Raw genomic sequence first — 259,014 nt, 5'->3', positions numbered from 1 at the left:
CCTTGCCCTCCGTGCACCCCCGGCTGCAGCGACGGAGGCCTGCCCGGGGGTGCCCCTGCCGGGCCTGCCCCCTGCCCTGGGGCGAGGCTTGTGATGGAGTTGAAGAAAGGAACGAGAGGGGAGAGCGGCCTTCACCGCGGCCCGAATGTCTTGTAAATACCAGATGTGGCCAAGCTGAAAGCGCACAGGAGTGTTTGCACTAAGGCAGGTGCCCATGTCTAGCTTAGCACGGTTGTTCACAAACCCTGGAGTTGAATACATGGGAATTGCCTTTTTTTTATTTTAACGTCTACTCAAGTAGCTCTTGTTCAGCATTAACCACCAAGCATACAAACCTCTAAAGGAACTGCCCGGTGGAGATGTGTTTCCAAGGGCCAGGGAAAGTTTGTCTTCTCAGAGCACAAGTGTCCCAAGACAAATTTTTAGGAACGGGAAATAAAAGCTCACACTAAAAATACTACCTTAAGGCTGGGAAACGGAAGGAGAAGAAGCATTCCAACAAAATCCCAGTGTGAAGCAGTTTCTAAGAGCAGGAGTCACGCTGCAGGTGTTTTGCTGTCTAGATACAGGGAAAAACACTTTGAAAAGACGCTATGTTTGGTTGATAGGTGGCATCTCCTTTAATGATTTCCTCTGTACAGAGACTAAATAAGCAGCAGCCATTTGCACACTGGTGGCTGATTCCATGGAGGGGGCACGGTGCTTCTTTCTGTGCAAGATCCTGGCTAAGTGACCAGAGGTGCAGAGGGAGGCAGCAGTGGCTGGGCTTGTGTTGTTGCCACCCTCCCCTGCAGGCACAGCTGCCAGCACAGTGTGTGCCGGGGCTGGGGGCGGGGGGGGGGGGGTGGGTGGGGTGGGGGGTGGAACTCAGCTGGTGGCAACTTGGGCCAAGCCCCTCTGTGCCCTGGCCAGCACACAGGTGTACCCGGTGCCTTTCCACCTAGGGAAGGCACAGTTGATGCCTACGACAGCAGTTGTCAGTGCTGTTCCAGAGACACAGGGACCACATGACAGCACGTTTTGGGGCAGTTCAAATCTTTGCATTCCAAGTGGATCAATGGTTTAGCCATTCTCCTGCCCAGGATGCTGGAAGCGGGAACACGCAGGCACAAGGAGCAGAGAAATCTGTGTCACCACGCCTTGGCCAAGCTCTGTGGAGCCAAACTGCCAGTGGTTGTAAAGCACAAAGTATGGAGAAAGTCCCGTAAGTTCCCACACTGCGCACTGTCCCCTCAAAGGCTCAGGGCTTATCACTGGAGAGGAGGGCTACCAAGAGTGCCCAACAGAAGCAAAGGAAAAGAAAACAGAAACAATGTTGTCAGGAAGAGGTAATAAATACATCTATTCATGGAGAACAATGCAGTGCAATGTTTTATTGAAAAAAAATAATCATCTCACTTGATACCTCAGAAGACTGCATCGCAACGTTGGTGGGCCACACCATGGGACAGCTACATCACGGAGGCCAGTACAGCACTGGGTGCCCCCTGACGTGCAGGCCTGAGAGCCCTCCCCTGGCACCCCTGGGGTCTCCCAGCTGCTAACAACTTCTGGTGAGGAGAGGAGAGTTTGCCCAGGTAGGCTTAATGCCCTGCTTCCTACCACAGCATGGCTGGCTCAGTCTGCCTTGCGTCTCCTAGTCACCTCCAGGCTCCCTGGGGACAGCAGTTTCCTCAAGCACAGGACTTGCTGTTAACCTGCTTTATTTTCTTTTTTTTTTTTTTTTTTTTTTAAAAATGCCACCCCACATCTTTGCCCTTTTGAAGAGTCCAACATACGATTATAGTGCAAGAGGGCTTGGTACAAGTGAGCATTACCAGCATGCCGTGGGGGGACAGTCCTCCCCTACAAACACATCATTGTAGGATTAAAAGAACATCATATCTCCAGAGAGAAGCGGTAGTGGGTCACCGTGAAATAGCTTTCAAACCAACCCACTTAAAAACAAGGTCAGGAAAGTTTCTAAACAATCAAATACATTCACTTTAAAAATAAAAATAAAAAAACCCAAACAAACACCCCCCCCATTTAAGAACAAAAACTGTTGAGATGGCCCCTTTCCCACCCCTGCCCTCCCTCACCCTGCAAACACTTACATATGCTGCAACTACAAGCTGCTCCTTGACCGGAGACAGCGAGGAATGACCAAACATGGCAGGAGATGCAGAAGGAATCGAGTTCTGGTGACAGGCACTTAGTGGGGCTTGGGAGGGCAGCAACAGAAGTGTCTCAGGGCATGACTTCATCTGCAGCAGGCAGGACTGCTCCCCAGGGAGCACCTGTGCCCCTTTCCCCCCCTCCCAAGATGCCAAACCATGGTTTCCTACAACAGAGAGGGCAATGCCTGTGCCAGAGACACCGGCCTTCTGGCAGCAGCGGAGTTCAGAAAAAGAAGGGCAGAACGTGGCCACAGTCCCTGTCCTCCCTCTGACAGGAGGGGATGCGTGGGCCAAGTGCCTCAGCATGTGCTGTGGGAAGTGAGCCACCCCCTTCCTGCCCCAGCCCACAGTATGGCTCGAGGAAAGCACCTGGCCGCACGAGAAGGGGGGTACACGCGTCTCCTAGTGGTGCTTGTCAGGATAAGGCATGGAGAGAATGCAGTGGATGGTGGTGGAGACACCCTATGGGGATCCCAGCAAGGAAGCGGGGCTTTTCTGCCCTGGCACTGCACCAGCGTCTGCCTGCTTTTGGGATGCACAAGAGCAAGCCCAGAAGCTCCCTGCCCAGGATGATTTCCTGCCCTCTAAGTCCGCTTCTGTGCAGCCAGGGGAACCAAACACCCCAGGACTGCTGCTCCACAAACTCCAAGCTACGCAGATCATCATTAAAAAAAACATCAAAGATAATGAGATCTAGTCTCTCCCTTTCCTCCCTTCACGCTCTCTGGGATTTTTGGGGTGAGCCAGGCCCATGTTTATGACAAGCAAAGTCCCTCAAATGAACGGTCCCAGCCTGGTCAGGTGTCAGACGTGGAAAGACAAAGTACAAGGAACCTGTTCACAACCTCCCCAAAAGCTGCTCAAGCTGTCCCACAGCCCTGCCACGTCTACAGTAACACCTGGGCAGCCCCAGCCTCCTCACAGTTTGGAAATGCTGCAGCAAGATGCAAGATTTCTTCTTACGCATGTGTTAGGCACCCCAAGGCCTTTGCTAGCTATAGGTTTGGCTCAAAAGCGGTGCATGAGAACTGTGGCTTCTCCCGTGGGGCAGGATGGTGTCTCACATGCTCCAGGCACACACTCGCAGAGAGAATGTGAAGGCTATTCCAGTCAAACCTATCTGACCATCTGGAGATGAAATCAGTGTTAAGGCAGTGAAGTATCCTCTCCTCTGCTGGGGAACCTTTGCTCCTGCTAATGTTTTCTTGCAGAAGGTACCTGCTCACAACCACCCTACTGGAGGGACTTCAGAAGGCTGCCCAGTTGCCCACACCGAGAAACACCTACGCTTTGGGAAATGGCTGCCTACCAGTTAGCTTAATCCAGTTCTACCTCTTAAGCCAGCACAAACTCCTCCAGCCCAGCAAAGCTGATGCTGCTCCCTCCTGCCAACGCCAGGTTATGGCCTTACATCTCCTGGTCCGTTGGGTCAGGCACGGTGTAGGAAACCATGGTAGGGACAGTCACTGGCAGCTAGAAAGGGTGATTGAAAATTCAAGTATGCTTTCCTCAGCGCATGGCCCCAGGCAGGTGTCAGGAACCCCAGACTGGCACGAGGGTCATGCGGATGTCATTGACATCCCCACTCGAGGGCATTCTGTGCACCCCACCATCTTCCCAGCTGAATGTCTGTCTGCACTGGCACCGTGTGGCCATGCAGAGATCCACAGATACAATGTGCATCTGTAAATGCTAAAAATAATAAAAAGTGCAACGACGTCAGCTTCTTTAAAACAATCCACATTGCTCTGTTACTGTCAGAGGAGGGAGGTGTCAAGGGAGCCGGAAAAAAACCCTAACTGGAACAGCAGATTGCAAATTTCTCACAGCTTGCGCATTACAGTGTAACTGTTCCCAAGGAGCCGAAAAGGGAACCTGTCTCTTACTGCCACAGCAGTCAGGCCCTTCTCCCATGCAACTCTCCTGCCCACACCACATCCTCCTGCCCTCTGGACAGCCAATCAAGCCTATGGTATTTCTTTGCTTAATTAAGGAGGGAGGAGGATGGAAGAGCAGAGTGTGCAGGAGAGGGAGGGGAGGAAAGTGAGCAGGAACTAAGCACAGTCCTCAGGTTTGCGTGAACAATGCCTTCACCGTAAACAATGGGAAGAAGGGTCAGCCAGCCAGCCCCCCTCCCAGGGCGACCAAGACCTGAGCCAGCCACAGTCCTGGTCCCAAAAGGAGCTTCAGGCTTGGAGTGAACGAGGGAGACCATTCAGCACATCCACTCCAGAGTGGTTTGTTTTGGAACGTTTTCTTCTCTTTTTGGTTTAAAATGTCACTTTTTTTTTTTCTCTCTTCCTCCTATGCCTCCTCATCCCCCCTAAAGAGAAGCCCCTTCCAGTGAGACAGGGCAGGAGCTGCAGGTGCGATGGTTCCTGCAAGGCCCAGGAGGCACCGGTCACTTATGACGCTGAGCTGTCTTCTTCCGTTTCCTCTTAAAGAAGCAGCAGCACCTGGGGCACAAAGGACAAGACAAGTTAGCCTGCACCCGGCACCCTGGGAAGGTCCCCCACCACCTGGGCTTCCCTCTGCTCAGCTGCATGCAACAGCATCTCTGCACGCCCGGCCGGAGGCCCAGACAGACCTGCTGTCCCTCAGGATGGTCAGCAAGGTCGGCAGATGCTGGTGGATAGTTGACGCCCCCAGCCCGGACTGGCAGACCAGCAAAAGCAAGTCAGCCGCACGCAGTGGGGTCCCACTGCCCAAAGGCGGCAGGAGACAGTGGGACGCAGCCCCGAGCACTGGGCTGTCTCACTCCCGTTGGGCAGGAACACAAGGAGCTATCTGGGAAAGCAGCAAAACAAGGATCCAGTTGCTCTGCTCCCTCTGTCCAAACCCCCAGAGGAAGCGGACTGGGACAGCAAGCCCTGGCTGCTCTTCCCAGCTACGAGACACATGGTTTTCACCACCATTCACTAAAAAGAAAAGTTCCAAAGAGATCTTGGCCCAGGAACCAGGTTTCTTTACTGAACCTTTCATGATAATCAGAGCTTCCACCTTGGATAAATCATTCAGTGCCAATATGCGGAACCCCTGCTTCTTCCCCCATCCGATGCAAGGGAGGTGCACAGCGCTCAGGGATTAGGGGAAGCAAGAAGGATGGAGAGTGGAGGCTGAGGTGGGGAGAAAAAACACCCATCGCAACTGAACTGTGAAGAGTGGTGGTTTCACTTGTGGGATACACTGAAAGCCAGGTTTTCTAGTCCCGCTGGCTTCCTACAGAATTAGCTGGCATTGAAGGCGTATCTACCTTTCTATCCTCAACCCGCTGTCAGGAATCCTCTGCACAGAAGAAAGGTGTTTGTTCTGTGCAAGTTCTGCTCCTGAGCTACCTGTCTTTCTGCCATTACAGCCATCTCCAGAGAAGCCTGGGTGATGCTGAAAGACTGCTTTTTCAGGCTGGTGGAAAGGATGCCTTGCTAAGCAGCAAGAGCAGATGTGAATATGCAAAGACCATTTTTTCCTACAAGCATCTTTTACCGACAGCCAGACTAAAAACATGCAAAAACACTGTAACAAATTCTCCAAATTATTTTCCATTGGGTCCTTCATTGCTCTGAAACGTTGGCATTACGCTTCTGTCCTCTAGAGCTGCAGGAACTGATTCATTCTTACTTGCACCCCAGAAGGTGCTTGCCCCTGGATGCACAAGCCTTACTATGGGATGCAAAAGTGGCCACCATCCCTCCATGAGCCAAGTCTGCCAGCACAGATCTTCTGCTGGGGAGACCAAAACCCCCTACAACATGGAGAGCTCAAACAGCCACAGCAAGAGGAGGGCCACCTCCCCCTACACATTCCTCTGGCCTGCACAGACGAAGGGCCAGGGGAAATTTAGCATTCAGAGTTTGTTCCTAAACAGGCTCCATCTGGAGGCAAGATGAGGAAAACCGAAAAGCACTTGTCCCTGCAGGAACACGGGCTTAGAGCGACCTGTGACAACTCCATCGCTACCCACCTCGCCTGACATGTGCAGCGTGCAGTCTGAAGCACCACCCAACCCAGGCTCCTGCGCGGACTGGTCTTGCACTTTATTGTCCCGGGCCATCTACCACCCTCTCCTGCTTCAATCTGTCAGTCTTTTTCTCCCACAGCAGCCACCTTCCTTCATGACTTTGGCAATGGTGAGTAAAGGGGAGGATGTTACGGGGAGAGAGGATGGAAAACGCATGACTTATGATTTTGCATGCAGCGGGTAAGGGAAGAAGAGGGCTGAGCAGCACTCATTTCCTGGGGCACAAAACGAAGGGAGCTGACTGACTTCTGGCTGTTTTTCCTTGTGACTGTCTTTTAGGCTGTTACTCAGAGGTCCAGGGAAGGGTTCAGGAAAGGAAGTCCTGGCAGTTCAGACAGGCAGAGGCAAAACACCAAAATAAAAGAATAAGGCAGGCTGACAATTACAGAACATGATGTCTCTGCATGCAGACAATGCCCAAGAGAACAGCCCCAGACTATGACATACAGAGAAGCCAGAGATGCCAGAGGTATTGGAGGCAATGCCTATGGAGAGCAGGGCAGAGGCGGTCAGCCTCCCATCCAACAGGGAAATTCTTCACCGCACACGGGCTCTGTCACCTTGCTCTGTAGCCATTCCCACCCATCAGCTCTCCCTGGGACCTACAAGCTCCTCACCCGAGTCTCCATTTGGTCCTCCCCTTACTGGGTCCGTGGCTTCCCCAGGGGGTATGGAGGGAGAGGAACACTTCCAGGGGATACCTTGAGACGGATACTACAGCTGCAGCTTCAAAACCCTGATAAAACCATATATATGCCTGAGCTGGACTTGGACTAATGCTAATCCCAACCTCTCTGCACCTTCTTTCCTGGAGAAGCCCATTCATCTGCACCCTCAGCTGGCAGCTGCAGGGTTTTTGGAAAGGAGCCGTCTGCCACCCGCCCTCCGCAAGTGGGGGCCTCTAGCTGGGGCTGCGTCACTAACGAGGACTCCGTGGCCACGTCTTTCCATCCTCTCGAACAATACAGGCCCTGGCCTGTGCCTCGTCAGAGGAAACTCTTTGAAGAAGCACTGGCCCCCTCCCCTCGATACCCAGCACAGGCTTTTCCCTTTGTAATCGTCTGTGTGAGGAACTCCTGCAAGATGCTCGGCAAGCCTGGTCCCGACTCTGCCCAACTCCATTAGACATCATCTGCTCATGGACATAACATTTTGGGGGAGATGTTAAGGCAAACAGAAAAGGATTAAAATCTGTCTTTTGCATCTATCAGTTCCGAGATCAGCCGAATTGCTTGGCCTAATGTGGCCACTCAGACATTGCCCACACCCTCCCCGTTACTGCATGTGGTCCTCAGCATTGTCCTAGAATCAAAACAGCTCTGGGTTGGCTTTGACTTTATGCCTTTTTAGGGTTTGGTTGGTTTGGTTTTGCCAACCCCAGTCTAGTCTGGTCCGCTCCCCCTTGCATGTGGACTGGAGAGAGGGACTCACCACAAGTTGAGCATTTTCAGGCAGCTACAGAGAGTGTAGAGAAAAAACACAGAGAGGAAGAAAGAGCAATTAGTTCACAGAGGTGGGATGAAAGCATGTCACTGCAGCCATGCAAACATGCAGTGCAGACTGGCAGACACACACCATGCCTGCCCACCACCCACCCCAGCCCTCATACCACCTCTGCCCTTGCCATGGTGCTGCTGAGAACTGTCACGTTTTCCAGGGTCTTGAGGCCTCCAACAAACACTGCCTGTTTTCCACAAAGGCACCAGCCACACAAAGTTCTTTATTTGGGGCTGGGATCAGAAAGGGACTCTGGGTCATCAGGAGAGGAATCTGCTCTTGTTCCCTGTAGCTCCAGCAGCAGAAGGGCCAGATCATGGATCTACACCTGGGACCTGCCCTTCAGTGAAACCCATGGCTGGGATTGGGAGCTTATTTCCAGCAGAAGCATTTGCACAGCTCCTCTGCCTGCCAGGAGTGCCAGGGAAAGACCTTTCCACTACTGCACCTTGTCTCAAAACACAGAGCTCCAGCTCCAGTTTCTTCTAGCTCTTTTTGGCCCACTTTACTGCAAAAGCAGAATCTGAAAGTCCTTTGCCCTCCTCATATAACTGAGGGGATTTATGATCACAGATGCCAGGAAAGAATGAAGCCAGCCCTCCCTGTGGCAAGAGGAATGAAGCAGACTACACTTGTGAATTACAAGAGACTCCACACCTGCCAGTGCAAAGCAGCTTACGCTCTACTTCCCAGCACCTCAAAAACCAATTTGGGACCATACAAACAAGGGCTGGAGAGAGACACAACAGTTCCACGTGCTGCAAGACACAGCTTGGGCAGCACAGCTCTTGCATGCTCCTTTTAACCTGTTGTGACATCTCCCCTGTGCACAGGTGTGGGGCCTGGACCCTGGCCGCACTGAACAAAGTGCTGCGGATAGACAAGCTGAAGGCGGTCCTATCTTAAAAGCTGGCTCTTCCTTGCATTGGGTTGCTGTATCAAGAACTGTTAAGAGTGGCAATCTGCCCCACCCTAGGAGCAACCCCAAGATGCATGCCTGGGGGGGACCCACTTCAGTCTGACCAAGACAAAGCCTGTGATGCCAAACTGGTGGCTGCTGCAGGCCACGCTACCCATAGCTAAGAGGAATGTCACCCAATCCGCAGGTTGCACCTCAAGATTTCCCCCATTCTGCTGTACTTCACGAGGAGCCCGTACCAAACCCAAGGCTCGCTCCTTTGGCTGGGTGGAGAAAGTGTATCTGTTGCTTGGGCATGAGGCTGGCAGGACCATGCCCAGGCCAGCTACCAGTGAGCAAGATTACACACAAGTGCTTCCCGAGGGACAGAGGAACGGACAGGAGAAGACCTTCAGGACAACCAGCACTGGCTTCAGACTGACGCATACCTAGGGACCTTTTCCATCAGCACTCCCTTTCTCACGCCTGCTGGTTTCCCTCTTTACCCTCCCAGAAGCCATTCCTAAGAGAAGTTCCCACAAAAGCTGAGACAAACAACGTGGGACAAGCAACACCAGTGTCATCCAGTCAAATTATAACCAAGCAGCTGTCACAGCAATGTCACAGCACTGACTAGTTCAAAGGTGGCCCCAGGACTATTTACCCTTTGCATGGGAAGTGTCAGGATTACACTGTGACCTGCTAGGGTTCTGGTCTCGTTCAGAGGCAATGAGAAGGTCCCATGTCAAGGATCATGCAAAAAGTGACATGATGGTGCCAGATGCAGCATATGTGCAAAGGAGGCCAAAATAGCCAAAGCAGCAACTTTGTACATCAGTTCTCACTCTTGACCACAAGCTACAGAGGAGACACCAGCTCAGAGGGAGCACACTCTTCCCCACAAGCAGGAGGGCTGCTTCTGGTTTCTCTCACTCGGCTTCCATTGGGCTGGACCAAGAAAGAACTACCCATCCCTGCGAGAGTAACTTTAGGACCGTTCTGGATATCTGGCATCCACTTCTTGCAGCCAGAAATAAAGCATTAACTTTTAGACCAAGAATCTCTTCACTGAGCTGTGCTCAAGCTACTCCTACACTCTCAGCATGAGAGTACACTGCGTTCTCCTTTTGGAGCAGGGGACATTCACCGGGATTCCTGAAATCAATTCACAGTATTTGGTATTTGTGCTACTGTCTATCTTGCAATACATGCTCTGAGTAAGAGCTACGCTCTCCAGCCATGACAAGTGTAAAGAAGAAGCAGCAGCAGCACTGAAGGCACCATGCATAAAAGCAGCAATATGCAAGGAAAAGGGCATGGGACACAAGCATTGAGTACTTCACCACAGGTAAACATCCCCACTCATTTCCCAGGAGGAGGATTAATGACCACATCAGTGGAAAGCCTGTTTGTAAAGCAAACGTACTTAGCTTCCTCCACCACCTCCACCTCTGCCTGCGCTGTTATTGGCGCGTTGGAGTGTGCCCCCGTTGGATCATCCACATTGAGCTCCCCGTTGGTCGAGCTAACCACCTGAAAGGCAAAGGAACAGAATATCCTGTTAACGAGGCCCCCCTGGACGTGATGTGTCTCCATCCTCCTGGACCATGGGATGCTGTGGGAATGGGAAATCTGCAGAATAACTACCATTTGCTCCTGTCTTTTTGCACCCTCTTAGCAGGCTGTCAGATTCTTTGGATGCCTTTGAATCACTTGCCTGGTTTGGGGAGACCAGCCTAGTTCATCCCAAGCAGAAAAGCAGGCAGGGGACTGTGTCTGTGTTCACTAATTCATGCTCCTGTGTCCAGCACAGGTCTTCTTGTCTTTGGAAGGCTACGCCACTTTGGGAGGCACAACCACTAGTGTGAAGGCTAACTGGCAGCCCTATATACAAACTGTACTACGTTGATTGTTTTCTCCTGACAGTTTCACAGGTGAGCGACTCAGTCCTCTTGCCTGCCAATACCATGGGAAGAAGTGACTCCAGAGCTTCCAGAGTCTCACTCCTTACACAGCCAGTTTCTGGAATTATGTCTTCACCCAAAAGCAGTTGATACGGTCTCCTATCTTTTTGTTTCACAGCAGATGTTACACCTTACTTCAGCATTTCCATTATAGGGATGACCATGCAGACCCCCAGATGCCAGCAGCTCTACATTTACCAGCAGAGCACATAATTTTCCGGATAATTCATCATTGCCCTGTTGCCACAACAGCCACCGAAGAAGCTGCTATGGGACTGAAGTTTGGCCAGCCCCTCTGCACTCCATCTGGTAGTCAGAACAGGCTCCTTTGCACTGCTGTGAACACCTGGAGCTGCTTCTGGGTCCCGAGCTATAACGATGCATGGTTCCCCTCCTGCTCCACCTCTTTGCCCTTCTGCAAGGTAAAAGGAGGTACCTCCCTTTTGGGGTGTGGGGGGTGTGGGTGTGCGTCAGGGTGCTACCCAGTATTCCTGGTGGCTCTGGATGACTTAACCACCAGAGATTAAGAGAAGGAAGCCACTCCACTGAAGCAGATGCCTCTTCACTATTAAATGTACCTCTCCATGTTCGTTTCAAATACTTAAATTCTACCAGCAACTGCTGTTTCTGCAGATCAAGTCCCACGGGCAGTGTCTTCCAAGACATGTCAGGACTCAGCTCATGTGGTTTTCACTCCTCAAGTGACCTTGGGTTCTCTTCTCACCCCCCTTCCCAGATTCATCACACTGTGGGCTCACCTGGGTTCTCCAGACCTCTACACTTCCCACACAACTTTGCAAAATGCTAGCACTTAATTGTGCTATTCCCAGTGGTCTTCCCACACTTCCTTTAGCTGATTGTTAAATTTCATTTTACAAAAGGCTTTGATTTTCCTCCTCTCTTTTTATGTGCCACCACTTCATTTTGATGTGGCAAATTCAACTGTTGCCTTAAAGGAAATGGACATTTGAAGCTACTGACCTCCCAAGGGTTCATCATGAGCTGGGTGATCTGTTGAGAAACAATTTAAGCATCTGCAACCCAGCAGCCACGCACAGCAGAAGATTTTCTGTTCTTGGCTGCAGATAAGCAGAATTCTAATGCTTACAGTGGCACATATAGGCTTGCAAACTGCTCAGGTAGGCGACCCTCTCAGTCAAATTCAGACTAGGACTGCATTATTGCTGTAGCTACCCTGGCAGAGCACTACTTGTGGGGAGACTCAGCTCACGCTGGGTTTTCACAAGGAAACTATTCCCCTCTGCACTTACCGAGTGCTGAATTCATAAAATCACAGAATGGTTTGAGATGGAAAGGACCTTCACAGATCATCTAGTCCAACCCCCTTGCCATGGGCAGGGACACCTTCCACTAGATCAGGTTGCTCAGAGCCCCATCCAACTTGACCTTGAACAGTTTTCCAGTTTACTGTCTGCTCATGGCTGACATCAGAGCTATACATACATTAGTTTCTCCTTATCTTTCAGTTTCTCTGCTACTCAATAAAATATCTTTACATGAAAAAAGGAATGGCTAATCAAGCCAAAAAAATCATTGAATCCAACCAAATATCAGGAATAAGTAAAAATTTCAACTTAACCTGCATTTCACTTTGGGACATCCTGCACTACCCATCTCCTCAGCTCAGCTCTGTCCCACTTCAGGCACTAATTCCCATTTCACCAGAGCCAATTTTCAAAGTGTTGTGTCTGACACTAGTGCCAGCTCTCACAGGCAAACCTCTGCCAAAGGGCTCACCTTGCCAGCAATATTAAACAGTTCTTGTTTGCTTGCTTGAGTGACTCTTGCATCTTCTCTCCAGCACATGCAGCCATCTTGCTCTGGCAGTAGTGCAAGGAACTCCCTTAGTGAGCCTGACTGACAACCAAAGGCAGGTACGGTTTCATAAACAGAAGCCATCTTTTCAGGAATTTAAAAACTTAGCTGTAGTGCCACCTTTAATGCTGCCTGGCACTGTCACACATCCTTTGTTCACCCACCTTCCACAGGACAATCATTCAGAGATCCAACTTGCAGCCACCATGCCCTTACACTGCTGTTGGTCTGCCACTGGATCCAAAACTAAAATACAAATTCACTGGGGGGCAAGAGAACAGGGTCACCAGGCCCTGCAACCACAGCGACAGTTCAGCCTGTCTGCCCTCCACCTGCAGGGAGAAGCGGCTGTAGAGCCAGCCAGCTTGCACCAGCCACCCCCTGGGCATTTCTCCAGGCTGGCACCCCTAGATTTCCATTAAACAGGAGGAATTAAACCAGAACCTCACCTATCAAGCCTGAACTGGAACAGATCAACTGTTCTCCTAACATTAATGAGGTTTATATGCAACAAACCCTATTTCAGCTGTTTCTTACTAGGAGCACCCCCAGGATGCGGATAGAGGGGTGCTTTATAGACCAGACCTGCTAATATACACTCCTTTCTGTGTTCAATTCGACAAACCTGAGTTCAAAATAACTCTCAGAGGAAAAGCTTCATTGAAACAGTAACAGCAATGATGCTGGCCATCATGGCTTTGGTCCCACAAAACTATAGCTTGGGTTTTTTTGGACAGGACCAAAACAGTTTGTGAAATTGCTCTCCTGACCATGATGTTACTGCAATTTAAGGAGAATTCAGGGAATTTAACACAAATTCTTGCATCAAGGCTGCACACATTAGGAGGAAGAGGTACCTGTACTGATCCTCCATGCCGATCTGCAGCCAAATGAGATGTCAGGTATGAGGTATTCGTCTGCCGGCTTGGCTGGATCTCCCACTCCCCTCGGCGATCTGATGATGCCTGCTCACAAGTTCAGAAGCACAGGAGAAGCAGAAGAGAAGGAAAAAGGTAAATGAGGGGAAGAAATAAAAGGGTGTTTGTTAGTGAGTTAGATTCTTTGCAAAAAGCAAGGCATTTAAACTTTTAGGTGGGCTAACATTTCTTTTTACCAAGTGCACCTCATACTTTACTTCAGTGGTCTCTGCAGTAATTCATTGCAGGAGTAGATTTCTTCTCTAGCTGCTAAATGAAGAGAAAGCTCAGGAAGTTAATTCTTTAGCGGTTTCATTTCCATGAGTTTCATCATAGAATAAAAACACACTGACAGTATGTTTAACTACATCTGTCATGTCACACACACCAGAGCACTTGGCATGGGACCAAGACTGAATACACAAGCTCGACCTCCCTAAAAACATATTTTAAAACTCTAATTTTCAACATAAAAAAAAGCTACATTTTATTTCACCAAAAGCCAGTTCCACACACTGATTCACTTGTACAGTGCAGAAGGAAACATCCACCACACCTGTTTGACTGGAGAGAGGGTTGGTGGCATTTTGGTTTTCTGCAGAAAAGTAGATAAGAAACTTTTGCAAACAGTTTCTTATTTATCCCCAACAGATGCAAACTTTAGGCAATTAAATTATTAGAATTTGACTTGTTTTATTAAAAGAACCATTTTGCACTTGCACGTGAAGCTCCTTACAGGTCACCCAGCTTTGATGACAACACATCCAGCATTCACCTAAGACCCCAGAGGATCTCAGTTCACCTAAACCCAAGCAACCAGCTGGAGGAACACCTCCCAAGACTGGGAAGTGTAGGACAAGCAGGCAGATCTGTGCTGGCTTCAGGACAACAGCAGAGGACATAGTCAAGCCTGAAGTGACTAATGGGACACGTTTAAAAGGTGTCTCCCTGGACACTGTATAAACATTTAAGCAAATGTTTCAAAGCTGAAGCACAAATTTGAAAGAAGAGAGGGCGGAGCAGCAGAGTCCCCCCAGTACACACACCCACCTTGCAGGAGGGATGCTGAACAGGGACACCGTGGTCCTGGCCAAGAAACAAGAGGCTCAAGCAAATAAGCACCAGGTTATCAGCAGTGAAGCCAAAGCAGCTAACCAAGGAGAGGTGCACAGGCCCTGCCCTTCCCCAGCACCTCTTCGTGTTACTCCCTGCAGCTATGGATCATAAGCCTGAGCTCTGGTCAGGGGAAGAGAAGCCACAGGGCTTAGTGCCACTGTGAAAAAGAAAAAAAGAAAGAGTGCAAGCAGAGAAAGACTCCAGAAACCTCTGAATAAACTTCAACACTAACTAGTAAATTGTCACTCAACTAGAGCAGGAGAACATGCAAAAAGTAGGAGAATAAAAAAGAAGTCTCCTGGCATTTCATAAAACAGTCACTACCGTTCCCTCTGCACATGGCCTCTGACTCCTTCCTGGAGTGACCCATGGTGCCACTCCTCCTTCCAAGCAGTCCCCATATCCAGCTGACAGGTACTATTCCCTTAGAGGTGGTTCTGTCCAGGCTTATCCTATTAAATCTTCTTATTGCATGTTCTTCCTGTGAGCCTGAGAGGCTGCCTACACTTTTTATACTTGGTGGCATTCAAAGCAGAAGGCTTTCCCTTGGAATTTTTTTTGTAATGGCTGCAGGTCACAAGGTTGTGAACAACTGGAGAATTTAAATGCACATTTTAAAAGCTAGTAGAAGACAGACCTTGAGTGCTGCTTCTTCCAAAGCACTGTGCCATCAGTTCACTTGGCTAGCCCAGGTGATGAAGTAGTATCATGCTATGTCAGTGTTAGGAGAAGCAAGCTTCTGCCTAGGAGGCTGGAAGCAGTTTCTAGAAAAGGCTCTTGTAGCCACAAGAGCCAGATTTTTCTCTTTATTTCTACAGCCAAGTATGTGATAAACTGGTTTTGAAGTAGGCTTGAGCTGAGCTGCCCAAAACACAACTCAGGCAGTGGCACTGAGGAAGTGATGCCTGTGAAATCTGGGAGCATCATGTTCCCATTAACACTCATCACCTTCCCACCAGCTACCAAATTAAAGACTGGCACCTAAAGGCAAAGGAAAGGGCTCACTCATCTTCGAAAGTTAACTATCTTCCTTTCCTAGAGGAAAAGGCTACAAACAAGAGACCGTTCTCTCATCAGCATCATTACTAGGAACTAAATATTATAAAAAAGAATCTGCAGTTGTTATACCTGCGAACAAAAATAAGGCAATTAAATCTGGAGATCAAGGCAGTCACTTGACCCAAACCCACGCCTTTAATTCACTGCTCTAGCTAGACATTCATTTTTTCTACTTTTTCTTTTAGAGAAAGCATTTGCTTAATACTTAAAAGGAACATCTCTTGGAAGAGGGTTGTTCATGTTTCAGCGAGAAGAAACTGATTTTCCCAGTGTATTGGGATATTAAATAATTCAGCATCTTAAGTAAATTGTTTAGGTGAAAAAAATGATAAAAGCAGCTATGTAATACAGCATCAAGGCTATTTGTGAGGCTCAGAACATGGATTGAAGGCTGCCTGCATAATTATTTTGGGACTAGGACAGATTCCTTTGGGATATGTACTATAATTTGTGACCACGCTTGAAAATGAAGCCAGGTGTCATTGTCCGTTAAAGGAAACAAGATGCCTCATATGTACACAGTGTGAAGGTCTGCTGTCAAAGCAGACAACTAGAGACTGCCATCCAAATAAGGGGGGGTTAATGCATTAATCAGGCAATATATGAAAGCAGATTATTTTACTAGCGCTCACAAAACAGTCCACACTAATCAGCATGCATAAATACAGTACTGCACACATGCTTCAAACAATCCAGCTTCCTACAAGCGACACTTCTACCGAGGGGTATTATCCTGGTTGTAGCTGATGGTTTGAGATGTATTCTAGTCTATGTTAGCTGCTCTACCATTCAGAGCCCAGCTGCATGGAACAGGGAAAGTGGAGCCCAGCCGGGTTATTACATCTCACACACAATTCTGCACCCACAGCTTGTGTGAGCTGAGTGGGAACAGAGATGGCAGACAAGGAGCTAGAATGGCACACAGCGGCTAGAGGAGCTGAGCGAGCCCAGAACCACTCACTGGGAAGTAAGAGCACCAACAGCTCTAGCTAGGAGCCAGCAGTTGGAGATCTACTGAATTTCTGATCAGTTCTGTTAACACAGAAAATCCAAACTCTCAACACCAACAAAATATTACAACTAGAAAAGGAAAAATGGGGAAATTCAAATTCAAAAACTAGCATTGAATTCAGGTCATGATGCCCAGCCTCCCCAAAGGATTCAACCCCAGAAGTCCTTTATGGTCTGCAACACTCGCATCAAGAACTGGACACCCTGAGAAGGATATATTGCACCTACATGGGACACGTACATCCTCATCATGGCCGCACAGTCTGTAGGAAGAGGGCCCCTGGGGGCACGCTGCCATCACCACAACTGTGGGTCTACTCCATGGCCTGTGTGTAATGAGTAAAAGCACCCAAAAAAACATTATTGGCCAGGTAGGTCAGGCAGTCTGACCAGGCTGGATAGTTGACTTAAACAGCTTACCCACAAACTACAGAAAAAAAATGCATTCCAAATTGTACCCCATTTGGCTCACGATCTCGAGGAATTCCACTGGCCAATACAGTATTTCAGCAACCTGTTGCTTTGACAGAATTCTGCTCACATCACAATCTCTAAATGAAGCAGGAATTGTGCTTGCCATGACCAAAGCCAGAATCAGTGCCAGTCCCCTCTAATGGCATATGGCTTCTGCTTCTCTGATCCAAGAGGAATTCAGAGATGTGCCAAACAACGTGGCGCTGCTGAAGCGGTTGTGAGCAACACACCTGATTGCGAAGGGCCTGCTGTGATGGTCGATCTCTATGGACGTGGCTGTCTCTTGTTACTGCAGATGTCCCAGAATCTACATGAACAGATCCCACTGGAGTAGGCTGGAAAACAAGGCGTTTGTTAGGATGAAGCCGATGCTGAAGATGCTGCTCGCTCTCAACAAATACAAGCACAAACTTAACTTGTCAGGCTGGCTCCTATCAGGGGGAAGCAGGAAAACATCAAAACGTTGCCCAAAGGTACTGACAATCACTAAGGAAAGTTACAGCCAAGGCTATAAAATCCCTGTGATTTTGATGCTGGACACCAGCACCAAACATCTTGTATAAAAATGAATTAAAAAGGTATAGTTAGGTATCTGTATCTGTGTCAGAACACACCTGATGTGTCTCACATGGGATTATTACCACTGAAAATACACAGACTTGTTTTCCTCATCTCATTGTCTTGCCACTTTTAAAAATCACACTTGCATAGAAACAAGATGTGTTAAAATTAAAGCTTCATCTGCTCTATTCTCACCAAAGTCATAATCCCTGCTCACAACATGAAAATCACCATAGCAACCACTGCAGTTGTCAGCAGAAGCATGCTTATCTTACAAGGTGCTTTTTATCAATTGCAATTAATTACAATTTTGTAATTAAACAAAAATGTGGAGAAAAATCATGATTCGCAAAGGGAATGATTTCTTATGAACTGTTTTGGGCACAGTAAACATTGGTAATAGTAAATGTATTTGGGACAGTAAATCACCGGCAACGGCACCAAGTTCAGCACTGAAAGCATTTGATCTAGCACTGGTGACAATGAATTGCCAGATTGGATGCCTTTGCCACTGCCAGTGTGGGGTGACTGGCCATAAGCAAGAAGGCTATCAGCAAAATGACACAAAACACAAGTGACAAGCACCCGGTGGAAGAGCTTTAGACTCTTCTATCAGACTTCTCCATGACACATCTTTTGGCCAAGGTCTTCTTGAGTATAAATGGCTTTTGATAATAGAAATGATGCAATGAGATCACTAATCTGGTCCATCTGGTGTCACTGAAGTGCTGAACAAAGCTTGGTTACTCCTACATTTCCTTGCCATGGGCTGTAAAAAGCTGGTTCAGCCTCCGGAGTAGGGTAAGCCCCGAGATCTTTTGAGCTCAGAACTGGTTTGTTGTTACTATTCACTGGGCATCCTTCAGAGCCCCCTGGCTAGATCTCTCTTATGTCTCGATGAGAACCTAACCATTATAGAGGTCTTCCACCATTCAGTGCTGAGGTAGTATGCTCTCCTGCTTTAAGATGGATGTCTTTAGATGTCTCAAATCCTGCACTAAGCTAGAAGAAATTAAGTCTAGTCATGTTCATTGCCAGAAGTGGAAAAATCACGTTTGAATGCCCCACCAGGGCAAGTCCAAAGAGGTGGGAAGGGGCCTTCTTCCCCTTAGGGAAACTTCAAGGCACTGCAAAAACACTTGGAACACAACATCAGGACATACCACTATGTTAAGACCGTGTCAGCTAGAGAACAGAAGTGAAAAGATTTCATCCTAAGCTCACTGTCATTAATTGGGTTTATCAAGAACAAAGAGCCAGGTGGCAGGGAAGCAACACCTGCAAAGCAAGGCGCTGCATTTTGCAGCAACAACTTACAATTGGCCTGCCGACCCAGTCATAGGCGTAGTCAAAGGTGTAGCCTTTCTTTTCAAACAGCTCTGTGAAGATGGTTCTTAAATAATCGTAGTCTGGTCTCTCAAAGAAGTCTAATCGCCGAACATAACGGAGGTACGTGGCCATCTCCTCTGTTGGAAAAGAGGAAAAAAGCCACAGCGTCAGTTCTGCTCGCACATGAACGCCATCACTTACAAGCCTCTAAGAGCTGACACTCACACTGGAAGTATGCTTTTCAATTAACTCCGATGACACTTTCCCATGGCACTAGGCTCAAAGCTGGTGCTTAAAGTTGGGCTGGGGGCCAGATCACCAGGTGATGCACATGGTCCAGGCTCCACTAAGTTCAGCTGAGCCATACAGGTTGACAGAAGCTGAGGATATCCAACAAGTCTTCACCCTCAGTGACCTACTCAACAGTCTTTTATTGCTAGATGAATCTCGCTCAGCTTTCCAGAGCCCTCCTGCCCTGCTCAAAGTCTATTAATAGTCTGCTTTTATTCTGAATCTTCTGAATGAGTTGTTATAAACCAAGGTCTGTGTTTTAGCATTGAGAGTCACGCTGTGAAAGAATTGTCTGGGCTGCCAGTGCTACCTCTGGCTTTTCCTGTGGAAGCAGTGGTTTTTAGTAATAGTCCACAATGCAAATCAAACACTTTTCAAGCAAAGATGGAAGTGCCACCTCTGCTCCACAGAAAGCTGCTGTTCCATCTCAAATCTGAGTTCTGCAGCTAGTTTTATTCTACATATTTGTATAAAACCAAACACTAAAACACGCTCTGCAATAAATGCTAACTCACTGAACCAGCCAACAGGATGCTCATGTATATGTCTTCTCAGACAGACATTTAAAGTAGCCACAGCACTTTCATCTGGGGAAGAAGAGCAGGAGTGGGCACCCCGTGGGACCCTTGAGCTCCAGCACTGGCCAGGGTCTGGCTGCCCAGAGCATTGGCTGCCCAATGTCATTACGTCAGTCATAGCCTTGAATATTCAAAACAAGACTTTGAAGGGGAAGCTCCAGTGTTCATTTACCTGGCGCACACAGAACAGTGTTTGGCGTTATGCTAATTAATTCTTTCCTGCATCTGGGTTGTACTTTGCATGCACAAAGAACTGAGCTCTGGTAACTGATGTTCTTCCCAGCTCTCCCTTGGCTTACGCCTAAGCCAAGGCAGGATGTTTGAGCAGAGCTCAGTATGAGGCATGAGTCTGTGCACTGCAGTACGACTGATACAACAGCATGGTTTTTGCCTTTAGCTAACAAAAATAAGAATAGCATTGCCTATTGATACTTAACTGTGTCCGTGGCTTGCAGCTTGCATGTCACATGGAAGTAAAAGAGGAAAAAAAAGAGAAGAAAGGTAATCCCCTCTTCCTGCTAATATCTCTGGAAGGCGGAGGACCAACAGGTGAGCAAGGCAAGCAAGGGTTCTCTCACCTCCATTCAGCCCAGACTTGCAGGTGTGATAGAGCTCTGACCAGGGAGTATTGGGGCAAAACATGAGAATGGCCAACCTGAAGCTGTTCTGCTTGGAACTAGGTGGATTTTGGATGTGAATACACTTGGGGAATTAGCACAACTTGAGTGAACAATGATCACCTTCCAGGCTTGCTACTCCTCAAGCTGGGGAAGAGCCACGTGACACAATGGCTCCTACAGGAATGGGGCTAATTGTGGGGACCTGGGTGCTCTCGCTGATGTCAGGATTTCAAAAAACACCAAGCCCCCTGTACTCTGTGAAGGCCATGGGGTACTGGGGAGGGCTTTAACTCTGTACTCCACTCTCCTAATTCCAAGGCAGACTTTAACCAGAGAAAAGATACTGGGCTTGGCCAGAAGCACATCTTTAGTAACAGTCTCCTTAAAACTGCTGTCACAAGGTAGAGTTCAAGGACAGACACATCATCCCATCTTCTAAGCTGGCTACCTACAATTTTAACCCCTGTAAAATCTTCAGTTTGGAAAAGAATTACTCAGTAGATCCAACATCGTCACTTGGGAGAGAGAAAATAACGAGGCCCTTCTTTGGAAGGAAGCCAAGAAGCAAAGCAGGAACATGAGCCACTTGAGCACTGTCCAGCCTCCTGGATGAGAAGAGTTGTGCTCAGCCACAAGGCCTCAGGCCCTGCTAATTTACAGCAGCAGCTCCAGTTGTTTGCCAGCTTGAGGAACACCACAATGGATACACATCATCCAAATACCTTCTGCCAGAGGGGCTCAGAACTATCATGTTTAACAAGGTATGTCCACCTCCAGCTGCACTCACACAGTCCCATCAGGGCTTTACCTGGAAAGTTCTCACAGAGAACTTCAACTGGAGTGTTTCTCTTTGTGTCCCCAATCTTCTGATACCTCTCTTTTAAGGTGTCAGCCTGTAGCGCACAAAGACAAAACAGTTGTGGAGAAAGAGTTCAACCATGTGATAAACGACATGCTGTATGGGAAGAAAAACAAGGTATTTAATACCGATTCTGGGTGGTATCAGAAGATGTTACTTGTAACTGAACTGCATCCTAGACTACACTAGTAGGAATAGTATCTTACCCTGTTGTAATTCTCACTATGCATTTTATGTGCTATCAGCAAAGAACATCCAAGGACACATTCAAAACCTCTTCAGTACTTGAAAGGAAGGACACTTTTTAGTGCCTTACAACAGTAATTTCTTACCAGCCTAGTCCTGAGGACTGTAAAGGGGAGCTTTTATGGGTCAGTAAGACAAAACTGCAGATATTATGATGGCACATCAGTATCCTGTCCTAGGCTAAGAGCCATCAGCAACCAAGATGCCTTCATAAACAACTGCAAAAGTAGGGAAATTGCAATGGCAATGCGGGTTTTACTGTGTATAACAGAATGGCACCACATAGATATAACTATATGGTTACATCAATCACAGTTCTCCCAGATTCCATGCTACTCCCATACTGCCTCTCCTTTCACCTCCAAACTGTCTATTACTTAGACAGCACTGATTGAATATCTGGTCATCAAGAAAATGAAACAATTTTCAGCTAATTTCCCACCTGCCCTGCCCCCCCCCTCCCCCCCCAAGCAGAACTCTGGTCCAGTTGGCATCCTAAGTATGGGTTTTATTGCCTCCATTTCAAAATATGTCAATTAAACCTAGCTGCAGCATAATTAGCCTTGTAAGATGCTCTCTCAAAATGTTAGCACTGGCAGTATAGACCAGAAGTGTAAGCTGAGGAAACTTAGAAGCATGAAGATGCCATATTCTAGATCAAGCTGAAGAGTCTGTGCTTGTTCTGGAGCTAAAGAAATGCAGAACTTCAAGGAGTTGTCAACTAATTTTTATCCAGTTCAGCACTGAAGTGAAAAAAATTTGTAGAATCTTGTCTAAACCTGGAATTATTTTAGAATAATTTACAGGACTAATTTAAAGCAGATGAGTTAAACTAAACTAGAAACAGAATATGTAACAGAATAACTTACACTTACAGAGGTGTGAACTTAAAGTCAGAGATATTCTGATTTTTTTCACAATCACTCTTATGCCCGAAAACCCCTTTCTTTGCTTTTATGAGTCATTGTTAACATTTCTGGCACACATCTGATAAAGCTAAGCTGAGACTAACTCTGGATAGATGGTGACAAAACAGCTTAACAAGGTCTATCATACAAGCCACTGTCACTGACCATAGCAGCACTCTGCTGAGCAGCTTATGACCCCAAAACCTTGTCTCCTTTTCCAACAGTACTAACAGGTCTAGCAGGAGTTACCGTCTTCACCAATAAACCTTCTCCTAACCTGATCAAATGCGTTCCCTATGCTCACTGCAATTCCAAAATCATCAGGAAAATGATGGAGAAGTGAAGATGCAGCTACCAACAGCTTCAGAGCCAGCAAATGACTTACTATTAGTTAATTCAGCTGACGGATGTTAGCTGCAGTTGCCATAATTCAATTGCTTGCAGCTCTTCACATTGTACACGACATTTCATAAACTTCTAAGCACGGAGTGTCCAGTATCTCTGGAGGGAAGCCAAACTCAATACTGCCAGAAAACCAGTTTTTCAAGCCAAAGTCCATCTGCACATCTAAAACCATCAAACTGCTCCCGTTACAAACACTTTTCACAGATGCAGCTGGGGGATTGTGTGCCATAACTGGAACTTCATAAACAACCACTGTGTCCCAGTCACACTCCAGCTTGGGGCAGCTTCATATTTCAGCAAAGCTGCTCCAACAGCTCAACAGCTCTCTCTGCTGTCCCTGTCCCAGCTGCTCATCTGCCTCTGCTGCATCCTCCCTCCAGACTTGTACCAATTCAGCTAAGCTAAGGGCAACTCGAAGTGACAGGTAACAGTGTTTCTGGTTGGATTTTGCAAATGTTTCCCTACCAGATTCTCATTTGGGCATAGACCAGACAAAGTTTCAAAGGGCAAAAATTACAGCTCAAACCTACCTTCAATCCTTGCCAGGGCAGACTGCCTCGGAGGAAATACATAAACATATGGCCAAGAGCTTCCAAGTCGTCTCGACGACTTTGCTCTGAAACAGAAGAGATAATAAATTATTGCTGCGGCTGCAGAAATGGATCTGAGATCTGATCAGTAGCCACACTTATTTCCGAGATAAAAGTTATCACAGGGAAGTTCACTTGCTGTCCATAGCTGTGCAAAACCACTTGGAACTTGTTACAAAAAAGCATAAAACATGTAAAGATCAGCTAGAAAGCATGAGATAACACAGGAGCTGTAAGACATACTGCCCAGCCTTAGGTAGAATCGGTAAGAGGTGGAAGTATTAATCACAGAGGAATAATAAAATAAAGCAGCTCCACAGTCCTCTGGACTGCCAGTGCCCGATGGTGCACCTGTGATGTGGTTCTGGATTATGTTATCTCCTCTGAACTACACAGGAACAGGCAGGGGACACTTGCAGGGAACTACCATGTTGCACAGTGCCAATCCTTTCCCAATTGCTTCTGCAGCTCATCACATCAGAGCAGCACAAACCCAGCTCCTTCTAGCACTGCTTTTCCTTGTGAAACACTTGCTGCTGTTGCCACGCAGATGTTATGATTATGAATGAAAAGGGGAAAAAAGGGACCTCAAGCCAAAGGAAAAAGCATCCTTAAAATAATGTACCAAAATGTATCAAAAACCCCAAGGGATGATACCAGACAGAACAACTAATCTGGAGCACAACTGCATGGGCCTGCCGCTGGGCTGGGCTGCACTGTGCGGACTTCAGTTCACTGGACTTGCAGACTGATTTGATGTAACCTCCTCTGCTCTGAATCTCCACCTGTAAGCAAATAACGTGCTCCACAGCCACAATCCAGAGCAGATCTAGTCATGCAGCCCACACGCTACGACAAACTGCGTGAGCTGTCCCTGATGCTGCAGCATCTGCAAGAGGAGAAAAAGGCAGTGCTTTGCACAGCATGACTCTCCTTCAAAAGTAGCAGCAAATTTCACTCTCAAAAGATGCTGGGGGTGAGAACATTCAGCAGAAGGGAACTGAGATGACAGTTCCTGCAGGTTACACTCACATAGCTGTAAAAATGGGGGGGGGGGGGGGGGGGGGGGGGGGGGGGGCGGGCGGTAAGAGGCTGTCCTGGGTAATTTAATGCAATGATACAGATGAACTTCTTGGGAAGATGGCTGACTGCACTTGTCTTTCAGAAAAACTGTAATCAAACTCCTTTATTTTTAAATGTGAAGGGACTGACTCCACTTGGGCTGGCCTCACCAGCAAAGCATCAGCCCCACAAAACCCCTCTGGGCAGCGACAGCCCCCGCCACAGCCAGCAGCTAATCCTCCCCTCCTCAAATACATGCACCCAGAACAGAATCTTCCCCGGCATGAGCCACAGCATGAGCTGCAAAACCTGCACGGCAATGGCTCCTAAAGAAGGCACACAGTGTACTTCAAATGCAAGCACATCTTCCTTCCATATCCACCTGCAGAGCACACCCCCAGCACCAGCAGCTTCCGAGCCTGCTCCCACTGCAGCTTCTCATTCCTCCATCCTTTCCTGACCCTTCACCAGGTTTTCCAAAATGAGAAGTCGGGCTCATCCCTCCTTACTCCCCAAAGAAAGAGTGCTCTCCAAGAGACATGAAAGCCAGTGATGCCTTGATCTCATAGCTGGAAGGTTGCTCAAAGAAGGTTCAATTATCTTACTGCTCTTGTGAGTTTAAGTGAATATAAACATTTAATAAGTTTTTTTGCCTTTCAGCCACAGAAAGGTAATCTTCTGGTATGAAAGGCGGCAGTGAGGAGAGGAGATCAAGGCCAGGTTTAACATTAGTTAAATCATTAATTTTCTCCAACCAATTATTAGGTCAGGGAACATCCAACTCCTGACACCTGAAACTGGAAGGTATAGCTGTGCTATAATAATCTATTTGGTAATCATTTAGTGCAGCAATTACTACCCACCTACTTGTCTTTTATCAGTGTAGGGTTGCTACCAGTTATTTAGTTCCCAATAAAAACTGTAATTATGAGGCTTGCAACATTTCAGCTGTCTCAAATCCTCAAAAGGGGGGAAAAAAAAAGTCTCACAACTGAAAACAGCATCATGGCATTGAGAAGTTTACAAACAGCTCAAAGGGCACGAGAGACCCATAAGCCAAACTACTGTTGGAGGTCTACACAACTTGGCATGGCAAGCTCCTACCAACCACACAGACCTTTGCCAAGATGAGTGTTGATGGACATATATCTTGCCGTTCCAGTTAAGCTTTTGTGTTCCCTGTAAGGTATGTGTTTTTTGGTTTCCGGGTCAATGTACTCCTTTGCCAATCCAAAGTCTATGATGTGAATGACATGCTCTTTCTTATTGCCTTGCCGGCCAATAAGGAAGTTTTCTGGCTTGACGTCTCGGTAGATGAGGTTCTTTGAATGCACGTACTCCATTCGAGATATCTGCAAAACAACAAGTCATTTGTGAGCAGACCAGCTACCTCACTCCCCCAGCTAACAAGGCTACAAGGTTTTGTTAGCCCACCACTGAGCCTCAGCTCAGTGCTACCTCCCATTTCAGCTACTCTATGAGAAATGCAGCAACAGATGGAGTGAGTGAACTAAAGCTGCATTTCTGATCGGAGCTGGGTCATGTCCTCTGATGAAGTCTCGGAAAAGGAATTTGTCATCCCCTCCTTTCTCTGGCTACCTGACTTAATTCCTACAGAAGCTGCAAAGGCTGTTTCTGTAACGTTACCACCGGGACATAGCTTTTGGAAGGATGCCACAGGGAATTGCAGCAGACTTTTTGTATTGATTTTAAACATACTATACCAGTTACCAAGAGCTCTTCCCTTGCCCACAGCCTTCCCTTGTTGCTCTGTGTCTTACCACCTTCCTCCCTCAACTCATATGTTGTCTTAGACATGCCAAATTCTTCATGGAGGGGGATTTTTGGGCAGGCAGAAGCCTTAAGATCCTCAACACTGACTAAAAATAATAATTAACCTCATTGGTTGTCAACTAGGAATAGCTGGAATATTTTTCAGCTTTTGACTAACTTGGTTCTGGCAGTATTACTGAGAAGATAAAAGGGCAGGAACCCCGATTCCGACGCAAAGGAGGGCCATTTCCCCTTTAACAATGTACCTTATTATTCAGATGCTTATCATTAATATTGCTTTTGAAATGAAATATATTGCAGGTGAAGTCTGAATAGGTCACCAAGCAGTTCTCCTTTAAGTTCCTAACTTAATAGATGATTTCTAAGTGGAAATTACTCACAATTTCATTTAATTTATTCCCTTTTAATTTCCTTCTGAGGTTTTAAACAAAAACCTGTGAATTCCCATTTATAGCTGTCCTGGTCTGCAGCTGCCCTGCATGCTGTAGAGCATGGTGGCTTTTTTTAAGCAAGATGGTTCAATGGAAAGGTCATTTGAAGCTACCTGTCTGCATGCAGGCTTGCAACACAATGAAACCATTGCAAAGCTCCTGCAAACTCCAAATTTTGCACTAACAAGCATCTGTCCTGGTTTCAGCTGGGATGGAGTTCACTTTCTTCCTAGGTGCTAGTCAAGTGCTGTGTCTTGGCTATGATGTGAGAACAATGCTGATAACTGCACTGATGCTTTCATTTGTTGCTTGGGTGATGTTTATACTAAGTCAAGGATTTGTCTGTTCCTTGGGCCCTGCCAGCCAGAGGGCTGGGAGGGGGCACAAGAGACTGAAGGGACACAGCCAGGTCAGCTGCCCTGAAGCAGCCAAAGAGGTATTCCATACCGTGGGACGTCATGCTTGATATAGAAACTTGGAGGGTTAGCTGAGGGGGGATGGCTGCTCGGGGACTGGCTGGGCATCGGTCAGCGGGTGGTGAGCAGTTGTGCTGTGCATCCCTTGTTTTCCTTTCTCCCTTTTCCTTTGGATTTTATCCTTTTCCCTACCTTTCCATTATAACTATTATTATTATTATTCTTTCCTTTTTATTCTGTTTAAATTATTAAATTGTTCTTATCTTAACCCTTCATGCCCTATGTTGGGTGCCAAAAAAGGACTGTTGTGGTTTAACCCCAGCCGGCAACCAAGCACCACGCAGCCACTTGCTCCCCCCCAACCCGGAAGGGTGGGGAGGAGGATCGGAAAGGAATGCAAAACTCAAGGGTTGAGATAAGAACAATTTAATAACAATCTACAGAGCTAAGGGCCACACCACTGCGGTGGACCTCACAGTGTGATGCTATCGGATTCCGGGAGCACCTAAGCTGAGAGCCACCAGCTGGTGCCCCCCCCAAGGGAGCTCCCTGCAGGGAGTCATTAGTTCCTGAGCAGTTCTGCACTAGGTCGATACTGGCAGGACAGCTCCACAGCTCCCGCATGGGGCAGGATCCTGGAGTCTGGATCACCAAGCCAGCTCTTCCTCCAGCTGAGCAGCTGCCCAGGCAGCAGTAACCCCACGTCAGTCCTTCCAGCCATTCTGCTTGCCTTGACCGTGAGCACCACTGGGCTGACAGACACTGACTGCTCTTTGGCTTCCCGCTCCGACTCCAGAAGCATTCTCAGCTGGCAAATCCAGACCTCTTTTTCTCTTTACAGACCCTGGATCCACACCTGGCTGAAAGCTCCATATGTGTGTGTCATCATCCTGCTCCCAGAGGTTTATCAGATGCCTTATTTTGAAGGAAAACCTACTACATTTCCACCACCACAAAAGAAGTTACAGGCAGGAGGGGGCAGCACTCCTTATGAAATAAAAAATGATGTGCAGAGAGAGGGCAGTAGACAGGAAAAAAATGACTGCAGGTGAATCAATCTTAAAAAACAGGACTGGCTCAAAGGCTTTTTCAAAGATGGTAACAGCACGTGTTGCCATTTCCCTCACCTCTAAGTAGTGATTTATTTCAATGTGCTGAGAAAATGGGTTTCACAGCTAACAGCCATTATTTCTAATCAATTACAGGATGATGCAGAACAGAGCAGATGCTCTGCACTTCAGCCATTCTTCACGCTTTGAATCACCTACAGGACACAGCAGCAGGTTGGAAGACAAAAAGGTATGTTGGGAGGCAATTCAAATCAAGATGCAACCCTTAAAACAGGAACAAAGTGTTTCCTTCCCTCTCAATACATAACAAACTTTCACACAGAGCCTGACTGGCTCATTTGTCCCTGCTACCAAAGAAGCTCAATTGTTGAAATGGTCAATAGCAATTACACAACCTGAAAAAAAGCCTATTTTTTTTGTTCCTTAAAAACTCACATCAAGCTGCATTGGCCAGGACAACAACTTGGACAGCAGAGATGTCAGATGAACCTATACACTCCAGCAGCACTTAAGAGATACTTATTTACCTGCCTCTTTTGCTTCACCACACACACACAGAGATGCTCTCAGATCTTTCATATTCCTTTTTCTTTACTTCCACCTGCCTGGATGCTTCATGATGTGCTGTTGGAGAGCTGTGCACAGCCAGTGATGGCTGAAAGACACTCCAAGTCAGAATGATGTTTGCCAGAGTAGTCTCCATGCTTTATTCACCCTGACAAGACACTCACCCTGCTTATGGCTGCTAGTGATGGGGGGCTGGTGACTATCTGTGCTGCATCACCCTTTCAGGCTTGCTGCCTGAGAAGAAACTAGCAGTGCTAGTGCAGCACAGCCTCGGCCTGACTCAAACCCATTGCACAGCTGAAGAAGAGGAGTTCCCACTCCAGAAATGTGCTGGATGCAGAGACACAGTGCCCACTCCTTTGTGTTTGAACCACAGGCTCAAATGTCTGTGCATTAATCCTACAGTCAGAGAACCCACTGCAAGGAGCTACAACTGTCAGAATTGCTTTTACACTGGAAAAACAGTCACTGTGAAGCAGTGTTAACATCTGCTCTGTTATTTTAACAGCAATAAAAACAGACTATGGCATTTTATTGTAGGGCACAGAAACACTAGGGGTGGATGGGAGACTCTGCTTGTAAATTAAAGCAGGATTTCCATGGCCATGGCCAGCCAAGTCCATCTTCAGAGCCACAAATCTCCATTTCAGTTGTCAGAGAAACCCCTAGAAGGGGAGAGTATCCCCTGGCACACCGCAGGACTCCTGCAGTGCAGCTGAGGAATGAGAGGATATTTGTGACATTTAACCAGATGACAAAGAAACCCATGCTTTTATTTTCCTTTCTTCTGCCAAGGAAGCAAGTGTAATAAACCCTTTTCCCCCAGAAAGGTAACTCTTAAGGATCTGATCTCGATGGCAATGTCATGTCTAGACCCTCTTGATAAATTTGAGCCCTTCTTCCACACGCCACCTGCTTGAATATAGATCAGATCAGCAGAGATAAAAAAATGCCTTCTGTTTAAAGGCTGTTTTGGTGTCTTTTATGAAAGACAATTTTGATGGGTCACCACTCAAAAAACCTTTTCACCATGACTTGGTCCAGACCTCAGCTGGAAGTATTTGCACAGTGCCTAGCACAATGGACCTTGCTTCTGACAGCAAGCACTTAAGCAAGGGTGAAAATAACATTTACTCCTGAAAAAACTGAGTTGTCAATGAGTATCACAGATGTTGGACCTGGCCAAGAGTGGAAAAGTTAAAGCCAGAATAAAAAAAACATTCTCCCCCAGCCCAAACACCAAGTCAGCTCTGCAAAGCCCTAAGATGCCTTCCAATTTATGGGCTTTAGGGAACGTTATTAGTGCAAGCATTTTTAATTGCCAAGCTTTGCTTCATTCAGGAACATCAACTGCTTGATCTATTCAGTTGCACAGAGAGGACGGAGGAAGCAGTTCCAGTGTGATGCTTGTAGCAGAGCAACATGAAACACTGGAGACACAGAAGTTACAGCAGTAACAGAGCTGGAAAACTTCCACCAGGGAAGGAAAACAGAGGACTCCTTCAATGCAGGTTTTCACTGAGAGGTATGAAATGGTGGTATTAGACCAAGAACATTTCTGATCTGGCTCAAGCTACGTTTGGTAAGCTGCTGCCACAGCTCTGAACACAAGGCACACTTACCAGAAAAATATGCAAGCCTAGTGACAAACCTGAGGGCTGTGTGGCTCATCCCCCTGCCAAGGCATGACCTTCCTACTGTGTCATCTCATCTGAACAGATTCCAGAATAGGGTCGTCTTCTTGAAGACTCATCCTTGTCTGGTCTCTATCTCCCTCATCCAGGAGTCGTCTTGATGTAAAACCATGTTTAAATTCTCCTACAATCATGAGCGACACTCCTTAAATCAATGACGATGTATTTGTTTCTCCTACAGGGCTTCTCTTTCTTCTAACATCTGTAGAATAAAAGGATCCGCCCCAGTCCTGAGATGCTGCTACCTGTCAAGGTAAGTAAGACCAGCCAAGCACATATGCTTATTAAAAGACACTTTTCAGGGATGCCTCTGGTTAAAAATTGACCACTGGACACAAAAAAAGGAGATCAAGTGCCACCACACTGCATCTGAAGTTCCTGCCTAGTTTTAGCATGCAGGACACATGTAGATGTGTCAGAGATGTACTGCAGCAGCAGTCAGGCTTAAGGAGGGAGAGCAGGGTGAAGGCAGCTAAACAGGACCTTGAAAGCAGCAGTTGGTGCTGTCAGGCTGAGCCTGCAGCAGGCAACGACAAGGAACCATGCAATGGCCGAGAAGGAACTAGATGCTCCGAAAGACATCAGGATCATCACAGGCAAGTGAGGGGAGAAAGATCTAAGGGACAAAGGGGTGGACACTTAACACCCCACTAGCTCAGGGCACCCTCGCTGCCAGTGTTGCTGCTCCAACAAGTGCAAAGACATCCATGGCAGATCCCTCTGGAGAGGATCAAACCTAAGGTGGGAGTGGCAATGCAAAGGTGACTCCCAGGACTGGGGTCATCTCCTGGGAACTCCCTGAGCTCCATGCTGCAGAGGGGCCTCCCAGACAAGTAGTACTGCTTTACCTTTGGGTGGTCTTCCTGGCCTTAAAAAAAGATATAATTTGATGGCATTTTGGGGAGAACCCAACCAGAGTAGCAGTTTTCTGCAACGTGCTAAGTTGTCCCTCACTCTCTACATCAGGGCAGGGTGTTCCTCTCTGCTGTCTGGGTGGTAACAGGCCACTCATGTTTTTGGAAGTCTCCCTGGATATTAGGCTTCATTAACAGGTGTGTCAAGCATCAAAGAAGAGAAACGCTGCTCATGCAATGCACTGGATTCTGGCAATGAAGTCTTATGTCTCCTCACGCCTGTGAGTAGAATTACAGTAGCTTAAGCAGGCTTGACTGCTCTTGCTTTTGACCAAAACATGATTTATGGAGGCAAACCAACTGAATATGACAGTCCAACTTCCCTTCTCTGATGTCTCTCTCACACTGGACTGTGACACAGTGACTGCAACAATTTAGCATAGGAACTAAGACAAATCCAAGACAATTCTCCCCAAAGCCTTGTGGTTGGAGTGAAGGGTTTTCATTGCAGTCAAGCAGTAAATGCCAGTCGCTTCAGAAAACATGTGTCCGAGGGCCAGGTGAGCCTTTCTCCCAGGAAACTTCCCAGGGAAGGAGACAGGGCACATCTGAAGATGCTAAATCTGTCTCCTTAAATGCTCCTAGGGCTTGGCAAAAGGCAGATGGACACTGCTGTGACCATCTTGATTTCCCCAGCAGTCATATGGGAATAAATTTACATCTCTACAACCAAAAGGTCACACAAACTACATCCAAGGTTTTGCCATCTGTTGCCACTTGATATAATCAAAAACAATACTATAAATTGTTTTTCCACTGATGAACACTCAAAGCCAACAAAACTAGACTGCTCAGCCATAGGAGGACAACTTCATGAACCCAATACCAAGCAGGCACTGTTCAAACTTTTGCATCTGTGACCTCAATTTTCCATTTGAGATTCTGCTGTGGCAAACTTCAGTTTATTTAGAAAGGATTGTGTTCCTCACTCCCTTACTATCTTCACTTTCCTTCGGCACTTCTATCCACTGATATGTTAACGTGAATATACAGTCCCAGCTCTGCTGTGCCACTCGGGTATCTGCAGATCACAGGTTGAAAACCAGAAAGCCAAACTGAAACAGTAACTGATTGGCCCTACTGACTTGTGGAAGTTCACTCACCACGTTTAGTACATTCAGTTTTCACATTGTCCACTTCTAATGCAAACACAAATCCAAGCTACCACTTTCAGCTTGGTTTCCTTTTCAGGCAAATTAGGGGCTCTGTGATGCTGCCCATAGATCTATTATTTTCTACCTGTTAGTCGTTTAAACACATTGGCCAATTTTTACCAAATTTGACAAAGGCAGAGACCTTGAATGCTGGTATTTTGGCTAAGGAGAGCTCAGCTCCCATTGCTCTGAGAGGTTTCAGTCCATAAGCAGCCTGGCAGCACCAAACCAGTAAAACTGGTAAGAGGGTGGGAGGGTGCTGTGCTCAATGTGTGCTGGGGAGCGGGTAAGTAATAAGATGTTCTGGGTGATGTCCAGAGGGAGGGAGCTCAGCTGGGGTAGATACTGGGGCAGGGGTGTGTAGGGGACACAGGACGCAAGTCCATAGGAATCCAGCTTCACTGGTTCTGCTACGCAAGGAGCAAGTTTGCTCATAAGCATAATTTAGCCTTCCTTTCATGAGGAAGTTTTTCTCAAACCTGAGAAGCTTTCTTTTATAAGAAAGATGGAGAGAGATTATTTTATCAAGGCCTGTAGGGACAGGACAAGGGGCAACGTTTTTAAACTGAAAGAGGGAAGGTTTAGGTTGGGCACAAGGAAGAAATTCTTCACTATGAGAACGGTGAGACACTGGAAGATGTCTCCCAGAGAAGCTGTGGATGCCCTATGACTCCAAGTGTTCAAGGCCAGGCTGGACAGGGCTTTGAGCAAGCTGAGCTAGTGAAAGTTGTCCCTGCCCATGGCAGGGGAGTTGGACTAGGTCTTTGAAGGTCTCTTCCAACCCAAACCATTCTGTGATTCTACAACGGAAGGAGATTCTCTCTCCAACCAACAGACATCCCCATGACCCCAACCTTCAGCTAACCCAGGACTGACATAAACATGAGTCGGCATCATGTGGGCTGCCGGGCAGAGCCCTGCCCACTGCTACTCACCAGCTGGATGGCTATCATTAATACCGTCTTCAAAGTGAACGTCCTATCACAGAGGTCAAATAAATCTTCCAAGCTAGGACCAAGCAGCTCTAGTACCATGGCGTTGTACTTTCCACACGGTCCGAAGTAATACACCTGGGGAAGCCCTTCAGCTGGAAGAATATGAAAACAATTGACATCAGTCAACAGGACAACGTTAATACCCTTCCTCCTGCCTGTAAATCTTTCACTGGGCAGAGCCTTTATTTTTACCTCTTGAGTGTCCTTTTTGTCTGATCTTGCCCAGCAAGCAAGTAAGTTTCAGCACACACTGTGAATGAACCGAAGGCCAAATCAGTGCAGGCTTTGCTGAGCTGCACCCTTGAATAGACAAATGGATTTCAAAGCAGTAACAGTACCACATGAAAGCACCTAGCTTTGGCAGCTTAAACACTTGGACTTATGGAACAAGACATGGAGTTCCCTACGTTGCACTAAACACCAGGCAGAGTACAACCCCAAATGTGGGCTGGCACTTGGTCTGAGCAGTTAGGAAGATGATAGCCCTTGCAGAAAATGAAGCATGTCCAAAAAAGGGCTGCTTTTTCAACCAAGATAATACATAGCCATCATTTTTCTGCACAAAGTTTATTCTTATTATACTCATGAGAAAGGAAAAAAAATAATCCCTTCATAAAAGGGAAAAGATTGAAATTTTGACCCATCTCCATGTAAAAATAAGCAATTCATAGTCATTAAGCATATGTGCGAACCATTTTGCTGTAAGTCGCACACAAAACTCTCAACACCCAACTGGCAGGAGCCAGAGCCTACCCTTCCCACCTAACAGCTCAGCAACAGATTTCTCAGCAAGAGTACGCAATATTTATACTCAGCTGACAGTGGCTTTTTGCATGGATTAGCTTTCTGAAAGGCACCAGAAGAAAAAACCAGTCTCACTGTCTGAACACTCACTGAGCTGCACAGCACTCCCTGAATTACCTTTTAGTCAAAAAGAAAAATCAGACCAGCTCACACAGGGAGGAATTCAGTGCAGGACCAACTGCAAATTTTTCTAATCAGCGTCTAGCACAGGTGCTTGGCATCCCTGCATCAGTATCCAGCTGCATAACACTTCTATTAAAAAACATATTTCCATTCTACATCTCATAAGCAGTTGCAAAACACAACGGAAGGGGTTTTTTTTGAAATATGGGGTTTTGTCCTATGTCAAAACAACACCTTTGCTTGAATACACAAAGATACAACGTGCTGCTATCCAGTGTAAAGTCTCAGCACAGGGAACACTACTATGTACACAGCCTATATTCAGACATATATATGTCAGACACACAGACACAGAGCTCTGTAAATTATATACCGTGGGACCTGAAATCATACTGATTATACATTTTACAGCCTGTTTCAAGTATATGCATACACCCCCCTATATTTACGTAACAGATCAATATTAAAAATAGCAAAAAACTTCACAAATTGCCAGACACCAGAACCAAATTGTTTGTATAACTGCAGTTTTGTACCTGCTCCACGGCGTGCTCAAGCAGCCTAGCCCAGCACAGGTCAAGGCAGTGGAACAGGGTAACACTACAGCTGGAGTGTGTCAGCAGCATAATTTTATGTCCTACTACAGATTTAATAAAGTCTCATTAATCCACCCAACAACACTCACAAACTTGCCAACAATACAATAAATGCAGCACTGAGATTAGTAAAGCTTAAATACTACAGAACTTATGCTCCCATGTATTACTCAAAAAGAACAAAATGCAGCTTGACAAAGATTACTGTAGGATGGTTTTAATCTCATTAACTCACATGCTTGGGGAATCATATTAGGTATCTGTCATCAGGATGCATTAAAGACATGTTACAGAGTACTGCAAGAATTCCCAGCCTAACTGGAGTTTTATATCCTATGTAAAACATTTACCCAACCTGGTCCTGGGAGGCTATTGTTCCTAACACAGCTTCATGTTTTAGGAAGCATTAACAGCAATTAAGTCCTCTAAGAAAACAGGATGGTCTGATACAGAAGCAATTCAGAAAGCCAAACAATGATGGGATGTGGTCCAGGCAGCTCCAAAACATTTTCAAATATCCCCAAATCAACATAAAAGATAATTTAATGCCATCAGCTTAGTGATGAAGGCTTGAGTAATTGCAATAGCTCTTGAAGTAACTCATGGTGAGCTGCTGAGTTTTCAGTAAAACCTGATGAGGACTTACCTACATAATTACCTCTAATACCAAGATCATCATCTCTACTTTTTAAGAGAATAAAAGAAGAATAGCAGGGAATAATAGAAGAGAATAACAGAATATGAGAAGTTTAAAAATGAGACCATTATAAATTCAAGACATAAATACAGTGAGTACTTGTACCACAATGTCTGCATCAGGGTAACAGTCTTGAAAAGTGCAAATCAGGAAGGAAACCACTCGGATTAGGAGTGTGCTAATTAAGGTATACAGGAGAATTAAGATTGCAGGAAGGCTCTTAAGGAAAGTGAAGAATCCTGTTCCCAGAGCAAGGGGAAAGGCATACATTTACAGCCTTACTTGGATAAAGAGACAACACTGCAATTAAAATTAAATTCCTACTGAGTATAAGAACTAGGAAGGTAAATTGCAGCAAGACTCAGAAGATGGGCATTTCATGCAGGGGAGGAAGGAACACAACTGTTTAGTGCTCTCTGGGGTCCCAGCGCCTTCAGTTAGCTTTACCCACGCAAAGCCTCATGAGTCGAGAGTGCCATTGGAGTACTCTTCTCAGCTTCAGAACTCAGGAGGGCTATGCTCTTGGTGGGAGCTCCTGCAAGATGAAGTTGTAGTGAAGAAAAAAGCATCCTAAGTGCCAGACTACAGAAGACATCATTAGTTTCAGGCATATTTTCAGGATTTGCTTTTTCTGTGAGGGTTTTCAGCAGCAACGCTGCCAGCTCTGCAGTCAGGAACTTACCTATGGGCTTTGCTAGAATAAAAACGCTGTTAACATGTATCTGATTTTCAGACCCAGGTACATCGCTCATGTATCCTGGACCTGAAAGAGCATTGCTGACAAGCCCTATGGAGCCTCCCAGCCCAAGGCAGGGCTCGTCAGGTCCACAGTAGTTAGTGAAATAAAGTTATGAGGGACATAGGGTAACACACCCTCAACTCACTCAACGTCACAAGTCAATATTTAGCATCTTTTCAGGAAGAGGCAAGGCTTGAAAGAGAAGTTGTAAACTTGATGTAAATATTAAAGGGTCCCTGTTGCCTGCAGGATCCAAGGAGGCAGATGAAGCTAGACGATTTTGAGGTGGTTCTCTTCAAACATGAGATACAGGCATCTCTGGACCCATTCTTCTTATAAACAGTAAAAAGGGTCAGCCTAGGAAAATCTGTATAAAATGTTATTTACTCACAGTCCATCTGCATAATTCATGATGTAGCTTGGCTCTATTCCAGCAACAAGCAATGTGTCCTGGTGTCACCAAGTCCATTGCCGTGGTGAACCACAGGAATCCACAAATATCATCAGTAGATCTGTAAATACTTAAGAAGGACATTGCCAACAAAAAAGACTGACTGAGGAAAAAGTATCTTTTGTCTGGGCTATCAAACTTGAGGTTTTTAACGGTGAGCAATTGTGTTGGCAGAGGACTGAAAAGGTCAAACAAAGCCATGGTGCTGTGAAGCAGTCTGTCCTAGATGTGCAGTTCCCAATTCAAAGAGTGCAGGATGAAAAGCCACAGGCAGAGCAGAGGTCTCATCTTGAGGATTCAGAGGTACAACTCAACACTTAAAACACAAATCCTCATCAGTTTAACACAATTAATGTACAAAATTGCATCTGAACAAGGAATTGTTCCATGGCATTAAACAACACACTAAGGAAAGAAAATATAGGCATGACACGTGCAGGTTCTCCTTTGGAGAAAAAGCAGCCTATTACAGTGGAGGCTGCTGCAAGCAAAAATCATCTGAATTTGCTTAACAGCTTTGGTCTTGCTGCCGAGTGATTTGGCTTGAGTACATGTAAAAGGCCCTGCTCCACCCTTGCTCTCGTGGAAAGTTTCTCACCCCAATAAACAGACTGATCACTGCACTGGAATACACAGGCAAATTCTGCTATTTCAGCAGTGCGATGTCTTGGAAAAAATTCAAGCTGAGCACAGCGAAAACCTAGCACAGCACTTAGGAGATTAAAGCATCGTGTCTGGAACAAGAGCAAATGCAGACATCAAAGCCAAAAACCCAAGACTTTGCTTCCACCACACTCCCAAGCAGCCACACGACTCTGGCCTCGGGTTTCCCAAGATGCTAAAACTCTCACTGCTCCTGCAGGCTGCCACCAAAAGGGACTGTCCCATCCTCACTGCACCCTCATCCATCCCACCACCTGCACATGCTCACATGGCTGAGCAATAAGCCAGATCAACCCCAAAAAAGCTTGTTATTTGCTTGAGCTGGAATGCAAGAACAGGAACAGGAATAAACAGCAGGACCACTGCTCTTGGAGAGTGCTTCATTTGAGCTGGATTAACACCAGGGAACTACGCCTTTCAGCAAATTTCCATTGCAAGACCAAGCATCCTGGCTGATTCAGGTAGAGCTGTCTTGCTGCCACACACTTTACAGCATGACTAATGGCCCTAGTAACTCATCAGACATCCAGCATACTCCAACAAGCCACATTAACGCAGGCATCAGATGCAGAAGCATACGAGGCAGTCCAAAGCCATTTCCAGGATTGGTTACGAGATGGTGACTGGCAGAGCCGTCAATCAAAGGTTATGCCCAAGGGAAATCTGCTTTTGCAGCATCTGCGCCATGTGGAAGGTGCAGAAAGAGGAAACCATCTGCTGTGGCAGAGAATACGTACTGATGCTCTGTATATGAGCATCATGACAGGCTATGAATAAACCTTGTGCAACAGTGAGCAGCCCAAAATACACCCAAGAGGAGATGAGGCAGCAAGTGCAGGAAGCTTCACGTGGCACCTGCAACAGTGGAGGCGCAAAAGCCAAGTCACTGTACATCAAATCGCCATGAGACAACCACAGCTTGTGAACACTGAACAATACTGGTGGCTTCTGAATCACCAGGTTTTTTTGCTCCCATGGGAAACCGGTTTCCACTGCCCTTAGATGTGGTGTGGCCAAATAAAGAGAAGCTGGTGTCTTCAATTTCAAGAAGAATAACAGAAGAATTTCATAACCTCTCTTCATGCAGCCTTCAAAGCTGAGCTCTACTGCAAAGGGGGGACACTCCTGAGGAACACCACATTAGATATTCAAAGACAGAGGGAGGGGGGAGCAGTCCAGCGTCAAACAAATAGCTGATGCTCAGTGCAAAACCACACTCTACATGAGCAGCAAGAACTATTCTTTGTAGAAATGGATGCAGAGACAGGACAGCAGCATTAGTGCACAAAAAGTTCTGTGTGCTTTAAGCAACACTGATGAATGGGATGTAGATTGTCACAAAATTCTCACTGAAAGCAGAAAGTTGATTTTTACAAATCACAAAACAAAAAAATGACATGATAAACAGCATAAACAGCAACTGTGTGAGAGCTGAACATCTATAGCTAAAACTAAACATGTTCCAAACAAATTAAACAAATTGCTTTAGAGTAGTCAACCCATGTAAGCTGATTACACTAATGAAGATCTACCCTTCTCTTAATTTTCAAATCAGAATAAAAACCTGGATGAAACAGAAGCTTTGCTATCAGCATCGGACTGGGCCAAGATCTTACCTTCTAACCTCATAAAACACACCCTGTGATAGTGAGTTTAAATCTACCCGAGTATGCTGGTTAACAGGTTACGTCTATGAGCTGCAGTTAAAAAGGCTTGTTCTGACGTTCAGGTTTTTGAATAACCAGCTCAAATATAGAAAGAGGACAGAAAAGTTAAGATAGGCTTGTTACTTGGAATAAAGTTATCCTAAGGGTCTTTCAAATATTTGATTGCATACATTTCAGAGATGTCTTATTTCAAAGCAGGACTGCAAAAGCTTTTCAATATGGCACTTCACCTTCAACGTTAACTGCAGGAGTCTGGGGAAGGACAGAGATTTTAAGCAATCGAGGATATTTTCTCTTGTTTAAGAAAACACCCAGCAGTTGAGGTGCAAAGGAAAATGAGCAGAAAATACAACTTCTGACTCAAGCACCAACGCACCTGCAGCTGTGCTACAGGTGGAATAAGTAATGGCACAGGGTCTGCCACAATCTTGCCAACCACTCCCAAGATTTTAAAAACCTTGAACTGGCATTTGATTAGAGAGACAATCAAAAAATAGTAAGCTGATCCAAAACACACACAAAACCATCAATACACAGAAGTGGGGTTCGAGCGGCACTGTGACTCAGTGGTGACCGCAGGCAGAGGATGGTAGGCACTGCAGCAGCTCCCTTCCCACCACTCTGGCAAGAGATCACAGAGATGACCAACCTGCTCGGGAGTTACAAGTGTTTTCAGCCTGGCTTATGACTGTAAAGCTTCCGAGTAATTTCCTTGCTCTCCTGAGCTTTGATACTGTGGTTGGAGAACCAATTTACCTTTAGTTTTCTCTCACTCATCTGAACAGAGTGAAGAGTAACTGGACCTGTCCAGAGCACCTAGCAGCATCCCAGTGTCTGCTGCCCACTTCCCTGTGATGCTGCCTGAGAGGCAGCTGGATCACCACTGGCTTTGGCTCCTCTGGGAGAAGGGGCCCTCAACACAGAGCACTGCTTAGCAAGAACCGGTCCCAGCTGCTCCTTTCCCTTGCCCAAAGCCCAGCAAGGAAAGCAGCAGAGAGGGCTGTCACAGTAGCCACTAGGTAAACCACCTCCTCAAACCATGACTGGCTGTTGTGCTGGCCTTCTCTGCTCTCAGGCCCATTTATTCTAGGTATCTCCTCTGTAACTGCTCACCCTCTTCCAGATGGTATCTCAGCAGCCCTTTCTCAGTGTCATTATGAGCTCCTCTTATTCATGCTCCCCCACAAACATCCTCCTGCTCCGTTTGCTCCAACTGCTGCCAGACACTTGGCTCTCTGCTGCCAGCTTTTCACATCTTTTTCCTGCTTCAGTTGGGCAATGAATCATCTCCCTTCTAGCAAATGCTAAATGCTCCAGCGTCACCACCCAGCAGGAGTACCTGTGGCAGGACTTTCTGCTTAAGCTCATCAGCAGGCAAGAAGGGCACAGAGCTGCTGGCGAGAGGTAGGAGAGGCAGAGCAAGGTGCTTGCCCTGCCCTTGGATGTGGAAGAGGCACAGCTCAAACACTCTCTGAACCCAAGAGGTACTTGGAAATAAAACATGGGAGAATGAATGTCACAGGTTGGATCAATACCTTCTTTCCTGACAACCGCAGAGCAAGCCAAGCTTATAATGGGAAGAGCTGACATGCAGCACACAACGGCACAACAGCTGAGAACAAGCCATGAGTAGACAGAGTTACTGCCACCTCTAATGAGTTTGCATGCCTCTGTGCAGACATCAAGACTCCAGCTTTACTTCTGAAACCCAGCATATTTTGTACACCATCTCTGGATATGAAAGATGTATAAAATCCCTGCTGTGTTTTGAGTAGCTTGTTAGTATTTGAATCTACAAAAAAAAAAGTTATGGAAAAAGGAACAGAAGAAAAACAGACACGGGAAGGACAGAAGGAAGAACATATTTGTTCTTGCTGCTGGTAAAAATCCAAATTATTTGATTTTACTTCAGTTGCAAAAAACCAATTTTCACGATCGTTGTTATTAAAACGAGGTGGCATTTCATTTTCCTTGAGTTGCACAAGCTGGTTTCCTGATATCATGGCTTGACTATTAAACAACTTTTCATGTACACGAGGAGAGAAGCAGTTTCAGAGAGGCTACCAACAGGACATTCACGTTTGTATTCATAAAAATAAAAAAAATATTGGGAGGAGAATCAGCCCAGGCTGGAAAGGCTAAGCTGCAGGAAGACTTTAAAAATCTGAGAAATTTACCCAGAAACCCATTCACAGGCATTTTTTAGCTGTAGTGAGTAAACTACAGTCAATGAAATTGTTTCAATTCTTGACCATGACAAAAGAACAAAGCACAACACAATAAATTGCTTTTTGGGCAAGTTTTGGGAGCCTGGATTCACATTTCTAGGGCTCAAGGGAAATGACTGCACTCAAATATCCACATTACCATCAAATTTCCTATCAAAATACCCTTTGAGACAATCTCTTGTTTCAGTGACGATGGCAGCTGGCATGTAAAGCAACATCTTAAGAGAAGGATCAAAACAGTATGTAATTTTAGAAGAGTTATTTTAAACCACCCAAAAAAGTTCTAGCTTAAGTTCTAGTGTAATCATCTACCTTTTCCTACACACCTGTGATACAAGGACAAGGGTGGAAGAAAGTATCAAAAGGTTTAGTTTCACATAACTCTTCCTGATACGCTTTCTGGGTTTCTTTGTGCACTCACTGCAGCCTATGTTTTTGCTGAAAGGTGTGAGAAGCTGCAGTGCTGCAGGTTTTTTTTTACTTCTTGAGGGTTAAGTGAGGGCTTACAGCAGCCTACTGAAGAGCCCCAAAAGCTCTTGTGTAATTAAAATATAGCCACATCATGAACCAGCTCCCCAGACTGCTTTTCTACCTCCAGGCTCGGCTTCACAGTTAGAAGGTATACGTCGCTCCGCACATCAGCTCCAAGCTGTTCAACCAGCCAGGCACCATTTGCAGCCTTTGCAGCTGGGAGCATGACTCCTCAGGATGGAGCCAGCAAGAAAGACGCGACCTCCTGCCTGATACGCTGCAGGTTGCTGCGCCAGGTGAGTTTTGCTGGTCAGTGTAATGCCAGACCACATCTGTGATAGCCAACATGGTTCTGCTGGTTCATACCAAAGAGAAACTGTTTCCTATTCAGTTTCCCCTGGCCGTGCAATTCCTGCGTTGGGTCAGCTCTACCTGCTGAAAGGGAATTAAGTAGCAGGTTTTGGCTGCTTCATTTTAACTGGGTAACAAAGGAATTGAGATGACTAAGGGTATGCTCCATGACTGCTTTTTTTTTTTTTTACTTTAAGAATAAGTTATGCATGCCAATTACATAACAGGTATAATCTATAGAAATTTTAAGAAAAATAAACAACAGAACTTCTAGGTTGCACGAGAGTGCTCAGCAGCACACAAATTTAACTCCAGATGCACTGCCAAGGAAGAGGTTACTTCTTGGCAGATGAAACATGCTAAGACAGCACCAATAATAAAAGACTTTTGCTGAATTGCTCCTCTGCTGTCCAGAGAAACGTTTTGATTTGATCACACCAAGTCCCAGGTGGCCCCTGCCCTTCATCAGCTCATCTCCATTGGAGACTGCTGGCTGGAGGCAGAGCTTTTACCAGCTCCTTACTTCCTTCCCATCCACGTGCCAAAAATTTATAGCGCGAGTTAAGTGATACTTTAAGCTTATGGCACGCTGTCCAGCTGCAAAATATGGTGAAACTGCCACAGTGACAACGTAGAGGGAATTTGACAGCTTGTTACAGCTCAGCTGCAAACCACATCTCCGTGCAGCAACCAGGAGTCATTCTAGCCAGGACAGCACAGCAACGTAAAGCAGAACTAGCACGTACAGGCAGTATTCGTTGTTGATCCAACAGCGTTTGGGTCTTGGATGACAGATCAGACCAGTCCTATTTAGCCAGATAAAGCAGACTTTATCAGACACGCAGCCTCTGCTTTGGGTGCTCAGGAGTAAGATGATGCTCGACCATGCTCAGACAGCTGAAGCTGGCCAGCTTCTGCATGCCAGACCATGGTGGGACAATCTGGGTGGTATTTCTGGCAGCACAACCCTACGTGCCACCCCCCAGCTATGCTGAGACCTGCTTGCAAAGCCGTGGGTGCAGCTTGGCCCCACAGCACTCATGCTGGTCCTACTGAGAGGGCTGCTTGATAGGAATACTTTGTGCTGCAATCAAAGATGGTTTAGCATCAGCACAGGACCCAACAGGAGGACTGATTAAAAAGCCATGAGATAGACATTTGCTCCCACAATAGCATCAAACTAATAAGTGACGGATGCTCAGTGTCAAAGATATGCAAACTCTCCACAAGTCAAGAGAGTGGCATTCATCAGTCCCGTAACTATTGCAGTGTTTGAGGGGAAAAAGGTTTTTTTCAGATTAGTAGGAAAGTGTTACCCACACAGTCCTTCCAGCCTGCTGGAAAACCTCCCACTCCCTCTTATGGCAAGAGAACTTCCTGCAAAACAGACATTCACAGGAGCTAAATAAAATACTACCTCCAGATATCATCTCTGTTTCACCCTAAGATAGCTGAGTACAAGCAGGTAGGAATAGAGTTTCCTTCAGGAAAACTGTTACTTTCAGACAGAAAAATTACTACAAAACAGCAGGTCTCCACCCAGGGCAGAGCTTGTTGGGAAGTTCCTCTGGCATACCTGGATCCATGATAGATTCAGAAGCAGAGTCTGTGGCTTATGTCTGAAATGGAAGGAAGTTTTTGAATAGCAGGCAGGGCACGGCTCAGAAATGCAAACTCCAAACCCATTTAATAGCCACTCTGGGAGGTGGGCAGCCCTACGCACCAGAACTTCACTTGCGTCAAACCTCTCTGGCACAACTCAAATGTTTTCCTCTTTAATGTGAAGAGCACCTTAAAAACCTTCAGCATCCACAGGATGCTTCTGTGCTTGGGAAGCACGAACATATGAAAGGGATCCTACTAAAACAGGCACTCGTCTTCCAAAAGGGAATCAGCTTGGTTTGAATCGAGGCAGTACTCAACACCTGATGTCCAGCCCTCCAGAAAATGAATTGACTTTTATAGAAATTAATTGAGGTCTAGAGCTAAGTGCAGCATCCCGACAGCTTGAAAAGTTTTCATACAAGGGCTAGGTAGGAAAGGGGTAAACAATGAAAGCAGAACACTGAGGCTAACTGGTTGCTACATCCTTATTAATCATGGGGGCTCTAATTGCTAACTGGGTTTACCATTCAATGTAAATATAAATTCCTAAGTTTACCTTCAAACACTGAGTATTTTCATCTCCTCGCTCAAATCGCGGAGGCACTCAAAGTCCCAAGCAAAACCTGGGCTGCTAGCAAGCACGAGAGATGTTAGCTCAGGGTTGGCTAGAAAGCACTAGAAGCAGAACAGAGACCTTGATGATTAAATGCCCGCCCCGCCCCCCCCCCCCCCCATCCCTCCAGCCGGACTCTTGCAGCAGTTGGGCCAGCAGCACACCAACCCATGCTTAGCAGACACTGCTGTCTGTCAGAAGAACCGAACGAGGCATCTGGGATGACTCAGATGAGTCCAACAGCTACAGATTTATGACCACCATTGCAGGGCATGTCAGCCTACAAGGAAAAGTGTCTGCAGGAAAGGCATTTTCAGCTTCCCAGCACTCTGCTGTTCCCCTCTGCACACTGCCCTGTGTCGCTGGGTTTGATTTGTGATTACTGCAATGAATACCGGAAGAGTAGGAGATGCACAAGGACTGTTCGAAATATTAAAAAGGAAACTGCCCTAAACTCATATTCAAATATTAATGGCCTTGCTTTAAAAGCATCTGATAGCTTCCAATTGACAAAGCCTAAATTTAGCCTAAGGAAGTCAAAACTTCTGATGTTAAAGGAGATCTGAAATGTGCACATCCAGGAAGCCCTTCCTAAGAAGGGAACTGCCACATTAAAAAACCAACCCAAAACATAAGTATTTTTAGATAGCAAAATATTCTTCAGAGATCAACAGCAAGCCAGCCCTGAATGCAGACAGGCTTTAACTGGGTGTGTTACAGTAATCCACTACATTTTATTTTGCATTTCAAAAACTCTGAAGTCAGAGATCCCTCCAGTTCAAAAGTTCATTGGACTGCCCTGACTTTAGAAAGAATGGTGATCATCAGCTTCATTAACAGTGCTGCTAAGTGTGAGGGACCTCCACATGTTGCACTTTTTGTTTGAAAAGGCCAGTTTCAGATGAATGAAATCACGTCTCCTTGCTGAGACATCTCAAACCTATTGCCCGTGGCACACTTCTTTGCAAGTTTTGCAAACGAAGGGAGTTTTTCCTCACTGTTAGAAAATTAACCCAACAGCTTAAAACAAGCGCTAGGGCCTATCACAGGTATCTGAAGTAGGGAAATGATTAAACATGAGATGTGACCCAAAGGCACAAGTCACTTTGTGCACAAAGTATAGCAGTTTTGTATCATTGTGCACAGATAAGTCACTTATTAAATACTTGTAGTAACTGAACACTGACATTCTAAAATATTTCCAAATATTTCTAACAAGGAGGCTGCAGTGCTCACCCAGAGTGTTGTAGCATGACAGCTACGAACAAACCTTTTCATACAAAGAAACAGGACACAAACGTACTTCAGGCAATGGCCACGTGTTGCTCCACGCCCCCACAAACCCACGTTGGGGAGCAGAGGGGCAATCCCTACCCAGCAGCTCTCTCCTGCCCCAAACCAGCACCTTGCTGTGGGGTTTTGTGCTGGCTCAACTCCCAGCCATGGCAGCTTTTTCATCAAGGTGGCAAATATGAGTGGGATTTCTGAAGATTAAAGCAACTACAGCAATGGCTAATGCCTATGTTCGCACTCCTTAATTAAACAGGGGTGTAGACATCTTGCATTAACACTCACTTATGTGGCCTCGAGTTACTCCTGCTCGCTTGGGGCAAAGCGTTGCCCACAGCGAGTTCCCCCTGAAATAGCTGGTATTGGCAGCACACTCCACCACGGTGACTTGTTTACATCCGTCCATGTAACAAGTCTTACCAAAATGACCCCTACCTAATTGCTGTGTGAAGGACAACATTGTGCAACCAGCATGGAAAGAATTTCTTTATAAAGGTCACTGGTACGTACAAAGCATGCAGCAGGTCATGAGTAAAGCAAGAGCAACACTGAATGAGAAAAACATGCTCGACGCAGGCAACTCTGAAAAGCTAACTTAATATGCAGTATGGAGAAGCAGACAGCCCAGCTATGCTGAAAAATATATATGCAAATATTGAATAGTCTATGTAAAGGCTCAGTTATTTATACCACCTTCATTTTCCTTGGTCCTACTTCCTGACAAGTAAACAGACTGCTTTGCTCTAGCAAGTTGTGCAACAGAAGGAGGTCCAAAAGTAAACACACAGATTCCATACTTCGTTAGAGGTGAACTTGTTTACAGAGCAGGAATTAAAACAAAACCACAGAATCTGTAGATATTCTATATGTAACGACGTACCCTCCTTGACTCAGTATATTCTGCTCGTACGCTGTGACTCATCTGTTGCGTGGGCTGGGGAGAGCAGAGATCTTGTTGGTTTCCTGGGATTCTCCAACATATTAGACTCCTGCTTTCCACCACAACACCGTAGAGGCTCATTACATCTGACATCTACTTGCCAACGTCACCTATCAGTCTTGGGGATGAGCAATGGCTACACAGCTAGTGGATGAAACTCAACGCATGTTGACACCAGACTGCTATGAATCACATGTGCCAAGGTGAGACTGCAAAGGAGTGGGGAAAGGTGTGACTCATCTGCCAGCTGATATAAAAATAAACTACTACTGAATCAAAAATGCATGACTTCTTCACACTATGTGCACAGGCAGAAGCTGTCACTATACGGAAACTCAATCATCACCTCAGTGCAGCCAAAAGAAACCTGAAAATAAGCATTACTCTATTTTACCTTCCAAAGGCAAAGCTTACAGGGAAGGCATTAGGTATAGCAGTAACAGTCACAGAGGAAAGATGCAAGTGACGCTTTGAAATGTAGTAACAAAACAAAACAATTCCTGTACATCTACTGGTCACTGCTGGAAGGTCAGTATGTCGCAAGACCACAGCAAATTATTTATTTGTGTGATAGCACAAGATTAAAGACCAGTTTCCTGTTTGCATGGAAATGTTTTTCAGCCATAGTCACCATCCGAAGAGGATCTGGGCTCACAGTGATGCACTAATGGTCACGCAGCAGTGGGCTCCCTGTCCTTGAGAAAAGGCTTATTCAGGGGACAAACATACTCCGGGGGAAAAGAAAAACTTAAAGCTTTGCAAGCATACATCAACACAGCAGACATGTTTGTCTCAACTTCTCAGCAAAGCAAGGCTTATAAAAAGAGGTAAGTCTTTTTTTCCCCCTCCAACCAGCACAGCTAGAGGGGAAAAAAAAAAAAGCAAAAAAAAAAAAGCAGCTTTCGGTCAAAGCTTGTCTTAAAGTCTCAGCATTTGGCTTCCATTTCCACTGGGAGGCTCTGCAGACACAGATACGTGAGCTCTGTTGGCTACGATAGCAGCTGGATAAGGGGAGCCATTAGCTTTATGGCTGCACAGACAGGTGCCTGCAGCATCCAGCCACCCACCCTCCTGCACCTCATATGAAGCGATGCAGAGTGGCTCTGTGGGCTCTGCTGCCACGTCCAGCAGACAGGGCAGCCCAGTGCCTTGGCGTGCAGACAGCTTTGTCATGCTTCTCTTCCCTGGAACACAACAGCTTTCTACAACTGTTCACGAACAGTGTCTTCAGCTTCCCTTTGGCAAAGAGATGTTAAACACTTAGCAGCCAAGAGATGTGCTTATGGCACTGAGTAAGGGTACCGAGGTTCCTACCACAGGAAACACAGCAGTGTTTTAAGTTTAAAAAGCTTCACAAATTTAAAACCCATTTAAAGTGTTTTCTACTAGAGCTGAGAGCAGTGGGATCCACCTTTCACACACTACAGGCTTGAGCAGCACTGCATACAACCTCCACTGACAGCCCAGATCCTGATCAGAGCAGTTAATCAACAGGAGAGGCCGGTATCTCCATGTGAAACTCGAACAAGCTGGCTGGAAATACCAGGGTATGCAAAAGGATGCGTAGGAGCTGTGGCAGACTGCAGCCAAAAATCCAAATGATGGGATGGGCAGAGACAGAAGCATGGCCATGTCCACATTGCGCATGAGAAAGAGCAGCTCAAGCCAAAGGCTGCTGAAGAGTCGGGAACAGAGACTGGGAAACATGGGCACTGCTTGCTGATAAAAGATGAGCTTCCAATAAAAACTTCGGAAGAGATGTTTCCCCTGTGAAGTCTGTTGGAGAGTTTAACTTGAAGGAAAGATGAGAATCTGGAACCAGCCTTAAAACAAAAAGACCATTCCTTTGAAGGTCCTCAAACCAGGTAGGTCAAATAAGCCCAAAAGACACAGACAATTGCCAAGGCTTCTGTGTGCCACCAGCAGGACCCCGCTGCTGAAGGTGGCCCAACAGGCCTGGTAGGCCTCCTGCAAGCTGCATGAACCGCTTTATTCACCCTAAACTAAGTAGGAGGGTCCTGGGATGCTGCTGGGTGAGCAGCAGGAGGTTCAAGCACAACAAAAGCTTTGCCTTTTGGTACAATGCCCAGGAAACACAACCATCTCAGGAGCTAGGCTGGCTCTGTTTGACCACAGTCAAAGTAATTCAGTTTTGCTCTGCTAACACCAGCTTTCCCACCCCAACACTTAAGGGAAACCAGACACTCAAACATCAGCCAGCAGTGGGGATGGAGCTCCTCTACTCATTATCCTGCAAGCTGTAGGGCCTGATTATTCAAGATTTTTTATGAATGGTAAGAAGCCAAGCCTTTACTCCACAAACTTCAAGTACAGGTGGCAAATGACATGCTCAAGTGACTGATCCAACCCTAGAAAATGCTGGAGACTGGAACTACTTCTGTCAGCCCTAGGAGATGTAAAAGCATCCAGTCAAATTGGATCGGGAACTCCTTTAGTCCCCAAGGTACAGGAACAGCAGATTTAAGCAGCTGTACAAAGCCTCAGAGCAAGGGGAAGCCCAGCTGCTGAGGAACCAGCCTTGGGGAGGAGAGGAACATCTGGAATGGCCAGTCCTCAAAGATGGTCCTAGAGCAAGAGCCTGATTTTGGGAACACTCATCACAATTGGACTTCTTGTGGACAGCTGTGCTACTCATGCTCATACACAGGCAGGAACTTTCCAGCAAGAAAATAATTCAGGAGCAACCGTGCCACCACCAGTAAAGCGAGATCCTGAGGATAGCCCAGGCCAGAATGAATCTTCTATGCCAGCATGTTTGTGCATGCTTACATGGATTTTACAACAGAGAGCAACTACGAAACAGTTGAGTATGACACTGGCATCTTACAGGATTGATGACAGAGTAACACAACTAGTTTGCACAGAGGTTGTTAAAACTACTCCAATTATCTTGGTTAGCAAACGGATCGTATCCCAGACTACCTAAAACCTAAAGGAATTCTCGTCCTTTCCTGAGACACTCTATGGACTGACCATCGGGTCTTTGACTCCATGCCTGTGGTCTGGGTTTTTTAGTTTCTACTGCCTACACTTAGGTAAAGCAGTCATACGCTGTTTTAGGTTATTAAATATTCAATTCTACAGTGAGACAGAAGAAACCAGCAGACGGTCACTGTGCAGCAAGCCCTAGCCTCTTATTTTGAGGGGTAGAGAAGTTCAAGGAAGAATCATGAAACCCCATTTCTACAAACAAACATTTTTGAGGGGCAAGGTAGTAAATTCTAGGGCAGCTAGTAGTTTCTCTTACTACAGGGGGGCATTGAAACATCAGAGATGGTATTGATAACTTGCAGAAGCACATCAGAGATGTCTTGTCAGTTGGTTACTTCTGACCCAGAACTACCTCTGTTAGCTACTTCAGAGTACATTTGATATATCCACCAGGACTGAGCTATTCTGAGAAGCACCACAAAGAGCTACATTCATACAGCTTCGACCCCTTTACCAAGCACTTCACTGCTCCAGTATATATTAATCTTGTGTGAAATAAGTCTTCAAGAAGCATAAGACACAAGAAATCCACTCTTCTCCTCAGCTAATCCAAGCTGACTACTGACCTTCATCCGAGTCACACGGCAGATGAAGAAGCTGGTGCTGATGGGAGGTAACAAATGCAACTTCGGTGCCTTGTCAGAGTCTTCAAGCATCAATGCTGATGGAGCATGTGGCACAGGGAGCCACGGAGTAGCTGTGAAAGGACAAGGCAGCTCTCCTCTGTTCACTGAACAACTGTGTTCTGTTCACACAGAAACATCTCACCTGGATGTTCATCCCAGGAATTAACTTCTGACAGCATCCTGAATTATTGGGCTACTTGGTACTGTTTAACTACACTAAGGAAAATGCAAAACTAGACTGAATAGCTTAAAAAAATAAAGACTAACTTTGCTAGTCTTTGATGATGGCAACAAGCAAAGCAGGTAACCGATACCAACATAAGTCCTTCAGGCACTGAACTGTAGAATTGTTCTAAAATTCTGGGGCAAAAGCCCCCCAAAAGTATTTTATGCAATATCCAGCAGAACCGGACTCCCAAGTCAGCATTACAAAGCTAGTTGCAAATTTCTCTCCAAAAGTAACACTTGTCCTACCAGTGTGATCGAGCACTTCATGTCTCCTTAACAACACTGGTTGGGCTTCTGCAGGGGTTTTGATGCACAAAATCTTTAAGCTGCTGACTGTGTAAGTTGCACTTTTTAATCTGGCACATTGCAAGCAAGTCACGGTGAACTTTTCTGCAGTTCTCAACATCCAAGACCTTTCTCTTGGAATGCCGACTGCCACAAAACACTTGCCTCTGGACTAGTCCCAACTTCATGGGGACCCATCCAGTCACATAGTAGAGATGAAATATCTTTCTTGACACACACAAAGCTATCCTACAAGAAGGTTCCTACTTGATTCATGGCCAAGTAGGGTGGTCCATTCCAAACCAAGTCTTCCTATGATTAGTATCCAAGAGTAACATATTTTAAAAATGTTTATTCTGAACATCCAGAAAAAAGGAAATCACTATTAAAAAATTCTTCTCATTAGGAAAAAAATGCCATTTTTTTCTACAAATGCTGCAGGTGATGACAATTTTGACTTCTCAGAGATGCTGCTCACTGAGACCATCTGGTTGTACATGCAGTTGAATGCAGCTGTTGCACTAACAAAAGGACATGCTGCTACTGTAGCGTTGTAGCAATGTTTTTACTAGTCTTATTTTTTAGGCTAACTGTGGGAGGTTTGCAGTCAGCCACGTTATTTGGCAAGATTAATTGGCTAATTTATTGAACAGTATGTCACATGTAACGTTACTGTTGTTCTCCTCTGAGTCATACACACCATGGGTCTGGACACTTTTAGTCTTCATTTGGCAAGTCTATGATAATGCCAAGTAACCAGTTGTGCTTACCGGAAGTTCAAGGCTGGCTGTTTGAGTCATTGAAGTTTTTAAGCAAAGACCATTCAGGGGAGCCTGGCATTAACATCATCACTGAGAACAGACCCATCTATTTCCCCAGGGTTGGCACATAGTTAGCACCAGTCTGTTTTTACAGACAGACAGCCTTCCCCTAATTCTCAGTGTGGTGTGCAGACACAAAGCTAAGGCTCCCTGGTCCTGGCAGTCTGACTCTACCAAAATTTATTTTGCTCAGCTTCCAAGTTTCATGGAGAGACCAGAGATGTGGCTCACATCCTCCATCCAAGCTCCTGGCCTATTTCCAGTTGCTTTAGCAAAACCATAGCACAAGAGCTTCTAATGGCATTCAACAGATTATCAGAGCTGGGTTTGTGATGCCCGTGGGACCACACAGAGATAGAAGCAACTCATGTTGTTCATGAGGCTTCTCAATAGTCTCTTGACAAATACTGGCAAAAAGGCTTGAGTCAGCCCCCCCCCCCTGCTTCCAGAATGAAGGGAAGAGAGATCCTGAATATAAGATCTCCAGGTCTGATGGCAGCACACAGAAGTGTGCACAGTGTCAGATAGGGCAGAAATTCCCTGTGTGGATGTGTTGCAGGATGGAAAATTTAGATTCATTAGGAACAGGAGAAAACCCAATAAAAATACTTAATCTAAGCAAAATAAAGCCAAGCCTCCAACATCTGATCAGTTTTGAAATTCCTCAATAACATCTTTAAAGAGTGGTAGAAAGCCAACAGGTGCAGAAAAAGCAGATTGGGGTCCATCCATGTGTCATGAGATATATGTTGCCAGGGTATCAGAGATGGCAAGCATCAACAAGACTCAAGTAGGAAGTGAAGAGCACAATTAAGTGTATCACTTATTCTGTGAACCGGCATTTGATTTATTTAGTATATAGGCTTCAGCAGAAATGCCCTAAGTGTCAAAAGCACAGGTAACTGGAATGAAGTGATGACATTAACCTATCAGGAGCTTTGTGCACAGTACCAGACACTACCACCAGAACACAAAATACATAGAAAAGAGCACCTTATTTCAGTAGACAAGTCCTGTTTAAAAACAGCAACAAATTTTAGTGTTTCCAATAGTGACAACTTGGTTCCCACATCCCAGATTCTGCATCCTGTAAGGAGCAAAGAAGCCACAAAGCGTAAAGTGCAATAGCACCCAATCTCCAGAGGATGTGCTACACAAAATGAAGGAAACTGATTAGAAAAATTAATTGGAACAAGCAGAAAGGAAAAATGCAAGACAACTGCTCGGGCCCCACATATTATGAGCTCAGAGCAGATACATCTTTCTTTCTGTTCAACTTAGCATTTTGGTAATACAAGTGCAACCTCTGCCAGTAGAAGCTAGGTCCATCCAGGGAAAACTAGAAAAGTAAAATCAGAATAAAGTGTAAAAAAATTACAGTAACGTAGGAAACTTGCCAAAGCCCAAGGTCACTACATGATCAAGGCACAGAAGGAGCAGAGAATGTCTTTGCTTCAGAGACACTTCCTTGCACAGTGGGTAGTCAAGGCTGTGGAAATCCTTGCCATGGGAAACAGCACATGCTGAAAGTCCATATAGGTTTGGTTTAAAAGGAATCATAAATTAAGGGAAGAAAAAATCCAAACACTATTAGACACAATCTCAAGCCCTGTATTAGGGAAATCAGAGAGCTTGCCAGAAAAACAAACAAACCACCCCAACGCCCCAACCCTCACCTTTGTCTTACCCTGTTATTTTCTTCTCGTATTTGCTGCTGACTACAGTTGCGCAGAGGATACTGAGCTCATAGGCTTTTGGACACTCTTATGATTTAGTAAATACAATAAAAATCTGAAATACTGTTTTCATTGGAAAAGCTCTATGCTTCTTACACAATTTCCTAGATTGTTAAGACTTCACGTCACCTTTTCAAAGCCTGTCATTTTATACATAAATCACTTTCCATTCATCAACAGTTCCTACATTTTACTAACACATGTAGGTATTTGCTGCATCAGTCAATCCTCACTAACTCGAGTTTCTAGGTCCACATAACTACCCAGCATCACAATGATGTTATTCTGACCAAAAGTCTTCCAAAACTTGCACAAGGCTAAAAGAATTTGCCTAGATCAGTAAGTTCAAGTAAGAGTTACACAACAAATACGATGGTGATGTTTGATTTAATAAAGAAATCACAAACTTTCTATAAGCTTAAGGCAGGTTTACTTACCTACACTTCCAAGTTGTTTATAAAACCTGTATTCTAAATGAAGCTGTGGTGCACGTGATTTTATTGGTTCCTAAAACAGGGGAAAAAAAATTGGTTATAATCAGTGTGACTGAAAAAAGTTCTATCCTATATTGAAGATCTGTGACTGTACATAAAGCTTCAAGTTTCAAGATAAAACACCCTAGATGGAAAGTCTAATGACAGACTTCAATATTAGACGTCATTTAAATAGGCAGAGAACAAAAAGCAGTAAGACTTGCACTTTGAGGAGAAACTTCCTCATTTAAATACAAAGCTCATTCATTGCAGTGAAATCCAAGAAACATTCAACAAAGCTCCTGGTCCTTGAAGAATGACCTTGAACACTGGCAGGAAGAAAGTCAAGGTTGCAAAAGATCAAGGCTCAAGTTCACTCTGCGGACTGTGGTTGTCCACACTATTTTTGTTGGTCACTAGCCTATATTTTTTAAAAACACTGAGTCATAGATCTGTGTTTTAAGTCAGACCACAGTTCCATAAATGTACAATCTTGCTTGCAGCAAGCACTATAGTGCAGCCAGATACCTGGTAAAAACACAGGAAAAAGTCTCCCCCTTCAGTAGCAGGTGTCAGTCAAACATCTCAAAGCACTCAAGAATATTCCATTTTTATGCACAGAATAAAAAAAACGGGTAAGTCTGCAATGCTCCCAAAACATTACATTTCTCAACTGTTACTCATCTGCACTTTATGTACAAAACTTAATGCCTATGATCCATAAAGGCATTAACATGCAAGATTACAAAGCTTCTAAAAATAGAAAGTTAACATGGAGAGGATTAAGAGACTCATTGAGTAATTACATTTTCAATAAAATGATGCACTTCGGACAGGCAGTAATGTGGGTTCACTTACTGCCCAGACATCTCTGAAAAAGAAGTTAATACTGGCCTCAATTTTTGTTTGGATGTTGCTTATTTGCTTGCTTTTGAGAAAATAAATGCTCCATGCTCAAAACTATGTAAAATTTGTAGCAGAGCACCAAAATTAGTCTGAATTTCAAATACCTGCTAAATAGCCCTCTATTTGATGAGCTCATCATCTACAAGCTTGCCCCCAAGACCAACACAAAAAAAGTCCTTTCATGTGTCACATCAGCTCCCATGAGTCAGAGCAAGAGCATCTTGGACATGTACAAGAGTTTGAGCCAACACCTTTGATGCAGCGGAGTAACTCTTCTGTCTCCACAGGAGGACACAAAGGCTTTAAGCTGATCCACCTCTGGTCTGTACTGTAAGACTAATGTCTGCATTTGGCATGAACTCCACATTCAAGAATTCTTTTTAAGCCAGAAGAATTATTTTTGTACAGGAATTCAGGCAGTTCAACTTCCAGCCAAGATGTTCATCACCAATTCAAGTCATCGCCTCCATTTGCCAGCAAGGGGAAAAAAAGCTGCTGGTTGCTTCTCAATTTTCTGATGTTTAAAAACTTCAGAAATCAAATATGACCAACTACTTTGAAAAAAAAATGGTGAAAAATACTCCAAAGGCAAAACTAAACCTGTACTGAAGGTTGTATCATATATAAATATATTATATTATATATATAATATATATTATATAAATATAAAGCAATGCAAAACCAAGTTTGTTATAAGTCACATTTAAATTAAGATAATTGTTGATGGTGGCTTGAGGGAACATTTACAGACACCTGCACAGCAAAGGGATTTAGGGCAATAGGACCTCAGCCTGTTCAGTGAATAGTTTATTTACCCAAATAAACTATTTGGATAAAGGTAGAAGGATTAATGTATCAGGCCATGATGCTGCTTGTGACAAAATCAGGGAAAAGTAAGCCAAATCCACTTCTGCATCAGGAGTTGCTGCAGCTCAAATTCTGGATGCTTGCCAGAGTCATGGCAGCTTCCAAGAAGATCATACCAGAACAGATGGTTGTCCTGTAGGCCAAGGGCTTAAGAATGCTGACAGATGTTGCGTTTGTAGCAAAAATAACTGAATTGCTACTGCCTAACATACAAAAATCCACAGCTTGAACCAACAGCATCACGATCGCTATGAGAGGGTACAGCCTGGTACCTGCACTCAGACTACATCTGTATGTTAATAGGCTGGCTTCACGCAGGGAAGAAATTCCTACTACGTGCAATTCAGCATTAAAAACCCTAAGGCAATTAAATCAGTCAATATGGCTAAGGCACTTCAGAAGACAAACTCCTCTGTGAACTAGATGCCCTTAACCAAACGATGTTCAACTGAAGAGCAGGATGAAGAGCTACATGGTGACACCACACAAGTCAGAACATGGGCACCACTCTCCACTGCCAGCAGTTTTCCAAGATGCAGCACAATCCTCGCCTCCAAAGACAAACCATAAGACATTAGCACTAAATTCTGCAGCACCTCCTGATCAGCAGTTTGGCATCCATCACACAAATCTAATTTTCCAGCTCTAACATCATGATGGGAGGCACGAATAGCTGAGACAGCAGGAGTGCAGTTGCAGAAGATTATCTTACAGCTAGAAGGACTTGAAGCAGAGTTCTGACTTGGTCCAACAATGCAGATAAAAGAAAATGTTGCTTTAAAGTATGTTGAAAGCAGCTACTCTACCACTAGTCTGCAAATTTTTCAAAGGATAAAGAAAATTATGGTTAAGTACACATCTAAGAGAAGCATATTTGCTGCTGAGGAGGCTGGATAATTCTTATTCCTGGAGAATATGGTCTAAGATTAGGAGGCCAAAAAACTGCCGTATCTTCTACTGTTCCCTCATTAATCCTCTCTAAAACCGAGCAGGTATGTGAATGCCTGGATGGCCACTGGCAGATGGCTATTCCAGTCCTTCCAGTGTGAAGGCCAGAGATTTTAAGCCTCACAACAGGGCAAATAAACCTGGAGTGTGTTGCAGCGTAACAGTCAGTTACTGGGGGGAAGGGGGGAAATAAAGAAAACAAACAAAAGAAAGAAAAGAGAATGTTACCAGAAAAAATAGGTAAGATTGATGTTGCAATATGGTAATGCCATTCAGCTCTGCCATACGGTTATCAAAAGGTTTCAGGATACTGGGAGGTGGCACTGCAGGCATTGTTTTGTGAGAAACAAGCATCCTTTGGACTAATACAGCTGTGTTTTTCCTGTATTATTGCTTCCTTACACTTCCAGTGTATAACTTTGTGGGACTATCTTTGAAAGCAAATTAGAAGTATTATTGATTCAATAAAACACCTCGTCCGTGTACACAGCGAACTTTCAATTATCAGATCTGCCCAAAGAGCAAGCTACTCAACAAGCACTAGTCCTCCTTCCTGATGTGAATCCAAATAAAGGACATCCTAAGCTCTACTGCAGGCACTTATTTATTTATTTTAGGGAATATTTTCTGACATATGCCAACAGGCTTGAAAACAAGTCCCTCTTGCAAAGCCCTAATTATTTTTCATCCACTGTGCACCATATAAGGAGAATGCTAGAGATATAAAATCTGTGGCACTTGAACGTGATCAGAGTTAATGCACCAAGTCCATCTTGGTCTTCTGTAATCTGAATGACTCCTGTCATTTTGCCAGACAACATCAGTTGGGCAAACAGGTGTGGCTGCTGCCAATATGAAATTATCATTACAACTTTAACTTCAGATTTTAGGGTTTGAATCTGTGATTAAGGAGCATACAGATAAGGAAAGAGCACATCAGCTGAAGACATCAAATTTGAAAACCCCAAGAGATTAATGAATGTCTTAGTTTACAGATAGGAAAAGTTAAGGCAGTTAACTGGGTTATTTTATAATTCAGAAAGAGCTACAAGTTAAGAGCGTTTCCCCATCCCCAAGACTCCTGCTTTGAACCACCACTGACCACAGTGCCCTCATGCCCTGTAGCAGTCTTCAGAAGGCTTTTTACCTGAACCATTCTCTGATCCAGGTATAAGAAACATGGAAGGTGTCATTGCATGCACCTGAGGATGGGCACATCAACTGCAGGGCAGAAAATAATCTGAGACCTGGCAATGAGGCTTGTAATGCTGGATGAGAAGAGAGCTGCGAGTAAAATGGCTTGCACAAGTTCTGAAGTTTGGTACTGTTGGGGCTTGCATTTTTTTAATGCAATTCCTGCGATGCTTTGGTGAGCCAATTTAATTCATTTTTACCCTCTTATGATGTAAAAGGAGAAAATCACTCTGAAAATGCTGTATCCTTGGCCACCCAAACCAGCCAGAGGAAAGACTGACCTTCACTGTATTGGATTTTACCTGTTGCATCTGCAGTCTCTCAGCATCACACCAGACTGAGTTGTGCTACTCTCAAGGGAATTTTAATCATTGAAACACCCCCTTTCCTGGCTCTTGACTCCAAAAACATGGAGCAACAGCCTGCATAGTGCCCCACTCCTAACCAGACATTGGCAACAGCCCATCTAGAGCCTGTCTTCCTGAAGAAGAAAGGCTGAACCCAGGGAGTGGGAAGAGGCAGCAGACCTGCAATCCATGCCGTTCCCTGGGAGGTGGCAGCTAGCTTGGAAAGAGGAACAAGGCTCTCACTGGTATAAGACAGCTTCACACCATCCAGGTACCAAAAACATTCAGCAGGCAGAGGGATGGGTTCCTTCCTCATTTTTAGTGTCCTTGTGAATTTATCTTAAAGTTATTCTAGCTGAAGGCGAAAGCAGCATTAAGCCTGAAGTGAGAAAGTTGCTTTTTGTCTGAATTTTTAACATTAAGTACAAGTCATTTAAGAACACCTGAAGCTTCTACTTACCAGTTTGATCGCTACATATTCATTGGTGTAGAGATTTTTACCTGTGAAGGAAAAAGAAAAAAATAATCTTTAAGTTTCACATTCAAGCCCTGCAGCTAGACATGACACAGAAACACATCACTGATGGCAAGGAGCTGTCTTTTCTCAATTCCCTGCTGAGGTTTGTTCATGCCTTTAACAAAGTGTAAGCCTCAAAATAGTAAGTTGCAGCAGTTCACCAGGGCAGACAAACACCATCTTCCGCTCAGCATACGGTAATCATGTTTTATGGTAGCACTTATGTTCGATGCAAGCATTTGAGGAGGTATCCCAGACACATTAGGTTTTATTATCCACATCATGCTAAAAAAGTCTGGGGAACACATGAAGAGCCAGAGCATCATTTCATTCAGAAATGCCTTGAATCTGCTAGACACTGAACAATTTTTTCCTATGATTTATAGGGAGTTTCACTACCTTAATCGTGCTGCGTATCAGAGCAACTACTGCAAAGCAGCATGTGAAAATAACTTTTGTACCAACACACAGCTTTTATTTCTTTCTCTACAAACAGGCAGGCAACATGTATAAAATGCCTTCTGCATGCCAGCAGCACAAAGGCAATCCCTGTATTCCAATAAAGCAAACAACTCTCAGTTGCAATACGGTACCAGTGATATTAAAAAATACACTACAAGAACAAACCCCATTCTCAAGACCCCAAAGCATGAAGCAGTGTCTAGTCTGATACTAGCTCTAGCAAGCCCGAAGGGCAACAGCCTAGGATGAATATAATAAGGCAAGCACACAGACAGCTGTGGGTATACTGTGGCTCCATGACTGAGCCAGAGATGGTACCCAAGTGTACTACAGCTGGAGGTGAATTTTCCCTCCAGGAACCTGTCTGGTGTTTGAACCAAGCCCCTGGCCTCCTTAGCAATCTGCGGCAGAGATGCAGAGCTACAGGTGTCAAGGAGCATCACTCTGCATGTTCTGAAGTTGCCAGTTGTTGTATCATTCACTGTCCTCCAATTCCTCTGCTAGGAAATCTGAGCAATCACTGCCTTCACCTCTTCGCTTTCTCTGACTGACAGCAAACTCTCCTGGAAGAGATATCACTGGGGAAGGATGCTCAGACAGTCCTTGTAGCTGATCTGTCCCATCATCCTGACATCTCTGTTGCTTTTCTGACCTCCTCTAGTCCCACCATATCCTTCAAGGAGGGCAGCCTCCACCACAAAAATCTGCCCATGGTTTTACACAGGGAAATGCTGACCTTCTTTGCCCATTGTGGCTAGCACTGCTACAGCACAAGTCATGCTGTCATTGAGCTCCAAAATTCAATAGCAACCTAGACTGGAAGTTATCAGTGCTTATTTGGAGGATTAGCTTGGCCTGGCTCTGTTACACATTTATTTTCCAGTTCCTGTAATAGATATTGATGCTTAGAACAGACCAACTATTGAGAAAGTCCAGGACAGGGAGTGACATACTTCAGAGCAGGTAGGAGGAGTTCAAGCAGCTCTAGCATATCTATGTGACACCCTTAAAAAACATGCCACGTCCTCCTTTGCATACAGATAGAATGCAACAGCATTGGAAGACTCAAAGACATTATGAACATGAGAGAAGACAAACAGTCATCTTTAAATCCTAAAACACCAGGGGGAAATTTTACTTTAAACAGCTCCATATTTTCTGCATTTAGTTTCTTTCGACACCTTCTGTGCTACATTGCTCAGTGTAGTTTTGGCCTCCAAATTTTGGATCAGGCACTCCCAGTCCAGCCCCAGCACTGAGCCGATTGCTCTAACATCCATCAGGAAATCAACAGTTTTATGTCAAGCTTCAACCTGTTATGGTAACTAGCAATGCTGTTTAACACAGGGCAGACATTTAAATGTGAGGTTAAATATCCTTAGAGGAGGTGTTTTATGCAAGCAGATGTGTAAGCTGAGCCCCAGTGTTAACCCTTGCAATGCAGGGCTGTTTGAAACTATTTCTTTAGGTCTTTTAATAAAAGCTATTATGTCCAGGCTGGAAACAGAGGCTTGAAAGGAGGTTTTGCATCAGGAACACTCAGGCATTCAGAAGTGGCTTCAAAGCACTGAAAGAGCTGAAAGGCCAACTCAGCAGCAAAGCAGGTGGCAGGATAAACTACTTCACTCTGAGACCAATAAGGGCTCCAGCCTCATGCTGTCTGACAGCTGGTGGGGGGAGAACATGCAAAGACATTAAGGGAAGGCAGCCTAAATACACTTAGATTATCTGCTCCGTATTAACTACCAGCAAATGAGTCACATCAGCAGCTCCAGCCGCAGCTCACCCTCTGACACTTCCTCTCCCCCTCCTCTTGACAGGGACTGAGCTCCTATCAGGATGCTCCATTTGAATACACTGAGCCAGACCAAGGGCAGCTCTAGCCCAAATACATGGGAAAGTTGGATGCTTCAGACAGCAAAAACACCAAGAAGGAACACATGGGAACCTCATCCTCCACAGATCCCATGACCGCTGTCACAATCATGGAGATGCACCATTCCAGGGTAGTGCTGGCACTCAGCGTGCAGGGGTGCAAGTCCATCCAGGGAGTGATGGTCCACAGACCATCTAGCAAACTTGGATATAGGATAATACTGGGGAGACAGTGCTCCTCCAAGGCAGAGAAGGAGCTAACACCCTCCGTGTACATGGAGCCGTAATCCAGCCTATTATAGTCTGGTTCATAAGGCTGAGGACAAGACAGAAGATAATTTTAGTAATTAAATTCCTCAGTTAAAATACTGGGATTAGCAAAACACTAGCCTGAGATGTCAGGCTAGCAGCCAAAGGTAAACTAATTAATTCTCCAGTTCATCCCCCTCAAAGCACATGCTTTGCAGAGACTCTGAACTAAAGCGGTGCAAATAGGTCCAGTTCCTGAACTCCAAACCCTTTCTAAAGCTGCAGCCCAAGATTCTTGCTTTGACAGATATGATAGCAAAGCAAATCCCCAAAAATCTTTCCGTTGGCTTGCACCAGACAGAGATCTACCCCTCAGTTTTGCTGTCACACTGCCCAAGGTGTAATTGTTTCTTCTTCCTCCTCTTCCAAGGCAGCACTGGTATTCAAATGGAAGAGCGAAGGCAGTACTGGTTACAGGAGGAAGTGAATCTGCACAGTACAATAAGCCATGAATAGAAGCTACATCTTATCTTAGTAAGACAAAAGATCTGTAATACAGCTGAGATGATATAACTGTGCTAACAAAAGGCCTTCAAGTTCAGGCAAAGCTTTTGATGGAGCAGTGATTAAGTTCATGCCTCAGTTTTGGGTAGCTCCACTGACAATTATGAACTCCATACTCTAAATGAGAAGTGATACATTAAGTCTCCAGCATTCATATGGGAAACCTAACAGAGTGGATTTCTCAAGCCCTGGCAGTAAGATGTGCCAAATACACGGACAGTTTGCAGACCAGAAGAGGAGCCCAAACTGATCAACCTGTCATGTGCACTATTCTCACAGGTCAACGTTAAGAGCCACAAGTACGTGGCTCTCATGAATGACGTGAATCAAAAATGCTTTGACCCTTCCTTCTAGCTTGTTGCTGTAGGAACAATACCTTCTGATGATGGGTCAGGGCTGAGTAATGGAGCAAACATCCAACTAGTCATCCTAAAGACCAAGCAGAGCTCACCCTAGAGAGCACAGCATCCGCAGAGACCAGATCCCACATGCATCAAGAGGTGAGCCCACATTGATTTTGCAGTGCCAGATTTGCTGTCCCTTCTAAAGCACATGTCTCCAAGTAACAGCTCCTAGTGCAGATCCTACCCAGGACCTACTCTTACCCATGCCCTCCACACCTAGCATTATTCTAGAAGCGAAGACAAAACTAGCCCAAAGAACGGATGCTATTATAATTTTTTGTAATTGGTTTTGTTTTGTTTGTTTAAAATTCTTTTACTTGTTTTAAAGCAGAGCTCCTGGCTTCAGACTGCAGCCTGGGAGTCAGCTGGGTGGTTCTTGCTTTTGGGGGACACCTTCCTAGACCTGATCAACCTGCTCTGGCTTGGCAATGTACAAATAGGCAGCCTTTCTTCTAGCTCGGGGCTTGCTCCTGAGATGTGCTGAATCTTTGTGAGACCTCTGCGCAACTCACGCTCATTTCTAGACTTCTGGACATTATGAAACTTCTTTGAGCACCACATGAAAACACAGACACCTCCAACAATCCCTTTGGTGCAGCAGCCTATCAAGGGAGGACACATGCAACATACAGGACCTAGGCCTCCTAACATTTTTTTCCCCTCCAAGCAGGGAGAAAAGCTGCATTAATTGTCATTTTTAAGTGATACTTGAACATGCTGTTTTGAAAATGTCTGATAATGTTTGCATTAGAGCAAAAAGATTTGGGCTCCAGTCTACAGCTGCGTCAAAATAAGTCCCCTAGTCAATCCAAAACTTAACGCTTATTTTAGAAAGCCCTCCAACCTACTGAAACCAGAATAATTTTACATTAGTGCCTGTTTAATCGCTTTACTAAGTAAGGGTGCAAAACACTGGGAAAAATGAGACATTTGAAGAGGCTTATTTATCCCCAACATGGCTCGTGGTTCAGGATTTTGGGTACATACAAGAAATACCCACTGGGTAAGTCTGTGAGTCAATATAAGGAGGCAGCTGCCAGGCTCAGCTGGCGATATCTTTTCTAAGGGGAAGTTCATAGCCACAGCATATCATAGCACTAGGTTTAACAGGTTAAATCCCATTTTTCCTGAGCAGTGAGCACCTACTGACATCACACAATTTTACAGCTCAGTGAGCTCGTTCCTCAGGCTGTTTTACATAACGCTGGCTCTCCTATGAGCTCGGGGTGGAGATGCCGGACCTCATAATGGCAGAAGGCGATAACACTTCAGGCATGTTCCAACTCCTAAGGCAGCAGAAGAATTGACTTGGCAGATAACCAGGAGCTGCAAAACAGGGCTTGGCATTGCACAAAATGCAATGAAAGCATGCAGATTCCGGCCCAGGGATGGCAAGCAAGATCCCCTGCTCTTTACTGTCACCATACCCCTGCTAGTAGGTTGAGCTGCTTCGGAAACCAAAGCTCTTACAGACCACCTAATCTGCAGCCTGTCCAAAGAAACGACAACCAGTTAAGCCTATTTCAATCTTATTACTCTGGGCCATACGCTCAGTTTTGCATTCATCTTCCCATTTCAGCTCCTCTTCAGGCTGGGATCCAACTGTGCTGCTCGTCACATACTTCAGAAAAGTAACATCCTCATGGCTATCTGTATTTGCAGTGAGAAAGATCAACCCTAAGCAGTGAGCTTGATATTTGCAGAAAACAGCTTCCATACATACATGCCATCTCCTTCCTGAACAATCAGTCCTGGCATGTGATACAAGAGCAGCTTAGAGTGAAAACACAACACCTAAAAGAAGATAAATTCTTCAGAGAATTGGAAAAATATCTTTTCTCCTTGTTTATCAGTATGTGACTTTGCTTTTAGTAACAGAGGAAGAACATTCAGTAGCATTTAACTTCTCCAAAGCCACATAAAAAAAGGCAAAAAGCAGAGGACACACCATTCATCTCTGCAGGACAAAACTGTTATCAGAGACTGGTTTGCTCATATTTCAGGCATGCTCCTTCTTCTTCCCCCCAGTGATAATTAGCATCACATCTGTGCAATAGAAATACCTGATATTTGAGTAAAGAGGAGTTCTTAAATCTATAGTAACTGGCAAAAAGCAACAGAGGTTTAAAAAAAGAAGATAAGTAATAGAGCTTCTGTAAGAACCTTACACCTAATTGCCATTATCAGTGCATATGGCTCGTTGCCCAAATACAGCATGCTACTTAGTTAACCAGTATTAACAAAACATTTACACCAGTGTAGTGAAAAAAAAAGGCCACTCAATTAACAGGTGTTGCTTTTTCCAAGTTAAAACTGAATTTCTCTGTAAATTGACTTTTTCAGAAGTGAAATCTCTTTTGTAAAGTCTGTGGTTTGAAACTATACATTAGTCAGAAACCAAATACCTTTAAACTTTTGAGAAACGTGAAAAAGAAAAACCATGCAAGCAGGATCTGGGCACCAGCCGAATAAATGCGAGAGCTGTATACCTGGAGGGATCTACTACAGCTGCTGAACCTTCAAAGCGGAGCTTGGGTTACAAAGCAATTCACCATCTCCATGGGGATACTGCTATCGTGACATTTGCTGCTGGGGAGGCCTCTGCAAATGCAATACAGCTATTCACATTATGTTACTGTAAGGATCCAAACTTATCTCCAGCTGCTAATTATGTTCATGTTCATGAAGGTGGGAGTTTTTGTCCCTGTGCTTGGCTTCTCTCCACCTTTGCAGCATTATCTCTGTTCCTGCAAATCAATAAAACTTGTCTGATGTAATGCTGGAACCAAACTACCTGTTTACTGAGACAGATCATAAGCAAGCTGGTTAATCTTCACACTGTGGTGAAGTGGCACATGCTAAAGATGCAATAGCCAAACCTTAAAATTAAAGATTACATACATTAATCTAAGATTACATAGATTCTGAGCAGGAATCTACAAAGATACTGTCAGTAGTTGTGTGTTATAACACTTTGTTTATCCGAAGCAATTTCCTGACTGATTTACTTACTATCCCTAGTGCCTGATATACAAATGATTTTGTTTTCAATTCTAAATATGTACCAAGTTTGGGCAAATGGCATTTATGTCAGCCAATCTGTCTTCAGCACCCTCAAGTTCACTACCACAGCAATCCAATTCACTCAGCCAAAGAGGAGAAATGCAACTGTTTTAAGTGAGTCAGGATCAAGACCATCACAAGGTGCTGCTTCTGATCTACAGCAAATACCCCAAAACCACATATTGGGAAGTCAGGGACATGTAATTAAAAACACCAGCTGCTTCCCCCCCCTCATTTAAAAAACAACCATCATCTGTTGAGGATGACTTAAGAGCCCCATGCACTGTGCGCATGGCTCTTAAGTCAACCTAAACAAACGATGCATTAGTGTAGCCATCTGTTTGGCTGACCAGCTGCAAGATGTGGTTAGACAACCAACGGACCACGAAAAATCACAGGCTGCTGGGTCTGTTTGGCAGCTGAGAGGCAGTAGCCAGATGGCCAGTTGGCACAACCTACTCTTTGCCAGCGAGTCAAACACATGGGACAGATCAGTGAGCGGGTGATGGGTCTGAAACTAGGGCACTGAGGTTAGCGAAGGACGTGGAAGAGAGGAGACATGGCTGAGTTCTGGGAAAGAGTCTCACCCATCACTTTAACAGGGTATCCTAGCTTATGAACAAGAAATTGAAGCAAGATATAGCAATCCAGGCAGTTCAGAAGCTTTTTTCACCTTCGGCAAGACATTCAGCGCTGAGAACAGTCTTCGTTGTTCAGATTATTCAAAATTTGCATCTTTGGCCACTCCAGTACTCTCACTTTGACTTTGTGCAAATAAAAATAACACTAACAGTTACATCTAAGTTAGAAGCTTCAGGTAAGGCAGCTCGACAGTTGGAAAACAAGACAAGCGCACACATTTCTCAAGTGGGGGTAGGTTTTTACTTATTTATATTCCAGTGGTGAAATGCTAACCTGCATAATGCAGGTCGCTAAAATGGTTACTTCTTACCTAGTCTGAGTTCTCCAAAGTTCCCACACCCAATCTTCTTGCCCACTCGGAAGTTGGGTCCCACCATAAGAACGCCAGAAGATGCTGATGAGCTTGGTCGAGAACCGTGCCCACTCCTTCCCGACATCCCTTTTGTCGTCCGCTGCCTTTCATCCTTTTCCCTATTAGGATGGTCCATGATCTTAGTGAAATATCTCTGCCAGCAAGCTGGCAGAGATGAATCTGAGTACGCACTCTTCTCCTTAGGACAGAAATTTATATCCAAAAGTATCTGAATCAGGGTTCAAGAAAGTCATGGAAACGCATGGAGTTCTTTTGGCACCGTATCCAGTTTCCTAATGCATCTTGATAATGTACCAAGGGGTCGATTATGTTCTTGAGAACTCAATAAAGGCAGGTTGCTTTTGGTTTCTTACCTGGGGAAAAGAAAAAAGTTATATGAAATAAAAATTGTTATTTTAAAATACCAAGCAAAAAATGTACAACAGGATGTTCCTCCCAGCCTTGAGGAAATTAGCAGCGATACAGGAATTCTACGATTTTCTTAACAGTTTTCTGATAAAAAGCCTTGACATCACGAAGAGATGCAAGGGCTGCTCATCGACTGCTTGCTACTGGAGTTATCAGGACTCACGCGGCACATACTAGCAAAAGCAATTTCAATTACACCAGCATGTCAGGTAGAAACTGCAAGGAGATCACATCCCATCTTTAAAGCAACTGTGAAGTGTAAAGCTTGTTTTCTTCTCACTTCATACATTTAAGAAGTATTACACAAAAGTCAGACAAAAAAAAAAAAAAGTAGTGAATGAAAGCTGCCAAGAAAATATTTAAACACTTCAGAAGTCAAATTCTCCTTCATTTTACATCTTTTAAAGTTGACCTCAGATGCATTTGCTAATTGAAACTGTTGTCTTAGAGATGACCAAAATTAGTAGCCAAAACAAGATTTCTGATTTATAAACGCTATAAATTTTCTGAATGTTGTATCAACATACAATTCACATTACTAATGTGATTTAGTTCCCTAAAAAAATGAGGTTTTAGAAAAACAGACATTGTAATGGAATAGGGTGACTGACTCAAGGGCCAAGATCTTCTCCAGCAGCCTGCATTCATGACTGGCAAATGAAAGCCTGACAGTTCTCCCAGAGAAACTGAAGTACACCTTGCTCCCCCACATCCAAACTTGTCACCACCATAACCCCAAGGGCAGGCAACTCTTGACTACTCCAGAGAGCACACTGGTGCAATCTCACAAGCATCAGTTTGCTAACTCTATCAAAAGAGGACCCAAAATAGATGCTTCTCAACTCATGGAGGCCAAGTGGCTCCTCTGTGCACGTGGACCCACCCAGAAGATGCTTGCGGTGCAGTTCCTAAGGCGAGAACTAGAACAAACACACCTGGAGCTAACCCCCACGTCCCAGCACCTACACATACTGGGCTGTACTCCTTTAGGAGTCACTGCTGCATTCATGATTTTCCAGATGTGAATGGAAGAGTACCTGAATAATTTCAGAGACAAGGTTTGCGTCCTACTTCAAGTGTTGGCATCCATGCAGAAGTTTCAATGTTTGCATAGAAGTTAGAAAAAGCCTCCAAAGTCAGCAGAGAAGTGCTAAATGAAACCACCAAAACAAGAGACAATGTGGAAGGACATCAGCAATCAAACACTATCAGGTATGCCCAGAAACACAACGGTATTTACAGGGGTTCAAAAGCTACTAAGGCAGTTGGCTCAGTCCTCCTGTAGCAATACATTTCTAGAGGATTTAGCAAAGGTTTCTTCTCTTCATATCATGAGATTATGAAGCTAACCTGCCTACTTCCAGTTATTAAAAAATAAGAGGCAGGAATTATCACCCACCCACAAATCAGTGGCACAGAACAAAAGCATTAGCCCTTTAGAAATATGAGTACACTTTCCCCAGCCTTCAACTGTGGTACACTTTCATTTCTAGCAACTTTTGTTTTGATCTAAGGCATCTGTATACAAGGCAGAAGTCATCCACACCAGATCCAGAAAATGCAGGTATCTAACAGTGGGAAATTTGAGTTTCTGAATACTGTACTAGTCTTTAGCACAACTCTGACCTTTTCTACCCATTTCCGTTGCTGTGTTTGCACCACAGATGGCACAGTTGTCCCCAGCCTGAGCTTCCTCCCCAGATTTTTTTTTTAAATACTTCCACACACAAAAAAAAAGGCAAAAATTAAACACAGAGAACGCACAACTTTAATACCACTTTGCAAATTATTTCCACTGCTTTTGTTCATGTATTACTGCAGGGGGTTCTATATCAGACAGGGAATGTGCAGGACTTTAAAAGAGGCTCCATCTTTGTAAGAACAATGCTGTGTCCCTCCACATTGTATTAGTTCCTAAAGGTCTCCCTAATAATAGCATAAAGAAACATCCAGACACATGAATGGATGCTTCATGCAACATAACAATCCCACAAAACCACCCCTTGTTAACAGTTGATATTAATGTGTAGAACCTAGCTCAGACTGCACAGGTTACAACCCACACCATGTTTCACCCAGCCTGTGACTCAGCAGCTCTCTTTTCTAGAGTGAAAAGCAGATGAATTCTCACTGTTGCTCTGCACTGTGTCTGCAGCAAATCCAGGAGGCCTGAAAATCATCAGTCATCCGAGAACCACTGTATTGCATCCACACTACCAGTGCGGCCATACCATCCCAGTAGCTGCAGCATCACGCTCCCAGCATGGTACTAAGTAACTTGTGAAATGCCATTCATGATGAAGCACCACTGGCCTAGCTAGAGACAGAGGAGTCTGAGACGTTCACATACAAGAAATTCAAAATTTGGTATTACCAAGCTTTACTCGTACCTCAAGTTAATTCAAGATTTAATATTTAAAACCAAGTATGGATAAGCAGGAAGTATCCATTACTGGCAAACAGGATGAGCTGGTTTTTCATCGTAGACATCCCAACATACTTTCAGCTGCAGCATTCATTCTGAGGGGGTGAGTTAGCGCTGCTTCTCAAAGCTGTTTGTGTAGACACAAGCACAGTTGTATTTGCTTTGTGAAACCCGCTTGCAGAAGCAATGATGATGCTCTATCAGATACCAGAAAAGCACTGTGACTGGACCCCACCCTGACCTGGGAGGAGGGACTGACTTCAAAACAAACAACATAAAGGACAGTCATTGAAACTAAGGAAGTTCATTGCTAAACAGAAATCAAACATGAGGACAGTGATGGAGGGCTTCTAGGACTGGATCGCTAAAAAAGATGAGAAGAACAGAGGAATTCTATGAATAAAAAAAAGTAGTACTTTGGAAAACACACTTAATCCCACCAAAGCCAGAGAAGAGGATTTGTTTCCCCTGGAGAACAGTCATTTTCATCAAGGTTGGATATCCATGGGCAACAACTACAGACCTCACAACAGGGTAACAGGAAGAATTCTCTACTAAGAGCACAGACCCTGCCCACTTTACGCTTGGAGAAAGCAACGCGCAGCGCAGCTCTGTAGACTGAGGAGATACTCCTACGAAGGACTACATGGAAGAGGGGCTAAAAGCTCTGAAAGAAAGAGGCAAAATCTGCATGTCAGGGACAGATTCCAGCACAGGAAGGAGGGATGGTACACTTTTTATAAAGTTACAAACAGATTTTCTTCTTCTTGCTCATTCAGCTAACAGTTACGTGGCCAATAGAGAAGGCAAGAACAGCCAACATAAGCTAAAACCACTGGAAAAAGGTTTCTAAACAACCCTGATGAACATGAGGTGGACTGGGAAGAGACAGGCTGTTTAAGAACGCACAATGTTTTCTTTCCTGCATGATACTAGAAGCCGTTCAATGTTTCTTCTGCCATGAAGTACTACCAGGTTTCAACCTGCTGAGTAAATTGATCCATATAGTGAGGTTGTTTTGCAGCAGAACCTGATACCTAGGTGCAGATTTTTACGAATTTGTTCAGCTACCTGCTGGCAGAACACAGCACCGTTACAGAGAAGCCTTTCACCAGCTATGATTAAGTGAGGCTGAAAGCCGCCAAAAGGCAAAGGCACACAATTTAACACGTTTCAAATAGCTGATACGAGCTGGTCTTGGTTTTAAGTGACTGCAGGGCAGCCAGTGCTCCACCTGTGCTTGATGACACAAGTACATCATTCATCTAAGGGCTGCTCAAGCCTCTGGTGAGCATGAGCCCTCCTGAGCCTCAATACAGCTTCCCCCCTCCGGACTAAGTCTGAACTTGGCTCAAACTCCATGTGTCAAATTTCAGATCTGGCATCAGAAATATACTGCCACATACGCCATCTCGCTCAGTGTATCTCAGATGGGACAAGCAACTCCAGTCTTCTCAGGTAGATTAAGTACAGAGCTCCAACCATGCTTTTTCTGGCTAGTGAAATAAGATGGTAATGGTTACAAGTTACTAACACTTCCATCCTTACCCTGTTCCCCATCAGCGTAAGGTCTCCCCAGGGAGAAGGATGAAAGGTCATGCCTGACAGTTTGCATACACTAAACATCCCCTATCTCAGCTGAAAGCCTCCTGCAAACAGGAATTCAGATCAGTAATGAATGAGTGCACCAAACATTTCATTACCTCTTTATTACAGTCAACCCTACAAGCAAATTCCAGCTGTTGGAACACCAAATCACACAAATATGGCATCAAATATGGCTTTTGAGGACTAATAAAGCACCTGGCTTTAGAAGGAGTGGCAGAAGAATGAAGACTAAACTGTAATTGGAAGTCAGTCACATTAATATTTAAAGATTACTCAGAACATGAGGACTATTTCCTGCCACAATTCAAACTTTTTTGTAACAATTTTCCTTCCTACCTTTCCACTCAGCAAGATTGCTCCTGAAAGTTACTTGCATTTAAACAAAGCTGCATGAAGATATTTCCCTAACAGTGACTCAGTTCAATTCCAGTATTCATTTCACTACAATACAGTTGAAGACTTGGGAACAGTTATTTAATGAAAGATACAGGCTGGGAAGAAAAGTAGTTAAAGCAGTTAGGTAATTAAAAAAACCCCAACTTTGTATCCTACACACTTGAAAACACTTAGGACCCAAGTTCTAAATCACAACCTCACCTCCACCAATAAAACTGCAGCGCTAGAGCTACAAACACACTTCTAGGTGGTGTTGAAGGCAGTTGCTGTTCATGTTGTAATCACTAGCACAGTCTAGCGTGAAGGTAGGTTTAGTTGCCTACCAAGCACTCGTTACAGCACAGACATTGCTCACAGACATCCAGTTTTGTCAATGAAGTCCTTAAGTTTGAAAGCAGCAGTAGTAAAAGACAACGCAAACAAGAGACTGGTGTAGAGAAGCCAAAGCAATCCTTATTCCTACCCTTCAAAGGATAACCTTGCTTCCCTCGTACTGAAAATTTCTTTGACCTACTTGAGATACTCTAGATACCCTCCCAAGATAAGAACAAGAGCTGTCGAAGTCTTGGTTTGTGGCACAATTTCCAAAAACCTGTTCAAACTGAAATTGAAGATGAATCCTCCTTTCTTCAAAACAAATCAAGCAGACCTAATCCAGGTCTGTGTGAGGTTTTGATCCATGAAGGAGTCAATACATGCTAGAAATCAAACTGCAAATGCTTGGCGGATGGATCAACACCCTAACAAGCAAGAGCAGTTCAGCCCTACAGCTCTTTCTTCTTTTAACAGAGGCCTTAAAAAAGCCCCATTTTCTGTTGGGATGAGTAATCTCATCCTACTCTCTACAGAAACAGGAACTCAATTTCTCAAAGAAACTCCAAGATCACTGCTTTAGAACAAGGCACATGCCTTCTCATTGGATTTTCCAACATCCGCCCCATGAGCCTGTCTATTGCTTTTGGTAAGTCTCTTGACCTGGAGAGTGCTTTCCAGACAAGATCTGCTACTTCCTACATGACTTCAGAGACTATAAAATCCTCCAGGGCTCTCAACTGACTTGTTATAAACATACGGAAATGAGATCACCAGCTTCCACCCTCATTCTCTGTAAAAATTAGAGCCTTCAGCGGCAGAAAACTTTGCTCTCTTTGCCACAGATCGGGACAGACTGTTCATCCTCTGGAAAAGGTATAGCCAGGATGCAGGCAATGAGGAATATTTTGAAACCAGGACATATATGATATGTTCACTCACTTTCTCAGCATCTGCCAACTCATTAGCTTACACCCCTAAGTTGAGAGGAACAAGCTGGCTTTGTGTCCTCTGCTTCACTGCATGCATTAATAGCTTCCTAGGCATCAATGCTCTTCCTATATTAAAATGCAATTAGTAAACCTTTCACTTACAACTTTGCTTTCTTCTACATGGACACACATCTCCATTGGCTTCAGGTCCCTTCCTTCATGCCTTCTCACCCCACTTCATCTCTTCCCTTCCACGATGTTCCACTTGTTGCCCTGCTTCTACCCAATGCCACCTTCCAACTGGCCCAAACAAGAATTTCTTTCTCCAAAGCCACCTCATCACTCACTTCTGGCAAAGCTGCTGTTCCACTAACAAGACAATAATGATTTTATGGGATCTGCCCTGTTCCTAAGGAGAAAAATCAACAGATAACCAAATATCCTACAGCTTGGTCTGATCTGGAAGAGGATCCTGCTCTTGGTGCATGGCTACCTACCCAAGCTAGGAGGACAGAAGGAGGCAGAGATTGAATGGTTTCTCCACTCAGCCAGGAAAAATAATTTTTTCTTTTTTTCTTCCTTTTTCTCTCCCACTCAAGATCTTTCTGGTTACCTGTTATGACAGTATATTTCAACTACATGCCTGTATCCCAACAGTACCTCCAACACAGAGGAGATCAGCATTCATCTGTGGTTTCCAAAACAGCACTAAACTGACCTGGTTTCAGTGTCCTCAATGTTGTGCAAAACAACAGGAAAACTGGAAAAGTAGGTCAAAATTCTCTGTTTCAGTTTAAAGTTGGTAACAGCATTGACAAAGCTGGCTGCAGACTACAGCAAGCAGGTGCACGTCATGTCAGATGTCCCACACTTGGGAGATTCTTTCCAACCTCAAAGGGTACAGATGTCTTACGAGTTGCTTCTGTTGAATCATTTGACCCAACAATTTAATCTTTAGCTTGTGCAGTTAATTTTGTTCTGTGCTTCATGGGTGGAACAAATGCCTTACAAGATGAGGCATACAAACAGTATTCAAGTCTACATTGCTGGGAAGGGAGAAGGATGGACAACTGCGGATCACTACACTCATTCGTTCCTTGTGAATGCACAGGACTGTCAAGCTGACATCCTACAATTACAGTTTTTAGAGAAAGGGACGAACCTAAACGAACTCATAGCCATTTTCCATCCTAGGGAAGTGAATTTCCATGAAGTCTTTTCCTTGAAGACCTTGTGAACACGCTAAAACATGTTAATTGTATAATCTTCAACTAAATGTGTTGGTAACATCTTTTTCCAAATGAGTCCTGGTTGATCGTTTCACCAAGAGCAATCCAAGCACCCATTCTGTAAGTTCATTCCTGAACTTTGTTCTCAATACCCTCTATGCAAGCACAGCATGAAAGCCAAGAATGCTAGGGAGGGAAAAAGTAATTTCGTTAGTAATTTAGTTCTTCCACAAGAAGAGAGTCAAAACAAAGAGCAGACCACTTTTCAGGGAAGTGGTTTGTGTGATGCAAGCTAGACTCATTGACTTCTCTTCCCCACTTGAGTTAAGCCAAACATGCCAACAACCATGGATGCATATTCCTACATATGTAACAAAGCACCACAGACCATAATCTGTCAGAAAAAAAGGGTTAATGCTCTTTATGAAGAGTTTGATTATGCTGGAACAGCTAAAAGAACAGTTGAACACTTGAAAAAAATTAAGAAAATCCCCTAATGAAACCTGAGCTTTGCATATTTTAAGGTTTTTTTTAGCCTAGGAAAAGACTGATAAGCAACTGCCAGATCAGCTCCCCTCTATCTTCTGAGGCTTGCCAGACACACATCCCTCTGCGTAACAGCCTGACAGAGTGCCAAATCCCCGCCTGTCAGCAGCAAGCACCTCTGGATGACGCAGGTGTCCAGCCCACACACAGCTGCCTGCACACCACCAGCCCCAGCGCGGCATCCTCAGCATCCCCGGGAGTCCTGCAGCCCCTGCTGTGCTGCTGCCCCAGGAGGGAACCGTCACATCCACAAAGTTTTTGAGATCTACTTCCTGATACTATGGTAACTGACCCCAGCTTTAAAATTCAACGTTTGAAAGGCTTCTCAAAGACTGGCATAAAGCCTGACATTTAGGATACCAACTCTGCTTGCAAAGTAGGGTGTGTAAGGCCATGTAAGATCAGATTCCAGCAGAAATAGATATTTATGGGGATTCTAAAGAGGAAATGAGAACATCCTGGCAGTTGCAAAGGGCCTGCAACAGACCCGGGGCAGGATGAGAACCCTGCAGACGTTCTCTTCTCTGATAACCAGGCATCACAGATACCTGGACTTTTTAATCTTAAAAGACCAGGTTTCTTAAAAGCAAAAAGAGAGCCGCAGATCTACCTACACCATGCACTTCCTTTCAGGCAATGGATCTGAAGAAGAAAGGGGCAAAGCCTACCAGAGAAGGGATGACTTCTAGACAGCCATGTACATCTTCAAGGAATAATCCACATCAGGCAGACTCAGGTGCATCCATGATGGTTGATGGAAGTAGTTTGCCATTATTGAAACAACAATGAGCAAAGTCCTTGACAAGACCACCACCGCAGCCTGGGCTCTGGAGCAGGCTTGTATCACTAGCAGCAACAACATTTTTGCAGATTTATAGCATAATTTAACACAGATGCGCCTCAATAGTCTACCACTGTTTCATCTGCACACTGCCTGGAAAGGAAAAGAAGCCTGGAGGATGAATTGCAGACAGGTTCAGAGAGCTTGAAAAGACTAGTAAATTTGGCGGTTAAACACAAAAAAATGCCCCTCTGCACTATCCAAACCATGAAGTGCTTTTTTCTTTCAGGAAGGAATGCAAGTATCAAGTTCAGAGCCAACACAACTTGGTGTGCGTGTGTGGGGTGGGAAAAGCCTCTTACTAGAAGAAAAGTCCTCGTGAACTTGAGGAGACAGGGTCAAAGAAAACTTGCGACCCCTTGACAGCAAGGGGTAGGTACAAGCTGTGTTAGTGAAACCCAGCTTGAGATGACAAGACAGCTCTGACGAACTCAGAGGTGTAAGAAATATTTAGCCATGCATCAAGAGGAACACAAGCACTCATCAGGTATGTGGTTTCCCCTGTGGAAGGACACATTTGTGTCGAGTGCCACCCAATAAAATGTCATTACAAACCAGCAGTGAAGCGGGATTCAGATGTAGGATCTCTGTGCCCTGATTTGAGAAGAGCTCCAGGTCCCCAGACTTGGCTTGTGGCTCCTCTGTCCCACCAATACCAAGGGTGCCTCAAAAAGCTGAGGACAAACAAGCAGAACAGTTTCTTGGTTGCATCAGATCAGAATGACACCAAACCTCTGCCAAGGCTCACAGCAGCTCTTAAAATGAGCTTCAGACATGACAGGCCAGATTCAGGACCTCAGCCTCTGAAAGCAGGTTAAGTAGAGACCTGGAACGATGCTCACCAGCAGTCTGAAGCAACAGTGCACCCTCTGCTTGGTGTTAATCAACACATAGATAAAACGATGCCCAGTGCATAGCTGCAAAGATCAAAAGACTGCTAGACAGGGAAAAGAACGTGCTGTGTCTTGTTGGTATAAAACAACACGTTGAAGCCACTGAACATTTGCACCTGATGGCTCAGAAGCAGAGGAAAACTAGTCTGGCCTCTCACAGCACAGAGTGCTAAATACAGGTATAAGGGCTCCATCAGTGTCCAAGTGTCCGCTACACAAAGCGGCAAAGCCTTAGAGAAAATACCACTTCCACACAAGAGGAGTAACACTATGAAGGTGCATAGAAATAGGTGCCTGCAGAAACAGAGCTTTATGCAAGTATCTCGTTCAGTGCAAGCATTTAGGCACTGAGTGCCAACATGCCATTAAGTCAGGCAAGATTCATCCCAGCTTAGGTGTGTCCTCCAGGGATGAATACCAGCAATTAGCCAAAGCACATTTGGCTGTAAGAGACCATGTGCACTCACATTCTACTGTGGGGACACATTCGGCACCACAGAAACTGCAGAAGTTGCTTTTTACCACTGCACAGCCTCATACAAAGAAAGGACAAAAAGAGAAACTTGTAAGAAGGGAATGTGACCAAGAACAACAGCTTAGGTGGGTAAAAGTCACAAGTATACTCTGTGCAACCTGTGTACCTAAACTTTAAGGCCCAGACTGGCAGGCAAAGCCCATACGCCCCATAGAAAATGGGGAAGCAGACAACTCTGCCAAGTCCACATGATTCCATCCCACAGACTATTGATGTTGCCCAACAGACTTGACTTGGTCCCTGTCTCCAGGTTGCTTATCACCAGAAACTCCTTGTAACAGCTGGTTAATGAAATGGAAACACACTGATGTAAGAGATTGCGAGCTGGAATATCAGCATCTCTTTTTAAAAAAAAAAAAGTAATGGTGATGCCAAAAGGAGAGACAAATAGTGTATTAAAAAGAAAATACAAGAAAATGTGATACTTCATGCTTCATCATATATGTCTTTTCATTCTTGAAAATCTAATGAATTTCACCTTCTCCTTACTTGAAGATACTGTCTTTTCTGGCAGTCACAGGACAGAGGATCAGACCATGCTGTCACTTCATATAATTAGATGGTCGACAGGAATTCAACTGACATTACCTACATATTTCACTTGCGACTAAGCTGTCTCTGGAAGAGGAAAACATGTACCTGAGTCCCATATACAGACAGAAGTCTCCCACAGCCTTTAACATGCTGTTTATTTGGAGGCAAACTGCTGTCAAATGGGTGAGAAACCCTGTAATCATGTGCAGAAGTGAAAGAGCACAAGGTAGCTGAAAAGGTAAGAACCAAGACTCCTGAGTAATAACTTGTGCTCATTTGGGCTTAATAAATACGTCACTTCAGCCTAAGCAAACACATCTCAAAGCTGCTACAAGGAAGGGGCAGCAGCTGCCAGCACCCCAGCTCCCTGCCATCGCCTCATTCCATCCCACCCTTCCATTTTTTGCAGGGTAAGGTTTTTACTGGTATAGCTCACTTCCGTTAAAAACTGACAGAGCTTAATATTTAAGGCACTGTTACACTCAAAGCCTGAAATCTGCTGCAGCAATTTGTCTTCCCTTCCCATTATGGGATTATAAAACCCCCATGAAGTCAGCACCGCAGCTGTGTTACAGCCTCCAAACTAGCTGTGAAAAAACCCACCTATCCTACGGAGTAGCATCCTTATGGCATATAAAGAACAACCTTTTCTCTTCTGAGATTTAAGATTCCCTTTTTTCAGATCTCCCAACTGTGTATCCTTCTGAAGCAGTTCAGCTGTCAGATGAGATTGATCCAGATAGCCTATGCAACTGAAAAAATGCCAAGGATTACGCACAGGCCAAGCAGGAGAGGTACCACCCCCTTGCATGAGGGCCAAAAGCAGCTTAGGAGCTCTGTGATCGTTTTGTGAAATGTCTCTTGCCTTTATTTAATTTATTTTATTTTTATTTATTTTTAAACAAAGCAAAGGTTGCTCCTTTTGCTTGCAGCTACGAGCTGCCTCCTCCCCAGTGCAAGGTACAGGCTTGGTTACTGGTTTTGCTCTGTGCCTGCAAGTGGCAAGATGGGCTACACCCACACAAACATCATAAACTCCATAAGAACCTGCACTTCCCTCAGCAGAGCAATTAGGCATAATAATCCCAAGATACACAGACAGTTGCATTTGTTCACAGAAGGTAAATGTTTGCACCTAGTTACTTCCTCAACTATGCATTGGAAAGCCAAGCAGAAGCCCTCAATGTTCCAGAGAGTAATTACTTTTAAAGCAATACATTGCTTTAAAAGAAACTGTAATACTTGAAGGTTTCTGTTGTTGGTTGTTTTGAGGGGAGGGGAGTGTTCTTCCACAAATCTGAAGGCAGCAAGTTGACAGTGCCTTAAATCTTCACATGCTGGATAGGTGTTTTAGCTTCTTCCAGATTTATTAGCAAGCACTGTCCCATGCCTATCATTCTTCTACCTGTGCTACCCAAGATGCAGCTTCTTCATGAAAATCACCTGTACTGCTAGCCGAGATGAGCTCCATGCACTATGTCAGGCAGAGCAGCATCAGGAGAGGCAGTCTCTCCACATCGACATCCCATGTAAAACCATGCAGCACACTGGGACACAGCTGGGTAGCAAGAGCAGCATATGAGACGGCAACAAATATTCTCTGTTTTCTCATAGACAGTCCTGAGATAAGCTCTGGAGGTTTCTTTTGACTGTGCCCATCCAGCTGACAGCATCCGCCTTCATGCACCATCAAGTTCATCAAATTTCCCCCCTTAACTACACAGTACTTGGACAAATTTAAATTTGCAAAGGATCAGCCTGGTTACAAGACATCACCATCCCTTGCTTGTTCACATTTTTATCCTGAATGCAGGTTCACAAGCACGTGCAGCCAGACATCACCCCACCTTTGCACCAGGTAATGGAGAACATGCCCAAGATGCAAGAGGCTGTTAATGCCCCCAAGGACATCTGGCAATCCACAAAATCCCTGCAAACCCAGAAAAAAAAAGAGCCCTCTGCCTCCACAAAAAGGCAGCCTGAAGGTGGGCAGCAACAGTGTCCCCCCACTCCAAGACCCCAGACCCAGTCCCCCCCACCAGTTGGCGATTCTGCAGCTTGCTAAACAGCCCCATTTTTCAGCCACAAACAATAGCTCCAAAGCCACATCCAGCTTCCACAGTTTATTTTCAGTATCAAATCCAGATGTATTCAGCACTGCCGCTACTCTAAGGTCATGGCAGTGGATTTAATTCATGCCAGCTCCTGCCACTGCTACTGATAACCCTTTATCTGCATCTCAGCACTGTCCCACCACCTGATGCTTATTTCTCAGGTCAAGAAACAGCACCTGGGTAGCAAGTGAGAACCTCTGCTACCTTTTTGCCAGGTCATCTTGCCATTTTGGTTATTTCTGTTCAGATTTGAACTCCCCAGTGCCACAAAAGGATCACCACTGAAGTTATTCAACACTCAAAACAAGGATACTGGATGCCCAAACCACAGCATGTCCAGTTTCGAGCAATGAACATGAGCAGCAGGAACAAAAGCAGCACTGACACAAGTGTTCAATCTCACATTGCATTTGACGGAGCAATGTCAGCCTAAGGAAGTACCATGCAAACTAGCAGGGGAAATAAGCTGAAGAGATGTTTCAGTTTTGGAGAGGTCATTTTACACGACAACTTTTCCTACTCCTCTCCTTTCCCTCGTGTTAAGGACTTTGCATCATTCACTGCCTGGTTCTTCTGTTTGCTGTAAACTTGAGACATGCCTATGTAAAGCAAACATTGTGCCAAAACCAACAAATCTTCCACCCACTTGCGGTCCAGCGATCTATTAGGAAGAAAAGGCAAGGCACATACCATTAAAACTACAAATACCACCTAGTATCAACAAGAGTGAAGTCTTGTGGTTAACAAAAAGAAATATTTTGCTCCATTCCTCAAGGAATTAAGACTTACACGTTGGCCTTAGCTGTGTTGGTAACCCTGTTTTGCAAGCTTCTAACCCATTCATATGTTTCAATCCCATTTGACAAAGAATTCAAAGACCTTAAATTTCTCCAGCTGTTGTGATAAAGCCAGAAGAGAGCTATTCACTTGTTCCCTCACCAAAAATAATGAAGCACAAGCTCAGTTATCCAGTGCAACACAAAGGAACATACATGGGAGAGGAGTCAAAGCACACAGTACCAGCTAGCTTTGCTGTTGTTCTTCATATATAAAATAAACACACTGGTAACCATATAAGCTTGTTATTCAGCAAGTGAAGGTGAGCACCTGGCAGGTATTTTAAACTGAACCTGGCTACTAAGTTACATAAGATTTAAGGAAGCATGGCAGAAGCTATAGCAAGTGCAGCTCCATGCTTCTGTATTCCCCATCCTATGATGACTTAAAAAATTTGTGACACTGCAGAGAAAAGCCTGAAGATTTCTCAAGAACCAAAACAAGCCCCTGTGATAAGACTAAGGCAACTCAGATGAGTTGGGTGCAAAGAGATTAAAGACACTTTATGGTTTCCCCTGGATTAGCAACAGGGAGAAACTGAAGCCAACACCCAGCAAAGAAACAAACAGTAAGCAAGGAGCAACAATCAGAGGAAGTCCTTGGTTCCTGAAGTTGGAGGAGAGAGCTATTTGTTCTACCCTTTCACACTCGCCCAGACTTAAGAGGCAAGTTTATCTTTTAAAATTAAGTAGAGATGCGACACAGGTACTCTGCAAAGATCTGTAGCCAAGGAAAGCACATCCTGATGATAACATTTCTTTGTCCTGCAACACATGGCCTTGGACCAGCTACAGCTGGCAGATTTCTTCACATTGAGCTTTAGCATTTCTTTCACAAGTACCAATCTTGCTGAGCAGCGAGATAGCAATTTATTCCACTCTACTAGTTTTAATATCATGATCTAAACTAAAACAAGTAGTGAGGATTTTTTGTCCCATGCAGAACCTACCACCTACCCATAGGAGAAGTCAGAGTACTTAAGCTACAGAGCATCTTTCTGTCCTCTGACAGGCATCAACCTCCCATCCAAATCCTTCTCCACTGCCAAATCTTTATTTAAATAAAGGCTGAGCTTCTAAGAATACATATTGCTGAAACCCTGCCTCCCTTGACTATAGATCACCTTTAGGTACTATCTTAGAATGATATTTTTAAGATTAATTACTTCATTACAGTGTCTGTTCCCCTTTCATGCAAACAACATAACCTTGAGAAAACTGAAAAAACAAGCCCAATTCTTCAGCCTACAAGGCAGTTCTTCCACAAGGAAAGGCAGCACCTCTTGACAGCATCTATATATAATGCCCAGTATCTGCCTGTATATCAGGCACTTTTCAAAAGTCATCCTTTGTGGTTTGAAACCTGAAAATGGCTCCATATTCAGCTACAAAATATCCTTCTGAATCACCAGATAGGGAAGAATATTCATGGTATTTCCAGCTTAGTCTTCTCAGTCAGACTGTGAAAACTGGCAGGTGGCACAAGGACATTTCAGATTTTTCGTAAGAAATTAATGCTATGAAAATGCAGGTGCAATCAGAGCATGAGCAAGCACACCAAGACACAGAAAGGACATGTTTGGCCCAAGATTCCATCTTAGGTGGCCAGTAGCAACATCTAGCCAAGACCACAGGAGCATGGAAAATACACAGCAATGCTCTATATTGGAGCGAAAGACCTGAAGACTATTTCATGACCTGCAGTGATACCAATGCAATGACATTGGACTGATTTTCCCTACTTGAATGAACTTGTCCTGCTTCTTTCTGAATCTGTGTAGCCTTCTGCAGTGCTCTGCAGCTTGCATCAAGTGAGGCATCTCATCTTTTTGAACCTGCAACCTTCAGAGCTCATTTGAAGTTAGCCAGCATCCTTGTTCACAAGACCAGCACTATGTCCCCAGAGACAGCATCCCAGGAAAAGTGAAACTCGATACAGTTTCAGCATGGCCAGCTTTGACATCTACATCAGAAAGGTCTTTAAGTGACATTTCCATTGATATGTGAGAGAACAAGAACTGGAAGAATATTGTTTTGTCACAGAAACTGTATAGATTTGTTCTCACTCAGCTGGAGAAGAAGGTTTAGGAGAGAAGGACACTGAGGGCAATCTGACATCTGCTGCCTTTTAAAGGAAATGCTAAAAATTGGATTTCCCAGTATCTGAAGACTCAACATTAAAACAGAAAATAAAACTTTCAGCCATGGAGGTCTGGCCGTCATACCTCTGCAGGACACGTCCCAGGACAAAGTGAAGCTGCGCATGGAAAAGGGGACAGTCTACCTAAATACAGTCAAACCCTTGTTTGTGATGGATCACTGTTTGAACACTTTATAAAGTACCAGTCAGATGTTCAACAGCTGCCACAACCTCCCCAGGGGACCTTGCTTCATTACCTGTGCTCTTTAAAGTGATTTACTACAACGCTACAAACCTCTGCTGCTGCTTGAGGAAGAGAAGATGAAAGCAACCATGTATTTGCCTTTAGATATCACTTACCATTACCTGTCATCTGGCTAGGAAGCAAGCAGGTTAGCCCCTATCTGAAGCTTAGCTGCTACTCTTCCATGTGCAAATGTAGCAGAGTACAGCCTGGGACCTCTCACACTAAAGGATTTCTGAAAGAAAATAAACTGCTGGAAGTGGCACCTTCTATCTGAGCACAGCTGAGTTGCAGCCGCCAGCAAACCAGTGCTCATTAGCAGGGCTGCTCATCACAGATTCAACCACACAGGAGTTAGCTTAATTACTGCTCAGACTCTTTTGTTTCCCTTGAAATGCTACCAAACATAGGTGACAATGCCTGCATATCCTCTGACCTTTTTTTAAACACTCGCATGCTGAGAAAATAAAAGGATTAAGATTTTACAGCCCTTCACAGAAATTATTCCCTGGATTACTGTGGTAGGTGCATGCTAGCAGTGGGGGTTTGGTTTTTTTAAGGAAAAGTCAGTTATGCTGTATGACAATTTTTCCAGTTCATGTGCAGATATAAGAAAGCAGTTTATACCCGATTTATGCAGTGATCAGATACATATCTTATCAATTAACAAGATTTAGTTTTCCTGGTGGGGTTTTTTTTTTTTTTTCCAGGAAAGCAATCAGTGAGACTAAGCATCTGTGTACCACTCAAAAACAGCTTTCACAGATCTATTTATGACAGCACAACCACAGAGTCTGGGTGCGAGTCAAAGCTCCATATGTACTCTGCTTCTGGTTTTGATCTTATAGTAGCTCAGATACATGGTGAGTGTTTAATATCCAATCAACTGCAAGTGCTGAAGGGTTCGAGGTGATAAGGAAGATCCCCAAAACCTTAGAAGTGAAACTACTGAGCATTTACCTCCAGATTTTGCATGACCTGAGGGAAGGAAACAGCAAGCAAACCTTTCTCAGACAGCCATCAGTTTATCCCAGTAACATTTTCTATCCACTTTCCATGCACTTCCTAGTGGCTACCTTCAGGTGAATCCCCAAATGCCTCTGCAAGTCCTCTACAGCAGCCCACGAGTATGAAACACTGCTTCCACATCACAGAGCAGTCCAGACTCCTCCACCCCATCCCCAGGGATGTAACAGACCATGATTAGTCTAGACTACAGCAGACTTAGCAGTTTAACAGCCAGGCTGAGAGAGACCGAAAACTGGAATTAAGCAAAGACTCCAACCCAACAGAGCCTGCTGGAGTCAGCAGCCACAGGTGAGGGTCTTGGCCCTTCAGCTGCAAGGCAACACCCTGCCTGCAAGGTCCAAGACAGCTTCACAAACAGTACCAGCAGCACACTGGCATGCTGCAACCCAGGGAGCACAGGACAGACAAGCAATGGGAAGCACCGAGTCCAAGTACTCCCAAGCCTGGTGCTGGGCAGGAGGGAGAGGTTTATACCTTGTTTCCCCAGAGATGGGTCAGGCAGAGCACAGCAGTGCCCAAGCATCCCACCACCTCCATACTCCCACGCATCTCATTCTGACCTCCCCTGTTCCCAGCTTCCTGGGTACAAGGAAGGACAGAATGGGAGCCAAAGCCAGGCTTCAGATGTCTCCTTGGAGCTGAAGGAGACAGAGATGAGCTGGTTAGAAGAGCCGAGTAGGCCCCTAGGTTATCAGAACAGCCATGCCTGGTACACACAGGTCAGATGGCTTATCCCATTTAACTCTAGCTACCCTAAAAGGCATCTTTCTACTCCTCCATCCATCAAACACCCTCGGGTCTCTTCATTTCACCAGCTCCAGCACTCATTTGACCTCTCAGTGACCCAGCTCCAGAACTTCACGGGTTTCTGTAAGGTTCCCAAGCTGAATCCCTACTGAGAGGTTAAAAAAAGCCTCAGAGACGGCCTGAGGAAAGGTACAGGTAGCTGGTATGAACCTTTTCAGCAGCAGCAGGTTGTCACACACTGTTGTTCCATTAAATGGACAGCTAAGGAACCTGCAGACAACTGGACATTTATGACTAACACCTCAAAATAAATGCACGTAGTCAAGGAGTACTGCTTCCCCTGTTGTTTGGTGATTTTATGCTATTTTCATATCCTGCATAACAACAGAATGCCAAGAACATAAAGGCTTTCATTTGTGTTAACTGCAGTAGCAACAGCTTTCACTGAAACTGCTGCCACATCTTCTACCCTCACATGTTTTTGAAACACTGGGATGTAGTACAGCCTCCCTCCACCACCCACCCCACCAGGAGAAAACAGGTTAGGAAATGCTGAATTTCAAAACTGGCAAATATTTACTAAACAAAATAATTTGGTAACATTTTGGAAAGGAGTTATCTAGCATGTACTTAAAGGAGAAACAAATGCTACTTGTTGCGCAAGGATGACAACAGCTGGTGGCTGCACTAAAACCCAGCTTGTAGCCAGTGAGCACATGGCCCATGGAGCTCATTTCAGCCAGGTATTACTGTATCTCTATGCGCTGGTTTTGAAAATTACTGAAAACACAAACCTGATGCAAGCAGCACAAGGGAAAGGAGTCTGAGGGTAGTTTGAGTACCAGTAGCACATTTTACAAGAGGAAAAGGACACCCAAGTTACCTCCTCCTGCTTAAGCGATGTCAAAATTTTGTGTCAGGCATCTAGAACTTCTGAAAGAGCACTAAAACAAAGGCTAATGTACCAAAGCCCCCATCTGTCAAGACTGGAGCACCCGCACTGTGTCCTGAAGCACTTCCAGCACTAGGTTAGTAGTATTTCCAGCAGAAGTATTTCTAACCTAAACCAGCAGATACTTAGACCTCTGAAACCTTGAAGCCATTTGCAGAGCCACACTTCTTTATGCAATCTCTACTTCTTGGGTATGGACCCTGTCACTAGTATTCTCAGTTAAAGACCAATAAATCTATTCTTGAAGATTATCTGTGCAGCTTTTCATGCATTCAGACTCGTAAAAGCTTTATTGTACCTGCAATAACCACACTGTTCAGAGACTGACTGAAGGTCCAGCCAGGAGACCAGTGTTGCAGCCACCTTTGGCTGTCAGCACACACACTCTCATGTCCAAAGTGCACGATAAAGGGGAAACACAATGGCATCTGGAGCAAGATACCCCTGTGGAGAAGGGAAACGGCACAGCTCTGCTCTGATTTATCTAGCTTCTGCAGACCCAGAGGAGAAAAAAAAAACCAGACCCAAAAAACAGGTATCACATCATTCACCCCCATCAGAAGAGTCCCTGTGCAGTCTTCTTCCATGCAGAGCAGTCTCGGAAGGACAGCACTACTTGAAGCCCTAGAATGGGGATGTTTCAGAGACAACTGCTGCTTGGAGCTCCTGGCAGTCACAATCAGAACTACTCACCTTATGTCCCCCAGTAAAACATCAGGGCACATGAAAAGAGTGAAAAGGGTGAAAAACCAAGACAGGAGTTGGGCGTTTCCCATGGAAATACAAAATAGATTCAATCTAACAAAGCACAAGGGTTGATCACAGAAGACCTACAGGTAGGTAAGAAGCCGAGCTGACAGCCAGAATCCACAGCAGGATCAGCAATATGCCTGACAGGCCATACAGCACTAACTGCCCAAGTCATGACAATTCTCGTAAGACAGCCTGATCTCATCCTTCGCTCCCAACAGTAAATTTATGGAAACATTAAAAACCATGGAAAAGGCCCACAGCATACCACAAAAAGTAAGGATCCATCACTGCTCAAATGGAACTGCAAGGCTTGTACTGGGTTTTTAGCAAGGAAATGGAAATCATGCTGACATACAATTGTTCCACCCCCTTGTTCGCCTTCACACATTTCTTACAGGTCAATTTTAAAGAATTAAGTCTTGTTCAGCTAAACATCTGGTGGCTGTTGCTAGAGGAAACAGACTATCTGCAACATTTGAGCAAAAATAATCAGTTACATAAAAGCCAGACTGTATAAGCAAGAAACAAGCATTTTGCTAGTCTATGAATCTCAAACATTACCTGAAACCCTGTGTTTAATTTTTGGGATAGAATACAATGAAGTGAACCCATATGCACTAAAGAAGCCACAAAGACTTGAGTTTTCTCCAAGTTTACAAGAATATAATCATGCTGTATTGTAATTAACCTTCTAGCTAGCAAATGTTCTAAAGATTTTCCAGAAGCAGCAGAGACAGACGAATTACAGCTTAAAAATGAACCAGTTCAGCTATAGGTGTTTTCAGACTTAGATCAAGTCAGTACAAGTTGAAGAGTTATAGAAGATGGGTTTGGTCATTAACTATTTGAGTTAGGGGCTCCTCCATGCCTAGTGGAATAATATTTTTCCTTAATGCTACAAGAGCACCTTTTTGGTCACTGTCTCCTTCCCCAGGGGTTTATCAGTCTTTGGAGACCAACATCCAACAGCTGAAGCTATGCTGCACTGAACAGGAGGCGTGATTTTGTGGAAGAAGTTGAGAAGAAGCTCTAACAGTATCACCATACAAGTCCCAAAGACCACCTAGAAGCCTTTTAAGGTTACAGATCTTCAACAGGGACTTTACAGATAGATCACGAAGTCCCACAACAGGAGAGGCAGCATTCCCAAGAACATCTCAAGCAGCATAACTCTAATATACTGGAATGGTACTTCATGTTATGTACTTTTCTACAAATAGATATTGCTGTTCTTTGAGGAGAGCTTCAGCACTTAAATAATCCAGAAGCCTGATGGATGACTAATACAACTAGAAAGCTTCACATACAGAAGGATATTTTAGCTATCACACATCATCAGGACTGCTTTCAATACGCAGCCAGAGAACCTGGCCAGTGCACCTCTGCTTAGGGATCCTGAGGCAGGGAACATGCAGATGAAGACATAAATGCTTCCTGAACAAGTAATGAAATGAGTCAGGGTGCTAACTACAGGAGTATGGGCAAGTGAAAGTCATGAAATGGGAAAGCCAGAGCTTCTTTAAATCTTAAATTTAAATATACGGAAAGATAAAAGCAGGCAGGAACGGAATACAAGTATAGGTGGCTTGGAAGCAAGACAGCACCACTTTCCAGTGTCTTGAAACTGATAAAGAATTTCAGTAACGCATTATCAACTTCTACTGCATAAAAAAAAAAAAAGACAAGATGGATCTCCTCTTATCATTTAGCATTCACACTGCCTAGCAGTCTGTGCTAGGAATCCATATCTTTGTAAGTGGCTGAACAGAAAGCAAGGAGGGGAACAAATTAGACATTGTGAGCTGAGTAGAAGCTTTGCTGAAGTGAAAAAGCACGCTATGATCCCAAACTCCATGGAAATATGTTGATCTGATAAAAAAATTCCCAAGATCCCAGACATCTTACAGGAAGGATGAAGAAAAACAAGCCAGTGACTTCAGTCGTGAAAGAAACCCTCCACAACAACTTCAGAGGGTTACCTTTAAGACAAATCATTATAAAATGAAGCACAGTCAGATGACTATAGTCTCCATTGAACTCATGCAAAGATATTAAAAGCACTGTACTGCACCAGTCTGAACTGCTCAAACTAAAGACTTTTCAAACAACTAATAGCACTCCTACTACTGACACACACACAAAAAAATAATCAGTTTTTGTGGATGAGGCTGCAAAATAATTTGAGATACAACATTAAGCAAAACTGAAAACAGTCAATCTCTGAACAGGCTGAAAGCTACTGAAAGCATGAAACCATTGTCCATCCATCTGCCCCCTTTCAGCTGAAATTACCAAAAGGCAAGAGCTCATTAAGCTTTCTATATACGAAATTCAAAATGGAAATTACAATTTAGAAAGAATTTGTTCTGTCACATCATTTTGTCTAGAAGTAGAACCAGTATTCCCAAAGGACGAGGCACAATTATGGCCCGAAACAAAATGCCCCAACTACTTAAGGAGTATCACTTAGTCTGCACTGGCTTATGTTTGAACAAAAAAGTTTGTCAGTATACATAACATTTGTCCAGAAAGCGAAATCTAGCGCCAGTTTCACTCCTGCAGCACAACCATGTGCAGCAAAAAAAACCACACCCTTGTGCCAAGCAGAGAATTACACCACTCTCAAGGTCATCACTTTTATCAAGTCAGAACACTTGTTGGATTTGTTTACTTCCATCACTATTGCCTGTTTCAGGAAAGCAAGGTATCTATCCACAGTGCAGTCAGTCAAACACTCTCACCTACAAATGTTATTTCTTTTGATTTCTCCATACTGGCGAGGAAAATTTTCCTAACATCTTCAGGTTTGAGTTTTCTGCTTTCTGAGTTTCATAGGTCGGATGTAATAGAATTGGCAACCTAGCCCATATTTTACTTGTCACGCTGGAACAAACGCTTATATACAAAGCACATCAACTCTCCTCCCAGTAATAAAGCACTTTTAGAGAAGCTTCAGTTCACCATGATAGACTCTGGACTCTCCCTGACTTTAACCCTACCCAATTTCCTTGTTGGAAATACTAATCACTGACAAGCAGCATTGCAGCTACCTATTTCTTAGCTCAATACACATGTTTCTAAGAAGAAAGCCAGAGAGAGTAGATTAGGGATGCAAGTTCCCAGAGAAGTTACTTCAGATGAAAAAAGCTAACAAAATTGAGGGGGAAAAAATGGAAATAGGGAGTAGGAATTGAACAACTTGTCTTCAGGTTTCTAAGCATCCTTCCACTGGCTTGACAGATATTTCACAAACCCTGCTGGATTTTATAGTGTCTTCCCTTATATACAGATGGGTTTAGGTGTTTTAGGGTTTTTTTAGGAAAGAATATTTGAGCTACATTGAGTTATGCTAAGACACTTCAGAATATCAACGGGACATTATACTCACCACATGTTTTGTAACTCACTTCTTATGTGTGTTATCTGAAATCACAGGGTAGCAAGTGCTGGGGCACAGGAGCAGCAGAGCAGCCAGACAGTCATATCTGTAGTGAATCTGGAAAAGAAGAAAGGACATTTTAGAAAGTCTCCATGTAACAGTTCATAAAAGCAACTTCCAATCTTGCTTTATTCTGCTAAAAAAGCCCACCAAACCAAAAAAACCCACCCAAAACCGAAAAGCATTGTTTGCAGTTTTGAGTCTGATATGCCAGTTTCCAAGTACACTGTGGATGAAACTGAGCTAAAGACCACTTATAGGAAAATCTAGAATTTCTCCTTCCCCCATTATCAGGGCAAACTAACAGCTTTCTGTGCAATAAGGTGAATTTTAGTTCAGAAGGCAGCGTTTCCTAAAAACATAGATGTTTCTGGCTCTTCAGTAATTTTAATTTTTGGTTTTGGTAAACTGTTTCCCCACCTTGAGAAACAGGTTCCCAAACCTGAACTCCCATGACACAGTATCCCCGGGCTGGCTTCATCTCCTGTGACATCCAGGCACCTTGGTCAGAAGGACACACAAGGGTTTTTTTTTGTTTGTGCATTTTTCCCCTTAATAATGCTCTATAGAGCACATCGGCTATAGGGCAGAACAGGGCCCAAATACAAATTTCCAAGGGGGAATACACCGTAACAGCTATGTGAAGGTTGAACCAAGATCAAACTGTTTCTGGAAAACTCTGCCCAGGGTGACCAGAGACATGCTGTTCTGTTCTGTATTGAAAACGTGGGTATTTAACTTCCTTTGGAAGAAGACACGTGGGTTTTTCTAAAAAATTAAAACTTCAAAAAGCACCCTTAAGTTCTGAGAAGGTCTTGACCATTATCTGGAAGACAGGTTCTTCTGACATGCTGAAATACCACACTGGACTCCCTTACACACGATGCTCTGACATTGGCTGTAAGCAACCAGGCTCCCCAGTGCCCAACAGGCATTCAAAGCCTATGCCTAAGCTAGTACTTGTATTCTTAACTATTACAGCACAGGTAGACATTTATAGGTCCATATTAACGTCTACAACTGCTTGTTCTGTAAGCACATGGAAGAGAAAAATGGTCAGTCACTCTTTACCCTGACCATGGCTGAAGGAAACCCTCTATCAGAGAGCATTTTTGTTTTCTCCTGCGTCAGCTGGAAGATAGGCCAAAGCTGCCATCACCACACTGTCAAGAGACACCAGTTTGACTGAAGCACGCAGGAATTTGGTCTGCCTCTACCCTGTACTTTCCTAAGCTTATTGTCAGTCCAGTCCAAGTCACATAAGTGCTCTTACAACGTCCTTCATGATTTCTGTCCTCAAGAAGCCAGGAGGATTGCTCAGTGGCATTGTACAAGACTTCAAAAGTCTCTATGAGTTCACAACAGTTGTCATTAAGTAATTCTCATCTACAATTATCCAGCACCAACTCCTGAATGAAGCCAACCACCTGGGTGAGGCACATACACCACCCCTCCACAGCTTCAATGTACAAGCAGTGAGCAACACCCATTCCTCTGAAATGAAAAGGCATTAGGTAGCTGAATAGGTCCCCCAATATTAAGTTTATTGCAAAGCATTTAAGGCAAGCTTTTGTTCTACTTGACGTTAAAGTTGTTCCAAGTTATTTGACCGGGTCAAAGGCTGCAGCAAGGAAGAACCAGTCAAACTTGTACCAAACTAAGCCCTACAAGAAAGGGAAAATGCAAGTGCCTCCATTCACAGGGAAGAGGGATCGCAACTTTGTTTAGTTACTCGACATTGCAACCCTAAAAGCAGTCTTGGGCAAAGAACAGGAGTATCCCATTAGCAGCACAGTCCACACACATAAAAGCTGAATACCCTTTAACCCAGTGAAGCCTGTTCTTTTGCCACTTTGAACATGACCCAATTAAACTTAGAAGAAAAGCCAAAAGCTGTGCAGAAAAATTCCAAATGGGCTTCATTGGCCAGAAACTGTCTCAGTTTGACATAAATACTAACCTCTAGTAAGAGGTGTCTTCTCCAAATAAGGAAGCTAAATGGAAGAGTATAACCTGCTCCATGGTACAAAGATTTACTTTAGGGATAAAAGTAAGTAAATTACCTCACGCTATCCTAAGGTTCAGGTTTGAACAAGGGGTTAGATATTCACGTTCTGCTCAAAGAACAAGGCATCAGGCATGTTATGGAATCAGTGTAACGTGAGAAAATCCCCACACACTGGTCAGCCTCTGCCACTTCCTACTGGCAAAGCCAAATGACAAATGCCCATCCTCACTTCATACAAGACATTTACTAACAGACCTTTCTACTTGCAGCACAGCAAACATGACTCCTCCCATGTTCACATAGACGGGATTCCAGCATCTTGAGAGCACCTGAGGTTAAAAAGGCAGAGCTCAGTTTCAATCCTTTCCCTGGACAACCAGAAATCCTGTCCAGTAGCAAAATGGCACAAGCAAAGGCGAGAGGAGCCCACAGTAACAAAAGGATTCAGCTCATGACTGCATCGCACATTAAACCCAGCCAAGAAGCCAGGAACCTTGTTCAGCTGCAACCATAGCATGAAACAAAGCCACCTCCGGCAGCAACAAAAAGCAATGGTTAACAGGCCAGAATATGTGGACAACCCAGCTGGAGCACTAGTTCCTCACTGTAAGGAGCTCCACACTTTCCTTTTCCAGAAAGCCTCACAAAGCCTAACACTATGCAGAACCCAGGCAGGGGACCACGTCCCTTCATGAAAGGAAGGCCAAGGTGGCTGGGAGAGCTGCTACAGAAAGAATGACCATGAAAGAGGCAGTACAAAGCCACAAAGAGCAGAAAGAACCCCTTCTAGCTTCTGACAGATAATTAAACTTTTCTTATGTTTAACAAGCACCTCCAGACACTGAGCCCATTTCCCATGACATCTCCTTGATGACACTAGCTAGGCCTTAGGCTCAGAGACACACATCTCAGCTCGAACTCAACAGGCCTGGGCTTCGCACAACTACAGGGAAGTAATGCGGAGCCCTTCAACAAGGATGCTCTGCTTCCTGCCGGGCAACTCGCTTTGGGAAGAAGTTACTTATTTTGCTGAGTGCCAAGACCAGAAGGATACAAGCACTTGGGGATGTGGAGCTAGGCATAGGTCCCATGCACCTGTACTCAGGACACGCTCCTCTGCATTGCTGGACATAACTGTGGCAAAGCCATCTCTTCTCAGCACACTGCCAACAAGCAGCATTTCTGTTCAGCCCTCAAAGGCCATGATATTCACATAAACACCATTACACCCCACAGACCCCCAAAATCTCTTCCAGCTGTCAGTGAGAGAGAACAAGGCTACACAAGAAACTTTATGCCTTCCTAGATGTTTTCAAAGCAAGGAGCAGATGAGAAGCTTGTTTCAGAGTAAAAACTAACATCCCTGAAGGCAGCCTGTGAAGAGATGATATTTGCTGCCTTAAGAGTACACAACCAGGTCTTTTCATCTCCACCGGGGGCTGGGGAAATTGTGCCAGCCTGAACCAAGAGGCACGATCTCTGAGGCACAGCACCTGAAAGTCTGGGGTATACCACAGACACCTTTCAGCTCCCGAGGAGGGCATCACTTCTGCTGCAGCAGGGAAGACTACTCCACAAACCCATTCCTTATTAGTTTTCTCTGAAAGATAGTACACAAGTAGTTTTTGGATCTTTTGTACTTCACCTCATTTTTCTTTTATTACCAGTTAGCAGCACAAAACTCTAGGCAATACTTAAAAAAAATAATTGTCATCTTTAGGTTTGGGACATTTATAGTCTTAGCAAATGAAAGCACAGGAACAATATTACAATTCCAACCCAATGGACACTGCTCTACCCCAAAGTCTTCATGCTGTCCAGCACACCAGGGAAGGTAAAACAGCTCCCAACAGCATTAGATGATGGCACAAAACCTCAAGAGCAAACACAATGCTCCAGCACTCATGTCAAGCTCAAACAATGAGAACTTTGCTTAGCAGTGCACAGAATGTGTAGTTCTCCAGAAATAAGGCAATCCATCTGTCCTGGATCAATGTATGTTGAGGTGAGCAAATTTCCAACCAAAGCATTCCATGCCCCTATGGAAAAATAAGGTCCCTGTAGACCACTTCTGGTGCACAGGAAAGCCTATTCAGGAGGCCTCAACACTGCCAGACAGTTTTGACATAAAACTTTAAACATATTTGTGTTCCAAGTCAAATACGTAAGCATGCAAAAGCCTTATCTAGAAAAAGGCTTGCATTCCCTCTTAAGGGGCATCATTTTTCCAAACAGAAGCATGCAAGCGTTCTTAAGGTAAATGTCATGTTCATCAGTTTCACTTCACAGCTCAGTATTTTGTTCTACTCTCATACAGATATTTAGCCAGAGCTATTAAAAAAACCCCCAGAACTCTTCAAACAGCAAAACCAAACCCCAAAATATTAAGACCATTTCAAAATTTCAAGAGATACTAACATTTTTAGAGACTGTACGGGTAGTACCTAGGGTGGCTGAGTGAAAAACTAGCAAGAACATCTTGATGCATTAAAGCTTCACCTCAAACAAGTGAACTCCCAAATAGAAGTCTGACTAATGGTTAAAACTATTAAATAGAGGAATTTGTGGCATGAAACATCCCTCTTCTATTCTGCCAATGCATAAGGAACAGTTCATTGGGAGTAATAAAGATATCAGTATGACAATTCAGGAAGTCCAGCAAACTTAAGCTGCACGTTGCATAAAAGTAAGAGGAAGAAGTGAGTCCTTGTTTTTAAGTTCAATCAGACAAGAGCAGCTAAAACGTATCACCTGCACCTCCACCCATATACTACTCTGGTTTCTTAACAGTTACAGAAACCACTAACACATACAGCTCAGAGGACTGCAGCAAAAGCTGTGTCCTCCAAGAGCCAAGGAGGTACACTGAGGAATACACCCCTTCTAGCTCAACCTCTAGCTTGAAGCAGCAGCCGTAAGCAGATGTCTGGGAAAGGGAAAGAAGAGGGCAAGAGTATGTAACTTCTCTGTGCACTTTTCCACCAGCAGTGGTTTTTATTTCCGGGCCTTCCCAAGTTAGTCTGGGCTTCTGGGTGTTCAGGAACATGCAGTGCAGCCTCTTCATGAGTATATCCATTCCTCGCTGAACTTACCAAAAGCAGTATTTATTTTCTGACACCTAGTTAAAAAAAAATACTGCTGCTTGCAAAAAACATTTGACATGTCTGAATTCCCTTAACTCATGAATAACCCACACATTTCAAATGTAGCAAGAGAGTGCTGCAAGCACTGAGAATAATGTTGTACAGCAAGCATGTCCAGATCTCTGTTTTGCCTTTATGAAAGGAAAACAGCAAACAATTTTTTTAGTCATCTAGTGGCATGCCTAACTGTGATCCCTGCGTGTGTTAAGGTTCAATATTCCCAGCAAGCTACTGAAACCTGCGTGTACTTCTAACGCATAACAGGAAGCCTACATTTTGTTAACAGCAAAATATTGAAGACTTCAAAACTTATGTCAACGGTCTTTGTGATGAAAGGGAACAGAACGGTGCCTCAAATAAGACAATGAAACTACAAAGTTTAGAGAAAACATGCGGGCAAGTTCAGATAGCCTACTCGCAACACATGAACATCATGAAATGTAATTCTTTAAATCTTTTAACTCATCTGCAACAGAGTCCTACTTACTCTAAATGAAATTTCATTATATAAAGTTTTCACTGCCTATACTTATTTGAGACATTCCCAACATGGAGTTAGACTACGTGTGGCCAGCAGCAAGCAATAATTTGCTATCACACGGTTCAACAACTTCTCAGCCTGAGTGCACAGAGATGTTATGACCCAGCCATGGACATTCACAATAACTATGTTTTATCCTTTCAATACTAGCCTCTGCTCCTGAAATGCTGACCTGTTTGATACAGCCTCCAAACCTGAAACTTCAACTGAGAAAGCCCACCCAAGGAGCATTCTACTTTTTGTTTCCAGATGATTTAACCTTTCCCCCCCTCAACAGCTGCAGATACTGTGCAAGGAACAGTAGCCAGGAAGAAAGATAGCATGTGGCTCTGTGAAAAATAAGCACACATCTTAATGTGAAACATCTGATTTTTACTATTTTTTTGTTTGTTTGTTTGTGTGTGTGTGTTTTTACCACAGAGCAAAGGAGGGTTTCCCTTTTGGCTTCCCCTGAAACAAGACCAGAGTACCCAACAAAACAGCACCAAGTAACGGTCTGGGTGCCGTAAGTTCAGAGAGGAGGATGGAAACTGAGCATACACCTTGATTAAACATTGAGTTATGATAAATACTTAAAAGTGTGATTTTGAACCCTCGCTATCTTACTGGAAGAGGCTTTAAGGAACGCCCTGATCACAATCTGTCTTGAGTGCCTCTGCACTGCACTCGCTCACCTTACACGTTCCTCTGAAACGCGCACTACCCAGATCACATGCTGCATATTAGTATTACCACTTTGCTCATATTTTGGATATTTTTTTTTCTTATTTTCCAAAGATCCCTTTATAGGTTATATAAGTCTCACAGTTGATACTCTTCTAGCATCTGCACAAGAAGTGTTTCCACTCCCAGTCCCTTTGGGAAGAGAGGTAAGCCCCTCTTAAGTTTAAAAGAAGTCACCCCAAATTGCATTTGCCATCTTAGACACAGTTGAGTTCACACTCCCAGGTATCAATCCCAACCTGGATCATCATGCAATAATATGTCAAAAAAAAAAAAAAAAAAAAAGAAAAACCAGACGAGTCTAGTCTAAGGAGTTATCTTGCAAGATCCCTCTAATTCACATTTGAAGATAAGCTGCTTCAGTTCTTCACGTGCTTTTGAAGAAAAAGGTAACAAAGCTCTGTTACTCACCTCTCCCAGCCTTTGCAGCAAAGATGATTTCCCTGACATTCCCCCACTTACTACATTGGTTTCCTAAATCATTAACAGACTCTTAATTTAATGCTCTTTAGAACACCTTGCTCAGCTGATACTGCTCCTCAAGCACAAGCCAGTAACCTGAATGCAGATATTTGAGGTCCTTATTCCCTACCTGACAGGTTCAGAAAGCTTGCCACGTACTCAGGTGACACCACTGGCCCTCTAGAGAGGAGGTAACACTTTCCAAGAAAAGCCCATTAGTCTCCATTCATCAAGGCCTCTGCTGTTCCTCAACGAGTTTTTGTAGACTTGAGGTTCTTTGCAGCTTCTGGTTATCACTCCCCTGGTTCTCCTCCTTCATGTGTGAACCCCATTTAGGGGAGACCAACAATCCACACATGCCCCAACAGCTGGGAAGATGCCTGCAGTCTAGAACTTGCATCACAATCAAACGGCATCTTTGAAGAAAAACCCAAGCATGTTCTTCGTAAGATGGAGCAACCAACAAGCTGCAGCAACACCCAGTAGGAACTCCTGCTGTTTTTCCCCCTGCCTGTGCTTATCAGACCCATTGGTGAGTAAGTCTAACTCATTATAACAGCAGGAGAAAACCAACCCAACAATACCAACAAAAAGAGCTTTGTACCAGATTAGAGAGCAAGGGCAGCTCAGGAACAGGTTTGATGAGCATCAGCAACAGTAGATGGAAAAGGCAGGACCAAAATCTACCCTTTGGGGCACAGCAATCACCACCACAGCCTTAAAAGCTTTTAACACTCTACAAGACGTTTCAATACCAGACAAAGTATCAAAACATCAAGTTTCACATTTAGGTACAAAACTACATGAACAGCTCCTTCACCATGTTAAAAAGACTACTGGTTTAATAATCCAATTTTGGATTAAAACTAGATTTTTAGCAGGCACAGATCAGCAAGCTAAGAAAACCAAAAAAGCAACCCGTAGCTGGTCAGCCATGATGTGAATGCAAGCAAAACAGCGCTGAGGAAGCATTATGGCCCTCGCTATATACACTTCATGTAATTAGTACAACAGATTAGAGCAGGACATTAATATGTGCACGCTTCAGCTGTTGTTGTCCCTGCCCTGTCCGACCACCATCTGCAGGGAACACCCAGTTGCCCCCTGGCCGTGATCCCACACTAGAAAAGCTGAAGAGAAGCATTATGATCACCTCCTCTCACTTTCTGCATAAAAAGGTGGAATTTCAAGAATGTCTCCCTTTTAAAGGGGCTGAGAACTTCATGTTCAATCACTTCCTTCATCCCTTATTTCTGATTTTTTTATTCGCCTGGTTTCAGTTTCTACCTATCCCACCTTGAAACACTTTTACATGTAAGCCACATTATGTTGTACAGCAAATCCCCTTTGAATATGTAACATCATGGGACACCTGTAAGTATGTACAGTATCGCTGAGAAACAGCTTGAGATTTCCCCTCCTGTAAGTATCCATAAGCCATCTTCCAAAGCTCCTAAAAAAATATCGCCTCCCCACGTTGCCCCAGTACTCTGGAAAGGCAGGACATTCATAAAGTTGGAGTAGTTGAAACAACAAATATTCTCCTGCCATTTTGTCCAACGATGATTGCAGATGCTACAGGGAATGGTAAGCTTCTGCAGTCTGCTTCAGCATCCACAACCACTGGATTACAGATGTTAAGTACAGAGAACTGCCCGGTTCTACCAGCACTGATTTCGTGGACCTGCTGACCCCAGATTTGTCTAACCCCTTTTTGAACGCATCTAAACCACCAGCTTCCACAAATGCTTAGAACAACCAGGTCCAGAAGTCTGTTGCTGCTTTTTAAAGAAGTCCTTCAAATTCTAAGAGTCTCAGACGCTTTAGACTCCCTGGGATAGGTAGCTGCTCCTCTGCCTTCAGCTCAGCTGCCCTTCTCTGCACATTTTCCAACTCTGCTGAAGATGCAACAAGAAACACAGAACACAACAGATTTAGTCACACGTTCACCTACTGAAATTCACTCAGCACATTACTCAACGACCCTAGTCCTTAATCAGATTAGTATTTCAGCCCTTCAAAAAATAAAACAACAACGCATACTACCTGCAGCAAGCAAGCGCCCAGCATGCCAACAATAACCGAGTCAATACCAGGGAGATAAATCCCAATAGTCCCAAGCCATGGCCATACCAAACAATATGTGGTTTGCCCACTCATCTGCAATAGAGTTTCTTTCACAAGCCAAAAACCCCACACCACTCACTGCACTCCCAAACATAAGCAAGCACAGCAGACACCTGAAAATCCTGTTTGACTTCCCAGCAATGACTTTTCCCATTCAGCTGGCAGCAAGCTACAAACTTCAGAGAAGTGTGGCATTTTTCAAGGATGGTAGAACTGAAGGCATCTTCATTAGACTTGTAGGATGAATTATGTATTTAATTAGAAGCAGCCTTAACGAAAAGCTGCTGAAGTTGAACACAGAGGATAAGTCTCACTTCACGCCAGGAGGCAAACCCACGCGCTAAAGCAGATGCCAGAACCATCCACCTCTGTGCACCGTCTCACACACACTAAAATCTTCTCTCAGAAGCTGCAGTAAAGTGCTATTTTGCACAGATAAACTTTATGTTACCTCAAAGGTAAACAGTACCACTCACACAGTTCAGAAATTGCATCTATATGAGGCCACTTCGATTCAACTTCCACTTTCAATCCCTAATCTTCAGTGTAGCTGTCATTCAAAACATTCATTACCAAGTAATCTGTCCTATGCACGAAGTAGCATCTGCCTTCTTTGAAGCCTTAATACCCACTGGTGAGGATTGCTTTGTACCAGTAGACATTTTGAACTGCATTCAGATAGAGTTAATCACTGCCAACAGCGGCACTGGAAGCATCAGTCAATGATCCAACACAAAAAGCTTTTCAGCATCACCAAGCCTCAAAGCTCCGTCCACCACAGAAAAGCAGCTTTTACATTTTAATATAAATACAAGTAGGAGAAGTCCTTGTAACGCAAGGTCATACCAAGCTTGCTAGAAGACTAAATTTAGCCACCTGTGCCTCAGGCAAGTCTGTTAGTTATGGGGAACTCAGATACCGGTACTGAGCACTGGTCCCTTGGAAGACTTGACTCCACTTAATTGCAAATGATCTCAAAGCTGTTAACAGGGAGCCTGATCTCAATTAATCAGAGGAGACTTATTTGAATACCATTCAAAACTAGCATCAGGACACTGCAATACTATTTTAAGGCTGGTTTGCTCAAGTAGTATAATAAACTATTACTACGTTCAATGTCAGAGTCAGTAAGAGAGGAGCTCAAGAAGATTTAACAGATGGGGCTTCAGCACAAATGTACTTTAGAACACCTCCTTAGCAAGCATATTTCCTACTCTAACACGCCTCACGCTACAGTTATAACATGCTATAGAAGAGCAGATCAACAAGAACACAGGGATTATTTCAGGCTTTTGTAAATGTTAGCAGAGACTGATGAACAGTTTGTGAAGACAAGCCCCAGTTTATAAAGAGGTGTCACAGTGAACAGCTTTGTCAAACATTTAATAATTGTTCAAGCCAAAAAGATGACTCAGATTCTTCAGCTGTGTTTGTCTTACGATCAGTATCAGCCACAAGTCCACAAAAGGACCACAACACTCGACTGAGGTTCAACGTCCAGGATCATGGCAAGAGTTGAACAAATTTACCCACAAGGAAAAAAAGAAAAAAAAGTTAAAGAATTTTGTTTCAAGACACCACTGAGGACTATCTACACTATCTGCCTCAGCCCTATAGGCCTTCAGAGACTCTGAAGAACCTCTTTTGGTGCAAGAAACCCAATTCCAAACAAAACCAGGATTACTAAGATGACTGCACCAAGTCCAAATGAGCACAACATTTCTTGCACTAGATGCTGAGTATATACGGTCCAACTAGACACCTGTAAGTCACAGTCCATCCCCTCAAATATCTGCAAACAGATGGTAACACAGTAGGCTGCCTGAACGTCCAACACTCACTCTGCACATAGCTGCTCTTACATCTGAACCTGCCCCTGCAGCATCCCCAGCCAGGAGGATGCTGAGACCCTCAAGTCTCCCAGCCTGTACACTGTGAGCCAAAATCCTGACCTACTGCCACAGCAGCCAAGTCACCCCCAAAACCCCATCTGTGATCACATCATCTCCTTAATGTTGAAGCACTGAGTTTTCTGCAGAGACCAGAAAGAACAGAACAAGTAGTTCCAAAACATCACACTCCCAATTGTAGATCTTGACAAGTGAAGGCACACTGGCACACGCAATAACTACTAACATTTAGAAATGATAAAAATCACTGAGTACCAGTGCTGTATCCTATACAGTGCGTAAATCTAGACAAAAACAAAAGACCTGCGTATTGTTTGGAGCCTAATACCAGTTTTGGATCTTAACCACTGAACAACATAAATTTCAGCAGAGATATTTTTCCCACAGAAGCAGAGAACAGGCGAACTATGATTTACCATCACTGGTGTTGCATCTATCACCAGTAAAACTGAAGCCTTAGCGCTGCCAACACTGCACAGAGCTTTTTCAGAATTAGAAACCTGTCAAAACCTTCCCAAACAGAGGACAGCTGGGAAGCAGTATCAGATGCCAAAGTGGCTGCAGGCCTGATCTCAGCTGCAGGATGATCAGTCAAGGAACCAGAGGGCCTCCAAACCATCTAACCTAGCACCAACACCAAGCCAGCTGAGGCAAACCGTGGCTAGCAAAATAGGACTGCAACCACGGAGCAAGCATTTTCAGGGAATACTTTTCATTATTCAGCACACATAGCACATTATTTTTGAAACATTTATTTCCATCTAAGAAGCTACTTAAAGCACGTATTGCCTCAGCCCCTCCCTCCCAGTGCAAACCAGTGTTGTGACCTGCTGCTGCAGCCCTGCCAAAAAGTGGCAGCAAGATCAAGTCTTCATGAGCCTCCTAAAGGTGAGACCTTTGAAGTCTTAACTTGGACTTGAAAAGAGACAGCTACGAAGTATGTGGTCTCTGCTTCATTAAAATAAGACATTACAAGTTCTTAATTTTCATATGTTCATTGAAACTTGTTCTTTTAAGATCTAGGAAATAAAAACAAGCTGTAGAAACCAGTCTTGGCACGTACAAGGAAGACAGTTTACAAGGTACCTAAGGACAGCCAGGCTAGCCAAAGTGGGGTTGCACGGACTTAAGAGTTAAGCAGCTCACACCAAACTTCAGAAGAGCTGAATTCTTTCATTACACTTGCACTGGCACTGTCAATGGAACACAATTATAAACCGTATTTTAGAGGACTTCCTCTCATTTGTTTTAATAGACCTAAATAGGTGGAAGTCAGATCTACAAGGAATTTTGAGACACGAGGAATGAAAGGTTGAAGACCCAGTAAGTCTAAGATACTTGAAATTGCTACTCTTCAGAAACCCACCTAAAGAATTTTATCCAAGACAGTAATAACTCAATTCATATGCTCCCCCTTAGTGTCAGGAAGACTAGACAGATGTAGGCAGATTTCCTTCAAGTTAGTTTTTCCTGTAGTGTGCTCTCCACTAATGTGAAGGAAGAAAAACAACTGCATCTGGATCTACTCTCCAACCTCTGTAACTCAAACAGATGTGCAGCAGCTAGCAAAGAAACAACGACTTTGGTTTGTCATTTCTACAAAAAAGATGTTACCCTAATTACAGGTGCAACAAAGTATTTAAGAAAAAACACATGCAGATTTCAACTTCATAAGCACCCAAGATTTTCTGCTACATTAGATGAGTTAAATTATGAATTGAGCTTCATACCTAATCGCCAAAATGGAAGTGACCACATTTTTCAACGTAAAATAGCTCCACAGAACACACACTTCAGACTGGTTGGCTTCACAGACTTCAGGTAGGTTTCTCCTACAACTTAATTAACGTAACCTCAGCGCTGAAGTACAGTGATTCCTTGTGGGTTGGAAAAAAGAGTAGCTCTATAGAAAGCAGTATTCCCAGGGTTTCCTTAGCATCATCACAAACTGCATAAACTCACCAAGTTTATCAGTAGACATTAAAACACATATATAGGACAGCAGCTACTCAGGATATTTAATAAATGATGTGGCCTCTTCTAATGTACCACATGCAATATGGCCAACTCATCTTGGAAGACTACAGAAATGCAACAGCTTCAGAAAAAAAGACAGTGGATTCAGGACTGCAAAGAAACCTTTGCTTCTTTGTAAACAGCCAAAATTTTCCCAGCCTAAAGGAATGTCATAATATAACCTTAAGAAAAAAAAAAAAAAAAGGAGCAGGATAGCTGAGGCAGACAGGAAAACAGTTTTCCCATCTCAGCACTGAATATCCCCAGTTCCCACATTAAATGCTAGGAGTAGCAAATCCAAGCCATTCAATTGTCTTCCACAAAGAAGAAACTGTCAGGCTAATCTTCAGGGTAGAATTGCTGTCAACTCTTCAGGCTATTAAGTTATTATCCAGAAGAGATTTGCTCACAGACGAGCAAACCAAAACAGAAGATTCAGACAGGTAAGAGACACCTATCCATTTTGAAAAATGAGCTGCTCTAAATAGATCTTACAGGAAGGAATAAAATATAAAGAGCCAGAAGAAAATGGTGGTAATCTCACGCTGATTGCATTTCATTGCTCGTTTTTGCCAACTTCTAGAAATAAGCAGTCTTTTAAAAGGTAGGTAGCGTCTGATGAACCAGAGATCACACAGGTCATTTGGGGTTAAAAGACCTCCTCCCTCTGTAAAAAAGGAAAGGTCTAAGGGAATTTAATATGGAATACAGTGATCAAGCAGGCACAACAAGTCTGAAATTTTACCCCTCTGTAGAATCATAGAACAGTTTGGGTCGGAAGAGACCTTCAAAGATCACCTACTCCAAGCCCCCTGCCATGGGCAGGAATAGCTGCCACTAGACCAGGTTGCACAAAGCCCCATCCAACCTGGCCTTGAACACTTCCAGGGATGGGGCAGCCACAGCTTCTCTGGACAACTTGTGCCAGTGACTCACCCCTCCCATCATAAAACCTCTCTTCCTCATATCCAATCTAAACCTATCCTCTCTTTCAGGCTAGAACTGTTGCCCCTTGTCCAGTCACTGCAGGCTCTGGTAAAAAGTCTGTCCCCATCCGTCTTATAAGCCCCCTTTCTGTACTGAAAGGCCACAGTAAGGCCTCCCCGGAGCCTTCCCTTCTCCAGCCTGGACAACCCCAGCTCTCTCACCCTCTCTCCACAGGAGAGGTGTTCCAGCCCTCAGATCATTTTCACAGACCCACTCTAACAGAGGACCCATTCTTGTACTTGGGGACCCCCGAGCTGGACACAGTGCTCCAGGTGGGGTCTCAGGAGAGTGGAGCAGAGGGGGAGAATCACCTCCTTTGAGGCAATTCCTTTACATCCTGCAAACCTTGCTTTCCACACTAGCATTTCTGCCCCTGTAGACTGAAGCCTTCAGTTGTCTTCGCTCGCTGCAGTCAAGGTGACCACTGACGTAGTTTCATCAAAACCAGGAACTTTGCAGGACTCCAAAGGGTGTATCTTCAGTGACCACCTGTTTGTGCAGGAACATGCTACTAAATAATGTCAGGAAGAAGTCGCTGCCCACGGCCCACAAGGGTACAGCTAGCATTTGATGAAGGGAAGTTTGTGGAGGCAAGATACAGGCTAAGAATAGGAAGGCAAAAACCAAGAGTTGTGCGACAGCATCTCAAAGACTTGCTCCCACACTCAGGCTTGGATTCATCAGGAACTGAGAAGGTTTTTGGACAACTGGAAGCCTGTGCAAGAATGAGGACTGAATTAATAAAAAAAAAGCACCAGAACACTGGCACTTGCCATCAAGGTCAAAGGCTTCTCTGACACTTCAGAAGAGGAGCAGAGAAAGCCAGCAGATACAGAGAGGCATGTATTTATGGACAATGCAGCTTTTGGGGCAAAAAAGCTGATAAGAACTTCATTCCTCAAAACCCCCTACAGAAGGGACAAGAAATAGCCACGTAAAAATCAGAAGCCAGAAAAAAAATCAATACAGTACAAATAAGATGGGAAAACAAAAACACATTTGTGCTTTGCTTTTTCACAAATGCTGGAAGTCTAGAAGTAAGATGAAAAACTCAAATGTCTGTTTTTCAAGAGATAACATGGATGTAGGGGGCTCATTCAAATCCACAGTGGAGTGCAGACAAGTCAATGGGACATTCAAAGGATACACGGACTAAGCAAACCTTTAGAGGATCTAAGCCTTCTTCAGCATACACTGCCATTTGAGTAATCTAAGTTTACTATGTCAGCAAGAAATACCCTATAAACCAGAATTCCAAGCTTAAACCAGAAAAATACAGTCTCAGCCACACAAGCAGCAATAGCAGCTGTCACGCTACCACTAGAGGGTTGTACAAGCACGAAACATTGCATGAAACTAAGACTCCAAATGCCTCCACATAAACTGCGTGTCAGGTCAACACATAACACCAAGACTAAATTCTTAAATAGCATAAAGCAACGCCTGCCCAGCAGTGGATGAGAGAAGTAGCAATTCCTGCCTTCACCCTGAATGGTGGCTGGAGTATTGGTGTGAGCCCCTACTGTGCAATCTGACAGTGATGTAGGAGTAATAGAAGCCAATCCACCCAGTACAGCAAAGCTAAATGTCCAAGAAAGAAGCTACATAAAAATCTGTAAGGTTAAAAAAGAAAAAAGTATGGAGTCGCACAATTTATTACTGGGTTAAATAATCATCAGACAATGTCTCCCAGAAGTTAAAACTGTGTTTTACACCCAGCATGCTGAGCTTAGCCTTTTCCACTCTCCCTGCTTGACCCCAGTAAGGCAAGCCAAGCAGTTAAGGCTTTGGGTGGCAAAGGACCTCTCAGAAGACAAGGTGACAGAAACCACCTCACTTTACATGCAAAGTCCAGCAGGAGGAGGACTGGGAGGTCCCCCACATAGTTTCTTGGTTAAAGCTGCATGAGGGTACCTGAAAGCCACTTGCACCAGCTTTCACAGAACAATTCAGAGGCATCTGAGCAACCACAAAACAGGGAGTCAAGCCAGACAAATCAGTTATCCTAAAGAATGAACTAAATGGATGTAGGGCTAATTATATTTTGTAAAATGAAGTCATGTCTCAGGAGTCAGCTGGAGGTTGTTGTCCTCCCCCCCCCCTCCCCCTTCTTCCTTTTGCAGGAAACAAAGCATGTGAACAAGGAAAAGGCAACTGACATACTTCATTGAAAAAAACATACTTACTACATGACAAGATCCTTCAAAGCTCTTTGGAGAACAAAACTCTATAGGATAAAAGGAAAAATCCTTCACATGTCAATAACTGGTTAAAAAAAAAGATAAGGAGGGGGGATGAAAGGCATCACTGGTCAGTCTTGTAGCAGAGGGGACTCTCCAAAAGGTTCTGTTTCCCTGAACTATACTGAGCTGTACAAGAGAAGGTAGTACCAAGATGACAACATTTGCTACTCTGAATAATTCAACATGATCAGTAAATAAGAGCAATAACTCTAAGGAACTGCAGTAAAACCTTGTGATACGAGTGGGTGATACAATTCACAGCACATCAGGAACAACCACCCTAACTTCCACTTAAAATATGACAGACTGAACACTCAAGGCAACACTGGGGAACAGGACACCAGGGCTATGGCAGAGTATTCCACAACAACTGTAGCTCCATCATCTTTTTGATCACTAACGAACAACAAGAAGGTCTGTAATTACAGACACAATAGTATAGAATAAAATACAAATCCACAGCATACAGTGTTTTCTGAAGAGGCACCCGCACCACAAATACCACCTGCTGATCCGATCAGCACCTCTGCCAACCTCCCCTATTTGCTTGCGCGGCACCTCCTGCCATACTGATTTTAAGGAGGTTGAAGAAGAGGTGGCAATGACATGAAGAGCATGGAGAAGAGACCTGAAAAGGAAAGATGAGGACAATTCAGCCCAGCCAAGAGACCACCAGGAATGGAAGAAGTAGTTTCCTGAAATTGTGAATGTCATGGAGAAAGTGAAGAAGTAATTTGTTCTGAATTTGTTTCTTGCTGATTTTTTTTGGACAGCCCCAGCTCTTGTTTTCTGTCTCTTCCTCACATGTAGACCACATAGAGGGTAGCCTATATACATAGCGTCTGGCTTTGTGTCTCTCTGCAAGGTAGTGAATATCAAGATGATTCAAAGTGAGAGGACAAATCCACAAAAGAGAAGTATGAAGGTTACTAAATTCAAACACCTGGCTCAGGGAGGTCATAAAATGCTGGAGAGAGAAAAATAAAGCAATACTTCCCCAGACCAGATCTGCTGTATCTGCATACTCCCCTCCCCAGGCATCTGCTACTGGTTACCAGTGAGCAGGATACCAGGCCAGATGGATTCCTGGTCTCATCTGGCAGCACTTTTTAAGGCATTATGAAGGATTTCATCTGTTAACCTGAAAATATGCAGCAGCTGATTGCTTCAGAAGAGCTGGAAATTAGTTTAAAAACCACGAAAAAGGGGGCAATCTCAGTGTAAGGAAGGCAGTAAGTGGCTGTGGACTAGGCTGCACTTACGATCTCACTCAGCTCCTAACCCCTCTTGCAATGGAGCTCTGTGGACCTGTCTGCTTGATCACTCTCACCAGGATAGTTTCCATCAGCAACTTTGGCACAGGAAGTCAAATAGTTGTCAATACAGAGACCTGGAACAGCATAAAAACCTCCTACAGAAGAGTAAGATAAATGGACTGGAATGAGGCAAGGTCATACACTTCAGACTTCGCAAGAAATAGTACTATGAACTGGAAAGCTCTTTAATCCAAGGGAAAAACGAGACACACACAAGTTATTAGCTTGCTGCTGTGACCTGTGAGGCACCAACCTGATTCAGATGTGAAAGATAATGGCACAAAGAAATTACCTGTGGCACCACACAGCATCCCAGAGAGACCTCCCCTGTCATTCTGTGCCCTGCTCCGGTCAAGGGCATTCAGGGATTATTATCTTTAAGCAAACCCATGTACATAAAAGACCAACAGAGAACGTAAAAAGGCAACTGCAAGGTTGGTGTGCATGGTTTGGAAATAAGAAGCCAAGAGGTGAGTGCTTTCTGAAAGCACCAAAGGAGGGAAGAGCCGTTTTTATAAGAGGCAACACTGGCACAAACATAGATAGGTATGTCCTGGCCACAGATAAATTTGTTGTGCGAATCTGGTGCAAGTTTCCAACCAACATGGCCAGAGGATAACAGAAGATCTTTTCACATGAAAATCAAAGCAAGAAGCCCAAATCAGCTTAAGGCAGCAAAGACTTTAGGCCAGCAGTTGAAAATATGGTGCTATGGACTTGCAGAGTAAAGCAGAGAGCTGTGCCTCATGTTCCTCACAGCCCAACAGCTCTTAAAAAATAAAAAAGGCATCAGCTAGACACTTTGCTGAGTCCAGAAAAAGCAATTTCAGGGCAGGCAACATTTGAAGAAACACTTGTACCTAAACAAAGTTTAGGTACTTATGCAAAGCATAAGTGTAAAGCTCTGATTTTTTCAAGGGGATAGTCTAAAATTTCACTGGAGTCAGCAATACTTTTGCCAAAAGGTTGCACTATCAGCTGTACCACAGTACCACTACACCGGCAGCTAGAATCTCAATTTGGAGAGCAGAGATTCCCTTGGCCAGTTCTCACCACGATCTTTCACACTTTCTAAGTGCATCAGGTTGTTTTATTTTTTTACTAAGAATTATTTTTTTTTCTACACACCATGATATTTAAATTCCTTTCTTATCTGGTCACAACTTGCCAGGGGTCACCCTCCCTGTACAAGAACTCTTGTTGATATTTATCACTGGCAGCATCTCCAGCTCATCCCAGACTCAAAGAGCTCTAGTGTCAGCCCAGCTTCACAGAGAGAAGACCACTCTGTGCGTCTCTCTACAACAGCAATGTAATAAAACCCAAATTCTCCTATCAGTAACATTTCACCACCTAGGCAACACTTCCAAAACTTCAGCAACTGGCAAGCAGTGAGGAATCCTCCACAGCTTTTGCAGCCTGAAGAAAGCAACCTCCCTAAACTCGTAACTCAAAGGCACTCTTTGTATTTTTTGGAATGCATCTGTGGGAAAGTGCTGCTAATATTTGGTAAGAGCTTCTCAATGGGAACAAAGCTTATACTTCTCAGTTCACCCATCGTCCTCTCCCAGCAGGTTGACAGAGTCCAAGTTACCACCACAGCATTAAATTGGGGATGTAGAGAAGATGGTTTATTTAGGCAAATCACAGCCAGTAGCTGAGGAGCTGAGAGAAGGAAAAGGCAAGTCCTGAAGAACTTGGGGAGTGGCAGCATAAGCTGGTTACACATATGCATTAGGTCACTGATTAAAAAAAAAAAAAAATCAAATCTGAGATCACACCCATGACAGCGTGACTTCAACCAGGCCACCAGGAGCTGACAACGAGGAAAGTGGAAAATCTCACACGGGAAGGGTGATGGCGGACATGAAGCCAGGAGAGAGGAGGCAGCAGGTATCAGTGACTGGCTGGGAGCTGGGCAACACTTTCTATGCACTGAAACGTCAAGTCAAGGTTGAGAAAGGCCATAGAGGACGGTTGCCAGCAGTGAAACCCATTGGGAAGGGAAGACAACAATCTCATGACAATTTGGACAAGACAACGAACCCCAGCCCCTGAAGTTTCATACTGTGTCAAACAGCACGTATGTATGTTTCCCAGATACGGGGGGAACAGGTAACTTCTCCACACAAAGAAGTTGTAAATACAGGCACGGTCACACGGAGTGCTTTGTTCCCCTTAGATCCGGGAACACCATCAGCTTTAGAAAAAGAGGTCCCAAGCCGCCTGCGGTCCCCACCAGGGGCCTTGCCCTGCCCCGGCCCCAGCCCCGGCCGGCGATTGCCCACAGCCACCCCGAGGTGCGCCCCCCGCCCCGCACCCGCCTCCCCCCCAGGCGGGCAGCTAACGGCCCCACGCACAGGAAAAAGCGACTCCGCGCCTCCCCCGGGCGGCCGAGCCCCTCACCCAGCCGGTCTCCCCGCCCGCTCCCCGGGGCGAGGCGGGACCCCCCCCGGCGTCCAGCTGGGCCAGCAGCCGCGCTCACCCAGGGGCCTCTCAGGCCGTTCCAGGGGAGCCCCCGCGGCCCCCAGCGCCAGCCCCGTCTGGCCCCCGACCCCCGCCGCAGCCTTTCACGCCGGGAGAAGCGCGGCAGGTTCCCCCCGCCCCGGGGAGGGCTGAAGCGGCGAGCCCGGCGGAGCCTCCCCCGCCACGGCGGGAGGCGCGGCCCCGGGAAGGCTGCCGGGCCGCGCCGCGGAGGGAAGCGCCCGCCCCCGCCACCGCCCAGACCCCGCAGCGACGGCAGCCCCGCCGCCCCCCGCGCCCGTACCTGGCTGCGGCGGCGCTGGGCTCCCTGGCAGGTGGGCGGGCGAGCTGAGCTGGGCCGGGCCGGGCTGGGCCGAGCTGAGCTGAGCTGGGCTGAGCTGGGCTGGGCTGGGCCAGGCACCGCCACTGCTCTCCCCGCGCCCCGCCGCGGCTCCTCCCTCCGCCGCGCTCGACGGGGAGGGCCCCGACCCGGAAGCGCTCAGCCCGCCGCCCCGCCCCACGGCGAGCACCGCCCTATGGCAGCAGCGCGGCCGCGCCGCCCGCGCCCGTTTCCGGGGCACCGGGCTCGCCCTAGCAACCGCGTTCCGTCGCTAGGCGGAAGTGGTGCCCGGCGCGGCAGCGGGCAGGCCGCGGGGAGGGGAGCTGAGCGGGGCCGAGGGGGTTAGGCTGTGCCCGGGGCGCAGCGCCCCGCCTCACCGCAGCTGCTGTCTGTCCCTCCCGCTGCTCCCGGCCCGCAAACAGCCGCCGCGCCTGTGGGAGGGGAACAACGGGGCTGCAAAGCGCTGGGGTGGCACAGGCCGCTCCCGCCGCAGCCCCCGGCCCGCGGAAAGCCCGTGAGGCCCCAGCTCCCAGCCGCCGCCGAGGGGACGGGGCAGGGCGGGAGCAGACACCGCGGGGGCCGTCACCCGAACCTCCCAGGCCGCGCCTGGCCAAGGGCTCGCGTTTCCTAGGTGAATGCTGTAAACCGAAATATTCCTTGAAAACCGGTTAAAAAACACGGCGAGGAAACGCTTGGTTCCGGCACACGGCACGCCGGCCCCCCACCCGCGGGCAGCCTCGGTAACCACGCTGCACAGCCCACCAGCCCATGGCCCGTGCCAAGGATGAGCCGCGGGTTAACTTTGAAAAATCACCTGGAGAATTTGTTTAGGTCCAAAATTTAGGCATTTAAATTACATGTTTTCCCCACTACCTCATATTCCTGAGGCGGGATTGTAAATTTTCCCCTGGTGCCATAATTAAGCTGAAAGTAAAGCCTGGTTTTAGTAAAATTGCTAATATTTCACTTTAGCTTTTTTGCTTACTCTTTCTTTCATTATACACATGCAGCCTGCCGACTCAGTTACAATATTATACCTTTTAAGTTGATATTATTATCAAAAATAGAATGTCTTAATCCACCCACCCAAACAGCCCATCCCCGCATCAGCACGACTTGACACTATTCCAAGCCTCTGCTCTGGGATGAGCTTATTTTGCATTTTTTGATTCTTTGTGATATTACTAAGGGAAAAAAATACTATTAGCATCAGTCCATCTTTGATAAAAAGAAGAGGCACTGGGGATGAAGCACTTCTGCAATGTTCGGTTTCAAGGCCCCCATTTTTTAAGTGCCATGCGCAGAAAATGGTACAGATTCGCCGAAGCAGCTTATGTTATTCTGGAGCTGCACGCGCATCCCCGGAGGGCTCAGGGGCAGTCGCATCCCTGTTTGCATTTTGAAATACACTTCGCCATTCAGATAGAAATTCTATGGTCACCTGAATTTTCCCCCATTTATGCTCTGAACCATCTGGGAGCTCCCAAAGAGCATCTTAATTCTGAAAACGTGTTTATCATCCAACAATTGTAGCCTTAGTAATTCTTTCATTAAGTCATATTAAACATGCAGATTCTCATTAGCCCCACAATAATCCTATGGGAGTTTATCAAAGACCAGCCTGCGTGTTGAAAGACATATGGGGTGAAGGGAGCTCACAGCTGACTCAAAGACGTTTTGGGTGAGTTAGGACCACCCCACCAGGGGTTTTACTGGCCAACACTCGGCTCCTCATCCTTGACCAAGACAGGTGAGAAACCGGCCTGATTCCCAAGCGCCTTATTATGAACAGAGATGAAATGTCCTGCTTTTATTCTTGAAACTGCTGCAGTGTCTCCAGTTGGGATGAACCAGCTTGTTGCTCTGGCTGGAGCTGGTGGGCAGGACAATACCCCTTTGTGCAGGGCATTGGGAAGGACAATGACGCTCCTGTTCAGGATCAGGCACAGGGAGGCACCACCCCGACACCGCAGCGTGGGCAGTGGGGATCCTGCAAGGCACAAGTGCAAAGAGACCTTGTATCCTTTTGGGTAATGCTGGCTGTGGGCGTGCAAAGAGAAATAAAACAAAGTCAAAGAATAAATAAAAAGATTAAAAGAACATTTTTTGGCAGGAGAGAGAGAGAGCAGAGGAGCAACCATGAAGCATGAGAAGGTACCCGGGTCTTGTCCTTCTCACTCCCAATGGACATAGCTGCCTCTGTAATCATTCAATCCGGAGCAGGAATATATGTGAACAGGCTTGGCATTTACTGAAATTAACAGCACTCCTGTGAGAGAGGGCATCCTGTGCAACTCCCTTAGCAAAGCAAGCAGCATCTGAACACAAAACTGTGGCGTCTGCAGCAGGGAGGCTTTATTTGAAGGAGCAGGAAGTAAAAAGCCAGCAATATAAAGTGGACATCGTACATGCCACAGTGCAGCATAGTGTGGTAACAGCTGCTTTTTTTATTTTTTTTTTTGGGGGGGAGAAGCATTGAAATTCAGAAAAAAAAAGATGAAACCCCCTCATCTGGGAGATGGGGTCCTGAGGCTTCACTTTGGATTTCCCACAGCAGGGTGAGAGGGCTGCAGCCTGACAGCTGATGGCCCTTTCCCCCTCCCCTCGGTCTTCATCCCTGCGGCAGGGACATCTGCTCACCCTGCCAAACAGCTGCCCCCCTGCACGGCCCTGGCTGCAGGACAGCCGGAGGAGATCCTTCCAGCCCAGCCTAGCTACAGCCAACAGAAATGCTCAGTCTGGCCTGTTTTGGACATGAGGGGAGAAGCTTGAAAATGCTCTGAAGCAGCAGCAATTTCTGATTATCTCATGTTACTTCAACAGAGAAAAGCCTCAGGCTACAGGGATGGAAACGATGGGGTCTGTCCCATTGCTCTCTCTTGCCCAGACAAAGCAATTTTGCCCCCAAGATTTAAAATGCAACATATTAGAACCTTAGGATTTCTTATTTTCTCAACACTACTGTCTCCTCTCCTAAATACCCTGTTTGTGCTCATTTTGCAGTTACTTTTGGAGCATTAAAGGGCACCTACTGAAACACATGTCCAGCCATGCCAGCAGTGAACCCCCTGTGCTCCCACCCAGTCTCCATGTCCCCCTTGCTGGCTCTCTCTGCAAGCCACCCCTTGCCCCTTTCCCCCTTCCCACCCCCAACATCACCAACCACCTGGCAGCAGCTCAGTCCAAGCCCCAGCATGGAGGGAGAAGGGGCGTTTGGGCCAGTCCGTGGAGAACCAGCCCTTTTTCCAGGGAAGAAACCATGCTCCTGCTGGCCTGGGTTGGCTTGGTGGAGCAAGAGCCATCAAGGAGCCGGGACCAGCACTGAACCACTCATGATGTAGCTCCATCCAGCACCCCCAGGAAAGGTCCCGGTGCCCCCAGCTGGGTTCAGGGGGTGCTCCTGGATCTTTCAGGTGTGAGTGTGGGGCCAGCTGAGGCCATGCAGGGCAGTTTTATGCTCATTAGTGCTCTCAAGGCTGTGATGTTCTCATCTCAAGGGTCAGAAAAATAATTTGGACTATCTGCAGAAAACCACGTGTTGGAGATGGGGGAAAAAAATCTGGTCTGGGGGTGCAGGTTCTCCTCACTGCCCATCACTGCCCCTCCAGCGCCGGCTTTGACCACGGTGATTTAGCTGATGAAACGGTGGGTGATTTTGTTGATGCCATTTTCCTGGGGAGACCATTATCTGGCAAGATAACACTAACTCTTAGGAAATTATGAGCAATTTCAGTCTCTCATCCATATGCTTATATATTCCCTGCATGTTACTTAAATAAATTAACTTGAAGAAGGCTGTATGAGCAGTTGCCCTGGTCCCTGGCACAGTCCAGCATTTGGTAGCTGGAGATGCTGCTGACATCTATTGTCAACTCTCGGTATTTACGTCTTTTAAAAAAGTAGATTGTTGTAGAAAAAGTTAAGCCAAAACTTCGAGCTAGCAGCTTAAACATTAATAAAAGCTAGAACAGACAGACCTAGCAGCTTAAAGATTAACAGTTGAAGTAGACAAATCCTGTAGATCCTGGTATATGACCTGTAACAATCTTATTCCAACATGCTGAATACCGAACTACAGAATCAGCCCAAACTGACCTAAAAGGATGTCATATTGTGTAAGATGACCACTTAGCAACTTCTTAGTAATGAAGCAGCAAACAAAACAAACCAATAAAAAGCAAGAAGACCCCAGACATTAATATTACTACTAGTCCTAACTATTGCATGAGGGGTGGGGAACTTAAATTGGAAGTGTATAATTGCCCAGGGGTTTCTTTGTTCAGGGTACCTTTTCCAGGGCACAAGATGGAGCGCTATTAATAAAAAAGGTACTTCCATAAAGGAATCAATCTTTCAGCTTATTGATTCAGAAGAAACCTAGAGTCAAACTCTGTTATAGTGGCTGGTATGCGAAGTTTCTGTAACATTTAAAAGCATATTAGTAAGTTGAGATTAATACATCGGTCAATGCTGAGTCACAGCAGTGGGTCTTACTTTTGCTGCAGGTCTCAAATTGCTCCCATTCTCTATTTTATAAATTAAATTGAATATTCTAATTATGGATGGCCTTCACAAGCACCAGGCTTTAGCTGGTTTTGTATTCCTCTTCTTTCCCTCTGGCCCTGTAAAGAATCAAGAAGTTGCACTGTTTATATGGATTTAACCAAAAGAGGAGTTATTTAATAATTCTTCAAACTTACAAGAAATGAGCTCAAAAGTGAAAACTACTTTGTAGTAATAATGACTAACCGGATTTCCACCTGACTGTTCCCCTTAAGAGGTTTTCCAGACTATACCTCTTGCCCTAAGACTCTAGAAATCCCATTGCACAGGGGTAACCTCTGCTAGGTGCTGTAACATTACACAAAGTATAGTGATGCAGCCACTTCATCCTTGTCTGAAATTTATTTTCAACACCATACATGACCTTTCTTTACCATGTTAAACTTTGCTATTAATTATATTGCTAGACAAAAGCATTTGTAGCGATAGATAGAAATTGTTTAGCAATATATTTGGGGTCGCACAGCACAGGTATAGTTCCCCAAGTGCTATTTTAAGGAAAATTTTACTAGATCAACAATAGCTGGAGAAAAAAACTAAAAACACAACAGGGAAGCTTTTAGATGTGGAAATCTTCTGCAATTCTTTGGGCTCTTATCTATAAATTCTATTTTGGGTCATCCGGAGCTCTTTTGCTTCAGCAGTATCTCCCTCTTAAGATAATTCTACTCATTTTCAGAATAGCTGCGTGCTATTCCAGTTTCCCATACAAAGCTGAACTCAAAAGTTAGCATCAGAGGCACAGCTAGAGCTAAATCAGCTCCAGTGCAGCATCCCCACTCACACACTGAAGTTAACTCTCCTGTATTCCCACAGGGATGGGAATGTAAGCAAGCAAACACCTTTTCCTGCATTTTGCCCAGAGACTGCTGTTCCTGGAAAAAAACTTTGGGCTTTAGCTTCAAGATTGCATTTCCTGATGTAAACAGTAGGACTGTATCTGCAGAGTGAGCATATTTATTTATTTATTTGAAGCAAAAACCATTTAAGCTGCTCCTTAATACTGAGTTTTGCTCTTTTGTGAGATTTTACAGCAGGGCAGATGTGCGATTCCCCACTTGGGAATGCCTACCCCTGGTCTCATTAAGTGTGAGCATCGGAACTATGCCAGCCCGTATCCTCACACAAACGAGCCCTCAGTGGCACCAGGAGTACATTCAGGCTAATGAAGGGGTAAGAGAGTATTTCTGTATGTTGAGAATCTGTCCTTTGCCAGAAAGGCTAAGTAATAAAGCTACTAAAACCATTAAGATCTTCCTGGCCTTTCTGCACCAAGACAGAAAACGCCGGCTGTCAGAGTGCCAGCTGACCCATCTCCTGCACGAGACAGATACCGACCGGCTCGCCACAGGGAGTGCAGGGAAGATCTTAACAGCCTGGTCACTGTGTTATCTTACTAGTACTGTGCTTCAGTTCAATGAAAAATAATCAGAAAGCAGGTTATTTTTGTTATTTTTGTTATTTTTTGTGATGTCAGGGCAAAGAAGCCTGTAGTTTGTACAGCACATTATCACAAACTTATTCCCCTTAATTTACATAATTAAAAAAAAAATCTGTTCCAAAGAAATCTTCACTTGCTACTTCTCATTCAAACGATTTGAACTGCTTTTTTGTAACAACCCTCCATTTTACTTGTAGACTTTTCAGGAAGAGGCTTTTAGCCAGAATTCACCACTTGCTCCACGATAAATATACCTGGCTGATCTACTAGAGCTGCCACTGATTTCTCCTCACATGCAAACATTCACCTTCTCATCAGCTCACCTGATCCTTTGTGGTGCTTTAAGGAAAAGACGAAGCAGAACCCAAGAGTAAGACCCATCACTTCTTTTCCACAAGACCCCACTCGCTTTTTCATATAATTTACCCCAGAATTTGTGTGGCAGCCTCAGGCGCTTTACCATAACAAGTTTTATACATTTTTAGCAGTTCATTGCTCCTCAGGCTTCCAGGGTTTTGATTAGAATCATCCACTTTGCTTTAATTAAACTTCAGCTCTAAATCATAGCAAGTGACAGCTGCCCTTCCACCTCACCGGTGTCTTTCCAAATCCTGTTTCCCCACCTTGGGACAAAGAGGTCATCATTAACAGTTTTTACTTCAATAAAGAAATGACACTGATGTCTTTTCAGAATGCTTCACTGTATGAAAAACCTGGGGCTCTGCTTTCCACAAACAGAACCAGCATGATCATGCAAGTCTGACAGGCACAAAGCAATCAAAAAGTAACGGCTGCATGATATACAGGAGCCACCGAGGGGCTCGCAGGCCTCGCACACCGGGATGCCCCTGCCTGCGGGGAGAGGCCACCGGCGCAGACCGCCGCGCCCCGCTCTCACCTCGGCAGGCGGCCGGCGATGGCCCCGCGTTGAGGCGGCTGCAGCCCAGCCCAGCAGGCAGACCAGAGCGGCGGCGACGACGACTACCCCCAGCCCCCGGCCCGGTCTGCGCCCTTGCGGTAGCGGCCGCCGGGGCCCGCCCCCGCCCGCCCCGGCCCGCCCCGCCCCGCCCCGCCCCGCCCCGCCTTGCCCTGCCCCTCGCGCCGCCGCCGCCCGGCCCGCGCGGGAGAGGCCGCCGCCCGTGGGGAAACGCTATTGCCCTGCGGCCGCCAGCGCGAGCGCCGAGGCGCGCGGGGCCTCTTCCCTCCGTACGGCGCGACGCGCGCTCCCCGCAGCCCGCCCGCCTGGGGCCGGGACCTGAACGCGGCCCCCTTCAGCGTGTGCCCCCTCAGCCCGCTCCCCGCAGCGCGGGTGCCCCTCACGGCGCTCCCCTCGGCGCCTCAGCCGCCGCTGAGCGCCGGCTGCCGCGGCCCCCCGGGTAGGTACGCCCGTCCGGGACGCACTGGGCCGCCGAAGGCCGCGCGGCCACGGCCATGGCCCCCGCCGCAGCCTGCCTCGCGGGCCGGGCAGCCCTCAGCCCCAGCGCTGCCGCGGGCAGGGGGCGGCACACGGACCCCCGAGCCACGCTGCGCGGCGGGGCTCCTGCTGCGCCATCCCCGCCGCAGGCCGTCACTGGCCTCGGCCTCGCCGACGCGGCCGCAGCCCCGCGACACCGCTCTCGGCTGCCACAGAGGGTGACGGCTGTGCTCAGCTGCGGGCAGTGCCACCAAAACCAGCCAGCCTTCCCGAGGGAGTTTGTTCCCTTCCCAGCTGCTCGCAAAAGAAAAGCCTTGGCTCTGCAGTCTGCTGCCTGCCTACAGCACTTTAAAAAATGTCAGCGAGTGACGATGGCCGGGAGCATAGAAAGCCCTGCACCATCACACCTTGGTCAAGATGCTTTTTTCCTGCACCAGTGTGAGTTCAGGCACATTCAGCGTGAGTTCACAGGGAACAGGGTGGGAGGACTGCTCTGGCCAAAAATGATGTTTCTTTGTGTAAGGGACAAGGCCTAAGTGACTACCATGAGCCCAGATAATGCCCCGAGAAGGTCTCAGAAGTAGGGAAAGGGGGTCACAGGCTGCGGCCTGCACTGACTGTGTCTCAGCCACTCCTGGAACTGGGCCGAAAGGAGCTTCCAGAAGTCTAGGAGCCGGGGCCAAAACACAGGGGCCTCTCTAGCTCGCTCTTTCTCTGCATCAAACACCCGTGCTGGCAGGTCCAGTGCTGGATCTAGGACTGGTGATCTCCCTCTCTCTAGCACCTTCTCTCTCTTTTCTTGTAAAGCTGTTAAGTAACACAAGGCCTACCTCAGCTTCCCATAAAACTGCATAGCTTAGGTGGATATAATTGTGAGAGGGTCAACGTTTACAGAATGTTTGTTCCATTAAAGCTGATGTTTATGTACAGACCTTGGCTGTTCTCTCACCTTAGTTCCATGCTGAGGGGATTTGCAAATCTCAGCCACTCTGCCCTTCTTGTAGGTGGGAGATGATACTTTGTGGTCTTTTCAAGCATGACCTGTCCCTGGATCAAACGCACCACAGGACTGGGCAAGTGTCATGGTGGCACGTCAATGGATGGGTAGTGCCAGAGGGTAATCCAGGTCCCTGGTGAGCAGTGTCCAGGTCCCTGGTGAGCAGGATAGCATGCCAGGAGGGACACCAAGGCAAGATTGGGAGCCTAGCTAGGCATGGAGCCCAGCAACTAGGATGAAAGGATGGCATCACCGATTTTCTCCTGCCTCCAGGCTATGCCTGGAGCTCCCTCTGACGTGCAAACAAAGTCTTGCTGTAGGAAGATTTAACTAAGCAGCACATGGCGGGGGCCGGGGGGGGGAAGGCCAGGCACCCCCAGTTTCAGTCAAAGATCGTGTAATGGCAAATTAAATCACAGTCTCCCTGATGCGAGGCTCCTTTGTGGCAGCTGCACCCTGTGAACATGATGTGAGCTGTGCAGGCAGCTGAGGGTCTCACTGCGCCCTAGTCTGGCAGCTGCTGGGTCTGGGGGCTTTTGCCTTGGCCCAGGCAATGATCCTCACTGATACACAGCTGGAGCTGCATTTTTTCTAAGAAAACATTTTGTTCTCCAGTACATCCAATGTCTCAGCAGCTGTTGGTCCCACATACATTCCCTCCTTTTCCAGTAGTTATCGCTGCCTTTATATCTCAATGTTCATCCTAATGTGTCTTTGCTTAATCAGGCTTTTAGTGCTGGCCTTTTTTTTTTTTTTCCAACGATGGCATAGCTCTCCATTCCCTTCTACCTTGCAGTGCTGGCATATGTGAAACATGAGCTAAGAAGAATATTTTTCTGCTCTGTTTGGGGTGTGTTTTAGTTTTTTAGAGTGGACTGTGACACACAAAGCCTAAGCCTAACCCTAACTATTCCCTCCTCTCCCTGCAAGCCTACATAGACTGGCGAGCTGCATTTTTTCTTCCATGCAAACTTACACCACTTGTGGCCTTTGACTTCAGAGGAGTTGTTCTCCAAGCGAGGGAAGTGCTGGCTCTGCAGCCGTTTCCTGACTGCGGGCAGAGGGAAGGGAGCGGGTTTTGGAGCCAGGGGTCATTTTGGCAGAGTGCTGGGACCGTCTGTACCTTGTGAGTGTGGGGGTGAAGAGATTCAGGGACACGGGGAACCTGTCTGTGGGCGAGAAAAAGCTCTGATTAAATAGTTTGCAGGCGAGATCAGATCTGTGCGGGGCTGTGGAGCGGAGGGTGCAGGCAGTACTCTGGGGATTCGAACCTCGGCCCTGCCTGTGGCGGGGAAGGTGCGCAGGCCCCAGCCCCGAGCTCAGCCCTTGGAAGCCCGGCAGGGTGCGGGCTGGCGGGGCCTGGTCGTGTCCTGACAGAGCCCTCGCCCCTTCCCCTCAGGCTGGACAGGAGGAGGCAGCTCAGGTACGCGGTGGAGCACAGCGGGAAGCCTGGGGCACCTTCCCTATGCGCCCGAGCCCTCCGTGCGGCCGGCTCGGCCTCCTCCCTCCCAGCCGGGCCTGGGGAGAACCTCAGCGGAGGCAGGGTTTGCTGCTGCTCCTCCGGCCTCAGCTCACCTGCCTGCCCCGCTTCCTCAGCGCCGCGGCGGGGCCAAGGGCCGCCTCCGCTCGCCTCCAGCGCGGGGAGGTCCCTGCGGCGCCGGAACGGCGGCGCGGCGGGCGCGTTGCCGGGGGGGGCCGGGCAGTGGCGGTGCGGTGCGGCGCCGTTCGCCTTCCCCCGCGCGGGAGATGGCGGCGCGCGGCCCGCTCCTGGCCTGGTGCATCCAGCACCTGCGCGGGGATTTCGGCCTGGACGTGGGCGAGGAGGTCGTGAGGTGAGCGGGGCTGGAGCCGTGGCGGGAGCCGCTTGGGGCCGTTCCCTCCGCCGGGGCCCTGCAGGTCCCTTCCGCCTGTCTGCTGTGGCAGGCCTTGGTGGCCCTTCGCGTTGCCGCCAGGTCCCGCTCGGGCAGCGCTGAGGGGAGATGGTGTCTGCAGAGCGGCTGCTGGGGCGTCCCGCGGCTGGGGCACCGTCAGGGGACCGGGGGGCGGCGGCGGGGCCCGTGGGGCCCCGGTGGGTGGGCGAGGGAGGGCGCGCCGCTGTCTCCTTGGGTTGTGCGATTTTAATTTTTTCCGGTGGGAACCGGCGTCTCGTGGTGAATTGTGTGGTGTTGTGGGGTACGTCACTCTACGCTGGAACTGGAGGAGAAAGATATTTTACCTTACTTCTTTTTCAGTGAAGCAGCCACAAGACATTTCCAAAGTGTCTCTCTTAAACTCGTCACAAAATTTGACTCATAACCCCATTTCTTACGGTGGTCTCTACAGAAACCTGATCTTGTAGTCGACAGTCTTGCTGGATAGGTGGTTAACAGAAGGCCAGTCTGTTACATTACTTGAAATTTAGACAAAATATGTAAACATCTATAATGAAAAATGAGAACAAATTTGAAAAACAGGGGATGTTACAAACAGTTAACAAAACAAGGCTTTGGGAGAAGGGACAGAGACCGCAAATACAGCAAGCTGGGGCATAACAAGATAAGCTTAAAGATAACCAGATGGTTAATGACACCAAAAAGAAAATTACCTGACCTATGTGTGAACTATCCTAATTAGCATACTAAACAATCCACCCTGGAGCAAGGAAAGCCCCCAACTAACAAAGCCCCCTCCCCACAGAACATGGCAGTGAAAAAAAGTGTTATACCCTTAAATGCAGACAAAGCTTGTAAGAACCAATAAGAATTAAATGTGACTGAACATAACAGTAAACAATTGTTCAAAGTGTATGAAGTGGTTTACTATGTCTTAAGAGGCGTGCTGGCTTTGTGGATTTACCACCCAGCATCCATCTCTCCGCAGACATGCAATAAATAATCTCTCTGCTCTCTGTGTGATACCGGCTCTTTGCACACCAGGTAATGAACTCTATGACATAATAATCTGAAGAGGAGAGATAAATTGCGTATGTGTGTGATTAGACCATTGGTTTCCTCATTAAAAAAAAAAAAAAAAGCCTCCTGACCTGTTTTTCTCCATCCCACCCTCTTGCAGGTATATCTTGTCAATAACAAACGAGGATGAGATCCGGGAGTACGTTGTTGACCTCATTCAGGGGACTGATGGAAAGAAGAGCTGGTTTGTAGAAGAACTGCTGGCCAGGTGGCGGAAATCCTCCCAGCTGCCTCCTGAGCCTCTGCCAGCCTATCGGAAAAAGGATGGTGAGTGGTATGGGGGGGGGGGAAGGAATTAAAGTCTTAAATGAGCTTGTCTTGCTTATTCTGTTTATAAACAGTTACGTGCCATGAATGCCCGTGATTGTTTCTGTTCATTGTGACAGTGTAAAGCCCATTTTCATTCCCCAAGTAAGAGTTCAGGGACATCTTTCTCATGTTGGTAGTTACCCAGCCTTTCTTTGTGCTTACGCGTATTTCCAGAGACTTCTGAAGTGCCTCGGGCTGGAGACCAAGCGAAAAAGGGTAAACGCAAAGGAAGGAACAAGCAGGACACATCTGCATATGCTGAGCCAAGTGCACATGTAGAGGAAGTAAAAACCCCCCTTGACCTGGCCAAGGTGAGAGCGTCTGGGATGCATGGGCAGGCTGCATGTCACTGTGTGGTGAGGGCACACTTTGAACCTGGGTTGTGGGGAAAGGTAATATCAAACACTAACAAAAGATGTGACTGGAGAGCAGAAATAGGCTTTCAGAGATCCGAATCCTTTGAAGGGGATTATGTACCTGAAAGCATGTTTGTGTTTCCTGGTTATGTCATAGGGTCTAATAAATGCTTGCCTCCCCCTGCAAACCCTGTCTTGTCTTATATACCATACACCTTCTGAGATATATAAATTTGTGTGTCTTCGTTCACTCGTAGATAGCATGCAGCATGGCAGCCAAAAGCTATAACCTGAGCAAATACTTTGGCAGCCATTGGGTAGGTGAGGGTCCCGCACTGTCCGCGAGCTGTACAGTCACCCACTTGCAATGAGAGGGGTGGCTGTTCCCATGCATCAACTGTTCAAAGCTGACTGCAGATTTGGATGGGCTGTGCTCATACCTTGTGTGTGTCCCTGGGAGTCTCAGTGCTGTGAGGAAATAATATGAGGATGGGGAGAAAGACTGTATATTTATGTCTCTAACAGGATGTATTATATGGCCAAAAAGATAGTGACTATGGCAAAATGGATTTTACTCCACCCTGCTGAAGAAGCCTGGATGAGAGAGCAGACAATGGAAGTAGATGCTGTAATAAAATGTATTTCTTTAAAGCAGAGTTGTGAAGTTGAGCAATTAAGGAAGCCACCAAGTAGGCAGAACATTCCTTGCTACATTTAAAACTTTTCACTCATGCTGAATAAAGCTTTTTAATTGGCAGCTGAAGTATTTCGTGCTGCTTCAGAGAGGAAGCCTTGGGTGCTAGACAGAGGAATTTGAGGGCTGTAGTGAGTGCCTTTCCACTGAGCAGCAGCACCATTTCCCTCTCCTGTTCACCTCCACTCCTGTACCTTTAGTGAGATTGAGATGTTTGATTTTGTGGAGGCTTTTTTTTTTGCAGTATTCATAAACAGTCTGAGTTGCAATGAAAGAAACTGCAAAATAAGAGCACAGAAATGCTAAACACCAAGAAAACCTGCCATTTTCAAGCAGCGGAAGGCCATGCAGCAAGCAGTAGTTGCCTTTCTCTGTGATAGTTAACTAACTTTTTGCAGCAGACTTGTCTTTTATTCAGAAGAACAATTTCCTGCAGTCAGTGCATCAAATATGACGATCTTAGCTGTTAAATGTTGTTTGGATTTCCTAGGCTGAATTTCTGGATTTTATTTCCGGTGTAGTGGGTTTTGCCTCAGTGCTACTGGCTGGGAACCAAGCTCCTTCCTTAGGTGTAGATCCAGCTGTATGACTGTGGTCCCAGGTGGCATCAAGTACAGCAGATCATGCTGTTGCTGTCTGAGCACAAGCGTGTGCTCTGCAGAAATAAGTGTGTGGGTGTGCAGTATGCTTGACGTGCATTGTTAGACTTGCAGTGGAGTCCTTCATGCTATAAACACTGAGCATGTTGCACTTCCCAGGATTAAATGCCATGATTTGTCCATGTGCAGCCCTGACTGAGCAACATCCAAATCCTGAGAGTCAGGGTTGCACCTGAATAAATAGTGGAACTTAAATTTATGTTTTTAAGTTAAAGTTTTTGTAGCAGGGAGGCTGCAAATGCTTAAAATGTTTGTGAAAGTGTTTGTACAATAAAAAACCCCAAATTTTTTGAACTGCAGGGTTAAAAATGGACAGTAACGTTCTATTTCGTAACAGTAGTGTTTGGACCTGGCGGTGGCAGTAAAACCAGTTGGGCAGAACTGGGGAAAATGGAAGTGCTGCATCTGCCTGTTACTAAACTAGTAGCCTGCTGCTATTGAGAGCAGGTAAAAAGAGTCCAAGACGAGATGTCTTAATACCACAGCATGCCACCATCATCAAGAAAAGCAGCATGGGAGGATGTGGGACGTAGAAGCAATGCTAGCTGAGGGGTGTGGGTTAGGGAGCGGGAGTGATCTTCCAGCATGTGGCAGGCAGAGAGAGCGAGTTGTCATTCTGTGGTGAATGAAAACAGGCTTTCTGGGAAAGGGTTTCCAAGAAGTCCTCTTTTCTATTGTCAAGAGAGACTGTGGAGAGGAGAGGCAAAGAAGCGCCTGCACTTGCGCCACAAGCGGATTTTCAAACGTGTCGCAGATATGACAACTAAAGGCCAGAGAGTGCGTTTACATTGGAGGGCTGCTTGCTGAAATAAATAAGGGTAGTAAGTCCTAGTCTTCCTTGATCATGACTGGCATGCAATTCATGGTTGAAATGAGTCTCATCTAGTGTTACAAGACAGGTTTGTGCCTGGAGTCTGTTTGTGCTTACTTCCCAAAGCATCTGTTTTTGAGTATTGCCAGAAAAATGGTAGCTATTGGCTTTGTTCTGTTCTCCTGGAATTATTTCTGTGCTGTAATTAATTCCTGCAATTAACTTCTCAACAATTCACTTCTCAGCCGGTACCTGCTGGTGATGTCGGGTGGGAGGAGGAACTATTTGTTTCTTTGATTAAGGTGTAGGGTCTGAGGGAGAAAACAGAATTTCACTATTAGATTATTAATCCAGCCCTCATCTAAAATACCTTGCTTTGTTTCTGTTTGGGGTTTCTCTACTTCGGCCTGACCCAGTGCAGTCCCTGACTGAAATTCAGAGAGGTGAATCACAGAATCACTGATGCCAAGTCATGAAATAAGGAGAAGAATTTACTTTACAGCTAAATACATGAACATGTGGTGCCTGGGAAACCTCTTCTCAGGTGGCTGTGCCAGGTGGAAAGCAAGAAATGCTGTGTGGTGAACTGGCTGTGAATGAAGAGGCCCTGCTGCCATCAACAGCTTTGTTTCTGGGGACAGGTGCACACAGGACTTCAAACAAACAGGGCATTGCTATAATTTAATAGCCCTTGAAATCTGGGAGTAGCTGAGTTGGTGTTCGAAGCTGTTAAACACCTGTGAGTTGATATGGCAGGTCTGGAGGACTGACAGCACACCTGCCTTCTAGATCCAAGTAGTTTTAGCTTTCAGAGGCAGCAAACATCAAGTGCATCAGCAACATCCTTATGTCCTTGCTTTGTTTAGCTTCCTTGGACCTTTTCTGGCAGGTCTAAGCTTGTCTTTCCATTGAATCTGGGGACTGGTCCAAGTTTCCTTCCAGTCAGGCAGAATAATACTTGTCTGAGGCTCCCCAGCCTGTTCAAGGGTCAGTGCTTTCTTTTTGCTGCCAGTGTTGTACTGCAAATACAGTTTGTTTGTTGTTTGGTTGTTGGTTTTTTTGCTTTTCAGGCACAGGAGAACAGCAGCGGAATCAGCAGCAGTAGCAGTTCCTCTAAGAAGAAGACCAAATATGTTAGCCTGTATACCAAGGAGGGGCAAGACAAGCTGGCTGTCCTGATCCCTGGGCGTCATGCCTGCGAGTGCCTGGGCCAGAAGCACAAGCTCATCAACAACTGCTTGGTTTGCGGGCGCATTGTCTGTGAGCAGGAGGGCTCTGGACCCTGCTTGTTCTGTGGTGCTCTGGTTAGTAATGAGGTGTATTTTATTTGCTGTGTTTGAACGTGGTGTAGTACACTCAGGGCCTTGAAATGGCATGGGGCTGAATTAGCCTCTGAGATCAAAGTTCCTCTAGCAAAGTTATCCAAGCTGTGAACCTGGGCAGGAAAGAGCCTGTGTGGTCTTCTCCTCCTAGGGGAAGGAGAACTGCTGTGGCTTTAAGTCACTCTGTGTTTCTTTTATTATGTGCCACATCAGAGCGTGGAGAGGTTTCCCTCATAATTTACATCACTTTGTTGCTTGCCTGATTTATGACAGTATCTTGTGGCTGTCCAGTGCATCACACTAACATCCAAAATTTGTGCAAGGCTTCAGCCTTCACCCTGAGCACAGCTCTGGCAGCCTTGTAAGGGGCAGAAGACATGGCCAGGGCTAGTGTGCTGACTTCAACACTTGTGTGGCATGCCTCATTTGGCATACCTGTTACACCCTGCGTTTGGTTGAAAGGGCACATTTTGGAGAAAGGGAGCAAGTTAATGATGGCAGATTAAATAAAGTTAACTTAAGGAGAGGAAAATAAAATAAAGTTAACTTAAGGAGAGGAAAATACTGGTTGGATGAATAAAATGTTTTAAATCAGATCGGTTGCTATTTTTGAAGATCTGTTTAACTCCAAGTGGCCAGCCAAGGGAGGGGACCTCTGTATTAAGCATTGCTCAGGGAGGTTCTGGTTGCAGTTCTAATCCTTTGAGATCACCTAGCAGTGTACTCACCCACAGAAAGACCAAGCTGTACATTTCTCATGGGTTGCTTTTAGTAAAGAACAAACTGTCAGGATTCTCCCTGTGTAAATAACACTGAAGGGAAGGTGTGGACTGTATTGGCCATTTTGAACAGCTTAACCCTGAGCTGTTGTCTGAGGCTCTGAAATTGGTCAAGCAGGTGATGTCCTTCATAAGTCTAAATTTTCTTTTTTTTCTTAGGTGTGCACTAAAGAAGAGCAGGACATTCTTCAACGGGACTCAAACAAGAGCCAGAAGTTGCTGAAGAAGCTCATGGCAGGTCAGTAGCAATGACATACCTGTCAAGTAGTGAATCCCATCAATTATGCAACAGCAGGAGCTGCTCTGCCTCACTGTGCTATACTTGCCTTGGTCTTGTGTAGGAATGAGAGTGTGTCCGTCCTGATGTGTAAATTGTTGACATACATTCACCCAAATTATGAAGAATTGCTGTCAAAGTCTAAAGGTAATTCTTTCTTGGGAGCTGATGCCTGAATGTTTCTCAGGGGTTTAAATTGCCAGGACAGTTTGTGAACTTTATTTGCTTCAGATTTCACTGAGCCGCTTGCCCTTGTTGCTACATGGTAGGCATTAAAAGGATGGCTGGGAAGTTGGCTCTTTGTATCCTCTCTGCAAGCAATCATCAGCGTTACTGGACTTCAGCAGAGGTGATAACTGCGAGTGTCACATGGCAACCATATAATGTCCTTACCCAGAGGCCCCAAGGCTGCTCGTTAGGCATTCCTGAATCAATCACATGAACTGGATCATTGTGAAGTCCATGAAAATTAGGATAAGTCTCATGTGGAATGTGTGCTGTGGAAGATGAAGTGCTGCTATCTGATTTGCTGGGTCTAGAGAGGTGGTGGTTAATATTTTCTAATGACTCTTCTTGTCTAACACTTATCTTATGAGCTAAAAATAGGAATAGAGCCAAGGAAAGCAAGAGGAAATAATACCCAGTCTCCCAGCAAAGACCTGTGCATTGTGGGAGTGTTTGTCTGAGTTTAGCTGAAATATAGCCAAGGTCACAGTGTTCTTGGTTGAAAAATACACTTTGCTGAAGAACTGAGAAAATATTTACTCTGGGTCTGTGTCAACTTCTCTTTAGAGCTGCTGAGATGGCAGGAGATCTTGTAAGTCCTTGAGAGTAACAGCTGACCACAGAGTCAGTCTGTTTGTAATCTTCCCGTAGAGATCCTGACATACTTCAGGATCTCCTTTTCTTTCTTACCCATTTTATCGTTCTTCCCTTCTGCCCTTGCCAGGTCTTGCTTTGTGCATTATCTATGTAGGCGAAAGCTGAAATGTGGTTAGCTATTTGTCTTGGAACTGAAAAAATGTGGATCAGCACCAACAGGGAAATACAAGCTTTTTTTATTTCCCTAAAATAAACATGTTAGCCTTTGTGGTGTCTTCTGTGAAATACATTGGTTTGTTCCATTGTGGCTTTGATGCAAAACTTTTTTTTTTTTTTTGTTCCCTTTTGTTTGTTTGTTTGTTTGGGTTTTGGCCCCTTGCCAGAAATGGTAAGAAAGAAGAGATAGTTGCTGGGAATAGATTTCTCCATCTCTTTAACAATAGCTGGTCTGAAAAACTTGCTGAGGTGTGTTGAGGGAGAATATAATTTTTAAGAGGCTCATATAGCAGCCGACAGATAGATTGCTCTGTATGTAACTAGCAATTGTCAGCTCTGTTGTGACCAAGTCTCTTTGTGGAGGTGACAACACTCAGGAGAGAATTTGGCTTTTAGGAGGGGACTGAATGCCTGTGGCTGGTGATGGGCAGAATTTAGACTGCCCAAATTGTTAGGGAAGGGGCAAGGAGAATCAAGGACCAAGACGACCTCTCTAAACACTACCTAGATGATGTCACTATAGTATTTAAATGCTTCCTTCTCTTTGGAGGAAGGGGTCTGTGAAAGGGGCTCGTGGGAAAATCGGGGCTTGAACTTGCTTTGGAAAGGTGCTGATTTTGGTGCAAAATTCTTCTTTCAGCTCCTTAAGTGACGTTTTCTTTTAGGGGGCATTTCTACAGCCAGGCCCACTGAGACTGGGTTTCAAACAACTGATTATTGAGCTGTGACCTGTTTTTCATCTCAGGTGCTGAAAGTTCAGGGAATTTGGATACCATAAGCAAAGACTTACTGCCTCAACAAGAAGCTAGACTCAAAGCAGGTCTGGAGATGGCTGTGAAACACAAAGACAAGTTGTTGGAATTTGACAGGACAAGGTAAGATACTAGCTGTGAGACTGTCATGAAATAGCATAAACTATCTGGCAGGCTAAGCTGCCTCTAACAGAAATGTTAGAGAGTTCCTTCTAAAACCTGGACTGTAGCTACAGTCACCTTAATGTTGATGTTTGGTGGAACAAGAGTGAACTCCTCTAATAGGTCCCATTTGCATGTCCTTCTTTGTGTCCCTGACAGTCCAGCTCTCTAGAGGGAACAGAAGGAAGCTGGTAGGAAGGCAGGTTTGGGGCAGTCAGCACTGTGTCACTGTCCTGCTGTGCTCATCTTCTGCCATTGTGGTTGTTTCTCACCAGCGTACGTCGAACTCAGGTCATTGATGATGAATCAGATTACTTTGCCATGGACTCCAACCAGTGGCTGTCCAAGCAGGAAAGGGAAGCCCTCCAGAAGAGAGAGCAGGAGCTGCAGGAGCTGCGTCATGCCTCTCGGCTTTCCAGAAAAATCACCATTGACTTTGCTGGCAGGCAGATCCTGGAGGAAGATGACAGCATGGCTGAATACCACAGCAAGTGAGTGAGAACTGGCAGTGTGAAGGCATGCCCAAGAGCAGAGAAGTGAAAACTGTTATGGATAGTGGTCTGGCTGAAGCTGGCAGAGCAGGTGTAAGGAAAGCTGAGCAAGCTGATCCCTTCAAGGGCACCTCCGAGACTAGGATACAGTTTTGTGTTTGTGTTCTTTAGCTCCTTGAGGGTCTTTCTGGCTTGCAGCATATCACCTCTTTCAGCACAGCTCTGCTGGGACCCTCCCCTAAGGCCAACTGCAACGCTTGCGTGGGGTTTCAGTGGCTGGCATGTCTGTCAAAGAGAAAGCTGCCCTGGAAAAAGATGCTGCAGAAGGCCTCAACAGAAGCAATTAATCTCAAATTCAAACCAAGTTGGGTTTCTGTGGTGGAGAAGAGTCACTGTTCAAATTAGAAATCAGACTGAGCAAGGAAATAATATAGTTAGGGGAGGTGGTGAAAAAATGCTTTGGGTCAGAAGTGTTTGTGCAGGAAAAGGGAGATGGTGCCAGGGGAAGCAGGGAATTTTCATGGCTCTTATTTATGCTTGCAGACTGGATGAAACCATTGAAGCCATTAATTGTGGTACACTGAGCAAGCCAGCTGGGGGCCCAGAAGCAAAGACGACTCTGAGTTCTGGTGTTTTAGTGAATCCCCGTCTTCTTCAGCCTGCTCCTTTGGTCAGTATGGGTTGAATGATTTATTTCAGAGTAATGACTAACTTTGGGAGAGCTGAGCTTAAGAATTGTGAATTCTGGTATGGTTGTAGTGCTTCTGTCCTCCCCTGTGTCTGAGATGCTTGTTAGCCATCTGAATTGGGGACAAAGAAGGTTTGCCAATTCCCTGCTCTGCTCCTGGCTCTTGGTAGGCTTGGTTTATCTGAGTTTTAGTCTCCTGCCTCCTTTTCAGGAATGGGGAAGAATTTCTCAGGGTCAGCCTAAGGTTCTGGCACTTTTTCAGCTCAATTTATGAAGCCTTTTCTGCCAGATTTCCAGTTTCCAAAGGGCGTAACCTCTATCCTCTTATTCTACTTTAATTGTCGTGTTCTTGGTGTATGCTAAGCATTTGGAGGTTGGACACTTCCAGTTTTGAATGTTGGTGACTGTGGATATGCTTTGAAAATTGTATCTTCCTGTGAGTGCTCTGAAATACCAGCAGGTAGATGTATTTTTTAAATCCATAGTTTAGTTGTGATGTGTAGAAAGGAAAAGCTGCACAGAGCTGAGCATGACCTTGCTTTTTCTACTGCCAAAGTATGGCGTGTAAGCACAGCAAGCTTGCAAAGAAAGAAGAGTGATCCCAAAAAGAGTAATACCTCTGTCCTTAAATGCAGGAAACCTTCAAATTGGATTTGCACTTGATATACATTATTCCTAGAGAGGTGCTAACCTTTTTCTTGTTTCTTTTGAACACTCTGAAGTGGGTGGACCAAACTGGTTTGCTCCCACACAGGAAAGCTGTATGTTCCATGGATGCTGGAAATGAGTCTGGCTTGGAGCGGAACAGGTTGCGGATTCAGGATCGAGAGTTGCAGGAGATCTCAGATGATGGTTGGTGCCTCAGCATGCACCAGCCTTGGGCTTCCTTGCTCATAAGAGGAATCAAAAGGTAAAGAGGTGGCCTGAACTGTGATGTATCCTGGTCCGCTCTTGCTTCATAGGTCAGATGGAAAGTTGTGTTCCTCAGAGGAGCATTGTGGACTTGCTTGCTTTGTACAGCAACTGATACCTACTGATAGCTTCCAGTTTGGAAGCCATGCTTCCTCGTCTGGTGTACTGATGGTTTAAGAAGCTGGTGAACCTGCTTTTCATGAGAGTAGCTAACCTAGAAGGTACAAGTTTCTTCACAGTGGGTAAATTTAGAGAGAGCCTGAGACTTCTGCAATATAGTGGGGGCATACCTTTTTGGAATTTGAAAGGCAAAGAAGCTGAAAATGTGAAATGTGCTCTTCTGGTTTTTTGTACATCATAAAGAAGCCAACAGTGGCGTGGGGGTTGTTTAAAAAGAAACCTTGTAAAACTTTTCACCTTTGGGCTGGGAATCGGGTTACAAAGAGAATCTGCTTCAGCCCAGCATCCCTGGCATGTTGACTCACCTTTCCCACAATTAATATAGAACAAAGAATCTTCTTTAGCCTTTTTTCCCCTTTCCATCACAGAATTTTTCATTTTGGAGAGCAAAACTTTTTTCACTTCCCAAGCTAAAGATACTGTAAATCTTAACGTGCCCAGCTTCTGCACCCAGGCGGTCTGGGGATGCTGCCAGCCACGCCGCTACAGTTGCAGCATTGATGCCTAGTGTCCATTCTGGGATCGTTGAGAGCTGCAGCTAACGACTGCTTCATACAGATGCATGGTCCGTTATTGCTCCCTGGGTTGCATGCTTACTGTGTGGAACTTTCTGAGCTTGTAAGGGAATTGTATGAGCAGATTGTCCTACGATCATGTCTGGCATACTGCTGTACTTGCAAGGGATTGATGTCCTTTTTTGCTGTTGCTTTAAAGCTGTGAGGACATGCTCTGCTTGTGGCATTGTTTGTTGCCCATCTCAGCTTTTCTCTGTAGTCCTGACACGTTGCTTGAGTTTAAATAGTTAGGGCAAAGCGTAGCAGCAGGAATTGCATAACGAAACATTCGATTGAAAAATCTGCCCATGTGGGTGATTTCTGCTGAAATTTAAGTCATAAATTCTCCTTTGTTCTCTAGGGTGGAGGGCAGGACCTGGTACACATCGCATAGAGGGCGGTTATGGATTGCAGCTACTGCTAAAAGACCTTCCCCTCAGGAAATCTCTGAACTGGAGACCACCTACAGAATGCTGCTCCGCAAAGGTGAACTTCTCTCCTTGGATCTTTGTATTATTTGGTACATTGAGCCACATAATGAGCAGTGTGAGAAAGCCCTCTCTGCTGAGCAGTTATTACTGCTTCACTTTTCAACCTTCTGTTCTTGAAATTCTCTTCATCCTTTCTGCATTTTGTCAGCTGAGTGGTTATGGTGGCAGACTTCAACTCCATCCTTTAGCTGGTCATGTACTCCAAGCACAAACACTGTTCAATTGCACCTGAATCTTGTGATAGCTTTTGATGGCAGAGGACTTTATTTTATTCTTGGCTCAAGCAACAAGCTGTCAAGTGTGTGCCTGCTTGTGTGTGAAGTGGCTTGTGCTTCAGTCTGTTTACAGCGATGTTAAAGGCTTTTCATGTATTCTGACCTTGCAGAAATCAGGATTGAAGAGTCACGGGTTCTCAGGAAGATGTTATTCTGTCATGTGGGTAGGAGGATGCTGTTGGCTGCACTGCATGCCTGTTTGTGCAGTGTTCTTGCACGTCATCTAGTTTAAATGTTATACAAAAGGATTGTCTGCTTCCTCATCAGGGCAAAGAGCTCTTCCTGCACTATATGTTCCTCTGTCAGAATCTGACTAGGAAAAGATGTATATACAATTGCATCTCCCAACCATAGTTCTGTCATGATGAAGATCCTGAGGTGGAAGAAGAACAACAGGGTTTTAAAATAGCTGTTTGTTTTCCTGTGCCTCAAAAAGTAGAAGAGCATGGAGGAGAGGGAAAGGCATCTGGGGGTTAGAAGACCCCAGCTACATGTGTGGGGATGTGGTCCTGCTGAAGAGATATTTCTTTTGATGCAGATGTGGATTTTCCAAGCGATTATCCTTCGGGGTGCCTCCTAGGCTGTGTGGACATGACCGACTGTTTATCACAAGAGCAATTTAATGAGCAGGTGAGTATAGCAGATAAACCTTTACAAGCTTGTGTTAGCCAGCAAACTCTTGAAGTTGTGTAACTTCCTCCAGGAGATGCTCTAGAGAAGACTATGGAGATTTTAGACTGTGTTGAGAGGAGATAAAACTATTATGCAGTTTTGTATGGCTAGAAGGAGAATATATATAGAAAATGCATTTCAGCAGGGGTGGAAGGGAGCAGTGGACTAACACAGACTAAATCCATCGTCAGCCTCTCTGCCAGTGAGGTAGTTTAGTTGAAATGAGTTTCTCACCCACTCTGAAACCCTTTTCAATAAACACTGACACCTGTTTGATTAAACCAAGACTAGCTTGAGAGACCATGCTGCAAGGGCATGACATGTCAGTCATTGCTTCCCTTGCTGTGACTCCAGTGCATTAATGTCAATTTCTGGGTTTCATCCTCATTTGGCAAACTTGGGAGCTTACATCTTACCTGGATATGGCTTCTAAAGTGCTGATTGTTTCTCTTGAAGAAGCTTCATGGGGTTGTAATAGAAGGAATTACTCCAAGTTTTGCCTAGCCAGTCAGCAATTTTTTGCTACCCCTGGGTATAACAATGCTGATCTTCCCATCTCAGGGAGGACTCTGGAATAGGAAGGGTCAAGTACCTGTTTGGCTGCTTTTGGAATGCAGCAAACCACTCCCGGAGCACAGCCAGCAGAGGCTTTGCAGTTATTGCAGTGATTTGTGTCGCAGAGGATATGAAGGGACCTGAAAACTCAAGACAGTGTGGAAATGTGGACCACTGCAGCAGTGGTGGTGGTGTGCCATGGGACCTTGTCCCTGGCCCTGAGGTGCCAGCAGGATCAGCTACCCTGACCTAAGAGAGGGTAGCTTGGCCCAAGCAGAGGTGTCTGTAGCTGCTGGAACTGCTTGGTGCTTCTTCCTGGAGCTGGAGGTCACAGTGGCCTCACCGGTGAAAGCTGTGCTCTGGTTGGGGCACTGAGTCACCAGGAGAAAGAACTGTGGGAAGAGGTGAGCACCCTCCCAACAGGCAGGATGGACAGAAGAGCCACAGGGTCTTCCTGGAGACCCTGCAGAGAGGACATGCAGAGCCCTGAGATACAGGGGAAAGAGGGACAGCTGGAGATTACAGTGGATCAAGACTCCCAAGGCAGTTAAGGGACATTTAAGTGGCCTTTTTCTGAGTGAGGCAGGTGATTTGGTGACCAGGAACACAGGTTAAGTTTGAGGTACTGAGGCCTTCTTCACTTCAGGCTTCACCAGCAAGATCTCCCAGAGGTCTCGTGCTTAGAGGTATTGGAGAGGGACTACCCATAGTGAAGGGAGATTGAATTAGGAATCTTTTGAGAAATCTCATGCATACAAGCCTGTGGATGCTGATGGTGTGCACCCAAATGTGCCGAGTGGTACATGACTTTGTAAGGCCACTCTTACCTTGGAAAGGTTATGGAGATCGGGATAGGACCCTGATAACTGTAGGGAGGTGACTTAATTACATCCATCTTTAAAAAGGGAAGGAGGGATGATCATGGACACTTCAGGTCAGCTTCACTTTTATCTGTGGGAAATTCATAGAGCGACTCCTCTTGGAAGCCAGTTTTGGACACATGGAGGAGAAGGACATTGGGAATAGCCAGTATGGATTTACCTAAGGGTAAAATCATGCTTGACTAACCCAATGACCTTCTGCGATCCAGTAGTTAGTCGTGAATATCTTTTACTTTGTACAAACTTTTAGCTTGGTCTCCTACAGCATGCATGCATCCAAGATGAGTCATTATAGTCTGGGTGGGTGGACTTCAAGGGTCGACAGCTGGCTGGGTCATCGGGCTTCAAAGTGCAGTGGTGGTTGCCTCATAATCTCTTTGAAAGTGGTGTTTATCAGGGCTTTTTCCTCTAACTTCTATTTAATACATTTAGCCATGATCTGGAGGGGTAGGTGGAGTGCCCCACAATGAGTTTGCGAATGCTGCTCTTTGGGGGAGCAGTGGGTATGCTCAGCAGCAGGGCTGCCATTCAGAGGAACCTTGACAGGCTGGAGGAAAGGGCTGGAATGATATTCCTGAAGGCTCAACACCAATCCCTGCACCTGGGGTGAACTAACCCCCTGCATCAGTGCTGGGGAGTGGCTTTGCTGAAGAGGCACTGGGGATCTTGACAGCCAGCGAGCTAACAGGAGCCCTGGCAGCAGGGAGGTCTGGTGGCATGATGGCCCAGTATGGCCAGTAGAAGTAATTACTCCTCTTTGCAAACTACATCTGGAATTCTGTGGTTGCAAAAAAGATGTTGATAAACTGCGAGTGCATCCAGTGGAGGCCACCAGGATGGTTGGGGGCTGGAGCATGTGCCCTCTGAAGAGAGGCAGGGGAAGAAGAAAGACATTCCACTTCCTGCAAGGAGATTATAGAGAGAGGGAGCGAGGCTCTTTGCTGATGTACACAGCAAGAGGATGAGAGACAATAAATTGAGAGAGGTCATGAATTGAAAGGGGAGGGTTCAATGTGACTTAAGAAAAAAATTCCCCATGAGGACAGCCAAGGAATGGAGCAGGCATTGCCTAGAGGGTTTGTGCAGTCTCTACCCATGACGATTTTTAAGATCCAACAAGACAAAACCTCGTCTGAATTCTGTGTTGACCCTGCTTTGATCGGGAGGTTGGACTAGAGACCTCCTGAGGTCTGAGTCTGTGATGCTGTGACTGACTCCATGCCCAAAATCTGGAGCAGCAGCTTTCCTTAGGGTGTGTTTTATTAACTTACAAAGCCTATGTTGAGTACCAAGCACAGCACAGCTGTTCCTGATACCCTTTGATGCCTGTTCACTCGACTGCTTCTTGTAGGAGTCAGGTTTGGTCTATATGGGAATCACCAGACCATGTAGGGCTTGATAGTGAACCAAGACCATCTTGTGAGATGGAATAAATGGATTCCTTGGGATAGAGGAGGAGGACACACCAGGCTGCTGGGCATCTTCTTTCCATGAAGGGTTGGAGAGGCATCAGCAGCTGCGGGCTGTTTCTTGTGAAGTGCTTTCCTAGCTTTCCCAAACCCTGTGAGGTTTTTTAGCAGAGAGAGATACCTTGAAACTAGAGATAAAGAGTATTTCTGATGAGGTTGCGTCTCTTAGTGATGGGCAGAAAGGGGAGGAGGTTGGAGTACGAGCAGCAGAGGGAGCTTTGAGACTGGAATACAATGGAATCTGCAGGAGTATTTGGCCTTGGATGGGAGCAAGCCATTCGAGGGAGAAGAGGAAAGGACACTGGGGCTAGTGTAGGGTGTTTCTTCGGTAGCATCCACTAATATGCAGTTTGGTCTTAAATGGAGATACTCGCCCTTCTACCACTGCCTGTAACAGTGGTGGAAAAGTACGTCCTGGTCTCTTGCAAACTTTTCTCTTTAACAATTCCTCTTTTTTCTTCATGGGTATGTTCTTCAGGCATTGGTAAAGTGGCTGCAACTTTACAATAGCTTCTTGCAATCTGGAAATTGTGTTGTAGATAACTAGCTTTTAGTCTTCCCATAGAGGAGCCTCACAATTTGCTATGTTCTCTATAAATTCCTCCCAGTTTGCTGGCACTGCTTGGCCACAGAGGCACTAAAGGAAGGGTAGTGTATTCCAGGAGCACTCTTTCTCAGACCTATTGGCAAGAGACTTACCTCTGTTCTCAGTGCCATGGCACTTCTTTTATATTTCACTGGCTTTTTGCTGCTCCCATATTCCAAACTATTTATAATTCCCAACTTGTTGCCTTTTTACAGTGATTTTGTCCATTTTTCCCCCAGGATTGCTTTATGCAGTGTTCATTTCCCTAGCTTGTAAGATCGAATTCAGAGATCTGAGCATCTTTCTGAAGCTGTTTTATGAGGAAATGTAGGTTTTTGTGGACTGTCATGAGCAGCAAGTGCATCTAAAGGAAGCTGAGATTAATTTAATTGCAAATGCTAGCAAGATGAAGAAGTGTGCGCTGCCAGATCCGATATCTGTGTTGGATTTCGCTGGGAGTAGGAAATCCCTGTTGCTCATGCTGATGATTCAGTCCAGGTTCATCAGCAGCCAGCACCAAAGCCACTTGTCAGCAGTGTAATCCAGCCATTGCTCAGTGTACAAAGACTCCTTCTAGCTTCAGGGGGAGAGGGAAGGGAAGATGATGTGGTTTTGCCACTTACTGTGTGCAAAAAACATTGACTGTTCTCTAAAGATCTGCAATACGTTAGCAAGTGAGGTAGTGTGATACAGCAGCAGAGACCTCTTGGAGACTAAGCCACTGCAGAGCTCTTTTTGGGCTCTGTGCTTTGACCCTCTTCACCAACTTGTATTTGAAGCTTCTGCATTTTCCAGAAGAAATCATGTCACAAGTGCAGGACAAGCCACATTTGCAGATTACACCCACCACCCAAAGATGAAATGGTTCTCTGTCTTGCTTATTGTCTTTTGGTGGTGGTCCTGCCTTTTCCAGCAGCCATGGAAGATTGTTTTGACTCTTGTGACCATTTGTTCCTGTAGGCAAGGGAGACTCTTCCTGGTCTGTCCCTCCGCAGTCCTTTTGATGCTGTCACCCACTCCCTATTCAGTATCATCTGCAGATTTAATTCCGTTGCTATTTGCATCCTCTCTCAGGTTGCTAATGAAGATGTTAGTGGCACCCTGTTGGTATTTTTCTATCATTATCCTCATTTAACTTTTATATATATATATATATATATATATATATATAATTGTGCTCAATAAAAACAAGATCAAGTAGTGATGGTCCATTTTGTTGGATGCTGCACCAACAGACTTGGACCAAGTCCCTGCCCCAAGAGCTTGCGTTATCATTAGGGACTGGTTATTTATCTGCATTATAATCAGACATGTAAGTCTGGCCTTGCATAACCCCTTCAGAGGGGTCAGTCTTGCAGCTCTGCCCTACATAAAATATTTGAAACCCAACTGATGTTATTGAAGTGGTTTGCAGATCTTCAGGGCTGTGTGAGAAGTGATGGCAGTACAGGATCTTGTGTGCAGTAGCTGGTGAGGAGCAGAGGAAGAGCAGAGAAGAGATGTCCTTGTGATTAAAATCAGCATCACATCAGACGACATTGCCCTAATCCCAGCTGTGCTACTTCATGAACTAGTTAAATCCATTCCTCTGGGTCTCTTTTCCACATGGAAAATAAAGCAGTGCTTCCCTGGCAGATGTTATTTACACTGAACTTTACTGCTCAGAGCTGTGATCTTTGGATTGAAGCTGGCCTAGGAGCAGAAGTTATTGTCAGGTAGAAAAGTCCACCCCAGGTATAGAGTGTCACCTGCTTTGTTCACAGGGGACTGAAGGAAAAGCTGCTTTCTGAATTCAGCCCTGCTGCTCAGAGTGGGTGGTTGGTTGCTGCCAGGAGATCCCTCTGTGTGGCTCTTAAATCTCAGTATTTCCAGTTGAGCTTTGCGCATCTTGCACCTCCTCAGAGCGTGTTCTGGGCTCATTTCCTTCTCTTCATGGCAGCCACCCAAAAAGCCTTGGTTGAGACCAGAATGATTGCTTTGTTATGCATTTCGGCGCTAAAGGTGACCTGGAAACTTTTTTCCCCCTGTTGAGATCTGAGCGTTGACGGCGGCTTTTCCTTGCTCTGGGGCTGACGTCACCAACACCTTGAGCAGAGCAAGGAGCTGCCTTTCTTTTCCTGCATGAGGTGTCGGTGACTTCAGCAGTGCTCACTGGGGAAACATGGGATGGTGCAGGCAGGGCTTGGCAAGAGTCTAAAGTAAGCAGGGAAGTATTTACATTTATGCTGTTTTAATGTGCTCTGAAGTCCATGTTCATTTTGCTAATGACTTTGATCTGAGAGACTATTACTTTAACTGGAAAAAAGAACATTTCCGCTGCTGCTATTTTAGTAGTTGATAGGTGTGTTTGGACTTACTTTGAATGCAAGCATGCACACATGCCAATATCTAGATGTAGCTATTATCTCGGGCTGAAATATTGGATAATTATGTTTGACGGGAGTAAAGTGTTTATTTTTCATTTCTAGGTGATCACTTAATGTCCTAAATCTGCACAAGGGAGCATGTCTAAGCTATTTTTGTGCCATGAGATTGCAACTATCATTTAAATAGGCTCCATTTTTCCCTCTCAGGAAATTTGCATTTAATCTCTTGCCCTCCTCTTCCCCCCCCAGTGAAAATAACAGCAAAAAACCCAAAAGAGACTCAGGTGCCAAGCATACATAAAGGACTCGCTTCAAATTCTCAAATAGGAGTGAGGAAGAAGGGTAGAAAATTTCTATATTTAGACTCCAGAAGGTGCCTGTTTTATCTCCAAATAAAGGAACAATAGCCCCTTGGTAATAATTTCCTAAGAAAGAAGTTAATGAGAGGGAGAAACACAAACATATACTTTGATGTGTACTTCGAACAACAGTATAAATATGTAGAGAGTTTTTGTGAGGACCTTCTCCCTAAAGTATAGGTTTCCTAGTCTAGGCCTGGAGCAAGACAAATGCTTGTTTGTGCAGTGCTGTGGCTTTACTGGCACCTTTGCTCCCCCCCCCACCAGTGGGATATTTACCTTTTCATTCCTGAGGCTTACTTGCTGCACCTCAACCGATGAATGATTTTTAGCAGGGTTTTGAAGGCTAGATCAGATATGCTTCCTTCTGCAGCAATCTAGGTGGCTGTTAATGATTGCAGCTGATGAAAAGTCTTTGAACTTTACAGGTTCTTGAATTCTCCTTAGCTGAATTTGTCTTTTGCGTGTAGCCTGATGCCAGATCAAGTGGTACTAGACATTAGTCTGGCTTGCAGGGACCTACGGGTGATGCAGCTCTTTATTCGGTTTCTCACTGCATAAAGCCCCCTTGGTTCGTGGTTCTAGGAGCACAGCAGAGCAGGCATGCAGCTGGTTTGGATTATAGACGGTAAGAGTCTGGGGAGTTTTTCCTTATGTGAAGTGCTATGGTTTTCATCAGAGACTCTTCTAAGGCTCCAGCTGACTTACATAAGCCAGCAGGTTTACTGAGGCCACTGCTCAGTCTGTTAAGATGAAGGAGAGATTGTCACTTGATGATGATTAATTTAGGAATGCATTAACATGCCAAAGAAATCGAATGATAGAGGCTAGCTTGCCCTCTCCTCTGGTTTCCTAGACCCTGGGGAAAAAACCAAGCCAAGGCTGAAGCATATGACTTAATTAATGATGACTGTGGACTTAGCCTCTGCTACCATTTGAGCAAACCAGTCAGGGGTTCTTTTTCTCTTCTTTCAGATGTGGTCACTGATACTTGCTGCCGCCTTGGTGTTTGGGTTTTTATTTAATCTTGAAACTGAGGGTTAGGTGAAACTGACCTTGAGCTGCTGCTCAGGTGCCTCATACCCTCTCTGTCCAGTTGTAGCTCCACCAGGTTGAGCCTTGACCACCCTTTAGGTGGTGACCCCAAATGACGGGGGAGCTGGAAGCTATAAAATACAACCACTGCGGTAAATGTATGAATGCTGAAGGACTGTGCTTGCTTAAGCTTTCATCAGCATGTCATCGATTTCATAACCCCGAACAGACCGGTCGCTCAGATGCATATCCTGGCTCTGCCACGCGTTGGGCTGTGAGAAAACCCATCACGCTGGTGGGATTGAATCAACAGCTGGAAGCAGCCAACAGCGTCATGCCTCCTTGGGGAGTAGCAGCAAGGGTCTGTGTGGGGGGTGGTGGCTGCTGAAGTAAACCAGGGCAGGCATGCAGATGCCTTATCTGCACAAGGCTGGGTTCAACAGAGTTAGGTTTTTTCCAAAGTTCAGTTGATCTCCGTCACCTGCTGTGCTCGGCTGTGCTATTTTACCCCTTTGCTTTGCAAGTCTTGGTCTATGAAAGGACTTTATGAAGCTGATTGAAGCTGTCTGACTGTATCTGGCAGGGTGCAGGCACTGTGAGCTGCTTGAACTAGAAGCAGGTGCCCTGGTTTCCCCTGGTCTCCTCCTCCCCATTGCCTCTTCCCTCCTTGCCAGGGCTTGTCGGACAGCGTGGGCAGTGGGGCTGCTTTGCAGCAGAGGTTAGGCTTGCCTCTGCTGTCCCTTGGTACAGCAGAATGAAAACTGCTTTTTCAGCTGAGCCTAGTACACTACTGAGCATTTTTCCAAGTCCACCCAGTTTCCCCCCGACAGTTGTCAGGCATTCTATAAATGTCTCAAGCCCTTCTCGCCCTGCTTCCAGGGTTTACCATGGGCAAGTGTTTTCTCAGGCTGGGATTTGAGCCGCAGAAGGGTGTTGGTGGCTGTAAGTCCTGTGATGCCAGTTCAGGAAGAGCAGGGGGGGTGCAGTGTGCCTAGTGTTTGCTGGCATCACTGAGTCCTCTGGGTCTCTCTGCAGACTCGAGCCCTGGGAGAATGCTGAGCGTTTTAAAAACTGAGTACACTAGCACAAGTTTGAATATTAAATCTACATTTCAAAGTCCTGTTATTACTTACTACATTTTTATTGCTTCCCCTGCCCTTTGAATCCAAGTACAGTTTGTGGTGTAGGAACACGATGAGAGCTGGGCTCAAGGCTGGGATGTGGAGAATACCCACCAGATGGATCTGACTGGCTGGGGGAAGGATCCTGTGGCGATCCCAGCCTGCTGTGTCTGGATCTGATTGTGTACCAGCTAAGCATGCAAGGGGCAGAGCAGGCAAGGACTGACAGGCATCATGTGGGAAGAAGGGGAAAGGAAGGCAGGCTAGCAAAATTCCTTGTGCATCCTCTCAAAGGGAGCCTATGCCAGCACATGATCTGCCAGCAGCAGATGTAAGCTCTCAAAAACAGCAGGGAGGATGTTGACTGCAACAATGCATCAAGGCTGCGGTTTGTAACCTCAATAGTAAGGCAGTTAACTTTTTTTTTTTTAACAAAGACATTTTGATTGCCAAATCCATAACCATTAGCAGCTGTGGTTTCGAGCTGTTCCTTCCTCACCCGTTGCAGTCTAGACCTGACAGGCTTTCAAACAAAAGTTTGGCTGCCGGCTTTTGTTTGTGTTTCTTTGTGATCCTGCTTTTATTCTTTTTGCCTGTTCTGTTGATTCGGATTGAATGTTGATGCATATTGCTTTTCTAACTCACCAACTCAGCCTCTGTGGAGTGGTTTCTCTGCATCCATGTGGTCTTCTGGGGCCGAGGGCAGCATGTAGAGTTTCTCGGGTGCATGTTCACATGTTTCTGCCTCAGGCTAGAAAATTTGGCATTTCTAGAAAGTTGAATCTGCTTTGGGATTTCTGTTTAGGAAAAAGTTATGTTTCTCACGGGCAAAAGGCTGACTGGCCTGTGCTAAGGCAGAGGGAACGGGTCCTTAAAAGATGATGCTTGAAAGCATGCTTGAATTTGAAAGTGTGATGGAAGACCATGTCATGAGGGGAGATCAAATGTTGAAGTGAGGCACTTGGTGCTCTGCAGGCTCTTCACAAAACTGGGGGTCTGAATCAGGAGAAGGTGACACACAACAGCAGCAAACCTGGATTTCCTGGCTCAGGTGATGGCTTCTGTTGCCAGTTGGGTGTCACCTTTGGTTTGAATGTGCTCTGGAGCACTTCAGGGTGAAGGTCGAGTTGGAAAAATTGGCTAGATAATCCCCAAAAGTGGATGTACTTGTAAACAGGCGATGTAGACTACCACTGTTAGAACAACAGATGGGGAAACGATACTTCAACACCACTCTCCTTGGAAAAGCAACAAGGACGGATGTGGCTTAGGCGCAGTGGTTCCTGAAGGCTGCTCCTGCAGACTGTGAGAGGAATAGAACTTTTTTTTTTTTTCCTTTTGATATGAAGTAACTCCTACCTGCAGATGGACCACAGAGCCAGTAACTGAGCTCCAAGCACTGGATCAATTTTGGCTGTAGCTATACCCCAGCAGGTCTGTGGGGTAGCTGCGGGCAGGAACCAGGGTTACTACTGGTGGTGCCGGAACTGGAATCAGGGAGCTTGCCCGATTCCCACAACCGGATAATCATCATCTTTCTAATTTTTGATGGCTCCATTTTTCCTGTTTCCCTGTATCTGTGTTACTGGCATTGCTGCAAATGCCCCTCTTTGGCTGTGGCACCCCTGTTGCTCACCAGAAACTCTTGACTTTCTTTTCCCTTTTGCAAACCACTAAAGAAACATTTTCTAGCTGGATGGTGAGCAATTTCCCTCCGGAGAGGAGGAGAAAATGGCTGTTTAGTAGTTAATTACCTGTTATGTTGGTCTGACAGCTATGAAGCTTATGAGGCATGAAAGAAGAGTGGATCAGCCTTTCCCACAAATCACTGAGAAAACGGGGTGAAGGAAGTTGTGCCTGGCTCCCAGGGGGATGCCTCTCATCCCACTCCTCTCCTTTGCACATGGCCCTGGGGCTTCTCGTAACGCCTGGGGAAGAGCCTAGTGCATGTTTTTGCCTGCTGGAGAAAGCTGATTTATTGCCACTGCTTGTTACAGCAGCCCTGCTCTTTCAGAGGGGACAGTCTCTGCCAAGATTATTTTTTTTTCCCTTTGAATGCATTTTACGGTGAGCTCTCTTGCCAACACATGGGCTCTGCTTGCTTTTATTCTTTCCAGACAGCATTGCTTTCCAGTGCTGCCTCTTTTATTTCGAAGGTCTTGGAGAGCAGTGGGGAAGTGAAGGCTGGAGCTGGTGTCCTGGCCCAGTGCTGCCTGGCAGTGAGCTGTATTTCCCCTGTTGTTCACCGAGGAGACATGCCAGGAAAATGATTCAACCCTTTCCATTATTAACCTTGCAGAACATCTCTACCACCTCCTTGCCATTCGGTGCCCATGCCCCAAGGCCACCGCCCTGGCAGCTCTAAGATGGAGAGGATGGTGGTGACCCAACAGAGGACTACAGGTTCCAGCGTGCAATTCTCTGCCACACTCTGGCTAACCGAGATGCGCACTGGGGCTGTGCACTCGCACGCTCAATGGGCAAGAAGAGCAGAGGAGAGCTCAGGCTGCATTGCAGGGCTCTGTAGGCCAGCATGTATAAAACGCCGGGGCCATTCCCAGCCGGTGTTAGCATTTGGTCTCTTGCACTGCATTTACTTGTCTCCTTTTGTGTCTGGAGACCTTAATGAGAGCAAAAGATGCTCTTGAAAGGTCGTTAACGAAGCTGCTGGGGAGTGTTTTGGCTTTGTGCTGCGTGGAGCTGCTGCTCCCTTGCATGTGGTGCCTTTGTTCCTTCCTTGGATGCACCAGAGCAGAGCTCATCTTGTTAGTGATGGTTTGGCTCCCTCCCGGCATGTTTTGCTTCGGCTCTTTCAGTTCCCCTGCCTTTGGTTCATGTCAACATGGCTTATTGGGGAGGGGTGAAGAAATCAAGGGGCTCAGGACAGCCCTTCTCTGTGGGTTTTTTTTTTTTTTTCTACTGCTGTGACAGAATTGGGACAAGCTAAGGGTCCCGAGCTCTGCATTGTTACCAGCAATGCTGGGCAAGCCTGCATGGCCCCTGCATCCTGCTGCAGGCTTTACCCAAATCAGAAAACAAAAATACTTACTTTAACAGATTTGGAGTGGGGGGAATTAGCAGGACTTTTTGTTTTTCTCAAGTGTCAGAGAAGGTGAGTTTGTGTCTCTGTTGGCTCCAAGCTGGCTTGTCCCCTCCTTTGCTCTTTTGCTGTGTGCTGTGGAGTGGGGAGACTGACAGCCCTGCTGCTATTTCTGGTGGTGATGAGCTGGTGATGGGAGATGAGGGATAGTGAAAACAAAGTGTAGGGAACATTCATTAGCAATTATCCCTGCTTGCAGCTTGCTTGGGGTGGCTGTTGGGGACATCTGATAGCCACTTAATATATGTTCAAAGCGCTAGCTCCAGAGCCAGGATGAATGTGAGGGTGGGTCTGATGGCCAGTTTTTGGAGGAGCTCAGTGCTCAGCTCCCTTTTCCAGCTTGTACTCAGATGCTACATTTAACCTCGAGCTCTTTCTGTGTGTTAAGCTGCCTTCCCCCCCGCCTCCCCCCGCTAATCTCTTCACAGCTAGGGTCTTACAAACCTGTTAGCAGCAAACTGAAGCCCAACCAGTGTGGTCGCAGAGATGGGTCGAGCAGGGAGGGTGGTGGTTGCGTGGATGCCAATGTATGGAGAGTATACGTGGGGTTTTTGACTGTGTGAAGCAGTGGGCTGGAGCAGCAGTTGGTAAGCTGTGCCTGCTGTTCGCAGCCCACAGAGCCCACCGTCCTCCAAACTGTCTAGTTGCAAGCCTGCTACAAGGTGGCAGAAGGTCTGAAAGGAGACTGAATCATTCTTTTTTTTTTTTACACCATAGTTATATTGCATAAGCCCTCTCCTTCAAGCTTTCCTGCTCCTCTGCAGGATTGGAGGAGGGTGGGTTTTCTTCTTCAGGGACAACCTGGCCTCTGGACTATATTTGCTGTAGAAAGCCTTTTTAACCATCTTCTCCTAAATGCTAACTTGCTTCCTAGTAGAGGCAGTGTCAAAGCCTGGAGTACTGGCACCTGTCTTATTTACACCCTCAAGATTATAATGATGAGTGCCATTGAAATTAAGAAGGAACATCTCCCATCAGACTCCTGGCTGGTTTTGATTCTTGGTCTCCAGTAGAGAGGGAGAGTGTTTCTCTCCAAGATGACCTTTTATTTAAAAAACTGCTGTTGCAGATCCTCTTTACTGGGGATATGCTCTGCCTTCTCTCTCTGGCTCAGTAGATGTGGCTTTTGGACTTTTACTACAAGTCTCAGACAGTGGTTGCTGTCTTGTGGGGTGTAGCAGTTGGGAGTAAGTTTGTTCTCCCTCTGCTAAACTTACCACGTTGCAAATTGTAGAGTGATTTGACTGATGTCTTACAGCAGCGACATTGAGAAATTAGGTTTTTTACTTGTTAGACACTTGGGCAGCTTTGGAAAATGTAATGGGGACAAGAACGTGTTTGGTGTTTTGGTGGCAGCGTCTCTGCTGAGACCAGAAGCCAGCTGAGTAGCTGCCAATAGGAGAGGCACCTTTGGCACGGGGCAGGTAGGTACCGATGTCCTAGCTAAGCTGCAGAAAGAGCCACAGAGGTGGAGGAGTGCTGCCATTCAGATGCTGTCTGTCTTGGTCTTGTTACGACCAGAGCAGATAGCGTAGATAGAGTTGGTGGTGGCTAAGGTGATGTTGCTCATGGTGGTCATGCATGACATTAAGAGCAAGCACTGTTTAAGGGACTAAATAACAACGAATTTTGGGAAGGAAATACTGACAGCTCCAGTGACCTCTAGGGAATGAGGTCCATGGAGGTGGTTTCTAAACGTGAAATATTGGCAGCTAGTTATAGGTGTGCTGGGGAGAGGCTGTGGTCGTGGTCCTCATGATGTGTGGCAAAATCATATCTGGCTGTTTCTCTATTCAGTTTGCAGGCAGTGGTTTCAAGGGTGCAGCAGGCACATCTAATTTTTTGCTGCTCTCCAAGAGGAGTCTCTGTTCCTACCAGCCCCTGGCCACACACTCCTGCTGTTCACCTGCTTCGCTGGACCCTTCTTTGAGCAGTTTGGTCCATTAACCTGGCAGAAAACTGACTTTACCCAAAAACTCCCTAAATTTCTGCAGGTGAATGAGGAGAATTAACTTGTGGCAGGGACTGGGGGAAGAGGGGAGCCTGGACATTAGATTGGCTCAGCATCTTGTGGGAGCTCAGTCTCATCTCTCCACCTGGGAGCATCTTGTCTCTAGGCAGAGGAAAGGGTTACAGCTTTTTCTCACCTCTGGCAGGCAGGAATATTCTGCTTTTGTTGTTTACCAGGATGGGATAAGATGTTTCCCTACAATAGGAAGCCTTAAATGTAGCAGCTTGATAAGAGGCTCCTTCCCTGCCTCCCAGGAGTGAGATGCCAGAGGAAGGACCAAGGCTTTTAAAATGCAAGACGTGAACAGATTTGGCACACATACAGAAATGTACCCTGTTAGCAAAGATAAAAGGCTGCAGTGTGGAAGTGTAAACCCAAGTCACAGCTGTGGCATCCGCCTCAGCCTTGGGATTGGATTGAGCTGGAAGCTTTTGGAGCTGAAGGTTTGATCCTGGTTTTGGATGAAAGCTGTCAGTAGAGAAACCAACCTCACTGTTGCTTTTACTGCTGATGCCAGGGTGCCTGTTAAGGGAATGTTCCTTGTGTGTGGGATTGTAAGGTGTGTGTGTGGGGGGGACATGGTGATGTCCAGGTCCACCTAGGAGATGGTGTCTGAGGAGATACAGGAAGCAGCTGTACTCCAGGCAGCAAGACCTCTATGGCACACTGGTTCCAGACACACAACCTGGTTGAAGAAGCCACTGGTTGAACCGTATGTAGTAGAGTGGGGATGGACTATCTCTGCGACCAGATTTGGATGGTGACTTACACCCCCTGCTTTATGGTGTGACCTTCAGAGGCTGTGCTGTTGTGGGAGCTGCAGAGTAGGTCAGGTCCTCTGGCTGCAGAGCGGCCACTAGTCACCCGCGTGATGCTGAGAGCAATAAAGCAGTGCCAGCATTTTGCACTTACCAGGCATTGGTGGGGGATATTCACGTTGGCTCTTTCTAACCTTCCAAGATCCTCCTTCCCTGCAAATGGGAAATGAAAATCCTTGGCATTGGCATGGAGCAGTGGAAGCAAGTCAAGTAACATGGCTCAGCCAAAAAAAAAAAAAGAGGAAGAAACCTGTCCAACCCCAGATTGGTACAGCAGGGTGTCCGCGTGCAATGCAGATCAGTGTGGCTCTTTCTCCTCCAGCGCGGGTGTTGTACAGAGCAGCTAAGTGCACGTACATCTCTCTCTTGCTCGGTGAACAGCTCTTACACGTTGTTGTAAAATGAGAGGGGCTGGAAATGCTTTCTCCGGTTGATCCAATCCTAGTGTCAGGCTTCTGTAAATCTCCCCTAACTGCTGGCAATGCTGCCAAACCCCGCTACAGCACAGGGAGGGTGGGTTGCTCCCTGCTTCCCTCTCCATGCCCAGCTGTTCCAGGGCAAAACCAAACTCATCTTGGCAGGTCAGTAAGAGCTTTTCAAACACTCAGCCTAGGAGTCATTTGTTAGTAACAAATGGGGGATTTGCCAGGACACGCTGCTCCATCTGGTCTGGCATCCTGTCCCCTACAGCAGCCTTGACAGATCTGCTTGAGAAAGGCAGGGGAGAAAAGGAAAAAAAAAGAAAAAAAAAAGGCAGCAGTTTTTCCCATGGAAGAAAAAAACCCACTTTGGCAGTCTGTTTGAACAGGGTTTCCTGGGCTGGAGCACCTTCATGGCATGCTGTCACCTCTGACCCTGTCAGCACAGCATTGTAGCTAATGGAGAATCTGAAGTGATGGTTGGCATATGCATTTTTTTATTACTGTCTTGCATTTCACTTCTAAACACCAGTGAGGCTGAGCTGCATCCAGAGGACCTTGGTGCACTTCCCTCATTGAGTGTTTTTTTTCTCTCCTTTTTCTCCCCATGGTTAATGAGAGAAACAATCTGTTTATTCTCTCCCTATTAAAATTCCCCTGTGTCTTCATCACAGTGAAATCTCTCTGTAGACTCCATGTTTGGAGACAGCCTTGTGTGGAGATGGCTGGCTTCTCCAAGCCATCAGCTTGGTGTGTTGCAAGCATTTTTCTGTTGCTTGCCCTTTACATTCAGAGGAATCTCAAGGGCTGTGTCCCCCACAGCAGGATGGTGCCCATTCTCCAAATATCAAAGCCCTTGTGTTTGGACTGAGCTTTGTGGGGAAGAGGTGGGGTATCTGTAGTAGAAGTACCTGTAGCTGGGACAGCTGCTTCAACAGAAGAGGTGGCCACCCTTTGCTGGCCATCATTTTGTTGGATTTGCCAAGCTGTTTCGGTTGAGGTGCTGGTGTGCTGCCCGTGACTGGCAGGGGTTTAGTGGGGGTACCTACATCCCTGGTCAGCTGAATCTGGGAATGCGTTGGACTGAAAATTGGTCTCATGCTTGTCCCAGCACAAAGCAAGGCAAGCTTGGCAGGATCCCCAGCCGCCTCTCTGTTGATGCCTCATGCTTTAGATCAGCTTAAGGCAAGTGTGAAACCACACCTTTTAGGCAGTGAAACACAGGTCGGTGCTAAAGGGGGCTGAGAAGGATTAAGGAGCACACAGGGAAGCAGCTTGGTGAGCAGATTCGAAAAGGGAGCAAGCTCTAGCAGAGGCATGATGAGAAGAGACTTAGAGGGGGGCTCACTGATTGAGATCCAAAGCTGCAATGGGTGTTTGGTTTTTTTTTCATTGAAAGTTCTTGAACTGGTTTAGTCTGAGCTGCTACAGCCTAGATATAACCCATCTCTTAAATAATGATTTCTCTGCTCCTGATTGTCGAGCTCTTTCCAAACCCATGGCAGTTTGCCTGACTCTGTTTTCTGTGTGTCTCTGTGTTCTGCAGTATCCGGATCTGAGCCAGGAGTCTGGGTCTCCATTTGTCTTTATCTGCACTAATCCCCAGGAGATGGTTGTGAAGTTTCCCATCAAAGGAAAACCCAAAATCTGTAAGTAGTAAAGTTTCCACAGATGCCCCCCTTGGCCTTTCATGCCTGCTCTCATCACCATCTCTGCTTGCCTTTGCCATATGAGTTCGCAACCTTTGCCCTGTGCTCTTTGATCTGTAGGTGTTTGTTTAATGACTTGAATACATCTGTAATATTTTTTTTTGTCTTTGGTTCCCCTTTCCCCAGATGTTGCTTCCTTCTAAATACATGCCTCTTCCTGCCTCTCCAAACACTCAGGAGTCAAAGAGCGCTTGTGTCTGCAGCTGATCCGCTTCTGGCATCAGCCTGAGTCAGGATACGAGCCAGTGCGGCGATGCTCAGGCAGACCCATGCTAGCTCCTTGTCTGTGTTCAAAATTACCCTTTTGCCTGTGAGGATGGTGAGGACTTGAAGCAGCAAGAGCTGCAGGGCCAGATGGATGTTCTTCATCCGTAGGCCAGCATGATGGGGTGTCCTGGCAGAGTTGCAGGGAAGCACCGCAGCATCTGTCCGTGCTCCGCTTGCCAGTGTTGTTAGTCCCTTTTATGAGCCCACCAGCCCCTCTGCAGGCTGCCAGTTATTCCTACCCGCTGCTGTAAAAAGGATGGAGGAGGGATGCAGCAGCTGGGGAGCCTGCAGTAGCTTCCATCCTTATTAGCAGCCTCCCCACCACACAGCCTGGAGAAGGCACTGTACACGCTTTCAGGGGATGTGAAAAATTAATTTGATGGGCTAAAAGCAGCATAAGCAAAAATAGTCTTGGCTGTTTGTTTAGCAGAGCTGATGACTGGGTTTTCTTTCTCATTTGCAGTGTGGTTCTCTAGGAGTAGTTATCTAGTAGCAGAGGGGTGGCAGTATTTCTCAGTACCAGTTAGGTAAGGGCTTTTGAAGCACAGTGTAGGATTTTTTTTCTGTTGTTTTTGAGAGCTTTTTTTTTCCCATCTGTGCTCGGAGAAGCACCATTCTCCCACGGCTTCAGTCTCTTCCTGGGTATTGGGGGTATTCATGCCCTGCTGGGGTACTGAGAAGGCAAAACGATTTGGTTTCTTCACAGCCTTTGTAGCAACAACTGGGAGGTGTGTTCAGCCAATGGTGACAAACGGTGCTTGGTGAGCTGCAGCACTTGGATCTTGCTAGTGGCACTGTCCTCCTGCAGGGACAGGTCTTTCCCGGTGTGCCAGTGAGCAGGCAGGGCTGCACCGAGTTATTTAGGATGCAAACATCTTTTTGCGGTAGAACAGCCTCATTGCTGTGGCGTGCTGGAGCAGCTGCTGTGGGGTTTTTTCCTCTTTTTTTTTTTTCCCCTTGTTTTAACCTCTCCTTGCTCTTGTACAGGTGCTCTCATGCCCCTTCACTGCCACATCTGCCTGCATTCAGCCGGTGGTGGCTAAGGGGAAGCTGCTGTGTGGTGTGAGCACAGGGCAGCCGGCTTCTGCTTGTCTGCCTCGCTGGGTGCAGGTGCTGCCAGTCCCCTCCCCATCTGTCACATTGTCTGCTTTGTGTTGTGACACTTTCCTGCTTGGAGAAGGATCAGTCTAACAGCCTGGAAGGAAGCTGGCTGTGCTGGCGGCTGGCTGTGCTGCCTGCTCCTGCTGCTGGCCTTGCCTTTCCTGCCCTCCATCCCGACAGGAGCTGTCATGAGAGCAGCGGCAGGGGAGACTGTGGAGTTGCATATTCACCTCCCGGAGGGGACATCGTCTGTCTGGGTGATATTTGTGACAGCCTTGGGAAGGAGCAGGGAAGCCTTTGACCTTTCATTGGAGTAAGGCGCTGTTTTAATAGGAGCTGGCATTACATCTGAGGCAGTCAAAAGCTTAATTCTCCAAGCTGGAAGCAGAGCAGGGGGAAGGTGCTGGCTCATGTCCCCACCTGAGCTCACCGGCTGCCCCGGTCTTCTTGAAGCCTGGCTCAAACCATGACAAAATGCCAGTTTGTCTTGTTGGGAAGCCAAGCCATAGTGGTTTTCCTTGCCAGATAACAGCATGGACCTTGCCACAGTGACATCCGAATGCTTCTCTGTTGCAAGTTAGCTGTTTCTAGCAGCATGGGGAGGGGAAAAAAAGAAGTAACATAGCTCAATTTTTGCTGCCAGGGTTATTGTTTGTGTGGAAGGGATGAGTACTGTGTTTGTGTTGCATCTGGGAGCATGGCTTTCCCCAGACACATTCCTGCTTAGTTTTAGCACTTGAGGACAAAGCTTCCTGGCAGTTCTCAGGGGTGATTTCCTTGAATCCAGGCAAAGCTTCCCTGAAGCCTCCCTCAAGCATCGCTCAGAAGCCACTCTTCAACAGCCGACGGCTGGAAGAGTGTAAAGGAGAGGGTGAAGGGACACGTCACAGTGTGAAATGAGAGTCCTTAAATCATTGAGTGGAAAAAGAAGGGGACCCTGGGGCTGTTGCCTTATTTTTAGCCTTTTCCTAAAGGTTACCTGTGTGGTGTTTTATGTTTGCCAGCTGGCAGAGCAGAGGAGCCTTCTGATCACTTTTGGGGTCCAGGAGGAGCAGGCAGGCATGGTAAATATGAAGCTTCTAGCCCTGGAGATGACACAGTGTTGGTGATGGGGGACCAGAGCATGGAGCAAAGCGTGAACTTGCTGCCTTTCTCCTGCCAAAAACCCCACAGCTTGGTGACACAGTGGTCTGACACACTGCTTCCAGACAGTCTGGCTGTCCTGGCTCAGCCACGCAGGGTGCCCATTGCTGTTTCCAGCCACTGCAAGGAGGGGGCTTCTTCCCCACCCTTAGGCAGGTAGGAGAAGTCTTCTCCCACAGAGGGTGGCAGAGGGGATGTTGGATCTCCTCCACCTCCTAACTACGGCACAGGACAAGAACGCTGTCTGAAAACAGATGCTCCCATTAATGCCCTATTTTGCCCTTTTGCTTGGCCTCAGTTTTAGTTTTCTCATTTGTGATGGTGGAGAAATTTTGCAGACAGCATTTTGTGTCCCATGGGCTGCGGGCTGGTGTTTCTGCTCCTAATTTCAGCCTGACCGTAGCTGTGTTTCAGTTTAGGGATATATGGCATGGTGACTTGCAAACTGTTGCTCATGTCTTTTTTTCACACGTGTTATGGTTTTGGTGCATTGAACTTACTTCCTTCTCAGGCTCAGACAGGAGGAAGGCTGGCCCAAAACCCAAGCTGAAGGAGGAAGACTGGTTTCAGGGAGGCTGTTTTGTCCTGGTGGGACATCCTGAGCAAAGCTGTTTTGTAACCTACCTCTGCTGGGAAAAGTATTGTCAGGCTCTTCGTTGGGCTGAAATCGAGAAGTTTTCTTGGTTTGAAGGGAAGGTGATGGTCTCTGGCTGGTTTGGAGCCATTTTCTCTGGACAAGCACCTGCTTCTCATGGCACATGAGCATTTACTGGCAGTTTTTGGAGCAGTGGCCAAAGTGGGACTGGTTTGGAGCCTAGTGGTTCTTGTCTCCACCAGGGATTAGGTCTACTGTGTGCTGTAGCTGGGTTGGAGGAATGTAGTGGTCCCAGAGACCACATGGGCTGTGCTTCACCCACAGGGTGGTACCAGGATTGATCCCCCCGAGGGATAATGCTGAGGGACCTGGATGAAGTGCTGCCAGCTCTGGCTCCATTCACCTCACTGGGATTTTGCTGGGATGGGCTCTTGTCTGTCCATCTCCTTAGGATCAAACTCTGATCCCTTGCCTACCTTCCTGACGGTATGACCACAGCGGACCCCCATGTCCCTCCCAATGGGTGCGAGAGATGCTCCCCAGGGACTGGGGCCACCCTCCCCAGCTCAGAATGGGGTCTGTGTTGGAGTCCCATCCCTGCTCTCAGCTACAGACAGAGGCAGGATGAGGCTGGCATTTGGAGGATGGGAAGATGCAGGGGAGCAGGAGCAGGGAGGCGAGTTCCCAGGGAGACATGGCATTAGAGGAGGTGACTTGTGCTGGCTGACAGCAGAGCTTCTCTGGGAGGCTGGGTCTTTGCCGTGCTGCATCGCTTAAGGTCACTTTCCTTTTCTTCCTCTCCCTTTTGGAGGAGAGAGCTTTGCCTGGGAGAGCGGGAGCATGCTTGCTTTTTTACAGACAGGGAGAGGGGTACAGGGATGCTCCTCTGAGGCAGCACATCTCCCTCCTGGCTTGCTTGCTGTGCCTGGCTTTTGGCTTCTTCTACAGGAGTTCCCCAGATCTCGTGTTCTGGTGTCCTGCTCCTCTCCCAGGCAGGAAAGCGGAGCTGGCAGCAAAGCCACCAAAGGGCTGTGAAGGACAAGGGGAGGCAAGTGCTTTCTCTGGGTCTCACTGGAGCAGCTGGCCATGGGCACCTGGGCTCCCAGAGGCACTGCCCAGTGGCAAAGGCAGCATGGCCCTCCCAGTTGGTGGCCTTGGACGCCCCCAACCTGGCACTTGGCAGCACTGAGCAGTTGGTCCCCATGACATTGTGTGCCCCATTGCATCAACATCCCCAAGCTGAGGGTTTATTGTCCCCAAGCCCAGCTTTCTGCCACACTGTGAAGAAACATGACTGCAGCATGGTCCTTGATGGTCTCCCATCTCCTTCAAATGTGTTGACATGCATCCTGCGGGCAAGCAAAGGGATCGGTTTCCCCCCTGGTAGTGGCAGGCAGGCAAGTACTAGATGTTAATTTACTCTCCACCTTGCTGAATTTCTCCCTCTTCAGCATCTCTTTGCCATGTTGGACATATTTGCCCCTGGCTCTCCGGTGTCACGCCTGCAGAGGGAGGCCATGGTGGCTGGAAACGCGTGGCTCCTCAAGCATGATAATTGAATGTGACAGGAACACACTAACTAGGAGACCTTGCTGCCTCCAGCTTATTTGCATTGCAAATAGCATTTAAAAATAAAGAGTGATGAGAATTTGTTGTGTTTTTTTCTTTTCTTTTTTTTTTTTTTAATCCCCTCTTTACAGGGAAGCTGGATGCAAAGATCCATCAGGGAGCAAAGAAGGGGTTAATGAAGCAGAAATCGATGGGGTGAGCCTCGGGGGAGCAGCGCTTTGTTCCCAGGAAGCACCCTGACTGCCACAGAAGGGTGCCAGGATGATCCTCAACTCTGGAAAGCAGGTGCAAGACAGATCCCACAGTTTTTAGGTATTGCTTTATCCATTGTGTTCCAAAAGCATTAAAAGAGATGTGTTTTCACTGAGCTCTTGCCCAACAGCCCTGTGCTTCCCGGGAAGTCATGCACTGTGGACAAGGGTGGGTGGGAGATGGGGCTTGACAGGATGGGATTCAACCAAGCGCTGGCATCTCCACATCTCCTGTGAGCACCAGATCCCAGGACGGGCAAGGGGAGCTCGCGAGCAGCGTCCAGCCCAGCTCCATCCATCTCTGCAGGCAGGAGGTAGCTCCATCCTGGCTTTGGCAGCATCTCCCTCCCCAAAATGTGCCTCAGGGTCTTTTTGGCTGGAGGGGGTCAGGCACATCAATGGCCTCATAGGAGAAGAGCAAGGAACTGGGGGATGAGAGGGATGGCTCCTAACAGCCAGAGAGCCTGAGCCCTGCCGAAGCTGGGGACTCGGGGCGAGAGGTGGCCTCTGTTCCTGCTCGGAGGCTTTCTGCTCACAGGAGCACTCTTGGCATCACCATCACCGGGAAGCGCCCAGCCTTCTCTCCTGATTTGTATCAAAGCAGCAGCCACCCCACAAAGCTGAGCCCCCCCTCCAGCAGCTGTGTGCTGGAGTTAAAAACCTGTCCTACCTTATGAATAAGATTAATTTCTCCTTTTTTTTTTTTCTTTTTTTAATCCTTCATATTCAGCATCTCCCCGCATTGCTGTGTCTGTGCTCATTACACATTTGTGTTCACTGGGCTGTGAGCTTTTCCTGCCATGTTGCTCCAGGCTCTGCCTTGTTGTGGTCTAAGTACTCCTCCTCATTCCCTGGAGCCCACCCTGCTCCGGAGGGGACAGAGCAACCCCAGAGCACTGCTAGCATCCCCCCTCCTGCTCAGGGACATGGTGGGGAGCAGAGCAGGGCTGCTGGCTCAGCTGCTTGGCGCGATCACTGGTTGCAGGTTGTCCCAGCCCTCTGCCTCTGTTCCTGTCACTACCCCAGCAGAGAGGAGGAGGGTGTGAAGCCTTCGTGGCAGCTGCCTGCACCGCCTGAAACTCAGCAGCTGGATGCTGCAGCGCTGGAAATGATCCCGCTAGCACTGTCCTTTGCTCCAGGTGTTGTCTTCTCATTCCTTTTGCTGCCTATGGGATCTCTGAGATGCTGGCAATGGTGGCTCTGGATTCAATGCCCACCCACATCATTCCTCATTTGGAAAACCTCTGTGGGTGTTTCAACTCTGAGTTGCCCAGGCACAGCATGGAGGTTGTGGTATGGGAGCTGCTGTTTGACATGGCAGAGGGAGACGGGCTTCTGCGGCTTCCTTCTTCCTCTGGCTGCATCCCCCATCCACCAGCCTGTCCTGTCACTTGTGTCCCACCAGTGTGGTCCCAGTCTGCTGTGCTGGGACACCGGTGGCTTCCTGGCATGTTTTTCTCTTCAAGTATTGTGGAGGTCTTCCTTTCTTGGGTCCGTGTGCTTTGAGAGCAAGGGGAAATGTCAGTGATGCCCATAGGAGTGGAGTTGGAGAGAGACAGGGGACTTGGGGTGGCATCCTGTGGTCCTGGTGCTGTGGGGGGAAGGAGGCAGTAGAGGACTTGGCCTTGGTGGCTGGGTGGGAGAGGCAGGACACTGAGGTTGCTTTGCCTGAGCTGCCTGCAGCTCCCTGGAGCATCTTTCCTGGAGGTGGAAGGCATCGACACTTAAGCAGCTGGCCCAAAGGAAGCGCTTGTGGGGCCAAGGCTGGGGAGATGCTCTTCCAGGCAGAAGACAGGTGCATGGAGAAGGAGCATCTGGTTATGTGGTGGATGTCTTTCACAATAAGTCACTGATGTCTCTGCTGCCCTGCCCTGCTCCTTACCGGCACGGCCTGGGATGAGCAGGATGCTCAGGACACCAGGCACCCAGGGTGGAGAAGCACCCAGGGAGGATGTGCTCAGCACCCAGGGGTTGCACCCAGGCTGGGCTCCACATGCCACAGCCCTGGGGTTTCCAGCTCCCGCTCCTCATCCCAGGAGCGCAGCGCAGCGCCTTTGGACAAGGCTGTGACAGAGTGGGGTCTTGTACTGTCCCCCGTGGACAAAGGGACTGTGGGCTCGTGACCTGCCCATCACAACCAATGCCCATCAAATTCCCCGTCTCGGGGCACTGCTTCCCAGGACGGGTCGCTCACCCTGTCCCGTGCCGGGCAATGGGGTCTCACACGGCCCCCCGCAGCGTGTGAAATACCCCCAGAAAGGTGCTTCCCCCCACCGCTTCCGAGGTGGCACCGCGGCGGTTCCGGCTTCTCGGGGGGGAACTGCTCCGCTCCGGGCTTTGTGTCGCCGCTCCTGCGCCCCGGCTCCCGATCGCGATCCGGTCTCCGTGTTTTCCGGCCGCGGCTGTCGGGCGCCGGCGCCCCCTTTGTGCGGGGCGGCGCCGCGTTTGCCGCCCGCCGGGGGGCGGTGTTCTCCGCCCTCCCGTTCCGGGACTTCCGCCGTCCGGGTTTTGCGCCGCGCCCGCGCCACCCCGCTCCGGCCGCCGGTCGGGTTCCGGCTCCGGCTGCCGCGTCCCCGCCAAGCCGAGCGGAGCCGAGCGGAGCCGAGCGCCCTCCCGCCCCGCCCCGCCAGGCGGACACCGGCGCGGCCTGCGCGCGCGGCGCGGCCCGAGCGCGGGTGGCATGGCGGCCCCGGCGGCCGGCCCCTAGCTGCCGGCGGAGCGGCCAGGCGGCCCCATGGAGGAGACTTAGGGCCGCCCGGGACGGGAGCGGAGCCGGGTGAGTGCGGGCCCAGCCCCGCGGCGCCCCGGCGGAGTGTGCGGGCGGGGGGGGCGCCGGTCGGGGACACCCGTGGCCGTTGGGCCTTGGCCCGCTACCCCGCGTGACCGTGGGGCCCGGGTGGTTGCTGCCGCCGCGGCGCTGCGGCTCGGGTTCCCCCCGCTGTGGCCGTGGGGCCTTCCCCCGCGGCCGTTGGGGCCGGGACCCACCCTGCGGCCTTCGAGCCCCCCCGGCTGGTTTAGGCCCCCTCCCGTGGCTGGGCGCCGGCGCCGTGTCCCGGGGGGCGTCGCTCCGTGACCGTTGGGACGGGGGTGTGTGCCCCCCCTGTGACCGTCGGGGAGAGCCCCCCCCCCGTCTGTGGGGGTCGGGTACCCTCCAGAAGTGCGGGGTCACCCCCCTGCCACCGCGGGGGTCACCTTCCTCGCGGCTACGGCGCCGGGGGGAAGGCCCGGGGGCACCCAGGGAGCGGGTGGGCCTGGGGGTCTCCCCGGCTGTGCCCCCCCCCCCCCGCCGCCCTGGCTGTGTGCCCGGGGGTCTCACCGTGTGCGTGGGGTGCGGATCCCCCTGCCGCGGGGGGGGACACTGGGCCCCCGCGTGTCCCACCGCCACGGGTGCGTGGGGGGGGTTATGGAGCCCCCATGGCTGCAGGAGGGGAATCCCCCGCGTGCGGGGTCACCGCCGGGGCAGGTCTGGGGGTGGCTGGGCGCGGGATGCGTTTCTGAGGGGGCAGCGGTGGCCGGGCGGGGGAGTCGCCCCCTCTTGCTCCCCCGTCTGTGCACGGAGGGTTGGGAGGCGAGGGGCCTGGGGTGCCCCGGGCGGGCTGCTTCCCCCGGGGTGCTGCACCCCAGCCCTTTCGGGGTGCCGTGGGGGGTCGCGGCCCCTCGCGGGGGACTCCCGGGGTCGCATTTTCCCAAAGGCGTTTGGGGAGCACGGGCTGTGCGTGCGCGGCGGGGGGGCGGGCGCAGTCCCTCGGAGCGGGCTCCGGGCTCCGGCCCCCTCAGCTGCTACCGGGGGGGCCGCCGGGTGCCCCGGTGCCACAGGACGAGCGGCCGAGCCGCCACGCCGGAGCCCTTGCTGGTGGGGCCGGTCCCGGGGGCGACACGGTCAGTGACAACGTGGCCGAGCCGGCCGGGCGTCCCGTAAGGGCTGCTGGATCCCGCGAGCGGGACGGAGCGGAGAGGGCACCGCTCCTGCCGTGGAGCTCGGGCCCGGCGTGCGCCGGGAAGGTCACCGGCTCGGCCCGCTCAGCGAGGCCAGGCTCCCCTCCATCTCCCAGCCGGGTTTTTTCCCTTTCCTTTTTCCCCCTTTCTGGGAAGGCCCTTTCCCTTGGAGGAGGTGTTAAGACACGCGTTTGTCCTGGCACATGCCGAGGAACTCACCGATCCTTTTTACTCCCTGCAGAAGAATTAAGGATGCCGGCATCAGAGCTGGCTTTTGGGTTCCGGCATGCACAGGGGCGGCGTGGGTGCTCGCAGCCTTCCGTGCCTGGACATCTTCAGGAAAACCTATTGCCACGCTTTGTGCGATGACTCCAGCACCGGATTATGCTGCACATTTCTAGCTCTTTGTTGGCAGTATATGACCACACACGCATGGCACTCAGAAAATCCAGTCAGTGTATTTTATTGATTAGCTCTTGACCAGAAATAATATATAATTTATTATTTTGAAGCTGTTTCGATCTCAAAACAGAAATCCTTGCCTTTTTATGCCCTCGTTCATCCGGCAAGGTTTTCTTCTCTCCCTGTGGGGTAGAGCTCACTGAGGAAGGGAGACATGTGCAGCACTGGGAGCACAGCTGTCTCAGTGGTGCGAAAGGATGAGGATTTAATGTTTCACCTAAACTGGCCTCGCATTCAGGACAAGGGCTGTGAGCCAGTTAGAGCCACCAGAGGAAATTAATTATCAAGCAGGTTGTAATGATCTGTAATAAAGTATGGCCAGGACACGGGGATTTTCTTTCTTTCGTTTTTCAAGTTGGGCACTTGGACTTGGTTTCCAGTGGCGGGTCTGTGTGTTTTGTGGGTCGCCATTAGGCTGCTCGTTAGCTGGAGGGGCTGGTGTGTGAGTGTCTACACACGTAGGTGTCTCTGCGCGTGCTGAGAACAGTGTTCTTCCTTTCCTGGGGAGAAGCTCCTGCAAATAAGGGACGTTTGTCTGTCTGTAGCCCTGTGCCGCGGGCTGTGTGGCAACTGCAAATAATCCCTCTGCAGTTGCAGGGCTGCAAAGTCCCCTCACGCTCGCTGCATCCGACTTGTCGAATGTCAGTGGGCACAGCATCTGCTTCTGCTGCCTTTAACGCTTTTTCCCTTTAAACCATTAGGTGAGCTGAAAATTTGCCTTTTCAGGAAGAAAGGGCTCACAGGGTGTAAAGGCAGCTGAGGGGTTCTCATGCTGTGTTGGAGCTACCTAACAGGTCGTGTATCTTTATTACGTATGAACAAGAAGGAAGGACCAGAGTTCACTCTGTCTGGTTTATTCTCTTTGAGAGCTGCGCTGAATCCTCCAGATTATATTTACAGTATCTTTTTAATTTGAAGTCCATAAATTAAAGAAAACTAGAAGCTGCCTTATCTTTCTAGCACTTGCATGTGGGTACCCCATCTGAAACAGAGTCGATGTCCATGAGTCCATGTCGTGGCAGAGGTTGGAGACCCGTGGCTGGGGTCATGCTCCTCAGGCTTGGCCGCGATGGAAGGGTGGTTGGGCACCAGAGTTGTGTGTTGTGCCTAACACTGTGATTTACTTGGCATTTCTTCAGTGTGTGTTGCCTAAAAAGGGATCTTTCTCTGCTTGCTCGTGGAGGGAAGAGGAGGAGCTGGACTGCATGGCGTTGCTGTCGACCTTGGAGGGGCTGGGAGCAGGGATGCACCTTGCTGCTGTCCCGGGGCACCTGGTGTGGCAGGGCTCAGATTCAGATTAGGGCCTCTGGGCACTGATGCAATACTAGTCCCAGATGTAATGCAGTAAGCCTCGTTGTCCCCTTTAGCCAGAGTATTATGGTAAATAAGATGGTATTTATGGTCCCAGGTATGTTGTTTCGGGGAGTGTGACAGTGTGCGTGCACAGCTATGCCCTTTGAGTGTTGACACTGCTGCTTCTGGCTGGCTTCCCCAGCTGGAGGCAGGGAACCTGCCGGGGACAGGCAGCGAGCAGCAGATGCTCGCGGGGATCGTGTCACATGCGGGCTCCCTACCAAAGAGTGATGCCGCAGCTGACCTTGGCCAGGGGCTGGTGACAGTTAACCGTGCTGGGTTGCATGTACACAGTGAATGCAACAAGCAGTCAGATTTGGGTAGTCTGCAGGAGATGGGTGGCTTTCCCACTGAGCTGAAGGTGAGGTCCATGTTTATATTGAGGTTTGCTGCAGAATATGGCTGAAGTTCCCTGACCTCTGGTGAGGAGAGTCACAGGTCTGTTCCCAAACTTGCCCCATATTTATTTGCAGCGGATGGTCGTTTGTGGATAGGGTTTTCAGAAGCACCAAAGTCCCCTGAAGCACCTGGAGGTGGCCTGGGCTGCCTGCAGGTTCTCCTGTGAAGCTGCTTCTGATGCTTCATGGGCACACGTCAAGTGCACGTGGGCTCTCTGGGTATGGGGAAGCCAGTCCTTTCTCCATGAGCTTGCTGGCTTATTTGGGAAGTGGTAATTTCGATGCGTGTGCTGTGTGGTAGCAGCTGGAGGGAGATGATGTTGGTGGCATGGGGGCGCCTGACTCCAGCAGGGTTTTGGGGATGTAGGAGGGTATGTTGAGGAGCTCACCTGGTGTGAAGGGTCTTGTTCTAGAATCAAGGGTGGGTACATGAGGCAGCTCAGAGCATGCAGCTGCCCTGGGAGTTCATCAGTAGCAGCTGAACCAGAGCTTTGGCCACCCTGGCAGCAGCTGGTCTGCTCCCTGTTCCCTGTGCTGGTTGGCTCAGGTGAGGAAGGGGTGCTGCTTGTTTTGGGGAAGGGAGAAAAGAAGATCCAACTAGGATGTGGCTTCTTTTGCTGTGCAGTTATATCAGACGTGCTTCCTTGCTAATGAGGATCAGTGCCTTGTGGTGTGATGTGGTTTCACAGGAAGGAATGAGGTTCTGCTCTGACAGTCTTACAGCAGAGAAAATAGGGAAGGGCTGCCCATCTGGGAAACTTACTCTGTGACTCTAGTTGCTTGTGTGATTTCTTTTTTTTTTTTTTAATTTATATAATTTCTTTAAAGGAAACACCTATTTCACTCCTGGGTTTTGGTGAAAAATCAGGTTTTGAGATGAGGTCAAGAGGTGGTTTTGCTTTTGCTGCAGCTGAGTGTCCTTCACATACAGAAAAATTACTGATGTAGCTGCTTAAGCATCAGCTCAGATGTTGTGCGAGGGGGGTGTGTGTGTAGAGAAGGGGTATAAAAGATGTGAGTGCATTTTTGTGGATGAATAAGGGTAATTTCCAGAGAATCTTGATATTTTGTATATAAGGCTCAACTTCTACAATTAATTTCCTTCTTTGTGGGCTGCAAAAAGAAAGAAAATGGGAAAGATAATGTTGTCCCTTTATGCTCCTGCCCTAAGCACGTGCAGAGGCTCGAAGGTTTTGTGGCATTGGATTTCCCTCCGAGCTGTGTCCTGCCTGTCCACTCTTCTGATGTCTGGAAGGGTGATATCTTTGTACAGTGCTACATCACGTATGACATCTCGTCTCTTTGTGTGCTACACCAATTTAGTGATAAAAAACCAAGTAGTATGAGAGTGATTTTAATAAATTTGCTGGGCCCATTTGTGGTTTTGATTAAATGGAGTGTTCCTGGTTCAGACGAGTCCAAAGATGTGGCTTTGAGTTATCCGGTGCTTGCTCCAGTGGAGAGAAGGGGCAGCCTGGGAGGATCTGCTCTGCAGCTTTTAAAGGAGTGAAAATGAGGTGTGTAATGACTTGGCTAACATTAACCGCCATGAATTCAGTTGAAGAGGTATAGTCTTACTAAGCTCCACGAGAATTACTGCTTCTTCCCCAAAGATTTAGTAGCTGATGCCATGGTGAAATTTCTTGTCGTGAAAATTCCCAGTTTGCTTTTTGGGGGTTTCATGTCTGATCTCTACCTTCCCTCCATACCTATTGCCACAAGTAATTAAAAGTGAGCTACTGCTACCAAAACAAGCCAAGTACACTTTGATGCATGGTTCTTGCTGGTTTTTATTGTATTCCTTTGCATGCTGGCTAATTCACAAAATTCAGCAATTTGCAATGGGTCATTAGCGTGAATTAGCAACTTTCTGATGTATATCATAGCTTTGCAAATGTGCTTTATTAATCTGTGAAATACACCTATTTATTATCCCTCCCAGGGAGAAAAAAATAAAAGGGATTTCTTGGTGTGGTACTCACTCTGCTTGCATTTGTCCCTGTCTGTGTATGCCTTCCCTCCTCCTTTACTTCCAGTCTGGTTGTTTTTCCTAAAGTGTTCCCAGGCTGAGGTTTGACAGCAAGAGAGATTACAGCTGCACGTACGGTCCTCTGCTGCAAATGATGCCTTAGCTCGTGTAGCCAGGGTGCCCTAATTGGTTACTGAATGAAGGGAATTAAAGGCTTTAATAGGTGAAGTGGCGGCTCCTTCGTTTCTGGAGCAGCAGAGAGATGTTTGTCCTCTTCTGAAACCTGGGAAATGGCCAAGACTGCCTGCGTGCTCTTCTCCTAAAAGAAAAAATAAAGCCCAGAAGCTCTTCTTTCCCTGGGAGCAACCTGGGGGTGAGTAAGCAAGCATCTGTCCACCCTCTCCAAATTGCACTGCTGTCCACCCTCTCCTGTCAAGGTGGGGCCGTGGCTGGGAGATGCTGCTCAGCTGGGCATAGCTCAGCTGTGGTCACTCTGGTGCTCTTCCTTTGGATGGAGAGGACAGAAATGAGACACTGACCTGCACAGAGCCCTCCCTGTGCCTGCCAATGCAGCTGATGGTTTCCCTTTCTCATGGAGGACGATCCTCATTGGAAACCCTTGTCGTTGCCACCACGAGAGCCCCAGCTTGGGACTGGGACCACCACGGGGTTCGGGTGGCCGGGATCAAGGCGAGGAGCCACGCCACCTCCAAAGCCCCTAAAGGAAAGGGTACAAACAGCGGGTTCAGAGGTGCCTGCTCTGCTCCCACCAATGCCCAGGAGCTCGGGCTGCTGCCAAAACGGTGGGTACCTTTCTGCAACCCTGCTGATGGCATTGATCAAGCAGGGAGAAAAGGGTGAGCTGCTGTTTTCCAGCACTTACTACAGCAGTTATTTATGCCCATTGGTTGTCTTTGGTCTTTGCCAGCTCTTCTTTCTTCCCATCTCTGTGACTGATGCTTCGGGGATCTTTCCTGGTCACATCCATCTTGCTGCTTCCTCTTGCTGCTGACTTTCTCAGGCTGTTGGCAGTCTTCCAGCCTGCGCGGAGCTTTATCTGAAATTTGTAAGCCTTTCTGGTTATTTTTATATGCGCTCTCTAGGCTGTGCATGAGGACAGGCCACTGATTCAGATATTCTTTAAGCCTCTTGTAAATCAGTTCGCTTCTGCGTTGGGGTTAGCAAGGGTGTAACCAGACCAGTCTTAAATCCACACGGCTGCTCCGCTTTACTGGTGGAAGCCAGCTCTGCTCGAGGGACAATCACCCTCCAGGTTTGTCCCTATGGGAAGCATTGCGATGCAGAACTCTGTGCCAAACGTTTGCTCAAATGTCCTGTTTTGAGTGTTTAATGTTATTTTTGGCAACAGCCAGCAGCGGCATGGCTGGCTGGGTTCAACAAGAATGGGCTTTGCAGTGGCAGTAGAGCACTGGGGCTGAGTCTGGTGCTGCCAGCAGCACCTCCGGTGAGCCATAGCTTGCCGACTTGTCTAGCTTAGACTCATCTGAAGCACTTCTGAGTTAATCCTAGCCAGTTATTGCTCACAGGGTTGCTTTTTGCTTTTGCCACCATGTAGCTGCCAATGGTCTGTGTGTCAGCCTTCGACAGGCAAACCCTGTGGTGATGCCTCTCTGCTCTGTGGTGCCCATGCCTGCCAGGCACCTGCTGTGTGGCACATGCCTGTGACACCGTGACACCTGCAGTTGTGCAGGGTGGCACATGGGGATCGCGGGTGATGCAGGCTTTGGGTGAAGATGGGGCTGTGTTAAACCATTGCTGCGGGTCTGGTCATGACAGGCACATGGTGGTGTCTTCCAGTGTGCCCACACAACAGTGAGGGGTGAATCCCTGCTGGGTATCCCTAATTCAGGATAGATGCGAGTGCTAAGCTTGCAGGGAGGAAGCTGGCTCTGTTACCTTACCCACTGAATGCTTTTTCTCCCATGCATGTGTGTTTTTCAGTTCCTCCCTCCCAGTACAGCTGAGTGTTAAAGAGCTCTGGGCACCACTTTATGCTTATGGATGCGGATCTGTGTGCTGGGCTTGCTGATAAAGCTCTTGACCATTTTCAGCTGTCAGAGATTTTGAAGTCTGCAAGGTCACACTTGCTGGAAGAAGTCTAGCCTGGCATTTTTGGATGAGCAGGCTACGGTCCATCAGGTGTCCAGAGGAACAAGCCAAGCCTGAGCCTTGCTGCTACTTGCTCATCTCTGCAGCAGAGGCTCGGGAAGGGGACGTGCCTTGCACAGGACAGTGCCGCGAGAGTTGTAATGAAGCACTGACACGACTCTCATCTGCCCTGGCTGTGCTTGATGCTCCTCTTGTCTGTGCTGCTGCTTTATCCCACCACTGTGACCTTTCCTGCAAACCTAGCTGCTGCCTGGCAGGAGGTCTGTCAGCTCTCTGCAGGAGGGCTGTGCAGGCAGGCAAGTCACTGGGCTTCATGGACAGCTACAGTGAGGGTGAAGGTTCCCTTTTTCACGGGGAGCCACATGGAGAAGTTAAGGGACAACGGATACAAGTTGCACGGGAGAGGTTTCATCTCGACATAAGAAAAACTTCTATGGTGAGAACAATTGTTCATTGGAACAACCTCCATAGGGATGTGGTCCACATCCTCCAGCGAGTCTACATCATGGGAGGTTTTCAAGATGCAACTGGACAGGGCGGTAGATAATCTCATCTGGGCTCTCTTTCCTGTGAAAGGTTGGACCACGTGACCTTTCAGGGTCCCTTCCAACCTGGTTTGCTCTATTCTTCTACAGCTGGGGTCGTGTTGACACATATGTTCACACTTGCGTGTAGTGATGGTGCAAAGCTCAGCTTCCCATCAGAGAATTGACTCCAGCAGAGAGCAAGTAGGCACGCTGAGGTGGCGATGTTTGCCTGCTGTACTTCATGGGAACGAAATTAAGTGACATTTGGTGCCTTCGTATGGGTCTGTAGGTATTATGTGCCTCCTGCTTGAGCTGGGACCACGCACTTGAGTGATGCTTCTCTTGCCATTAGTTTTCTTGAAATATGAAGCTCTGGACTTCCTTGTGTGTTGGTGGAGGAAATGTGAGTCGTGTTTTATTCTGTACAGAGGTAGGTAGCTTGAAAAAAATGTGAGGGTTGAGAGACATCAAAATCAAATAATTGTAAATCTGAAGAACTGCAGGCTCTGGAGGCATGAACAAATGAAAAATTGGGACTTTGGTGGTGATGCTTCCAAGAGTGGTGGGAGGATTAAAGAGAAACTTGTTCCATTTCCCCCCATTTTGTGATGTTTTAAAAGGAAGGCCTGAAACATTTCATCCTTTTAGTTTTCTGCCTTTCTGTATGCTTTGTGTATTGGTGATGTTTGGCTTGTTGGGAGTTGAGGGAAGTGAGGGGGTCTGGTGAGGGCAGCTTTGCTATTGAGCCATGTTCAAGAGTGTTGGGTTTTTCAGCCCTAGACTGAGTTGTTCCTCAGTGCCTGTTTGGCATCAAGGTTAAAGAAGTGCCAATAAGAAAAAACTGAGTTGTAGCTAATCTGGTGAAGTGTTTTCTTCAAACACAGCCAGGCTGAGATCTGGCACCGTGTGCCCTTATCTTGTATCTACAGTTTTGCTGGACTCCTTTGTGTGCTGTAGTCTTGCTGAATGTTGCTGTAAAGGTCGTGTTTTAAGGTCATGAGCGGATGGCAGTGGATGTGAGGTTGAATTTTGATCCGAGCTGCGTCTTTTCACTGATGGTGAATGTGAAGTTGAGGCTTGATTGTGTCTTTAGTAGTGGGTGAGTGTTGTGACTGATAAATGTCCTGAGCCTTGCTCCAGGTGGAGTGATTGCCTGGGCACCCCTGCACCAAAGAGGTCTTTGCTTACATCTCCCATCATTCTCCATCTCCAGCCTCTTCCAGTGACCTCATCCGTCTTTTGTAATGCCTGGACTGAAATATTTCAGGGTTTTCTCAAGGATGCCAACAAATGACTCATGACTTGAGCGCTGCCCTGTGTCAGGTTCATCTCCAGTGTCAAGGCTCATCCTACAGAAACTTGGGAGTCCCAGCATAAGTTTCTTGACGTCTCTCCAGGTGCTCTGGCTGCATTGCATGCTGGAAGATGTAGTCTTGATGGGGTGCACCTCCATATTAAAAAAAGAAGGGTGTCTCCATTTTATTCAAATTGGGTTCAGCCTTCTCTCTCCTGGCATCTCACCAGTGACGGCCCGCTCAGCCCCGAGAGCCACCAAAGGTCTCCTGGCGTTGTGTGAGCGAGGAGGCGGGAGCGCAGCTCCTCCATTCAAAATCTTGCTTAATTCCACATTGAACAGCTTGTTTTGAAGCCCTGCACTTTGGCGTGTTTTGCAACAGCTCAGACTCCTGCCGGGTGAAGGCGATTGAGGGATCCTGGCCCCGTTGGGTGGCAGTTCTGGAGGGTGTCATGGTAAATCTCCTTTGTCTGCGGTGGCTTGACTGATGTATGGGGGAGAGCGAACCCTCCTCCCCTGCACGATTTCTTGAGCTGAAAGCAGCAAGTGAGTGAGGAAGCTCCTTTGTGCAGATTTCTCCGTCTCCTCTTGTGTGTGCCAGCTGGCTTGCGTTCAACATTTCTCTTTTTTTTTTTTTTTTTTTTTTTTTTTTTTCTCCCCCATCTCTAGAGAGAGGGGGTGGGGAGAGAGTGGAACATCTTAAAAAGAAATCTGCAGAAAAGACATGGGAGTTACTTAACAAAAATCCAACCCAAACAAGCCCAGCTGGGGGATTACAAATGTGGTGGAAGGAGCTGAGCGGGGAGCGAGGGCGGCAGCTTGGGAAAGGCAGGCATGTTTCCCCCGCACCCTGGGTTTCTTTAGTCGTAAAAGGAAACAAAAAGGGATCTTGTGTGGAGGCAGGGCATGGGGAGAGCCGCCGGCTGGCTGCCAGCAGCAGGAGGAAGGGCTTGGGCGCTGCGGCCCCTCGTGCCTCGCAAAGCGGGCCTGGGGCTCACGGGGACCCCTGGGCTCTGGGCAAGTGGGGTGGCCGGCGCTGCTTCCAGGGATGCTCTGCCCAGTGCCGGTGCTGCTGTGCCTTCCCTTGTGCGGGAGCGGGGGTTCCACTGCCTATCCAGGGTCGCTTCTGGCGGGGTGAGCACCTCACTGATACGCTCTGCCCCCTGCCCTGTGCCCCCCCGGAGGAAATGCTGTGTCCTGGAGATCTGCCCCCCGCCCCTGGTCTTTGCCGCTCCTTCTTGCGGGCATTCCTGAAAGTTAATCAGGGTGAAAATTGCAGTCAGTCATTTCTGGAAGCCACCAGAGGCTGATCCTGGAGTGCTGCAGGCTGGAGCACATGGGTATGAGACAGTCTCCCTAGTGTGGGCTGGGTGCTGCCAGAAGAGTTTTCTCCTGCATCTCTCTGCCCTTGAGCATTCAGCTCTTCCCCGCTTTGGTTTCTTGGCCTCTGGTAACTGGTAGAGAAAGTCAGAGTGGCACGGCTGAGCATCTTGTGCATGTTTTAGCACAAAGAGCCCGGGGCTTGTGTGATTTCCTTGCTCCCTTTTTGAAGGTGAGCTGTTCTGTTTGAATAGCTTTCTCTAGGTGTGTTTGCAGCTCCAAAAGTGAACTTTCAGGTTTGTCTCTTAATACGGTTGGCTCCGTCCCAGCCCATAGATGCGGATTGTAGAGGTCTTGGCACCTAATGGAGCTGAATTATTCATGTCTGGTGCTCTGTGTGTGCAGCATTCCCAAGCAGAAAGCTGTCTCCTTGTAGGATCTGCGCTCCAGGACTGCTCTTAAAACGCTTTGTTGGCAGGTCTCCAGGCCAACAAGTGAGCACATGCTTTTCATGTTGTGCAGGGATCAATCCCGCGATGGCAGGAGGTAAGGGGAAGGACACGTTTATAGCTGAATTAATCTCATCAGTCTGTTTTCTGAGATGCCGTGATTTGTGGCAGCATTACTCCCCCTGGCAGGAGAGCGGGGAGGATCTGGATATCACCTGGTGCTTCTCCAGCTTGGGCAAACCAGGCAGTGGGAAAGGGATCTCCTTCTCTGGACCATGGGCTGCAGTAGCTAGGGGTTCCGGTCCACCTGAAATAGCGATGACATGGCAGGTCGGGGGTCCCTGGGGGCCTTGCTTGGGAGAGAGACCCAAAACACTCCTCTGGCTGCAGAGATTGAACCTGCGAGAGTGGCTCTTTGGAGAAAAGAAATGGGGAATCGGCGTGGGAGCTTCAGGGAGGGGCTGTTTGAGCTGTGGGAAATACTTTATTGCTGCATGGAATGGATGATGTTTAGGTGATCCCCCCAGATCTTATACTGGGGTCCTAGCCTTCAGCCCTGGGCTGGAAAGGGCTGATCCCTGCGCCGGTCCCTCTTCCTGCGGTGGCATGTCTCGGGCTCCCTGCCCCACTCCTTTCCTGCTACACATGCCTCTCCTCCACTCCTGCAAATCCAGCATGTTCTTGTCTGTCCTGTTTGCGGTTCCCTTCCCTCTGCATTAGCAGAGCTCAGGCTCCCTTGATGCCTCCTCCATAGGGTGAATGTTTTTTCTCCTCTTGTTTTCTAACCCTTTGATTGTTCCTGGCTCTCTAATTGCTGGGGACTCAGCTGACTTCTGGGCTCCTTCTTCCTTTTGTTGTGGTAGGAATTGGCAAGCGCTGCTGCTGTTTGCATAGTTTCAGACCAAAATCCCGCTCATCTGCTCTCCTTATTTCATATATAAAAATAATATTTATATATATGTGTGTGTGCATGTATATATGCACACTTAAAACAGCAAGGTGAGTTTCCCAGTGTGAGCTGAGAGCTGCCCAAGCCGGCGTCACAGAGGTGCTCTGTGGAGCGGGTGGTGCTGTGCCTGTTGCAATACAATCCTGTGGATTGTCTGTCGCTTTGCTGCAGCTCTGAGACCAGATCCTCGTCCATATGTCCCTCTGATCTGAGCCCTTTGCATGCTCCAGCCTTGGGTGGGCAGCTTGGAGTGGGAGGCTAAGCCTCATCCTCTCCTGGTGTTGGTCCTGTGCAGCAGTGCTGTGTCCCCAGTGCCTGTCCCACAGGGTTGTGGCTGGATGCTACGCCTGGAAAGGGCTGTTACCAGCTACAGTTCTGGTTCATCCACCTCGTTACCGACTTCTCCCATCCCGACAAAGGAATCGCTGCAGATCCACAGCACAAAGGGAGCTGGCTGTGGCAGCGTGTGCCAGCCGGGGAGGTTTGTGCCGTGCAGAGATGAGATGGTTGCTGGCCCCATCGGCGGTTCGGAAGCAGATTGGTGGGGGTCGCGGCTGGGGGGCAGGTTGCTGGGGCACCAGGAGGAGGTGGTGGCAGTGACAGAAACAGGCAGGGCAGCTTTGGGAAGCTGTTAGTGACTCTGGTGCACAGAGTGATCTCCTGATTCGGCACTTTCTCTGCCGCTGAAATGGGAGGTCAGTGCTTTTCATTTCCAGCTTGCATGCTAGCCACTGGCTCCTGGGGTTAAAAATCTCCGTAATGACCTGTCAGAGAGTGGATTATTAGCTGTACAGAGCCGAGGATGCTGTGGGGAGCAGATGGAAAATGGTCTGGCTGCGGCAGCCTGTCTGATGAAAGAATCCCTGGCATTTTTACAGTGTTTGCATCTCTGGAAACGCACCGTGAAGCTGCTTTCCAGGCTCCTGCCTGCTGGGGTTTGAAGAAATTTGTACATGTGTGGTGGGGGTTTTTTGTGTGTGTGTGTTTGGTTTTTTTTTCTTTTCGTTCTTCCTGTCTCGTTTCGCTTTAAGTCACCTGTTTCTGAAGTGTTGCTCATAAATAGTACCAGGAGCCAGCAGGCCGGGAGCTCGATGAGGAAAGGGATGACAGTACTGCTGGAGAGGAGCTTTGTCCAAATGGGTGGTCAAGGATTCCTTAAGGGATCTGGAGAGCGGGCAGCTGGAACCAAGTAGCTGGCTGGGTGGCTGCTGGGAAGAAGCTGTTCCATGTGTTAATTATGTCTTGTCAGTGTAATTGCCACGAGCTAACCTCAGCAAGTGACTCCAGGCTTTTTCAGGTTGTGCGTGAGTGTCTTGCTTGTTGTGCGTGGGTGTCTTGCTTGTTTCCCTCCCCCTGTCGCTGCCTCTGGGAGTGGGGAAGGCAAAGGGCTGGGAAGCCGGGAGGAGACATTTTGGGCTAGCTGGGGTTGGCCACAGCGCAGGCAAGTAGGGCTGATGCCCCTCTTTCCAGTTAAGACTGGGTACCTGTGCAGCTGTATCTCGGTGTCCCATTGTTCAAAGCCACCTACATGGCTCGTCATGCTGGAGGCGGTGGTGGTTTAACATCCTAAAGCCGGGTGCTGTCTTCTGCTGTCTGGAGGTGTGGGATGGAAACCTTGTGCTTCCTGCTGCAGTTTGGCCTTCAGTGACCGCTCTGACGCATCCCAAGTGTCACAGGCACTCTGAAGCTTGGGATTTATTTCCCACCGAGGCACTCGACTTCCCCGTCGAGCAGCTCTTGTCCCTCACAGTGAGGCTGGTGCAGAGAGGAGCCCTCCCCCCGGGTGGCATCGGCAGGAGAGGAATCAATCCTCCCTCCTAGGGGCAGCGCTCGATAATTCAGAGGGAAATGGCGAGCGGGGAAACGTGTGAGTAATGTCTTGTTGGAGCCGAGAGCCGTGACCTGCCAGGGCTGGTATTGATTGAGGGGACTGGTGCCAGGTGGCTGCTGCTGCGGGGATGGCTGTGGAGCAGTCCCCGGCCTCAGGTGGCAGGAGGTTGCTGCCTTGCACTGTGTGATGGGGGATTTGGGAAGTTGGGGGCTTTCATCCTGCCCAGGACCTCTCCTGCCTGCACTGGTGGCTGCCGATGAAGGCAGATCTGTCTGCTGGGTGCTCTTTGTGTGTAACGCTGTTCTCTTTGCTCTCCCTTCCAGCAACGATGCCGTCACCTGGGAAGACCCTGATCGCCGGAAGCCCCCCAAGGATGTAGGTGACCCCCAGGGTGTGGAGGCAGGGAAGAGCCTTGAACCGTGAGGGGCTGTTAACTCTAAGATGTCCTTGAGCAGCGGAGCTTCCGGAGGGAAAGGAATTGATGCGAACCCAGTTGAGACGTACGACAGCGGGGATGAGTGGGACATTGGTGTAGGAAATCTCATCATTGACCTGGATGCTGATTTGGAGAAGGATCAGCAGAAATTGGAAATGTCGGGCTCCAAAGAGATGGGGCTCCCGGCACCCAATGCGGTGGCAACCCTACCGGATAACATCAAGTTTGTGAGTCCGGTGCCGGGCCCGCAGGGCAAGGAGGGCAAATCCAAGTCAAAAAGGAGCAAGAGTGGCAAGGACAGTGGCAAACCAACCCCAGGGACCTCCTTGTTCACTCCCAACGAGGGAACTGTTGGCAAGAAGGAGGCTCAAGGACGCTCTGGGGATGGCGCGAACTCAGGTGGCTTGGTGCCTGCTGTCACCCCGAAGGGCTCGGAGAAATCGGCCAAAGCATCGCGCAGTGTGGCCGGCTCCAAGAAGGAGAAGGAGGGTGGCTCATCCAAAAACAAGAAGGAAAGGAGTGAGGGTGTGGGGGCTGCGGTAGAGAAGGAGCCCAGCGTGCTGCAGCCCCTGGCCCTGGCCGTGAGGGTGGGACAGTATGATGGGGGCCAGGGGACAGAGCCTGCTGCTGCCGAGCAGCTTGGGAGTATAGCTATTGACACGGGAGCTGCGCTCAATCCCTTGGGAGTTAAGTCTGAGCTGGAGGATGGGGAAAGTGAGTGCCGGCAGCTGAAGAAGGTGAAGTCAGAGAAGGTAAGAAAGGTGTCGCAGTGTGGGTGGAGGTGGTGTTGCCACTCGGCTCTGGTGGTTGCTCCTGCACCGGGATGTGCCACTGTGGATGACAAGGGAGCAGGAGCTTATGGCGGGACAGTCTGTCTTGTGCCATTGTGGGCCAGCGCTGATGTATGGCCGGTGCCTCCAAGTTCTGGTGTGAAGATGGTTAGGCTGTATGATGTACTGGGGTCTGGACACAGTGATGGGAGAGCCCCGGTCAATCTGTTGTCTGGCTTCTGGGAGCTGTGCACCAGCAAATCACCTGCAGTCGCTGTGAGTCTGAGGGCATTGTCCTGCTGTACCCTCAGGGGTTTGGGTTCTTTGATGCTGCAGTTGTGCCAGGTGGATCCAAGCCTCTTCAGCTCCTATTGCTCTGCTGGAGGAGCCTGGGCTGGTGGTGAAGGTGATGTCCTGGTCCTGGGCCCGCTCCAGCTCCGGACAGGACAGGGCAGCGTCTGTTGGCCACCATGCTGTGCTTCCCTGCAGCTCCCGGAGGAATTTATTTCTGTCTGGTTGCATCATTCGCAGAGAAGGAGACCTTGACGTGTTAGTAAATGTGGGATCTGTGTGGGTGTGCAAGCAAGCACAAGGTGCATGGTTGACAGGAGTTACTGTCTCATTTCTTGGTCTGCTGTTGGTATGTGGGCTTTGTCCCACTTGTGGTGGAGACCAGCCTTGGGGCAGTGGGTTGCTGTGGGTGATTTTTTACATGTTGCTCCTCCACTAACATGCAGCAGCGATGCTGAGATGGTGAAGCTGCTCTTCCAGATCACTGGGGGTGCAGAAAGCCCTGCCAGGGGCATGTGGCCAGCGGGGTGGATGGCTGTCTGTGCCTCTGAGTGGTGTTTGGCGCTGGGTGGCTGTGCAGCTGTTTCTGGATATGGCCACTGGAGTGGATGCTCAGTTCACTTGTTTCTTAGTCATCACAGTGGCTGATGTGATTTCTGTGGGTGGATGGGGGAAAACTTTGTGCACATGGAGCAGAAGCTCCTCCGTCCGAGTTACATGCGTGGTGTTGCATGTCTGTGCCCATGAAGCCACACGTTTGCCGTGCACGAGGGGAGCATCACAGGCGTGTGTGCATTCAAGGTGGCTCAGCCCTATTGCTGTCAACGTGTGCTGTGTCGGGAGAGTGGCTGGGGGGGTGTCGGGGTGTGCACTGCTGTGTTTGCAGCTGGTGGCTCCCTTAAGGGGGGGGGGGGTTTAGCTCTGGGTGGAGATCACAGTGCTGGGCACCAGGAAGGGATAGGTAAGGAATTCTTAGTGGATTTGGGAGAGTTGCTGAGATCAATGAGATGTTGTTGAGATGCATTTTTTTCTTCCATCTGCAAAAAGATAGAGCATATACAGAGATAAGGGTGGTGGGGATGGCTGGCTATGGGATGGCTCTGGGAGAAGAGCTGCTAAGTAGGTTGGTGCTTCCTCCAGTCAAGAGGAAGACTCCTGGAGCAGGTGACTGAAGCCTGTAAAATTAAGGAGTGGTGTGGGGATGATGTGTTGTTTCCTTGTAACTTCTGGCAGCAGAACCAGAGTGAATGAAAACAGGAAGAGGAGCAGATGCTCTTTTGCATGATGGACTTGAATGCTGCTGCAAAAAGTTGTCAGTGCTGAAAGTTCATCAGTGCTCTGGGGCACCTAGATGGGTTTGTGGAGGAGGAACCCATCGGGGATGGGGTGGGGGTTTATAGGGCAGTGTCTTTTGGCTTGGGAAAAGCCCAAGGAGGGCTGGAGCTTGGGGAAATGGTTTGGGAAATATCTCAGCATGTTTGGCTACTGTGTTCCTTCATAGCCATCTGCTGCTGGCCGCTGCCAAAGCCAGCACAGGAGCTGGCTGGACCTTTGGTTGTACCCAGCATAGCTTTTCCTGTGTTTTTACTATTAAAGTTTTATTTCACTGATGCAGCTGCATAAACCCTCTGCAAGTAGAAATGCCAAAGTGAGGTGGGGATTATGAAGACAGGGACCAAACGTCACGGACCTTGACAGGTTTGAGTGGGCCCATGCGAACCTCGTGAAGTTCAGCGAGGCCAGGTGCAAGGTCCTGCTCCTGGGTCGGGTCAGTCCCCACTGTCAGCACAGGCTGCAGGGTGGATGGTTGGAGAGCAGCCCTGCTGAGAAGGACCTGGGGACAGTGGTGGGTGATAAATTGGACATTAGCTGGCACTACGCCCTTGCAGCCCAGAAAGCCGTTGTCTCCTGGGCTGCATAAGAAGCAGCGTGGCCAGCAGGTGGAGGGAGGTGATGTTCCCCCTCCACTCTCGTGAGACCTCACTTGGAGTATGGCATCCAGCTCTGAGATCCTCAGTGCAAGGAAGCCATGGACTTGTTGGAGCAGGTCCAGAGGAGGGCTGTGAAGACGGTCTGAGGGCTGTAACACCTCTGCTATGGAGAGAGGCTGAGAGAATTGGGGTTGTACAGCTGGAGAGGTGCGGGGGAGACCTTACTGTGGCTTCTCAATATATGACAGGGGCTTATGACAAAGACAGAGAGAGACTTTTCACGAAGATCTGCAGTGACAGGACAAGGGGCAGCAGTTTAAACTGTAAGAGGGTAGGTTTAGATTGGAAATCAGGAAAAAATGTTTTACAGTGAGGGTGGTGAGACACTGGAAGAGGTTTCCCAGAGAAGTTGTGGATGCCTCATGGTAGGAAGTTGTTTAAGGCCAGGCTGGACGGGGCTTTGAGCAATGTGATCTAGTGGAAGGTGTCCCTGCCTGTGGCAGGGGGCTTGGACTAGATGATCTTTGAAGGTCCCTTCCAACCTAAACCATTTTATCATCTGTACAGATACCCTGTGAGAATGGTTCTGCCATTTTACTTGTCTGGATTCAGTTACAACCACATTGATGAAGGCTCAGCCTGGAGGTTAAGCCCTGTTTTGAGAAGTGATTCAAGGTCTGGATCAGCAGGAAAATGTGTCACGTCTGTGCTCAGGAGGAAACAGCTGTGTTTCGTCAGCCTCCTGAGGGCAGCTAGATGGCTTCCTTTAGGTTGGGAAGGCTGTGGCAAGGAGAAGGAAGGTGTCTGCATGGCAAGGGGTGGGAAAGAAGTTTTTATTTCTCAAAGAGCCTGAGGATGGGCTGATGGTTGGGGCAGGGTGGAGCATATAGGGGATGAGATGGGCTGTGATTTTGAGCTCCTCCTGTCTCCTGAAAGCTGCAGATATGCCCCAAACCTAGCATGTTGGAGTCCAGAGGACAAGCAAAGAGTGGAGGTGTGTGCCGGCTGTGCGAGGACAGCTCCTCCGGGGAGTGCATCAGGTGGATGAAGGCAATGGGTTCCTGCAGGCCTTGGGACAAACCCTGCCTGCCTGGGAAGTGAGAAACTTGCTCAGACCGAAAGGGGAACAGCCACAATGTGACTCAGCCCAGCCTTTGGTCTCCGGCAGCTTGTCCTCTGCTTAACCCTGTGCTGCTCCTGCTTCTGTTTTGGACAGGGAGGCTGGTCTCCCTCTGGGGATGAAGAGAGATAGACTGTCTCTGCCTCCGCTGGCTTCAGCCCAGGGCAGGTGATCTCCTTGTACATGTGTGCACACTAAGCAGTCAGCCTCCAGCCAGGAGGCTTTGTTGTATCTCCTTGGCTGGATTAAAGAGCACTTTAGTAGCGAGGATTTTTCCTTGACGAGATGCTTAGATGCTACAGTCAGCATGCCATTTGCCCCTCCTTCTGCTTTTGTTCTCTTTGAATATCTCACTGGTAGGGTTTTGCAGTCCTCCAGTCCTTGCTGGGTGTAGGGAAGAGCTTTGCTTTGGGTTTTTTCAGACGCCTTTTCCTGTCAGCAGGTGCTTAAGCTGGCGTGGTGTCCACGGGTGAGATCACCCTTGCTCCCGTGTCTGACATCACAGCGACAGAGCCTGTGGACGTGGCTTGTGGGCTCAATGGAACGTGTTTTGCTAGTGTGGTCCCGTGGCTCCTCTGTTCACTGCTTCCCAGAAACAGAGTATCTCAAACACCCTTTTTCTAGGTACGTTATGTTGGCCATATCCATCCTCCTGTTGCAGCACGCCATGGCTTAAGTACCCCCTCAAACCTGATGCCACTGGTGTGTGGGACACAAGCAGTAACTTTGCCAGGGGTGGGGCTGATCATGATGGAACCCTTGGCCATAACCCTGCTGAGACCTTCCAGGGTCTCAGGGGTGGGCTGAGCACCTAGTGCAGGTTTGCCTTTGACTTTGGTTTGGTGTCTGGGCAGCTCCTTCCATCAGCCTGTGCTGCTGGAGCCCCCAGAGCTATTGGGGGGGGGGGGGGGGGGGCAGGAGTGGGAATTTAATACTTCTTGCAGCAGGGAGAGAAATGAGCCTGTGCCGATGCACTCGTGGGTGGAGCGTGTGGACCAGCAAGGGGGTCCATCCCCGACTTGGTGGGCAGCAAGCCGTGGGTCATTGGGGATGGCTGGAGCTGAGCTGGGGTTTGGTTTGGAGGGGTAGCAGTGGTCGGGAGGGAACTGCTGCTCTCGGTGAGCAGTCATGCTCAGCAAAATGGCCGTGCATGGAGGAGCAGCGCCGGCCGGCCTTGGGAAGCCTGTTTTCACTGCCTGCCCCACCGGCTGCTTTCATGTGGCCGAGCTGGCCCTGGGGACTGTTCTCTGGGGCGGCGGGTGCTCGCTTGCCAGCTCTCCATCCCGGCCTGCTGCCCGCGCCATTGCCCTTGCACCCTGCTCCTCGCACGGTGGGGTGGCCCGGCCTGGCTGGGGATGCTCAGCATTAAACAAAAGAGCCTCCCAGCTCTTGGCTCCTGCTCCTGCTTTGTTTTGATTGAGAGGTTGTTCAGCAGGAGAAGGGCGTGTTTTTTGTTTGTGGTTTTTTTTTCCCTCCTCTTCTGACGAGCGTCCAGATGCAACGCTGCTGCAAACAAGGGAAAGGCAAACAGAAGCCGCTGGAGACTCGGCTCCTCTGAAAAGCCTTTCTGGGTCACGTGCGCTGCGGTTTCCAGCAGTGAAGAGGGTGGGTTTGGTCGTGTCCCTCTGCGGGAGAGGGGGTAGAAGCCACCAGTGCATTTTTTTTCGCCCTGAATTTCCCCCCCCCCCCACACAGTGTGGTTATGCCCTGCGTGTTCTCCAAGCAGAGGTCCCCTGCTATGGGTGGCCCGATGGTGAGGGGCACTGCAGTGGACAGGCCCCAAAACTGGTGTGAAAATACATACCTGGTTCTGTGGGAGGACAGCATGGCATTGGAGGTGGTGCTTGAGCAGCGGCTGGGATGTCAGATGGTAGTGGAGGAAGTGGGGTGGCCACATTATGTTGGTGGCAGCTGCCAAAAAAGAAATACTCCCCAAAAATACATCTGTGGACTCTCCCTGCTGCTCGCTGTCTTGCCCAGCAGTTAGCAGTGTGGCTTTAGTGCAGTCTGTGCATACCATCTTCCCCTAAAGCCATAGAGGCAGATCTGCACAGTGTCTTAAGCACTGTTCCTACAGCTGGGACTGTCCTAGCCTGACTGGGACATGGCAGGACCCCTCCAGGTGATAGGTGTCCCCCACCCATTAATTCTCTACCTGGAATTGAAGCATGATTACTTTTTTTTTTTTTAAAAAAAAACACACCTATTTTTGGTGGGAAGGATGAGGTTTGGTGGTGTATGGAGTGGTGTGGGTTGGGGTGAAGGGATGCTTGGATGACTCCATCTTGAAGAGGTGAGATCTTCCTGGAAGGCAGTAGCTCTGTTAGCTGCAAGCCCCATGGGAGATGGCCATCCTGGGGACATTTCTATATGATGGATATTCCATTTGCTTCCGGCTTTGCACCTCAAAGAGAATGATGCTCTCTGTAGAGCCTGGAGACCATTGTGGGCTTGGCCCCAACCTGACCACAGTGGCAGCTCCTTGCACTTGGCTGTGGGCATGTAGCTGCTAATCCTGTGCTGCTGCCTTACATTGTCCTTCTGGTGGGTATGAAGGGCTCTTCTGTCATGGTATCCTGGTCATTACCAGCATCTTGATGTTCCTTTAGTGCTCGTCCTCTCCTCCTTTGCTAGCTGGTGGTGCACCAGTACAGCAGTGCAGCTGATTCACCTTGCTCAGAGCCTCCAGCTCTGCTGTCCATGCATCCTTTTAGGACTTGATCTCACCCTCCACTGGCAGCTCTTTGTGTCTTACGGCCGTACAAAATGGTTCAGATGTGGTTTGATCATTGAGCTCCCTGAGGAATGGCATGGGAGCAGGGAGCCACCGTGCCGAGGGCTTGAGCCAGTTGTGTGCCAAGCACCTTCTGTGCTTGCAGAAAAACCTAATGCACCAAAACAGCTTTTCCCACCCCAGATGTGAAGACGTTTGATGTGAGGCTTTGGCAAGACCTGAGCTGCTCCGACCCAAGGTTCCCATCGAGGTGAGGATGAAGAGACGTCCTCTGCACTGGAGATGGTGCTTTAGGAAGCAGAGTCGCTTGATGTGGGACTAAGCCAGGATGGGGTGTTGTGGGCTGGTCCCAGCCTCATGCTTCAAAGGCATGCTTGCGATTTTGACCCAGATGTGATGGGTAGTGCCTGGCATGGCTTTCCTTGTCTTGGGGCCAGTCTGGGTGGAGAAACTTCCAGTGGAGGTGTTTTGGTGGAAACAGTTTTTGCTTTACAGGCTCTCCAAAGCTTGCTCCATCCATCCCTTCAGACCTGGCATTAATCCTACACTTTGTTTTCCCCAGGGATTTTTGCGGCATGAGGAAAGCCCCCAGCACTTGGGGTAGGGGCCTGCTTGAACTGAACCCCCCCAGGCAGAAGCTGTGCTCCTGCCATCCTGTGCTGCTTCCCACCGCTTGCTCCACAGGGCTTGGCTCTTTCTGGAGAACAGCACTGGCAGCTCAGGGAAGTGGTGGCAGGGTGCAGGCAGCTGCCGGCTTGTGCCTGCTCCTCTTGCCATGGTTTTTTTTCTCCAGCCATGCTGGAATCAGCTGCCTCCAGAGCTGCTGACAGGGCTGTGTGGGGAGGCCATGGGAATTACACCACTTGTTTCCTTATCGTCCCGGACCTGCTGCCCGGAGCCTTCTGCTCTAGGAACAAGGCAAGAAGGGGGCACGCAGCCAACATGTGTCAAGAGCTACAAAGGAGGAAATTGGCCTCGTTCACTTAAAACTGTGGGGTTAGTCTTTGAGTTTTGGCTCCTGCTGAGAGGTTATTTATATGTGGGCTTTTTTTTTTTTTTTTTTTTTAATAACCGCTGGATGTAGCAGGCTGGGAGTTTCAGCTGATACCACCTCTGAAGATTTTATAAAGGAAAAATTGCATCTCTCCCTGTTTGCTTTCCCAGCTGGCAGCGTTAGGAAGGACTAGTTAAGGGGGTGAGTTAGTTTTGATGTCTGACCCATTGGCACTGCTGTGTCCTGTTCAATAGGTGGTTGTGCTGAATGCAGCTCTGTCTCTGCCAGGGTGGGAAGCAGGACCTGCGGCTCCCCATCAAGGACATGGCAGTAGGAAACTGAGCTGGGCCAGGAAGGCAGAGAAAACATCTCCTCATTCCCAAAGCACTAGAGCAGAATGACAGGATGCTAATGAGGAGGCTGGTGGGCGTGGGATGGCTCCTTGGTGGGATCCTGCACTGCTTCCTTGGTGTAAGCAAGCTGCAAATCTGCTCCCTTGACGCTTTGATAAGAGGTTCTGGTGAAAAGGCTGTCGGGTGATTGATCCTGCTGACTCATGGACCCAATTTCTCCTCTGATGGAGATGGTAACTGCTTGAGATGGGTCAGATTTGGAGGCTAACTGGCCTGGTAGACTCTTTTGTATGTGTTGCCTTGCTTCCAGGCTGGTGGTGGCTGCTTATTAGCCTAATGACCCCAGTTACCCAGCACCATTTATCTGCCTGAGTGAGATTTCTTTAAAGGAAGATTCGCATGTCTCAAGTGCTGCACGACCCCAAAGGCTTCGAAACCTGCGGCCCTGCCAGGGAGCTGATGCAAGGGGAGTGTGGCAGGAGTAACCCACTAATGAGCAGAGCTGCTCCTCCACGTGGCAGCTAGGGAGGCTGCTGGAAAGGGCTGCGGAGCAAAGCGCTGCCTGCTTTCCCCTGCCTCTGCTTTTAAGGCTGGTTTGTTAGGGATTTGCCACCTTTTCCCAGGCACAATGTCTTCTGTGCTGCTGCTTTCCCATTGTTTGCTGTGCAAACACGGTGCTGTGTTGCTCTGCTGCTGCTCTTGAGGATTCTTTAGGCTGGAGTTGTGAAGTCCATCTTCCCTGTGAGTCCTTGTGTGCAGGCAACCTTGGAGGTGTGCTGGGTGAGAGGGCACCCAGATGTTCAGAGCTGATGGCAGGCAGCTCCCCTGTGCGGGATAAAGGGCAGCTGGTGATTGCAGTGATGTTCCTGCCTCCTGGTGATTGATGTCTGGAGCTTGAATCCTCATTGGGCTGCAAGAGGAAAGCCACCTCAGGTCTGGTAGATGTTGAGCCAGCAGCTGGAGTCGGAGAGCAGGGGAGAGCAGCCCATGGCTGGAAAGAAATCACTGGGCTCCAAAATGATTTAAAGCTACCAGCAGCCTGATGATATGTTGTATTTGGTGACAACATCTGCTCAAATTGTTCCTGTCCCTGTTAGTCATTTCTGCCCATGGACCAGATTGGGGAACTGATCTGATGTAAATAAATGTGTTTGGGGTTTTCTAGGGTGAGCTCAGGTTGTGGGCTGGCATGGGTGTGTAAGTGGGCATGCTGTGCTGCTGGGACGGGTGGGATCATGGGCAGTGGGGGTGCTGCCTTGGGCTGGAGATGGGGAACTTGCTCAGAGTGGTGCTGTGCTGTAAGGGGCTGGGGGCTCTGCCTGACCACCAGCCTCTCGCAGGGCTCACAGTGACTTTGGCCAGCACCACTCAACCCAGGAGGGTATGTGGGGCCTGTGCTTCCATCTCTTGTCCTTCCATGCCCACAGCCTTGCCCCTGGCCCGCTGAACAGTGCAGGCTCCATCCCAGCAAGCTGCAGACAGGATAAATCCCTTTGCAGGAAGACGTTAACCACAAAGCTTTTATAAGGTGTGGTAATGGCACATGCTTATATATGCTGATGTTTCCCCCATGCTTGACACTGGAATTGGTTTAAAACGTGGTAAGTGTCTGGATTTATTTTAAAATACTGTCCGGCCTTTGGTTGCTTGGGGTCTCTTGAAGCATGCCATAATGAATGATGTGGAAAGCTCACCTACTTGCAGGTTTAAGCTTTAATTCTGGTTGCAACATCAAGGTCACTACACTTTACATCCCATCAAGTGGGCTGGGTTGTGATACAACTCAAAAGCACTTTTTGTCCACTGGCGAGGGAGCAAGAGGGACCCATCGAGGCTCTTGGCTGCCTTTCCTTGATGTGAATGCTGGAGCCTCCATGCCTCAGTTTCCCCCATCCTCCACATGGATCGCATGCTCCTGTTAGGCATGAGAGTGGACTTTGTTGGGGGGAGCACCTGAGCTGCTCTGAGTGGAGAAGGCACCATTATGGCTACAAATCCCGTGGTTGTGGTGGTGGGTTGTTTTGTGTTTGTTTTTTGGGTTTTTTTTTCCCCCCAAACCAGAAAGTAATTTCATTCTGGGAAGCTCGCTTCCCCAATTAACTATGTAAATTCAGTGTTGTGATTTTGTTCCCCAGGTGCAATGCAAACGAGCACCGTTCCCAGACTCCCTCTGCTCACCCTCCCATCCCTCCAGTCGTTGGGATGCAGGTACACTGCCTCCTGCACTGGGAACGGCCCGGCTCATCTGTTTAACAGATAGATGTGGCTTGTTCTAGAGGGAACTGTGTGCCGTATGGCTGGTGGCCGCTGTCCTTGGGCTCAGCCCTTGGAAGAGGACCCTGGAGCTGGGGCTTGGTCCTGGATTCAAGCCCATTGCCGGCCAGGCTGGAGCAGGGAGAGCTGCATCCACCCTGCAGCTTGTCCATTGATGGTGGGGAGTGCTGTCTGAAAGGGGCTGGTTCCCTGGGGGAGGGTGACCCAAATGTAATCGGTAGTGCTGAAGCTGGTGTGGGTGCTGGGGCGCTGCATGGCTGGTGTGGTGTGGCGAAGAGGCTGCAATGTCCTCGTCCTACGCTGAGCATGGTGTGTGCCAAGAGCCGCAGCTCCTGTGATTCTACCAGCTCAAGCAAGTGTTTCCAGCTGGCACTGCCCTGCCAGCTTGGGATCCTGACCCACCCTCCCCAGGGGGACACGCAGCCCCAGGTCTCTGCGCCCATGTCCCCTTGACCCGCCATGGCTTAGGCAAGAGAGGCCCTTTGTAAGGAGAAGGGAGCAAAGCCGGGGGGTGTGTGTGTGTGCGTCGGGGCTGGAGTGAGCTCCAGCAGTGGAGCAGGGAAGGGAGGTTTGGAAGGACAGGAAAGAGCTGGGGCTGGGCCGGGGGCCGGGGGAGATCGCTTTCGAGGCTGAAAAGGATCCTGTAAGGAGAGGGTGGCCAGGCGCCAGTCAGCTCTTTGAGGTGGTAACTTAAGTCATCAAGAATTGCTGGTGCGTGCTGGCAAAGCCTCTCCCGTCCAGGTGCTGGGGGGACGAGCAGATCTATAGAATGCCTTGTAAGTAGAGCAACATTCTAGGGCTTTGAGTGCTGTTTGCTATTCTGTGGCTTGGAGGGGAGGAAGGCAACCGTGTATATATATCACAGAGCCAAGCAGTTTGCTAACAGGAAAGTTTCTTTTTTTGCTTACCATTAACATTTCAAGGTATAGGAACTCTTTAGGTATTTAGAGTTTTATGGTCTTCCAGGCTGGCTATTAATACCCTGCTTTGTGTACAGGGTGAAGGGAGCTGAAGGGCCTGAGCTTTGAATGTTCCTTTGAAGGAAACCAGACTTTTGGTAGAAACCCTACGGCTGCAAGCAGAGCATTTCTTAGCTGCCCTGACCTAGGGGGAAGAGTTAAAGCCCCTCACTAGCCGGGGGAGCGGATGGTTCAGCTCTGGGGTTGTGCTCTACAGGGACTGGATCTTACGTCAGAAAAGCAAAGGCTGCATGTGAGACCACCCTCTGGCGTAAGGGTGACCAGACATGCCATGGCTTTGCCAGATCGCTGCCTGATTATTTTGTGGAGGAGCCACATCCCAGGAGAAGGCCCTGCTTTTGAGGGGCTCGCAGCCTGTGCTCCTCTGCTCCATCCTGCAGACCCAGAGGACAGGAGCAGTTGGTGCTCTGTCTGGTAGGTAACTCAGCAGTAGCCATGGTAGCTTGGACCAGCTTGTGTCCTGTCCATGTGGTCTCTGTAAGTAGGTTCAGCATTTACCTGTTCCCCCAAGGGTGTGAAAAGGTGCATGGTGTTAAAAATTGGAAGTTTTGGGATTTCCGGGATGTGTGCTCGGCAGCAGTGCCTTGGCTCCTGGCAGGAGCACCTCCCTCTGTGGGGCCCTTCAAAGGCGGAAGCCACAGTGGAGAGGGCAGCGGCAGATCCAGTTCTAGTTTTTCTTGTTGTGTGAACAGAAGCTGTTTTGGGGTTCCCTTTGCACTGCCTGTTTCACTGCCTCTGTACCCAATGCTCCCAGCATGCCTGAGCCCTGGGGCCCATTCCTGCAGGGAAGGGGCTCTCCTCGCCTGCTGTTGGCAGGGAGAAGAGGACAAGTGAGATGCACCACATCTTTGTGGCATCCTGACAGTCTCCAGCCTTTGGCTGCAGGAATGAGAGCAACCAGATTTGCAGGTGCCTGTTGTTTCTACAGCAAGAAACCAATGGCTTCATCCTCCAAGCCACTGAAGCAGACAGATTTTGTGGGAAAGCTGGGGATCCAGTTTGGTGCAGATCCCAAGCTGGTAGCACAAGGAGCACATGATGAGAGGTTGGCTCCTCTTTCAAAGCCACTGTCATAAAGTGGAGTATGTTGATTTGAGGTGGTGGGCTGGGGTTTTGGTAAAATGAACAAATCTAGGCATGGAGATCTGTGTTACAGGGCTGTGCTCTGCTCCTTATCCACTGCCCTGCTGTTGTGTGTTGCCCAACAGCCTTTGGAAACCATCCTCCCTGGTCAACCCATTTCAAACACGGCATAAAGCAGCACCTGGCGAGAGGTGCCTCAGCAGCCCACGTCAGCTGAGCGATTCCAGACTCCCACCAGCGAGCAAGGCCACTAAACCCCAGTCTCCTCTGGGAACTGATGGTCTGATATGGGAGATGGGAAGAGAATCACTTTCAATTCAATGAGCTGGTGTGGGAGACTCAGATGGCCTGGCTGCATCTGTGGCTGTTAGCTCCAGCACTCAGTGCCACTCTCAGGTCTGCTTTACTTTTCAGTGCTAGGAAATTGAATGAAGAGAAAACCACTTAGGAGGATTTTAATCAGAACTTGGCAGAAGAACTTGAGGAAACTCAAGAAATCTTCTGACATCTGGCTTCAAGCTGAGATTGCTGATGAATGGAAAGGGCAAAGATGAGACCATGGCTCGGGTGGGTTGGATTTCTTCTGGCCCATTTAATGGGATCATGTTAGCGTTCCTGCCCCTGTGGGCTGGGTGAGAAGGGAGAAAATAAGCCTTCTTCAGTGTGCTGGAGACTGGCTGTCAGCTGGAAATGAAGCAGAGTCCTTGGGGAGCAGTTGATGAAAGTCATCCCAGAGCTGCTGAAGATGGCCAGTCTGGCTTAGGAGGAGAGATTGCTTAATTTATAGTAATAGTGGCCTTGCAGTAGTGTGATGCAATTGGACTTCTTCAAGAAGATGACCTCGACAGGCTTGAGGAGTGGGCCCATGCGAACCTCGTGAAGTTCAGCGAGGCCAGGTGCAAGGTCCTGCTCCTGGGTCGGGTCAGTCCCCACTGTCAGCACAGGCTGCAGGGTGGATGGTTGGAGAGCAGCCCTGCTGAGAAGGACCTGGGGACAGTGGTGGGTGATAAATTGGACATTAGCTGGCACTACGCCCTTGCAGCCCAGAAAGCCGTTGTCTCCTGGGCTGCATAAGAAGCAGCGTGGCCAGCAGGTGGAGGGAGGTGATGTTCCCCCTCCACTCTCGTGAGACCTCACTTGGAGTATGGCATCCAGCTCTGAGATCCTCAGTGCAAGGAAGCCATGGACTTGTTGGAGCAGGTCCAGAGGAGGGCTGTGAAGACGGTCTGAGGGCTGTAACACCTCTGCTATGGAGAGAGGCTGAGAGAATTGGGGTTGTACAGCTGGAGAGGTGCGGGGGAGACCTTACTGTGGCTTCTCAATATATGACAGGGGCTTATGACAAAGACAGAGAGAGACTTTTCACGAAGATCTGTAGTGACAGGACAAGGGGCAGCAGTTTAAACTGTAAGAGGGTAGGTTTAGATTGGAAATCAGGAAAAAATGTTTTACAGTGAGGGTGGTGAGACACTGGAAGAGGTTTCCCAGAGAAGTTGTGGATGCCTCATGGTAGGAAGTTGTTTAAGGCCAGGCTGGACGGGGCTTTGAGCAATGTGATCTAGTGGAAGGTGTCCCTGCCTGTGGCAGGGGGCTTGGACTAGATGATCTTTGAAGGTCCCTTCCAACCCAAACCATTCTGTGATTCTGTGGTGCAAAGTTGTTGATGGTAATGGTAGATGCTGTTGGGAGTGAGAAATGCTGCTGTGAGGTTCAAAGATCTCATGGGTGACCTCTGGGTTCTAACTGAGGCATGCGTGAGGGGTGGCTTGTTGCTTGGATAAACCTGTTGCTGTGGTAGGGTTTTAATCTCAGCTCCCCAGAACGTTGCTTAGAGCTGATGGCAAGTTTCCCATAACATCTTCTCAGCTCAAGTTTCTCATTTAGGGGTTTGGCTCAGTTGTCACTCCTTCTGTAAACTGTTATTTTGGAAAATTTGATTAAAAATCCATTGAGTGGTATGAGTAACTTGACCATTTAGGGGAAGGAGAGCTGCAGGAGCGATTCTTGTGTGCGTGTCCTGCAGATGGGTAACCCAAAACAACATTTGTTTTCTTATTCCAGGCGAGGTGAGCATGTAGTTTTGGATGAGTGTGGGTCTGGCGCTGCTGCACCCCTCCTAAGTTGTGTTTGTTTGTAAAGGGCTCTTCATGACTGCATTGCACCATTGCTTTTAGTTAGTTTTATTGATATTCCAACATCTGGACTGTTTTCCTAAACGTGCTTTTATCCAAGAAGAGGTTAAGGAGTGAGACCTCTAAAGCTGCCAAAAATAATCTTTGCTTGAGACTAAGTACCGCTTTCGGGACTTTCTCTTGTAAAACAATTTGTGGGTGAGCACAATGAACAACCCTAGGAAGCCCCCAGATGCTCCAGCTGGTTGTTGCTGCTGGGGGTTATAGGACTATAAATTCTCCCTGAGAGTGTTTGAGTTTGTCATGTGCTGCATGAGATGATCTAATAGCCATTAGGGAAGTTGCAGGAAATTGTGGTTGAGGTGGCTGAATCCTTGAGAGGAGGGATCTGCATGCACATGGTTGGGTCGATGGGAACAGTGTGGAACCTGCTGATGCACTCATACATCTTCCTCGCTCCCCCCCCCCCCCCCCCCGCAACGAATTGCTCTTGCCAGACATCTGATCCTGTGACAAGCTGACATAACAAGCCTGATAGGCTGGCATCGCTTCAGGTGTTGAGGTTGCAATGGTGACAACGTGATACAGATGATCTTTGAGGTATTGTATGAAGAGCCATCTGAAAAGCAGGTTGGTGCAGCACTGGAGTTGTGTTTGGCTCTCAGCACCTGGGAAGTGCAGAGCTAAGCTGAGTGCAGCAGCCTTAACTCTGCCCCCTTCCTCATGCTCCTTCTGGCAGTGTTTTTGCTAAAAATCACACGTCCGTATGCTGTGACTTTGTTTGACAACTTGTGCAGGAAAAGGAGCTACACTTCTTCTTAGATGAGACATGTAGGTATACGTGTCATGTGTTCTCCAAAGTTCTGTGACCATGAAGCAAAATATGTTTTTGATGCCATCTGCTTCATAGAGGGCAGAGTTAGATCTGCTGGAGGAAGCTTGACGTGCTTCCCTGCCTTGCTTGGGATCCAGCCCTGGCTTTGTGCTGTACTGTGCCTCTCCTGAAGGACCTGGGATTGGTTGTGTTGGGTCAGCTCAGTTAATTCACAATTAACTGAATACAGGCAACTCTTAAGGCACTCTGAAGAAAAGTATGCTTGTAGGAGGACTTTCTTCTGAATCTCTTGGGTGCTGGCTTGCATCTGTCAAGCCTTAGGGTTCATGTTTTGTAGGTGGGGCGTTCCTGGTGAGAACATTGGTGGCTGTCATGTCCTGTTGAGTAATATGCAAAGCTAGGCCTTGAATGTGCTACTGCTTGAGTTCATTTAAAACAACCAGCAGTTTTGGAGGGAGCAGGAGCGAAAGGTGAGTGCAACCAGGGGGTGACATCGCTGCCATGAGCAGGAGATTAAAGTCATGACCAATGGCCTTGACTCCATAAACAGTTTTGATGCTGACTTGGAGGAGGTTGTATTGGTGGGACAGCATGTTCCTTCTTGGGCACTTCTCCTGGCTCTAGAAACATGAACTCTGGAAAGTACCACCAGGCTTGGTGGCTTTGCTTGCAGAGCTTGTTCCAAGTCCCAGGATGGCTGAATGCCTCCATGCTGGCTGGGAGCCGTGCTGGCTCCTGCCTGGGGTTGTGGGGAGTAGGGCAGGATGGGAAACCTGGCTCTGGAGACTCACTGGAGGGCCCCAGCTGGCTTGTAACCTATTGGGGCTGAAAGCAGCCACTTTTCCATCTAGGCCAAGAGTTTGTAGGGGCTTAATTGACCTGTCCTGGCACCGGGCTGTAACGCTGTTCCAGTCAGATTTATTGCAGTTGGCAGGTGGTTGTTCAAGCACCCTGTGCTTCTGCAGCTGGTGTGTTCTCAGGAGGGCAAATGCTACTTGTTTTTTCTGGACTGAGATTAAAATCTTGGTATAAGGTAGCTTGTTCGGCTTTTAATATTGCTTGAGTGTCCAATACTGCAGGTCTTAATCTTGTTTCTTATGGAAAGGTGATTGTACTGTGTGTATTTTTGAATGAAGTGTAGTCAATTGGGTGAAGATTTTGGTCCTGTCTCTTACTGAGACCTTCTCTGCATGGGGGGAAGGAGTCCTTTATCTATGTATATTTTTCATGAGCACATTAGCAGTATGTGGCCAGGGCTCCACGTGCCTTCCTGGGCCATTTGCAGCGTGGTGGGTATTTTGTTGGGAAGACGCTAGCTACTGAGCAGAGCTGCCTGGGCTTCACCTTGTAGAGGAGCTGCATGTGTGGTGGGGGACAGGGGGACTGCCTTGGGCTTGCAGCTTGGTCTAACGGGTCATCCTTGAATCACAGCAGGATGAGGGATGCTGGCATGTGGATGTCAGTGTGCTATCTGGGGGAGCTGGGCTTGGCTCTGGAAGGTGATCCTTTCAGAATGGTGGTGTCTTAATCTGCTGTTTTTGGCCCCAGTGTCTAGTCCTGTCTTGCTGCTGCCTGCTTCAGCACCTCTGTCATTCCCTTCCATTGTCTTTGTGCTGGGAGCAAGGGAACTGGAGGAGCCAGGTTTGGTTCCACCTTTGGTCTCAGCAGTATCTGACTTGCAAAGCCCTTCTGGTGGGTGGTGCCTCGGGAGCCTTTCATACTTGAGACGAAGCTCAGCATGCAGATTTTGTGTGGAGATGTTGGATTGGAAGTTACTGGTCAAGGAGGCAGGCCAGCTACCTAAAACACTCCTGAGAGCAGGGCAGCCTGCTCTAGGTGGCCCTGCTTGAGCAGGGGGTTGGACCAGATGACCTCCAGAGGTCCCTTCCAACCTCAACCATTCTGTGATCCTTTCACGTGCCCAAGTGGTTCCTTACTGGCAGGGTCTTCCACCAAAGCCAGCTCTCACAGGGAAGTGGCAGTGTCAGGATGCGGATGCATGCCAAAGCCTGCCTGCATCTCAAGATGTTTCTCTCTCCTAAGCCGGTTGTGAAGAATAGCAGCCAGTGCCCTGGACAAGCAAAGCTTCCTTCTATGGCATTTCTAAACCACAGCTGTGCTGACCAGCTAAATTGTCCCAAAGTAAAAGTTTGCGTTTCCTTGTGCCTTTGTCCTTTTAGTCAGGTTGTCCTGGATGACGGGCTGCGGTGTGAGGTCCTGCTGTACCCCGGTGCCCAGGGGAAGACCACAGCCATGGTCTTCCTGCTTGATGGTTCCTACCTGGAGAAGGGAGCGGGGTACGTGGGGATAGAGGCAGCATTGGGGTATTGTTCTGCTTTGGGTTCTCCAATCTTGCCTGTTGTCCTGAACCACTTTCAGCCCAGCCAGGTTTCAGGAGACAGCTGTCTGGACACAGCAGATACTTGGTTGTGATCTCTTGGAAGATGGGAGATGTCAGAGGAGAACTTCCCCACGTGAAGGTCATGTTCAGCCTGAGCTTGGGCATGGGAACTTTCTTGCCTACCTCTGCAGTCATTGGAGCTTCACTGCTACGCCAGGAGGTGTCCTGCCTGCTCCTGGCCAGCTCTCCCCACGGTGATGCTCAGGAGTTTGTGCAACCACGTGGGGAACTGGGTCAGGGGAATGATCCAATTAAAAGCTATGCCAAGCAACATCAAAAGCAGGTTTTAAACCAGGCGGTTTCCCAGTGCTGCACGCATGCTTGTGTTGGTAGGAAAGTGCTTTGGGCCAGTGTAGTAGGAATGGACGGCTGTGGATTAAGCATGGTGGGATGGTTTCTTCTGGTGGTGGTGCTGGTCCATGAAGACTTGCTGATTGTGGCCTGTGTTGGTAGGCAACCATAGGGACAACAAACCTTGACTCCTGCTGGGATTCTGGCTGACGAGGCTTTGTTTTCTTCCCAGAGAGTGCAGTCTCGCTCCCCTGTGGGTGGGTTGACATTTCAAGGCTGCTGTTGCTCATGGAGAGCCTCCTTGCCACGCTTTTGGTAGGCTCCTTCTCTCCCAAGGGTGCTGTGCAAAGGGCTGTGGATGCAGGAGGGGAATGCCAGAGTTGCACCACCCATGCCCATCCTCGCTGCCTGGGGCTAGGGGGGTTGCCTTCAGTAATCCTGACTAATCCTTTAATCTGTATCAACACGGATAGGTATTAAAGCTGCAGATAAGGTTCAGATCCTGGTTTGGAGCTCAGCGATATCCCCACCCTCTTCCAGCTAAATCTGTGCTGATTGCGCTTTCTCTTAAGGGGACGGTGCTCGTTTGCTGAGCAGCTGGAGTGGGTTGAGAGGGTGGATTAGCTGCTCCCAGCTGGAGCATGCTCTTGTCTGGCAAGCTGGAGCCAAGTGACAGGTCCATTGGTTGGTCTGTATTATGATCCCGGTGACCAGCATCCCATGCTTGCTGAAACAAACCTCTCCAGTTGCATGTTCCTCTGCTGATCTGGAGCAGATCTGCTGTCTCCTGGTTTTTATCTCTTATGTTCACCTGCATATAAGCCTGATTTGCCTGTAAACACTTCGTGGAGCTCTTAGGGAACAAATGAGAAGCTTTCCTGGATCAGCTGGTCCTGCCAGTCTGTGTTTTATTGCTGCCTACTGCTCTGTAGCAGGATTTCCCTCCTATCCGACCTCCAGACCAGGACTCCCACCACCACATCCTTCTCCAGGCCTTCTGCACTCTCTTCTTTTTGGGCACCTTTACTGATGGCTGAGGTCTGCAGTGTTCTTGCTTTTACAGCACCTGGGCACCTCTGGTACCCCAGTGATCCAGTGCTGTGAAAGTGGAACTCTAGGGCCAGATGTCCCATATTTGGTGGGCAGCAAACAAAGGCTGTTAATGCTGGGAAAAGCGGTTCCTGGATGAGTTAACTATGCAAAGCAGACGGTCCCTGTTGTTTTTGCTGTTGTAGGCTTGTCCCCCCTTTCCCTGTCTTCCTCCAGCTTCTCCCCATGCTCATGGGATCGCTCTGAGTTTGCCACCAGTTCCCTCATCAGCAAAGCCAAGGTTAATCCTTCCTTTAAATCCTTTAAGCTGTCAGCAAACAACTCCCTTCTTAAACTTCTAGCACGCAAGCTTGACTGGGACAGAGCCTGGCTCCCAACCTCAACGTTCTGTTTTTGTTCCCAGATCATCAGCTTCTGGTCCCATTTTTTGGCTGGCACTGAAGGCTCCCCCAGTGGGCTCCATCACTGTGGAGCAATGCGTGGCTCACTTGCGTGTGACCTGCAGTGATATATCCTAGGTGTAAAAGCATTCCAAGTTTTTAATTATCAAATGACGGCTTCCTGGTGTGTCGTTTTGTTTGAAGTCACAGGTGAGGATGTGTTGCTTAGATTCAATGTGGCTGAGGTCTCGCCTCTCTGAGGAGCCTCCTGTCCCATGGGGCAGCGTATATTGGCCTTGCTTCAGAGATCTGCATAGGCTGGATGCACAGCTGGTGGGGCCAAAATGGACTAAAAATCTAGAGTAAATGTTTTTCTGTAGGCATGCTTGCCTTTCTACGCCCAAACCCTCAAATCTTGGTGTAGCTGTTTCACCCTGAGCAGCAATGATGGTGCATTGACAGCTTGGCTCTTCCAGGTTTTTTATTCCTTCCAAACACAAGGTCATATTGTTGTTTTGCGCTGTGTTTTTATTGCTGATTAGGTTAGGTGCTTCAGTTGTTGCATGTCTTCTTTTGGAAGATCTCTGAATATCCCCTCCTCAGAAAACTGGCATCCTGTACGACATTCGGCAGAACCCAAGGGAAAAAAATTGTTGAGAACTTCTCAGAATCTCAGCCTGCATGTCTTGAGTTTCTCTGCTATGTGATTTGGTTCCTCTCTTAAAAATCTGGATGAAATATACTTGGGAAATGATGGGATTTGCATTGCACTTGCTCTCCAGGGCTGTCAAACAAGCACTGCAAACCTTTTCCCACTCCTGATCCCAGGGGGAGAAAAGGCTCCGAGGCTCCCTGAGGAATATTGAATGGCATCTTGCTGCAGTGTGGCTGCGCCTGGGGATTACTTGATAAAACAGAAGGAAGGAAAAAAGGTTAATACGGCATTGGCAGCCAGCAGCTCCAGAAGCTGGTGTCCTTCAAGCTGTGGTGGTTCAGCTCAGTGACTCTCAGCTGACTCTGGTGCAGGTGGTCCTCAGCTTATCCCTCCAGTCTGGCAGAGGAAATGGGATTTGGAGGAAATAGCATATTTAATTTGAATTTCTGAAAAACTGATTTCTTAAAATTGGCATGTGTGCGGTTTTTTGTGGTTTTTTTGTGGTGTTTTTTTTTTTTTTTGTAAGCACAACAGTGCACTTGTTAGCATGGGCTAATTGCAAAAGCCATATGGCTTGTGAGAGTGGACCTGTGAACACCCTCTTTTTGCACAGGCTGTTTTGCTGCTTGCTCCTCGCCCGGCAGCGCGGGAGAGGGATCGCTTAGCTCCATGTTTAGGCAGTGTCGCACCAGTGGTGGGATTCACAGAGCAGCCAGCTCTGCCTCCAAAGCTTGTAATGCTGGGAAAACTCCGGGGCCAAACTTGGGCTGGGTCGAGGTGGGAGAACACCCAGGGGCAGGTGTTGGGCGGCTGCAGCAGAGCCATTCCCATGAGCAGTGCTCCTGAGCAGTGCTCCTGCCTGCTGGTGGCCAGGAGCTCCGGGGAGGATCAGCCGTCAGGCATTACATGCTTTCCTGCTGGCTGATGCGCTTGCTCACCTACCACCGGCAAGCACTGGCTTGAACAAAAGCTGGTTGCCTGCATCTGCGTGTTGGGGGTTTTGGGGGGGGGGGGGGTGTTGGGTTTTGGTTGTTTTGGGGTTTTTTTTGCAAACAAGCTGGGTGATCTCGGCTTGGCTGTTGGCACTGCGTCTTGCAGCATATGACAGATAATCGGCCTGGCTCCCTGCCTGCGGAGGAGGCAAGGCTCCTATGGATATGTGACCTGGAAAGGCACGTTGGCTTTGTAAATCACTGCCTGCTGCTGCCGGTGCTTCACGCCTCTCTCCTGCTTCTTTGCAAATTCAATATCCACTGCAAAGCTACTGAGGGCTCCTTGCTGCTGGGCAAGTGTGCTGCTTGGGATCAGAGCCTGCCCCGGGGCAAGGAGGCAGGGCAGGCTTCCCTCACAGTCCCCTCTCCTCTTTTAATGTGGCTTCTCAAGGGATGAGCACAGAAAGTAACTAAAACTGCAGTCTGGAGGCAGGCTCACCCCTCTGACTGCACTCCTTGCAATGGGGAGGCCACCTCCTTACGGACACCAGGACTGCTGTCCAACCCCAGCTGACAGCCTAAATCTTTAAAAGCCAAGGACTGGTGGGTGAAGGATGGTTTTGCTGTAGCAAAACTTGGATTTTGAGTAGTTGCCTGGTGCTCAGCTTTGGGTTGCATCAGGTTTCCAGCTCATAAGGGTTAAACTGCACCAAGTCTCCACTGATCTGCCAGGACCAGTCACGAGCTGTCCCGGGAGCAACTGCGTGCTGGAAATAGGGTCTGCACCTCTGATCCTTTTTCTAGAAGCATTGAAATCAATGCAGTGAAATGTTGTGACGTCTCCTTTGGGGGTGCCAAGCAGGTTGTTCCCACAGGTGTCCTCAGAGGGAAGGCTCTGCTACCAGCTGAGCCTTTCCTGCCAGCTCCCTTCTCGAGATGGCAGCTTTCCAGCATGGAGCCCCTTATGTCTTTCTTCCAAGTGTACCTGAATTTGGAGCCCAGCTTGTTGGATTTTTGAAGGCACTAGCAGGTTTGCTAACAAGCAGGAGGAGGACTTAGGATTTGGCATGGGGCTTTGCTTGGTTCCATGCTTGATGGGTTGCCAGCGCTGAGTTTTGGGGTGTCTCAGGCTGTCCTGTCTATTGTAGGGAGCTTGGGGGAGATGAATCCCCTGATCTTGTGGCACAGGCTTGTTTTGATGAGCCAAAAGCCATTTGCTGTTGCTGGATGAACTTGTAGCAGGAATTGCTTTGTGGGGGCATGGTCAGGCTCTGGGCTTTGTGAGCACTGGCAGTCCCCAAGACCCGCTAAACAGAGCAAAAAATTGCTGTAGCACTTTATTCTAACAGCAGGAGCAGAGGCAAGCAGAGCTGCCAGCCTGCCTGTGCTCTGTTGAGCGTGGGGAGACTGCCACTGCCTGCCTTTGCCATCCTGGAGCAGGCGGTGGTACTGGGCTGGGCTGCCAGACGTGATGAAGAGGAAGGTTAGGTGAGAAGACTGGAAACCAGTTGGTGGACAATTCCCATGGGTACTTTCCTCATTTGTCTGCCTTCCTGTCAGGGCTGGTTTTCCAGCTGTGCATTGGACCAGCAGCTCCTGCTTGATTTCCCCTTTCTTGAAGGTTTTTTCTACAGCTGTCAGTGCTGCTGTATTCAGGCTTTTCCTTAAGCATCTGCTTCTTGTGGCTAAAGATGCAGTGAAGCTGGTCACGGATCCTGACACTTGGTTTGATGCTTTTCAGCGATGATGCTTCTCTGGCATCCCAGCGTCTCCACTTCTCAGGCTGCATTTGTGAAGCTGTGATCTCTGGTATCAAGCCACAGAGGCTCTGAAGGACGAGGAATGTCTCCCAGGAATGAGCTTCACTGTCCTGCTTGCTGCCGTCAGTGGGACAGGCAGGGGCTGACCATGGGGACTGGGCTGTACTTTGGGTGGGAGCTGCAGTGCCCTTGCAGACCAGAGCCCCAGTGTGGTGGTAGGAGGCTCCATCTCCAGTCCGTGCTTGCCCTTGGCGGTGGTGTTTGCCCGACCTGGGGTTTTGCGATGGCTTGTGGCTCTTGGGAAGTATGCGGGAGGGTTTGTGCATGTGTGTGTGTGGGGGGGTCAGAGGCCTTTGTTGGGGGCTAAGAGGTGACCTCAAGAAAAGGACTTTGGGGCTTAAAGCACAAAGCAAGCCATGTTCGTGGTCCAGGTACAGCACAAGAGAAGCTCTAGGAGTAGGATGCAGCAGATGAGGCCACCGCAGCTGCTTCTCTCCTTAGGGAAAGAGTAAATTGTTTCTCCTTGCTTGCTGCATCCCTTTCTCTCTCCCAGTGCTCTGTTGCTCCTCCTCTTTCCTGCCATTAATTGCTTAGCGGTTGCTGATGCAATTAAAACAAGATGTGTCTGCAGCCTCTGTGCTTGCCTCCCTCCTCTGAGGTCTTCCTCTGCCTGCGTGTGAGGAGGTGGGAGCTGCTGCCTCAGGAAAGCAGCTCAGGTCCCTGCGCTGGCTGGCTCGTGCCCGCAGTGTTGGGTGGCCGAGGCAGGGCTGGAGCCAGGTTGTCTCTCCTGGCCTGAGAAGGTGGATGTTTGACTCTTGCCGCTCCCAAGGATGCGAACAGGCTAGAGCAGAGATCATCCAGCTTCTTGCAGCTCATGTCTTAACAGCAAATGTATTTTTTCCTTTACTTGGGGACCAGGGTTTGGTTTGCATGTGCGATGCTGTATGCCTCTGTGTGAACAAGTGCTGGGCAAAGCCCCCCAGGTTGAGGAAGACCTATGTGGGTGAAGCAGAAGGTGGGGATCCTTCCCTGTTGGTTTCTTTGGGTGGTCTCCATGCTCCAAAGCATCCTCCAGCTCTACAGCTGTGGTGCACGTGCACTCTGCCTTGGTGGCAGTTGTGAAATGCTGGAGCTGAAACCCCAAGCTGGGCCTGGCCCCCAGGAGGACTCATGGCACTGGTTGTCCCAGCATGGCCATATCCAGACTGGAGAGCATGTAGGATGGGCGAAGGCAGGGCTCGTGGAGGAGTGTAGGCTCATGGAGGAGGGTAGGCTGAGCGATTGGGCAGGGTGGCTTTTAGTGGAAGGGTGGGATGCAGCTGCCTGTGCTGTGACAGCTGGTGGAAATGCTTATGAGGTGGCATAAAACAGGGGCTCCTGTGCTGTTTGTGTTTCCAGCTCTGGAGTGGTTTTCTGTAGCCTTCAGCTAATGCCTGCATGAGGGTTGTATGGGTCAGTGCCCTGCCTGCAGAACCAGGGCTGGCCACACTCTGCCTTGTGCCTCTGCTCCAGGCTGTCCCATAGCTGCCAGGCTGAGGTTGAGATGACTGATGGGTAGGACATCTTGCAGGGCTGGAGATCATTTGTGCAGCAGCTAAAGCTGGATGACTGATGAGTTACGGTCTCTTGGCTTTCAAGGGAAGAAAAGTGACAGCTGCAGACCATGGGAGATGCTTAGCTAAAGGAACAGGACTCTGGCTCAGTAATCTCTGAGGACAGCAGCTGCAGTGGCTGCTGGCATGGAGGCCAGAGAGGGCACAGAAGACATTTGCTCTGCTCTGGGTGGGAAGGGGGGTGGCTAATATAATGGAGAAAGGCTTGTCTTCTCTACTAGTCTGCATCCCACATCTCTCGCTGGTTGTACAGTTCTGCCCAAGGCAGCATTCCCTGGCGTTACTCCAGCTGGGCACCCTCTTCTCTGAAACCTTGTGTGACTTCCGGTCTCCTCATTTGCTCCTTTTGGAAGTCAGTGCTGCTCCTCCAGTGCTGCCTGTTGGCTTTGGTGTGTCACTTTTGCCTTTTTACATACTAACAGTTCCTCTGGTTACTGTTACCTTATTCAAAGATGTTCTTCAGGTCTCCTTCTCCATTGTATGTGTGGTGGTGTTCTTCCATGTGAAGGGAGCCAATTTCTTTGCTTTTTACCAAGTTTTAACTTGGCTCTTAAAACCCTCCCAGGCCCTGGTCCTTTCCCAGTCCTCATGCAGCTGTGCTAAGGCTTTCATCCCTGCAGCTATCAACTTTCTGCTCTGAAGCAGTGCCCTTAAACACCAGCATTTTATCTTTAGTCACCATGGCCAAGAAGCATCTCTGGGATCTGATGTATTGGCCGTGCCCCTCTCCTTTCCTGGCATTCTCTGCTGCTATGCAAGTTTGATCCCTTGAGCAGGGGCCCTCCTGGCTTCAGGCCTGGGGCAGCATGGCTTCTCTGAACTGCTGTACTTTGCTTCTTAACTTTGGTTAAGAAGTTAAGAGGCTTCTGTGCCTCTGCTTTCTTGGTGGGAATGGGTTGGGTTGGCCAGGGACTATGCCCTTGAGTTGTGCCACTGAGCTGTGTTGTGTTGGATACCCTCAGGGAGCTCCTGTGTTGTCCATGCATGATCTACATGATGTTGTTTAGGGGACATAGCCATGGTGTCTGCTGTAGAGGAGAGCTTGGTGATGTTCAGACAGGCACCAGGGTGTCACCTGCCTCTGCTTGACAGAAGCCACCATCGATGCAGATGTTGGCAGAGACACAAAGTGATAGGAGTGAGAGCAAGGAGGGCTTTTGCTGCCTGCACCCCTCTGAGCATAGAGGTTGCCACAAACAGCCATCCATCCATCTGTCCATCCATCCATCCCTCCATCCATCTGCATCTTGTCTCGCTGAGCCCACGGTTGCTTTCCCAGGCCAGCTGGGGTGCTCAGGGTGCAAAGTTGGCATTCCTGATTCCTAGCAAGGGCTCCCTCTATTTATGCCCCCCTTACTGGGCATAAAAAAACCTCCAGACTCTGCCTAATGATTCCGTTGTGCCTTTCCAAAGAGGATGCATATTCTTCTCCACAGGCTGCCTGTTTTGGTTGAGAGCACTGTGATCCCTCTCAGCCCCAGGGGAATGGGGGCCACGGTGGCCAGCAAAGCCTAGTACACAGCAGAGTGCTTGAGAGTGGCATCCTTGGTGCCAAAATGCCCTTATTTGTTATTATTTTGCTATTTTTCATGACATTAGGTTTACTCTGCCTTAGCCAGCTGTTAATTTGAAGAATCAATGAAATTTCAACAGGGCAGGGGATGGAATTGGTGAGGATATGGGCTGGCTTATGGTGGGTCTGTCTCTAGCAGCATCTTTGCTTTATTTTAGGGATGCTAGCTAAAAGTCCAGCATGTTGGTTGAATATAACCTTGGCTGGCTTTCAGCCCCACTGCTGCCCTGACCCATGTACCTGCCAGCCCCGGCATCTCATTTTTGCATGTGTGCATGTAAAAGGTGCTGCTGGGTGGAAAGAGGCACAGCGGCTGCTGGAGTCAAATGATATTTTTTTTTTTTTGGTGGTGACTGTTTTCTGTCTCATTTCAAAATAAGCATTGGGCTTTCTTTTATGGTGAAGGGGAGCGATTTCTCGTTAGCTGGAATTTGGTGACCCGTGGGTATCCCTGCATGCAGCCTGAGAAATGCGAGGTTAGAGGCTAAAAACCTTCCTGGAGCTTAATTGGGCTGGAAGAAGGCTTCAGCTGTGGGTGGTGTCAGCATCCCCCCTTGGTGGGGGCTTATTTGGATTTCAGATACAAGCTCTTCCCCTTGCTATGTTCCGGAGGAGACGATGAAGCAGCCACTTGAAGCTATTTTTCTATTTTTACATCGAGTGCTCTCAAGGAGAAGCATGGCTGCGGGCGGTGTAGTCCTGTGATGCGAATCACGAAGCTCTGCTCCCTTAGATGTGCTGAAAGCCCCCAGCCTGGCTCCACTGCTCTCTGGCTGGTAGGTACTCTGCGGGTGATGAGTTATGGTCTGGCTCGACTCTAGCTTGTCTCCTCTTCTCCCTCGCTGCTCAGCTTCCCTGCGAGTGATTGATCCTCTGCAGTTGTGCTGCTCGACCGCTGGCGGCTGTCAGTTGTCAGCACAAAACCTGCTGGGTGAGACCTTCAGGCATCACAGCCCAGCTGTGTCCAAGCATCTGGGGCACTGGCTCAGGCAGCACTGGCAGCGTGGGATTTGCAAGGCACCGCAGCTGACACAAGGGTATATTTTTGGTGAAGGCAGCGCAGGAGAAACCGGACCCAGGATGATTGTCCGCAGCTTGACTCATGCTACACGGGGAGGTCGGTGGGAGCGGAGGTGCCTCGCTCGATACCGTTGTGCTCAGGGTGTTAAAAATGCGCAGTGTTGAATGCTGCAACTGTGAGTAAAGCTGCCGTTATTGATCCCAGTGGGTGCAAACCAGACTTGCACTGTAGGAAGGCTCCTTGGCAAAGCCTGGCTCAGGGTGGGATCTTCCTCCTGGTGTGACAAAACCCACAATCCTGGGGCAGAGCCTAGCTTGGCTCACCCTCCTCCTGGCAAATGCTTTTGATCAGACCGGAGGCATCAGGAGACGTTTGAGCCAAAGAAGGGAGAGCTGCTTCTCATCTCTGAGGCTGGAATTAAAAGCCAGCGTGATGGTAGGCAATGGGAGCCCATGGGTTCACGTGCAAAGCTCATACCTCCTCCTCCTTTTGTGACTCATTAGTAGAGATTTCATGGCAATACGAGTATGTGCTGTGCTGCTTTGGGGTCGGTGTGTGCTACTGGGCATCGTTCTGCTTGGGGGTTAGAGAGGCAGCAGCTTGATTTCAATAATTAAAAAAAATCCTTGGGAATCGGCTTGAAAAACTTTCTATGGAAATCACTGTGTCCTGCAGGCACCGATGCCTGTGTGTTCCCAGTGGGAGCTGATGGGCACGCGTGCAAGCCATTGCTGGAGGGACTGGGGAGAGCACAGCGTGTATCAGCAGGATGGGAGTATTGGCTTGTGCTGCCTTAAAAATAGCATGTTTTAAAAAAAATTACCGGAAGGCTGGGATTTGGGGAGTGGGGGGAGATGCAGTTGTGGGACCCAGCACAAAAAGTGAAGATGTTTGTCATCCCCCATCGTAGTCTGAGGTTTCCATCTTGTGTGCCAGGGAGCATGTCCTCGACAAGCGACTCAGAGCTGCTTCTCCAGATGCGAGTCCCCAAAGGGCAGCACTGTGCTGGTCCCTGCTCTGTGGCCACCTGGTGCAGGGCACTCGTGGTGACACGCACCTCCTGCTCACCCACATCCTCATGTGTCATGTGACTGGGCCTATTTCTTGCTCACTCCCCTCCTGTAATCTCCCTGTCAGGCTGTTGGACAGAGCTGGCTTTGTGTCTGGAAGCCACCAGGATCTCTCCTGGCAACTTGAGCAAAACCTACAAAGAAGAGGAGATGAGAGCCAAGCGGGCAGCTTCCTAAATGTGCAGCCTGCAGGGGCTGGGACGTGAAAATCATACCGAAATAGGTCTTTAATATTAAATAGATGGAAGGGAGATGGCTCCTCTTGCCTGAGGGATAAATAGATCTGAAACTCCTCCTAGACCTTTCTGCTTATCACATCTGAAATACGTGCGTCTCGCCCTGGAATTGAGTCTCTCCAGGAGCCATGAATACCGGGCTACAATGTGTGTGTAAAATGCTCCTGCTTTTGTGGCATATGTGCACTGGGCTGGCAAGTCTCCGAATGCAGTGCCCAGGGAATGGATTTGCTTCTCTACTCCCGGATCCACAGCTGCGTGCACCCAGCGGTCTGGACAGGGGAGTGGGATGTGATGCTTCTCAGCATGCCACCAAGGCAAGCGTTGAAGCTGGCTGCAGCCCACTGGTGCCCTCAAAGCCATGCTCCCCCAGTGCTAAAGCTCCTCCAGGAGCTGTGCGGGTTGCTCAGGAGGTGCACCCTGCTTTGCAGGGACCTTGTGTTGTCTCCTTCCTTCCCACCCCTTCCCCAAGCAAATTTTACAGGTTTGAGTGCTGAGCACACAGCTTGGCTTCTCACACCTTGGAGACGAGGGTCTGCAAGACCTTCAGGACCAAATGTTGTTTGTAGCTGCAGGGTTTCTTGTGCAGAACTGCCTTAGAAAGTACTCCAGCTCGCTGGCTGCCATTTGTAGGTAGACCAGTGTGTTTGAGAGGACTTTTTCTTACCTGCTTGCCCACAGAGCTCCTGGTCCAGCTATAGAGGTGGAATTCTGTACTGAAGCTGCTCTCTCATCAGAGTGTTGCTCATTATCACGGCTGCAGTATGGAAGAACCTCAAGAGACGATAACCCTGCCAAAATCTGGCCAGGCTGAGATTTGCTGGTGCCTTGTCTGAACTCGGGCAAGTCTGAAACTGCTGAATGCTGGCCCTCTGTGAAAGGATGAGGACCATTGCTGTGTCTTGGGAGCTCCATGAGTGATGACGTTGGCGATTCGGACCTGCCACGGGGGGCAGATCTGGGGTGTCAGCAGCACTGGGGTGCTGAGGGAGTGCCATGGGGAGCGATGTGGCTGCTTTGTGGTTCTGGTGGAGAGATATGGGGAAGGGGGAAGGAGGAGACCAGTGGAAGGATAAAGGATTTTCCCACTTGAAAAATACAGGTGAGCTTAGGAACAATTTCACTGCCAGGATGCTGGGGCGAATGTCTCTCTTGAATGTTCCTGTCCTTGACTGATTCCATTCCTCCTTGCTGTTAGCCTCCGCATCATTTTATGTAGTTCCTCTCTCTCCTTTGGATGTTTTCATCCCCCACGTGTTTGTAGGTTACAGCTGTGTACCCACATAGCTGTCACAGAACCAAGTTATCCATATTTAGCTCTTAATCCCCTCTTCTAAACCAATCCCTTTAGCCTTGTTATTTTTGTTCCTCTTCTCTGAACTTCTTCCAGTTTATCTGTGTCCTTTTCAGTTATGAGGTGTCCAGAGCTGAGTGCAATCACTGCTCTCCTGAAAAGAGCTGTCAGGACAATATTAAATTCCCTGTTCTCTGGTACTGCCCCCCAGCTGAACTGGGGTTGAGGGAGGCAAGGATGGTTTGGTGTAGTTTGGTTTTGTACTTGGCTGAGTGAGGTACTGTTTGCTGCTCCTGGCTCTGCCTCTGGGTCTTTTCTGCAAGCTGGTCTCACCTCATTGGTACTGGTTTTCCCGGTGACTATGGAAAATAGGGCAAGCATAGCCAAGCCAGCTTGGTGATGCTGCTTTGCCCCTCTGTGCTGTCTCAGTGTTTAGAGGAACCCCTAGGCCACGTTGCATGGACAAAGACCAAGAGGGTAGATGGAGGGTGAACATAACAAATTTTTTAAAGTGAGGGCGGCGAGGCGCTGGCACAGGCTGCCCGGAGAGGCTGTGGGTGCCCCATCCCTGGCAGTGCCCAAGGCCAGGCTGGACGGGGCTGGGGGCAGCCTCGGCAGGGGGAGGGTGTCCCTCCTGCCCGTGGTGGGGGGAGGTTGGACTAGATGATCTTTGAAGGTCCCTTCCAAACCAAACAATTCAATGATGCTAAGTTAGCATCTTGGAGATGATCTCTTTCTACATCTCTGGCAGGACCACCTTGGGGTAATGCTCGACTGATTTATGTATGTCTATAACTCTGTATTCCTTCCACCTTTCTTGCACATGACTCCAAGTGGGACTGACACTTGCTTTTGGACTCATTTGCAGCCCTTGGATGCTGGAAGATGCAATGCAATGCTGTAGTTCTGGCTGTTGTGGAAGGTACATCTGTCCCCATGCCACATTTACAGTTTGGTTGATGAAAACAACTGCAAGTCAAGCCCATCTTTCACCCCACACCCCATCTGTTCTTTCTAGGCTCTTCTCTGAAAACACAAAGGCCTTTTTTTACATCATCTTTTGTGCGTTATCAGATGTAAAAGTTGGTTTCTTAGCAGTGTAATGAAACTGCATCCGTGCATCGTGGGTTCTTTGGCTCGGCAGCAGTGGCAGGGTGGTTGTGGTGTCTTGTGGGCTGGGCTTTGCCCCTTCTCACCTGGGAACAGGCACTAGCAGAGCAGTTGCTCTGGATACTGGGATGGATGGGGAGAAAGGTGGTCCCCGGACTGTGCACCCAGCAAGCAGAGAAGTCCATCCTAGATGAGCCTGGTTCATTTTTGCTGCAAGTCTTGGATCCATCTCCTCCCTTCTGCGTTTACTGGAGTCCAATTTTATACTGAAATCCTGAGCTGTCTCCCCTCTGCTTGGCTTATATATACACTGCAGCTTTCCAGAGAGAAGAACTTTGTGCAAGACACTGTGCTTGAATGGGCATCATAAATTAATTAAATTATTTAATTATTAATGGTCTGAGTTGGCATGTAGGTGTGTGTCCTTGTGTGGCTGTACTCTGGTGCAAATTTCTAGGGGGCCAGCAGACACAGCGCCTGGATGTTGGAGGTTTGGACTTGCAAGGCTGAGGTGGAGAAAAATTGGGTGGAAAAAAAATGAAAAGGTTGAACCAGGCAGGTGAAACTGTGCCATTTCCCAACCGACAGCTGGGCTACTGTGACCACTCCCCGCGCTCAGCCCTGACCTACCAAGCGTCTCCCTTGGCTTGTGGTCCTTGGTTGCTAATCCTGGTCAAGCTTTATGGGTAACTTTTGGGTTCTCATCATCTCCAGAGAGCCCATTTTCAGTCTCTTTTATGGTGCGCAGCAAACTGGGAGTGCTGTGTTTTTCTGAACTCTTTGAAGGTGGTAGAGGAGTCAGGTATCCTCCAAGAAGGACCTGGCCTGGAATGTTTGCATGGGGGACCTCTAGCTGGGAGCCTGCTGTCCAGGGCTCATGCTGGTGTGTACCTGGCGTGGGCATGGCAATAGCAATGCTTGCAGTAGGAGCTTCAGTTTAAGCATACTGTCCTTCTCCTTAAACACAGAGATTGACTGCTTTCTTTGTAGCCTCCTTGGAGGTACAGAATTGCCCACGCTTATGGCAAGGCAGACCTGCTGACATGTCTAAATCGAGGTGCCAAGCTCTGTCATATGTGAGTTGTCCGTGGAGCTGCTTGGGTGGTAGGTCGTTCCTGGATGAACCTGGTGGCCTGGTGCTCAGGATCCCAGCCAGAGTGCTCTGTAGCGCAGGACAGACCCCGTAGATCTTGTTACCCACCGGGGAGATGGCAGGGTTAAAGCAGTTTGCCACAGCAGTACTGCTTGTTCATGTGATTTCCCTTGCCTGCTTTGTGCGTTTGGGTTTTAGTGCTGTCTCTAGCTCGGCTGTTTGCAACCTCTGCATCCTCTGGCCGGGGCTGGTGTAGCCGTGGTTATCAGCGGGCTTTTAACAGCGGCTGGAGCTGCATCACACTGCGGCAAGTGGTTTGTGAAAGGCCGCCTGAAATTATGTCCTTCTGGGAGATTCATGCACCAAGGCACTTGTGAAACCTTTTATGTTGCTCCTTTGCCTGCTCTAATGTGCTGGTCAAAGAGTGCTAGTGTTAACGGTGGCCATTTGAGCACTGCTCAGATTTGGGCATGAATCTCATGTGGTCCAAAGCAGAAAATGTGCCTGCCTCGCTGTCATCGTGGCTTTGGTCCTTTTGATTCTGGTCTTCCTATGTGAACATCTTTTAGTGGGGACAGACCAGAAAATGAATGTGGGGGTGGTTGGTTGGGAGCTGCTGGGGAATGGCAGCTGGTGGAGCCTGGTTTAGATGGTCATTGTGAGCTGGGGCAGAGTTTCAGGGACTTGTAGAGCTGTCATCTGCAAGAAGGTTGGGCACAGGGCTGGGACCTTGCTGAGGAGCCAGTTCTGGGGAACAGATGATGGCTTCCAGCTCAGAAAGCAGAAAGGTGACAACATGCACGTCTCTGAAGGGAGGCACTGAGGAACTGGGCTGCATCAGTGGTTGCAAAGGTCCCCAGGAAATGGGCCTGCTCTGTCTCCCATGGTGGGAAAGGATCCTTTTTCTGCTTGGGTAGAAGTACCTGGTTTTGTTGGGTTTGGGGGAAAGAAAATAAATAAAGGCAAGACTTTGCCCCATGGTTGTTCTTCCACTTAGTATCCAGGCCTGAAGGACACATGGCTGGCGTCAGTGGTGGAGGGGATGCTGGAGGCAGAGCAGCTATGTAGGAAGCTAAGCATATGTCAGTGATATTGGCTATCTTGACAGGAAGGTGGGTATGGGGTGGAGGACCTTATTGGGAGACCTGGATTCCCAGTGGGAAATGGCTTGCCATCATCAGAGGACAGCACTGCTGCAGGTGAGGATGACTCTGGGGACCAGGAGCAGCCTCTGCATGGTAGCAGTGGTGCTGAGGAAGGGGCCAAAGGCTGAGCTGGTCAACACAAAGGATGCTTGCTGTGGTCAGGCTCCATGTTTCCAACCATCTTTGCCCTTCCTTGACCCAGACACATCTCTAGTGCTTTTCTGCATGGGATCTTTCCCCTTCTTAGCACTGGCCAAGCTGCTTCACATTTTAATTTGGTAAAGGAGATGAGCCTGCTGCAGCTGCTCCTTGGGATATTGCCTGTTTTTGGTAGGTGAACCCAGACCCCAACAACACATCCTCAGTCAACTGGTGTGACCAATGCCAGGAGGTTCCAGCTCGGATTTCTTCTTTCCCGTGTTTCTTGCTTATGTCAACTGTCCTCGTTCATCGCTGCTGTCACTATATCTCTCCTACTGGAAACACCTTCCCCCACCCCGAGCAGATCTTACAGTCTTGAAAGTGGTTGGAGCAGGTGACTTGGTGCCAGCATGTCTGTCTTGGGTACTATTCCTGGCTTTATTGAAGACATGGTAATATGCAAGACTGTGCCTCTGTGGCGTCTGCCTCCTCTTGATCTCAAAATGCTGCAAGCACTGAGATAAGACTGGTTGTGTTCAAGCAGGGATTTTATTCCCCTCTCCGCCAGAGAGAGAAAGCGGCTTGTCGGAGGTCGTGCTGGGTAATATTTGCATTTCTCCAGCAGTGTGGCTAGGGTTGATAGACATATGACTGTCTGCATCACCTGGGTGTTTGGATCAGTCCCTCGTCACTGGTGTGGTGGGAGGTTGTACCTCCGGTATTACCAGATGGGCTGTTGCATCCTGATGTACCCATTAACTGTGAGCGGGTCTGTTTTCAGCAGTGCTGGCAGTGGGGCTGTGAGCTTAATTGCCAAAGTCCTCCTCTAGGCTTTGGTTCTTGTGGCCAGCTGATGTGTGACCAGGGCAGACTTCCTCAGCCAGGTCCTCACCAAAATGTCCAGATAAAGATGAGTCTGAGTTTAAAATGTGCCCACTGACCCCAGCCGGCATGCTGTGTTGTGCCGACTGTTTGGCCACCATCTCCTTCTGCCGTTCTGCAGGGACTTGTTGGCCGGGGAAGGGGTTTGCATGGATGGAGGCAAAGCCCCTCCACACAGGAGACAGCTGGACCTCTGAGCTGGGACGTGGGTGCTTGACAGGGCCAGGAGAGGACACTCAGGCAGCCTTTTGTAGGCAGAGCCTTCCTGTCACACTGTGCTGTCAACAGCCTTGTGGCTGGGAGATGCTGTGAATCTCAAGCAGGTGTCTGGGGGGACGAGAGCAGATGGTGAGGAGCACCAGGGAAAAGCTGCCAAGGAGCATGGCGGGGGGGGGGGTGTGTGTGTGTGTGTGCGGGAATTGGCCTCTCCTGGTTTGGTTTCAGGGGTTACTGTGAGAGTCCTGGGTGGCAGAGCCAGTCCAGACTGTCTGGCTGTGCACTCACGGTCTCCCTCCCAGCTTCCCGTGCAGCCTGGGGCTGGCTTTACTTGCCAGTTCCCAAGGACATCATCCAAGGAGGGAAGCTGGGACTGCTGCTCCTTAAAAGTCCTTAGTTCCCATGCAGATTGTCTGGCTCTTCTGGTGGTGGCATTGTCCACGAGGTCCCATGCTTGCTTGTTGTCTCTGCAGAGTGAATTCGGGAGTGTGATGCTGAGCCTGCTCCTCTCTGCAGCGTGTGGAAGCATTAATCCTTCCTCGTTTCGGCATTTACTGCTTGCTGGAGGGGGCTGTCAGAAATGATGATCCTCCTGTTTTCTTGGTCCAGCTGCCCTGATGTCCTGTGGGCTTGGATTTGCTGACTAGGAAACCTGACGTCCTCCCTGAGTGTGTTCCTGCAGTCTGTAGAAATAAGTGGCTTCGTTTATTTAAGCTGGTGTTTTTTCAGGGAAGGGTTACTTTCTTCTAAAACAGATTTCTTTTTTTACATCTTTGTCAGCAACTTCAGCCTCTCGCTAGCAAGAGGGAAGGGCAGTGCACAACGGTGTCAGGATCAGTGCCCCAGACCACAATCCCGGCTCCGTCTTTGGACCTGACACTTGTGCCACCCTTGTTTCCCTGCACACGGGGTTTTGTTGGAAACTTTTGTTGGCTACTTTCTTGCTGGGGTCCAGCCAAATCCAGCAATCCAGCCAGCAAACAGCTAATGAACCCTTATTGCCACCTGTGCTGTTTGAGGAAGGGGTCTTCTGGAGCCTCCTCAATGCTGCCGGGGGTTGCGCGCCTCCAGTGTGTTGGGATGTTGTCACCGGAAGATGTGACCAGGAGCTTCGGGTGGGTTGAGCAATGCTTGCCAGACAATTCAACTTTGAATTGTAAGTGTGGTGGGCACTGGTGCCAACAAATGGATTTGTCTTCAGACTCCGCATACCCAGCTTTGGGGGTCAGATTGGAGAAGACTTTGGTTCCTCTTTGAAATCCTCTCCGAGGTCACCAGTGGTGTGGGAGAGGCACCTCAGGTGCTGTGGTTTTGAGGTTTGGAGGTGCCCACCAAAGATGCTCTTCAACTGGATGGATCTGCTCCCTGGTTGTATCTCTTCAAGGAGTTGGAAGCTCATTTTCCCAGGCCCTCCTCTGAAAAAGCAAAGCTGCTGGGGATGTGGTGACTGAGCAGGACAAGAGTGACACTTTGAAAGCTCCCAAACATTGGGCTGAGGCATGCAGTGATGTGGGAAGTGTTGGCTGCTAGCCTTCAGCAGTGCTCCTGTGATGGAGCAGTTTTAGTCCATATTTTGTCTCCTGACACACAGCAGCTAAGGGTTTGTGACCAGTAATGAGGCTTCCCCTTGCCTTTTGTTGTCTGTCTGTGTTTGCAGCAGTTGAAGGACCCTTCTAGATGGGAAAAATGGGCCACCGTGCTGCATAACTTGCTAATGTGGGATACACTGGAAGCCTAGCACCATCTCAGATGCATCAGTGGTCTCATGCTGACTACTGCAAGGTCCTTGCTGACAAACAGAGTGCAGCTCTGTTGGTGCTGTACCACCATGTGGTTGTTCGCACTATCCCTGTCCTGGATGCACCACAAATATCTGATGGTTGCTTTTCTCTGGGTTTTTGGCATCCCTGTTGGCTTTCATGCTAAAAAATGCACTTTTCTTGCCTGGTTGACTTTGATTGTTAGGAGCAAACCAAAATACTCAAATGGGTGGGTGTTCTGGGTGGTTTAGGGGTTGGCATCAAAATTACTATGGTGTTTTTATTTCTGTTGTGCCCTCCCCTTTCTCCTGGTAGCTAATTGCTGCTGTGAAGTCACCTTAGTGGTGACTGATGTTAACGAAACCACACTGGCACATCTCTAAGATGGCAGGAGCTGCTTTGTGTACATGTCCCCATGCCAGCACCCACTGCTGTGCTTCCCTTCATGTGGGAGCCCATCCTGCCTTTGAGTTGAGGGCTGTGATGGGGGGTAGGTTTTAATTACCCACCCAGAGCCCTTTCCTCAGCACCAGCATCGTGTGGCGCCAGCCGCGTCACCCTGGACTCTCGGTGGATTTGCTTTTTTCCCTATCAAGCAGTGCTTGTGCTGGCCGCCGCCTGGGCTTGGCTCCGTTCCACTTCTGTCCTTGGCGGTGGTGAAAGCACGTTCCTCGTGATGGGAAAGCCTCCGAGAAACACAAAGGGCTTTCATCAGGGGAGGCAGCGGCAGGCAGACATGGACGGCCAGCGCCGGTACAGGGAAGCTTCACCCCACGTAACTCCTGCAGAGGGGCAGCTGGAGACATAACAGCTCCCTCCAGCAGTGAGCACGTAGCGGCTGCATTTGCATTCGCCAGCATTTAATTTTCGAGCCTGCCCAGCTAGGAAAGAGAAATAAGTTTTCCTTCTGCAAAGGGGATTTGGGGCCCAGAAGCATTAAGTGGTTTGCTCAGGGGGTGGCATGCGTTGGAGCTGGAAGCCAGGAGGATGCAGGGCTTGCTTTGGGGAGCTGAAGATCTCTGCTGGCTCAGCTGTGCTAGCTGGAGGAGACGCGAAAGCCACTGCTCGAGGGTGTGAGTGCTGCCCGCTGGCCCTGGTGCCAGCAGCTCCCTCGGCTTCTAGCCCAGCAGAGGGAGCTGGGTGAAGGTGGCTAGCAGAGCTGCCCCACGGTAGCCAGGGCTGCCTCAGCTCCCCCCAGCCATCCTCCAGCCACCAGCGGGTGAATCTCCTGACCTTGCTCAGTAAAGCAGGAGGATGAAAAGATGTGGCACCGGGAGATAAGACGCTTGGGGGGATGGGGTGTGTGTGTGTGAATTCAGGGATTGATCCATTTGTCTCTCCCTCTGGTGTGGCTTTCAGCTTTTTTCAGATGTGTTCCAGCGAGGCGGCTCTGTTCCTGCCCTTGCCCCTGGGGAGCCACCCTGGGCTTTTTTATTTTGCTCTTGAGCTTTGGGCATGGGAGCAGGAGAGCTGCTTGTCTCCCTGCGATTGCTAAATGAGGCTCTGTTTGTTCCAGTGCAGGGTGAAATATGAAATCTCATCAAGCCACCTCGCTTATTAGAGAGATCTCAGCGAGCTGCTTATTATGCACCATGGCATAATGCAGATTACGAATGTGACCGGGCGATAATTAGCAGAGCTGGAACTGTAATTAAACACTCCTGTGTTGCTCTGTGGTTTCTGTCGCAAAGTGGAAGGAAGCTGAATGGTTTCAAAACCCACAGGTCCTCGGTGGGCACACACAGCTGCTGCTCCTGGGGTGATGGGGGCAAGTGTTCCCCATCACTGCCTGGGCTCTTGCTGCTGCTCACCAAAGTTGGGCAGCCCTGCCTGGTTCCTCTCTGGCTGTTTCATTGCTGGAGACTTGCTTTTGGTTTGCAAAACATGGCATTGAGGAGCAGTTTGTTTCCTTGAGCCCCTGCAAAAGACCCTCACGCTTCCTTTGAGCATCTTTCTTGCTCTGGATCTGCAAGGATGTGCAGGATGAGGAGGCTGGGGGTGAGATTTGTCCATGGGACTGCAGCCCTCCTCTCTGGCAGGCTCATGGGGCTTTTTTTGTGTCAAAACCACTGAAATCTCAAATCCCATGGGATCAGATGGGGCAGCCTCAGAGGCAGGTGGTGATGAGGAGCTGGGGATGGGCTCCTGGGGGAAAACTGGTCCTGCCAGTGGGACGTTGGAGGCAGTGCATGGAAAAAAGAGCTGTGGAGCATGAGCTGTGCTGCCAGCAGAGAGGCCTTGTAGTCCAGCTACTGCTGCTTGAGACCTCCAGGCCATCTTTAATGTTCAGGGGGGTGGATGTGTGCTGGCAAGCTATCTAGAGAGAAGACAGATGCAGGAGGACAAGGAGAGGACTGCAGGCACACAGGCAGTAGGTGCTTTGTGTTCTGCTGGAAAAGCAAATCCACTTGCCCTGGCAGAGCCAGAAAATCTGAGTTCTCTGCAGGGGTCACATTCATGTCCTCTGCCTGCAGCCACCCCGATGGGAGCAGGCAGAAGCCAAAGGGTGGATGTGATGTCCTCCTCTCTGCTCTTCTGTGTAGAGATTTGCCTCTCGCACCTTCTCTGCTTGTGGACAGTGTTTGTGTCGTTGAGGATGTGGAGAGGCTTTGTGGGGTCACGAGCTGATGAGGCACTGGGATGCTGCAGCCACTGGCACTGTATTGTGAGGTGAGGTCGGACATGCAAGCTTCTGCTGGAGTTATTTATCTTGCTTAAAGGATAGAGGTGCATGAGCAAGAGAGGGAGCAGGTAATCTTAGCAGCTGGTCAGGACCAGGATGCCAGCTCAAGTCTTGCCTGTTTGGTGGCTGTCAGCAGCATTGGCCAAAGAGATCCGGCAATGAGATTGGAAGTGGTCATGAGCTGGTGTCTGTGTCCACTCTTGGTGACCAGCAAGGTTAGCCTCTCCAGGGTTATAATCTATCCTCAGCAGAGACGTAGGAGGACATCTCGCAGTATAGTGCTGGATCTTCCCCTGCTTGAAACAGAAACCCAGGTCATCACTCACTGATGATGTGATTAGTTTCCTCAGTCTGCTTCTCTTTTGAGGTTTGCTCAGTATCTTATCAAGATCATAAACTGTAAAGAAGAGGAGGTCTGAGCAGAGGATGAGCAGCTAGCCCCCAAACTGCTGCAAATCCCTGTGAGCCGAGGCGAGGGAATGACTGACTGTGGCTGCTTTGGCTGATGAACCCTAAAGGACAGGGAGATCTCCACCCTTCCCTTCCCTTGGCCAGCAGCAGAGGCAGCCTGCCAGCCATCCTTCTCCTAACACTGGTAATCGGCTAGCGTGGCAGAGTGGCCGAGGACCTTGGCTTGTCCGCAGCAGGGTGACTTGGCTGTGTTTTCACTTGGCATGGTGGCTTGTTGGCTTTTGCAAGCCCACCACCAAACGATGGCTGGTGCAGTTGACTCAGCTGTCAGCCAGATCAGGCTCTGAAGTGGATACTTGCATAGACATGAGGGATGTGATCTGTATGCCTGTGTCTCCAGGTGGTCACAGGGTAGATTTGGGAGGAGGAGGAGGATGCTGGTTTTCATGGGTGCTGGAGGGAGACCGCTACTCGTTTGTCCTGTCCTGCCAGTTGAGCAGAAGCCTGTAATTTTTTTTTCTTCTAATGAGCCATCAGGTCCAAAGTTATTGACTGTGTTAACATCTAAGTAATAGCCAAAAGGCATCCTCACCAAGGATGATTACATGGGCAGAAGCTGTCAGGGAAGGAACTTGGCACACGCTCTTTCAAGCAGCACAGATATCTCCCGCGGAGGCACTTGCGGGTGTGATCTCTATGACTGCAAAGTACCTGCTCTTCAGGATTACGTGGGTATGGGCATGCCAGGGTGGGAGAGACCTGTGAGATCCTTGTGCTCTGGTGGGGTGTGGGACTTGAACTGCCTGCTGGCACAAGCACTGAGAAGGTGGCAGCCCTGGGCTTGAGGTTCTCCAAGACTGTAGATGCCTGTTGATACTTGTTCTCCTTCCCTGTATTCCTGACCATAGCTGCTGTGTTTCTGCTTCCCCACAGATGGAGTCTCCGGTCTCTACACCTGCGGTGTTGCCCTTGCACCTCCTTGTCCCAGTCGTCAACAACGACATCTCGTCGCCTTGTGAGCAGATCATGGTACGTACACGCTCAGTGGGAGTGAACACCTGCGATGTGGCCCTGGCCACTGAGCCCGAGTGCCTGGGCCCCTGCGAGCCTGGGACCAGCGTGAACCTGGAGGGCATCGTCTGGCAAGAGACAGAGGATGGTAAGTGACACCGGAGAGCTTTTAGCTCTCACACAATGTAATTTTGGAGTTATGGCAATCCTTTACTTCCCATGTCCCTGCTGTGTTGCTTGTTGGCATGTCCTAGGCTTTCCCCCCCCTATCTGGGTGGTCAGGACAGAAGAGCTGTGTGGGAGCAGCCCTTACTTCATCAAGCAAAGCGAGTAATGGGCCAAAACTTGCATCAGCCCAACACGTTGTGTTATCCCCCTGCCCAGACAGTGGGCGAATATCTAAGCTGACATTTTTCTGCCTTCCTACAAGAGCCGACTTGTTCTGGAGGTGCCAGAGGAAAGGCCATGTCAGCCTGCATAGGAGCTTGACGGAGTTGAGTTCGTTTCTGCTTGGCAACCCACAGGTCTGTCACAAAAATGCTCAAACCCTGAGAGGTGGCAGAAATCTCCTGCTGGATTAAAAAACCCCAGTGGAGCTTTCAAAATCGACTCGGCAGGGGATCAGGCTCTTGTCTCTCTTGCCAAGCCAATCGAATCTTTTTTCAGCTGGAGCTCATCTCATCTGTGCACAGCTTGGTTTGCTTTCCCAGGTCCTTTGATGGGTTTTTGTTGCTGTTGGGGTTCTGCCAAGTAACACAGGGATGAATAGGTGGCTCGGTGGACCACGGCGAGTGCTGGAACGTGGCCTTCCCTCCAGCCTTGTTGGGATGCTGGAGTTTTCTGCTTTGGGAGGCTCAGGATGAACTCCTCATGTTTGTGTCTGGCTTCAGCTGGGATCTGGAAGCAGAAACAGAGCCCTGAAGCACAAAGGGGAGAACGAGCAGTGGTGGTGGAGGCCAGCTGGTGGTTCATCTCGGCCAGGTACCCAAGAGCTCCTCTTGGACATCTGCTCCTGCTCTTCCATTGCTGTTGTGTGCAGAGAATGAAGCTGTTGGCCTTTATTCCCTGGCTGCTTCTCAAAGTGACTGTCTTTATTATCTCTGATGGAGGATGAACTGAAACCTGCATTCCCATGAGCTGCTACCAGGGGGAATTCCCTTCTTGTCCCATGCTTTGCGAACGTGGTGGTGGGCCCAGTGTGCCTTTCCTCTCTCCCTACTGGGAAACTGGTTTTGAAACTGTGGTTGATGCAGGACCAAGTACTGCAGTGGCCCCCAGTGTGGAGGGTGGTGAGCACTGAAATTGTTCCCATTGGGAAAAGTGTCATGACTTGAGCTATTTGGGAAGAGAGGAGTGCATGGACCATGCCGGAGGAGACTGAGATGTGCTAGCTTGGAATGGGGACCTCCAAACTCCTCTACCCTTTCTGCTTCACCATTTGTTCCATATGGAAAAAATCCATCAGGATTGAGGCAGCTGTAAGTGCATTTTTTTTGCTGCTGTAAGGCAGAAGGATGCCACACGTTATAAAATTTGGCCCAAGAATCATTTTCTTCAAGCTAGGCTTGCTGGTGGGGATAGGGAACACAAAGCAGGAGCGTTCAGGAGCCCTGCTCTGTGCACCCCAGGACTGGGGGATCTGCTGGGGGGATCTCCCCAGAGGAAACCCGTGGAAGGTGTTCTGCTGAGCTACCAGAGCACTGGTGCTGCTTGTTCAGTGTCTGCAGGGAGCGTTATTGCTCTACAAGATGCAGTACCTTCAGCTGGGGAAACAGAGGCAGCTGGGGACACAGAGGTATGGCTGGGCTGAGTGTTGGGACATGCAGCAGTGCAGAGGAACATCAGCACCACCACCCCCCTTTTGGGGCTGCATGCTAAACCCCCCACCAGTGTGCCATTTCCCTCAGCCCAGTAGCGTTGGAGCTGCAGTGTTCACTGGAAAATCCCAGGACTACTGGAGACCCCCCCAGGTAGCAGCAGAGCTGATGAGAGCTTCGTCCTTGTAGAGGTTTGGGGTTTTTGGGTGGAAATCAGGAGAAGAGGCTGATGGTGGGCAGAGGAGCCCATGTGGCAGTTGTGGGGTGGGATAAACATAGTATCCCTGAGGCAGAGAGCACACAAACATCCTCCCTGCCATGCTCCCCCCGCCCCCAATTCCTGGTTGAGAGGCAGTGACATGGAAGTGGTTTCTGGTTTCCCCTCCCTTTTCTCCTGCTCCTTACCCCACCATGAAGCTGTGCAGACCGTCTGCCTGTCCTTCTGCATTACCTCTAGCTTCCACAGCCATCGTTTCGGAGCGTGCCTTGGAGGCACCCTGCGATTTCCCACAGCCTGGCTATTTTTAGTCTGTGGTAATTCAATGAACTTGCACAAAGATCCCTCTCCACTGGCTGCTGCTTGGTTGCCACCATCAGGCGTGATGACTTTTATGGCCAGCCCCGTAGAAGACGAGCCCTGCTGTTGCCTTTGGTTGCTTCAGGTCTACTGCACATGCTGGTTCCTGTCGTAGTGGCATCTCTTTCTCAAGTGAAAAGTCAGGGTGAAACTGTCCCTATTTCCTGCCTGGCATCTCTGTCCTGCCTTCCCGTGGGGGTCAAGGGTGATGCTGGACCTGCTGTCCAAAGCTGGAGCTTGTGAAATGCATAGAGATGCAGTGAATGTCTACCCTTTCCCAAAGCATCCAAGGGAAAAAGCTACAGCAAGGGCATGTCTGCAAAGCCCAACAAGGTGCTTTCTGCATGTGTGAGCATGCCTATGGGCCTGGAGGCTGTCCCCAAGATCTCCAGGGGCATCTCAGCACCCTCAGCCAGAGGGATCCGTCTCTCCCCCTGCTCCGTGTGTTGCTGCAGCCTCGCTGGACTGCTCAGAAAGACCCCAGGGCAGCAGGAGCAGCTCTTGGCTTGTATTAAGCCTCCTCTCCAGTGGTGGAGAGGACCTTGTTGGCTCAACAGCAGCTGCTTTCTCCCCAGGGGTGATATTCTTGAATCCCCTGAGTGATTGGCGTAGGGAGATGCAGATTCACGGTTGTTCCCACTTAAGTCCTGGTTCCCCAGGTGGGATGCTGTGGCACTTCTGGGACTCGGCAAACCCCCCACTACCAGGCAGCGTTGCAAGTGGTTCCCACTGAGCCTCTCAGGAGAATGGGCATCTCTTCTCAGCAGTGTGATGCCTCCTTGAAAATTGGATTTGTGTCAGATGTGCCCCTTAGACTCCCGTAGTAATTGCTCTGACTTGGATCTTTATGCAAGCTGCTCGTCTCCCAGCTGCGTATAAATGGCACGTGCCCCTGAGTCCAGGGGATCTGTGTTGCACTGTGCACGCCAGTAAAAGTGTATTTGGGTTCAGGCAGTTGCTATTTACCAGCTTGTTCACCCTGAAGAAGCCCAGGGCTTGCTGGAGACATCTGCCTGCCTCAAATGCCTCCAGAAGGGGTTGAGTAAAGGAAGGCAATGCAGTTCATCAACTGCAGCTCCCTTTTTGTAGAAAATGGCTTTGGGGTTGGCCAAGGGGCTGCAAGAGTGGAGAGAAAGGCTCCTAAAGCCAAAGCCTGGCAGTGCTGGAGTGACCTTGGAAGGACAAGCTGGAGCTGACATATCTGAAATGGGAGCACCATGATGCCCCTCCTGCCCTGAACACCAGCTTCGTCCTCTCCCACCGCTAGAAAACCTGCTGCAAGACCACAGTTGCCACCAAGGGCATCCCTTGGGCTCCCACCACCAAACATTTGACTCCTGGCTTTTGGTCCACCTGTGCCGCTCCTGCTCCAGGTTGGTGTTGTGCCGAGGTCTGGTCTTGCTGGTGCTGCACACTGGTTGTACACGCTCTCCCATGGCCGTGCTGGTGACACTGTCCCTTTGCCAAGCCTGTTGTCTGCGGGGATGTGTTTTATTGAAATGCCTTTGGTGTGGAACAACTGTCTTGGCAGTTCCCCTAATTTTGTTAGGTGTGATTTTGATCTGCAGGAACTATTAACTGATGTAATTACACAGGAAAGCATTGCTCTGTTGGCTGCCTTTTTAGCTGCTTGATCTCCTCAGTGGAGCTGGTGTCACCTGGCTTGGAGCATGTCACCTCCTCACCTCTGCTCGCAGTGAGCAGACTGGGTCCCAGTGCCACACCAGTGCTGTTCACAGCTGAAACAAGCTGGCATCTGATCCGCAAAATGTCCAAGCAACAAGCATCATGGTGTAGCAGCACCAAAAGAACAGCAGCAAACTCTCTCCACATCACTTCCTCCAGCTCTGCACTGGGATGGTGGCGGCAAGTCACCCATGGCCGAGCTTTGCGCGCCCCAGCTGTTTGGATTGCCCCTTTGCAAACATCTCTTTGGGGTTATGGTGCAGTGTGAGCATCCTTGGGGTCTGCAGATGCCAGCATGGACATGTCATTGCTTGGAGCAGGAGAGAGACGCAATGGATTGAGAGAGGATGGGGAGGGATTGGAGGGCGAGGACAAAGCCTGACCCCTAACTTGATGGCTTTGCATATCGAACGTGCTGCCTCACCGTTACCTGCAGCCTTCTGTTGCACCTGTGGTTGCTCTTTGCCTCTGGGAATGTTTTAAAAGGAGGATGTGCCAAGATTGCACTGCTTATGGGTGAGCTTTGGGGCTTCAGAAGGGGCTATACCGTCCCCTGTGTACACTGTCCAGTTGTCTTAGCTGTGTGTACTTGAACCCAGAAACAAGAGAGTTTTTAAGGCTGATGCAGCAAGGGTGAGGAGCAGGAGTATGGATTTCTCATTTCCTTTAATGGCATTTCCCAGAGTAACGAGTGGTTGTAAATCCCCTCCAAGGTTGCTGACCCGACATGCAGGCTCACTGCGCTCCTCCAAAGCCTCCTAAAGCTGTGACAGTGTGGCTGTGACCGCTCTCATCTTCAGATCGGAATCCAGCAGCTTGCTCTGGTTGGGAGCATCGTCTGGTGCTGCTTGGTGATGGGGCACCTTGTCTCCGGTGCCACAAGGGTTGCTGGTGTTTGGGGCTGCTGCCTCGCACCCTCCTTCTGTTTTGCCAGTGGGTGAGGAGGCTGCAAACCACCGAAGCACGGTGGCTGCTTGCGTGTTGGCATAGAAAAGCAGAGCTTTATTACGCTCCCCCAGCACCACCACTTTGTCTCATATCTGCTGGCTTGACAGTGCGGGGAGCTGGAGGAGAGCTAATGCGCTGCTTATCGCTCTTGAAGCGTCTGTCAGCTTTGTACAGAGGCAGTGTTATCAGTAGGTGAGCAATGTTCTGCTCCAGACAGGACTATTGCTTGCGTCCATCTCCCTAAGGCGCGTCTGCAGCTGCCCCAGGTAATAACCAGCTGGGGCCCCTGCTTTAGCTGCTGAGCCCTGGATTAAAGGACTTGTTTACAAGGAGGCTCACGAGCTGCGAGCTGCTCTGCCACGCTTTCCTGGGAGCTAAATTGGTTTAGATTCCTCTGCCTCCCCTCTCCAGGAGCATGAGGATGGAGGTCTGTGCTGCTTGCAGGTGGCTGTTGGGACTTGGTGCTGTGGTCTGCTCTGCCAAGCCTTGAGAGGCACCAAGGTCCCCAAAATCCTGTAGGTATCTTCTGGATGGGCTTCAGGCAACGGAGAGAGAGCTGTGGCCCCCAGTCCCATGGGGGTGCTGGCCAGTGAGTCACAGGGTAACAGGCCATCCTCTTGCAGGATGATTTTAGGATGTCCTTGGTCACAGTCACATTGTCGCTGTTACCAAAGGTGGACACTTATTGCTGGGTTTGGGCAGGAGCACAGCAGTGAGTGTTCTCAGTGTTCGCAGGTCCTGGTGAAATAAATGCCGATCCCATGGGATCAGTGAGAAGTGGTGTGACTTCCCACTGTCACTTTGGTTGTTGGGATGCACCAACACACCCTTGCTGGCTCCTTGTCCCTTGGTGTGATCCATGTTGAAGGTTTTCCCTGCTGCTTTTTCCAGGCTCCAGCATGTGGAGCCCCTCTCATAGCCCTCCTGTGCCTTGCAAAGCAGGGCATTAGACAGCCGGGGACAGCCACTCACCATCCGAGCATCCATCCCCATGTGGTTTAATGGAATGATCCTGTCTGCCTCTGACCCTGCCGGGGAGACTGGATTGGGTTTGTGTGGCGAGGGTTTTGTAAAGGGGGGCTTCTGTCCAAGAGGACACCAGAAGCTGCCCCCATGTCTGACAGAGCCAGCTCCAAGATGCACCTGCTGCTGGCTGAGGCTGAGATCCTCAGCCGCGGTGGTAGTGCTTCTGTGTTAACATATTTAAGAAGGTGTAAAAAATTGCTGCACAGCAGCATCTGGGAGAGAGGTGTGAGAATGAAGCAGACGGCCCTGCAGCCCCCCAGGTCAGTGCAGGAGGCAGGGCGGGCTCCAGGCGCTGGAGCAGATTCCCCAGCAGCCCGTGGCGAAGCACACGAGAGGCTGGCTGTGCCCTCAGCCCATGGCAGTTAACAGTGGAGCAGACCCCCACCCACAGCCCGGGGAGGGTCCCACGCCGGAGCAGGTGGGTGCCTGCAGGGGGCTGCGACCCGCCGGCAGCAGCGCTGAGGCAGCGCCAGTGGTCCCGCGGGGAGGAGCCCAGGCTGGGGCCGGCGGGGCCTGGGGGGATGTGCCCCACGGAGGGACCCACGCCAGATCAGTTCATGAAGAGCTGCAGCCTGTGGGAAAGACTCGTGTTGGAAAAGTCCGTGGAGGACTGTCTGCCATGGGAGGGACCCCAGGCTGGGGCAGGGGCAGAGTGTGAGGACCCTCCCCCTGAGGAGGATGGAGTGGCAGAGACAATGTGCAGTGAACCAGCTGCAGCCCCCGTTCCCCATCCCCTTGTGCTGATCAGAGGCAGAGGTGGAGAAACTGGGAGTGAAGTTGAGCCTGGGAAGGACAGCAATGGGGTAGGTGTGTTTGTTTTTATTTCCCATTGTCATACTCTGATTTGGTTGGCAGTAAATGGAATTAATTTTCCCTAGTCGTGTCTCTCTTGCCTGTGACAGTAATTGCTGAGTGAACTCTCTTCTTGCTGGGTGAGGTGGCCCTTGTGCTGGCCATCCCCTGTGCCATGGTGTCCTCTGCTGTCCTGGCAGCAGCAGCCAGAGCTGTTGCATTATGGCCCCTGCAACACCTTTGGGCGTTGTGCCCTAAAGTCTAGGCACTGCAGGTCAGGCCAGGCTCCCTGCATGCAAGCAGGGCTTATGGCAAAGCTGGAGCATTTCAAGTGATGCCGCTGGAGAGGAAATGAATTGAAGGAAGGGCATCCCAAAGATGATGCAGCTGGAGGAGGAATTTGTGGAAGAAGGACCTAGAACACCTCCAGCTGCTTGAGGTTTGGTGCAAGATAGATCCCTGCTCCTGTTCACTGGTGCAGATGGGATGTGTGGCTACACTGACCCTAGATTTGAGCTGGTTCATAGACCTGCAGGTAAACTACCTCTTCTTGGGGTGGGAAATGCCACCGCCTGTCTTCCCATTGCCTTGCAGAGGTCCCCTGCGCCCCAAAATTGGTGAAAGCTAGCAGAGCTCTCGGGAGCTGTCCTCTCCAACTGCAGGGGCAACACCTCCTTGCTGTCCTCAAGGCTGGGGATGCTTCTCCAAGCAGTATAGCAGTCCCCATGATGCTTGAGGACAGCTCAGCAGGATCATGGCTGGGTGATACTGAGCCACATGATGAACTGGCCGTGCATGACTCTGAGAGCATCCCTGATCGCTGCAGGTGCCGGCACACTGGTTTATCAGCAGGGTTGGGAGATATCAGGCTTGAGGGCTTAATCTTCACAAAGGGGGACCTGGTGCACATTTCCTCCTGACACAGCGGCTCCTGGGGCCCATGGTGCTGGTCTGCAAGCAGACACCACCTGCATTTTAACATGGGAGAGCAGCATCCTAGCTGGGACTATCCACTGGAAAGGCTTAGTCTGGTCTAATTCAGGGCTGCGTTGGGATGGAGGGCTTTGTGCAGCGTTGTCCTCGTCTGTCCCCATGTCCCCACCAGCTGTGCACACCTACGGAGCATCAGCTCTGCTGCTACAGAGCACTCATGCGTGGACCATACAAGGACCAGGTGGTGCTTTTTTGCGTCCTTCTGTTCCCTTCATCTCTCTCCATTTTTACAGGATTATGTTTTATGTTGCCTTCCTAGATGGCAGCCTGACACTGTCAACCCACCGTTAATTTTTCATGCTGGGGTATGACAGGAACACTTGGTGGCCAGGATGCTGAGCGGTTTGCACCCAGATTTGGGTGGTATTAATTGCTTAAGAGCTTCAAAGGTGTCACCTTCCTGTGAAATCAGGTGGGACCGCAGTTACCTGAGTGGGATTCCTCCCCTGCAAGAGCATCGCTGCTGGCTCTTTGTGCGCAAGCATCTCCAGCCTCAGGGACACAGGGCATTGCCTCCTCCTTGCCTGCCCTTGCCCTGCCCATGTCTGCTCATCATCCAGCTGCAGGAGGTGGACACGGCGGGTGAAAAAAGCTGCTTAGGATCTATCCCTGGGGTTTAAATTGTCCTGGGTTATTGTTGGAGGATTAGGAGGGGATTTGGTATGATTGGTTGCAGCGGGTTAAATATAGGCTGGTGTGTGTTGGAGGGCTGATGCTCCAACAGGGAAGGGAGGGACAGCTGTGTGCTGGCTCGCTTCACCCTTCCATCTTTCACTCCTCTCCTGTGATCGTGCTGGCGAGGAAAAGACAAAAAGCCAGCATGTCCTTTCTAATGTCACATGCTGGCCCTGGGATGCACAAGAGACGCTGGTGGCTTGTGCAGTTAACTTCCAGTGGCACACATGGTCTTTGCCAGCTTCAAAGGGGGATTGAACTGGCGCTGGCTGTGCAGCAGGGAGGACGGGGGGAGCTGGAGCTGCCCCTCTGAGCCCTGTGGCTGGGAGAGCTGCACTCTGAGTTAGGGCTGCTGGTCTCTCAGCAGCTGCTTGATCCTTCTGCAGCTCCTGGGAGCATCCCATGGCAGCTCCACGGAGGTGTCCTGGGGATGGTGGGTTTGGCTTGGGGCACAGGATATGCAGCCAGCAGCTTCTCTGGCTTCTCAGGAAAGGGGGGACAGGCTTCTGCCTGTCAAAAAAAGGTGCATTAGGAGGAACAGAGGTAGAAGACCACCTTCCGCATGCCTGCCTTGGGATGCCTGGGATCAGCATCCCCCTCTTTCCCATTGATCTCTCCCTGCACAGGGCTGTGGGCTCCCAGCAGTTGGTTTTGCTGCTTGTTTCTACCCTGTGCTGCCTCCAGCATCACATCCTGGTTGTATCCAAGGCAGGTCCCCAGCACCTTTCTCTGTAGGCAGGACCCAGCTGCTCCTGCTCACCAGGATGAGCCAGCTGAAGGTCTTGGCTGTGTGCTGGCACCATGTCTTCCTGTGGCATGCTCCTTCTGGAGCACCCAACGTTTTCCAGGAGGAGAAAGAGAAGACCTGCATTTCATTTCTCTTTCTGAAGGGAGACCCAGCTCTGTATATCATCCCTCTCGAAGCCTGCAGCTGGCTGCTGGCACAGCACAACAGGGGATATGGGCTGAGATTTATAAACGTGCTTCAGGCACAGCTGTTCTGGGCTCCCTCGGCTCCATCCATCTCCTGGGGCTGTGTGACTGTATATCTTGCAATGCTCATCAACCCTTGCAAATGACTTTCCTATTGCCCGAGTTTTACCTTGCTCGGACAGATGTGCTCAGCGCAACGGACTCCACTTCCCAGTCAGATGAGTTCAGCAGTAACCAGAGCGGCCCATGGCTGGGAGGAAATATCCACAAAGCTGAGAAATGCTGCAAAAGACCCCTCCACCTCCAAGAAGAGATGCTGGGGGTCCGTGTCCTTGGTGCGGCTGTGACCCAGGCTGCTTCTCTTGATTTGGCATGAAAAAGCTGGAACGACCAGATTTTCTGAAGGCCCAGTGCCTTTGCTCCATGATGGGAGGAGGTGTGGCCCCATAGCTGGTTCTTCAGGCAGAGATTCAGGGCTGATGGGTGTCCTGGGGGGTGCAGGAGCAAAGCAAAGCTGGGGGGACCGGGATCGTTCCCCCAAAGTAGGGTTTTCCTGCCAGGGGTGGTGGCCTGCGTGGGGCTGCTGGGCTCAGCTTGCCATCTAGTGGCAGTAACAGCCTTTCCTGGAGAGCCGAGGGGTGCACAGCTGTGCACAGCAGGGTCTTAACCCTGCTGTCTGCAGAGGAGTCTGCAGCTCTGCACTGGCGTCCACAGGCTTGCTGGGGGCTGTCTGTATCTCCCCTGGGGAGTTCCCAGGCCTCGTTCCCCAGAGATCACCTTCCCTACTCTGCCTGAGCATGTGGAGCCAACATGGGTCTTCGGGCCCCTCCAAATCCTGCTGCCCTTTTGGGGGTCGCTGGTTTTAGCATCGCCGTGAAAACAGGGAAGAGCACCGAGCAGCTCAAGGAGAGGCTGGGTGGATGCCAGCCAGAGTCATGCAGAGAGCGGGGATGAGCTGGGGGTCCCCAGCTCCTGTCTTGGTGCCCCTCCAGTCCAGAGCCTGGGGTCTCACCTTGCCCAGAGCCCAGGACCCCTTGCCTGCCTTCCTCCAGCCCTAGAGCTGAGCCCTTTCTCCAGTCTGTCTCAAGGGGTGGATCCCCCTTTGCCCTGGTGCCCAGGGAAGGGCGAGACACCTGGCCCCATCTGACCCTCTCCCCTCACCTTACAGGTATGCTGGTGGTCAACGTCACCTGGAGGAACAAGACGTATGTGGGGACACTTCTGGACTGCACGCAGCATGACTGGGCACCTCCCCGGTGAGTGGGCAGTAGGGTCTGGCTGCGCTGTCGCAGCCCCCTTCACCTGGGCGCAGAGGGCAAACCCAGCTGTGTACGGCCCCCATGGCCCCCAGCATGGGCTGCCCTGTGCCTGTGGGGCTGCCCTGGGAGCTGGCATCTGCTCCTTGCCCAGCCAAGCTGCTCCCATGGCTCTTTGCCCTTGCGGTCACAGGCTCCCTTGTCCTGGAGACTGGAGATGGTTGAGCATTTACCAGTGGACCTCTCCGGTTCCTCTTTACTGGTCAGTGGCAGGGAGGGGATGAGTCTGCAGGATCGATAGTGACAGTAAGAAGGGGGTCTCCACAAAGTGGAGACAGCGCAGCCCGGCACTGCTGTCTCTCCATTAAAACCTCCTTGTCCTCCTGGCAGGTTCTGCGACTCTCCCACCAGTGACCTGGAGATGCGCAATGGCCGGGGCAGGGGCAAACGCATGCGCCCCAACAGCAACACACCTGTCAGCGAGACCGCTGCTGCCTCGGACAGCAAAGGGACCAGCAACAGCAGCAAGACACGGGCGGGAGCCAACAGCAAAGGGCGCCGGGGAAGCCAGAACTCCTCAGACCACCGCACGCCGCCCGGCGGCACGGCGGAAGACGTGAAGGCCAGTCCCTCGTCTGTCACCAAGCGGAAGAGCAAACCCCTCTCCGACATGGAGCTGAACTCCAGCTCAGAGGACTCCAAGGGCAGCAAACGCATCCGCACGAACTCGATGGGCTCGGCAGCTGTGCCACCCGCCACAGTCAAGGTGGAGCCAGCTGTCCTTGACCGAAACTGCCCTTCTCCCATCCTCATTGACTGTCCGCACCCGAACTGTAACAAGAAATACAAGCACATCAATGGCCTGAAGTACCACCAGGCCCACGCGCACACAGATGATGACAGCAAGCTGGAGGCGGATGTGGACAGCGAGTATGGCGAGGAGCCCTCCCTGCATGCGGACGTTGGGAGCTGTAATGGTGCTGCCGTCTCTCAGAAGGGCTCACTCTCACCGGCTCGCTCGGCCACCCCCAAGGTGCGCTTGATGGAGCCCCACAGTCCCTCCCCGTCCAGCAAGTTCAGCACCAAGGTCCCCTGTAAGAAGAAGCTGGGTGGGGAAGGAGACACTGACCCTGGTGCCCTGTCCAATGATGGCTCTGAGGATGGTCCCTCGGTGGCTGATGAGACGAGTAACGATGGCTTTGACTCTCTGGAGAAGCGATGCGTTGATAAAGACAAGTCAAAGAAGGCATCCGGTGCTAAGCCAGAGAAGATCCCCTCTAAAAGCTTGAAGTCTGCCAGACCCATTGCACCAGCCATCCCCCCCCAGCCGATTTACACCTTCCAGACAGCCACCCTCACCACAGCCAGCCCCAGTTCCTCCACGGGCCTTGCCACCACCGTGGTCCAGACCGTGCCCCACAGCCCTCAGCTCAAACCCATCCAGCCCAAGCCTACAGTGATGGGAGAGCCCTTTGCGGTCAACCCTGCCCTCACCCCTTCCAAGGAGAAGAAGAAGAAGGACAAGAAAAAGAAGGAGACCAAGGAGGTAGAAACCCCTTTGACTCCTGGCAAAGCTTGTAGAGCAGAGGAAGGCAAGAGCCCATTCCGGGGGGAATCCAGTGACCTGGGGATGAAAGGCGAGGGGCTGCTGAATGGCTCGTCTGACACCCACCAGAGCCGGCTCGCCAGCATCAAGGCCGAGGCAGATAAAATCTACAGCTTCACAGACAATGCCCCAAGCCCCTCCATCGGTGGTGCCAGCAGGCTGGAGAACACCAACCCAGGCCAACCCATGACGCCGTTGCACGTTGTCACCCAGAATGGCGCAGAGGCGAGCTCAGTGAAGACCAACAGCCCAGCCTACTCTGACATCTCTGATGCTGGGGAGGATGGGGAGGGCAAGCTGGAGAGTGTGAAGGCAAAGGATCCAGAGCAGCTGGTTAAGGAAGGCACCAAAAAAGCGCTTTTCCCCCCGCAACCACAGAGCAAAGACTCTCCCTATTACCAAGGCTTTGAAACTTACTATTCCCCTGGCTACCCCCAGGCAAGCCCGGGGCCCTTGAACCCCAGCAGCCAGGCCACAGCTGAGACACAGGCCCTGAAGCTGAAGAAGGATGAGGAGCAGGAGAACCCGGAGGTGAAGGTGAAGAGTGAAGGCTGCGAAGAGAAGAAGGCAGAGCTTGGTGGCTCTAGCCAGCAGCCCTCAGTCATACAGCAGCGCCCCAACATGTACATGCAGTCCCTCTACTACAACCAGTATGCCTACGTGCCCCCCTATGGCTACAACGAGCAGGGCTACCACGCTCACCTGCTGAGCACCAACCCTGCCTACCGCCAGCAGTATGAGGAGCAGCAGAAGCAGCGGCAGAGCCTGGAGCAGCAGCAGCAGCGAGGGCTGGAGAAGAAGGCGGAGCTGGGCTTGAAGGAGAGGGAGGCAGCGCTCAAAGAGGAGTGGAAGCAGAAGCCGCCCATGCCCCCGACGCTAACCAAAGCCCCGAGCCTCACGGACCTTGTCAAGTCAGGGCTTAGCAAGGCCAAGGAGCAGGGAGGTCCCGACATGGCCAAATCTGTCATCATCCCCAAGCTGGAGGACTCATCCAAGCTGTCGGGCAGCCAAGTCTCTGAGGGGCTCAAGGTGAAGCTGAGCGAGGCCAGCCACCTTGGGAAGGAGACCACCGAGACAAAGGCTGGCTCTGAGTGTGGCCGGCAAGCGGAGGTGGACCCTGTGCTCTGGTACAGACAGGTAATGCCCCCCTACTGCCCCCTTGGCCCTGCCCACCAGCAGGCTTTCTCTTGGAGGAAGCCCCTTACCATGGCTTCGCTGCAGGAGTTTGCTGGGCTGTTGCCTCAGAGAACACGTGTTGTCCTCTGTTTGTGATGGGACTCCGTGAGGTGTCCTTGAGGTCAGCAAAAGGATGGGGCTGGGAGGCCTTGGACGGGCCAAGGAGAGCTTGAGGAAGGGGAGTTGGGTTCGCTGGTCTCCTCTGCATCCAGCCTGGGTTTGGGACAGGCAGGGCTGGGGGGAGGCAGCTGCTCTGATGGTTGGCTGGTTTTTGCAGGAAGCCGAGCCCCGGATGTGGACCTACGTGTACCCAGCAAAGTACTCGGACATCAAGACGGAGGACGAGCGGTGGAAAGAGGAGAGGGACCGAAAGTTGAAGGAAGAAAGAAATCGAAGCAAAGAAGCTGCATCCAAGGAGGACGGGAAGGAGAGCACCAGCTCCGAGTGCAAACTGACCCCCACCGAGGAGGCTCGCATGGTGGGGAAGGACCCCAGACCCAGTGTCCACGTCCCGGTGTCTTCACCCCTCACGCAGCATCAGTCCTACATCCCCTACATGCACGGCTACTCCTACAGCCAGTCATATGACCCCAACCACCCCAGCTACCGGGCCATGCCCACCGTCATGATGCAGAATTACCCAGGTAGAGAGCTGGGGTCTTCTTGGGGACATCCCTTCCCAGGCTGTCCCTGCTCCCCGAGGAGGGGTGGCTGTGGGCTCTGTGCTCCCACAGTGCTGCCTGAAGACTCCTCATGCCCTGACTGCTTTTTTTCTCCCCACCAGGATCATACCTACCCTCCAGCTATTCCTTCTCCCCGTACGGGAGCAAGGCGTCTGGGAGTGACGATAGTGACAAGTCCCGAGCCAGCCCCAGTGTGAGCTGTAAATCCAGCTCGGAGTCCAAGGCGCTGGATATCCTGCAGCAGCACGCCAGCCACTACAAGAGCAAATCGCCCACGGTGAGGGTCAGGGAGGTGCTGGCTTTGCCCAGCTCTGTGCATGAGCTTCGGGACCGTCCCTGGATCCTATAACCAGCCTGGAGCAACTCTGCCTGCTATGGGTTTTTGCTGTTCCTGCTGCTGTGTGAGACGCGGGGCCATGGAGTAATCCCATCACAGGCCCTTTGGGATGGACAGGCCCAACCTGTGGGCAGGCTGGCCCAGAGAAGCACCAGGGCTCCTTCAGGCCCTGCAGCAACCGGGTGACACTTGTCCTCAGCCCTGGAGCTGGTGGGTGGGATATAGGGGCTGTCTCCATCCCATGGCAGTGTAGGGGCATGAGCTCCTCCTGGGCTGAGCTGGGAGATGGAACTTTGCCACAGTGAGGAAAGAGCTGCCCTCAAACAGGACCTGCATCCTCCCCACTGCTTTTGGGCTGGTTACTGGCCTTCCCATCATCTCCCAGCGGTGGTGTGGGGAGGTTTTGGGCAATGGCGGGGGGAATGTCACCCCGATGGAGCAGCCTTCAGTGCCCAGCATAGGTCCGATGCTGCCATGTACCTTGGGCTAGCTGGTAGTGTTCCTCAGTATGCATTTGCTTTCTCCTCTCCAGATAAGTGAGAAGACATCTCAGGAGCGGGACCGCAGTGGCTGTGGGGTGGTGGGAGGCAGTGGGAGCTGTAGCAGCGTTGGAGGAGCTGGCGGGGGAGAGAGGAGCACCGACCGGCCCCGCACCTCGCCGTCTCAGCGCCTGCTCTCAACTCACCATCACCACCACCACCTCGGGTACTCGCTGCTGCCGGCACAGTACAACCTGCCCTATGCAACAGGTGAGAGCTGACCCATGCCCAGCCCCCAGCTGGGGCCGTGGGCATGGCTTGGGGGAGCTGGAAGGAGCTGTAGCCACCTGTGGGCAGCGTGAGCCCTTCTCCTGAGCTTTGCTTTGGCTGGATCTGGTGCTTTCCAGCTCCTCCAGCATGGCTAGGTGCCCAGGTTGCCAGCTCCTGACACCACTTCTCCCCTGCAGGTCTCTCCTCCACAGCCATTGTTGCCAGTCAGCAAGGCTCCGCTCCCTCCCTATACCCACCTCCCCGGAGGTGAGAACGGTAAGGCTCTCCTGCAGCTCTCCTGTGGCACCAGCACGGCCACCCTGCTTTGCCTGTAGGCAGCCAGGTCGGGGTGGAGGGGGCCAGGCGGGGTGCACGGCGGGTGTTGAGGGTAGAGGGTTTGGGGTTTGCCTGTCACCCCGGGGCTTGTGGGGCTGCCAGCAGCAGGAGCTGACTTGACCTTGGGTCGTGGCAGGACGTGATGCACCGGACGCCTGGGCTGTACAAGACATGTGACTGGCTCACATGGGGAAGCGCTGGAGACTCCTTTAGACATCAGTTGAATGGTGTTAATTGTTCTGCTTGACGTGCCTGCCGTGATCCAAGGCAGATTCTGTCTTCTCCCCGCCGCTGGACACACACGTGACTCCCCCCTCTATACCCTCCCCTTCAGTGAGTGGGCGAGCTGGTACCTGCGTAAATATTTATTGTACTGGGCACCGGCCTCGGGATGGAGGTGACTCGCCTGCCTGGTGCGTATGAAGAGGAAACAGAAGCACTGAGGTTTCTCAATGGATTTGGGACCCTGCCATGTCTCTGCGAACTGCTGCTTCATGATGGGGCTGAGTGCCACAGGACGGGGCAGCAGGAGCACTACCTCCTCCTGCTCCTCGCTGGGGCTCAGGGGCTGAGCCTGCCGTGGAGTTGCAGTCTCAGGAAACGAAGAGCTGGCTCATGTGGAGCCAAGGCGGGTGTTGGGGCCGGGGCAGCTGGTCTGAGCCTGGGTGTGGGTGTCAGCCTGGCCAGAGTTGGCCTTGTGGCATGGGGGTGTGCTGCATGTGGGGTGTACCCTCTGCCAGTCCCACGGCTGATCCTGCACCCCACAGCACCTGCTGCTCCGTGCCGGCGCCAGCAGGAGCAGCCAGCATGTGGCCTGTGGCTGGAGCAGTGGGTTGGGGGAGTTGGGGGCTGCTCTTTGCCCTGGCAGCATCTGTGTGCCACCCCCCCTGCCCCTGGGTGGCTGGGGCTCAGCAGGGCTGGGGACAGCTGGGCACAGAGGTGGGGGTTGTACCCATCACCCAGCTGGCTGCCACTGTCCCTTCCCCAGTGCCTTGCACAGCCCAGACCTGCCTGGAGCTCATCCTGTGGCTTCCGAGTTGGTTTCTGAGCTGAGACTCTTCAATGCCCCCCAGCCTTTCCTCTGCCCTCCACCCCAGCAAGTGCTCCCCAGCCCCCAGACCAGCACATCCCACTTGGGTGGGGGGGTAAGGGCTGCAGCTCCCCTTCACATCCATCTTCTGCTTTGGGCAGTGCGAGTGGGGCCCATGCATGCTCAGGCTCTGCCAGAGGCACAGGGGGCCATGCTGGTCCCCTCCTCGGGGCTCAGGCCACCAGGCTCTGGAGCAAGCTGGTCCCTGCTCCCGGCTGCTCAACAGCACCTGTGAACAGGGGCTTTCTGTTCCTCTGCTCCCCCAGCCCCAGTGTGGCTCCCCCCAGGCCGATGTTCTACCTCGGCCCTGCAGCAGCTGGGCCACCCCAGCTCCCTCTTCACTGCCTGGCAGGGGGCACAGGGGGCCATCGGTCTCGGTTGTGTCCGTCTGTGTTGCACCCAGCCCCGAGGGGCTGCTGTACTGGGATGCTCTGCCTGCCAGGCTCTGTACATACTGTAAAAAGCAATTGTTTGAAACCTGTTGTTTTGGGTTTTGTTTTCTTTCCCTGTTCCCCACCCTCCCCCATCCCACTTTACCCAGTTGGAAAAGAGGTGCTTACTGGTCTCTGCCCTGGTTTGGGAGCTGGCAGCACAATGGCCCCAGCCTGTGCTTATTGTCCGATTCCTTTTTCTTCCACACTTCATTCTCTTCACAAGGAGACGGGGCCACGTGGCCCAGCACGCTCCTTGGGGACAGGGTAGGTGATGCCAAGCCCACGCCCATGACAGAGCCACTCACAGCCACAGGGCTGGGGACCAGAGTGATGGGGGAGCACTGCGGCCCATACAGGGAGCAGTGTCCTGCCCACCAGCTGTGCCTGCCTCCAGCCTTGGCTCATCCAGCAGAGCCTGGCTCCAGGCACTGCTCCAGGGGTGTAGAGGGTGTCTGGGCTGGGCAGGGTGGCACTGCAGGCTTTGCTGGTAGCTGAAGGGGGGGTCAGGGGGGCTGCTCCCTGCCTTCCCAGTTGGGTCCCAGTTGAGTCTCCCTTTAGGTGTTAAGTGAAAAAACTGTTTATGCAGAATAGGTTTGAGGTTTTAACATTTTCTGGGTTTTCCTTGTCAGTTCTTGCCTGCAAGACTGGCACCCCACCCCCGCAGCAGTGCAGCTCCCCTGCCCGTAGGGTCCCCTGCCTGTGGGGTGCCCCCTCCCATCCCCTGCCCACCGGGCCCCGCAGGCGGCCGGCCAGGGCATCAATCCGTTGGTGTTTATAGCTTGTTTCTGTTGGCGTTACTGTGTTGGGTTTCATTTCAGTCTTCCTCATTCTGCCCTTCTGTAAAGTGTACATTATTACCAAGTTCCTTGTTTTTTTTATATATATATATATATAAATATATATATATACAAACTGTACTCTTCTTGCCTTTGTACATTTGGGCAAGGAGAGAGAATAAATCTTTTTAAGAGACAATCACAAACCTGTGAGGGTGGCTTTTTCTTCCTGCTCTCCCAAATTCTGGTCCTTTGTCCCAAAAAGCTGTGGCCAGAGACTTTGGAGGCAGTGGGCAGGGTGGGGGGAAGAGGGTGGTCCCCATCTCAGAGTCATCTGAGAGGGCCTGAGCAGACACAGGCCTACTCATGTTCATCAGTCCATGGCTACCGAGGCAGTGGCAGGGTGGCCCCATGGGGCAGTAGGTCCTGCCCCACAGTGCCCTTCCGCTTGCTCCCAGATCCTGCACACGGACCCAGCCCCTCAGTTCTGCCACCAGCATGCATGGCTCCACAAGGCTTGAACCCCTGGGCACCAGCAAGGGCCAGCTGCCCACAGGCTACCAGGGCCCTGCCCTACAGCACCAACCCAGGGAGGAAGGCAGCTGGGGGAACCAGTGTGCCTGGCTCCTCCAGCTTTGCAATAGCAGTGACCTGCACAGGAGGCAGCACCCAGAAAAATCAAACTTTTTCCATTTTCAAGGGGGTATTTCTGAGAACACTCGGTGATCAGAGCCCTCTACACTTGACCACACTCGCTCGAGCCAGGGCAGGAGAGTATTTGGTGCTGGCACTGGCACAGCCTCGTAACTGCAGATTATTAACAAACCCAGGAGTTCATCCTCAGTCCAAGCTCCCACAACCAGAACCCTGCACTTTACCAGTAAGTTTTACAAGTAAAGAAGAAGCAAAGCAGTTCCCGCCTCATCCCATTAGGGATGTGCCAGTAGAGGAGCACCATGGGGTGGCAGGAGGGCCCTGGAGCATGCAGCAACACCCCATGGTTCAAGGAAGGGGTAAAACTTGCCCTTTCAAAAGCCAGAACTAGGAAGCAGCATTGTTTCAGCTAGGGAGCAGGTGCAAGGGCTCTGTCTCATCACAGCACCTGGAACAAGGACAGGAGGGGCAATGCCTGTTTCAAAGCCACAGCCAGCAAGTAGAGGGGCCAATGGCCCCACAATAAAAGCTGGGGCAGAGGCCCTCCCCATCAGCACAGCACGGCCTCTGATTTTAAACCAGATGGGACTTAATGCCCCATTGAAGAGGGAGTAGAGCCACCAGCCCTTTCATTTCATTGGAAGGGAAGGAGGGAAAGAGAGAGACAAACTTTAAGATTATTTATTCACACAAACTTGTATCCTAGCCCCAACTCTCTCCCCCAAACAGAAAACACTGACCATGACATTTATGGAATGGCTTGGCTTCAGCTTTTAACAAAATCCTCCACAGAAGGAGGAGAGCACAACAAAGCACACAAGGACAATGCCACACGCAAGCAGCCAGGCCAGGAAGAGGGTTCACAGCACACCTCTGGGGCACAGTTTATAAATACACCCTTCTCATGTTGCCTTTCAAAGAAAGCCAGCCAGGTTACATCCACATGGCACAAAGACAAGAGCATAACCTCATTCTCCGGCATTAGAAAGGGCAGGGCTGAAACGTGAGGTACCACCAGCACCACAGCCCCATCCCTCCATCCCAGGAAAGCCCCTGGATGGCGAGAGCATCCCACCATCCATGCCTGCCCCCACACGCAACCCATTTTGGTTTGGATACAGCCATTAGCTCAGTGACTCAACTCTTAAGATCATCTCTTTGGAAAGGTGAGGAGCAAGAACAGAGGTGGCAGCCACAGGCCTGCTCTGTACTGTTCTTGGGCAGAGGATAAAGGTATGAGCTTTTTTTGGCTCTTTGGACTTTCACACTGCAGGCAGCTAAGAAAACGTTCCCCCAGGGCAGAGGTATTGCTCCAAACACTCACTTGACCTTCAGAAACCATTCCAGCACTATAGGAGGCCCACCAGAAGCTCTGTTCCTTTCAAATAAGCAGCCCCAGCTGTGTGAAGTTCATCTGAATGCCCCTTTTATTGAACGCTGTGATAGTGCAGTGGTAACATTGAACAGAGTTAAGACCGCTTAAAACAAAAGCTGGAAGAGCAATAAGTTTAAAACAAAACAAAAAAAAAAGAAAAAAATTAGACCAGTTAAAACAGCATCGGTCGCCCCAAAGCAGAGACACAAGGGGGTTTTAATGTAGTGTTAAAGGTTAAACTCGAGCACATCTCCTTGTGCCTAACACCCAAAACACACCCTCTACTTAAAGAGTCTTGAGTGAAAACCAAGAAGGTAGTCTGTCAGATGAGCGCATGTCGGGTGATTGGGAAAGGACCAACACAGGTTTAGAGAAGTCAAGGAGTTCATACTGCACCTACCGCTGTGCTCCCCCCCACACACACGGCCTGGGCACGGGGCACCCCTAGGCTAACACACCACATGGCTGCACGTAAAGAGCTCCTATGCCAGTTCATAACATCTTCCATTTACTATTTGGTGATTACATGTGTGTATATATAGTTCTCTAGGCAAAACATTTCAACGAGATAGTCAACTCTGAGGATACACAGGCCAACCTAACAATGAGAAATGCAGTTTCAGTCCAACAGAAGCTTGTTTTCCCTTTCCTCAAGAAAGGAGATGTAACCCTCTCTCCCCTCAACAGCATTTTCAGGTCACACTGGAGTCCTCTGCTGTAGCTATTCTTCATCAGAGGAAGAGTTCTGATCCAGGGGGTACACCATGAACATCACATCTGGCCGTGACGGGACAGAGGGGTGACCAGGCCTCACAATTTCAAAGCCCAAGAAGCTGAATGTCTTCAGGAGCGGAGCTACCAAAGAGAAGGAAATCTGTTACCACCAGGAATAATCCTCTTTACCTGTATCACCCTGGAAGCCATGAATACCAAAGTGCATTGAACACCATCCGCGAGTTGCATCCAAAACTTCCTGCACAGAAAACCCCCATTTGAACATGACAGCCCTCTCGAATAGGAGGTTTTGTCTCTTCCTGCATTCATCACAGCCGCTCCTAAGCGTGAAGGGGATTTTAGTTGTGCAGCCGAGCAGGTCTGTCCATGTTTATCCTGCGATGTCTTTTCCACTTCCTCTGAGAAACAGCGATAGTTGGTCATCTACCTGCACCAGCTGCACTCCCACCTTCCCAGGATGCACATGGCCATCCTGCAGCACGTCACAGTTTTTATTCTGTACTTAAGTGGGTCCCAGCACCCTTTAAGCTCTGAAAGCGGGTCAGACAGCAGCCAACAGGAATCTGTTTGCTCAGGGTCTAGGTAGACATTTGCTGTCTCCACAAACAGGACCTGGAGCTCAGTGGAAACTCAAGACGGCTCAGCACAGTTCGGTGCAGTCCCCCAGGAAAGCCACCATGGGTTACAGACAGAAGTTCAGAGCAGGGTCAGTCCAGAAGTGCCGCACACACCTTGTCTCAGTCAGGCAAGGCTGCATTATGCAGTGACCGGATGCACGCTCCCTTGTCACTAAATTACTAAATGTGCCCCGTGAAAGTTACCTTGGGCAGCACCTGATCTCTACAGCACCCTCTGATGATCAGCCCCAAGCCACCAAATGGTCACGCAGAGGAGCCCCTGCGTATTTTCAAGACAGGACCAAGTTTCAACTGCACAGACAAGGACCCAGGATCTGGAGCACTCTGGAACTCATACAAATAAGCCAGGTCCAAGAACAACACACGGCCCACTTTTAAAACCAAAACCCAGTATGTCTCCTGCAACCAGCCACTGCAGAGGTCACCTGTACAACCTCTGGTGGTGATGACATTACAGCAAGAACTTAATCTGAAAATTACAATTGGCATCGTAATGTGGAATGACATCTTCCTGGGCTCAGCACAGCTTAACTCTAATAACGCACTTCGTTTCAGAAAAGACAGTGCAGCTTGTGAAGCAGCAGAGTAAAATTAGAATTAAGGTTTGAATTACTCCTGCCATGGCAATTACTTGGTTATTAGCCTGCATCTAGTAAGATTGAAAGTGACAGAGCCATAGAGCCTGGTACCTCACCACAAATCTCAAACTTCCATGCTGTAATCACTCATCCAACACGTCTATCTTTAGATCTTAATGCAGCCCTTTTAAGCCATAAGCATCTATAGCCAGGGTCAGGATTACCTGTAAGCCTACGGAAGGGCAAAAGTGCTGGGAGATCTTTAAAAAGCAGATGAACATCAGAGCAACAAGCTACAAGTGTTCATTTCCCACATAACAACTTCTCCCTGGTTTCTCCTTCCAAATCACAGAAACCAGGTGCCAAATGGAGACCTTCACTCCTTACCAAAGTAGTAGTATTAGCCAATTTCTGGGCAACAAAATACTCCAAGTAATTCAGAAGCAGCTTTCTGCATGAGAGTACTAGTAATTAATGGCAGGACAGCAAAGCATAACTGCTGGAGAAACCAAAATACTCCCTCTCCCTTAGTCTCAAGAAAGGGCTTATTTCCTTCACAAGGAACTATTACTAATTTGTACGAACGCCACAAGAACTACACACGTAACAATTACTGAAATAGGAAGCATCCTGTGGAGTCTTGCCTTGGGATTACCAGATTTTTGTACAGCTTCAGCAGCACTGCCTTAGATCTAGGGAGCAAACGTGACAGTGGGGACGAGTTCTCACCTCTGTCTTCTCTGCTTTTTCTGAAGCAAATAAAGACGTAGTTTACTTTCATTTTTTCTTCAGCAAACTCCAACAGTGCTGATAACCTGCCAAGGAGGAGGAAGACAAAAGAACATCAGCTATAGGAAGTCCTGTCCCAAGGAAGCCTCTGAGAATTACCTACTGTTTGGATGTTTTCAGGCAGAAACATTACTTGTTTACAGACCCCTTCCAGTGAACAATGGGTGCTGAAACAATGGGCTTCCTGCTTCACTATCCAGCTCTGCTGAACCAAGAGCTGTCCTCACATCAAGTCACCAAACAAGTCACTGTCCTCTGCATCTGCGTGCTGGCATGCACAAACATCCACCCACAGCAGCCTTCGTATGTGGGAAGCTGAATATTGCAGCTAATCCCAAGCCAGGCCACATCCCCTCCACTGGCAACATACATGAGGGGATTTGTTTTGTTAAATTTTGTGGTTTATGGGAGAAAAGGGGGTGGGGTGGGGGAAAGAAACAAAAAATAGATACAAGCTCATGCCAGACAGAAGAGAAGAGAAAAACATCACTGAAGGAGCATCTACACAGGAAAAGCCATTTCCTGAACACATCAGCTGGCTGGCACAGCTGATGCACCCTGAATCCATGCTTCCTGCCTTTCCAGCTGAATTATTTCTGCCACCTCTTGATGGAAGCAGTGCTGCATTAACTCCTCTCTGAGCCCCAGGGATCGGCATGGTGGAGCTGTCGCTGTCACTGCTGGCCTTGTAACCATTTACGACGCAGACTGCTAGAGCAGTGACAAACAGGGCTTCAATTGACATCTAATTAAACAGCAGTCAGTAAGACTGGAGTGCAGCAAGGGAGATAAAATTTGCAAGGGTTTTGTTAATATGGTAGTGAACTATTTTAATTATAGCCTCTACTAGGCTGTTTTACCTAGCTAAAAATAATCCAACAAAACTGTGCTTTAAGTCACAATGACACAGGCGTATAAATTCCCTCCCAGAAGAACCTGCTCCCAAGAGAGTAGGCTCCTGGACAGCTAAAAGATTTATGGGCTACCTGAAGAAATTACACAAACATTTACATGGACTCACACAGTCAAATGAGAGAAGTGTGAGACAGCAAGAATACTGACACTTACTGAAGGTGCGCAGTGAGGTTTCTTTCTTAATTAGCTTGTGTCATTTATGGATGAAGCCTACTTGAAGATTTAGGAGGACTTCAAAGTGCTCTGCAGAGGAATCCAGTAAAGCCACATCTACGCTACAGCGCTTCCCGCCAGCGGACATCTCTGGCAAAGCACTTGGCAGGAAGTAGCTGCTCTGGAAGCTGCGTTTACACAAACTTCCCAGAGCAGAGCTGTCTGGACAAAACACTACCGTATTCTGCCAACAGAGAAAAATCAGAGATTCTGGCAGAGCCCAACGCCTGCGTGGCGGCACTCCAAGAGCAGATCCACCTACTGATGAGAAGCAGCACATCAATATAATGGAGGTTTTTTCCCCCCCTGAAAGAGAGGAAAACACCTGCCAAAATAAGCTTGCCAAGTGGCCAGCAGAAAAAAAAAAAAAAAAGAAAAAGTTTGGAAAAAGGCTTCCAGAAGTACACAAAGATCACTCTGCTCATTTACTGCTTGTTTTTCATTAGCATATGGACTCAAAAAACAGTAACCCATATGAAATGATCACCAGGGGCAAAATATATATGGAGGACTAACAGGAAGACTGTTCTCTGAAGGCAACAGGGTAAGGATATACTTCAGATTGCCGTACATACAGCCCACACACAGCATCACCCGCGTAAGCAAAGTCTTGCTGCCTGGGGAGCGACAGATGCAGCTCTGAGACCCTGAACTTACCCTTCTTTGCTTCCATCAGCTAATAATCCATCAGGGATTTCCACAAAGAGGCTCTGGTTAGACAGCACTGCATCCCAGGAGGAGGTCTTCACCTCTGTGACCTTGTACTGGAAGTGGACAATATGAGGCTTCCCTTCGTGCACTGGGACATCTTGGTTAACAGTGATCTTCTCGTCCTGTGCAAGGGAGGGAGAAAAGCTCATGAAATATGCTTTAGGGTTAAAGAAAACAATCCATGAGATTATAGACCAAAAATGTAAGAGATCATGCTTCAATGAGCATGCAGAGAGACTGAGTTTTCAGTGGGAGCACCCACCTGACAAAGGACCAGCCCTTATGACTTCTGTGTGTCTAGAGTTTCAGCCTATCACTAGAATTCAGCCACCGTGAGATTCACCACAGCTCATGAAGATATGCGCAGTCAGCTGCAAGCTCACATTTGAGTCACAGCTCTCTAAAGTGATTAAGAGCTATTGTTCTGAACTACCTGTAATACCTTACTTTTATTTATATACAAACATAAAGAACAAAAAAGTCCTACATACTAACCAGCCAGTGGAATACAACTAGAGAGACCAAATGCAAAACAAATGGTATTATAGTCTTACCAAGAGCATCATTATACTTTTCCCTTCCCCTTTCACTGCCTCAGGGACACACCACAATGAGTACTCAGACCTCAGAGTGATTTTCCTAGTCATGTTTTCCTGTTCAAGGGAATGTAGTTTTGCATATTTACATTGTATTAAATTTCTGGGTAGCGGAAGTCCATTCATTCTCCACAGGTCCCAGCCACATCTTTGAGGGATGGTTCGTGACCTGCCCCTCAAAGAACACAACTTGAACTGACAAGCTGGAAGAGCATCTGCTGCTGCAGTTTGACCAGTTCCGCTGTCTCCCCAATCCCCACCACAGTTTTTTTGCTTTGGGGATGACCACAAATTGCTTTCCCAGATCTTACAACCAACTGCTATGGCAAATGGCTAGCCTTTTGGTATAAGGGAGGAAAACACATAGCACAAAGAGAATCCCAAAACAGACAGAAGCTACACAAATCTGAGGATCATGAGGTCTTTTCCAGAGACCACAAATGTACATGGTCCTCTCCAATACTGCTCTAACTAGAACGCCAAGCATGCAGAGCACCGCAGATTCAGCTCAGCAGTTCCTAGAAAAAAATTTCGTGGTTAAAACTCCATTCCTTCTCCTGACAATTTCTGCAGGCAGTTGGCTTGCCCAGTAATGACTTCCACATTTCACTTCAAAAAGCCCCAATGAAATGGTGAAGAAATTCATTAGGTTCCCAAGTTAAAATTGTCAGCTGCAAAGGAAGCTGAACTGTTCCCATCTGCTTGGTTACAGGCTCATGCATCCTGATTCCCTCACGTTTACAAAGTCACCTGCAAAGCTTTGAAGAGCAGAAGTTAACCAGGTATTGGGAGTCATGTCTGCTCTGCTCCCAAGTCACAGGAGTGCCTGGTAAAGCCACATGTCCCTCTCTCCTCAACAGCATCAACAGGTGGGATGGGAAGTGGGTTACTCCATTGGGTTATTAGGTGAGCGACCATCCAGTCTCCAGGAATTTTATTGTAACAAGGTGATTAATCCAGCAGCTCTTTACAAGCTCTGATCCGCTGATGATCAGCTGGACTGACAATGAAGCAAGTGACACTGCTGCAGAAAGACAGCACCTCACCAGACAAGGTTTAATAAATGCTTTGTAGTGACATATACTCTTATCTGACCATAACACACACAGGGAGCCAGCACAGCAAAGAACGCTCAGTCCAGTTTGGATCTGCAGTGGGTATGCATTTAGAGGATGGGCAGTACAAACACAGCAGCCAACCATGCCCAGTAAGAGGGTGAAAGTCCGCTCAGTATTGCTGCTTTTCACACAGGTATTTTCTTGTAGGTGTTTTAAGCTATGAAGGTGTAACCACCGCTGAAATACCAGTGAGTGGTTCAGCAAGAACAACACTGAGAACCTTTCCAGACTCCTTGAGCCTGTGTCCCAGTGCTTTTAATTCCTATTACCATATGTATTAAAATTGATCCCTCTTGGTTTGCCTATCACAACAAAGCAGCAGCCATTGAGTACATGAACGCTGGCAACAAAGTAACACTGCATGCAAATGAGGAACTGCCTGGCTTCGGTAACTGGAGCAGAGGAAGCTGCTGTTTGTTTAAAGCCCACAAAGCTTAGCCGAAAAAGAAGTTTACACTTCATCAGAATAAATATCCTGTAGGAAATAAGTTTATTCATCGAGTTTGAAAGTTTTTGTGGCTGTGCCTGCTGTCGGGCTCTGTTAGTTTTAAACCAAGCACACCAAGAAACCTACAGACAGCTGCCCAGACTGCTCTGATAAAACCACCGCAGAGCCAGCAGCAAGAGTCAGACCTGACCCCAGAGAGCTCAGCACTACAGGGGTTTATTTAAAAAAAAAAACCAACAACAAAACCAAGGGGATTATATGCACATCCTTCACCAGTCACTTTATAGGAGTCATTTACAGTTGTTACTGTGCAGAAAGCATCTCTCTTTCAGAGAAGATCCTTCTCTCAAGAAAAGCTCACAGATGCTTCTTTTCTTACAGTTCAAGAAAACAAAAACAGGGTGGGAAAGTTGAGAAAAGCAGGCTGGGATTGACACATTGAAGGGGGAGGCACACACATGCATTTGTGCAGGAAGACTGGCAGGAGCCTGCAATAGGATGAGAAAAGCTCTTTCCAAGCCTTCTGGCTTAGCCCTTCCGCCACCAGAAGTTATGCCCTGCACTCCAAACCTCGTGAGATTTTCCCACTTAAAGCCCCACAGTGCAACAGCTCATTAGCCAAAGGCAGCACAACTGCAGGGATTAACAGAACCAGTTCCCCTAGTTCAGTGGGAGTTACATTTACACAGCCTGTCTTGGGCAGCTGATATTTTATTTCTAGGCATCAAAATAGAGATAGTGAGATGCTGGGGAGAGAAGCTGTTCCTGTGAAGCAGCAGCCCAGGATTTTTTTGGAAGCTGCTCAAAGTAAAATCCTGTTTATGCAACAAATGTTTCGTTTTAGTTCACCCCTGCAAAATCCCCCTGTCATGCCATCATGGGCAAAAAAACCCCACCAGACTATCTCTTGTACACAGCTGCCTAAACCACCGGCTCTCTGGCACCCTGCTCCATTTCAGCGAGGTAACGCCACAAAGACCAGCTTCCACTTGGTTACAATTCATTGAGCACAAGATTTTTCAACCCAGCTACGCTCCTCAGATGTCCGGAGAAGGACGGGGGAGGCCCCTACATGTTGGCAGCATAAGAAGAGAGGATGTTATGATCTACCATAGCCAAGCGGCTGGAGAAACCCATGTAAGCAGCCTACTGCTGGCATGTGCTACACCTGCAGCCTCCTGCCAAGTTTGCTAGCCAGAGCACGTCCATTCGCACAAAGCCCGTCCTGGCTGCGCAGCACCGATGCTGATTGCTATTGCATTCCCAGCTCAAGTAAAGCTGCCATGATGAAGGAACGAATATTAAGTCTCAATACAAAAATACCAACAACTGTAGGGAGACCCAGCTGCTTAATTTATAGTGCTGTTGTCTATCAGCACTGCGCTGCATGCTCCAAAGGAGGCAGGCTTGTTCCGAAAGGTCACCCCTTGAACTAGAACAGCTGATAAAGCTGGAAAAAAAAAAAGATTTAAGCTTTTGGGTCCAGATGCTTTTCCAGGTCATACTGAAGCTTGCTGGCTGAAAAGCTCAGTCTGCTTTAACTACAGCATTGCTAAACTGAGCAGGGGACGGAGAGGGGCAGAGAGAGTCCCAGCAACCTCCATCTGAGCTTTGACTTCAAACCACTGGACAACACAGCCTGCTCTGCTCTGGGATGAGCTCTGTTACAGAAGCGGCTGATTTTCTGAACAGATTCTGCTAGCTTTTGTCAGCAACAAACCCAGGAAGAATTACATCTGTATTTCTGGGATGCAGCTATATAGATGACATCCCCACAGGCAGCAACCCCTGCCTACACACCACTGCCAAAAGCTTCTGTGCAAATTCAAGGCCGTACTGAAATTAAACACTTCAAAGTCTCCAAACTGAGCCCATTGTCTGCCTTTGGACCTTGTCTGGTGTGTCTACAAGGCTTGGCAAAGCTGGCCTGCAGAAGTTTAAGTTGCAGGGTCCCCTATTTCTCATCCCCTCCCACCCAGAGGGAATTCATTAGTTGCCCTGAGCCCTCTTGAAGCTATTCACATATCTTCTTTATCTGACAGGAAGCCCGTTGTGCTCTGCTGCTTCTCTGGGTTTCATACCCCTGCGTAACATCTGTGACAATTTAACTCAATAGCATTAAGCTGATGTTATTAAGAGGCTACAGAGGTTGGCGTTTATTTACAAGGTAAGCAGGTGAGGCACATGCTAAAAATTCACCAAGGCTGCATTAAAGAAAACTCCTCTGAAGGCAGCCACAAGGCCTGCAATTCTCTCATGAATTTAAAGAGGAGACTTTGGTAGCCGTGACCCAAAAGGACTTGTATTTTTTCATCATATAGAGTCTGCATGCCTCCCACTGGGTAATTACAAATCTAGTCTAACACCTATGACAACACTCCTGTCTGAACAGCCGAATTTGCAAGCTGAGCATAAATTTAGGCTACCTCATCTGACAGCACTTGATTCCCTGGCATGTGGCAAAGCAGCCCCATCCCAGAAGGCAGACAGATGTGTGCCACCACAACACAAAGTTGCACAAGCGTCAATTATTCTACAGCAAGGAACAGTCAGGTTTCTTCATTCAAAAGGAAAGGTCCCACTCAATGAAGAGGGCCAAAACCAGAGAGCCACATGCTACAAAGCCTCCCTGATCTTGCCTCATCCTAGCTACATGTTCTAGAAACGTTTGAGTGTGAAGTGGATGGCTACCTTGCTCTTTTGTGAAGTCAGTACATCGGTTCAGGCAGCTCCCAGGCCCCGACAGCGTTACCTTCCGGACTAGGGCACAGGAAGGAGCTTATCAACCATTCTCTCTCTGCATTTCACCTTTCTACTTCTCACTTCCTCTTTTTTGAGACATTTAAGAAGTTGTTTCATGTTTTGATAATGCTGGCTCCACACAGAATAGCTTAAACAGGCCTCTGGGAACAGGGCTAATGAATTATTTGCTGCACATCTTTGAGAAAAGGTCTCTTGCTTCTTAATAAACGGGTGGTATAAACCTGCCAACAGGGTTGCTGAAAAATTAGCTGTTCTCCCACTTACTACCTTGGAGTTATTTGCATTTATTCCCATCAGACTGTGAAAGGAATCAAACACAATTGCAACACAGGTACAGGTCATTATTTAGATGCCAGATCTTTCTCACCTTATATATCAGAGCTGAAAGAGAAGGATCCCTGCTACCCCCTCGCCCACCGGGGATCTTCGACAGTGGGTGAGGGGCATCAGGAGCACCACAGAGGCCCTGGAACAATGTGCCTGCAGCATTGCAGCTGGGGACAGTTACTCAAAGGTAAAATACTACTGCAAGAAAAAGAGAGAGAACACCAGGTTACATTAGCAGGGATCACATTTCAGATGCTACAGCTCCTCATTACCCCAAACCGTTCATATCCCTGCTCCTCCACAGCATGTCAGAGGCAGCTATCAGAGCTTCAGCACCCAGGGACCTACATCAAAAACAGTCACTGCCCAAGTTGTATCAGAAACCAGTGGTGTTTTGTTAGAAACGGAGGGGCTTTGCAGCCAAGAACCCTGAGAGAGTGCTGAGCAACCTCATGCTAATAAGGGACACCTGGAAGTCTGCCAATAGCAGATGGCTGGAAACGCATGACCAGATGAGCACACATTTTCTATAGACAAGTATCTACAAATAGATCAACAGGACCCAGAAGGAGGAGGTTTAAGTTTCACATTTTCAAAACGAGGAGGCGTGAAAGGGCTGGTTCTTCAGATATTTTCAACACACTCTACAACATCTGAGCTGACATTTTCACATGCAAATGAAACATCATACATACGTTCTTCACCCCAACCCTAAATATTACAAGTTCACTCCACAGATCTACTTTTAAGAGCAATAAAGTATGTTTCCCTTGCAGTTTCTAAGTTTGTTCGGATGTGCTATACATGGTCTTTCAGGATCACTTTGAATGCAGGCTTTAATATCTGCTCTAGCTTTTATAAAGTTCATGAAAGCAAATTATTTTACTTCTGGAGCATTGCTTCCTTTATCAGTACCACAAAAGCTCTTTGCTGAGGCATGGCACAGCAGTGGTATCCCTCTAACAAAGCCTGCAACAGCAATGCAGAGAAACCAGCCATTCCCCAGTGTTCCCATTATGAAACAAGTACAGTGCAAAGCTATGTAAACACCACCAAAATAAAGGTGAGTACAAGGGTTTTCAATAAGCACACGGAGCGAGGACCAAGGCTATAGCAGGCAGACTCTGTAGATTTATTGACAGCTTACTGTCTGCCCTAAAACTTCTCACTGAGCTGTTCCTAAGACAGCGTTTTTCCATTCTAATCCCTCCCCAGGAGGGAGACAGGCTTCAGTATCCAAAGACCAAGTACCAAGCTGCACTATCAGAATCACCTGAACCGCCTATACAGTATGCTACAAACATATACCAGACTGCAAACAAACTACCGACATTTGGCATTTCTGAATGCCAAAAAATAACTCACGAACACAGTTATGACACAGGCAGACTTTGCTAAGATCTTGGCTTGCCACTTCATACCAAAATAATCTCTCTACAGGAAACACAAATATTCTTCCTCCACGTATTTCCTGCTCCAGGTTCCCTATATGGGGCTCTTCAGCAGCGTTCCCATGTGCTGTGGCCTACAGCCTCCACTTCTTGGAGAAAAGACTGTTTAAATGCATCAGGAAAAAAAAGATATGAAGCAGTTGCAGGAAAGATTTCCCAGGGCAAACCCTTTTGCACATATGCTCAGCGGCTTTTTGTGTTAATACAGTCCCTCCTCACGGCATGACTGGGGCTATCAATGGACCAGTGTGTATTCAGTAGTAGTGGATGTCGAGAGGCATGACAAAGCACTTTGCTGTGCCATTCCCCACCCCCAGAAAGCTGTTGGCAGCTTTGTTATTCCCTTCCCTCCTCCCTCACCCCCCAGTCAACAATGTACTATTGATAGCTCCAGCCAACTTGCGGCCAAGGCATCAAGAAGCTGGATAATGAACTGTAGGGGGGGGGAAAGCGTAGTTTTCACACAAAAACGGTTCAAGACACTTCCCAGTTTCGCTTCCTCTGGCACATGCAGAAGTCCAAACACAAGACCCCTTTAGCTGCTGAGCCCTGCCTGCGGCATGGTGCTTCACCTAGCCCAGACCACAGACCGACCCGCACACCGCCACCGCCATCCTCCCCCAAAACTTCACAGTGGCAGCCAGGGAGGGTCCTGAAAGCAGCATACACAGGGCAGCGCTGTCAGGCAACACTGGGAAGAGAGCGCATGTGCATATGGCACGTATTAAGAGGTTTTCCTTCCTCCAGGTGCACATTTACACCCTGGGAAGAAGTTCATGCAAGCGCCCAACAACGTCTGATCATTTCATGCATCTGTGCACAAGCAGCCCACTGCAACTCCATTCCCTGAGGCCTGTTTATAGCCTAAAATTTAGGACTGTGCTCTCCCCTAGCCTCCCTTCTGAGAAGCTGCTATCCAGAAGCTTCATTTAGATCACTGGTCTGAAAAGACCGCTTTTCCCTGAAGAAACTCCCAAGCAAAAGCTTCTTGACTGAGTCTCGCCTGAAACAGGAGCTGGAAGCAAGCGTATGTTTTCAGCCAGTAGGTATAATTTTAACTTGCTAAGCCTCCAGCAATCCCAACCCCGTGCCCTGTCCCTGGGAAGTGCAAAGGACAACTCAGCAACTTCTGAACCCCGTCACAGCTGCTCTTCAACAGCCCTCGTACCTGAAGCCCCGGGCCAGCACTGCTTTCACTCCACAACAACCACCAGCACCTTGGGCTCTAAAAGCTGCATGTTTTCTCGGGTTTTGGGGGGTTTTATTCATGCTAAACACTTAGACCAGACAGATGGATCCACACAGCTCCCCTGACATTACCGTTAGGTTTTCTTTTGTGTTGCTCTTCAGAACAGGCTCTGAAGATGTGGGCTGCACCTAGCCTGTAAAATATGATGGTACCAGCCATTGCAAGCCATGTATTAAGCAACCTGATGTGGGGAGCAACTTGTAAATAACCATCTAATGAACACAGCACAGCTGTGCTACCATGCATGCAACAGCCAAGAAACAAGGCTGTTCTGTACACATCCCCCGGGTGCTTATCTACACAGCACAACAGAGGTTCAGGAAACAACGCTTTCAGGACTCTACAGAAGGAACAGACAAGATAATCTGGTCAGCTGAGCACAAGACCCACAACCCGAGTAAGGCCCTGCCTGCCGATAGCCAGAAGGGCTGCCTGCCCGGAGCCCCCCGGGGCGGGAAGGCACAACCCGCGCCTCAGGGGCCTGCCCGACCACGGGGGCTCTGACACCGACCGCCGAGGTGCCCCCCGGAGCCGAGCCCGGCCCCCGCCCGGGGTCGCTCCTCGGGGAGAGGCGCCGCCCCGACGGGGGTTTCAGCGGGGGAAGGTGGAGGCCGCCCGCCCCCGGGCCCGCACTGAGGGGCGAGGGAGGCCCCGGCGGGGTGGGCAGGGTGGGGACCGCGCCGCCCCGTACCTGTCCTGGGTGTTTATCATCCTGGGCTTGCTCCGGCTCCGCCTCGGCTCGGCTGGGTCTGCCCGCTCCGGCTCCACTCCGCAGCTGCCGCCCTCGCTGGCCGCCGCGCTCCGACTGACTCGCGGGCCCGCCCCGCGCCGCCCCGCCCCGCGCCGCGCCGCGCCGGGCAGCCTGGGAGCCCGCCGCCCCGCGCGCCCGCCCGCCCCGCGTGCGGGCGCGCCGCTCCCCGCCTCCGCGGCGCGCGGGGTCGCGCACGCCTTGCCGGGGTCGCGGAGCGGTGGCAGGGTGGCCGTTGCGGGGCTGCCAGCACCGTGGCGTCCCCCCCGAGGGGCTGCTGCCCGCCCGGCGGCTGCCTGAGGGGACCCGAGCCCCCGCTGTCTCCCGTGGGGCGGCTGGCACCCCGCGGGCGGGCAGGGAGCGCGGGGGCGGCAGGCCCGTGGGGCCTACCTCGCCTCTGGGGGCCCTGCCGCCTCGCCTCGGGGGGGCCTCCCTGTCCTCAGGCCAGCCAGCGCCCGCTGGCCACTCTGGGGGAGCGGGGTCCTGAGGGCTGGGGGAAAGACGCCTGCACAGGGATAGGGAGCAGCGTGCAGCCGGTGGGGGGAGGAAGGGTGAGAAGCCGCAATACCGTAGCAGGAAACAGAGGCAGGTCTGCGTTGTTCCTTACAGTGGAGGAGGCCAGGGCCCTTAGGTTGAAAGTTATCTGGAGGCGTTTCTGGCTCCTGTTGAAGCAGTGGGAGAGGAGACTGGGGACCAAGGCTAAGTAAGGAATTGCTGGCCCTGGCCCCGTTGGTATCGCTACAGAACAAGCTGCTGGTTCTGGTGTGGGATATCCTGCTTGAAGTATGATGCTAGTGCTTGAAAGTTGGCCTGGGGAACTGCAGGCTCATAACCTCGATGAGCAGGAGCTAGAGTAAGGGAGGGAAGAGTGAGTGGATAGGAGGATGTTGAGCTGCCCATGGCAGGGCTCTGCAGGGGCTTGTGATGAGCAGCCTACCCATGAGGGAAAGGCAGCCGCAGTTACTCAGGCAAAGGCAAGGAGCCTGGAGAACCAGGCAGTGTAACCTCTGGGGTTCAGTCCCGCAGAGCTTGGTGGGTGCTGAGCCTTCATATGGGGTCAGAAAGAGCAGCTTGCTGAAAGAGAAGTTCTTGAGATCCTTTGGATGACAGCCTTGTGGACTGGAGTCTTGGGGAAGTCTCACACCTACTTGCCTGGTCTCACACCATCTATCTGCTGGTGTCGGCAGCATATGGGAGAACAGAGGCCTGGCCTCAAGCAGGAGCAGAGCAGGCTCCCAAGTGACTGACATGGCAGCCCAAGGTGCGATGCCCAGCAAGCTCATGGACTCTGGGATCTGACAGGCAGCCCTCAGCCAGGGCTTCCTGGTTCCCAGCGCGGGAGCACTGGCCTTCACTCAGCAGGAAGTGACCAGCTGTTCTGCAGAGAGCTGGATGCTAGCCAGAGTCCAAGTTCAAACAGAGCCCGTTAAATGGCCTTTTCCCCCTTCCTCCGCGTTTAAAGCCCTGCTTGCAGCCATAATTCTATTTATAATACCCAGGAAAAGCAAGCTGAGACTTTCCCACAGTGCCGGCTTCTCAGGCGATTGTGGTTCGGGAAGCTGGAATGTACATGGTATTATTTCTGTATCCCCCCGGGAAGTTTTTTTTATTATTATTGCATGTTGCTCCATGTCCCAGTCTATGCTGAGGAAAGTTTGCAAAGTATAAGGTCTCCAGCTGTTGCTTGTGGCTCTAAAATGTTTTGTTGAGGTGCTGCAGATTTGGGTGTCTCTGCCTGCATGCCCCTTTTGGGGAGGGTGGCAGGTGCTCTGAGAGATGTCCTGGTAGCCAAGGGGCTCAAAGCCAAAAAGGATATCACTGTCTCGTTACTGAACCCATCATGTTGCTTTCTTGCTTTGTGCCTCAGTGTCCCCTGTGTGAGGAGGAGGGAAGACAGTAATCCTGCCTGAAGTAACGGGGCATCATTGTTACTGCCCTGCCTGGGGTTTTGGCAGTGAGAAGTGCTATTGTGCCACAGTTCAGGGGTGGCTCAGAGACACCGCCAGAGGCTGGGTGTGATGACCGCGTGGGTCACGGTGTCACTGTTCACTGGGGTGTTGCTGCCAGTTGAGTCCAGCGGGCACTTTTTTTGCCTTTCTTGGCCAAACAAGGCCATTCCCTGCACAGGGAGCTTGCTGTGCGATATTCTGGGCAGGCTGTGGGCATGACCCAGCTGTGGCAGCTCCATGCTGCCCCTTGCCCTCCATGAGCTCCCAGCAAGCACCTGCAGGCCCCACACCTCCCAGACAGGCAGGTATTTTACAGAGCAAACACCCTGCTTGGGCTCTTATTCCGTCAGAGTGAGCACCCTGCCTGTCCTTTCCTTAGGCACTTGTCACCTGGCAGTGCTGCTGCAGTGCTTGTGGCTTTCCCTTTCCCTGCTCTTGTGAGGCCCTGCACCGCTTTCATTCTCGTATGTGCAGGAGAGCGTTCCTGCTGTCCCTTCTTTGCTGCCCTTGCTTATAAGCAGTGAGGCTCTGCTGAGCACTGCCACCCTTCTCCCAGCTGTACTGTCACCCTTCTGTCCTTTCTTATTTCTCAAATAAAAGCTGCTTGCAGGCAGCTTCCCAGCTCCGAGAGTTCCACATGTGATTTTAGCCTGCTACCCAAGAGTCAGCCCAGAAGAGTGCTAGCTGTTTCTGCCATGCTCTGGTTCTGTCAGCGCTGTGTCACTTTGCAAAATCGTTTCTGCTATGTCCTCTCCTGGCCTGGAAACGGGTTTTATTGCCCTGCCCAGAGTTTTGGCAATGAGAAGTACTGTTGTGCCATGGTTTGGGACTTTTTTCCCACAGCTAGCCTGAGGTACAATGTGCACCTCTGAATAGCTTTGCTGTGTGTTGCGCTGGGTTTTGTGATTGATTATCCCAAATTCTAGATGTGGAACAGATGAGATCTGCAACCTTTCTATTTTAGAGGCTTGCAAATATTGGTTGGGTATCTCAATTATTCCCATTAATTACTGTGATTAGTTGTGCGGACTACGTAGCTCTTAATACTTCCACCAGAAAAAACTACAGAGAGAAGTGATGCATTTTTCCCTGGCTGGAGAGCAGAGACCCAGAGCTCTCCTGCACCTGGAGTTGGTGACCACTGGTGGGCTGGGGCTGGGCAGGCAGGTAGCCCCAGCCTCTTGGAACTGCCTGACACCGAGACAGAAGACGCTAGATGGAGACGGGCAAGGACAAGATGATGTGAGGACAATGGCTCGGTCACAGCCTTTTTGTGCGCAGGTCTGATGGTAAAGGCACTGCGCAGATGTTTGGGGCCATGAAATAGAGCGGAGTCCCTGCGGGACAGGCCATCTTGGACATTTGCTCAGTGCTTTTCCTTGACTGCAGTCCTGGCCATGCTGTCTTTGCCTTTGTGTGAGAAATGGCCAGAAGCAAGTTCACCCGCTCGGCCGGCTCCATGGCAATGCAGTCACAGGGTTTCTTGCTGACCTCACAGTGATGCAGCCACTCAGATACAGGAAACAGCACTGTTGCAGAGGCAGTTGTACTAGAGAAGTGGCGGGCTGTAGCCCTTCTCTGTGCCCTTTCGCCAAGCGAGTAGCACAGATCTGTCCCTTGGCTTTGCCCTCCGCATTGGAGCAACACGCGGCTAGCCTTGGACTGTGTGATGGCTGCTGTGGCCAGCCAGAGCCTCAGATGCAGCGCCTCGGTACCTCCAGCAGTACTGCATAGCTGGCTGTGTTTGAAAGGTATTGCCTAATGGAAAACACTTCCAAACAGAGGTTTCAAAGTGAAGAGAGAAAAGGGTTGGTAGCTTTAGATGTAATTATTACCCTGTAGTTATTTAAAAACATATGTAGAAATGTGTCATTCTGAACTTTCTAGGGCTGAACATGTATATGGTAATGTAATTATGTTTATGACAGCAGCCTTTTCATCCCCCATTCTGTTACTGCTGTTGGGGCTTTTTCTTTTTGTTTTTTCTGGTGGTGTTTGTTGTTGTTTTTTTTAATGTGAGGATCTTGTTTTGCTAGGGGAAAAATAAAAAAGAACACTGCCAGGGAATTTTGTTTTCATACCTTGGTCCTCCCAGCCCAGCTGCCAGTTTGGTCTTCCTGTGTCGACATGTCTATATTGTGTTACAGCCACAGCAACACCAGGAGTGTTCCTGGGATTCTGACTCCCTGTGTTTCTAGGTGAGCCACAGATAAATTCCCTAAAGCCAGTCAATCTGTGCAGCCATGAGGCCAGAATAGTGTCTGGAGGTTTTCATGCTAGTGTCATTCTTAAGAGGTTGATTTTAATTGTTTAAACTGTGGAGCTGGTTAGTGTAACTAGCCTGTGTTGTCTGTCTGCTTCACATCTGTAACAAAAAGAAGAGGTTCCTTCCAAGCCACATTGATAGAGTTTTCTGTTGTTCCTTTATATTTCCAATGGGATCAGTTGATTCCTTGGCAGACCTGCCTGGAGCTGGGGGTCAGATTTAAGGCACATTGCTAACATCAATGGCTTTCTTTTTTTAATGAGCTTTGTCAGAATTTGCTGTTTAGCCATTAAGCAGTGCCAGTGCAGAGTTCATGCATGAGCTGAGTTGCAAATCTGCTAGGTGTGAATTAGTGATGAGAGAAAAGCAGGTCAAGGAACATCTTATTTCAAAGCACGCTGAGCGTCAAGCTTAGCTTGGGTGATAACTGATGGGTCCAAGGCCTTGAACCAGGGTATGGGCAGAGGAAAGAACATAGAAATCATGGCAAGGGATGACATCCTTCAGCTGTGCTTTGAAGAGACATCATCCCTCATTGTGCCAGTGGGATGTGCATCGTCCCCAAGTGGAGGTGTTCCCATGCAACACAAATCTGGGGTGTGTCAGGGTGGGTGGGATGAGGAGCTGGATGGTGTCAGGGAGATGAGAGCTGGTGATAAGACATGGCAGCCCACCATGAGATGGGTCTGTCATGGACTTGTGTGTCACTCATGAGCCCTGCACTCTGGGAGGATGCTGTGGGCCAGTGGCAGCACCTTTGCAGACACCAGAGAGGGCTCTGCTGGGATGATGGGATGGGCACAGGCTGAGATGCTGTGGAAGACGTGCCAGAGTGAGTCCCTAACAAACCTGCCCTCCTTCCAAGCATGGAGTGTCAGGATGGGTTATGCCCTGGAGAGGCAGGCAGGGGATTTACCGGCAAACACTGGACAAAAGGTGGTCCCTCCACCTGTGATCTCCTGGCGTAACAGAACCTGGGAATGGGGCGTGATGGAAAAAGTAAGCCATGAAGTACAAAGCCTACAGCAAAGATGGAAACATGTAGGTGCGAGGTTCAGGCATGTGGCTCCCAGCTTGAGACTGTGTCAGCCAAGATCTGGCAGCACTCTCCCAGCAGAGGTTAGCTCGGGAGGTCACCTCTTTCTTGGCCAAAATAAATGCTTCTGTGTTTCCCTGCCTCTGTTTCCCCTGAAGGAAGCCTGCCTGTAGCTTCTCTGCATCATCCCTGCTCCTCTGTGCCTGCAGCTCTTTTCTTTGGCTGCTCATGGAGTAGGTCACGCTCCAGGATATGGCCAAAGCCTCCCAGTGCAGGGTCTAGTGAGTGGCACAAAGAGATGAAAACGGGAAAAATCTGAGGAAAAGTTGGTAAAAAAGAGCATACAAGGAAGCATACAGGCAGTGAGGAGGTGTCTTGCTGCTGGCATGTTGCGCATCTGAATCCAGCTAGGTCTTTGTATTGATTTTTTTGTAAAAGCTCAATTATTTTTACAATGAGCTCATCTTTTCTGGCACATCTCTGCTCCCTTGTTCATTTATTACAGGCATGGCAGGCTTCATTTCACCTCTTTAGTAGTTTGCATGTGAGCTGGGAACAGGCAGCTCTGCTTGTTGTCCCTGGAGAAAAACAGGTACCTTCAAGGTGTCTTGACTTGGCTCCTTCTAGACACTGTGTGAAGATGGGATGAATGGAGCTGAAAATCCTTCCAATAGAGCAGCCTGACCTTAGCCAAAATTGGGCCTGTGTACTGCCTCTGTGCAGCAGGACTTGCTCAGAAGCTGGTTTTTCTGTGTGGTTTTGGTGGTTCAGGATACATTTCCGTGAATGGGAACGGGGCTGTGGAAAAGGATGTCTGAGTGGTGTTTTGGCATGAAAAGGCACAATGATGGTAGGAGCCACTGCTAGTTCAGCCAAAGATCCAAAAGGCATCTTGGAGTTGCACTTTTAAGACCACAAACTGACTGCAGATTACAAGGGCAATCTAAAGATTGAAGCCTTGCATCTGCTTCTGGCATTTCTCAGTATCTGAGTGAGGCTTCTTAGAAATTTCACATTACAAGAATTCAGAACTATGTCTTGGGGCAGCTTGTTTTGTATCATTTATCTTAACTTATGGCTGTACTGTAAACTAAGAAATCTCGGAAGGGACATCTGGAGTCCCTGCAGATCTGAAATCCTTAAAGCACTGTCTCAAGACTCCCTCAGCTGGGAGTGCACAGTGGTGAGGTGGCACCAGCAGCGTAGTCAGCCTTGCTCTCTCATTGTGTTAGCAGCACAGATTTAAGCAGACTGAGCCTAGGAGCGGGTCTTGTGGTTCCAGCACTGGGTTTTGGATCCATCCTCCAGTGGGGCCCCTGTGCTTGTGTTTGGGGACAGGTCTCAGGGATGCTGTGCAGTGGTGCCGGATGCCTTGGCATGCCCGTTCCCACAGGGCAGCACAAGTGCACTGTTTGGGGCTGAGGATTCATTCATGGCTGCAGAGCGTCTGTTTGCCGACACCTCTCGAGTTGGCGGTGAAGCTGTTGGAAACAAAGAGCCAAGAAGCTTGAAGACCTGTCCAGGCAAAACACCTCCTCCATTTGCTTTTAATAATTTTGTTTTTCTCAATTCTACACTCGCATAATAATGTGTCCAGACCTGTTTTAATGCACTGGATCGTTCTGAGGGTTCAGTTGAGGTCTGGTATCCAGATATTTCTAGAATGTGGTCCTGCCTCTGCCCTATCCTCTGGAGAAAGGTAACATTCCTCTCTTTCTGTGTCACACGTGCAAATATGGACTTTACAGACTGTGCTTGGAGATGGGCTCCCTGCAAAAACCCCAAACCTGTGTGCTTGGATTCTTCTCTTTCGTGGCTCTCTGTGCGTGTGAGGCTCCTGCTTGGTGCGTTTCCATTCCTGTGCAGTTGGATTCATAAAGCTCATGTTTTTGTGGCCCCGCAGGAATTTGCAGGCTCAGTGAAATCGCTGGGGGCTCCCTGCTGAGGCTGGCTGGGTGTTAGCCCTCCAGATCATTTGCGAATGGAGGCAAAGAGCTGATGGAAGAAAATTTTTCTGCAGAGCTGCCTGCCTTGATCACAGCCTGGGAGCCGAAGCATGGTTTCTGGCTCCTCTCTGCAGCCACAGTGTTAACCGCGAGCTGGGCATGGTGCTGCTAACCCTCAAGTTGCTGATTTTCAGGAGATGAGCTCCTTTGTATTTTCCAAATATTGTTAAAATTATTCTCTGTATAGTTTTATTATGATTGTATATATACATAGGTGCTTGTCTCCTGAATGTTTGTGCTTTATGGTTTAGCAAGTATTTTTCCAAACGATACAGATCCATTATTTATTCACAGTATGGATAGCTACATTGCTTCATACAATGCAAACTTGCAATCCTTTCCTTTCTACGGGCTGTTCAAACCCCCCAACTACAACTTTCCCTAGTGTTTCAAAGTTGCTATATTCTGGGGGGTTTAAGTGTAATTTAATTTATTCTAAAATACGTTCTTTATTTGAATCAACCCCAGAAATCATTGCTTGGGCACGCAGAAGGGGGAGAAACGCCTTGGATTCTGGAGGAGTTGAAAGTTTAACTTAGTGGACGGAGGACAGTTAGTGATAAGAATGAGAAAAATGCAGTGAGCTCTTTTACGACCAAGGTCTGCACTATCTTCATAAAAGACTCAAAAGCCAGGTCACCTGTAACTCTGGTAGCAAACGGGTAGAAAGGAAATAAAATCTGGGTTTCTAGTGCAATTTTGTTTTAAGATAGATGATGAATGGTTCATTTTTAATCTTGCAAAGAAGACTGTAAACCCTTTTGGGGGTTGTCACTACATATCTGTAGCAAGCCGGGTCGGATGTGCACCCCTGTGGGAGCAGGCAACACAGGTGGGAAGGTTTTGTGCACCTACAAAGTGGGAAAGAATGATCTCCAGTGCATTTTTTTTGTTCACAGAGCACCCGTGAACGTTCGTGGGTGCCTGAAGTGACATTCTCTGCTCCCAAGCCTGCATCTGCCTGGTGGGCAGCGCCTGCCCTGTCTCGTGCGAGTGCTCTCACTGGTGGCTGCACTGCAGGAGTGTGTACTGCACATTGTTTTCCAGCATTGTTACAATAACAGTGGAAAATGAGATGAGGGTTTGTCTGCTCAGAAAGTGTCCAGATGCCAAAGCTTTTCATACCGATTACCTTGCAGTTCTCCTTGTTCCAGGGAAGTGTTATTTGAACACAGCTTTGCACAAAGAATGGAGAGAAGAAAGAAACAAAGGGAGACAGGAAAAGGGCCTCCCTGGGCTCCACACAGCTTTGCTTGCAGTTTGGGACAGAAACACCTTTGTGTTGCAGGTGACTCCAGCTGGATTTGTCCTGGTGTGTCAGCCACCAAGAAGAGTGAAACCAAATGCCTTTTTTCTTCAGGAGCCCACAGCTAAAAATGTTTCCAGAGACCTGTCTCCTTCGGGAGACCCCAAACCAGGTGCACAGCTGGGCTGTAATGCTGGTGCCTTTGTGTACAGGGGCAGCCTGCCATCCATGGGGCTCCAGTTCCAGCTGCCAAGCGAGCCCAAGTTCAGGGAAGATCTAAATGTTTTGCAAGAAGGAACTTGAGAAAATGCCCATCAAACATCCGAGTAAGGGATTCATGAGCAGGCCATCTGTAGTCCTTTGAAACACTGATAAAAAGCTTAATGAGCTATCTGTGTGGAGGACATCCCCAAATACAGTACCAAAAGCTGAGTGTACACTTGATGCTGGAGCTCACCTGTAGGTTTAGGGTATGGATAAAGGTACTGCACCCATTGGAAGGTGCCTCACTGCAGACAGTATTAGCTGTTAGGAGAGCATGCTGTCCTGTGAAGGGGACTTATGAGGTCTGGCAAAGGAAAACTGGTGCCTGGATCCTTTGGATTTGAGTTTTGGAAGGCTCTGCCTCACCATGTGTGTGATGGGTAGTATGCAACATACCTAAGATAGATGCCACTAGCAGCTCTGGTGCCCAGTGTGCAAGGCCCGAAGCTGACTGGGCAAGCATTCTTGCTCCCTGCTGCCTCCTGCATATCTCTGGAAGAAGGAATGGGAACCACTGCAAGACCAGCAGCACCAACATCTGCCTCCTGGAGTGTCCTCTTCAGCCGGCCTTTCGGGAGCACGAGGAAGTGGGCTGGAGCTGGTGCTGGGCATTTTGCAAAATATGGTATGACTGCTCTGCTTGGGGCTTAGCCTTGCTCTGGATACTGAGGAGAAATCACTGGAGACCAAATGTCCTGAGACCTGCCCTCCTGGGGCATCCACAGACCAGTTGGGTAGCAGGCAGCCAGTTCCCTGCCATGAACAGATCCCACCCTGGGTGTCATGGCCAAGGAGAATGCCACCTGCAGGCTGTTCCCAGGCTGGGGCCGGCTCTCGGCCTCTCCTTCCCCCCTCGTCGCAGTTCTTCCGCCGCCAGGTCCCAGGGCCGTGCAGCGCAGGAAGTGCAGCGGGTCGTGGGAACCGGCCTGAGGACGAGAGGCTGAGCCCAGCGGGAGCCAGGAGCACCCCGGCACGCTGCCTCTGCTCCACCGGACCGGGGAGCGCGGGGCACACACCAGCTCAGGCACACGGCCCCCCGCAGGCTGGCACTGTGTGTGGGTGCATCCTGTGCACGTGTTCCCACGATTGCGCCCCACAGGCCCCTCACCAAAGTGTGGGTGCCCAGCACCCCTCCTCATCCTGTTCCCTTCTCAGCTGTTACTGCCACCAGCTGTACCCCCGGGCTGAGCAGGTGCCGGGTGTTGGGTGAAGCCGGGTAAAGGGGAAGGTTGTTACAGACCAGCTGCAATGTCTCAGTTGCCTTTAAGTATTTTCCTTCTTTGTTGTTGAGGAGCCTGTTCTGAACACGGAAACCTCTGTGTACTTAAGAAATTAAAGTGCCACCTTTGGCTCTGCCAGCATGTTTTTAAAGTATTTTTAAAGCTATTTCCCAAGTTCTGCTTTCAGTTGATTGGGAAGTGATGTGTTCTGGAGTTCCTTGTCCCCTGGATCTCTCCCAGGACTTGCTGGGGCCATCACCGTGCTGAAAGAGCCCCAGGAAGGTGGGTACTGCAGTGCCCTGTCCTTATACCCTGCTCAGCCTTGTCAGGCCTGCTTTCCCCCATGGCCCTGTGGGTTTTTTAGGCCATATTCAGCTCAGCCACCATCTCCCGGCTGTTGTGCTCAGTGTGTTTCCAGCTCACTTCTCTGGCAGCAGGGCTGGGTGCATGCCGGGAGGGTGGTTTATTCTGGACAGGAGTGTGGGATTGCCTGGAAGCCGAAGGGAACAGAAACAGGCAGGTGAAGCAAAGGCAAAATGCAGAGGTTTTCTGAAGAAATTTCTACTGATGATGATGAAAAGATAATAATGTTTTGGCCCGAACCTGTGGTTGCCCTGCTCCGCCAGCCCCCCAGGCTGCGGGGCAGGCAGAGCCACGGGACGGCAGTGTGCTTTCACATGCGTGGCACCGTCTGGGTCTGCTGTGTCTGGGCCCGTGGCCAGCTTTGCTGTGAGCTGGCTGTCCTCCGCAGGGGACCATGCACAGTAGGCATGGGGTGGGTTTCCAGGTGCCAGGTGGGTTTATTATTTTGCAGCACTCCCAGTCTGCCTGGCATTTCCCCAGCTTGTGTTAGTTGCTGAGGGTGTCCAAACTGGGTTGTGATGGAGTGAATTCAGGCATGGGAGTGATGCTGAGGGGGCTGCACCCTGTCTGCCCCACTGCCAGAGGGGAGCGGTGGGGGGCTCCCTGGGACCTCATCTTCACTGTATGGTCACCCTGCTCTATGCCTGAGCTCCAGGCAGCCCCTGTCAGTGTCACTTGTCACCCCATCAGCTACCTGGTCTTTTCTCCCTCCCTTGGTCCTCTGTTGCCTGTATGATCTTTCCATGGCCTTGTAGAGGCACAGGTGGCAGGTGTGAACCAGGAGGGTTCCTGGTCCCGGGAAGGCGACACCAGGGCAGTGGCGTGTCTCAGTGCTACTGCTGGTGCAAATGGAGAGGTCAATGCAATTAAATCCCACCTGCTAACACCTGATGTTTTGGGGGCTTGAATATATTTTCAAATGTCTTATTGCAAAACGAGGTGGTTCTCATCATCAGCCTCCTTCACCCCACCCCCCCCACCCCACCCCCCCCACCGCGAGCTCCAGCTGGAGGAGGACATGGAGCTGGTACCCCTTAACGTTTGTTCCTGTCTGGTGTCTCCCCGCAGCGTCAGCTCTCGCCCTCGGTCGTTGCACTGGCTGAGACGAAGCTGAGGTTTCCTTCCAGCACGACGGTTGGGGTCACTCTTTCCCAACGAGCATTTTTCTCCTGAGCATGACTTGTGCTTCCCAGTACAACGAATTCAGTGTTGCATCCAGTTAATGTTGTGCCAGCTGGGATTTCAAGCTTTTGGGACTAAGTTCTCTGGACAAACACAGGGTCAGCAATATCTTTGGTTTTTAAATAGTGCAGCCACACAAGAATAAGCTTTTTACATGGCCTCAGAATCTTGATAAATTAATGTTCAAGCTCCCTGGGCTTCTCTGGGTCTGGATCCAGCAAGGGAGCTGGGATCTGTTCATTGTCTGGCTGTTCCTGGCTGTCATCAGTGGGGAGGGAGTGATATGGCTTAAGCTCGCAGCGTCATCCCCAGGTCTGGCACATGGACTCATGCCATGGTGTTTGTCGTGATTGTTGCAGCTGCCTCCTTGGTACCTCAAAAATGCTGTGGTCCTGGGACAGGGGGAGTGTGGGGTGATGCCAGGACCCTGCTGGGCTCCCCATGGGGAAGTCTTATCCTGTGTTTGGTCCCCTCCCTGCCAGATTTACGAGTTCTCCCAAAAGGGTCAGTGCAAAATCTAATTAGAAAGCAGCAAAAATCCCCATCGTGGCTCTGCCCTGGCTGGCAGAGATGAGGGAGCTCCCCCCAGCTTGCTCTTCATCCCTTCCCTCACCCCTGCCCATCTCAACCCCTTCCCCAGCTGCTTCCCCCACCCTGGCAGTCCCCAAAACATTTCCTGGTGTGAGCAGGATGCAGACCCACTGACCCCGTCCTTGGCCTGCTGGCGCATGCCCTACAGCTGGGGAGAGGAGCTGATGCCACTGCAGTCACAGGTCTGGCTTATGGTGGGTGTAGCAAGGTGTGTGTGTCCCCCTCCCCGGGGCCAGGCTGAAGCCTGTGGGCTTTCTCCTAGTGGTGAGGGGCAGGCTGGAGCATCCTCAGGGTATCTAACCACGCTGCCATCCTGTGTGAACACAGCCTCTCCCAGCTCACCCAGCACATGCATGACCACGTGGGAATGTTCTGTCCTGGTGGAGGAGGTGGAGGGGATGGTGGGGGAAGTGCAGGGGTGGGAGCAGAGCATTGCCCCGTGATGGGAACTGACCGCCCCGAGGAGGGGGTCTTCAGGGATAAATTTAGCAGCAACAAAATAGCCCAGCTGGCTGTGGCTGGCTGCACGACAAGCTGAGGGTGCCAGGAGCATGTGTGGCTCCTGCTGTCACCAGGTGGCAAAGCCCTGCCGGGAAGCCCTAAACACACTATGGGGACAGGGAAGTAGGGTGGGGGGTGGGTAGCACTGGCCCGTGCAGCCCCGGCCAGGCAGACCCTGCTGGCAATCCTCCTTGGTGGCTCAGTTATTGCTGGAGGAAGAGGAGCTCGGAGAAGATGTGCTGGGGCTGATTTGGGAGGCAGATCACCCAAGCACAGGGTGCTTTGCAATTCCAGGGCAGTGTCTTTGTGGTGTCGGCGCAGAGCCTGCCAGTGCTGCTCCTTGGAGCATGTGCCCAGCGCCAGGGAGCCAGCCCCCACCTGGCACCACGAGGGAGCCATGGGAAAGTAATTTGCTTTATTAACAGCAGGGGTGGGAGTCCCATCTGCTGAGTGTGGGGACCATCCAGGCCCAGAGACACCTTGCCACCACATCACACAGGACATGGTGCTGGCAATGTCCTGGGCCCTGGCAGGTGGCTAGTGCTTGGTGGCACCAGCCAGCCGCTCCTCCTGGCCTCGTGGTGCAGCAGGGAGGTGTGATGTGCCACATTTGCTGGGGCAAAAATGTTTCTCCCTCTGAATTTGATCCTTACGCAGGGGCAGCCCTGAGCAGTGCTCCCTTGGGAGATGGTGCTGGCAGGGAGCCTTTCACGCTGCTCTTCCTATGTTTCCCTGCACTCCCTGTTGTGCCAGTCCTGGAAATCCCATACCCCAGCTTTTTCTTTGGCATTTACACCCCTGGCCCTGGTCAGGTGATGGCTTCACCTGCTGCTGCAGTGCTTATCCTGTCTCTTTTCCCCCCATCCCATCCCTACATCTCCCTTCTCATGAAGATGTTCACAAGAAAACCCAAACATCTCCCGGAGAGGAGACCAGGCTTGAATGCCAAGCCGTGCTGCCCTCTCCTTGCACCCAGCATGCTGGATTGGCTGTGGAAAACCAGCCTTTTCCAACAGAGCCGGGCATCACTCGTTCCCTGCATCGGCCCTGCTGCCGGGGGCTTTTGCTGGTGACTCTCCTCTTTGGGCTGAGCAGAATTATTTTGTGCTTCTTTCCCACACTGGGCAAACACTTGCCGTGTTACTCATTAACCCGGTTAGTCACATAAGTGTAGCGCTGGACTAAATACTGTTCAAACCGGTGAACCTGAGCCTCGATTCATTTGCTCCTTTCTACTCTGAGGTACTGTGGCTCCGCGGAGGGGGGACGTTTGCACCGTCAGCTGCCCCAGGGAAAGCTGAAATGCAGAGGGCAGCAAAGGATTTGCAGGAGGCGAAGGAGCCCTGGCACAAGTTCTCCGGGGCTGCAGCGCTCCGGGTATTCCCAAAGCCCGGGCTTGGTTTGGGTTTGAACATGGTCAGCTTTCAGGGCCGTGCCGGCACCCTTTGCTGCTGCGTGTGCCAGCAACGCCGCCGTTCCTTCCGCCTCACTGAACGGCAGCCAGCCCGAGACAGAGCCTGTTTAATTCAGCAAGTCATAAATTCATAATGCTTATTTACCATGCAGTGCCATGAATATTTGATAGTGGCCACCGGCCCACTGCAGCGTGGCTTGTGGAGGAAGAGGAGGTGGCTGGTGGGGGGCTGGCGATGGGGCTGGCACGTAGAGGGGCTGCCCGGGCTACTGTGGCTGTGCTGAGACAGGGCTGGAGGGATGTGGGCTCCTCCTCCAGCCCTGCAAACCTGCCAGCAGTGGGATGAAGCTGCGATGGCTCTGTGGAGGGATGCGTGGGGGCCGGGACGGCAGCTGGAGGCTGTCAGGTCGAGGGAGGAATGAAGCAGGGAGCCAGGCACAGAGAGGTGAACCCATGGTTGGCAGGGGAGACTTGGTTGTCCTCAGGGTGTCCCAGGGATGATCATGGGGGGCTGCCCCACGTGTGCTGCTTGATGCTGGCTCTGCTCGGCAGCGGTTTGGCGATTAGCGCCATGAACTCGGGAAGCCCCTTGACCCCCGACCCTGGCTCACTAATTGGCTGTGGGGAGGAACATTGCCGTTCGCGGAGGGGTAAGGAGGAAGGAAACCTTCTCCCTGAGCGCTGCCGAGACTTCAAGGAGAAGGCATGGGCGGGGGAGTTTAGCTGTGCAAAGACAATATTTTGCAGTTCACTCCAAAAGACTCTTTTCCTGCTTATGGGTCTTGAGCATTTTGACCATCGTAAGCAAAAACTGTTGCAGTCAGCAGCCCCCCCAGCAGATCGCAACGGGCCCCTGCTCCACGCTGGCAGTGCCCAGGGATGTCTTTCTTGCTCTTTTGGA

General features: G+C 48.8%; 4 protein-coding genes and 1 long non-coding RNA gene across 12 annotated transcripts; 2 read left to right on the top strand and 3 right to left on the bottom strand.

Annotated features, from left to right (window-relative positions):
• Positions 1–1,348: 1,348 nt before the first annotated feature.
• On the bottom strand, positions 1,349–109,505 carry CSNK1G1 (casein kinase 1 gamma 1). 5 transcript variants are annotated; one of them, XM_037394103.1, is made up of 16 exons: positions 109,420–109,505; positions 89,126–89,233; positions 67,709–67,821; positions 66,201–66,616; positions 58,575–58,615; positions 53,817–53,886; positions 33,374–33,525; positions 25,516–25,750; positions 23,277–23,362; positions 21,137–21,221; positions 18,828–18,976; positions 17,180–17,284; positions 13,230–13,337; positions 9,999–10,105; positions 7,609–7,632; positions 1,349–4,615 (listed from the first exon to the last, which is right to left on the bottom strand). In XM_037394103.1, the coding sequence occupies exons 4-16, from the start codon at positions 66,376–66,378 to the stop codon at positions 4,561–4,563; spliced, it is 1,395 nt and encodes a 464-aa protein (XP_037250000.1). In that variant the 5' UTR covers positions 66,379–66,616; positions 67,709–67,821; positions 89,126–89,233; positions 109,420–109,505; the 3' UTR covers positions 1,349–4,560. The 5 variants fall into 5 exon arrangements, with proteins under 5 accessions (XP_037250000.1, XP_037250001.1, XP_037249999.1 ...); XM_037394104.1 differs by lacking the exon at positions 67,709–67,821 and adding an exon at positions 91,440–91,513 and having other exon boundaries at positions 109,420–109,476; XM_037394102.1 differs by lacking the exon at positions 67,709–67,821.
• Positions 109,506–111,028: 1,523 nt separating this feature from the next.
• LOC119151732 lies at positions 111,029–116,486 on the bottom strand. Of its 3 annotated transcripts, none has more exons than XR_005105527.1 (3): positions 115,714–116,486; positions 113,950–114,077; positions 111,029–111,445 (listed from the first exon to the last, which is right to left on the bottom strand). It is a non-coding gene; the product is annotated as an uncharacterized LOC119151732 (long non-coding RNA). The 3 variants fall into 3 exon arrangements; XR_005105526.1 differs by having other exon boundaries at positions 111,029–111,495; positions 116,358–116,486; XR_005105525.1 differs by having other exon boundaries at positions 116,358–116,486.
• Positions 116,487–119,554: 3,068 nt separating this feature from the next.
• TRIP4 (thyroid hormone receptor interactor 4) lies at positions 119,555–153,714 on the top strand. Its single transcript, XM_037396257.1, has 13 exons — positions 119,555–119,702; positions 120,922–121,088; positions 121,305–121,441; positions 124,721–124,954; positions 125,911–125,989; positions 127,812–127,941; positions 128,256–128,471; positions 129,015–129,141; positions 129,882–130,069; positions 131,167–131,291; positions 132,110–132,201; positions 148,510–148,612; positions 153,479–153,714. Exons 1-13 carry the CDS (start codon positions 119,617–119,619, stop codon positions 153,544–153,546), a joined length of 1,752 nt encoding a protein of 583 aa, XP_037252154.1. The 5' UTR covers positions 119,555–119,616; the 3' UTR covers positions 153,547–153,714.
• On the top strand, positions 153,549–228,034 carry ZNF609 (zinc finger protein 609). 2 transcript variants are annotated; one of them, XM_037396256.1, is made up of 10 exons: positions 153,549–153,659; positions 170,540–171,404; positions 210,800–211,025; positions 221,493–221,580; positions 221,971–224,323; positions 224,640–225,006; positions 225,147–225,322; positions 225,915–226,131; positions 226,329–226,407; positions 226,604–228,034. In XM_037396256.1, the coding sequence occupies exons 2-9, from the start codon at positions 170,658–170,660 to the stop codon at positions 226,400–226,402; spliced, it is 4,248 nt and encodes a 1,415-aa protein (XP_037252153.1). In that variant the 5' UTR covers positions 153,549–153,659; positions 170,540–170,657; the 3' UTR covers positions 226,403–226,407; positions 226,604–228,034. The 2 variants fall into 2 exon arrangements, with proteins under 2 accessions (XP_037252153.1, XP_037252152.1); XM_037396255.1 differs by lacking the exon at positions 153,549–153,659 and adding an exon at positions 156,181–156,374.
• A 2,052-nt stretch (positions 228,035–230,086) lies between these two features.
• On the bottom strand, positions 230,087–244,148 carry OAZ2 (ornithine decarboxylase antizyme 2). The gene is given in 6 exon segments (XM_037395165.1): positions 230,087–231,651; positions 233,477–233,562; positions 235,322–235,497; positions 240,668–240,748; positions 240,750–240,825; positions 244,019–244,148. Coding segments are annotated over 6 exon segments (573 nt in total). The 5' UTR covers positions 244,039–244,148; the 3' UTR covers positions 230,087–231,517.
• Positions 244,149–259,014: the final 14,866 nt, after the last annotated feature.

This window comes from Falco rusticolus, chromosome 7, assembly GCF_015220075.1.
Source record: "Falco rusticolus isolate bFalRus1 chromosome 7, bFalRus1.pri, whole genome shotgun sequence".
Classification (NCBI taxonomy): domain Eukaryota; kingdom Metazoa; phylum Chordata; class Aves; order Falconiformes; family Falconidae; genus Falco; species Falco rusticolus.
Note: the sequence above shows the minus strand (reverse complement) of the source record. Positions and strands in the feature narration are given on the sequence as shown.

Bases quoted from the DNA above. Each gene is read 5' to 3' on its own strand.
- ZNF609 (XM_037396256.1), top strand. From the start codon at position 170,658: ATGTCCTTGAGCAGCGGAGCTTCCGGAGGGAAAGGAATTGATGCGAAC. The intron at 171,405-210,799 runs GTAAGAAAGGTG...GCTTCCCCACAG, and splicing joins AGAAGGTGAAGTCAGAGAAG to ATGGAGTCTCCGGTCTCTAC. The intron at 211,026-221,492 runs GTAAGTGACACC...CTCACCTTACAG, and splicing joins CTGGCAAGAGACAGAGGATG to GTATGCTGGTGGTCAACGTC.
- CSNK1G1 (XM_037394103.1), bottom strand. From the start codon at position 66,378: ATGGACCATCCTAATAGGGAAAAGGATGAAAGGCAGCGGACGACAAAA. The intron at 23,363-25,515 runs GTCTGTGTGGTT...CTTCTGTTTCAG, and splicing joins CAACACTCATCTTGGCAAAG to AGCAAAGTCGTCGAGACGAC. The intron at 21,222-23,276 runs GTAGGTTTGAGC...TGTGCGCTACAG, and splicing joins TGCCCTGGCAAGGATTGAAG to GCTGACACCTTAAAAGAGAG.
- TRIP4 (XM_037396257.1), top strand. From the start codon at position 119,617: ATGGCGGCGCGCGGCCCGCTCCTGGCCTGGTGCATCCAGCACCTGCGC. The intron at 124,955-125,910 runs GTTAGTAATGAG...TTTTTTTCTTAG, and splicing joins GCTTGTTCTGTGGTGCTCTG to GTGTGCACTAAAGAAGAGCA. The intron at 125,990-127,811 runs GTCAGTAGCAAT...TTTTCATCTCAG, and splicing joins GCTGAAGAAGCTCATGGCAG to GTGCTGAAAGTTCAGGGAAT.